This window comes from Lacerta agilis, chromosome 12 (assembly GCF_009819535.1).
Source record: "Lacerta agilis isolate rLacAgi1 chromosome 12, rLacAgi1.pri, whole genome shotgun sequence".
Classification (NCBI taxonomy): Eukaryota; Metazoa; Chordata; class Lepidosauria; order Squamata; family Lacertidae; genus Lacerta; species Lacerta agilis.
Genome location: NC_046323.1, coordinates 53,822,986 through 54,047,683, shown reverse-complemented (window position 1 = coordinate 54,047,683; position 224,698 = coordinate 53,822,986). Strand labels below are relative to the sequence as shown.

At 47.4% G+C, this 224,698-nt stretch overlaps 5 protein-coding genes, 1 long non-coding RNA gene and 2 other non-coding genes across 9 annotated transcripts; 1 reads left to right on the top strand and 7 right to left on the bottom strand.

Moving 5' to 3' along the window:
- Window positions 1–2,229: 2,229 nt before the first annotated feature.
- Window positions 2,230–6,250, bottom strand: LOC117055742. The gene is made up of 3 exons (XR_004427670.1): window positions 6,065–6,250; window positions 5,271–5,418; window positions 2,230–2,411 (listed from the first exon to the last, which is right to left on the bottom strand). It is a non-coding gene; the product is annotated as an uncharacterized LOC117055742 (long non-coding RNA).
- On the bottom strand, window positions 3,264–3,401 carry LOC117056218. Its single transcript, XR_004427711.1, has one exon. It is a non-coding gene; the product is annotated as a small nucleolar RNA SNORA9 (small nucleolar RNA).
- Window positions 5,877–6,014, bottom strand: LOC117056220. The gene has a single exon (XR_004427713.1). It is a non-coding gene; the product is annotated as a small nucleolar RNA SNORA9 (small nucleolar RNA).
- A 6,318-nt stretch (window positions 6,251–12,568) lies between the features above and the next one.
- Window positions 12,569–60,833, top strand: CCM2 (CCM2 scaffold protein). Of its 2 annotated transcripts, none has more exons than XM_033165641.1 (10): window positions 12,569–12,716; window positions 46,501–46,677; window positions 47,759–47,842; window positions 48,111–48,294; window positions 49,351–49,487; window positions 52,712–52,847; window positions 55,912–55,969; window positions 56,480–56,618; window positions 58,247–58,385; window positions 60,533–60,833. In XM_033165641.1, exons 1-10 carry the CDS (start codon window positions 12,687–12,689, stop codon window positions 60,811–60,813), a joined length of 1,365 nt encoding a protein of 454 aa, XP_033021532.1. In that variant the 5' UTR covers window positions 12,569–12,686; the 3' UTR covers window positions 60,814–60,833. The 2 variants fall into 2 exon arrangements, with proteins under 2 accessions (XP_033021532.1, XP_033021533.1); XM_033165642.1 differs by lacking the exon at window positions 12,569–12,716 and adding an exon at window positions 40,747–40,773.
- A 3,723-nt stretch (window positions 60,834–64,556) lies between these two features.
- On the bottom strand, window positions 64,557–124,613 carry LOC117055746 (NAC-alpha domain-containing protein 1-like). The gene is made up of 9 exons (XM_033165548.1): window positions 124,496–124,613; window positions 84,038–89,803; window positions 81,689–81,991; window positions 78,515–78,603; window positions 75,700–75,783; window positions 70,563–70,709; window positions 69,439–69,570; window positions 67,866–67,988; window positions 64,557–64,740 (listed from the first exon to the last, which is right to left on the bottom strand). Exons 1-9 carry the CDS (start codon window positions 124,569–124,571, stop codon window positions 64,726–64,728), a joined length of 6,735 nt encoding a protein of 2,244 aa, XP_033021439.1. The 5' UTR covers window positions 124,572–124,613; the 3' UTR covers window positions 64,557–64,725.
- An 11,080-nt stretch (window positions 124,614–135,693) lies between these two features.
- On the bottom strand, window positions 135,694–166,478 carry TBRG4 (transforming growth factor beta regulator 4). Its single transcript, XM_033165716.1, has 11 exons — window positions 166,417–166,478; window positions 162,256–162,752; window positions 160,939–161,262; window positions 158,013–158,184; window positions 156,038–156,195; window positions 154,404–154,514; window positions 151,799–151,943; window positions 150,137–150,382; window positions 147,616–147,727; window positions 144,164–144,278; window positions 135,694–135,997 (listed from the first exon to the last, which is right to left on the bottom strand). Exons 2-11 carry the CDS (start codon window positions 162,667–162,669, stop codon window positions 135,896–135,898), a joined length of 1,899 nt encoding a protein of 632 aa, XP_033021607.1. The 5' UTR covers window positions 162,670–162,752; window positions 166,417–166,478; the 3' UTR covers window positions 135,694–135,895.
- A 6,779-nt stretch (window positions 166,479–173,257) lies between these two features.
- Window positions 173,258–186,625, bottom strand: TRDMT1 (tRNA aspartic acid methyltransferase 1). Its single transcript, XM_033165841.1, has 9 exons — window positions 186,549–186,625; window positions 185,888–185,959; window positions 182,987–183,052; window positions 182,139–182,208; window positions 181,042–181,125; window positions 177,477–177,838; window positions 175,762–175,819; window positions 174,002–174,131; window positions 173,258–173,462 (listed from the first exon to the last, which is right to left on the bottom strand). Exons 1-9 carry the CDS (start codon window positions 186,584–186,586, stop codon window positions 173,362–173,364), a joined length of 981 nt encoding a protein of 326 aa, XP_033021732.1. The 5' UTR covers window positions 186,587–186,625; the 3' UTR covers window positions 173,258–173,361.
- Window positions 186,626–196,871: 10,246 nt separating this feature from the next.
- On the bottom strand, window positions 196,872–202,671 carry LOC117055903 (zinc finger protein 653-like). Its single transcript, XM_033165840.1, has 2 exons — window positions 202,610–202,671; window positions 196,872–199,256 (listed from the first exon to the last, which is right to left on the bottom strand). The coding sequence occupies exon 2, from the start codon at window positions 199,204–199,206 to the stop codon at window positions 197,371–197,373; it is 1,836 nt and encodes a 611-aa protein (XP_033021731.1). The 5' UTR covers window positions 199,207–199,256; window positions 202,610–202,671; the 3' UTR covers window positions 196,872–197,370.
- Window positions 202,672–224,698: the final 22,027 nt, after the last annotated feature.

Below are 224,698 nucleotides of genomic sequence, written 5' to 3'. Positions count from 1 at the left end.
CCTAATTTTCGTCCCCATCTCCCTACCACCACCACCCTGCAGAGCATTTCCTCCAATCCCGTGTGCCGTTTCTGTTGTCTCTTCTCCATTTTGAACAGGTGATGGAGCAATTAAGAGACTTTTAGGGACAGTGTCCTAGCAGGAACCCAGGAGAAGACACAGCCTCTCCTTGCTTTGCCCATTTTGAAAGAGATGCTTTTTGCACCCGGACATTCAGTGCTGGCCTGTGGCTAGTGCTGTCATTTCCTCCCTTCTGCGAGAGGCCTTTGCACAAGCAAGCGCTTCTAGCTCGGGTCAGAGCTTAAACCATGGGTAGGCAAACTAAGGCCTGGGGGCCGGATCCGGCCCATCGCCTTCTCAATCCGGCCCACGGACAGTCTGGGAATCAGCGTGTTTTGACATGAGTAGAATGTGTGCTTTTATTTAAAATGCATCTCTGGGTTATTTGTGGGGCCTGCCTGGTGTTTTGACATGAGTAGAATGTGTCCTTTTATTTAAAATGCATCTCTGGGTTATTTGTGGGGCTTTGTGCATTTTTTCCTGTGCTGTTTTAGGTTCGTTTCAGCCGCCTTGAGTCTGGGAGAAAAGCGGGATGCATGTAAACATACAGCTATAATAATATACTCCTTTGCTACAAGGGAATTTTGCAGAATTTGAAGTGGTGCATTGACATCACGATCCAATTTTGCATGTCTGAACAGCTTGGAAAGGGAGCCCCAATGAACAAGAGGGTGATGAGGAACCCACAACCAGGCAAAGTGTGCCAATGATCCTAAAATTCCCCAGCCCAGGAGCCCCACAAACACTGCGGGAGCGAGTTCCAGAGTTTAACTATAGAAAACAACTGTTTTATGTGTCCTGTATTTACTCCTGCCGCTTTCCTCGAACCATCAGCCTTAGCCCTCCGGCTTCTAAAACAACTGCACCTCCCCACTTTGCAGCTAACTAGTCCAGTAGATAAAACAGGTGGCGGGGGGGAATGGCAAATGTTTTTCAGGGTGAGCGAGCTTCCTTCTTCCTTCGAACAGAGGAAGTGGGGAGGCAAGCAAACCACATGCCCAGGAAGCAGCTTAGTAAGATTTTTGATTACCTGCCTGCAGCCTGCTGCCCTGGGTTCAGCCCAGATGCCCTGTGCTAAAGCATTTATCTTTCAGGAGCAGGAAAAAAAGCCAAACACCACCCCCACCCTGACAAAATGCTGCACGGTTTACTGTATTTGCTTATTTATTAAAAGAATCTTGCGCTATGACCAGAGACTTCCTCTTTCAGGTTTGACATCCTGCCCAGATTTTGTCACCCAGCAATGACTCAGAAGGGGGTGGGAGGGCTGGTGAGCCGGGGGGAAACCGGCGGGTTAAATGCAACAGCCAGCTGGCCGGGCTCAGATGTTATTATTTTTTAAAAATAGTTTTTATTCATTTTGTAAGATATAACATTACAAATATATATATAGATGAACGAAAAAAGAAAAAAAAATAGAAAAACATTATATTGTTCTTACATACACATAACTAACTCTTTACATTATTAGGCGACTCACCTTGATCCCTCCCATCTGAATTTCATTTCCGTAATATTCTCTTGCAGTTTCTATAAAGCAGGGGTCCCCAAACTAAGGTCCAGGGGCTGGATGCGGCCCAGTCTCCTTCTAAATGCAGCCCGCGGATGGTCTGGGAATCAGCGTGTTTTTACATGAGTAGAATGTGTCCTTTTATTTAAAATGCATCTCTGGGTTATTTGTGGGGCCTGCCTGGTGTTTTTACATGAGTAGAATGTGTCCTTTTATTTAAAATGCATCTCTGGGTTATTTGTGGGGCCTGCCTGGTGTTTTTACATGAGCAGAATGTGTCCTTTTATTTAAAATGCATCTCTGGGTTATTTGTGGGGCCTGCCTGGTGTTTTTACATGAGCAGAATGTGTCCTTTTATTTAAAATGCATCTCTGGGTTATTCGTGGGGCATAGGAATTCATTCGTATTTTTTCCCCAAAATATAGTCCGGCTCCCCACAAAGTCTGAGGGACAGTGAGACTGGCCCCTTGCTGAAAAAGTTTGCTGACCCCTGCTATAAAGTAAACATCTTACCGGTAACCAATATACTTCTCTATAACATCTATTAATAGCCTATTTCCTAAAAATATAGCAAAAACCTCTATCTACCAACTAAGGCAACCCTAAATATTGCAATATTTATTCAAATAAATTTAAAATTTCTTCCAATCCTCCTCTATTGTCTCTTCTCATTGACTGCGGATTCTCCCAGTCGGTTCGGCAAGCTCCATAAAGTCCATCGTCTTCATTTGGGTCGGGCTCAGATATTAAGGAAACAGCAGCAGCAGATGTTGTTGAGCAGAGATGGGTCACTTATCCTAGCAGCTGAACGGCTCTGCTAGGTTCCTCCTCCTCCAGGGATCTGGAAGACAAAACAAGCAAGAGCTTTAAAATCTGCACAGCAACGCTTAAAGATCTAGCCACGGGCATCGCAGGGGGGGGCGGTCCTCCCTGGGTTCCAGGGGAGGGGGTGACACTTGGGCCAGCCCCGCCCCGCCGATGGGCCCCCAGCAAGCCGCGGAGCGAAGCCGCTCCCCCCCACGGTCTGCCCGCCGGCGCCGCTATGGGGCTGCCCCACGCGATCGGGACAGGGAAGCCCCAGGAGCCGGCGCTCGCTCGGCGGGGTGCCGCTCCTGCAGCAGCGCCGGCGGGATGGACTGCGCGTGCCCAGATTTCCGGGCATGCGCAGTCTGTCCTGACGCATGCGTCGTGACATCACAACGCATGTGTCAGGTCGCCCCGCCCCCAGGGGGTGCCTCGGCGTGGCAAGGCCGCCCCGGGCACCCGAGAGGCTTCCAACGCCTCTGGATCTAGCTGAGAAAGCTCGTTCCTGGGAGTCCTCGCTTTTGCCACACACACCCCCCCCGAAACGACTGCCAAGCCAAGCCCCTCCAGATCGAACGCAAGGTCTGAGCGGACGCACCCCCTACTCAGAAACAAATCCCACTCGGTTCTAATAAATGCACCCACGACAGCAGCTAAAGATTCTCTTCTCCAACAAAAGCAACTGTTCAAAACAAAAAGGATTTAGCTAGAGTTTGCTTTTTTTAAAAGAGAGATGTATAAACTCGTTTTCGTTTCCACTGGCAACACATTTCCAGACTAGACCCCCTTAAGGCTGCAAGATGGCTTTAGAAGCCACGAGTGCCCTCAGCTTGCCCTGTTCTAACTGCAGCAGGTGCTCCTTCCTCGGCGCCCGATCCTCCCGGGAAACGCTTGTCTGAGATTTCTATAACCTCCCTCCGAAGTTGGGGCAGAGGGAGGCCTCAAACCATCTCACAACTGCTCTTGCAAGCGCTACAGGAATGATCAGGGTCACGGGCACGACCCAGCCACGCTGGAAGGCTTGCGGGAAGAAGAGAATGAGAGGGCGAAGGCAGACATGCAACCTCTGTGCCAAGAGCTACTGTAAAGTCAGTAATTTATTATTATTATTATTATTATTATTATTATTATTATGATGATGATGATGATGAATAGGAATAGGAATAATTTATTATTGGCCAAGTATATTTTCCAACATACTTGGAATTTGTTCCGGCTACATTGCAATGTAAACATACAGACACTGTTCCTCTCACAATACAAGAAGCAAAGGAACCCCACCCATATTTTACCTCCCCTTAAGCTATACAACTACGAATTTAACAATTTAATGGCACAAGGGGAAAAACTATTCTTGTGCCTGGCCGATTTTGTATATGAAGTCCTGTAGCAACGTCCAGATGGAAGTAAATCAAGCAGATGATGACCGGGGTGTAAAGGATCTGCTACAATTCTCTCTGCTCTCTTCCTAACTCGGGTAGCATAAATTGTCTCTGTTGAAGGCAAGCTAACATCAATTACCCTTTCTGCAATTCTTAGAGCTCGTTGGAGCCTTTTCTTGTCTCTCTTGGAGGCTGTACCGTACCAAGCTGTTATAGAATTACAGAGAACAGTTTCAATGATGCCTCTGTAGAATTGGATTAACACTTCCTGGGACAATTTAAATTTCCTTAGTTGACGCAGGAAATACAGCCTCTGGTGGACCTTTTTAATAATACTATTGATGTTGCTTGACCAATTTAAGTTATAAGAAATTATAGAGCCCAGGAACTTAAAGGACTCTACTACTACAACCATGTTACCAAGAATTGTTATTATTATTATTTGTACCCCGCCCATCTGGCTGGGTTTCCCCAGCCACTCTGGGTGGCTTCCAACAAAAATCAGAATACATTAAAATATCACACATTAAAAGCTTCCCTAAACAGGGCTGCCTTCAGATGTCCTCTAAATGTCAGGTAGTTGTTTATCTCTTTGACATCTGAAGGAAGGGAGTTCCACAGGGCGGGCACCACTACCGAGAAGGCCCTCTGCCTGGTTCCCTGCAGTTTTGCTTCTCGCGGTGAGGGAACCGCCAGAAGGCCCTCAGCACTGGACCTCAGTGTCCGGGCAGGATGATGAAGGATCTCCATTAGGCTAGGGGTGATGAACCATAGGTCCTCCAGGTGCTGTCAAACTTCCATCAGCCCCCAGACAACATGGCCACTGCTCAGGAATGCTGGGATATGTAGTGCAACCATTATCTGGAAGAGCAGAGGTCCACCAGCCTTGTTAAATAGATGCAGAAACTTCAAGCTTTCTTAACTGGGAAATCTTGCGCCATCTTGCCTAATTCTAAACAACACATTGGTACACGTAGACCTTAAGACTTCAATACTTAATTAGCTGAAGGAGTAAGAATTTCCGAAACAGGGCCTTGTCCTGGTGGTTTGTTTTCACTTGACACACAAATACGAAGAAATAAGTTGACAAAAGACTTGTAAAACTGAAATTAATCAAACCATTACTGTGGCCCAAGTTCTTGTTATTCCATTATTTCCTGCATCTTGGGAGACAGGACAGTTGCAGTCAGACCAGCGCAAGCTGCCACTGGAAAGCCCCCCGAGATCAAGGATTATTTATTAAATTTGCAGACCGCCCTACAGGTTTCAGGGCGGTTCGCAAGATCAACAAGCTGTGAAGCAGCCTCGACGAGTTCTCAAAACTTGGAAACGCTCAAGCCAAGGCCGGATTTAGACCCATCAAAAGAGCGTTTCAGAAAAAATGACCTTTAGAATGAGAAATCAGGTTGGCAAAAACAGAACGCCACAGCACCATCTGGTGCCACAGTGTTGTATTGCATATAAAACGTTTTCCCTTTACCAATCTAGCAGAGTCCCAGGAGCAAATTGTTCACCTTTCGCTGAGCTGAAACACTTTTCAGAGCTGGGCGGTTCCGGGACGCAAGTCTGTCAGGTGGGTTAATTGCCAGGCGGTGGTCTGAGAAGGTCACTACGGAAGGATCCACTTCACTCAGCGCTGCTGAATCCAATGTGATCTTTTAACTAAAGGGACAGAGAAATGAATGGCACTTGTTGGAACCGAAGAGGCAGAGATCTTGTCCAGCTAAGCCTAGAAGCGAGAGGGAAAGAGGAAGGGTGCGTGGAGCTATCAAGTTCCTTTTTAACTCCCTCTTCTTCTGACAGGAGCGAGACAGCAGTAAGTAACACTGAGCAAGTTGGAGTTAACTTTTTATTACCAAAAGCAGGATCCGCACAGGAGTGCCTAGTGAGCACAGCAACTGATCCCCGGCAGGTCTTGCCTCCACAAAGCAGCTGTGGAAACGGAAGTCCCTGCCTCCCCACAGCTGCCCTCCTCTCCAGGGTTTCCCCCAAGCAATCGGAGACTGTGCCTGCATGAAGCGAACTTCTCCTCTGCCCTCTTCACGCCTCTCTTGGTTCTGCGAGACCAGGGGTGAGGAGTGAAACGGGAAGCCTGCAACTCAGCAGCCTCCCAGGAAAGGGCTTGGCCGAGATTTCTATAACCTCCCTCCGAAGTTGGGGCAGAGGGAGGCCTCAAACCATCTCACAACTGCTCTGGCAAGCGCTGCAGGAATGATCAGGGTCACAGGGCAGACCCAGCCATGCTGGAAGGCTTGCGAGGAGAAACAGGGGACTCGTATTTCAGAGCGGTTTCGAGCAGCAGACTTACAGCCTGGCACCTTCATCAGGAAGCCCCACAGGATTTTCTTGTAAGCATGTGGAACATCGCAGTCTTGTTAGCCACGTTCCTCTCTAAATGACGCCATCACAAAGAGAATCTGCAAAGGGGAGGGGGACAAAAGTAATACAGAATGGTTCAGCATTCCCTATTCATGTGTTTAGAAAGCTGGTGCGAGTTTTACCGTATTTTTCGCTCCATAGGGCGCACCTCGTTTTTAGAGGAAACTAGAAAAAAAATATTTTTCTGGTTTTCCTCCTCTAACAGCCCTGTTTTTCTGAGGATCAGCTAAAAGTTTTGCAGCTTTTTTGCAAAGGGAAAAGCCCTGTTTTTGTTTTGTTTTTTTGAGGATCGGCTAAAAGTTTTGCAGCTTTTTTGCAAAGGGGAAAAAGCAAAGAGGAAAAGCCCCATTTTTTAATGGGGTTCAACTCACATTTCTTCAGCTTCTGAAGGAAAGGGAGCCATTTCTAAAGTTTCCAGACAGATAATCTAATCAGCCAGTCACATGTTGCTGGGGAAACAAACAACCTCCCTCTGCAGCACATTCAACAATGGAGGGCGGGGCTGAAAGGGAGCTGGGGACTCTTATCTCTCTCCCGATCTCTTGCTGATCAGCTGCTGAGTGGGGTCCTTTCAACACCCCCTTTTCTCTTTGCAAAATAAAAAGCACGATCCTCTTTTGGCCCCTGGGCAATTTGGCTCCAGGGACCACCATTCGCTCCATAAGATGCACAGATATTTCCCCTTAATTTTTAGGAGGAAAAAAGTGCGTCTTATGGAGCGAAAAATACAGTAATCTGTTTCGCGTCTACTGTTCTTTTAACTTTGCAAAAGTCTTAAAATTATTGTTACTAAATCTTATTGCAGTCGTACCTCGGCTCCCGAACACCTCGAGATTTGAATGTTCCGGCTCCGAAACGATTGAAAACCGGGAGTGTTCTGGTTTTTGAACGTTCTTTTGGAAGCCGAATATCCGGCGGGGCTTCCAATTGGATGCAGGAACTTCCAATCAGAACCTGCACTTTGGAAGTCGAACGGACTTCTGGAACGGATTCTGTTCGACTCCCGAGGTACGACTGTATTTCGTTGCTTTATTTTTTTGTAAACCGCTTTGAGGGTTTGGTTTGGTTTTTTTAAACAAATCAAGCAAGCAGCGTATGAATTTTACGAAATAAATAAATGCCTTTTTGTTGCGTTACTATTTAGACTTAGCGCAACAGCCAGAGGAAGAACAAGGCAGCACACAACCCTCCTGGACTGAAAGGCCCACAATCTTGCCACTCAGAGGACGCTGGGACTCCCACCAGCAAGACCACATTGTCTAGACCTGCAGGGTGGGGCTGACTTGGGACTCATGAGCATTGGAGATCCACATCTTCCGGTGGGACAATAACTTGGGAAAGGTTGTCTTGCAAGTGCAGCCTTTGCTTCCCAGATCTCTACGGGGAAAACCCCTTTCTCCTTTGCACCAGAGGTTAAGAAATAGAAGTTCTAGATCAAATACACCAACAATGGATTGTAATGATGCGCAGTTCGCATCTCTCTCTCTCTCTCTGGCCTACTACAGTGGATGCTCAGGTTGTGAATGCGATCCGTGTGGGAGGCGCGTTTGCAACCCGCAGCGCCGCATTTGCGCGGGTTGCGATTTAGCGCTTCTGCGCCCAAACCCGGAAGTAACCCGTTCCGGTATTTTCGGGTTCGGCGCGGTGCGCAACCTGAAAACACACAACCTAAGGAAGAAGAAGAAGAGTTTGGATTTGATATCCCGCTTTATCACTACCCGAAGGAGTCTCAAAGCGGATCACATTCTCCTTTCCCTTCCTCCCCCACAACAAACACTCTGTGAGGTGAGTGGGGCTGAGAGACTTCAGAGAAGTGTGACTAGCCCAGGGTCACCCAGCAGCTGCATGTGGAGCAGTGGAGACGCGAACCCGGTTCCCCAGATAACGAGTCCACCGCTCTTAACCACTACACCACACTGGCTGTAACCTGAGGTATGACTGTACTGTTTTCTGCTAAGCAGGGTTTGACATCAGGCAGGCGCCAGGTGAGTTTGCGACTGGGAACTGTCCGATCGCGAGCAATTTGAGCAGTCCGGTTACCATGCATGTGACTGAGATTCAGGGTTAACATTGCTTGGTGCTGCAGGCTCAGGAGGAGAAATGCCTCCCAGCCAAGCTCCTGCATGGGATATGCAAGTTCAAATCTAGTACAACACTTTACACACACACACATGCACACGCACGCACAGGTATCTGCAAATATTATGGTTTTGGCCACTATTGCAGGAGCTGAGCCCCTTTTATGTTTGTTGTATCCAATGAAGAATTGCTATTAGAAATGTCATATTTAACCACGTGCCCCTGATGCGAATTGTCTATTAGTTCCTGCGGTTTTTTTGGGGGGGAAACACAAATAGACAGCATGACTGGAAAAAAGTGTGATTAAGCTGTCTGTTGTGGGGCTCGTAACCTAGGTTTCAGGAGTCATCTGGTGAATATCTGAGTTTCTAACAGTGCTGCTAATGCTGTTAAACTAGGGTAGCAACACCCACAGCATGTAAGACTACATACATGCCTGCATTTAAAGCACATGGCATCCCCCCAAAGAAGAACGGTGGGAACTATAGTTTACCCCCTTACAGAACTACAGTTCCCAGAATTCTTGGGGGGGGGTGCTTTAAACGTACGGTGCGGCCACAGCCAAAGACCAATGTGTTGTGGTGACATAGCAAAGAATAAGCGAAGTAACAGAATAGCTTCTTAGCTCACACGATTGTTCTGAGCTGCAACTTTTTCCGCCCTCTATCCTTAGATGCGCTGCACGTACTGGAGCTTCTAAATCTTTTTAAACAGAGAAACTCTTCCGTTACCTCTCCAAGGCAGTGTTAGTTTCTCCAGCTCCCAAAGGCCTTTCTGGATCAGGCCAAAGTCTCCTCCGGCCCAACATTTTGTCGTCGCAGGAGCCAATCGGACGCCTCCGGCAAGGCAGGACACAAGCAGGGCTGCCCCTACAAGTAAGAGCAAAGAGGAGGAGGAATTAGAAATATCACCGGTGGATGCAGTGCAAGGCTTTGGGTCCAAGACCACGGGTGCAAAATGGAAGGAGAACTTTGTGACTAACCACAATCTTCCTTCCAGGGCATTGGGAGAATGCACAGAAAAATAAAAGTAAAAACAGATTCGAAAAGGCTGTTTCCAAGCACCCTTGGCCCTCGTTTTTCCCAAACAGTCAAGTTTCTAGTCCTCACCACGTGCATTCCAGCCTAGGGCTGAGAAAGCATGCATTTTCATAATGCGAGATCTATCTCTCAAAGGGAAAACAGGCTCGAAAATGCAACAGAGGATTGCAAGTGAAAAACCAGCATATTAAAGAAACCAGACCTAACAGCTAAACTACAACTCCCAGAATCCCCCATTCCTCCGCTTATATGGACTATGGCGAAAGGGCCACGCTGCTTTCTGGGAACTGTAGTCCACCCAGAAAACAAGGACCAACACAACAGCCCGTTTAGCGCCGAGACTCAACAACCCGGGCTAAAGGCCGCTTCCCCGCAAGACACCGGAGACTAAAGCACCTACCAGCACCCCGCCAGGCCGCGGACTGGACTCGGTTGCCGCGGATGGCGACAGATCCATTTTTCAGCTGGCCCAGAAGCAGGAACCGCCATCTGCTTCGCTCTGCTTCGCAAGACCCGCCTCCTCTGTGCGTGTGACGCCACCGCGTTAAAACCCCGCCTCCTCCTTCCCTGAAGTCTTCGCCCCCTAGCGGCTCACAGTCCTTACGGTTTACGAGCCTCTCTATGCGAATGGCTTTAATAGAACTGCGGTCGCGCCGCTTGCCAGCAGGTGGCGTCGATGGGGCCTTGCCTTGCCTTGCCTTGCGCGGAGTGGCGGGGCAGATGAGCTCCATGCGGGAGGAGCCAAGGGGATGCAGTCTAAATGGTTCTCCGCAAAGACTTTCGGTCGTCAATTGTAGTTAGTGGAAATCCGGATTAAGAAGAGTGGAAATATAGAAGAATATTTCCTGAAGAAGTGTGCATATCTGAAGAAGTGTGCATGCACACGAAAGCTCATACCAAGAACAAACTTAGTTGGTCTCTAAGGTGCTACTGGAAAGAATTTTTTATTTTGTTTTGTTTTGACTATGGCAGACCAACACGGCTACCTGCCTGTAACTGGAAATATAGAGAAATTCATATAGAGCAGGAAAGCCTTATGGCACCTCAAAGGATGGCAGATTTTATTACACCACAATATGTTCCCTTTGTTACCACCACCATGTTACTACCTCTCTCGCCCTGATCTGGCCACAGTGATCCATGCGACGGTCACCTCCAGACTTGATTATTGTAACTCGCTCTACGCGGGGCTGCCCCTAAAACTGACCCAGAAACTCCAGCGGGTGCAGAATGCCGCGGCGAGGCTCCTTACCGGGTCTTTGCCGCGGGACCACATTCATCCAGTGCTTTACCAGCTGCACTGGCTCCCGGTGGAGTACAGGATCAGGTTTAAGGTGCTGGTTTTGACCTTTAAAGCCCTATGCGGTTTAGGACCCTCGTATTTAAGGGACCGCCTCTCCCGGTATGTCCCATGTAGGACCTTAAGGTCCTCAAATAATAACCTTTTGGAGGTCCCGAGCAACAAAGACGTTAGGTTGGCCTCAACTAGGGCCAGGGCCTTCTCAATATTGGCCCCGACTTGGTGGAACAGCCTATCACAAGAGACCAGGGCCCTGCGGGATTTGGCATCTTTCCGCAGGGCCTGCAAGACGGAGCTGTTCCACCTGGCCTTTGGGTTGGTTTCTGTTTAATATTTACGCTTCATCTTTTATTGGTGGGATATTTTGAGATTGAGACCTGCAGTTTTAATTGAATTTTTAAATTTGTATTTTAATCTGTTATTTTAAATTGATCGTTTTTATGTTTTCTTGCTGTGATTTTAATTGATGTTAGCCGCCCTGAGCCCGGTTTTCTGGCTGGGAAGGGCGGGGTATAAATAAAATTATTATTATTATTATTATTATTATTATTATGTTCTGCTGTGAGGGGTCACTGTGCTCATTTAAACTTCGCTTAATAATGTTAAAATGGTGTGAGCAATCGTTTACTGCTGCTGTGAATGCTGTCATTTTTGCATACATTTAAGAGGAAACTGTAAAAGCCCCTTTAAGACTGTAAAGTGCGCCAGCTGGATCAGGCCATTGGCCCACCTAGTCCAGCATCCTGTTCTCACAAGTGGCTGCACAGTCCCTGGAAAAGACCCTGATGTTGGGAAAGATGGAGGGCACAAGGAGAAGGGGACGACAGAGGACGAGATGGTTGGACAGTGTTCTCGAAGCTACTAACATGAGTTTGGCTGGCCAAACTGTGGGAGGCAGTGAAAGATAGGGGTGCCTGGCATGCTCTGGTCCATGGGGTCACGGAGAGTCGGACACGACTGAACAACAACAACAAACAGGGCTGCCTTCAGATGTCCTTTAAATGTCTGGTAGTTGTCTATCTCTCTGACATCTGAAGGGAGGGAGTTCCACAGGGCGGGTGCCACTACCGAGAAGGCCCTTTGCCTGCTTCCCTTAACTTCACTTCTCGCAGGGAGGGAACCGCCAGAAGGCCCTCGGCGCTGGATCTCAGTGTCCGGGCTGAAGGATGGGGGTGGAGACGCTCCTTCAGGTATACAGGACCGAGGCCGTTTAGGGTGTGCCAATGATCCTAAAATTCCCCAGCCCAGGAGCTACCAACATGAGTCTGACCAAACTGCGGGAGGCAGTGGAAGACAGGAGGGCCTGGCGTGCTCTGGTCCATGGGGTCACCAAGAGCCGGACGCGACTAAACGACTAAACCAGTGTTTTTCAACCACTGTTCCGCGGCACACTAGTGTGCCGCGAGATGTTGCCTGGTGTGCCGTGGGAAAAATTGAAAAATTACTTTATATATAGTCAATATAGGCACAGAGTTAAATTTTTTTAACATTTTCTAATGGTGGTGTGCCTCATGATTTTTTCCATGAAACAAGTGTGCCTTTGCCCAAAAAAGGTTGAAAAACACTGGACTAAACAACAACATTAATATAATATAATGTAATATAATATAATATAATGTTATATTATAATAGTTATGGTAGTCTTTAAGGCGCCACAAGACGCTTTGCTTCTTTTTTCAGGTGCAACGACGTCTACTCAGGAACAGACGTTTCATTGACAGCTACTCCTGCTTTCTTCCACCGTCCTTAACCACCCACATTAGAACCGGAACTGAGGGCAGAGCGGAACTCATACATTTCCCCCCTATCTCTTTGGGCAACCGAGCCTGCCTCCCTCTCTCTCTCTCTCTTTCCGCTCCCCCTTCCCGGAGGACTGACGTCAGTCCTCCCGCGCCGAGCCGTTGGGCGCCTCTCGGCGAGGCCTGAATGAAGGGCGAGCGCTCGCGCGGGGCACGCCGGGAACGCCGACGCCCAAGATGGCGGCAGGATTGAAAAGTTGTTGCCGCGGCGGAGGCGGCCCCGGCCCCTTTCGCTCGGCTTGAGGCTCCTGCTCTTCCGGGTGCGGCGATGGCGGCGCAGTGAAGGGAGCGCGCGGCCCGGGCGGGGAGATGCCTCCGGGCCCCGCCTGAGACATGGAGGAGGAAGGCAAGAGGGGCAAGAAGGTGAGGCGAGGAGGGCGGGGGCGCCCGGGGGAGAGGGGGCGGGGCTTGGAGGAGGGCGGGGCCAGGGTGGGGGAGGGGCAGAACACCTGGGGGGGCTTATTCCCCCCCCCTAAGAATTGGAGCTGGGAATATTCACACAACCTATAAAAAATTGGGGTGGGGAGGCTTTAATTAAATAAAACAAGATCTGATTGAAGTCCTGTTGCCCCCCTTTTTTACCAGAATATCCCCCCATAGGAATTGGAGTTGGGGGGGGGTTCACACAACCCATAAGAATTGCGGGGTGCAGATGCTTTAATTAAATGAAACAAGATCAAATTGAAGTCCTGTTATCCCCACTTTTCCTTTTGAGAACCAGATCACCCCAAATAAGAATTGGAGTTGGGGGGGTGTTCACACAACCCATAGGAATTGGGTGTGTGTGTGTGTGGAGATGCTTTAATAAAACAATAGCAAATTTAAGTACTGGTGCCCCCACCTTTTTGTTGTTGTTAAACCAGATCACCCCAAATAAGAATTGGAGTTGGGGGTGTTGTTGCACAACTGGTAAGAACTTGGCAGGTGTCTGTGTGGGGAGAGATTTTTTTCCCCTTTAATGAAATAAAACGTGATCAAATTGCAGCCCTGCTTCTGTTTTTTCTCTCTCTCCTCAGTTTTATCAGAGGTAGATCCTCAGGATTCCCCTCCTCCCCACACCTCGCATTTCACATATGCCAATAATAAAGAAGGCGTGGGGAGCTCCTGGTTGGCATCTTTAAAACGTTTACATCATATCAGGTTTAATGTTTTTTCTACTCCCTGCCCCCCTCCCAATTGTCAAATACTTCTAAATTTGCAGGACTCTTTTCCACCCCACCCACTTCAAATATTTCATAGCTGGCAATAATTGGATGGGGAGAAAAAAATGTTTGAAATTGGATGGGGAGAAATAATTGGATGGGGAGAAAAAAAATGTTTGAAATATTTAGATGATATGAATCGTGATACCCTTCTGCTCCTTGCCCCCTCCCCTGCCAATTGCCAGAGAGTTTTACATTTGCAGGTCTTCCTCTCCATCCCACCCTCTCTCAGTATTTCCTAGGTGGCAAGTATTGGGGTGGAGGGAGTACTGTCAAACCTAAAAGGCTTGTGAAATCTTTGCCTTGGGGAGGTCTTGTGATTCTGCTGTCACCAGGTAATATTTGGCAGTGGGGTGGGGGGTGGGGGAGAAGATCTGTGCCAGGCCAGCCTCATCAGTTGTTGAATATTTTGTTTTTTGCTTCCTGTGCGATGAATTCCTTTGCTCCTTTAGCAGCCTGCTCTGTACTAATGTATTGAATGAGTTAAGGACTTTAGGAGAGAGTTCCTAGTTTCTGGATCAGACTGAAGGTCTGCCTAGTCCCACGAGGCTGAACCAGTTTACTGTTGTTGTTGTTGTTCAGTCGTGTCCGACTCTTCGTGACCCCATGGACCAGAGCACGCCAGGAACCCCTATCCTTCACTGCCTCTCGTAGTTTGGCCAAACTCATGTTAGTAGCTTTGAGAATACTGTCCAACCATCTCATCCTTTGTCGTCCCCTTCTCCTTGTGCCCTCCATCTTTCCCAACATCAGGGTCTTTTCCAGGGAGTCTTCTCTTCTCATGAGGTGGCCAAAGTACTGGAGCCTCAACTTCAGGATCTGTCCTTCCAGTGAGCACTCAGGGCTGATTTCTTTAAGGATGGATAGGTTTGATCTTCTTGCAGTCCATGGGACTCTCAAGAGTCTCCTCCAGCACCATAATTCAAAAGCATCAATTCTTCGGCGATCAGCCTTCTTGATGGTCCAGCTCTCACTTCCGTACATTACTACTGGGAAAACCATAGCTTTGACTATACGGACCCAGTTTACTGTAGGAAGGTCATAATCAGGACATGAGGGCTGTAGCTCTCTTTTGTTGTTCCCCAGATACTGGTCTTTAGAGACCTGGCGCCTCTGAATCTGCATTTAGGACACTGCCACTGTGGCTTGTACTGTTTGCCATGAATTTATCAAATCCCATTTAAAAGCTGTTCAGCCTGGCGGCTATCCTTGTGGAAGCAAATTCCATAGCCGAAGGTACCATATATACTTGAGTATAAGCCTAGTTTTTCAGCACACTTTTTGTGCTTTAAAAGCTGCCCTCGGCTTATACACAAGTCAACCATTCCTTAAGAAGCATACAAAAACGGCAGTTCTTTACTCTCCCCAGGCAGATTGTTCCATTCCTGAACTGCTCACATAAATGCAAACTTTAGACCCCAGAAGGCAGAAAGCCTATCAGTTAAGGAAGTATTAAAACCCCACAGGTGCTCACTTTCCCTGGCTCCTGCTTAAACAGGACAGGATCCCAGCCTTCTCTGTATAACACAAGGGAACATTGCGCTGTGAGTTAAACCACAGAGCCCTAGGGCTTGCTGATCAGAAGAATGGCGGTTCGAAACCCTGCGACGGGGTGAGCTCCACAGCAGCAAAGGAGGAAGAGGAAGGAGCAGCCCAAATGGCTGCTTTGGGCTGCTCGTTCCTCCTCTACCACAGTGGCAAAGGTGAACCGGCTTATACTTGAGTCAATAAGCTTTCCCACATTTTTGTAGGGAAATTAGGTGCCTCGGCTTATATTTGGGTTGACTTATACTCGAGTATATACGGTATGTGATTGTGAAGAAGTCTTTACAGTACCTTAGTCTTTCCAGCATTTCCCAACGCTCAGTTTCTAGAATTATATGAAGCAGGGATATTGGGTGGGGGGCGGGGAGATACTTCTCTCCCCTCTCTTGCCCGAATCATTGTGACAGTTGCCATTTCCTTCATCCTTATCAACTCGGCAATATATTTCTATTTTGAAGGGTGGTGTCCTGAAGTGGTACGCAGTATTTCTGGCGCAATTGCATCACAGAGTTATATAAAAGCCCAAAGAATTTGACACTTTGGCTTTCAGTCCCTCTCCTAATGATGCCTGGCACAAAGTTCACCCTCTTTCACAGCTAGATGACGTTTTCATTGCGCTGTCCCCAGATACCTTTGCTGATCAGCCGCTGCCAGCTTGGACCCCACCAGAAGTGAGGATTGTGTATTTATTTGTCCTAATAGGCATCAGTCTATACCTGCTTGCAGAGAATCACATTTGCTATTTTATTGCTTGCTCTTCATTATCCTATTTTGTTTTCCCCCCTATCCCAAATAATCCTGTGCCTTCAGCAAACTTGGCCACCTCAGCCCTGAACCCTAGGTCACTTAAGAACAATTTGTGTTAGTCAAGCAACATTTCATTTTCTTAAAGAAACCCCCTCTGGATAACTTAATGGGAATCGTAGTCTCGGAATAGAGTTACTGGTTGTGTTGGGGCTCTATCTTCATTTGCAATAAATTCCATCTGTTACTCAGATCAGGCTGACTTCTGGGTATTCAGGAAAATTTTTGGTCTACCCTGGCAATTACAGGTGCATGAGATATGCCTGTGTGTTCCATCTATGTGCTCCTGCTTTCTTGTTCAGAGCTCCTCGGCATGTTTCTGAATTTAGTGGCTCTCTCCTAGCTCCTCTGTCCAGCTTGTGGGCCTCTCCCAAACCCATGACTCATATTACCCAGCCCCACCTCCTGCCTTGCACCATCCTCGAGTGCATTTGCCTAGCTGGAATGTGTCCTTGACAAAGCCTTTTGCTTGCTTATATGGAGAGGGATGTGTACATGGGGCTAGACCCAGAGGTCAGCAAACTTTTTCAGCAGGGGGCCGGTCCACTGTCCCTCAGACCTTGTGGGGGGCCGGACTATATATATTTTTGGAGGCGGGATGAACGAATTCCTATGCCACACAAATAACCCAGAGATGCATTTTAAATAAAAGGACACATTCTACTCATGTAAAAACACGCTGATTCCCAGATCTCTGTGGGCCGGATTTAGAAGGCGATTGGGCCGCATCCGGCCCACAGGCCTTAGTTTGGGGACCCCTGGGCTACACTCTTGCATGGCTGGAATGTAGTGCAAAGGCTATAGTCTTATCTCTTGGCTTTTCCCATTTGTGCTTCCAAAAGTTGCCCATAGAAGTTATTTTTTTAAAAAACCCTTGGGCTGAAAGTTCCCCATCCCTGCTTTAGCAAAATGTTGGAAAGGCACCTCCCAGAAAACATACCGGGTAAGTAGCGATAGAATATGGGGACAAAGAATAGGGAGTGCCACTGCTCAGTAGGGTCTGGTTTATTTAGGCAGACTTGCGACTGCAGGCTGGAAGTTGCTCAAGTCATGGGGTGATTGAAAGGGAGGGGGTAAAGGTAAAGGGACCCCTGACCATTAGGTCCAGCCGTGGATGACTCTGGGGTTGCAGCGCTCATCTCGCTTTACTGGCCGAGGGAGCTGGCGTACAGCTTCCGGGTCATGTGGCCAGCATGACTAAGCTGCTTCTGGTGAACCAGAGCAGTGTACGGAAACGCCGTTTACCTTCCCGCCAGCTAGCTGTCTTTCTCGGGAGACAATGGAGGAGTGCGCCTTTGGCTGCGAAGTCCAACTGTTGGAAGGTTGCAGCGTCTGCTCTGGCTGTAGAACTGCTGCTTCCCACGTTGTTTTTGCTGTGCTTGTGGCACCGAAGCCACCTCCCCGGGGCGCAAGCCTGGGCAGTGTGTCTGGAGGTCCTGGGTTGCTCAGACAGCAAGACCCTCCCTCTGCCCCACTGATGTGGTCCAAAGGAAAGCAGAGCAAGATGTTGGGCGCCAGCTTGGCTGCAGGAGTTGCCGGAAGGAGACGTAAAAGCTGCCATCCCACCTGTCTTAGGGACTCCACTCCAGAGTTGTGTAGTGTTTGCTCCCAAGTCTTTTCTTCTCTCGAATGTGTCCTGCAGGGCAGCAGGTTGTGCTGGTCCAAGGGTAATCCAAGAGGCGAGGTCTGGGTGCGGTCCGAAGTCTAAGGAGTCAATGAGGGGTCCGTCCGATGAGGCAGGGTGCAGGGCAGGAAACTAGGCGAGGAAAGGGACAAGAACACAGGCCGGATCTGGCAAGCAGCAATGTTGCTCCCGCAACCTGGGGCGGGATCTGACCGCCCTTTTATCTCTGCAGAGGTAATGGCCGGTCCTGATCCCCCGATGACTCACCACCCTGCCTCGCCTGAAGGATAGCGCTCCTCCTGCGAGTACTCAGTTCCTTCCTTCTCTCAGCCCTTAGTCTCTGCAGCTCAGGAGACGCCGGAGGGTTACTAGACCCAGGGGCCGCCTCAGCCTCTGACTGCAATGAGGTATCCTCGGTACCTGGAGCCAGGACAGGCTCAGGCCCCTGACTCGGCCCAGCTGGTGCTTGTTGCAGGGGAACCTGAGCAGACTGAGGCTTTTCAGGATCAGGCCCCAGACTAGGTTCAACTGATGCCTGCGGCAGAGGATCCGATGCGGACTGAGCCTCAGGTTCTGAGTCCCAGCCCGAGTCCCAGGCCATCACACAGGTACAGATTGCTTCTCAGGGTTTCCTCCCAAAGGAGCGTCTCCACTCCCATCATTCAGCCTGGACACTGAGATCCAGCTCCGAGGGCCTTCTGTCGGTTCCCTCACTGCGAGAAGCAAAACTACAGGGAACCAGGCAGAGGGCCTTCTCGGTAGTGGCGCCCGCCCTGTGGAACGCCCTCCCATCAGAGGTCAAGGGAATAAACAACTACCTGACATTCAGAAAATACCTGAAGGCAGCCCTGTTTAGGGAAGTTTTAAAACTGTGATTTTTTTTTTTTTATAAAGAGTTTATTGGTTTTTACAAAACAAAGAACAACATAACACATAACACATACATCAACACAAACACAAACACAAACCCCACAATTAAACATAATAAAACAAATCACACCAATAATTCTTTTTCTTGTTTGCACAAAAAAAAAACTTTTCTTGTTCGAATCATTACTCGGTGACTTCCCCCGCTTTCTCTCCTTTGGTTCCAATTCTAATTTTACTTTAATAACTTCTCATCTCTAAAATTAAATCATTCAAAAATCAAAACTAAACATACTTCTTAAAATCTAATTTTTACTCCAAAATAATCTATCACTTCTTATCTTATCAAATCTATTCCAAATATTACTTCATAATAATTAATAATACAGCTTCATAACACAACATATTACCTCTTGTATCAAATCATATCAAATATCTTCTTTCTTCTTTCACTCAGAAAGAAGATAATACTGTGATGTTTTAAATGTATTTTAATATTTGATGGAAGCCGCCCAGAGTGGCTGGGGAGACCCAGCCAGATGGGCGGGGTACAAATAAATTATTATTATTATTATTATTATTATTATTATTATTTCTGACAAATGGGTATATCTGCGAGGCAGCGGTCGTTTAGGATCTGAGTTTTCCTTCTCCTACCTTCCCAGGTTGGCGAACCCCATGGTGAGGCTATTTTGGACATTGGAGGTGTTGAACTACCTGAATTTTTAAGGCCTCGGGGTGTGTGGGTGTGTGTGGATTTCAAGCAGTTAGCAGTTTTAGTTTCAAACAAAGCAACCATACCCCCCCCTGCTCCCAAAAATAAAAATCCCGCAAAGTACCAAGGCATATTTCTTTTTGTTGATTACATGGGGATGGAGTAGGCAGCTCTGACGGCTCACCTCAGGCGCTTGAAGGAAATGGAGAAGGTGGGTGGAGATCTACTGTACATGCAAAAGCAAGCTGAAATAGCGAGGGAGCCAGAAGGAAGCAAAGGAAATGAGAACCCCGGGCCAGCAGAATGCAGAAAATTCAGCCTGGCATCTGGGAGGGCTTGGAATGAGCTCAGCACCTCTAGTCGCAACAGTTGCTGGTTTATTAAATTGAGTGTGCTAAATCTGTAGCACTGAGCGAGAGACTTTCCTGCACACTCCCCCTCCATGAAAGAATCCACCATAATCCTTAAGAATCCGGAGGGATACCACCCTGGGGCTTCTAATTTCCGTGGCCCAGCTGAGCCCCTATCTGCACAGGGATAGTCTAACTTCTGTCGTCTGCTGGATTGCCTCTAGGCTGGATTGCCGCAATGCATTATACAGGTGAAACTCGAAAAATTAGAATATCGTGGAAAAGTCCATTTATGTAAGCAATTGTTTTCATTAGCTACTGGAGTTTAATATATGAGATAGACTCATGGCATGCAAAGCGAGATACGTCAAGCCTTTGTTTGTTATAATTGTGATGATTATGGCGTGCAGCTGATGAAAACCCCAAAGTTGAAATTGTTAATTTGGGGTTCTCATCAGCTGTATGCCATAATCATCACAATTATATCAAATAAAGGCTTGGCATATCTCGCTTTGCATGTCATGAGTCTATCTCATATATTAGTTTCACCTTTTAAGTTGAATTACTGAAAAAAACGAACCTTTCCAACATATTCTAATTTTTCGAGTGTCAGCTGTGTATATTAAGGATAGGCAATACGTTAAGAAGTTTAACAATAAAGAGAAGAGCGTTTTGAAAACTGAAGTCTGGTACCAATATTTTTATTGTCAACACCAAATTAAACCCACGTATTAACAATTTCTGCAAAAAATGTGATGTTAACAATGTGTATTGCATATTAATTCGTGCTGATCAAAATAATGAATTAAAAATGCTGCTGGCAAACACACCCTTTGGCGACCAGACATTCTGTTTTGGTGCTCGCAACCCAGTTCCCAGAAGCCATTTGGCTCCTAGCTTTCTCTACCCCAGTTTCTAACACTGGTGGGCACCCAAAGAAGCTGAATGTGGGAAGATTCAGGACAGACGCAAGAAAGCTGGTAGGGCAGAGCTGAACTATGGATCTTGCTCCCCCAGGAGACAGTGATGGGCACCAACATGGATGACTTGAAAAGAGGATTCGGGAAATTCATGGAGGGGGAGAGGGCTGTTGAGGCTCTGCTCTGCCTCCACAGCTGGAAGCAGCAATGCTTCTGGATCCCAGTTTTTTGGAAACCTCAGGAGGGGAGAATTTGGCTCTTGTGCTCAGGTCTTGCTTGCCAGTTTGCCCCACGGGCATCTGGTTGGCCACTGTGGAACAGGAAGCTGGACTGGATGGGCCATGCTCTCCTGATCTGATGTGTGCAATTGAATGGCAAACGCGATGGCTGGTTTGGTGGGTTTTGACGGAGGGAGCTGGGGTGGGGGAACGGATTCCTGGCAAAGTACATGTAAAGGTTTGAACAATTTGGAAGGAATCACATAACAGTGGTGGTGAACTTTGGCACTCCAGGTGTTTTGGGACTACAACTCCCATCATCCCTGACCACTGGTCCCGTTAGCTAGGGATGATGGGAGTTGTAGTTCCAAAACATCTGGAGTGCCAAGGTTCGCCACCACAAAATAGGGACATCAGCTGGAATCTTATGAATGAGTGTTTTGATGGCCCAAGTTCTTTATTTCTATAGCATTGAAACCCACAAGTTGTTGTTGTTGTTAAAAATTTCTATACCGCCCTTCATTCGAGGACCACAGGACTGTTTACAATAGAAAAACCCCAAAATATATAACATTTGTTGTTGTTTAGTCGTGTCCGACTCTTTGTAACCCCATGGACCAGAGCACGCCAGGCACTCCTGCCTTCCACTGCCTCCCGCAGTTTGGTCAGACTCATGCCAGTTGCTTCGAGAACACTGTCCCACCATCTCATCCTCTGTCGTCCCCTTCTCCTTGTGCCCTCCATCTTTCCCAACATCAGGGTCTTTTCCAGGGAGTCTTCTCTTCTCATGAGGTAACCAAAGTATTGGAGCCTCAGCTACAGGATCTGTCCTTCCAGTGAGCACTCAGGGCTGATTTCCTTCAGAATGGATAGGTTGGATCTTCTTGCAGTCCATGGGACTCTCAAGAGTCTCCTCTAGCACCATAGTTCAGAAGCATCCATTCTTCGGTGATCAGTCTTCTTTATGGTCCAGCTCTCACTTCCATACATCACTACTGGGAAAACCATACCTTGAACTATACGGACCTTTGTCGGCAAGGTGATGTCTCTGCTTCATATATATAACATAGGAACAAACAAATGAAACCATTACCCACTACCGCCATGCACAGTTTTAAAGGCCGCAGATTGTTCAGTTAGCCAAATACCCGATAGACGAGATAGAAAGGAAATATACCTTCCTTAGATGTCAAAGTATGAGACTGGCTCAGCAATTTGTGTCGTCAGCCTGACGTAAGGCCGGGCACTCTCCTCTTGGCATGCGATTCCTGAACTGGAGAACCCCCTGATTCCTGCCCCTGGGGATTTCAGCATGGCCGCAAGACTGGTGCTTTCAGATCTCCTAAAGTAACTCCTTCCAGGGCCGGGTCGAGCTGATGGAAGCTTTTGGCTTTCCGCCCTTCCTGTTTGCTTCCTGTTCAACTGCGCTGTGGTTAGATAGGGACTTTATGGAGGGATTGGTGCATTTTCCTCCAGAAGGTGGTTGCAATTATCGGAAAATAAGGTGCCGTGGTGGCATTTTCCCATCCTTCTGGAAAAAAATAAATACTCGGGGAGGCTGGCCTGCGACTCTGTGTGTATTTCTGGGGTTTGTGTTTGTGAGTACACAACCGAACTGGTTTGCAAAGCAACTGACATGGGAGCGGTTTATCTGACCCAGGATTTTTGCAGAAAGAATGCTGTATAATGTTAAATGGAAATAGTTTAGGGGGCAGTTATTACACATGAATGAAACACCATGAAAGGATGGCAATGGCCTTCGTTTCAGCCTGACTTGCTCACAAATGTTCTTTGGGCCCCTTCCCAAGAGTCGTGTTCTAATTAATATTTGCAGCTAATTTTAGTTCAGTTTTCATTCTGGAAGAGAAATTGGGCCCTGAATCTTTTTTTCTTTTTTTGAGTGGGTGGAAGAGAACAACTTGCTTATAAAACATCTCGTACGGAGATGGCCGTAGAACTAATTACTGACTCTGAATTTTTAAAGTCCTTTATCACACACACCCCGCTGGGCTGCACAAGCACAATAAATAGAATAGCGGTTAGGCTGCAGTGATGTCCAAACCTTTTTCACAGAGGGCCAGATTCGATGAAGTGAAGGACCGCGAGGGCCGACCAAAGTTGTGGACCTTTTTTTAGGATTGGAGTTGTTGAGGGTTTTCTTAGGATTTTACCCCGGGAAATAAACGGGGCCAGATTAAACCAACCAGTGGGCCGGATTAAGACCCCTAAACAGACTTTGGACATGCCTGGGTTGGAGTTTCAGATTAGAACCTGGGAGACCTGAGTTCAAATCCCTACTCAGCTGTGAAGCTCGCAGAATGATCTTCGGCCGGTCACTGCCTCTCAGGCTAACCTACCTCGCAGGGTTGTTGGGGGTATTAAATGAAGAAGGGGACAACCACATACTCCACCTTGAGCTGCTTGGCGAAAAAGACAGGAGTGGCGGTCTTTTAAACCCGCGTGGCCTTATCTCATTTCCTCCAGCAGAATATCTGTCCTTGCCTTGAGGGCCTTTGCCTCTCGATCAAAGGGTGATTCTTCAACCCCCTCAATCCATCTTGGTAAAACACTGTGAGTTCTAGTCGTGGTTAAAGCGTCAGCCAGGGCCGGGGAGAGCCGGTTTTTCTGCCACAGAATTCCTGATGACCTTGGGCCTGTCTCCGTTTCTCGGCCTAGCCTACCTCTCAGGATCATTGTAGGGATTGGGAAAGGGAGCAGGGGAGAATTCTGGCACGCTTCCTTGAGCTCTGCATCAGAAAGACTGCATTATAATAATAATAGTAGTAAATTTATTATTTATACCCCGCCCCATCTGGCTGTGTTTCCCAGCCACTCTGGGCGGCTCCCAACAGAATATTAAAAACAGAATAAAACATCAAACATTAAAAACTTCCCTAAGATGTCTTCTAAATGTCAGATACAGTGGTGCCCCGCTAGACGAATGCCTCGCTAGACGAAAAACTCGCTAGACGAAGGCATAGACGAAAAAGTCTATGGGGCTGCCTCGCAAGACGAATTTTTTTCGTTTTTTTCCTGTCTAGCGAAAACCGCGGTTTACATTGCCGCTTCGCTAGACGAAAAAACCGCTAGACGAAAATATTCGCAGAACGAATTATTTTCGTCTAGTGGGGCACCACTGTAGTTGTTTATTTCCTTGACTTTTGATGGGAGAGCGTTCCACGGGGCGGGTGCCACCACCGAGAAGGCCCTCTGCCTGGTTCCCTGTAACCTCACTTCTCATAGGGAGGGAACTGCCAGAAGGCCCTCGGAGCTGGACCTCGGTGTCCGGGCTGAATGATGGGGGTGGAGATGCTCCTTCAGTTACACGGGGCTGAGGCCGTTTAGGGCTTTCAAGGTCAGCGCCAACGCTTTGAATTGTGCTCGGAAATGTAAATGAATAGAACTGAACTGCCAGTGACACGGATCCCAAAACACTTCCGAAGCAAGTCTCGCCTTCTCGGGAGAGCCTCCTCCCAAGTATACATGAAATCACCGCTCTCTGCTACTTGTTTAAAAAAGCAACGTTCTCTTTGATCGTGTTAACAGCACACAGGGCAAGATTGAGAACCGAAACGTGTGTTTCTGTGTGTATGCTCACTTCATTCCAGGATCCTCATCGCAAGAAGCAACAGCCTCTGAGCTCATCCCCGTTTAACTGCACATGAAAAGCTTGGAATCCCGTTCGTTCCCCACCCTCCCGCCTGGGACATAACTGTGGGAAACGAGCTATTTTTAGTGGAGCCTTTTCCGCCGCAGAAATCTCCAGCCACTGCGATTTCAGAAGGTGGCAGCAGAGCCGGCCCGAGACACTTCACTTAGTGACGGTGCAGACAAAGTAATCCTAAACAGGCTGGCTGCTTTTCTTGTCATTCGGGCTCTAGGCGCAGTTCAGTTCCAGGATCTTTTAAGTCACACTTCGGACATGTTTTTAATCATCTGTGCTTGGCTGAGTTTTGTGGCCTCGCCAGCGCTTTATTCCAGCGCTTTGTTTTCTGCGTGTCCTGTAGCATCTCTGGGTATCTGCAGGTCTGCCAAGCCACCAAACCCTGTCCTTCTGAATTACCGTATTGACCCAAATATAAGCCACACCCAAATATAAGCCGCACCTTTAAAATTCGGGGGGGGGGAGAGAGAAAGAGTGGAATTTGCTGCCAAGGAGTGTGGTGGAGTCTCCTTTTTTGGAGGTCTTTAAGCGGAGGCTTGACAGCCATCTGTCAGGAATGCTTTGATGGTGTTTCCTGCTTGGCAGGGGGTTGGACTGGATGGCCCTTGGGGTCTCTTCCAACTCTAGGATTCTATGATTCAATACCGAACATAAGCCGTTCTCTCAAAATTCCGCAGGCATTCGAGAACATTGTCCAACCATCTCATCCTCTGTCGTCCCCTTCTCCTTGTGCCCTCCATCTTTCCCAACATCAGGGTCTTTTCCAGGGAGTCTTCTCTTCCCCTGAGGTGGCCAAAGTATAGGGGCTTCAGCTTCAGGATCTGTCCTTCCAGGGAACACTCAGGGCTCATTTCCTTCAGAATGGATAGGTTTGATCTTCTTGCAGTCCATGGGACACTCAAGAGTCTCCTTCCAGCACCATAATTCAAAAGTATCCATTCTTCGGCCCAGCCACTTCATCAGCTCTGAATCTACTTGTACTTCTCCTCCGCTCTTCCTCAGTAGCATGTTGGACGCCTTCCGACCTGAGGGGCTCACCTTCCAGCGTCATAACTTTTATATGCCTGTTGTTTTTGTCCATGGAGGTTTCTTGGCAAGGGATACTGGAGTGGCGTGCCGGTTCCTGCTCCAGGTGGATCACGTTTAGTCAAAACTCTCCACTATGGCCTGTCAGTTTTGGGTGGCCCTGCACGGCATAGCTCATAGCTTCTCTGAGTTATTCAAGACCCTTCACCACGACAAGGCAGTGATCCATGAAGGAGAATGCAGCTTCCTATGTCCCTATTTGGGACGCGGGTGGCACTGTGGGTTAAACCACTGAGCCTAGGGCTTGCCGATCAGACGGTTGGCGGTTTGAATCCCCGCGATGGGGTGAGCTCCCGTTGCTCGGTCCCTGCTCCTGCCAACCTAGCAGTTCGAAAGCACGGCAAAGTGCAAAGTAGATAAATAGGTACATCTCTGGCGGGAAGGTAAACGGCGTTTCCGTGCGCTGCTCTGGTTCACCAGAAGCGGCTTCGTCATGCTGGCCACATGACCTGGAAGCTGTATGCCGGCTCCCTCGGCCAATAAAGCGAGATGAGCGCCGCAACCCTAGAGTCGTTCACGACTGGACCTAACAGTCAGGGGTCCCTTTACCTTTACCTATGTCCATATTTAAATTAGCCCTCTACTCAATGAGGACTAGACTCCTACCTGGTCATTGGCCTGATGCAGCAGGGTCTTAATTCTTACAACACTCCAGCAACTGGAGCAAAAAAATTGAAAGGCACAAATACAGGATGGGTGACACCTGGCTTGAGAGCAGTACATGTGAAAAGGATCTAGGAGTCTTGGTAGACCATAAACTTGACATGAGTCAACAGTGTGATGCAGCAGCTAAAAAAGCCAATGCAATTCTGGGCTGCATCAATAGGAGTATAGCATCTAGATCAAGGGAAGTGATAGTACCACTGTATTCCGCTCTGGTCAGACCTCACCTGGAATACTGTGTCCAGTTCTGGGCACCACAGTTCAAGAAGGATACTGACAAGCAACCAAAATGGTCAAAGGCCTGGAAACGATGCCTTATGAGGAACGGCTTAGGGAGCTGGGTATGTTTAGCCTGGAGAAGAGATGGTTAAGGGGTGATATGATAGCCATGTTCAAATATATCAAAGGATGTCATCTAGAGGAGGGTGAAAGGTTGTTTTCTGCTTCTCCAGAGAAGCGGACACGGGGCAATGGATTCCAACTACAAGAAAGAAGATTCCACCTAAACATTAGGAAGAACTTCCTGACAGTGAGAGCTGTTGGACAGTGGAATTTGCTGCCAAGGAGTGTGGTGGAGTCTCCTTCTTTGGAGGTCTTGAAGCGGAGGCTTGACAGCCATCTGTCAGGAATGCTTTGATGGTGTTTCCTGCTTGGCAGGGGGTTGGACTGGATGGCCCTTGGGGTCTCTTCCAAATCTAGGATACTATGAACTGTGGGTAAGCAGGGCTTCGGTTGCGCCAGCCGGGGAAATGGCATTGAGAGTGGAGAATATTCCTTTCAGATGTTTGCTGCCTTAATGCAAATTGTATTGTTAACCTGTCGGGCCCAGCCATCTCAGCCTGGTGCCGTCTAGCTGTTCTGTGTTAAAAGTCCCATCAGCCCCAGGCTGCACAGATGGGAATTGTTTTCCAGAGCAGCTGGGGAGCACCGAGTTGGCGAAGGCTCCAGGCAACACAGTTTGTTTCCTGGAGAACCTCCACTGTTCTGCCTTTGACTTGGAGGCAGTCCTGGCGGAAAATTGGGCAGCTGGGCCATGTTCCTGGAATTCTGGAACTTCCCCCCCCCCTCCAGTCCAAAAAGTGATGCTCCCTTCCGGATGAGTCTTGCCTGGGCAACAGCTGGATTTGATGAAATGCCAAAGGGCAGCACATGTCTTTAAATGGCTTCAGCTGGCCATTTGCACTATCCATTTGCAGCTGCTTCGTTTCCATTTTTGCTCCGAAACGCGCAGAAATAGGTGGATAAAAATACACCCTTGACCAGCCGCTTAATCCAGAACGGCTGCAATGGGGGGTGGCTGTTGCTGGCTATCACAGTTTCCCCCGCTTCGCCATCCCACAATCACAATGGTTGTGTGTTGCAGCACCTGTAAGGTGTGACGGGCCTTGCTGTGCTGATCTCCATCCTCAAAACAGATTGCCTGCTCTTTCCTTTTTAACGTTAAGACCAGGGGTCGGCAAGGTTTACTGGCCATGGGCTGGATCAATCCCACGGAGATCGTCCGTGAGCCGGACATGCGCAGCACGATGCCGGAAATCGCGCCTGCGCATGTCCGCGTCGCCAGAAATCGCTTCTGCTCATGCCCAGATGCTGAAAATCGCGCCTGTGCAGAAGCAATTTTCGGCGTCTGGACATGCACAGATGCGGTTTCTGGTATCTGCGCAGGTGCCATTTCCGGCACCACTCAGCGAGTCCCTGCACCGTGTGCAGGGGACTTTCCAAGCGGGCGGCTCATGGGCCGGTAAAACGGTCTTCGTGGGCTGCATCCGGCCCATGGGCCAGAGGTTGCCGACCCCTGATTAAGACGGTTTGCTGAGCACAGACCAGAGTGGCATGATCAGAGCATCTCTCAAGCTCTGGTGCCAAGATGCGTGGGATAGCGCAAGAACCCCGGGTCAAGCGAGAGCAAATTGGGCATGTCTGAATGGCGCAGCATGTCTTCTTGGCCGTCCACTTTCAGGCTTGAACTGGACAACTTGAGATTTTCTTTGCCAATAAAGCAGTTAATAGACATAGGATGGCCTTCTCTGGCCTGGCTCCCTCTAGGTCCTGCTAGGTAGGGATGATGGGAGTTGTAGTCCAGCAACAGCTGGAGGGCCAAGTTTGGAAAACCCTGCTCTGTGGTTTTTTTTGTTTTGTTTTGTTTTTTTGGACTACAGCTCCCATCAGCCCTAGTAAGCTCTGCTGTATGATACTGGGGGTTGTAATGCAAAACGCCTGGAGGTGGAGGCAGAAGGCTGATTTGGGAGAACTGCGTGGATCACCCAGTTACTCAGTTTATCACCCATGAATTCTTAATAGGGAGCAAGCTCCCTTGCTTCAGAGTAAATAGTAGATATGCTCAGGGGATCGATCATGCAGTAGGTCTTGAAGAGAAGCAATGAGGTGCAGTCCTGGGAAGTAGGAACAGCTCTGTATCCGCTGGGTGTTCCTGTTCCATATTCCCTCCGAGTGGAGCACATCGCTTAAAAGCCATGCCTTTGTACTTCCAAGCTGTTGCCCAAACCATAAATCAGGGTGGATTTGATTTAAATCAAACTGATTTAAATCACGATTTAAATCACTAGTCAGTAAGGCTTGATTTAAATCACATAAAGACTAATTCTTGCTGGTATAACTTTAATATGCAAGTAGATGAAGATTTTTAGAATAACAACTTTTCATATTAGTTTTTTTTATCCCCAGTTTAATAGGTTAATCATTCATATTTGGACAACTTTTCTGTTGTACTTAGGAAGGAGAAAAATAATCATTACCTTAATAACAGCAATTTAAATAGATTTATTAGATCCATTCCACTCCAAACAATCAGAAAAATATTGTTTCTATTCTATTCACTGAACTTCTTGAAATTTAGTACTGAAGGTGTTGATTCTGTATTCATAGGTTTGTAGAACAATAGGATTAAGGTCTTTTTGTCAACTCTGTTCATGTTATAACATTTTTGCTGTGAAGAAGAGGCATGTGATCTCTGCTGAGTCAAATTCAGTTTTGAGAACTGCAAAAGTAAACCAAGCATCTGTGATAATATCTTGTAGGCATAGAAACTGCCCAAAAATCTTACAAAAACCTCCGGAAGAGCATAAATGACATTGTGAATGGATTAATGGAATTTATTTACCAAAAAAATTAAACATATACAGCCTTATTCTACATAATTAAAAAACTAATCTTTATTTCATGATTGAATAACTTTTGGATGGTAATATATTTAACTCAAAAAGCATTTTATTTAAAAAAAATCCGATTTAAATAAAAAAAATATGATATTTTTAAAAAAATCATTGATTTTTATCCACCCTGCCATAAAGAAATCCTCCGGGGACAAGCTTACAGCTGAGCCTGATGGCATGTATCTTCTCAATAGCCCTGTATGGGTCTTGAAATTAATTTAGCAATTCCCCAAGAGCCCTTGGCTTAAGCGTGGAAATCTGCTCTGCGGCAGTGGATGGGTAAATGAGGCCTGTTGGTCCTAGCGATGGAGAAGGGTGGCGTTCCCTGAGGCTCCTGCCAGAGTGGGCGGGGCTCTTTCCAAAAGTAGGCGGGGCCTGCCAGCAAGCCCCACCCACCTGGGTTGCAATACAAGGGGAGCGGTGAGGAATTTGGAAGCTCCCCTACCTCTTCAGAACGATAGTGTGGCTAGACTGTAAAATCTCTATTCCATGCTGTGTACTCCCAGACCTCCCCCCCCCCACATAAAAATTCCAGGCTCCTTTTCCATTGCTTGTCACGAGATATATATATTATTATAAACAGCGCCTTAACTCAGATGGCTGACACCTGCTTCTGTGACAACTCGCAGCAAATGGATGGAGCAGATAAATGGGGGAAGAACAGAAGGCCAATTTTTTTTTTTAAAAAAAAAAAAAAACCACAACAAAGCAAGCATGGTTTCTTGCTTTGCAATCTGCCTTGCAGTTTTCAAAGACCAGCATGTTCTGAAATGTGTGGAAAATTCTGGACATTATGCATAAATCAGAAACGGGTACACTGAGCATCGATGCGGAATTCCAGGGTAAAAATTGCCGGCGTGGTTCATCTGTTCTTAAAGTGTGGAATTGTGGACTTGATTATGGAAGGTCTGTGTTCGAATCTTCTCTTGGACTGTGAGGCTCAGTGGATGACTTTGGGCCCTTTGTCTCTCACACGCAGGCTGTCCTACCTTGCAGGATCGTTGTGAGCTATCACACCTATCCGTGAATGTCACGCTGAGCTCTTCAGAGGAAGAGCAGGAGGCCAGCAGCCTCGTACCCAGTACTGCTTGGAAATTCCAAGAAGCTAAAAAATTCTGTGCAGTTTTGAAATCGGGGCTTTAAATCCGCGCAGTTTTGAAAGGCTCAGTCCGCCCTCTTGAGTCAAAACGGTCTCCAAACATAGACGAAAACCTTGAACTTGAGAAACATTGCCGTGCAAAACTTGGTTCAGCTAATTTACGAGGTGTCCGTGTGCTTAGAGAACAGGCAAACAACTTTCCGAGACTTGGTAGACTAGCAGAGAGTGCTTCGTGTTTTGTTTTCTGTGGTTTAGACCCTCCAAAGAATACTGAGGTTTATAAATGGATAACGTAATTTGTTGCTTTCTAAGGTTGTGCAAGCCATGACCCAGGGCCCTGATCCCAGTGCTGGCTGGGGCAGATGGGAGTCTCAGCCCATGGCCTTGGGAGAGCTGCCAGGTTGGCAAAGGCCGTTTGCTGTGCAGCACAAAGTGAATAAATAAGAGACAGAACAAGACAGCAGCAGGTAAAACTATTTGAACAGACAAAACTGACTGGTAACGCAAGGGAAGAGTGCCGGGAAGACTTTTTCCTAGCCTTTACTGTGGTTAGGGAGGAAGTTACCGTATTTTTTGCTCCATAGGGCGCACCTCGTTTTTAGAGGAGGAAACAAGAAAAAAAATATTTTTCTGGTTTTCCTCGTCTAAAAGCCCTGTTATTTTGAGGATTGGCTAAAAGTTTTGCAGCTTTTTTTTGCAAAGGGGGGAAAGCTCAGCTCCTTTTGCAAAGGAGATAAAGCAAAGAGGAAAAGGCCCATTTTTCTGGGGTTCAACTCACATTTCTGCAGCTTCTAAAGGAAAGGGAGCCTTTTTTAAAGTTTCCAGACAGATAATCTAATCAGCCATTCACATGTCGCTGGGGAAACAAACAACCTCCCTCTGCAGCACATTCAACAATGGAGGCCTGGGCAAGCGGGCAGGGCTGAAAGGGAGCAGGGACTCTTATCTCTCTCCCGATCTCTTGCTGATCAGCTGCTGAGCGGGGTCCTTTCAACACCCCCTTTTCTCTTTGTAAAATAAAAAGCATGGTCCTCTTTTGGCCCCTGGGCAATTCAGCTCCAGGGACCAGCATTCACTCCATAAGACGCACAGATACTTCCCCTTACTTTTTAGGAGGAAAAAAGTGCCTCTTATGGAGCAAAAAATACGGTAATTCTGTTTGCTCTGCAAGGAGCACAACGGCCAGCCAATTAGCAGGGGTGCAGGCTTTGTGCTTGTTATAAGAAAAAACTGCTCCTTTTCCCTTATGGGGTACCCAAGAGCCCATATAGAGTCCTTTTGTAGGTTCTCTATCGGTAGGAGAAAATAACAGAGGCCAACCAGAGAATATTGAGAAGCAAAGCGTCTAGTAAGCCTGATCTTTATTAACTGTTGCAACAGGGTGCTCCCCCACACACAGGAGGCAGGAGGGACCCTGGACATTTGGAATTGGCCACCCTGGAGCCCAAGTCCACCCCCCCAATACATCATACATACATCAGAGAAGGGGCGGTCTACAACAGAATCCTGTCTGGCACGAAACCTGTTGATTGGGTTTAAGGTGAAGGGACCTCTGACCGTTGGGTCCAGTCTCAAACGACTCTGGGGTTGCGGCGCTCATCTCGCTTTACTGACCAAGGGAGCCGGCGTACAGCTTCCGGGTCATGTGGCCAGCAGGACTAAGCCGCTTCTGGCGAACCAGAGCAGCGCACGGAAATGCCGTTTACCTTCCCGCCAGAGTGGTACCTATTTATCTACTTGTGCTTTGACGGGCTTTCAAACTGCTAGGTTGGCAGGAGCAGGGACCGAGCAACGGGAGCTCACCCCGTCACGGGGATTCGAACCGCCGACCTTCTGATCGGCAAGCCCTAGGCTCTGTGGTTTTTAGACCACAGCACCACCCAAGTCCCTGTTGATGGGTTTACCTGGACAGCCTGGCCATCCTTTTGTGATGATAAATCTGAAGAAGTGTGCATGCACACGAAAGCTCATACCAAGAACAAACTTAGTTGGTCTCTAAGGTGCTACTAGAAGGAATTTATTTTATTTTTTATTTTGTTTTGACTATGGCAGACCAACACGGCTACCTACCTGTAACTTCCTGAGTCCAGGTCACAGGCTCGCCCTTTTCATATCTTAAATCTGCCCTTAAGACAGGATTTGTGAGCAAAGAGACAATGGGGAGGTTTTTCTCATTTCCTCCCTCCTTGCAGAGAAACATTTAAGGTCAATTTGGGAGAGACAAAATGGGTTTTAGGACTTTTTCCTCTACTGTTTCAGACATGCGGTTTATATACTGATGTATGCTTTTGTTTGGTACGTATATTTTGTATCTTAGACCTTATAATTCTCATAACAAGCTGTTCTTTTGTATGCCAAAGCCTATTAGCGTTAATGCAGAGCCAGTGCACAGCCATGGTGCAAATGTTTGTGTGCATTCACACTCACACTCACACACAGCCCTTATTTTGGACGGCTGGTGGCGTTGACAGAATAAATGTCCAAAGTTTGTTCTGCATCACGTTTCAAGCAGCAATCTCTGTGGCAGAGATTCCACCTTCTGCCTCATCCACAGAATGGTTCATTTCTCCTCTGAAAGGCCTAATAAATCTGGAGGGGGGGGGGATGGAAGCTCTCCTTGCAGGACTAAGTCAGGGTTCAGGGATTCCCCCCCCCCCCCAGTGACTGAAACAAACGAGGCAGATCTAAAAATAACACTCGAGGAAAATTCCTTTCCTTTTCCCTTGAACGTTGGTGCTGAAGCCTACGAAGCTGATGTAAACACAAAAATGAAAGCTTGCAACCATCTGGACTTGAGAGGAGGGGGTAGGTTGCTTTTGATGTGCGCCAGGAAGGAGTTGCCCCCCCCCCATGTTCAAGCAAAACTGACCCAGCTCCTGAAGCTGGCATTTTCCCCGCAGGCTGGGAGTCAGATGGTGGGTTTGGTGTGTATGCGAATCTCCATTGATTTCCTCCCCCCCCCCCCGCAAAAATGGTTTTACGTTATTTCATATTTTCTTACAAAGGAAACAAGTAATGATAATAATAAAAAACTTTTATTTATATCCCGCCCTCCCCAGCTGAAGTCGGGCTCAGGGTGGCTAACATCAGATACATAACATTGGTATAATTAAATTACCTCCTAAAAACATCCCAAAATCAAATTAAAGTCTAATTAGATGGCTTTCCACAGGGTTAGGGTTGGGAACAGTAAGTGCTCCACTGAACTGAAATTTCAGCCTTCACGACATAGGGAAACAGCCAAGTGAACAGCTATTTTGGTGGAGGAGGGTCAAGATATTAACCAATATGCATGAAATTTCATATACAGCTATATAATCCCTAGTATAGTAAGATAAGACCTTCGGAGCAGGCATTTTCAAAAAAAAATTGTTCCTTGATAATTTGTCACCCCCTCCATTATGGAACACGGGGTGGCCCCCCTCCAGCCCCCCCTTGCTACGCCCCTGTAAAAAGGTAAAGGTAAAGGACCCCTGACAGTTAATTCCAGTCACAGACGACTCTGGGGTAGCAGCGCTCATCTTGCTTTACAGACCGAGGGAGCCGGCGTTTGTCTGCAGACAGTTTTTCCGGGTCATGCGGCCAGCATGACTAAGCCGCTTCTGGCGAAACCAGAGCAGCGCACGGAAACGCCGTTTACCTTCCCGCCGGAGCGGTACCTATTTATCTACTTGCACTTTTTGGGGTGCTTTCGAACTGCTAGGTTGGCAGGAGCAGGGACCGAGCAATGGGAGCTCACCCCGCCGCGGGGATTCGAACTGCCAACCTTCTGATCGGCAAGCCCAAGAGGCCCAGTGGTTTGACCACAGCGCCAAAAGTATGCATGGATTCAGGCTTCTTCAGTAGTGGCTTGGCCAGCTTTCGAATGGGGGGCTGAGGAACCTCCCCCCCCCCCACGGTGGCCGAATCTGTATCAGCCCTGTGCCTCGCAAAGCACGTCTTGACAGGTGGGTGGTGCCACAAACCTGTCAATCAGCTGACTTCACAATGACACCAGGTGACAAACCCCTCTGAAGGCACATTACAGCATCGTGCAGGGGTTTGCATTGGAGCTAAAATGGAGGCTTCCCCTCTCATGCCTTTCAACATGGCATTTCCTTTATTTTCCGCCAGCTTTTCCTTTGATTCACGAAGTTTCCCCCTGCTTTCCTGAAGCAATTTAGGGTGTGCTGTTTTTAAACGTGCAAATGAGCCAGAAGGCACCCTGTGTTGTGGTTTCATCAGCCTCTCTCCTTACGCAGAGCGGGCTCCTTAACTTCAGCCTCACAAACGGCGGATGAGGAAGCCAACCTGTGCCTTCCTCCCTTTCATTCCTGTGCCTTCCTCCCTTTCACCGCCTACACACAGCCACCCGATCTTAAACAACTCCTCACCCACAATAATACAACAACAGGACTCAACATGGACACTGGTACCAGAGCCTGCAATAAGCCCACATGCCAACTTTGCTGCCACATAAACCTGGACAACACCATTACTGGCCCCAACAACATCAAACATACCATCTCAGGACTATTTAATTGCTCATCTTCTAACATTGTGTATGCAATCAAATGCCAACAGCTTAGGGAGCTGGGTATGTTTAGCCTGGAGAAGAGAAGGTTAAGGGGTGATATGATAGCCATGTTCAAATACAGTGGTGCCTCGCAAGACGAAATTAATTCGTTCCGCAAGACTCTTCGTCTTGCAGAAATTTCGTCTTGTGAGGCACCGTTTCCCATAGGAACGCATTAAAATTTAATTAATGCGTTCCTATGGGGGGGGAAGTCCGGGGGCCCCTCCCGACCGACACCGGAGCCACGCCGCACCGCATTTTAAGGCTGCAGTGAGCGAACAGCTGCGCTACTGTTCGCTCGCTGCAGTCTTAAAACGCGGCGCGGCTCCGGGTGGGAGGAAGGGGGCTGTGGGATCGCGCCGCCATCTTCGGTGGGCGGGCGTGATCCCACGCCCCCCTCCTGACCGGCACTGGAGCCGCGCGGTGCCGCGTCTGTGCTGTAAAGGCTTACCTTTTCGCTCCAGTCGGGAGGGGTGTTGTCCGCGTCCGCCATTTTGGATCGACTGAGCACATTTCGGTGGGCGGGCATGATCGCACGGCCCCCTCCCGACCAGAGCCGGAGCCGCGTGGCGCCGCGTTTTAAGTCTTAAAATGTGGCGCCGCGTGGCTCCGGTGCCGGCTTACAGTGGTACCTCGCCAGACGAATTCGTCTTGCGAAAAACAGGCATAGACGAATTCGTCTCGCGAGTCAACTAAAAACTCGCAAAACCCTTTCGTTTTGCGAGTTTTTCTTTGTGTGAGGCATTCGTCTTGCGGGGTACCACTGTATATAAAAGGATGTCATATAGAGGAGGGAGAAAGGTTGTTTTCTGTTGCTCCAGAGAAGCGGACATGGAGCAATGGATTCAAACTACAAGAAAGAAGATTCCACCTAAACATTAGGAAGAACTTCCTGACAGTGAGAGCTGTTCGACAGTGGGATTTGCTGCCAAGGAGTGTGGTGGAGTCTCCTCCTTTGGAGGTCTTGAAGCAGAGGCTTGACAGCCATCTGTCAGGAATGCTTTGATGGTGTTTCCTGCTTGGCAGGGGGGTTGGACTGTTTCCTCCTCTAAAAACAAGGTGCGCCCTATGGTCCAGTGCGCCCTATGGAGCGAAAAATACGGTAGTTGAGATTGTAGAATTGTAGCATTGGAAGAGGGTTATCTCAAATACCGGCTGCATCTGTACTGGGTTTGAAACTGATTTACATACGGCACGGTTTCTGATTGTTGACGTTTCTGCAGCGAAAGCGCTTCCAGGCATTTTGTGGGAAGGGGTTCCCGCGTGGGATCGGATAAATAAGGTAGCACACCTGCAACTGCGTGCACTTAACAAGCCTGAGAGCCAACCCCGTTTTAATGTTTTTAAAAAATGTCGGGGAGAGGAAGGAGGAGATACCTCCCTCTCAGATTCACAGAGTTGCAGGAGTGGAGCAAAAGAGCCACCCACTAGACCAGCAGGGGCATGAAAACCTCAACCGGCTCCTGCCCTTTGCATTCTAGGAAGCAAAACCCTGAAGCAAAAAGACAGCTTTATTCAGAGTCCCGAAGGAAGCTTTCCCCACCCTTCTGGCATGTTTGTTTTGGAGGGGAGAAACTGAGCTCGACATTGGAGGACAGCTTTTTCCGAGAAGCTCCTCGCATCTTCTTAGCCTAAACGCCACAGCTTTTGTTTCGAATTTCTGCCAGCGAATTATTTAATTTGTTGTTGTTGTTCAGTCGTTCAGTCGTGTCCGACTCTTCGTGACCCCATGGACCAGAGCACGCCAGGCACGCCTATCCCTCACTGCCTCTCGCAGTTTGGCCAAACTCATGCCAGTCACTTCGAGAACACTGTCCAACCATCTCATCCTCTGTCGTCCCCTTCTCCTTGTGCCCTCCATCTTTCCCAACATCAGGGTCTTTTCTAGGGAGTCTTCTTTGAGAATGGATAGGATTGATCTTCTTGCAGTCCATGGGACTCTCAAGAGTCTCCTCCAGCACCATAATTCAAAAGCATCAATTCTACGGCAATCAGCCTTCTTTATGGTCCAGCTCTCACTTCCATACACTACTACTGGGCAAACCATAGCTTTATACGGACCTTTGTCGGCAAGGTGATGTCTTTTAATTGTTGTTGTTGTTGTTCAGTCGTTCAGTCGTGTCCGACTCTTCGTGACCCCATGGACCAGAGCACGCCAGGCACGCCTATCCCTCACTGCCTCTCGCAGTTTGGCCAAACTCATGTTAGTAGCTTCGAGAACACTGTCCAACCATCTCATCCTCTGTCGTCCCCTTCTCCTTGTGCCCTCCATCTTTCCCAACATCAGGGTCTTTTCTAGGGAGTCTTCTCTTCTCATGAGGTGGCCAAAGTACTGGAGCCTCAACTTCAGGATCTGTCCTTCTAGTGAGCACTCAGGGCTGATTTCTTTGAGAATGGATAGGTTTGATCTTCTTGCAGTCCATGGGACTCTCAAGAGTCTCCTCCAGCACCATAATTCAAAAGCATCAATTCTTCGGCGATCAGCCTTCTTTATGGTCCAGCTCTCACTTCCGTACATTACTACTGGGAAAACCATAGCTTTAACTATGCGGACCTTTGTCGGCAAGGTGATGTCTTTGCTTTTTAAGATGCTGTCTAGGTTTGTCATTGCTTTTCTCCCAAGAAGCAGGCGTCTTCTAATTTCGTGACTGCTGTCACCATCTGCAGTGATCATGGAACCCAAGAAAGTGAAATCTCTCACTGCCTCCAGTTCTTCCCCTTCTATTTGCCAGGAGGTGATGGGACCAGTGGCCATGATCTTAGTTTTTTTGATGTTGAGCTTCAGACCATTTTTTGCGCTCTCTTCTTTCACCCTCATTAAAAGGTTCTTTAATTCTTCCTCACTTTCTGCCATCAAGGTAGTATCATCAGCATATCTGAGGTTGTTGATATTTTTTCCGGCAATCTTAATTCCGGTTGGGGATTCATCCAGTCCAGCCTTTCGCATGATGAATTCTGCATATAAGTTAAATAAGCAGGGAGACAATATACAGCCTTGTCGTACTCCTTTCGCAATTTTGAACCAATCAGTTGTTCCATATCCAGTTCTAACTGTAGCTTCTTGTCCCACATAGAGATTTCTCAGGAGACAAATGAGGTGATCCGGCACTCCCATTTCTTTAAGAACTTGCCATAGTTTGCTGTGGTCGACACAGTCAAATGCTTTTGCATAGTCAATGAAGCAGAAGTAGATGTTTTTCTGGAACTCTCTAGCTTTCTCCATAATCCAGCGCATGTTTGCAATTTGGTCTCTGGTTCCTCTGCCCCTTCGAAATCCAGCTTGCACTTCTGGGAGTTCTCGGTCCACATACTGCTTGAGCCTGCCTTGTAGAATTTTAAGCATAACCTTGCTAGCGTGTGAAATGAGTGCAATTGTGCGGTAGTTGGAGCATTCTTTGGCACTGCCCTTCTTTGGGATTGGGATGTAGACTGATCTTCTCCAATCCTCTGGCCACTGCTGAGTTTTCCAAACTTGCTGGCATATTGAGTGTAGCACCTTAACAGCATCCTCTTTTAAAATTTTAAATAGTTCAGCTGGAATATCATCACTTCCACTGGCCTTGTTGTTAGCAAGGTTTTCTAAGGCCCATTTGACTTCACTTTCCAGTATGTCTGGCTCCAGGTCAGCAACCACATTACCTGGGGTGTATGAGACCTCCATATCTTTTTGGTATAATTCCTCTGTGTATTCTTGCCACCTCTTCTTGATGTCTTCTGCTTCTGTTAGGTCCTTTCCACTTTTGTCCTTAATTGTGGTATTCTTTGTACGAAATGTTCCTTTCATATCTCCAATTTTCTTGAATAAATCTCTGGTTTTTCCCATTCTGTTATTTTCCTCTATTTCTTTGCATTGTTCGTTTAGAAAGGCCCTCTTGTCTCTCCTTGCTATTCTTTGGAAATCTGCATTCAATTTCCTGTATCTTTCACTATCTCCCTCGCATTTTGCTTGCCTTCTCTCCACCGCTATTTTTAAGGCCTCATTGGACAGCCACTTTGCTTTCTTGCATTTCATTTTCATTGGGATGGTTTTCATTGCTGCCTCCTGTATAATGTTACGAGCCTCCATCCACAGTTCTTCAGGCACTCTATCCACCAAATCTAAGTCCTTAAACCTGTTTTTCACTTCAACTGTGTATTCATAAGGAATTTGATTTAGATTGTATCTTACTGGCCCAGTGGTTTTTCCTACTTTCTTCAGTCTAAGCTGGAATTTTGCTATAAGAAGCTGATGATCAGAGCCACAGTCAGCTCCAGGTCTTGTTTTTGCTGAGTGTATAGAGCTTCTCCATCTTTGGCTGCAGAGAATATAATCAATCTGATTTCGATGTTGCCCATCTGGTGATGTCCATGTGTAGAGTCGTCTCTTGTGTTGTTGGAAAAGAGTGTTTGTGATGACCAGCTTGTTCTCTTGACAGAACTCTATTAGCCTTTGCCCTGCTTCATTTTGAACTCCAAGGCCAAACTTGCCAGTTGTTCCTTTTATGTCTTGACTCCCTACTTTAGCATTCCAATCCCCTATAATGAGAAGAACATCCTTCTTTGGTGTCATTTCTATAAGGTGTTGTAAGTCTTCATAGAAATGGTCAATTTCAGTTTCTTCAGCACTGGTAGTTGGTGCATAAACTTGGATTACTGTGATGTTGAAAGGTCTGCCTTGGATTCGTATCGAGATCATTCTATCATTTTTGAAATTGCATCCCAGTACAGCTTTCGCCACTCTTTTGTTGACTATGAGGGCCACTCCATTTCTTTTACGGGATTCCTGCCCACAGTAGTAGATATGATAGTCATCCGAACTGAATTCGCCCATTCCTGTCCATTTTAGTTCACTGATGCCTAGGATGTCAATGTTTATTCTTGCCATCTCATTTTTGACCACATCCAGCTTACCAAGGTTCATGGTTCTTACATTCCAGGTTCCTATGCAATACTTTTCTTTGCAGCATTGGACTTTCCTTTCGCTTCCAGGCATATCCACAACTGAGCGTCCTTTCGGCTTTGGCCCAGCCGCTTCATCAGCTCTGAATCTACTTGTACTTGTCCTCCGCTCTTCCCCAGTAGCATGTTGGACGCCTTCCAACCTGAGGGGCTCATCTTCCAGCGTCATAACTTTTATATGCCTGTTGTCTTTGTCCATGGAGTTTTCTTGGCAGGGATACTGGAGTGGGTTGCCAGTTCCTCCTCCAGGTGGATCACGTTTGGTCCAAACTCTCCACTATGACCTGTCCATCTTGGGTGGCCCTGCACGGCATAGCTCATAGCTTCCCTGAGTAATTCAAGCCCCTTCGCCACGACAAGGCAGTGATCCATGAAGGGGATCTTTTAATAACCTGTGGCAATTTAAGGTTTGGAAAAAAGGGTGGCAGAGAGTTGGCGCCGATCGAATCCGAACTCTTAGGTTACACTGGTGAGATCTTGTCAGGAGGTTATAACAAAAGCGCATGAGCAAATGGCACCCGAACATCAAGATATAGCATATTAAGGAAATCTTGGGCCATCTGAAGAGTGAGAGAAGCAGATGCGTTGCAGGGGGTTGGACTGGATGACCCTTGGGTTCCCTTCCAACTCTACAATTCTTTGATTCTATGGAAGCCTGCCTTGATGGGTTGGAGAGCCCCACAGCAGGTGAGCCTCTTTCCCCTTCTTTCCATTGCTGGTCCACCCCCCACCCCACACCCCCGTGGGACTTTCTGCTTTTTTGCCCACAGCCGCCTCTCAGCCCTGAGCGAGCCGAGCAGGAGGAAGCTGTGGTCTCCCTGCGTCCTGTTCGCCTTCTTGCTCAAGAGCAGAAGCTGACAGTTGTGCCTCGCCCTTTGGCAACGGCAGCCATTAGCCGGCAACCCGGAGGAGGGTGGGTGGAGTGGGACCCTCTTGAGTTGAAACCAGCCTTCCCAAACCCTCCCTCTGGGGAACCGGACGCTTCATGGAGAATGAGGTAGGAATCTGCGGTTCTGTGTCCTGATAGCCTACCATAGTTTTAGTAAAGCGCTTCCAGTAAGCAAAGCTTCCCTCTCTCTCTTTATCCCTAAAATGCCCCTCTTACTCTCTTTCGCCTCTGCACATGCTCAGGGGCACCCAGGCTCTCAGCCCTACCTCTCCGTCTTCTGTCTTGTCTGCCCAGCGGTTTTATCCCCTTCCAGTGTCCATCAAACAGTAAGAGCTGTTGGACAGTGGAATTTGCTGCCAAGGAGTGTGGTGGAGTCTCCTTCTTTGGAGGTCTTGAAGCGGAGGCTTGACAGCCGTCTGTCAGGAATGCTTTGATGGTGTTTCCTGCTTGGCAGGGGGGTGGACTGGATGGCCCTGGTGGTCTCTTCCAACTCTAGGATTCTATGAAACCATCTCTCTCTACTACCTCTATTTGGAAAAAAAAACTTTGCACCACGAGCTACTTGGCAAATAAATAAAACAGAACCCCCCCCCACCTTTTATTGGATCACCAGAACTTACCTGTGGGTTTTTTCCACATCTCTGTGCACAGGAGAAAGGGTGCACAGAAGCAGCCAAACCTGCCAAGAGGAAAGATGTGTGGAAATGTTTCTTGAGCTTGTGAGTTGGTGGGTCAGCTCACTACTGAGAAACATTCCCAACCCAACGTCTTCTCTGTGTCTGGCAAGGAATGTTTGTTCATATAATGCCAATCCTGCTCTGACGGCCCTGGCTGCCAGTTAGTTTCCAGACCCAAATCAAAGTGCTGGTTTTGACCTAAAGGTAAAGGGACTCCTGACCATTAGGTCCAGTCGTGTCCGACTCTGGGGTTGGAGGGCTCATCTTGCTTTACTGGCCGAGGGAGCCGGCGTACAGTTTCCGGGTCATGTGGCCAGCATGACTAAGCCGCTTCTGGCGAACCAGTGCAGCGCACGGAAACGCTGTTTACCTTCCCGCCGGAGCGGTACCTATTTATCTAATTGCACTTTGTCGTGCTTTCGAACTGCTAGGTGGGCAGGAGCTGGGACTGAGCAACGGGAGCTCACCCCTTCGCGGGGATTCGAACCGCCAACCTTCTGATCAGCAAGCCCTAGGCCCTGTGGTTTAACACACAGTGCCACCCGCATCCCAGTTTTGACCTATAAAGAGAGCCAGTGTGGTGTAGTGGTTAAGAGTGGTAGACTCATAATCTGGTGAACCAGGTTCGATTCCCCGCTATTCCACATGCAGCTGCTGGGTGACCTTGGACTAGTCACACTTCTCTGAAGTCTCTCAGCCCCACTCACCTCATAGGGTGTTTGTTGGGGAGGAGGAAAAGGAGAACCTTAGCTGCTTTGAGGCTCCTTAGGGTAGTGATAAAGCGGGATATCAAATCCAAACTCTTCTTCTATAAAGCCTTAAAGGGCTTTGTACCGCAATACCTCAAGGACCGCCTCTCTCCAGATGAACTGACCCAGTCCCTGCCATCCTCCTCCAAGGCCCTTTCTCTTGCATCCTCCCCACAAGACGTTCGGGGGGAGGGGGCAAAAGAAGAACAAGGCCTTTTCTGCAGTGGCTCCCCATTTGGAGTGTTCTCTCCCCTGAGAGGTTCATCTGGCACCTCCCATTACAGTGGTACCTCGACTTACGAATTACTCGACATACGAATTTTTCGACTTACGAATGAAAAAAGTGCCCGCACGCCTACAAATTTTTCGACATCCGAAGGACATCCGTTGGCAGTTTTAGATGCAGTTTACTCGACTTACGAATTTTAGATGCAGTTTACTCGACTTACGAATTTTAGATGCGGTTTACTCGACTTACAAATTTTAGATGCACTTTATTCGACTTACGAATTTTTCCGAATTTTTTGTTTCCAATGCGTTCCTATGGGGAAATCGCTTTTTTCGACTTACGAATTTTTTGACCTGCGAATGTGCATTCGGAACGGATTAAATCCGTAAGTCGAGGTACCACTGTATATATTTTTAGGCACCAAGTGAAAATGTTCCTCTTCCGCCAGGCCTTTGGCGGAACATGCCCTTTTAAATGTGTTGTGGAAGAAGAGGTTATTGGTTTGTTTCTGTTCTTCTTTTTATTATGTATTTGGTGTTTTTATATTGCAAGTTTATGTTACGAGCTGTCCTGAGATCTATGGGTGTAGCGTGGTGTACAGATTTAAACGAACAATGAGTTTCTGTTCTCAACAGCTGCTGTATATGTCTTGGGTAATTCAGTGGAGCATCTACTAGAGATTCCAGGGTCTCTTTTTGAGCTGTTCGCCAATAACGTCAACAAGACAGGTGTACCTTTTGTGTGTGGGAGGGGGTAGCTTTTTCCAGTTTTGTACCCATTTTGTTCCAGCTCTGTACCCGTTTTGTGAGCAGCTGGTTCCTCCCATCTCCCCTCCTCACCCCCCCAACTCACTTTGCTCTGTGTTGTTGTTGTTGTTTAGTTGTTCAGTCGTGTCCGACTCTTCGTGACCCCGCGGACCAGAGCACGCCAGGCACCCCTGTCTTCCCGCAGTTTGGTCAGACTCATGTTGGTAGCTTCAAGAACACTGTCCAACCATCTGTCATCCCCTTCTCCTTGTGCCCTCCATCTTTCCCAACATCAGGGTCTTTTCTAGGGAGTCTTCTCTTCTCATGAGGTGGCCAAAGTCTTGGAGCCTCAGCTTCAGGATCTGTCCTTCCAGTGAGCACTCAGGGCTGATTTCTTTAAGGATGGATAGGTTTGATCTTCTTGCAGTCCATGGGACTCTCAAGAGTCTCCTCCAGCACCATAATTCAAAAGCATCCATTCTTCGGCGATCAGTCCTCTTTATGGTCCAGCTCTCGCTTCCATCCATCACTACTGCTTTGCTCTGTATTGCCCGATAATAGCAAGCGTGTCTTCCCGGGTCAGACAGCGGCCACAAAGGCATCCTTGTTGTCCGATTTGAAGGGCTCCCTCGGTGATTGTTGCAGCTAGGCACCGGGATCTGCGGGAGAAGAGGGGCTCTGCAAAGAATGGCAGGCTGAGCCAACCCCCTGGCAGCGCTGGGGTGGCACGGCTACAGTCCCACCCACTTTGGCCAGCATGCCTTGCCCAGGACACCAAGCTGGTCTCATCAGGCCAGATGTGCGTGGCTTCCCCTCAAGAGTGTCGGGGCTGCCTACTTCTGCATTTCTTTACGGAAGGGTGGAGCTGCTTGCAAGCCTGCATTTGCTTTCCTGCAGGGGTGGGGGACCTGTGGCCCTCTGGAGGCTTGCTGAACTGCATCTCCCATCATTCCTGGCCATTGGCCATGTTGCTGGGGATGATGGGAGTTGTAGTTCAGCAACCTCCGGAGCTCCCCTACCCCTGCATTGCTTGCCAGACTCACTCAAAACGGCTTCTGGCCCCTTCAGAGGTAGAATTATATCTCCTGGCTTTCCTCAACCGCTTTTGAATCACAACCACAACACAGCCACCATGACCTAGATTGCAGTCTGAAGAGCACCAGCTTGGGGGAGGCAGAAGTAGTAGCAACCTGGGGCTGCTGACAGACCTCTTTTGTCCATCTGCTTCAGGTTCCCTGCAGGGGAAGGTCTCCACTCTGCAGCCTCCTTCTAGCTATGACAAGACTCGAATCTGCTACTGCAGCTTCTTGCCCTGGCTGCTGATGTTCCTGAGAGCTAGAAGAGCAGAGCAAGCCAAAACCGGGGGGGGGACGGGGACGGGACTATGTGCTATGGGGTCCCTCACGGTTTAATTCCTCCCCCCAGTGTTTATTTTAACACCTACCTTAAATAACTAATAACTAATAATAACAATAATAATACCCCCCCCGCCCACTCTGGGCTACCTTCAGATGTCGTCTAAAAGTCAGATAGTTCTTTATCTCCTTGACATCGTGATGGGAGGGCATTCCACAGGGCAGGCGCCACCACCGAGAAGGCCCTTTGCCTGGTTCCCTGTAACCTCACTTCTCGCAGTGAGGGAACCGCCAGAAGGCCCTCGGAGCTGGACCTCAGTGTCCGGGCAGAACGATGGGGGTGGAGACGCTCCTTCAGTTATACTGGGCCGAGGCCGTTTAGGGCTTTCAAGGTCAGCACCAACACTTTGAATTGTGCTCAAAAATGTACTGGGAGCCAATGTAGGTTTTTCAGAACCGGTTTTATATGGTCTCGGCAGCTGCTCCCAGTCACCTGTCTGGAGGCCGCATTCTGGAATGCATGAGGACACGTCCACCTCTTTTTCTCTTACTAAAATCTAGTTCGGATGAGTATTCTGGTTCCTGGGTGTAGTTATGAGCTGGATGAGGGACAGTAAATTGGAACTCATTCCAGACAAGCCCTGTTCATCTGCCCAGGTTAATGGTGGATGGAGGGAACAGGTTCTTACACAGGTTGTTGTTGTTGTTGGTGGTGGTGGTGGTGGTGGATGGAGGGAACAGGTTCTTACACAGGTTGTTGTTGGTGGTGGTGGTGGTGGTGGATGGAGGGAACAGGTTCTTACACAGGTTGTTGTTGTTGTTGTTGTTGTTTTGTGGGGATGCTCCTTAATCCAACTTTGCCACTGGATGTGCAGGTTGCTACCATGGTGCAGAGTGCCTTTCAGCAGTTTTTGGCTAAGAGAGCTAAACCTTCAGATTAGACCAGGGGTCAGCAAACTTTTTCAGCCGTGGGCCGGTCCACCGTCCCTCAGACCATGTGGTGGGCCGGACTATATTTTGGAGGGGGGGGGAAATGAACGAATTCCTATGCCCCACAAATAACCCAGAGATGCATTTTAAATAAAAGGGCACATTCTACTCACGTAAAAACACCCTGATTCCCGGACTGTCCACGGGCTGGATTTAGAAGGCGAACTGGAGCATTGAACCGCGAGGTGGTCCAGCTTTTGCAGGGTTGTGGCAATGGGCTAGATCACGTTCTGGCTTGTGCCTGTTCTGTCGATTGGGTTCTTCTGAAACTTACTGAAGGCTTGCGCGTAAACCAGCAAAAGTCTGATTACTGAGGAAGAGTGGAAATGACTGTTTGTGCATGCCAGGTCTGCCTGCTCCTGTAATGTGCACGAGGTGGTCTTTGCAGCTGCCCAACGAATACCCTATCATTGCTTGTACATAGGGAACTTGACAAAAATAGCACCGTTGGAAAGACAAGGAACTAATCCGGGGTCAATTTGCCTTTTTAGTGGAGGGGAGGCCAGGCCCAGCCACACCAGAAGCCCATGCTGTTGCTTGGGGTCCTAGCAGCAGCGTCCTTGGTGCCCCAGAATCCCTTGTAGTGTCACAGCCAATGATCTCTGATGTTTCAAGAGATCCAGTCTCCCCTCCCCTTCGATCTTGCAAGGTAGAGCCATGGGGGACGGGCAGCAGGAGACCTGGACCAGTGTGGTTTCCAGCTGGGGTTGGCTGGGGTGAGGGTCGTTAAAGGAAACTACCCTGCTGCCTATAATTCTTTTTTAGCTAATAAAGCCCCGTACCTGGCGGAGAACCAGCCATTCATTTTGGGGGGAAAGTTATATAGGAACAGGTGAATAATGAGCCCTTTCAAAAGCAGGGCGAAGTAGGCTGCTATTAATTTAATGGCTGCTCAGCTCATTGAAACTGGGTACACCGCGCTCCGTTCCACCTCTCTTTTGTTCCTCCTCCATCGAAAAATAGCTGCCTTAATTGATTCACATCTGACAGACAGTGCTGCGCTATGGCACAAGCTCTGTGGGCACATCAGTCAGGGCGGCCAAGTGCTGATCCTAAAGTCTCTCTCTCCTCCCCCCTTCTGCCCCGCAGCCTGGCATAGTGTCCCCTTTCAAGCGTGTCTTCCTGAAAGGCGAAAAGGTGGGTCGGGACAAGAAGACCCAGGAGAAGGTGACAGAGAGGCGGCCGCTGCACACGGTCTCCGTCCCTTTGCCTGACCGGGTGGATCCCGACATCCTCTTGAATGACTACATCGAAAAGGAAGTGAAGGTAACCCCAGCCTCCTCCTCCTCCTCCTGGCTTCGGGTGCTTAGCCGATTTCCCACCTGCAGGGGGCAGCCTGTCCTGTTTCATTGCAGGCGGTGTAGCTGCCCCGCCAAAGACTCACCGGGGTTGTCGTCGTTAATTAAATTTGCATACCGCTCTCTTCATCCGAAAATCCCCAGGCAGTTCGCCACAGAAAAATTAAAAAATGAGAGTGCAAAATGCCTACTAAAACGAAAACAAACCAATAACCTCCATCCCACAAACACATTTTAAAAGCCACAAAATGATAATCAGCCGAACGCCCGGAGGAAGAGAAACGTTTTCGCCTGGCTCCTAAAGGCACCAGGCAAAGCTCCCTGGGGAGAGTATTCCGCAAATAGGTAAAGGTAAAGGAACCCCAGACCATTAAGTCTAGTCACGGACGAGTCTGGGGTTGCGGCGCTCATCTCGCTTTACAGGCCAAGGGAGCAGGCGTACAGCTTCCGGGTCATGTAGCCAGCATGACAAAGCCGCTTCTGGCGAACCAGAGCGGCGCACGGAAATGCCGTTTCCCTTCCCGCCGGAGCGGTACCTATTTATCTACTTACACTTGGACGTGCTTTTGAACTGCTAAGTGGGCAGGAGCAGGGACCGAGCAACGGGAGCTCACCCTGTCATCGCGGGGATTCGAACTGCCGATCTTCCGATCGGCAAGCCCTAGGCTCTGTGGTTTAACCCACAGCGCCACCCGCGTCCCAGTCATTCTGCAAATAATATAAGCTTATTTGATACATTGATTACATGAAGGCCAAGCATATTGCTTCCAATTTACTGGCCCTGCTAGCTAGGGATGATGGGAGTTGTAGTTCCACAACAGCTGGGGACCCAGGTTGGAGAAACACTGGTTTAGGTGGAGCTTTCTGTGTCACACCTGCTCCTTCCTCTGTCATACTCCCCTAAAAGGTGGTCTCCTTTTTTTAAGAGCAGGGCCTTACTCATTCCTGCGAGAAGCATTAGCGGGGTTCTGGGGAGAGGCCTCCTTTTTCCCCGGGGCATCTTGGTGCCTGCTTTCATCTCGCTCTGACAATTCTTCATTGCTTTCCAGTATTTAGGTCAATTAGCATCTGTCCCAGGGTACCTGAATCCCTCCAGCCGAACGGAAGTACTGCATTTGATAGACAATGCAAAGGTGCGTACCAGCTTGTCTTGAGTTTCTCTCTTCCCCCCGTTCTGGCGTGTTACCCTTCTTTGAGAAGCATTTCCACCTGGGGAGAAGATTTCCTAGAATCCTACAAATGCAGAGGGACCACGAGGATCATCTGATCCAACCCCTGCAATGCGGGAATCGTGGGGTTTGAACCCAAGGCCCTGAGAGTCCTGTGCTTTACCAGCTGAGCTATCCCTCATCGTGGTAGTTTAATACCCTGCCTCTTCTTCCCCTCCCGCCTTCGTCCTAGAGGGCTCATAAGCTTCCAGGGCAGCTGACGCAGGAACACGACGCTGTGATCAGCCTCTCCGCCTACAATGTCAAACTGGTGTGGCGGGATGGCGAAGATATCATACTCAGGGTCCCAATCCATGACATCGCGTCGGTTTCCTACATCCGCGACGACTCCTCGCACCTGGTGGTGTTGAAAACAGGTAGGCTGGCGAAGGGATTGCCTTCCAGTTGTTGTTGTTTTTTTGGGGGGGTCTTGCTCAGCGGTACAAATCCCATTAGCCACCCATTCAATTCAGTAGTCTGATTCCGGATAAAGCAGCTTCCTATGCTCCTAATGGACACGGGTGGCACTGTGGGTTAAACCACAGAGCCTAGGGCTTGCCGATCAGAAGGTCGGTGGTTCGAATCCCCGTGATGGGGTGAGCTCCCATTGCTCGGTCCCTGCTGCTGCCAACCTAGCAGTTCGAAAGCACGTCAAAGTGCAAGTAGATAAATAGGTACCGCTCCGGTGGGAAGGTAAACGGCGTTTCCGTGCGCTGCTCTGGTTCGCCAGAAGCGGCTTTGTCATGCTGGCCACATGACCCGGAATCTGTACGCCGGCTCCCTCGGCCTGTAAAGCAAGATGAGTGCTGTAACCCCAGAGTTGTCCACGACTGGACCTAATGGTCAGGGGTCCCTTTACCTTTATGTTCCTAAATGGTGCTTTCCCTACTGTTAAGCAAACGCACAGTGTATCTGAAGAAGTGTGCATGCACACGAAAGCTCATACCAAGAACAAGCTTAGTTGGTCTCTAAGGTGCTACTGGAAGGAAGTTTTTTATTTTTTATTTTGTTTCATTTTCAAAGTTATTTTATTAATAAAAGAAACCAAAGAAAAAAGAGCATAAATAAATACTGTCACAGCAGGTCGAAAGCAGCATAAGGTTGGTCATTACCATTGAGCTCGCCGTTCCAGAACATTACAAAAGAAATACTGTATATTCTGGCTTATAAGACTACTTTTTAATCCAGGAAAATCTTCTCAAAAGTCGGGGGTCGTCTTATACGCCGGGTGGAGAATCTGCAGTTGAGTATATCTCAAACTCTATATTTTAACTGGAATATTTGGGGGTCGTCTTATACGCCCAGTCGTCTTATATGCCAGAAAATACGGTACCCTTTTCCCCCCCAAGGGGGTGGGGTGGGGAGTTAGGCAGAATCATGCAGGCATAACAGCTTGCCTCCTGGTTCCACTAATGGCCTCTGGTTTTTCTCAGCTCAGGACCCCGGGATTTCCCCCAACCAGAGTCTTTGTGCCGAAAGCTTGAAAGCTCTTACGTCAGGGTCTCTCTCGGAGAGCGGAGCGGTTCCTGTCGAAGCTTGTTGCCTGGTGGTCCTGGCTACAGAGAATAAAGTAAGATGTCTCTGCCTCTGTCCCCTCCCCTCCCCTCCCCTCCCCTTCCTCAGGCAAGTCCGTTTTTTGGCAGCAAGACATCCCTTTGCCAGGAAAGATCTTGCCTTCCACCTTGGTGTAGCTATGCAGGTGAAAGAGATGCACTCGGGCTGCGGACTCTGAGTCACATTACGCTCTCTTGTGGTCTAACAAGGCAGCCTTCTCTCGCGGATACATTAAAGCAGGATTTTTCCGACTAGGAAAAACTAGCGTCTGTGGAATGGATGTTTAAACGATCACCTTCCTGCCTGCAGATGTGAAACTTACAGGAACAGAGCATTTTGTTTTATTTGAGAGCTGTGCCCAGTAATAATTCTGTCCACCAGAAATCATTTGTCAGCGGCAACTGGAGATGGTGCCCCTGTCTAGTAGATAGAAATGTTCCAGTATTTTTTCACTTTTCATAGAACACCAGTAAATTTTGCCGCTGCCTAAATTGTTCCTCTGAAGTATTATTATCTGAAGTGTTATCATTACTTTATGAATCACATGCATCTCATGACAATTTGCCGACATACCATAAAAACAGCTGAGACAGTTTTTTAAAAGCGGGGCAAAGCACGACTGAAGGATCTATATATATAAAATCCAAGTGTCTCTGCGTCCAGTCCCTGGGTTTGCGCTACTGCGCATGTGCCCCACGGACAGCCGTTGGGACTTGGAACACAGAGACTCTTCGGGAAAGGTCGGCACGAGGAGAAGGTGGGAGGGAACGAGCAGACGGCGGAGGCTGCAAGCGGAGCTCCAGTAGCGCAGAGAGAGAGGGAGGAGGAGGAGGAGGACGGCAACGGCGACGACTGACGGTGGTTTGGGTGGGTCGGGGCCAGGGAGGCTGGCGCCTGTTGTCGCGAGTCCCGGCTCCGGGTGTCCCGTCAGCTGCCTGCTGGGGCTGAAGCGAGCGGAGCAGGGAGGAGCAGTAGCAGCGGGGGCGCGGGACGGGCAAGGAGGGGGCCGGGTCCGCTGCTCCTCCGCTCCTGCTGCATTGCAGCCTCCCTCCTCCAGCCATCCGTCCCCTTCTCCCTCCCTCCCTCCGCGTCTGGCGCGCTGCACAATGGCGGCTCCCGGCCCCGGCTCTGGCTCCGGCGGGTCTCAGGCGGCGCACACGACAGTCAGCAGCATGCAGGGTAAGGGAAGCGCGCCTGGGGAGGAGCAGCGGCAGCCGGGCCCGAAGCGATGCCCGCGGAGCCTACTGTAGGCCGCGCGGCGCTTCGCTCCCTTCCAACCCTCATCGCCTACCACACGCTCCCCGCCTATGTTCTAGAACATATGTTCTAGCGCCCGTTAGATTAACAGGCATAATAACCACTAGTAGGTTAAAACCCACAGCAAACAAGCGCCTTCCACTCAGCTGGTGGGAAATCTTATTGAAACAAGTACCTAGAAGTGTTCCTTGAAGGCGCAGATATCAGGCACCTGTTGTATCTCAGCAGGGATGCTGTTCTGCAGAAGAGAGGCAGCCTCGCTGAAACCCTTGCTCTGCGTTAACTGTGGAGTGGACTTCTGATACCTTATGGCGAGATTAGGGAGCCTGTGTTTCTCCAGAGATTGCTGGACTCCAACTCCCATCATTGACCATCCCGCCTGGGACTGATGGGAGCCGCAGTCTTCTTTGGCGATCCCTCGTAGCCGAGTAAGATTGTCTTCCATAAACACGGTTTTAACAGTGAGTCCATGATTGACTGTGGAGGCCAATTCTGGACCCACACGTCCTTCCACAGTGGGGACATAGGTTTCCGGGCGGGAGTTGATCATGATGAGGGTTTGCTAAGTGTGCCTTCCTCTTGGCATGTTTCTCCCTTTTGTCCTGAGTTCGAGTGTCTTCAAAGCCCATGACACCTTTGGTAAAGGCTGTTCTCCAACCGGAGCGTTCGCAGGCCAGTGTTTCCCAGTTGTCGGTGTTTATACTACATTTTTAAAGATTTGCCTTGAGAGAGTCTTTAAACCTCTTTTTTTGACCGCCAGCATTACGCTTTCCATTTTGAAGTTGGGAATAGAGTAGTTGCTTTGGAAGACGATGATCAGGCCTCTGCACAACATGACCAGTCCAACGAAATTGATGTTGAAGAATCATTGCTTCGACACGGGTGATCTTTGCTTCTTCCAGTACACTGACATTAGTTCGCTTGTCTTCCCAAGTAATGTGTAAAAATTTTCAGAGACACCATTGCAGTACAGCAACCTCCGGAGGCCAAAGGTCTCCCACTCCTGTTTTAGGAACTTGAAGGAGGAACACAGTTGCAGCAACCTGCTAGGTGTGTAGGGGAAGGCAGTCTCTCAAGTACAGGCGACTCCTCGGGGGTTACATTCCAACCCCCCGCGCACATCAGTGAAGTCGCATAAAATGGGGGTGTCACCTGTATCAGATCAACTGGCATGCAGGGGAGAAGCTTCCCCACACCCCAGAAGGGCAGGCTGCCACCCCACCAGCTCAGCTGACATACAAGAAAGCTTCTTTCCCCATGCGTTGTTCCGCTGCTGCCTTTCTGGCTTGCACGGTGTGCCCAGCTGAAGATGTGGCTGCTGCTGAGCTACCCCGCACATCAGCTGTTGGGCGGGGAGGGGCCTCTCGCTCACAAAGAGACCCTCTTCAGAGCCCGAAGAGGACATCCAAGGTGGTCCCCATTTCCAGATTTCCAGCATATGCACGGTCGCATGCCGCTAGATTGCACGTACCGTGTTTTCACGTGTACAAGATGAGGTTATTTTATTTAAAAATGATGCTAAAAACTTGGGGTTGTCTTGTACAGTAGTGCCCCGCTAGACGAATGCCTCGCTAGACGAAAAATTCGCTAGACGAACGGCATTCGTCTAGCGGAAGCTGCCCCGCAAGACGAAAAAGTCAATTTTTGGCAACCCCTCCCCACCTGAAAAAGCTCAACAAGTCTTGGCGATTTCCCCTGGAACAAAGCTCAGTGACTCTGGGCATTCTCTCCCCATTTTCTCAATTTGGAGTCCCAAAAAAAGTGTCTTATACATGGGGAGGGGGGCGTCTTATACACGGAAAAATACGGTAAATGAGGAGTTACTTGTAACTGGCCAAAAGCCGTTCCATTTGTCTCTCATTGGCCCTAGTCTTGATCCCGAAAAGAGTTTGTTTTGCATGTCTGATGGGCTTAAGATGGGGGAGGTTGGAAGTTCTCCGCTTCTCCCCCAAAGCCCACCCGACCTGCTCCATCCTTCTCCAGGTAACCGCGGAGGAACTCTGCTCGCTTCTCAGCCAAGTCTTCCACATTGTTTACACGGAGTCCACCATCGACTTCCTCGACAGAGCAATATTCGACGGGGCCTCCACGCCAACGCGACACCTCTCCCTGCACAGCGGTAAGAGAAACAGCCGCGGTTTTCTTGGCTTCTGGGGTGTCTCTTGCAAGCGGCTGTTGCAGAGGGGAAGCAAGCAGGCCCGAACCGCTCCAGTTCCACCTGCGCGACTCAGCAATCATGTGATCTCGCTTTTGCCTACCTGGCATCCTCCCAGAGATGATGGGAGTTGTAGTCCAAAGCATGGGGAGGGCGCCCGGTCGCTGTTGGGGTGGGGGTCATTTTTCCCCTGTTTCTTCATGTAATGTAATATATAGAGAAAAGGGGGGGAATAGTTATGTTGTGAACTGCCCTGAGAGCTAAAGATGAAGGGCAGTATACAAAATATAATAATAATAATAATAATAATAATAATAATAATAATAATAATAATAATAATAATATATCCACCGGCAGCAAACTGGGCTGAAGTGGCTTCCGTCTTCTCATCTAGCTTGAACAGAGGAGGCCTTCCATGTAGTGTCTGTCTAGCCCAGATAATTCATTTCATTTTTTCATTTCCCTTTCAATTTGCACACGGCCTTTCTATATTACCATGAGCAAGGCGGTTTACAGCAACAAAATATACAGCAAAGAACACACACCTTATAATAATCTGACCCAATACAAAACGACATAATAAAATGTAACATTGACACAGAATGACTTGTATCGAATAAAGTAGGATTCAGTCATATTGCGGTGTTGGGTCATAAAAACCTTTGACCCAAGTAGTGCTGCTGACCGGCACTGCAATCAATCACCTTTACGATCTTCTCCAGCATCAAATGGCCGCCCATTCACACTCCTCGCTGCGCTCTTAGCCTTCGTCAGTAGCGGAGTAAAACGCAGGATAGGATGGCTTGTTGAGGTCTGCTTCTTCGTGGTGTCTTGAAATAACGGACACCAGTGCTACTAAACTAACGTAGCTTTATTTAGTAGCACACACACAAATGTCCTACAGACTCGAGCTGCATGTCTGCAGCGTTCTCACTCGGACATCAGAAAATACAACAACATCAGTAAGCAGAAAGTCACAGAGTAAGGGGAAAGTGAAACCAAACCTCCCCTTTTCTAGACAGAGGGAAAGTGCCCTTATTACTGTGGGCAAGGCTCCCAGGATCAGAACGCCTCTTGCATCATTAACTCTAAGATGCCCAGAAAACCTGACAAGTCATCTATGAGAATGTCATAGTACACGATAGAATTAACTCTCAAAACATCAGCAAAACAGAAATTCACTATTGCGCCGATCCTGGTCTGACTGCACCGGCTACCAGTTAGTTTCCAGGCCCAATTCAAAGTGCTGGTTTTGACCTGTAAAGCCTTAAACGGCTCAGGAACGCAATACCTCAAAGGCTGCCTCTTCCCATATGAACCTACCCAGACCCGGAGATCATCTTCTGAGGCCCTCCTTCGTGCGCCTCCTCCACTAGAGGTCTGGAGGACAGCAACATGAGAACGGGGCCTTCTCTGCAGTGGCTCCCCATCTGTGGAATGCTCTCCCCAAGGAGGTTCGCCTGGTGCCTTCATTATACACCTTTCGGTGCCAGGCAAAGGCATTCCTCTTTAACCAGGCCTTTGGCAGATTGACATCCTATGTCCTTTTAAAATGTGTTTTTGGGGGGGGGGGTGGAGGGTTATTGATTTTATTTTGGTTATGTATTTTGTGATTTTATTCTGCGAACTGCCCTAAGACCTGCAGGTATAGGGCAGTATATAAGTTCAAGAAAATAAATAAATAAAGAATTACAGTAACTAATTGCCAAACCACAACCAATAAGAACAACTGCAAGTCACAATGCATAAAATACCACAGTACATGCAAAACAGTGTGAAAGGATCAGATTGAGAAGCAAAGACACACGACGTATCCAACTATTAAAAAATACATAAATCCCTAAATGTATTCAGTGGAACCTTGGTTCTCAAACGTAATCTTTTCCGGGAGTCCGTTCGACTTCCGAAACCGTTCGTAAACCAAGGCGCGGCTTCCGATTGGCTGCAGGAAGCTGCTGCAGCCAACTGGAAGCCGTGTCGGACGTTTGGCTTCCGAAAAACATCTGCAAACTTGTTTGGGTTCAACAACTAAGCTGTTCGGGAACCAAGGTACCACTGTCTTGAGAATCTAAGAAGATGCTGCTGGATCAGGCCAATGGCCCATCTAGTCCAGCATCCTCTTCACCCACATGCCTCAATGGGAAGCGCATTACCTAAGCCAGGCAACCAGCATCCACAAGCATTGCTGCCTCCAGCTGACTACTCTGACTGGCAGCAACCCTCCGAGGTCTGGACCTGTTTGTCCTTCCTGTTGCACTCTTAGGGGAATCTGTGTGTGCCCGCTTTGTCCTTCAGGAGGGTTGGCAGCTTTTGATCCCAAGTTTGCTGGCTGTTTGAACCTGCCTCGGGGCCACCACAGGAGAGGCCATGTGCCAGCCAAACCTAGCGTATTTTTCGCGCCATAAGACACACTTTTCCCTCCTGAAAAGTAAGGGGAAATACCTGTGCGTCTTATGGAGCGAATGGTGGTCCCTGGAGCTGAATTGCCCAGGGGCCAAAAGAGGATCATGCCTTTTATTTTACAAAGAGAGAAGGGGGTGTTGAAAGGACCCCGCTCAGCAGCTGATCAGCAAGAGATCGGGAGAGAGATAAGAGTCCCGGCTCCCTTCCTGCCCCGCCCTCTTGCCCAGGCCTCCATTGTTGAATGTGCTGCAGAGGGAGGTTGTTTGTTTCCCCAGCGACATGTGACTGGCTGATTAGATTATCTGTCTGGAAACTGTAGAAAAGGCTCCCTTTCCTTAATTTTTCAGAAATGTGAGTTAAACCTCATAAAAATGGGGCTTTTCCTCTTTGCTTTTCCCCCTTTGCAAAAACAGCTGCAAAACTTTTAGCTGATCCTCAAAAAAAAAACAACTAAAAAATACAAAAAACAGGGCTTTTAGAGGAGGAAAACCAGAAAAATAGTTTTTTTTTCTTGTTTCCTCCTCTAAAAATGAGGTGCGCCCTATGGTCCGGTGCGTCCTATGGAGCGAAAAATGCGGCTTGCCTTTTATAGCTCTTCTCTCCCTCTCCCTCTCCTTCCTTGCAGATGACTCTTCTACAAAAGTGGATGTTAAAGATTCCTACGAAACGGAAGCAAGCACTTTGTGAGTATACTTAGGGCGGCAGGGAAAAATGGGGTGCCTGCAGGACTTTTTTTTCAGCTGGAACTCAGTTCTGACACCTCCCAGGTAGGCACCATTGCTAATATAGCAGAACAAGGGAGGCGTTCATGGTGAGATCCAGCGCCTCTTTTTCTAGAAAAATAGCACTGGGCGTGTGTGTGTATTTATTTCACAAAATCCGTATCTTGCTTAATTGTAAGTCAAACGTCTACTAGGTTCCCAAAGTAGTCGCTGCCGTCCCCTGCGGCATGAGACAATGGAGTGCGCCTCCATTTTTTTATCAAACAGTTCCCCCTCCTCCCAAATCTTCAGCCAAAAAAAAAGGCTTCCAGAACCAGGTAAAAAGGGGGGCAGGTGTCAGTTCAGTCCCGAACCCTCAGGCATACAACCCGACGGACGCAGCACGAAAGGAAAACTGACGGGGAGGGAGGAGGAGATGGAAGGCCCCTCGGCTCAGTGAGGGTGACGCGTGGACCTGTTGTGCATTTCCAGTTCTTTCCCCGAGTCCTTGGAGACCGGTGGCAACTCCCCTTCTTCCTTCTCGGCACAGCCATCTCCCCACGCCAAGGCGGCCAGCGAGAGCGAGCTTAGCACCACCGCGACAGAGCTGCTCCAGGACTATATGATGACGGTAGGGGCAGGGAGGAAGGCTTTCCTCTCCCCGGGGAAATCCTGGTCCCCTTTGGGGGGTGGGGTGGGGACCAAGGGGCTTGTCACACACTTAGCTGGGGGGGGGGGTCATTGGAATCCCTTTCTTTTCCTTAGTGGTGGGAATGCTGTCACCTCCGGTTGGTGCTGGGACTACAACTCCCATCATGCTCCAGTCCACTGGCTGTGCTGGCTGAGGCTGATGGGAGTCCAAGAACATTTTGGGGGTGGCATGGGCCAGGCCTGCCTGCTCCTGCCTGGGGCCCTTCCCAGCCAGCTAGGAGGTGGAGTCTGCAGTTATTGTTGTTTTATTATTTTCTAAATTATTACAAATCCAACCAAATTACTTTAATTTAATACAATTTTCAAAAATCAGGTTTCCCGCTTCTGTTGCAAACATATGCCGACCATTTCCTGCCACAGCTGCATCGTTTCTTATTTAGCGTTCAGTTGTCATTCATCCGTCTTCGTTGGGTCATTCTTGCAGCTGACCGCATTTTCCTCCTTACAAACAGCGTCCCTGTTACATCTTATAAGTATAAAATCAGTTTCATACACATTGTTGTTTCAGACCTGGTGTGCTGGGAGAATTAATTACTATTAATTCCATTGTACAGTTCTTTGCAGTGTTTATCTGGATGGTACAAGGTCACATTCCACTCCTTCCGCTCTCCACCAACTAGCGTACGGGCTGCGGCCATAAATAGCTGACAGAGTACATGTCCAGTCTCCCCCCATTAAAATTCCACTCTGGAGTTCTTCCTCGGCACACAGTTAAAAACAAAAGTCTTTTCTCCAGTTCGGCCTCTGGCCAGATCCATTCGGCAGCCTTCATTCTTGTCCTGCATTGCTCCATCAGACACTAGGAGGTAGAGTCTGAAACAGCTGGAAAACATCTGGGTGGGGACAGCTTTGCTTGAGTGTCAGCAATGTTGGAGGCTGAGAGATGATTCCGTAGCTGTCTTCAAATATGTAAAAGGCTGTCATGTGGTGGGTGCATAGTATCATAGAATTGTAGTGTTGGAAGGGGCCCTCAGGATCATCAAGTCCAACCCCCGCCCCCCAGCAGTGAAGGAATATGCACACGGGGATCAAACCTGCAGCCTTGACGTTAACAGCACCACCGCACTCTGAGGTAGTTCGTTACCAGTGTGGTGTAGTGGTTAAGAGCGGTGGACTTGTAATCTGGTGAACCGGGTTCGATTCCCCACTCCTCCACATGCAGCTGCTGGGTGACCTTGGGCTAGTCACACTTCTCTGAAGTCTCTTAGCCCCACTCACCTCTCAGAGTGTTTGTTGTAGGGGAGGAAGGGAAAAGGAGATTGTTAGCCGCATTGAGACTCCTTAGGGTAGTGATAAAGCGGGATATCAAATCCAAACTCTTCTTACACCGTCTGATAGCTCTTGGCTATCAGAAAGTTCTTCCTAAGTTTTAGCCGGCTGTGAGCTTAACCACTGCCTCACCTCCTGGGACGTAAACCTTCATCGCGGATCTTTCCTAACGTTACGTGAAAAATCAAACTAAAGACACTGCAGCGTCCATTTCAACACCCTTTTCTTTCAACGCCGATTTAGCTTTCATTCTCCCCACCCCACCCCTTTCTTTCCTAGCTACGAACAAAACTCTCCTCTCACGAGATCCAGCAGTTTGCCATGCTTTTGCATGAATACCGTAACGGGGCATCCATACACGAGTTTTGCGTCAGTCTGCGACAGCTCTATGGGGATAGCCGGAAATTCCTCCTGCTGGGTGAGTGTCCCCTCCTGCTAACGTTTCCATCTGCTTACAGTGGTCTCCTAAATACAGGTAACTTATAAAAATTTCCCATTCTTTTATAAAGTTTTTGTCCTCTTGGTTCCTGAGATTTCCCATCAGTTTTGCCGTCAGCATAGTCCATCAGCTTGGTTTACCATTCCTCTCTGGTAGGGACTTTCTCTCCTTTCCATCTCTGGGCTACTAGCATCCATGTGGCTGTTGTCACATACATACCGTATTTTTCGCTCCATAAGACACACTTTTTTCCTCCTAAAAAGTAAGGGGAAATATCTGTGCGTCTTATGGAGCGAATGGCGGTCCCTGGAGCTGAATTGCCCGGGGGCCAAAAGAGGACCATGCTTTTTATTTTACAAAGAGAAAAGGGGGTGTTGAAAGGACCCCGCTCAGCAGCTGATCAGCAAGAGATCAGGAGGGAGATAAGAGTCCCGGCTCCCTTTCAGCCCCGCTCTCCTTTGTTGAATGTGCTGCAGAGGGAGGTTGTTTGTTTCCCCAGCGACATGTGACTGGCTGATTGGATTATATGTCTGGAAACTGTAGAAAAGGCTCCCTTTCCTTTAGAAGCTGCAGAAATGTGAGTTGAACCCATAAAATGGGGCTTTTCCTCTTTGCTTTTCCCCCTTTGCAAAAAAAGCTGCAAAACCTTTAGCTGATCCTCAAAAAACCAGGGCTTTTCCCTTTGCAAAAAAGCTGCAAAACTTTTAGCTGATCCTCAAAAAAACAGGGCTTTTAGAAGAGGAAAACCAGAAAAATATTTTTTTCTTGTTTCCTCCCCTAAAAACGAGGTGTGCCCTATGGTCCGGTGCGCCCTATGGAGTGAAAAATACGGTAAATAGTGTTTTCTTTTGGGATGTCAGTGCCTGTAATTCCTAATAGAAAAGCTTCTGGTTATTTTAGGTTACTTTAAGCATTTTTTTCATTTCATCATACAGTGGACGCTCGGGTTGTGAATGCGATCCATGCAGGAGGCACATTCGCAACCCGCAGAGTCCATAACCCGCAGCACCGCATCTGCACACACGCGGATTGTGATTCGACGTTTCTGCGCATGTGCGATTTAGTGCTTCTGCACATGCGCCGAAATGTGCAAGTAACCCGTTCTGGTATTTCCGGGTTCCGCGCGGTGCACAACCCAAAAACACGCAACTTGAAGCGGCCGTAACCCGAGGTATGACTGTACAGTATATCACCTCCCAGAAAGGTTTTATTACCTTACACCACCACATGATTAAAGGTAACTTCTTCTTTACATTTCCAGCAGGTATTTGTACTTGTCCTATACATTTTTGCCAACTTCGTAGGGGTTAAATACCACCGGTACATCATTTTCATATAATTTTCTTTCAAGGCGTAACATGCCATAAATTTCAAACCTCTTTTCCATAATGTTTCCCAATCTGCCACCTAGATATTGTGTCCCAAATCCTTTGCCCAGTGTATCCTCACCAGTGCTGTCAAGTATCCCGTTTTCCCCAGGATTCTCCCTTATTTCAAGCAGTTTCCCGCTGCTCTCCCTTATTTTTTATTTCCCTTAAATTTCCCGTTTTTAATGGAAGCAGCTCCTCCCCTGCTGGCCAGGGACTGGGTGGGAAGACCTCGCCTACTTGGAGAGAAAAGCCTCAGCCCTAAAAGCAAGTGGGAGCCGTTTCCCGTGCTTACAGGGGGTGTATTCCTCCCCCTGCATCAGCCCCTATCCGTTGCCGCCGAGCCCCTCAGCCGGCCAATAGGGTTAGCTGGCGGGCGGAGCCTGGCTGCCTTTGAGCAGCTGCTGCTTCCTGTCCTGTTTTGATGGGATCAGACAAGAAGACGATGGGGCTCCATTGCGCGGAGCACATGGCTGCCCTCCTCTTTGCTCCGCTCCGAGCCCGAGCCCGCTTGGAGTTTACATTGCTGCTCCGCCCACTTTTGCTTCTGGCTCCACCCACCACTGACATGTGACTGTCCCCAGGATAGGGGAGACTGCTGATCCCTTATTTTTAAAACCGAAACTTGACAGCTATGATCCTCACCAATTTGACCTGTTCATCTATACATTTTAGAAAGTAATTTAACATTATTCCTCTCCTCTTTTTTAACTGTACCGCCGTCTCTTCCCTGTTCCATTCCCTTCTCCCCCTAAAAAGGCCTTAGACCATTCATCCCGGAGAAGGACAGCCAATACTTTGAGAACTTCCTGGAGACGATTGGCGTGAAGGACGGGCGAGGCATCATCACCGACAGCTTTGGGAGGTACCGGCGGACAGTGAGCACGACCTCGAACTCCACCACCAATGGCAACGGAGCCGCGGGGAGCTCGGACGACCAGTCTGCACCCTCGGAGGGAGACGAGTGGGACCGCATGATCTCGGACATCAGCAACGACATCGAGGCTCTCGGGTGCAGCATGGACCACGATTCTTCCTGAAAGGGTCGGGGGGAGAGAGAGAGAGAGAAAAAGAAGAGGCAATTCCCCCCGCCAGGAATACCCAGGCCCCGTTGCTCGCTCATTCGTGCACACACTCTCCTCTTCCCTGCTGGGAATAATAGGAACGTTTTTGGTTCCGGGCGAAGCGGAAAGGGAAGATTTCCCTTGTGACTCACCTTCCTTCTTCCGGGGGCCCTTTGAGAGAGGGGCCCTTTGACCTCACGGGCGACGGTCTCTTCTGTGAAGGAGCAAGCCATGGAGAGAGGGGGCTTGGCAGGATCAGCCCCCAGCAGGAGGGAGAGCGTTTGCAGGGTGGGTGGGTGGGAACCATTGGAGAGCCATGAATCCGACGGGAAAGCAGCGCCGGGTTTTGCCAAGGACAGCCAGTCCGCGAGAACTCGACAAGTCGGTTTACGGTTTTTTTGCACATGACATTTCTAACCTTTTTGTTCCCCCCCCCCCGGGGTAGGGGCAGGCGAGTGTGTGTGTGTGTTTGTTACTTTCCGATGAAGTTCTTTGCAATGTGAATTAACTTAACACCCCAGGTGTTTTGTCCTAACATTTCTGTTCCAGACCAGAAGGTGGCCTTGGTTGCGCAGAGCCGAGCCCTTTGCCTGCTTGGTTGCGGGCAAAGGCCTCGGCAAGAGATGATCTTCCCTTGCCCCCAAGCTTTGGCCAGCTTCCTTCCTCCTCCTCCCAAGCCAGAACGTTGGCAACCTCGGCTCGGCCGTATTGTAGCAGCCTGGCTGAAACGGGCTGTCGCCTCGGCGTTTGCCGCTGGGCCGGGGCGAGCGCAACTTGAACGTGATAACTCCAGTCGAGAGCAGCACCCGCAGGTCGTATTCTGCAGGGAGAGCAAAGCCACCAGCCGAGTCTGGCTTGCCCACATCTGAGCAAACAGCTCCCCATCCTGACTTCTGACTGCACCAGGTCGTGACATTTCCTTACCCTGGTCGAAGGACATGGATACACGAACCCCCCCCTACCCTCAGCAAGTGGTGCCAGGAATATGGTGCTATCATTTCTACCTGGGATGTGTAGGTTGCGCAGGGAGGATAGTTTTCTGGGCGCAGGGCAGCTGTGGCTGGCAAAGCAGTGGTCTCGGACCCCTGAAGCTGGACCGGGGGTGGGGCGGTCCCAGTGCCAGCCTACAGTAGATTCTTCCATTATTATTATTTTTTGAGACAACAGTAACTTGGGCATTCAAGATCCTCTTGGACTTTTTACACAGAGTCTGTTGGTTTTTCGAGTGCGAGACTTTGACAGCAAGCCTAAAAGTGTTGGGGTAGATCTCTCGATTTTGGGGTTTGTTTGTGTGCGTTTTCGTTTTTTAACAGGAACCAGAAGTGGAAGAAATATATACATAATGTATATGTGTTGTATATATTATACATATAAATGCACAGTTATTTTTGTATATGTATTTCATGCCACAAGGTCTCTGCTGGCTACTATAAACTGACCTGTATACTATTTTAGCTCTTTGAATGGGGATCCCGAGTGTGTTGGTTTTTGGGTTTTTTTGTTTGTTTTTTTACAGCCACAATGGGAAATGACATTTTCTTTTTTTCTTTCCCCCCTTTGCGATTTGCAGTTCTCTGCTGTGAAACAGTCACCTGCAGCCCACTCAGCCAAATTGAGTTTCTCTTGCTTCGTATTTCATCAGCAAAGCTGGTTAACCAGCACTCCTTAATCCCCAGGGCCGTCCTCCTCTCCTCTTCCTCCCTCCCTGGCCACCTCTTAAACTTGTCCTTTTGTAAGAAAGGCTCGCTTTCTTCTGCATCACAGTTTCGGATAGCTCTTGCTACAAGATGTCCCCAAATCCTGCTTTTTGAATAGAACCATAGGAATGCAGAGTTGGAAGGGACGTCTGGTCCAACCCGTTGCCATGCGGGAATCTCAACTGAAGCATCTATGAGAGATCCAAACTTCTGCTAGATTGTAGCCATCTCAGATAAAATACAAAACCGTGTATATCTCTGGACAGAAATATATTAATATGGAACTAAACTGACAATATCATCATACAAAAAGCATTCATAGATATTTCGTCAGAGGCAAAGCCAATATATGCTTTAAAACATCAAAGTGCAATATACAAAGTGCAAAAATAATGTTAAAGATGGTTATGCAAAAGTCTATAAGACGCATGGGTCCATCCCCCCAATGTTGGAGAAGGTTACACAAAGTCACTCAAACATGTGAGTATGTCCTCCCGATGGGTGACCAGCTTCAAATCTTCCCGTTTCACCAGCAGTTTCGTCAAGGTCTGGACTTTTATCATCAAATCAGAACTAGGATATTAAACATAGCTAAGCTATTCAAAGTGACTCAGACTCCCATCATTCCAAGATTTGTATATTGCACTTTGTATATTGCACTTCACGAAATTAGAAGACGCCTGCTTCTTGGGAGAAAAGCAATGACAAACCTAGACAGCATCTTAAAAAGCAAAGACATCACCTTGCCGACAAAGGTCCGTATAGTTAAAGCTATGGTTTTCCCAGTAGTGATGTACGGAAGTGAGAGCTGGACCATAAAGAAGGATGATCGCCGAAGAATTGATGCTTTTGAATTCTGGTGCTGGAGGAGACTCTTGAGAGTCCCATGGACTGCAAGAAGATCAAACCTATCCATTCTCAAAGAAATCAGCCCTGAATGCTCACTAGAAGGACAGATCCTGAAGTTGAGGCTCCAGTACTTTAGCCACCTCATGAGAAGAGAAGACTCCCTGGAAAAGACCCTGATGTTGGGAAAGATGGAGGGCACAAGGAGAAGGGGACGACAGAGGATGAGATGGTGGGACAGTGTTCTCGAAGCTACTAACATGAGTTTGGCCAAACTGCGGGAGGCAGTGAAGGATAGGCGTGCCTGGCGTGCTCTGGTCCATGGGGTCACGAAGAGTCGGACACGACTGAAGAACAACAACAAATATTGCACTTTGTATATTGCACTTTGATGGTTTAAAGCATATATAGGCTTTGCCTCTGAGGAAATATCTATGAATGCTTTTTGTATGATGATATTGTCAGTTTAGTTCCATATTAATATATTTCTATCCAGAGATCTACACGGTTTTGTATTTTATCTGAGGTACAGATACCGTGACTGTCTGTTGTTGTTTCTAGATTGTAGCCATGGCATACAGGGGGAAAGGGATGAGGAGGGCAGAGGAAAAAATCAAGCTCCGCCACCGATTCTTAAGCAGTTGTTCCTAGAACAACCAGCTTGCATAGTTCAGGAGACAGGAGGTGCCTGACAGCAGTGCCTACCAGCGAGGGTCCAAAAGGGTGGCAAAGGAACAACAGGACAATTCAGCTTATTCCCAGAGCTGAGTAAACTAGGGTTGGCCAGCGCCCCTTCCTATAAATCAGGATTATGACCCACTCTCTACAATGGCTGGAGAAAGGCTGCTAGATGCTCAGCCCCCAGCCAGATGGCTAATTAGGATTCAAGCCCTTCAGCCCTCTTGGCTTCCAGCAACTGATATTCAAAAGCATTGCTGCTTCCAGCTGCAGAGACAAAGGTTTAGCTCTCTTGGCTAACGGTATACCCACAAATGCCAAACTACTGCATTTTGGGGAGGAGGTACGAGGAAAGTGACCTAAGTCTGCCCGTTCTTCTGTAGAGGATGCCAGCAAGGCTGAACACAGTGTAAAAACAACCACAACCACAGACAGACAGACCGCAGTTCCCAACGCAACTTTGAGCCCTTCGGAAGGAAGACACTCTTGAAACCTGTGTGCAGTTCAAGTGAATATACCGTTTATTGAGCAGCATTTTCAATGCAGAATAGTCGGGACTAATTATTTGCAGTCCTAACAAACAACAGCTGTATTGGATATGAGTTAACTGTGCATCTATACAGAAGGGGTGGGGGGGCAGAGGCTGGGGGGGCTTGCCAACCGGTCGCTACATCGTCAGCTCCTGCACAAAAAGAGAAGAAGAGAGAGGGATGTTGCAGATACAAAAGTGGCAAAGTGTCACACACACACCCCTTGCAGGATTGAGAGGGGACAGCTCCTTGTGTTAATAGGATTGCCCTGGATTGAGCACCACATATTTTAAACTTCTATGGCACACAATAGGATGCGGGTGGCTCTGTGGTTTAGGGCTTGCTGATCAGAAGGTCAGTGGTTCGAATCCCCGTGACGGGGTGAGCTCCTGTTGCTCGGTCCCTGCTCCTGCCCACCTAGCAGTTCAAAAGCACGTCAAGTGCAAGTAGATAAATAGGTACCATTGTGGCAGGAAGGTAAACGGCGTTTCCATGCACTGCTCTGGTTCGTCAGAAGCGGCTTAGTCATGCTGGCCACATGACCCGGAAGCTGTAAGCCGGCTCCCTCAGCCAGTAAAGCAAGATGAGCGCCGCAACCCCAGGGTCGTCCGCGACTGGACTTAACGGTCAGGGGTCCCTTTACCTTTATGGCACACAATACTTTCCAGGTGGCTTGGCTGACACACAAACATTTAACTGCCCCTCAACCAAGAATATAACAATTGGCTCATGTGCACATCTAGCTCAGTATCACCCACACTGGCTGGCAGCAGCTCTCGGGGTTTGAGGCAGGATTTGAAACCAGGACTTGGAGGCACCAGCAACTGAATGTGGGATATTTTTTTGTGTGCAAAACCTGTAACCTACCAACCAGCTAGAGCCCTTCCCTGAAGCCTTTTACTGAAATCGGCAGCTGCTGCAGCCCAACCAAAGGCTCCCACCCCTTTTGCAGGAAGGAGAAAAGTATCTGCTCATTTTTAGCAGTTCCCGTTAAGGATGCCATCTCAGTAAGGGGAAGGGGGTCTTGTCCCAGGGCCCCCTAAAACTAGCACCAGCGCTGACAGCCCCATACCTTGGCAATAAGGAGAATTACAAAATCACCTGACACAGAATAGAGGCCATTGGCCCTGAATTTATAGTACTGAAGGATTCCTGCAGGCTGGAGTGCAGCCCTTGGGAGGCCTATTACCAGCCCTGCTTCGCACCCTCCTAGAGGGTTTCTGCCTGGCTAGAATTTGTCCTTGAACTCCCACCATGCCTATTGCTTCCCCGAATGAAGGACAGGAGAGGGCTTTGTTTAGAAACCAGCTGGCCGCAGAAGGGGGATAATTCCTTGCTCTGCCCACTGCTGGCCTGGATGGTGGCCCAGAAGGGAATGTGACCCTCGTCCTGGAAGAGATCACCCTCCCCCTGCTGGGATGTGGGGGACAGACCTCTGGCACTCCAGATGTTTCTGGCATAGCCAGTGTTCAGGCGTTCAGGGAGCTGGAGTCAACCAACACCCAGAGGACCATGCGCTTCCTATCCCTGCCACTGACAACGCTTCCATGTGGCAGTTTGTTGTGGCCGCAGGGCTACCAGCGCATGCAGATTCATGCATGCGCACGCACACAGGATCACCCGCATCTAAATATCCATCCACACTTCCCCCATATAATCTGGGCTTGGCAGAACACTCAGAGCCAGGTCTGGCCCAAGACATACTGGCACCTGATGCAAACCACAAATGCCTCCTACCCTGGGGAGAAGGGGTGAGTGAAGATCTACATCAGGAGAAAGGAGGGAATTGAGGTTGAATCCTGACAAGACAGAAGCACTGTTTTGGGGGGACGGGGCAGGCTGGTGTAAAGGACTCCCTGGTCCTGAATGGGGTAACCGTGCCCCTGAAGGAGCAGGTGCGCAGCCTGGGAGTCATTTTGGACTCGCAGCTGTCCACGGAGACGCAGGTCCGTTCTGTGTCCAGGGCAGCTGTCTGCCAGCTCCATCTGGTACGCAGGATGAGACCCTCCCTGCCCGCAGACTGCCTCACCAGAGTGGTGCATGCTCTGGTTATCTCCCACCTGGACTACTGCCATGCGCTCTACGTGGGGCTACCTTTGAAGGTGACTCAGAAACTACCAACTAACCAGAATGCGGCAGCTAGACTGATGACTGGGAGTGCCCGCCAAGACCATATAACACCGGTCCTGAAAGACCTACATTGGCTCCCAGGACGTTTCCGAGCACAATTCAAAGTGTTGGTGCTGATCTTGAAAGCCCTAAACGGCCTCGGCTCAATATACCTGAAGGAGCATCTCCACCCCCATCGTTCTGCCCGGACACTGAGGTCCAGCTCCGAGGGCCTTCTGGCGCTTCCCTCCCTGCAAGAAGTTAGGTTACAGGGAACCAGGCAGAGGGCCTTCTCGGTGGTGGCACCCGCCCTGTGGAACGCCCTCCCATCAGATGTCAAGGAAATAGAAACAACTACCTGACTTTTAGAAGACATCTGAAGGCAGCCTTGTCTAGGAGGCCCAGCCAGATGGATGGGGTATAAGTAATAAATTATATTACCAGAAACAGGCAGGGGATAGTGGAAGAATCAGATCAACTTGAAATAGGAATCAAAGGCCATGGGGCCTGCTCTGATGCTGGGTTGGTGCAGAGCCCACGAGACCCCAGAGTGGCACCCTCGCCATTTCCACCCTATGGGTGGGAGACAACAGCAATGCCTCTTGTTGACTGCAGCGACAGACTTTGGTCTCTCAAATTTCAGTAGCGCCTCTTCAGGGAGTTTGCATGGCACCACGGATGGTGCTTTGCAAGCCCTAACAATCAGCTGGTGGTGCTTTGCAAGCCCTAACAACCAGCTGGTGGCCAGGTGATTGTGACACCACCTGATTGACAGGTGGGTGCCCCCGCAGGGGATGAAGGAAAGACGAGGATCCGGACCCACTTGCCAGATCCAGAAACCCTTTCCCCCAAAGGTGAGGCCTTTCTCAACTATAGATGCCCACCCTAGAGGTGAGAATGACAGAGTTTGGCTGGGACCCTGAGGGTCATCTAGTCCAACCCTGTGCAATGCAGGAAGTGCAACTAAGGAATCCCTGACAACAGCTCTCACCATTCCTGTCATAAGCACATGTTTTGGATCAAGGGGGTCAAAAACCCCAAAGGAGAAGCAGCGAAGGCTGAGAAAATTGTCGCCTTGCACCATCCAGGGGCCAAAAACCCAAGGATTTCATCTCGCAGATTTCACACACACACACACACACCACTTCCCTGCACATATGAGACTCACCATGATGGCGTTCACAATGTCGTTGTTGTTGTGACGCAGGGCGCGCACTGCTTTGGGGTGAGACACGTTGGCTTGGGCCATGACCAGCTCAATATCCCTCACCTCCAGCCCCGTTTCGTCAACCTGCCAGGAGAGACGAGGAGGAAGACTTAGAAACAGAAGATCCCAGCCGGGTGTCAACAGATCCGCTCCTGTGTTTATGTACCTCCCTAACAGGAATGAGTCAGCCCACTGGTCCATCTTACTCAGTACAGACTACACGGACCGGCAGCAGCTCTCCAGGGTTTTGGGACTACAATTCCCATCATCCCTGACCACTGGATGATGGGAGTTGTAGTCCCAAAACATCTGGAGTGCCACGTTTGGCCATGCCTGACCTACATGAACCGGCCTGGGTGCCAAAATTCCACCTTCTCTCATTCCCACTAGCACCAGAGGCAAGGCTGGGGGTGACCCAAGAGAGAGAGAGAGAGACTTTTTTGTGGTGGCTCCCATATTGTAGAATTCGCTCCCAAGAGAGGTCAGACTGGCTCCCTCCCGGTTATCCTTCCGCCAACAAGTTCACGCAAGCCTTTGGAAACGAAGGCACAGAGGATGCTGCTGTCAGGGCAAACTGGATTTCAAGGTGTTCTGGAGTATTTTAATTATTGCTCTTGGCTCGTTCGGTTTGTATCACTTTGTATTTTATAGCGCTAATTTTTAATGACGGAAGCCGCCTTGAATCCCAGCTTGGGAGAAAGGCAGGATATAAATACATTAAATAAACAATAATATGAGTAACTAATAATAATAAAAATAATCTCCCAGCCCTCCCTGGAAAAGATGTTGGGGAATGAACCTGCGGCTTTCTGCACGCAAAGCAGATCGTCTCTCACTGAGCTATTGCATTTCTTAACGGTGCTCGGGCTGCACACAAACAGCATTCTGGTTCCTGAAATTCATTCCAATTGTGCAGATAAAAATAGAACTGGCAGAATTCTACAGGGTGGGGTATTAGCGTGTGAAAACAGTCCAGATCCAAGGATTCCTCAGATGGTGGAGATGTCGGGCAGTATCCTGGCACCCAGGCAACTTCACTAGGTCGCAAGTGGCAGATAGCCGAGTGCAAAATGCGCCTGGCTAATTTCGAACACTGCCTTTTTGTGGTGAGGCCAACAGAACTGTAGACAGGATCCCAAATGCGGCTGCACCGCGGTTTCGTGTATCGGCTTGATATTGGCAGTATTACAGTCATACCTCTGGTTACAGCCGCTTCAGGTTGCGTTTTTTCAAGTTAAGAACACAGCAACCCCAGAAGTGTTTACTTCCAGGTTTCGCCCCGCGCACATGAACAGAAGCACTCAATTGCACCGCGCACATGCGCAGAAGCGGCGCTCTAGTTGCAGACTTTTTGGGGTGCGAACGGCACCCCGAAACGGATTAAGCCCGCAACTAGAGGTACCACTGCATTTCCTATTCCTTTGCTCGTGATCCCTACTAGCATGGAATCTGCCTTTTGAAACGGGAGCTCATCCAGCCCTATTTCATGACCCCAAGATCTTGTTCCTGGCTTGCTGCAACCAAACCACCGTACCTCTTCTTCCTCCTCGCTCTCCTCCTTGATCGTGAGGGTGGGAGCAGCTTCGGTGATCAACGGCGAGTGCTCCATGGGGACCTTGAACTTCTCGGCGGCAGCTTTGTGTACCTGCTGAGAGAGGTCTTCGATCTGCGGAAGACAAGAGCGCAAGAGAATAAATACGATGAGGGCACACACACACACACACACACACGAGTCTTTTCGCCACTCTGGACGTGCACAAGAGACCTGGCAAAAAGGCCTCATGCAGACTCTGGGTTTCCTGCCCAGCTCACGGCACCCATTTGGTTACCCTGAGAAGAAGAAGGAGGAGGAGTTTGGATTTGATATCCCGCTTTATCCCTACCTGAAGGAGTCTCAAAGCGGCTCACATTCTCCTTTCCCTTCCTCCTCCACAACAAACACTCTGTGAGGTGAGTGGGGCTGAGAGACTTCAGAGAAGTGGGACTAGCCCAAGGTCACCCAGCAGCTGCATGTGGAGGAGCAGGGATGCGAACCCAGTTCACCAGATTACGAGTCTACCGCTGTTTACCACTACACCACACTGGCTCCCGAGAGGCGAAAGGATTCCCCAAACAACTCCGGCCCTAGCATGAGGCACAGTGAGGCGGCTGCCTCAGGCGGATGAAGCTGAGGGTGTGGAAAGGTGTTGGGAGGACAGAGATGTGTGTGTGTGTCTCTGTCTGTCTGTCTGTCTTCCACCCTCCAGTGGCGTAACGTGGGTTGCCAGTGCCCGGGGCAGGCAAGCTGCCAATGCGACCCCTTGAGCAGCCTGGAGACTGAAGGGCAGCCCAGCCTCGGGAGCATGAGTAAGGCAGACAGAGTCTCTGCTGGTGCTGGGGACCAGAGCCCAGAGACTCCTGGCAGCAGGCAGGCAGGGAAGGACAGGGACACGGCCCACCAAGATGTGCCTGGGCAGCAGCAGCAGCAGCCCTCCAATGGGGGATCCGCCAACCATAATTCTGGCATTGCAGGGGGTTGGACTAGATGACCCTTGGGGATCCCTACAATTCTTCAATCCTTCTCCTATGCTACTGGACAGCAAGTGAGCCAAGTGGGCTCTCCTAGCTGGATTCAGAAGCCCTTGCCAACCCCCGGGAGACCACCCACCCCTCCCTCACCTTGGCCTCTCCAAAGACAATGTAGATGTCCGAGGCAGGGCTTTTGAAGACGTCCGGCTTGGTGATCACAAACAAGATGTTCTTGGACTTGCGGATCGTGATCCTGGTGACGCCGTGGATTTGCCGCAGACCCAGCTTCGACATGGCCTGGAAGGAGAGGAGGGAGGCAAGGAAGTGACAGCCTGTTAAAATCGCCGAGCAGAAAGGTTGGAATAAAGCCATGCTCAGAAGACGGGGAGACAGGACTCTGGCTGATAAACAGAGTCCTAAGGAGGGACTGTGGGTGGCGCTGTGGGTTAAACCACAGAGCCTAGGGCTTGCTGACTGGAAGGTCGGTGGTTCGAATCCCCGCGACGGGATGAGTTCCGGTTGCTCGGTGCCTGCACCTGCCCACCTAGCAGTTCGAAAGCACGTCAAAGTGCAAGTAGATAAATAGGTACCACTCTGGCAGGAAGGTAAACGGCGTTTCCGTGTGCTGCTCTGGTTCGCCAGAAGCGGCTTAGTCATGCCGGCTCCCTCGGCCAGTAAAGCGAGATGAGCGCCACAACCCCAGAGTCGTCCATAACTGGACCTAATGGTCAGGGGTCCCTTTACCTTTAAGGAGGGATAACCTGGTTCAAAAGATCTTACCTGTGTCAATTGAAGTAAGGTAAAGGTAAAGGTAAAGGGACCCCTGACCATTAGGTCCAGTCGCGGACGACTCTGGGGTTGTGGATTATGGGTGTCTTCTTTTTTTTTAGTTTAATTCTTTATTGGATAAAATCATAAACACACATACCAATACATCATATACATTTTATACATACATTTTGTATACCTTTTTGTAGAAATGTACATATAACTACTATTCCAATAAATTTTCGCCTACACTTAAACTTCCAATTATTCTCGTTGCATTCTATATTATTGTGTTAGTATACTGTACAGTTATATAATTCATTTGTTTCTCAATTTTCTTCTCCTTATTTCTTTTCATTCATTTATTTGAACATTTAAAGGTTCAGTCGATATCTGCCTTTAGGATTCCATTTATACCTTTACTCTCTAAGTATTCTTTAAATAACCTCCATTCTTCCCATACTGTTTGTTTCATTTGTCCTCTTATTTTTCCCGTTGTCTTAGCTAATTGTAAATATCCTACCATTAAATTTTGCCAATCCGTTATGGTCGGTAGAATTTTGTTCTTCCAATTTCGAGCTATCAATACTCTTGCAGCCGTTATACCATACATACATAATACTCTTTTTGCTTTTTTTATTTCTTCTGGCAAAATACTTAGTAAGAACATTTCTGGTTTCTCTTCAGATCGTATAAATCTTTCGCCTTTTACATATGGATGTCAATAAGATCAGCCCAAGGCCTGGTTAAAAAGGAACGTTTTTGCCTGGCACCTAAAGGTGTATAATGAAGGCGCCAGGCAAACCTCCCTTGGGAGAGCATTCCATAGATGGGGAGCCACTGCAGAGAAGGCCCCGTTCTTGTGTTGCCACCCTCCGAACTTTTCACGGACGAGGCACATGAAGAAGAGCCTCAGAAGATTATTTCAGGGTCCAGGTAGGTTCATATGGGAAGAGGCAATCTTTGGGGTATTGTGGTCCTGAGTTGAAGTTTCTGAGCACTTTTCAAAGGCAGCGAGTTGTTGGGATGCAAATGAACCCTGCAGGAGAGTTTTCTCTCTGTCTCAAGCAAGCCTCTCTCTCCCAAGCTCTAATTAGCTGAGGAAAGGCGCTTCCTGTGTTTGGAACCGGTTAAGTCCGGAGCCTGCTGAGATTCTTCTTCTTAACGAGCAGCCGAGGATCCCTATTAATTCCTTCCAAAGCCTCTAAGCAAACAGATTTCTTAATTTTATTTTTAAAGGGAACTTGGCTCGGTCGGTGCTGCTCTGGACTCCCTACAACATTGGTTGGGCGAGAGGAGAGCCAGACATTTAATCTCTCTGGCTAGAGGCAAACCTCCAGGAAAATATCGACCTCACAGCAATCCCCCACGTTCGTGACCCCCTTTCTGAAGCGGGGCATATAGTGGCCAAGACCCATGGCCTCCCTGCGCCCTTCCTGGCCATCCTTGGAGACACCCTCTGTTAGGTGTCAGAAGCAGGGATAATCCCCCAAGGCAGTGACAAACATAGACAGCCTTATCCAAGCCCTAATCCACCCCCCTTGGTCTCGGGGCAGCCTCAGCTAGGGCTTCAAGGATTAACATCAGGTGGGGGGGCTCTTATTCTCTCCCCCCCCCCCCGGGAATATTCATCTGGGTCGCAACCACGTTCAACAACACTGGTCAGCAACTGGCCGTGCCTTGGCCAAATCCCTGAAGGACCAGGTGCGCAGCCTGGGAGTCATTTTGGACTCACCGCTGTCCATGGAGGCACAGGTCCATTCTGTGTCCAGGGCAGCTGTCGACCAGCTCCATCTGGTACGCAGGATGAGACCCCACCTGCCCGCAGACTGTCTCGCCAGAGTGGTGCATGCTCTAGTTATCTCCCGCTTGGACTACTGCAATGCGCTCTGCGTGGGGCTACCTTTGTGCTGGCCCCAGGGGTTTGTCCGTGAAGCGAGGTCCAAGTCCAGTCCTGGGTCTAGGGGTCCAAAGGAGGTCAGTCTGGCGGGGAGCGAGGCAGAGAGCAGGTCGAGGTCCAAGGCAGGTGCAGGCACGAGGTTGCAGGTTGAGCACACGCTTGCAACTAAGTTGCTCACGCAACTTGGGCTGGGTCTGGCTGGCTTTTATCTGGCCCTATGCTTAGGGCGGCCCCAATCCTCCGGAGACTCGCCTCTCCTCCGGGCCTGGAGGCGAGCACTCCTCCTGTAGGCACTTAGCTCTCTTCGCCTCTCTGTCCTGAGCCTCTGCAGCTCAGGAGAGGCTGGTGGGTTACTGGACCCAGGGGCCGCCTCAGCTTCCTCTGAAGAGGCTGGGAGTGGAGCACCTGCAGGCAATGGGTCCTCCCTCCCACCAGGAGCCAGAGCAGACTCTGCTGATGCCTGCACCTGGGGATCCAGCACAGGTGGGGATCCTTCAGGCTCAAGCCCTGGCCCCGGCTCAGCTGGTTCTGGAGGCGGGGAATCCTGTGCAGGCTGGGATCCCTCAGGTTCAGCATCAGAGTCTGACTCCCAGGCCATCACAACCTTTGAAGGTGACCCAGAAACTGCAACTACTCCAGAATGCGGCAGCTAGACTGGTGACTGGGAGTGGCCACTGGGACCACATGACACCGGTCCCGAAAGACCTACATTGGCTCCCAGTACGTTTCCGAGCACAATTCAAAGTGTTGGTGCTGACCTTTCAAGCTCTAAACGGCCTCAGTCCTGTATACCTGAAGGAGCATCTCCACCCCCATCGTTCTGCCTAGACACTGAGCTCTAGTGCCGAGGGCCTTCTGGCGGTTCCCTCCCTGTGAGAAGTGAGGTTACAGGGAACCAGACAGAGGGCCTTCTCGGTGGTGGCACCCGCCCTGTGGAACGCCCTCCTGTCAGATGTCAAGGAAATAGAAACAACTATCTGACTTTTAGAAGACATCTGAAGGCAGCCCTGTTTAGGGAAGTTTTTAATGTTTGATGTTTTGTCGCTTTATTATTATTATTATTAATATTCTGTTGGGAGCCACCCAGAGTGGCTGGGGAAACCCAGCCAGATGGGCGGGGTATAAATGATAAATAAAATGATGATGGTGCTGATATGATGATGATGATGATGATGATGATAATGTTGCCCTAAGGATCAGTTGCAGAGACTGAAAGTCCTTGCCTCCCCATAGCCATCTAAGTCCCCTCCTCTCCAGGGCTTTCTCCAAGCAATCAGAGACTGAGTCGGTGTGCAGCCTGCCTCTGCTATGCCCATTTCAGCCCTCTTCTTGTTCTGGGAGATGGGGAGGGGAGCTTGTTGCAGCAGGAGGGGGGAGACACATGTGACTCTCCAACAGCCTGACTCAGCTTAGCCTCTTGGTCTCCCTCCTCTTCTGCCTCTGCTTCTGGACTTCTCTCTGCCACAGACTCCCCCCGCTCACTAAACCCTGTTACCTCCTCCTCCCAGTCTTCTCCCTCTGACCACTCATTGTCATCCCACCACCAATCTCTGGGCTCTGAGCCCTTTACCCTTGGGGGTTCCCCAGCTGGTTCCTCGCCCCATCTGTCCAACCAGGCCATGACATCTACTCACTCCAACAGTCGAAGCCGATTGTCAGGTTGCTCATTAAAAAGTGGTGGGAGAGGGAAGAGGCGTGCAGTGGTGACCCCAGCGAGTGTTCAGAGGGAGCGATTCATCCCAGCGATGAGCTCAAAATCGGGCCAAGCCACGAGAACAGCAGGAAGTGGCGGCAGCTCCCCAAATTGCCCCTAGTCAAAGCCTGGTTCTTTTCTTGGAACTAAAGAACTGGAGTCCCAAGGATGTTGAGGGCAAGGAGACAAGCTCAGTACGTAGACTCATTCAGAGGCACTGGAGGCACCCTCTCTCCATGAATGGGTGATCTTGGACTCATGGGATTCTGGCTATTTAAATGTACAGTGGTGCCTTGGTTCTCAAACGCCTTGGCAGTCAAACAACTTGGAACCCAAACACTGCAAACCCAGAAGTAAGTGTTCCGGTTTCCGGTCTTTTTTCAGAAGTTGAACGTGCTCCGCTTTGAGTGTTAGGCTTCCGATTTGAGTGCCACACTTCCGTTTGGAGCGTTGGGCTGCAGTCTGTCTGTTTTTGTTATTTATTTTGCGTTTTTGCGCCTCTTCTTCGTTTTGTTTTTGTGACTGTGTGGAACCCAGTTCACTACTGAAGGATTGATTGATTGTGCGACTGCAGTACATTGTTTATTGCTTTCATTTTACGGATCAGTGGTCTCGTTAGATAGTAAAATTCATGTTAAATTGCTGATTTAGGGATTGTTTTTAAAAGTCTGCAACGGATTAATCCACTTTGCATTACTTTCTATGAGAAAGTGTGCCTTGGTTTTGGAACGCTTTGGTTTTGAAATAGACTTCCAGAACGGATTAAGTTTGAGAATCAAGGTACCACTGTACTGTAGACACCAGCTACTTCTCACGGGATGCCACATGCCTCAGCAGACCATTCAGGGAATTACACAGTCGATAAAAATTTCTCCTTGTCCACTCTTCCTGCACCCCAGACCCTCCCTGCCCGATTCTCTACTGACCTTTCGCGCTTTTTTCTCGCTTCTGCTCTGTTTCGCTCTGCTAATGGATTCTTCGCCAGTTCCCAAGGAGTGTGTTAGTTGTGCCTGGAAAATGCAAGTGGGACAGTTAAAACATCCAAACTGATTCTTTAGTTGTGGCTCCTACACTGCAGGGAATTGGACTAAATGATCCTTTGGGTCCCTTCCAACTCTACAATTCTAAACATGGCTTACACAGCAGTAAACCTGGTTTCAGTTCTAAACGTGGTTTACATAGCAGTAAACCTGGTTTCAGTTCTAAACATGGTTTACATAGCAGTAAACCTGGTTTCAGTTCTAAACATGGTTTACATAGCAGTAAACCTGGTTTCAGTTCTAAACGCGGTTTACATAGCAGTAAACATGGTTTCAGTTCTAAACGCAGTTTACATAGCAGTAAACATGGTTTCAGTTCTAAACGCGGTTTACATAGCAGTAAACATGGTTTCAGTTCTGAACGCGGTTTACATAGCAGTAAACATGGTTTCAGTTCTGAACGTGGTTTACATAGCAGTAAACCTGGTTTCAGTTCTAAACGTGGTTTACATAGCAGTAAACCTGGTTTCAGTTCTAAACATGGTTTACATAGCAGTAAACATGGTTTCAGTTCTAAACGTGGCTTGCATAGCAGTAAACATGGTTTCAGTTCTAAACGTGGTTTGCATAGCAGTAAACATGGTTTCAGTTCTAAACGTGGTTTACATAGCAGTAAACCTGGTTTCAGTTCTAAACATGGTTTACATAGCAGTAAACCTGGTTTCAGTTCTAAACGCGGTTTACATAGCAGTAAACCTGGTTTCAGTTCTAAACATGGTTTACATAGCAGTAAACCTGGTTTCAGTTCTAGACATGGTTTACATAGCAGTAAACCTGGTTTCAGTTCTAGACATGGTTTACATAGCAGTAAACCTGGTTTCAGTTCTAAACGCGGTTTACATAGCAGTAAACCTGGTTTCAGTTCTAAACGCGGTTTACATAGCAGTAAACCTGGTTTCAGTTCTAAACGCGGTTTACATAGCAGTAAACCTGGTTTCAGTTCTAAACGTGGTTTACATAGAAGTAAACCTGGTTTCAGTTCTAAGCATGGTTTACATAGCAGTAAACATGGTTTCAGTTCTAAACGTGGCTTGCATAGCAGTAAACATGGTTTCAGTTCTAAACATGGTTTACATAGCAGTAAACCTGGTTTCAGTTCTAAACATGGTTTACATAGCAGTAAACCTGGTTTCAGTTCTAAACGCGGTTTACATAGCAGTAAACCTGGTTTCAGTTCTAAACATGGTTTACATAGCAGTAAACCTGGTTTCAGTTCTAAACGCGGTTTACATAGCAGTAAACCTGGTTTCAGTTCTAAACATGGTTTACATAGCAGTAAACCTGGTTTCAGTTCTAGACATGGTTTACATAGCAGTAAACCTGGTTTCAGTTCTAAACATGGTTTACCTAGCAGTAAACATGGTTTCAGTTCTGAACGTGGTTTACATAGCAGTAAACATGGTTTCAGTTCTAAACGTGGTTTACATAGCAGTAAACCTGGTTTCAGTTCTAAACGCGGTTTACATAGCAGTAAACCTGGTTTCAGTTCTAAACATGGTTTACATAGCAGTAAACCTGGTTTCAGTTCTAAACGCGGTTTACATAGCAGTAAACCTGGTTTCAGTTCTAAACATGGTTTACATAGCAGTAAACCTGGTTTCAGTTCTGAACGTGGTTTACATAGCAGTAAACCTGGTTTCAGTTCTAAACATGGTTTACATAGCAGTAAACATGGTTTCAGTTCTGAACGTGGTTTACATAGCAGTAAACATGGTTTCAGTTCTAAACGTGGTTTACATAGCAGTAAACATGGTTTCAGTTCTAAACGTGGTTTACATAGCAGTAAACCTGGTTTCAGTTTTAAACGTGGTTTACATAGCAGTAAACCTGGTTTCAGTTCTAAACGTGGTTTACATAGCAGTAAACCTGGTTTCAGTTCTAAACATGGTTTACATAGCTTTAAACATGGTTTCATTTCTAAATGTGGTTTACAGTGGCTGGCTTTGTCAACACATTGCAGTGTACTTTGCCAATTAAGTTTCATTCGTTTTCCAAATTTTTAACAAATTAATTCAAATTTAACACTAATTTAAAAGCTGACTTTCTGCCCCCCCCTTTCAATACGTTTATTTTCCCTCCCTTCTTTCCTGCACACAGTAAAATACGTTTTCTTAATTTCTAATACTTCCCCATCCATTTCCTATTTCCACCGACTGTGCATGTTCAATCCTTGCTTAGACTTTTACCCATTTTCCTAATTAATCAAATGGCGTTAATCTTCCACTATCATTAATCATAATTTTAAATTGTATTTCCTCCAATACAACTTAATCAGCCTGTCCTTATGCGTTCCCATCATTTTAATTCCTCGGCACTGAAGTTTTACAAGCCTCACAAACAGCCAGAAAAATCTCTCGATCTGCCTCGTTAGGCGATTCCATTTTCACAAAGCAGATCTGCCGCTAGTTGCTTTCACATTGCAGCGTAGTTTGCACATGCTCAGAGGAGCCTCGCTGCTGCACAGTCCCCAGGCTGAGCCAGGTTCAAGAAACATCCTTTAGCCCAGAGGTGGCCAGAATGTATATGGAAAGATCTACTGGTGAGATCTCTAGGTGATCTGCTGAAAGCTCAGCCCACCCATTGAGGGGGGAAGGATTAAGAAGATCTCTGCACCCCAAAACTCCCTGAGGCCGGAAGTTTTTCAGGAGCCTGCAGTCTCTGCTTCCTACAAATCTAGCCGCCCTCCCCTCAAACAATGCACCTGCGACTGAGCTGTCCTTGGTTCTGAAACCTCTGCTTCTTCCAACTCCGGTAGCGACCCTTCGTTGCTTTCTGACTCATTCGATGACCCTGGAACGAAATATTAACGGAGATAATTTTGGAAGGTAATAATCAATTATTGTGATTAAAAAGTGACAGTGAAGTTGGAAATAAAAGAAATTAGGAAATTCTGAAAATCTTGAGAAGTGGTTGATGGAAATCAAAAATACGTATAAGAGATGAATATTATTGGATGTTTAAAAGAATGTCTGTAAAACTTAATAAAAATTATTTATTAAAGAGAGAGAGAGAGAGACGAAGCAGCGAGTGAAATGAGCCTCTCCGTGTCCCAGATAAGAGACCATTTATAAAACTGTATTTTCTTTGCAGCAAGATGTTTGCCTCTGTGAGTCTGGAGACATCTATAATAATCATAATCATAATCATAATATTTGTTTTATTTAGTTATTTTTAATACCCTGCCCATCTGGCTGGGTTTCCCCAGCCACTCTGGGTGGCTTTCAACATATATATTTTTTTAAGCGATAAAACTTTTCACTTTTTAAAAAAAGTTTTAAATTATTGTTGTCAACTTTCCCTATCGATCCTGCGCACGCGGTGTTAGAAACTCTGGTATATAAACTAATCGCCAAATGACACCTTGAACCTAGGTTGCAGTCGCCATAACAGAATGTCTAGGCACCATGAAATGACGTTGCAAAAACAAACAAACACAAAAAAGAGCTGTCAACCATGTACTCCTTGGTGAAAAAGGCGGGAGATAAATGCATTATTTTTTATTTTTTTATATTGATTTCATTTGTATACTGCTTTAAATTTTAAAGAGAAAAAAAATCTCAAAGCGTTTTACAACGCATGAAAACATCAATTAAAACAAGCCAGAGTAAAAATTAATTCAAGCTTCAAGGAAAATATTACAGGACCTTCTCTAAGGGACATTTGGCTTCCCCATTTTTTATTTACCTGCTCAATTTATAGAGCTGCCCCACAGCGGAAGGACTCTAGGAAGACAGTGTGGTGTAGTGGTCAGAGTGTCGGACTAGGAGCTGGGAGATCAGGGTTCAAATCCCCACTCGGTCCTGAAGCTCCCTGGGTGACACTGGAGTCAGTCGCAGCCTCTTGACCTACCTCACAGGGTCGTTGTCGGGTTTAACTGAGGAGGGGGGTGAACCATGGACTCCTTGGTAGGAAAGGGTGGGAGATGAAGGGCGTAAATGAGCTCTTCTGCTGACCTGCTTATTAAGAAAGCTGGACGGGCCAGCCGGGTAGAGATGCCAGTTGCCAACCTGGCACCCAGAGATCTCATATGTGGTTGCAATGGACTCCCACGCCAGTCGCAAAATGCACCTGGCGCCTGGCTAATTTCTAACACTGCCTGCACGGCATCAGAGGCATAGGAAGGTCAGGTGGTACCCGGTGTGGAAAATTTCTTGTCACCCCCCCCCCACACGCACACATTGATTTTTATTTTTATTTTGCCTACAAAAATGGTTTTACGTTATTTCATATTTTCTTACAAAGGAATAATAATAATAATAATAATAATAATAATAATAAACTTTTATTTAAATCCCGCCCTCCCCGGCCAAAGTCGGGCTCAGGGTGGCTAACATCAGATACATAACGTTGGTATAAAATTCAAAAAATAATTAAATTACCTCCTAAAAACATGTCAAAATCAAATTAAAGTCTAATTAGATGGCTTTCCACAGGGTTAGGGTTGGGAGCAGTAAGTGCTCCACTGAACTGAAATTTCAGCCTTCACGACATGGGAAAACAGCCAAGTGAACAGCTATTTTGGTGGAGGAGGGTCAAGATATTAACGGATATGGGTGAAATTTCATATATAGCTATATAATCTCTTGTGTAGTAAGATAAGACCTTTGGAGCAGGCATTTTTAAAAAAGAAAAGTTGTTTTTTTTAAATGAACCGCTCCAGTAGGGCAGTTACAGTATCTGAAGAAGTGTGCATGCACACGAAAGCTCATACCAAGAACAAACTTAGTTGGTCTCGAAGGTGCTACTGGAATGATTTTTTTATTATTTTTTATTTTGTTTCGTTTTGTTTCCAGTAGGGCAGTACAGTAATTGTTCCTTGATTATTTTTTCACCCCCTCCATGATGGAACATCCCCCCGCCCCCCACTTCCTACGCCCCTGCACGGCATTTGCTGTTTTCACCTGCAGACCTGCGAGAGAGCCAATCTACTCTCCATCCAGAAGCACCACTGCTGAGGGTAGGGTTGCCAGGTCTGCTTCAAAAAAAAAGAATCATAGAATCCTAGAGTTGGAAGAGACCCCAAGGGCCATCCAGTCCAACCCCCTGCCAAGCAGGAAACACCATCAAACCATTCCTGACAGATGGCTGTCAAGCCTCCGCTTAAAGACCTCCAAAGAAGGAGACTCCACCACACTCCTTGGCAGCAAATCCCACTGCTGAACAGCTCTTACTGTCAGGAAGTTCTTCCTAATGTTTAGGTGGAATCTTCTTTCTTGTAGTTTGAATCCATTGCCCCGTGTCTGCTTCTTTGGAGCAGCAGAAAACAACCTTTCACCCTCCTCTAGATGACATCCTTTTATATATTTGAACATGGCTATCATATCCCCCCTTAACCTTCTCTTCTCCAGGCTAAACATACCCAGCTCCCTAAGCCGTTCCTCATAAGGCATCGTTTCCAGGCCTTTGACCATTTTGGTTGCCCTCCTCTGGACATGTTCCAGCTTGTCAGTATCCTTCTTGAACTGTGGTGCCCAGAACTGGACACAGTATTCCAGGTGAGGTCTGACCAGAGCAGAATACAGTGGGGGGGGGGTTAAATTTAATTAAATTATATATTTTCTTACAAACATTTTAACACGTATTAAAATACCATTTCATCATAAAGCTTTTGAATTAAAAAAAAAAGTCAACTATTTTGTGGGGGGGGGAATAGCGAACATAATGTGAAAAAGTGGACTGTCCACTCAAATAGTGGACACCTGGCAACCCTAGCTGAGGGGGGGGGCCTGGCAAAGGCAGCAGTACCAGAGGCTCAATGGCAGGTGGGGTGATACCCCATTGGGGCAGAGCCCCAGGGTCAGCCCCAGAGAATTTGCCACAACCTCCAACCACAAGCTGGCGCAACCAGACACCTGGGGACCAAACCCTGGCTCACCTTTCTGGTTGGCCTCGTGGCTCCTTTTCCCCGCCAAGGCCTTCTCCTCCTCCTCCAGGAGCATCATCCCAGTCGCTTCCCTCAGGCTCTCGATCTCCGGGCAGCGGTACAGCAGCTCCCGCTCGCTGGAGGAGCTCGACTCCAGCTGCACGGGCCCCCGATCGCCTCGCTTCTCCCCTGCAGAGACGGAGTCCTTTTCTCGGGTGTCCTTGTTTCCAGGCAACCGGTTCCGGCCCCTGGAATCTTTGCTGCTGGGAGGCTGGACGTCTCGGCAGGGCCCGGCAGGCCTGGTGGTCTCCACGGCTGGAGAGAGAAGTAGATTATGGCAGGTTTTTGGGGGGGGAGGGGGGTGTCCTTTCCCTTGCCAGTTGGAAGCCAGGAACTCCCAAGCAGCTTCACCCAACCTGGCACCAAAACAAATGTTTTGCCCGACGACTCCGGCCAGCGTTGCTGATGGGAGTCGTAGTCCAGAACATCTGGGGGGGCGCCAGGTTGGGGAAAGCAGATTTGGAGCCCAAAAATCGCGGCACGTTGGGATTAAAGGTCTTGGCCGCTTGGGTTTTCTTGGATCAGAGGTAGCCCAGGGTTGAGAGGGTCTTCTGGTCAGCCATCTCCTTGGCCATTGTTGTCCTGGCAGGGTTTTCTAGCTGAAGTGGGCAGCCGGCTAGAGTTCAGTTTCCCACAATGCCCAACAGCAATGCAAACGGATTGGCATTGTGGGAAACTTGAAGGGCACCTGGATCTAGTTTGAAGGCAGTGCTGGGAGTGTGAACCAAGGAAAACAAAACATGGGCAGTCTGTTTGGAAGATCTCACACTCCTACTGGTGTCTCAAGACCTCAACAACTCAGGCCTCAAATACCTGAAAAAACCGGCTTTGCCCTGTGGCAGGGCCTTCTTGGTGGTGGCTCCCTGTTTGGGGGATGACCCCTGCTAGCAAGCTGCATCCATCTCCCTCATCACTCATAAGCAGGAGGAAGTTAAAACATTCCCATTCACCAAGGCATTTGATGCCGGACATAGATGATGCCTGCCAACCTAAAAGTTATTAGTTGCGGCTATTTTTAAACATTTTATTTTATTGCTTGCTGTTTTCTTAATGGCTGCCAGGGCAACTTTGGGTGGAAGTGTGGGATACAAAGTTATTATTGTTAATAATAACAATAATAATAAGCAAGCTTGTTCAAAGGTTTAGACATTTGATTATATATATATATATATATATATATATATATATATATATATGGGCCCGGGTGGCGCTGTGGTCTAAACCACAGAGCCTAGGGCCTGTTGATTGGAAGGTCGGCGGTTTGAATCCCCGCAATGACGGGGTGAGCTCCCGTTGCTCGGTCCCTGCTCCTGCCCACCTAGCAGTTCAAAAGCACGTCAAAGTGCAAGTAGATAAATAGGTACCACTCCAGCGGGAAGGTAAACAGTGTTTCCATGCGCTGCTCTGGTTCGCCAGAAGCGGCTTAGTCATGCTGGCCACATGGCCCGGAAGCTGTACACCGGCATATATACATACAGGTGAAACTCGAAAAATTAGAATATCATGGAAAAGTCCATTTATGTAAGCAATTGTTTTCATTAGCTACTGGAGTTTATTATATGAGATAGACTCATGACATACAAAGCTAGATATGTCAAGCCTTTGTTTGTTATAATTGTGATATTATGGCGTGCAGCTGATGAAAACCCCAAAGTTGAAATTGTTAATTTGGGGTTCTCATCAGCTGTACGCCATAATCATCACAATTATAACAAACAAAGGCTTGACGTATCTCTCTTTGCATGTCATGAGTCTATCTCATATATTAGTTTCACCTTTTAAGTTGAATTACTGAAAGAAATGAACCTTTCCATGATATTCTAATTAAACTTTTACAGAGATATACCAAGCATGAATCATAAAAACAAGATTCCGAGGAATCTCCTGGACTTCCAACCTCCCCTTTGTGAGTTCTATTATTGATCATTTCCTCCCGCATCTTTTATGATGGTGTAAATCTATTAAATCTCCACTGTGTCCAGAATTCACCCTTAAACTACAAGTCATCGTCCAATCCTACCAACAATTTTCACTGTTTACAATGGTCTTTAAGATGAGTTATAAATTGTCCCCAACAGTCTTAACCTGTTTTTCCGTCTATTGCTACTTTAACTTTTTGAAAGTTTTAAATTGCTGTTCGTTTCTCTCACTGATACATTTATCCTGTTCTCTTTTCCGTACGCTGCTTTCGGGGTGTGGGCATTTCCACAACCGGCGGCCTGCCAATTTTTATGAAATAAATAAAACCAACCCTCGTCCTCCCATTATCTGGATGGGAGAGACAGGGAAATGAAAACTCACCTTCCGCAGGAGGCTTCCTGGAGTCCCGGAGTAGGATCAGGTCCTCCTTGGAAGGAGCTCGTTCCTCGTCAGGCCTGGTTGTCGAAGCAGGAAGCCACGAAGCAGCCGAGGGGCCGTGGAAGTGGCTCTCGGAGGGAGGCGAGGGAGGCAGCGGCAAGGGAGAAACACGAGGCACTTCTTGGGGTTCAGTAGGTGGAGACGGAGGTGGAGAAAGAGGAGCCGACTCCTCCCAGGTAGGCGACGGAGGCTGCTCTGCCTGCAAAGAAACAGCCAGGGACTCTTGAGCTGGTCCTTCAGAGGCTGGCGGGGTCTGTGATAGAGGAGAGGTGGTCTCCACACTCGGCGAACCAGCTTCCGGGACCAGGAGTTTCGGGCTTTCAGCGAAAGCACTTGAAGGAACGGGTGCCTGATCTTCCTCTCTTGGGTGGACAACCTCCTCTGCTGTGGCACCCTCTAGTCTCGTCCCTTCTGGAATCTCTTCAGTTGACCCATCGGCTTCCGGACTCTGGATCGGCAAGCTCTGAGGTGGAGCTCTGTCGATGCTCTCAGATGGCTTCCCTTCGCCTTCACCGGGCGCAAAGACGACATCCTCGGCAGGCTGGTCCACTCCTTCCAACCCAGAACTTGGCAGCGGCCCAGCCGCCGTCTCCAACTCCTCTGAACGAGGAGGAACAACCTCCACATCTGGTGGAACTGCAACCCTGTCCATCTCCAGTCGGTCGCCGAGCTCCTCGCAAGTTTGCCCGGCGTCTTGGTCTTGACCGCCAACAACTCCAGCAACATTGCAAGTGTCTCGAGGCTCCAGCTCATCTTCGGAATGCTTCGATTCCGACAAGTCTGGCGTGACGCCCTCGGAGGAGTACTCCGGGACGTCTTCCTTAAGGCTGCCGAGAAGGCTTTGTGCTTCGGCCACCAGCAGGCTGCTCACCAGGCGGGCAGCTCCCAAGCCCTGCTCCCTGAGGTTGCCAAAGGAGCCTCGCAACATGTCGGTGATCTGCTGTTGGTCTGCAGTGGCCTCTGGAGGTTCTGCAACCAACACGGCATTCTGCCACAAGGCACCAGGAAGCTCAGGCTGGCTGGGGGCGGGAGACGGCCTCGCTGCAGCAATGGCTTCAGAATCACCCGGGGCTGTACCAGTCCTCCTCCTGGTCCCCGGCGATTCTGCAGCACCAACACGATCCGTTTCTGCATTTCCACTGGAAAGGATCTGCTGAGCATCTTCAGGCTCAGACAAATAGATCTCCTCTTCGGAAGCAAAGAAGAGGTACTTTTTACAAAGCACGGGTGACGCATCCCTCGGCCGGGCGTCGGCTAGAGGAGGCGGCTGGTTAAGAGCAGAGGAATGCAGACACAACGCCATGCTCTGCTGGGAAGGTCCCTCCGCTGTCGGGATCTTTGACGGCTCGGCCAAGGGTTCAACCTTAGCATCTTCTGTTTCAGCCACTCGGTGCTCCAGCTCAGAAACGGCTGCCGGCTGTTCTTGCAGAAGAGGAGAAGGGCTCTTCTCCACATCCTCGGCTGGGCTGCCCCATGCCTGCTCAGGGGTGCTCAGCCCTTCCCTCTCAGAGCCAGGGGATGGAGTCAGCACAAGGGTCCCACTGGAGATATCCTCAGCTGCCGTGAAGAAGCTGCTGTCCGCCTGCGAGTCGGGCATGGAGACCTCTGCCAACTCCGGGGAAGAGAGACTGGCATCCAGACCCTTTTCCTGCACAGAAGGTTCAGCGTCCACAACAGGTGGTTGGAGACCCTGAAGCAGAGCTTGAGCAAAGGTCTTCTTTGGCACCTGCAAGGGTTGCCTGGGTAGACCCTCAACCCTGCCTGTGGAAGGCGTTGCAACTGCGCCTCCTGCCGTACAAGTTCCTGGGGCAGCTTTTTCCACCTGAGCTTTGGGTTCCAAAGTATGCTGATCATCCACAGGAGGCAGAGATGCAGCCACCTCCATGCATCCTCTGTTCCTCTGAGCCTCAGGCCCCCGTCGGACAGCCAGCTTGGTGTCTTTGGTTGCTGCCTGGGGCTCCAGAATCTGTGGCCATTCGGTACATTCTTTACTACCCGCTGGCTCAGGGCGGCCTGCCTGGACAACAGCCAGCTCAAAGGCCGCAGGAACCACGAGCTCCTTCTCTTCTTTCGGCTTCTCGTCTGAGCTTGCCACCAATGCTGGACCATCTGTGGTCTCGCTGCTGGCAGGAGCAGGAGCTGCGCCCTTACTCTGAATCTGCACCAAATTCATGTTGCTGTCTCTCAGGCTAGGCTGAGCACCAGGACTCTGGAATGAGGCTGCCTCTGATCCACACAGTCCCACAGGAACCGGGGTCAAGCGCTGAGCTTGAAGCCCGTCTCCTGGCCAAACAGCACCTTCTCCTGCCGGGATCTCAGCGACAGAGTCCGCTCTGCTGTTTTCGCCACTTTCAAGTTCAGAAATAGCATCCTCTTCTCCCTTGGACGGACTTTCCCAGTCCTGGCCAGCATCAACTTCGTCCAATAGCCCTTGCTCCTCCACTGACCCAGTGGCTTCCTCTACAACCGAAGCCTCTTCCCCTAGCTGATGTTTGTCCTTGGCGTCCTCTCCGGCTTCCTCAAGATGGCTGCCTGTTTCTACCAGCGTGGGTTCGTGGCGGCTCTCACTGGGCTGAGGCTCCCTCACGCTCAGGTCTTTGGCCTCGCCAGTCTCCAAGCACAGCTTGAGATGGGCTGCACCGTCTCCTAGAACCACATTGGCAAGAGGGCCTGTGGAGGCCTCCATCTCCAGCCCAGATGAGTCTCCTGGCATCCCACAGACTTCAGCACGCTCTTCAACATCCGTGGGTGGCAGAGGTGTGGCTGCCGCCAACAAGGTGACCTCACTGTCCACGACGGCGGCGTTTTGCTGTGTGCCGTTTGGTCCCAGCAGGGGCTGAGAATCAGGTTTCGCCTCAGAAAAGATGGCCGCCACGTGGTCCTCGTTGTTGTTCATCTGGTCAAGGGACGAGGCCTCCTCGAGTTCGTCCTCCGATTCAAAGCAAGCGATAAGGCACTCCGCTGGCGGCTCGTTGTCGGCTCGAGTCGCTTCAGGCTGGTCCAAGATGGCTGCCTCACAGGATCCAAGGAGGGACACAAAGGGAGGCTCCTCCTTCTCTGGCTCAACATCGAACACCCCTCCATTAGGCCTCCCTGCTTCAGTCGAGCCTCCCCCAGAGGCGCCATCTTGGTCAAGGAGCTCCAGAAGCCGCTCCTCCGACTCCTTTAGCCTGGCACTGATGTCAAAGGAAGAGGAGTCATTGATGTCTGGAGTCGTCAGCTCCACAAACGGCATGGGATACGGCTTCGGGTTCCATCCCAGCGGGATGGCGGGGCCCGCATACACCTGGTCTACCCACTCTGCAGCTGTTTGTCTCACAGGCCGAGGCCCCTCCAAGGAGTCGTCCAGAGGCGGCAGGGCATCCGCTTCCTCATCCGTATCAAAGCAAGCAATGAGGCATTCCCCGGGATCAGGAACGTTTTCCTCAGCAGCCTCTCGCTCATCTGAGAGCGACCGGCGCTCCGGGGAGGCACAGGGAGAGCCCCTTTCCCTCAAAGGCTCTTCTCCCTCTTCACATCCAGTTCCACGACCCACGCCTCCAAAAAGAGCTGTGGGGCCCTGCTCCATAGGAGACCCCCATCCTTGACCAGTAGGGGAACTGCTGCTGCTTCCAGAACATCTGGAGGAATCGCCGGGAGCTTCAGGCACAACCGGCAACCTGGAGGCCTCTGCTTCTTCGGCGGGGAGCGAAACTTTGATTTGGTGCTCTTCATCTTCAGCCTCCTCCAGGGAGGTGCCTCTCTCTTCCCGTTCCTCCTTTTCGGCCCTCGGGTGCCCACCGTCCCCGGCAGAAGCCGTCTCTTCCTCGTCTGTGTTGTAAGCGTCGGATGAGGTCTCCATCTCGCTCTCGCTGCCTGAGCGGGATAGCGCAGGCTCCGTGTCTTCCTTCGGAGGCTCGGCCGCTTCCTGAGCAGGGGCGGCGGCAGCAGCTTCCGCGACCACGGCGTACTGCTCGACGCTGTAGAGCCGTTCGTCGTCCTCCCCGTTGTAGGAGTCCGAGTCTGAGGACTGGGAGGTGTCATCCTGGTAAGCAAAGGACTCGTCCACGCCTTCGTTGATGGAGGTTTCGGAGAGGGAGTGCAAGAAAGAGGCCGAAGTGCTGTCGTCATCCTCCACGCCGTACAGGGCGTCATTTCCCACCGACTCCCCTTGGGGGAACAGGGTGATCTCCATGGACTCCGCCTCGAATATGAGGCTCCCACGGAAAGGCAGGAGCAAAGCAGAAATCATCTGGTCACTGTCCGCGCCGTCGTCTGGGGCAGAAGCCGCCGTCTGGCTGGGCGCATCCGCCTCGGAGGGGTCCGTCCCAGAAGGGAAGGCAGTGAGCGAGCCGGGCAAGAGGCAGGGCTTCGACCCCGCAAACTCTGCAGAGTCTCCGGCTCCCGCTTCGTAGGCCGGCGGGGCCTCTGCCTTGGAAAGCTCGCAGCTCGGATCCACTTCGTCCCCAGAGTCCTCTCTGCTCTCGGGCCAAGACGGAGCTGCTTCCTCAAACCTCTGAGGGCCCGGCCTCGAGGTAGCAACTTCGGCGCCCCAGTCGCCGCCATCTTCCTCCGGGGTCGTCTGCCCGTCGTCCTCGTCCTCGAGGAACGACGAGTGGACTAAAGTGCTGGAGGAGAGGGTCTGGAAAGCAAACTCCCCCTCCAAGTCGGGAGACAGGCTGGGTCCCCGTGGGAGCCTCGGGCGGCCGTCTGCCGCCTCCGAGAGAAACTCCTCACCATCCGCCGCCGGGGCCTCCATGGCTTCCGACTCTGCCATCAGGTTGGGAGAGCAAGACGGGGAAGTGCTGCCGGTCCCCGAAGAGGCCCAGCTGCCTCCCTCGGCCGTGATGTAGGACCCCGAGGGGGAGGTGGGTGGGGAGCAGAGGCCTTCGTTGTCCGTGTCATTCTGCTCCTCACTGAGGCTCTCTTTGGAGAAGGGCTGGTGTCTGAGGTGGGAAAACACAGTCTTGATGGGGGTCGAGGGCGCCGTGAAGTACAGTTCGGGGTCCAGGCCACAGGTGTGCTTGCCAGGCAGGGGCTGGGCCTCGGCAGGCTCTACGGATAGGTCTTTGGTGAGCGCAGGAGATGGGGAAGGCAGGTCCGCCGAATGTTCACCCTGAGAGAGTGGAGGTGTCATGGCCGCCCTCTCAGCCTCCTGCGGATTCCGGAGGCCGGGGAGGGACATGCCAGCTTGCCGGCTGGCCAAGTCTTTTGGGGTCTGGTGGGGAGGCCTCGCCTGGAGGTCAGCCAGGTCCTGATCCTCCACGTCGCTCGTTTCCTCCTCCTCCTCAGAGCTGGCCTCCAAGGTGCCACGTTTGAGTGGCGCAGAGGCAGCCCCTTCCCCACCTTCCTCTTCCTCGCTGAGGCATTGCGTCTCCTCCCCCATCACTATCCGGGTGTCCAGCATGTCCACGCCCGACGGAGGTTCCCCGTGACTTTTGGGCACCACCTTGGAGGCTTTCGGGGCCTGCTCCACCACAACCTGCCCGCATTCGCTGAGGGCCACCAGGCCGGTCGCGGCGTTGCCCACGGCTGTGTCGCAGCTGGCCCCTTCGGGCTGGGGGCGGTCCTCTTTCTTCGCCGGCAGGAAAGCCGGAACGACTTTGCCACAGAGGGTGGGGTCCATGGGGAGGCCGGCCTGGCAGTCGGGCATCACCGCCGGGGACATCTGCAGCGGTGTCAGGTCATCGCTACTCGGCGTGGAGGGCGTGGAGGTGGTCCGGGAGACATCTGGGGGGTGGGGTGGGGATTGAGAAGAGATAAAAAGGGGGGAGAAGCGTTAATCCAAATCACTCCACAACAAACTAGCACCAACATTTCAGTACTCGGGTGGAAGCACAAGAACAGGCCTTTCCAGTGGTAGCTGCCGGTTTGTGGAATTCCCTTCTCCAGCGATAATAATTTTATGGGCAGCTTCCAACAAAGTATTAAAAATAAAATAAAACATGAAACATTAAAAACCTCCCTAAACAGGGCTGCCTTCAGATGTCTTCTAAAAGTCAGATAGTTGTTTATTTCCTTGACATCTGACGGGAGGGCATTCCACAGGGCAGGCGCCCTGTAACTTGGCTTCTCGCAGCGAGGGAACAGCCAGAAGGCCCTTCGGAGCTGGACCTCAGTGTCCGGGCTGAACGATGGGGGTGGAGACGCCTGGCACTATTATTGTATATCTTCAAGGCATCAGGCAAAAACATTCCTTCTTAACCAGGCCTCTGGTTTTTAACTATCTATGGTTGGGACATTTCTAGTGTATTTTTTCCCCCTCTTGGTTTTTATGTATGAAAATAGAAACTTAAAAAATTTATCACCATCATCATTCCATGATGTGGTGGCAGTGGCCCTCCAGATATTGCACAAGAAAGGGCCTTCCCTGTGGTGGCTCCCCAACTGTGGAATGCTCTCCCCAAAGAGGCCTGCTTGGCACCAACTAATGCTTGGCTTTTCCAGCAGGGAAATAGCAGTTGTCTTTTCTCATCCTGTTTACAGGTTTGCTGGCTTACTGGAGAGGAGATGGGTACCCCACCCCCTAGAAAAATTATGGACAAATAAGCTTATGGACAAATTCTTGCGTGCGATGCTCTCTCTCACACACATACGTACGGTCTAAGAGTTGGCCCATCCTGCGATGGTACTGTCTGTCCTCCCCCTTGCTGAGCCCATCCCTAGGGAGATATCCCACCCTCAGCCCTCTCTAGCTCCTGGGCTTTGTGTGATGCAAGTTTCTGAATCAATTAGAGTGTTCCCAGCATTCCGTGACACGCCTCGGCGGCTGAGCCAATGGCAGGAGAGGGCACTTAAAAAGGGGTTGGACCAAGTCATGGCAGGTAAGCCCATCAATGGTGCTTCATGCGTTCAGGTGCGCAACACATGGGAAGCCAGAGCTCAAGCTTTTCCAGGTGATTCCCCTACCTTTGCTAAGTTCTGGACGACAGAGGCAAATTCACAAAGCCCAACATTTTACCAAAAGTCCAGCTCAGTGCCGGATTTAAGTATAAGCCAAACAAGCTATAGCTTAGGGCCCCACTCTCTCGGGGGCCCCCCAAAAAAATTAAAGGAAAAACAACTGGATGTACATTTCCAAAATATAAGATAAAAAAACCCAATAAAATTAAATTAAACGTACATACAGCAACTGTGTTTTTGTGTTGTGTAGGCTCCTATGATGTAAGTCGTGGGCCACGCATACACCATATATTCAACACACACAAAAAACCAGAGACAATTTGTTGTTGACAAAGGACAGCTGGACATAGAAAGGGCCCCGTTACCTTCAGTAGCTTAAGGCCTCATCAAACTTAAATCTGGCCCTGGTCTAAGTTTTCTGTGTCTGAGACTGTAATATACAAGCATGCCCGGGGGGGGGGGGGGAAGGGATAATAGAGCTACGATTCCCCTTAATCAATCGCTTCACTACACTGGCAACATACAAATGGACAGCTTATAGACGTAGATTTATTTGGATAAATACAATGATATTCGGAATGAGTTTATACAAAATATATTCGGTTACCGACAGTTATACATGTACTGTATTAGGATAATAAGAATATACACATCTCTATATTAATGTAGGGTGATGCAATTTTTCTTTTATTTTCTTCATTCTCATTCACTTTCCATTCTTTCTCACCCCCCCCTCAACTCTACCTTTTTATAAATGAAATTTCCTTAATAAAACATGAATACGTACGTTTGTGTGTGTGTGTGTGTGTATGAGAGAGAGAGAGAGAGAGAGAGCTGGATGAGGCCAAAGGCCCATCTAGTCCAGCCTCCTGTTCTCACAGTGGCCAACTAGTTGTCCGTGTGGGACAAACTGACAAGCAGGACTCAAGCCCTGATCTTAGAATTATAGGGTTGGAAGGGACCAGGGGGGTAATCTACTCCAACCCCCTGCAACGCAGGACTCTTTAGCCCAAGGTAGACCTCGAACCCATGACTCTGAGATTAAGAGTCTCATACTCTACTGCTTGAACTTCATTACATATCTTTAGGCGCCAGGCAGAAACATTTCTCTTCCAGCAGGTGCTTGGCTGGTTAACATTCTACGCCAGGCACAGGCAAACTCGGCCCTCCAGATGTTTTGGGACTACAACTCCCATCATCCCTGACCACTGGTCCTGTTAGCTAGGGATGATGGGAGTTGTAGTCCCAAAACCCCCTTCGTGGATCACTGCCTTGTCGCGGCGAAGGGGCTTGAATTACTCAGGGAAGCTATGGACAGGTCAAGATGGACAGGTCATAGTGGAGAGTTTGGACCAAACGTGATCCACCTGGAGGAGGAACTGGCAAGCCACTCCAGTATCCCTTGTCAAGAAAACTCCATGGACAAAGACAACAGGCATATAAAAGTTATGACGCTGGAAGATGAGCCCCTCAGGTCGGAAGGCGTCCAACATGCTACTGGGGAAGAGCGGAGGACAAGTACAAGTAGATTCAGAGCTGATGAAGCAGCTGGGCCAAAGCCGAAAGGACGCTCAGTTGCGGATATGCCTGGAAGCGAAAGGAAAGTCCAATGCTGTAAAGAAAAGTATTGCATAGGAACCTGGAATGTAACAATGTAAGAATGTAAGAGAAGGGGACGACAGAGGATGAGATGGTTGGACAGTGTTCTCGAAGCTACTAACATGAGTTTGGCCAAACTGCGGGAGCCAGTGGAGGATAGGCGTGCCTGGCGTGCTCTGGTCCATGGGGTCACGAAGAGTCGGACACGACTGAACAACAAAAAGTCCCAAAACATCTGGAGGGCCAAGTTTGCCTATGCCTGCTCTATGCCTTTTTAAATGTGTTTCTGGGGGCAGAGGATTTCTCGGTTTGCTTTTGTTTTATTACACATTATTGTGTTCTCCTTTTGTGGGTTTTTTCCTGTTGCTAACCGCCCTGGGATCTTCGGTCTTCAATTTTAATAAATACGAATAAAACAATAACAGCCAGAGCCCTTTCCCCTCCTTTGGTTTCCAGCAACCGGTATTCAGAAGCATTGCCCCCTCCGACTGGGAAAACGGAGCGTAGTTTTAACTGTGCAATGTGTGATGAAATACGCACACACACACGCAAATTGTGAGATTGCAATACAATGGTGGCAACGCACAAGCTCAGCAATTAGCAGCCAGCTGGGAGAAAATAGCCGCCTCTGCCCGAAACTGGACACCAGTCCCATTTTTCTTTCCACAATGCTCAGCAGCGCCCTAGATTTTTCACCGAGCGCTCTGAGCTCAAGTGCAGAGTCATTCCCTCTCGAAGAGGCCTGGAGGAACGCCAGCTTGAAAAGGCCCATTCGTCAGCGCTCAGAAGAGGCCACACGGCAAGCCAGGTGGCCGGGCTCAGCGCCTCCGTCATCCCCACCTACGCCCATCCCTGACGATGAGCCCATCACGCCCACCCCAGGGAGATGCCCCAATTCATGGCCAAGGCTCAAGCGCACCTTCCTCGTGGCGGATTTCACAGCGACATGACGCAGAGCTTTAAGCCACTCCAATCCAGTCACCGCCAGCACACACAGAAAAAAGTAAACACCTCAAGTAGACAAGTCCGTGTTATTTTGCAATGCCTCGAGGAGCTGGAACGTGTGAGGGCATAAAGAGAGCCTGCTGGATCAGGCCCCAGTGGCCAATCTGGTCCAGCATCCCCTTCTCATAGTGGCTGACCAGTTGCCTGTTAGGAAACCAGTAAGCAGGATCCAAGCATTTCCCCTCCTGTGGCTTCCAGCAACTGGGATTCAGATCCACTTTCCTCCATGCCGCGCACCATTTCATAAACTTCCGACATGCCTTTTCTCAGAGCTGAAAGAATCCCAAACACTGCGACCATTCTTCATCGGGCTTCCATCCCCTTAACCCAGAGCTTTCCAACAGTGGCGTAGGGAGCCCTGGTGCCACCGCGGGTGGGCGGGTGCGCATGTGCCAACGCACGCATGCCAGCCACACCATGGGGCGGACGCACTGGGGCAGGGCACGCCGCCGGAGCTGTGTCCCTCCCCACTGACCTCCACTTGGAGGGCGGCTGAAGGGGACGTGGAGTGCGTGCACTGGCCCCACGCTGCCTGCAAAAGCTGTGTGGGACCAGAGTTGCTGTGTCCCTCCTGGGCACCCTCCTGCTGGAGGGCAGCTGAGGGGAGGCGGAAGGCAAGGGGCTGGAGGCCCCACACAAGAGGGTCAAGTGGCCTGCACGCCCAGTACTGTTTGTGTGGCCGGCGCTCCTTTTGAGAGTGGCACGCTGGGCTCTGGGGCACGTCGATTTGTGTGCCACCTTGGCAACGTAAGTGCCACCCAGTGTGCTCTACCCCCTGCTTCCGCTACTGCTTTCCAAACCGTGTGTCGTGACACATTAGGGTGTCGGCCACAGTGTGTGGGATGCGAGTGGCACTGTGGTCTAAACCACTGAGCCTCTTGGACTTGCTGATCAGAAGGTTGGCGGATCAAATCCCCACCACGGGGTGAGCTCCCATTGCTCTGTCCCAGCTCCTGCCAACCTAGCAGTTTAAATGCACACCAGCGCAAGTAGATAGAGAGGTACCGCTCTGGCGGGAAGGTAAATGGTGTTTCCGTTTGCTGTAGTTTCTGTCATGGTGTCCCGTTGCGCCAGAAGCGGTTTAGTCGTGGTGGCCATATTACCCGGAAAGCTGTCTGTGGACAAACGCCGGCTCCCTCGGCCTGAAAGCGAGATGAGCACCAAAACCCCACAGTCGCCTTTGACTGGACTTAACCGTCCAGGGGTCCTTTACCTTTTTACCCAGTAGGGGTTTTACGTGAACACTCTCCATGCTCCTCCCGGGCCGGAAAGGGAGTGGGCAGCCTGCCGGTTTGCTAGCAAAACTGAACTAAAGGTAAGGGTAAAGGGACCCCTGACCATTAGGTCCAGTTGCGGACGACTCTGGGGTTACGGTGCTCATCTCGCTCTATAGGCCAAGAGAGCCAGCGTTTGTCCGCAGACAGCTTCCGGGTCATGTGGCCAGCATGACTAAGCCGCTTCTGGCAAACCAGAGCAGCGTACGGAAACGTCGTTTACCTTCCCACCGGAGTGGTACCTATTTATCTACTTGTACTTGGACGTGCTTTCGAACTGCTAGGTGGGCAGGAGCAGGGACCGAGCAACGGGAGCTCACCCCAATGCGGGGGTTCGAACCGCCGACCTTCTTATCGGCAAGCCCAAGAAGCTCAGTGGTTTAACCCACAGCACCACCCAGTGAATTACTGTGTCGCAAAATGATGCACATCTAAAAAGCGTGTCGCCAACATGAGAAGTCTGGAAAGCTCTGCCTGAAGAAGAAGAAGAAGAAGAAGAAGAAGAAGAAGAAGAAGAAGAAGAGTTTGGATCTGATATCCCGCTTGATCACTACCCGAAGGAGTCTCAAAGCGGCTCACATTCCCCTTTCCCTTCCTCCCCCACAACAAACACTCTGTGAGGTGAGTGGGGCTGAGAGACTTCAGAGAAGTGTGACTAGCCCAAGGTCACCCAGCAGCTGCATGTGGAAGAGCGGGGATGCGAACCCGGTTCCCCAGATTACGAGTGTACCGCTCTTAACCACTACACCACACTGGCTCTTTCCAGAACCTTCTGCAACTTTTCGAGATCCTTTTTAAAGCGAGGTGCCCCCCTCCCCGGAGATGTCACTGGGAATTGAACCTGAACCCTCCTGCCTGCAGGGCAAATGCTCTGCCCCGGAGCCACGGGGCATGGATGCTTCCATCACCGTCGGCCTCGATGGGCTGCTCATGCCCCAACGTCTATTGATCCACTTAACGGATGAGCCTGCTCTGCAAATGGCTGAGAGATGGAACATGGAGCATTCTGAACAGCAAAGCACTAAATAATTTCTAACATAGTTTGATTATTACCCTCATTGGGAACAGGGGAAGGTTGCCAACTTTGTGCTTGCCCAGATATGAGAATCGGACTGTCCACTTCTGGGGTGGAAGTCTAGTTAATGGGCTCGATGTTACAGCCCTCTCCCCTCCACTCCCTGCTGTAGCTCCTATTGATCTGGCTCAACTCTCCGGGGACCGGGATGCAGCTTACGGGAAATGCTAGCCGGTCCCTCTCCCCCCCGCCTCAGACAGTTGCAAGCTCCACGACTCCCCATTAAGACCTTTCGGATCCTTGCCAAGGGAGGATTAAGCCTGGCTACTCTTCAGAGCTCACTTGCAGCTCAGTAAGAAGCTAATCTTGCATGGAGTGCGGGGGGTGGGGGTGGGGGAGCGTGCCTGGCAGTGCCAGTCTGCAGAATTACCCTCGCCCAAATCTGGGGTCCCTCCCGATTTCTGGCACTACAAAGAGAGTTGGAAGGTACCTCAATCTCAGGGGTCGGCAACCTTTTTCAGCCGTGGGCCGGTCCACCATCCCTCAGACCATAGAATCTTAGAGTTGGAAGAGACCCCAAGGGCCATCCAGTCCAACCCCCTGCCAAGCAGGAAACACCATCAAAGCATTCCTGACAGGCGGCTGTCAAGCCTCCGCTTAAAGACCTCCAAAGAAGGAGACTCCACCACACTTCTTGGCAGCAAATTCCACTGTCGAACAGCTCTTACTGTCAGGAAGTTCTTCCTCATGTTTAGGTGGAATCTTCTTTCTTGTAGTTGGAATCCATTGCCCCGTGTCCGTTTCTCTGGAGCAGCAGAAAACAACCTTTCTCCCTCCTCTAGATGACATCCTTTGATATATTTGAACATGGCTATCATATCACCCCTTAACCTTCTCTTCTCCAGGCTAAACATACCCAGCTCCCTAAGCCGTTCCTCATAAGGCATCGTTTCCAGGCCTTGGACCATTTTGGTTGCCCTCCTCTGGACATGTGGTGGGCCAGACTATATTGGGGGGGGGAAATGAACGAATTCCTATGCCCCACAAATTAACCCAGAGATGCATTTTAAATAAAAGCACACATTCTACTTATGTAAAAACACCAGGCAGGCCCCACAAATAACCCAGAGATGCATTTGAAATAAAAGAACACATTCTGCTCATATAAAAACACGCTGATTCCCGGACCGTCCGTGGGCCGGATTTAGAAGGCAATTGGGTCGCATCCAGCCCATGGGCCTTAGGTTGCCTACCCCTGGTCTATCTAGTCCACCCAAAGCAATGTAGGAATCGCAGCTGAATTATCCATGGCAGCTGGCCATCCAACCTCTGCTTAAAAACTCCGAAGGAAGAAGAACCTACCGAGAAAGGAGTTGAACAATTCTTACCACCAGAAAATTCTCCCTAACCTTCAGTTGGAATCTCATTTCTTGTAACTTGAAGACCTGCCCTCAGGAGCAGGAGAAACCAAGCTTGCTCCAGATATTTGAAGATGGCTCTCATATCTCCTCTCAGTCTCCTCTTTTCCAGGCTAAATATGCCCAGCTCCTTCAACCGTTCCTCATCAGGCTTGGTTTCCAGACCCTTGACCATCTTGGTCACCCTCCTCTGCACACCTTCCAGTTTGTCGATATCCTTCTTAAATTGTGGCGCCCAGAACTGGACACAGTACTCCAGGTGTGGACCAAGGCACAATAGAGCGGTACTATTACTTCCCTTGATCTGTACACAAGACTTCTGTTGATGCAGCCTAGAATAGCATTAGGTTTTCCAGCAACATCACACTCCACAACACCCTGCAAGAGAGGGGATTTGAACCCTGGTCTCCCAGGTCCTAGTCAGACACCCTAAAAGCACTACAATACACTGCTTATCACAAGATAGCTCAGGGTTTCCCAAACTCGGGGTCTCCAGCTGTTTTTTGGGACTACAATTCCCATCATCCCTGACCACCACTGCTGCTAGCTAGGGATCATGGGATATGTAGTCCAAAAAAACAGCCCAAGTTTGAGAAACCCAGGGATAAGCTACTCAACAGCTGAAACAAGAAACAGAAAGAGTTGATCCGTGCTCAAAAAGCTGGAAACTTTATCATCTGTGCAGCCCGTCAATTGACCAGCAAATCCTGATATACAGGTGAAACTCGAAAAATTAGAATATCGTGGAAAGGTTCATTTCTTTCAGTAATTCAACTTAAAAGGTGAAACTAATGTATGAGATAGACTCATGACATGCAAAGCGAGATATGTCAAGCCTTTATTTGTTATAATTGCGATGATTGTGGCGTACAGCTGATGAAAACCCCAAATTAACAGTTTCAACTTTGGGGTTTTCATCAGCTGTTCACCATAATCATCACAATTATAACAAGCAAAGGCTTGACATATCTTGCTTTGCATGCCATGAGTCTATCTCATATATTAAACTCCAGTAGCTAATGAAAACAATTGCTAACATAAATGGACTTTTCCACAATATTCTAATTTTTTGAGTTTCACCTGTACTTTCTGCTCCCACCCATCACCTCCCCTTAGCTTCGGGGAGGGGGTCACTTTCTCTGAGGGTGATCTTTATCCAAACCAGTGTTTCCACCCCCCCTAAAAAATAAAAATAAAAAATGTTTAGGGATACTCTCATTTTGACTCAAGAAAACCACCATTTTATAGTTCAAATCAGGAAAAAATAAATACAGCAAATGATCAAAAAGTACAAAGATTCACAAAATGTTTAGGGGTATGCGTACCCCTGTGTCACCCCAGAAAAAAAGGACTGATCCAAACAAAAAAATCTCATAAAAAGGTCTATTTGGGGAGCATAAACCAACCATTCTAGGGTGGCTATTGAGAAGCAAAGGATGGTCACTGGAAAATAGGGACACTTGGAGGGTCTGCAACCCCTGGCCATGCAGGAATCCTATTGCAGGGGGGTTGGACTAGATGACCCTCGGGGGTCCCTTCCAACTCCACAGTCCTGCAATTCTAAAGGTAAAGGACCCCTGACCATTAGGTCCAGTCATTAGGTCCAGTCACGGACAACTCTGGGGTTGCGGCGCTCATCTCGCTTTACTGGCCAAAGGAGCCAACGTTTGTCCGCAGACAGTTTTTCCAGGTCATGTGGCCAGCATGACTAAGCTGCTTCTGGTGAACCAGAGCAGCGCACGGAAACGCCGTTTACCTTCCCGCCGGAGCGGTACCTATTTATCTACTTGCACTTTGACGTGCTTTCGAACTGCTAGGTTGGCAGGAGCTGGGACCGAGCAACGGGAGCTCACCCCGTCATTGCGGGGATTTGAACCGCCGACCTTCCGATCGGCAAGCCCTAGGCTCAGTGGTTTAGACCACAGCGCCACCCGCTACAAATCCCACCAGTAGATCCCCATCTAACTTCTGCTCCACCCCGGGCTCAAATACGCTTCTCCCTGAGCTGCTAGCTTTCCGCAAGAAGGGAATCTGATGGAGTGGGGATTAAGAGGGTCCATCAGATGTTTGAATCAGCTCTTTGAAAGCCACGATGCCCTAGAGAAAAGAGAGATCTAATTGCCCGGCCGAAGCAACTTTCTTAAGGTCAGACAAGGATTAGGAAGAGGATAAGCGCACACCAGGAACAGATGCTCTTTTAAGACCGAGGGGCAACACGGCCAATGAGCTTTTAAGAAATGGGCAGGGGGACCGGAGCGAGGAAAAGCTGGGGGCATCCACATGATAGATGGTGGGTTGTGGCGGAGGGGGCTGCAAGCCTATTTAAGGAAACACAGGTGTCTAGCTCCTTTTCGCTGACCACTCAGAGCCAGGGGGTCAAGGAGGAATCGGAAAACACATTATTAGCCGAGACAGAAGCAGGGGCATGGTGGCTCTGTTCCAGGCTCCCGAATTCCAGCTGCTGGAAACCCTGGAGGAGGGGAGACAGCTCTTGGGCTCGGGTCCCGTTTGGGCGTTTGCCATAATGGCACCCTGGTTGGTGACGGCGAGAACAAGGTGCAAGACTAAATGGGTCATTGGCCTGATCCGGCAGGCTCTTATGTGAACTCGAGATCCCAGTCCAGATTGCAAACCGGGGTCCCCTTCGGCTCACAAACATTCCCAATGGCTCCTAGGTAGGCTTACTCAGAAGTCAGCCCCGCTGATAAAATAGCTGAAGATTTATATGCTGTTCAATCGACCCCCCCCCCCCAAAAAAATCAGAAGCTGTGCATTAAAAACACAGATAAAAATGAAGTATGGAAAACATAATGTATATGGAGCCACCAGCTTTTAAAGCAATTCTACAGAACAATATTACATGTCAGAGCCAGGTTTCTTGAACCTTCCAGATGTTTTGGACTACAACTGATGGGAGTTGTAGTTTGGGCTGATGGGAGTTGTAGTTCAAAACATCTGGAGGGTGCCAGGTTGGAGAAGGATGTGTTGAAACATACATGCCTGGGTAGGTTCCCCTAAACAGTATTTTTTAAAGAAACACAGTCAAGGCATCACAGTCATGTACTACAACACCCACACAAGTTTACTCATAAGTAAGCCCTGTTATGTTCATTGGCGCTTACTCCTAGGTAAGCATATATATAGGACAGCAAACTTAATGTCCTTTAACTGGGGGAGGGGGCTTTGCAAAACACTGTTCCCAGGATTCCTCTGGAAAGAAGAAAAAATAAAATATCAGAATTGCAAACCGCTTTGAAACCAAAGGATAAGCAAAAGTTGGGAGTAACTCAGAGAAGGTTTCTAATCTAAACCCAGGAGTTTTAAAGTTAACAGTGCAAGCCTATCCATGATGTCTACTCAAAAGTAAGTTCTCTTGAATTCAATGGGTCTTAAACACAGGTAAGTGGCGCTAAAACCGCAGCCAAAGAGCACCAAAACACACTTGTAGGTTCTGTCCCCAGGCAGCAAAAATTCCTACCCCAGATGGGTTGAGTTTAGCAGAAATTGTTCACTGGAATGCAGACACACTCTGTACATGGTTAGAGGTGCACTTGCTATTTTCCATGTCATAGGGCAACAATTATTGGGACAGAGGAGAGGAATAAAAAGGTAAAGGGACCCCTGACCATTAGGTCCAGTCGCGGATGACTCTGGGGTTGCGGAGCTCATCTCGCTTTACTGGCCAAGGGATCCGGCGTACAGCTTTCGGGTCATGTGGCCAGCATGACCAAGCCGCTTCTGGCGAACCAGAGCAGCGCACGGAAAAGCCGTTTACCTTCCCACCGGAGCGGTACCTATTTATCTACTTGCACTTTGACGTGCTTTTGAGCTGCTAGGTGGGCAGGAGCAGGGACCGAGCAGCGGGAGCTCACCCCGTCGCAGGGATTCGAACCGCCGACCTTCTGATTGGCAAGCCCTAGGCTCTGTGGTTTAACCCACAGCACCACCCGCGTCCCTTGAACCAAAGTGAGCCCTTCTTCACACAGGAAAATATTTGCACAACTTTGGGGGCAGTGTATAACAGACCCGCCCTTCCACCCATCCTTTACACCCCAGGTCTCTACCAGCCCCATTGCTACCGTAACAACTCACATTTGCCTTCCTCTTCTGCAAGCCACCGAATATTCAGCAGGGGCTCCATTGAGGGGAGGATTCTCAAAGCAGCCAGCAGCACACCACATTTAAAATTGTTTTCTCAGCATCTTATTCCGGCCTTCATAGCAACTGAGACAGGAAGCCCAGCTAGAATTGAAAATGGGAGACTCTTGGGAGATCCCTCCTTTTATGTGGCCTGAGAAAAGGCTGGGCTTGGAGGTTTGCAATGGCTTTTGGGGGAAGCAGGTGTGGCCCAGGTAGAGAAGCTGCTCACCTGGAGCTTTTAAAGAGAAAGAGGTTTTTGTATACTATGGGCTCCACCCCCATCCTTCCATCCCTGCACATCAGGAATTTGCCGTACATCAGGAATTTTCTGGTTATTAGGTCACGTCGTTCCAAAAAAGATGAGGGAATCATTAGAAGGGGAAGAAATGGAGGCAGTGAGAGATTTTGCTTTCTTGGGTTCCGTGATCGCTGCAGACGGTGACAGCAGTCACGAAATTAGAAGACGCCTGCTTCTTGGGAGGAAAGCAATGACAAACCTAGACAGCATCTTAAAAAGCAGAGACGTCACCTTGCCGACAAAGGTCCGTATAGTTAAAGCTATGGTTTTCCCAGTAGTGATGGATGGAAGGGAGAGCTGGACCATAAAGAAGGCTGATTGCCGAAGAATTGATGCTTTTGAATTCTGGTGCTGGAGGAGACTCTTGAGAGTCCCATGGAGTAACTGTCTTCACTTCTTTCTTTCTTTCTTTCTTTCTTTCTTTCTTCCTTTGAGGTTTTTAAGCAGAGGTTGGGTGGCCATCTGTCACGGATACTTGAGTTGAGATTCCTGCATTGCAGGGGGTTGGACTAGATGACCCAGGGGTTCCCTGTTTTTCTATCATAGCTGTCAACGTTTCCCTTTTTTTAAAAAAAGGAAATTCCCTTGTTCCGAATAGGATTCCTCACAAGAAAGGGGAAAAGCTGACAGCTATGGTTTCTATCAGGCTGCGCTCCTGGCCACACTTACAGGAGAGGAAGCCCCAAAGAACACAACAGAACACACAAAGTGAAAATCCAGACTTTTTTGGGGGGTGGGTTGTTGAGGTTTTTTTTTTGGCAAAAATGTAAAGAAGCAGAAGTCCCAGCAAAGGAAGAATGGATACAAAATATGCAGATATGGCGAAACTTGCCGAAAGAATAGGAAACCAAGATAACATTTAAAAAAGAATGAAAATGGTTTATTGAATATTTTGAATATTTACAGATAAATTATAAACAGATAAAAACACTGGCAGGATTACTGTAACAACCTGCCGTTTCATAAGAGTATATATTTAATGAATAAATGAGTTCATCTGGATATGCAGAAGATATTAAAAACGAACTTCAGGAACCGCAGAAAGAGAGGGGGAAGGAAGTCGAGTTTTGAAATGTCGAAATGATGGCAAAATTAGCGACATGTATAAAATTAGTGAAATGTATAAACTTGAAAAGTATAAATAAATAAATGAACTGCACTGCCAACTTGGGTTGCCATACGTCCAGATTTCCCTGGACATTTCCTCTCGGACAATGCTTCCGACTCCCGTATTCTGGGTATGCCCAGAAAATTCCTCTTTTTTCCCTTTTAAATTGCTTTATTGAAATTAAAGGTAAAGGTAAAGGGACCCCTGACCTTGGATTCGAGAGACGCGGGTGGTGCTGTGGTCTAAACCACTGAGCCTAGGGCTTGCCGATTGGAAGGTTGGCGGTTCGAATCCCTGCTGCTGCCAACCTAGCAGCTCAAAAGCACGTCAAAGTGCAAGTAGATGAAACGGCAGGTTGTTACAATAATCCTGCCAGTGTTTTTATCTGTTTATAATTTATCTGTAAATATTCAATAAACCATTTCCATTCTTCTTCTTTTTTAATGTTATCTTGGTTTCCTATTCTTCTGGCAAGTTTCACCATTTCTGCATATTTTCTATCCATTCTTCCTTTGCTGGGACTTCTGCTTCTTTACATTTTTGTGGGGGGGGGAACCTGAACAACCCACCCCCCGCAAAAAAAGTCTGGATTTTCAGTTTGTGTGTTCTGTTGTGTTCTTTGGGGCTTCCTCTACTGTAAGTGTGTCCAGGAGCGCAGCCTGATAGAAACCATATCTGTCAACTTTTCCCCTTTCTTGCGAGGAATCCTATTCGGAATAAGGGAATTTCCCTTAAATAATAGGAAAAAGTTGACAGCTATGATAGAAACACAGAACTGTAGTGTTGGAAGGGAACCCCTGGGTCATCTAGTCCAACCCCCTGCTATGCAGGAATCAAAGTATTTGTGACAGGTGGCCATCCAAGCTCTGCTTAAAAACCTGGAAGGAAGGAAGGAAGGAAGGAAGGAAGGAAGGAAGGAAGGAAGGAAGGAAGGAAGGAAGGAAGGAAGTTACTCCTGTCTTTAAGAACCTAAGGAAAGCCTGCTGGATCAGGCCCAATGGCCCATCTAGTCCAGCATCCTGTTCTCGCAGTGGCCAAGCAGATGCCCTAATGGGAAACCCGCAAACAGGATTCGAACACAGGAGCCCTCTCCCCTCCTGTGGTTTTCCAGCAACTGGTATTCAGAAGCATCACTGGCTCTGACTGCAGAGGCAGAGCCCAGACATCCTGGCTAGTAGCCATCGATAGCCCTCTCCTCCATGAATTTTTCTGACCATGTCCTAATTTGGTGCCCATCCCTGCCGCCTGTGGCAGCGAGTTCCATAGTTTAAACATGCGCTGCATGAAGAAGGACTTTCTTTTATCTGTCCTAATGCTGGTGATAATAATCCAGGAACATCTGGGGCCCTAAAGCTGAAGATAAAGGGCTGTCACTTGGAAGATGGAGCGAGCTTGCTTTCTCTTGCTCTGGAGGGTAGGACTCGAACCCATGGCTTCGAGTTACGAGAAAGGGACTAAACATCAGGAAGAACTTTCTGACAGTGAGAGCCATTTGACCAGGGGTCATCAAACTAAGGCCCGGGGGCTGGATGCGGCCCAATCGCCTTCTCAATCCGCCCTGCGGATGGTCCGGGAATCAGTGTGTTTTTACATGAGTAGAATGTGTCCTTTTATTTAAAGTTCATCTCTGGGTTATTTGTGGGGCCTGCCTGGTGTTTTTACATGAGTAGAATGTGTGCTTTTATTTAAAGTTCATCTCTGGGTTATTTGTGGGGCCTGCCTGGTGTTTTTACATGAGTAGAATGTGTGCTTTTATTTAAAGTTCATCTCTGGGTTATTTGTGGGGCCTGCCTGGTGTTTTTAAATGAGTAGAATGTGCGCTTTTATTTAAAATGCATCTCTGGGTTATTTGTAGGGCCTGCCTGATGTTTTTAAATGAGTAGAATGTGTCCTTTTATTTAAAATGCATCTCTGGATTATTTGTGGGGCCTGCCTGGTGTTTTTACATGAGCAGAATGTGTGCTTTTATTTAAAATGCATCTCTGGGTTATTCGTGAGGCCTGCCTGGTGTTTATACATGAGTAGAATGTGTCCTTTTCTTTAAAATGCATCTCTGGGTTATTTGTGGGGCCTGCCTGATGTTTTTAAATGAGTAGAATGTGTCCTTTTATTTAAAGTGCATCTCTGGGTTATTTGTGGGGCCTGCCTGGTGTTTTTACATGAGCAGAATGTGTCCTTTTATTTAAAATGCATCTCTGGGTTATTTGTGGGGTATAGGAATTGGTTCATTTCCCCCCCAAAATACATAGTCTGGCCCCCCACAAAGTCTGAGGGACAGTGGACTGGCCCCCTGCTGAAAAAGTTTGCCGACCCCTGCATTTGACGGTGGAACAGTCCCCCTTGGGACTCTCCTTCCTTGGAAGTTTCTAAGCAGAGGTTGGTTGGCCACCTGTCATTGATGCTTTAGTTGAGATTCCTGCATTGCAGGGGGGTTGGGCTAGATGACCCTTGGCAGTCCCTTCCAACTCTACAATTCTAGGATTCTAACACTCACTAGGCAATGTTGGGTCAGAGGGACTAATGGTCTGGTTCTTTCATAAGAGTCGACCCAACTGTGTTCTGATTGATTTTTTTTATTGGGTTTCGGGAAGTTTAATAGTATGTGTCCTGCTGTATTTTCCCACTCTTGCTGCAGATTTGCCGCAGGCTCTCAAGCCCGCGTAACATTTGAGAAACGAAGCAGTCAGAACCAGTTAGAGATCCGTCAAATGTCTCCTCCTTCGGAGAGGACAGACACCCTCCCAAAAAATGCCACTGGGGAACACAACTGGCTCTCTCTCAACCCACTCTTTGCAGATAAAGCATTGCTAAATTCCACTCGGCCAGTTTCTACCTCGGAGGCCTTTGCACGATCCCACTCTTGTCAGTTCGGGTCTCCGTCGCTTTTTTGCGAGAGAATTCAGTCTCCCTCCCGTGCACGCTCTGTGGGCATGCTTGGCAGAGAGGAGGGCATCTCCTTGGTGGAATGAGTTCTGTTTCCCAGGATGCAATGCAAAAGCCTACAGGTGAAACTCGAAAAATTAGAATATCGTGGAAAGGTTCGTATCTTTCAGTAATTCAACTTAAAAGGTGAAACTAATATATGAGATAGGCTCATGACATGCAAAGCGAGATACGTCAAGCCTTCATTTGTTATAATTGTGATGATTATGATGTACAGCTGATGAGAACCCCAAATTAACAATTTCAACTTTGAGGTTTTCATCAGCTGCGCGCCATAATCATCACAATTATAACAAGGCTTGACATATCTCGCTTTGCATGTCATGAGTCTATCTCATATATTAAACTCCAGTAGCTAATGGAAACAATTGCTTACATAAATGGACTTTTCCACAATGTTCTAATTTTTCGAGTTTCACCTGTACATGCTCCCCATTGCCAAATCGGGGGCGGGGAAAAGCTATGAAATAGGTCGGACAATTGCAAACGAGGAAGGAAGAATCAGAACAAAAGTCTGAGACTCTTATTCTGCGCTGAGAGCCAGCGGTCGTGTAGTGGTTAGAGAGTTGTGTTCGAATCCTGCTTTTGGGTTTCCCAAAAGAGGCCTTGGGTTGGCCACTGTAGGGTGAGGATGCTGGAATAGATGGGCCATTGGCCTTGAGGTGTAGGTGGGTTCCCACGAGGCAAAACACAGTGACAACAACAAGAACGTAACTGGGAAACAGGGGCAAAGTAACTGCTTATATACATTCCTGAAAGCCTGGGCCACTCCCACTCCCAACGTGATTGGCTGTCTAAACTTCCAAGCTGCCAATCACGACTCAGAGTTCCAGGGCCAATGGCAGAGGTGTGGGATGTAAAAAACAGAGCAGTCAAGTACAACATTCCTAGACTGAACATGTTTACACATGAGGAGGAATGTTTGTCCGGCCAGCAGGTAAACTTCCTGTTTCCTTCTGGGCTGGGACAGGCTGCCTCCACATGTGACCAGAGGTGGGCGTGGCCTCACCTGTGCAGGTAACAAAATACCTCAGTGGAGGCCACCATCTCTCTCTCTCTCTCTCTGACTCCATTCCTTGAAGAAGCAACATCTTCTTAATCTGAGATGCTGCAGAGAGGACAAAGGAGCGATCTCCTTATGGCAGGGGTCAGCAAACTTTTCCAGCAGGGGGACGGTCCACTGTCCCTCATACCTTGTGGGGGCCGGACTATATTTTTTTTGGGGGGGGATGAACGAATTCCTATGCCCCACAAATAACCCAGAGGTGCATTTTAAATAAAAGGACACTTTCTACTCATGTAAAAACACCAGGCAGGCCCCACAAATAATCCAGAGATGCATTTTAAATAAAAAACTGCAGAAAGGGGTGCGGGGAGCCAAAGTCTGAAATATCAGAATTACAGGTAAAACTCAAAAAATTAGAATATCGTGAAAAAGTTCATTTATGTAAGCAATAGTTTTCATTAGCTACTGGAGTTTAATATATGAGATAGACGCATGACATGCAAAGCGAGATATGTCAAGCCTTTGTTTGTTATAATTGTGATGATTGTGGCATCCAGCTGATGAAAACCCCAAAGTTCAGATTGTGAATTTGGGGTTCTCATCAGCTGTACGCCATAATCACCACAATTACAACAAATAAAGGCTCGACATATCTCGGTTTGCATTTCATGAGCCTATCTCATATATTAGTTTCACCTTTTCAGTTGAATAACTGAAAGAAATGAACCTTTCCACAATATTCTAATTTTTTGAGTTTCACCTGTATGTTTGAATAATTGTTGTAATGTGTATAAATGAAAATTACAATTATTATTTTCTTTAAAAAGAAGTTCCCTTGTATTGTTAATGTCCCTCTATTAGTCCTTGATGACCGTAGCTCAGCCACACGAATTCGTTTGCAGCTTGCATTCTCCTTTCATATCACAAATCACCCAAACCCAAGTGTTCATTAATTTCTAGGGTTTACCCTGAATCTACAACAATACCCAGTCCTTGTCTCTGTTTGAGCTGGGCTGCCTTACTCATCTCCTTATCTAAGCACTACTAAACCGATCTGGATTTAACCACAAGCTGCCGGGAAAAGTTGCAGCAACCGTTTCTCCAATGCTGCTGCTGTTGCGCCAGCCAAACGCAGGCCTGCCACCAGATTTGTCCCACGGACTCTAAAAATAGTGACGTATTCTGAACACACCCCAGGAGCCTCGGATCAGAATGGGGAAATCGCGGCTGTGCGCATTACACAGGATTAAGGAGAAGGTGTGTCACCTACTGAACTCCTCATCCCGGCTCATCCCGGCAGCGATGGGTTCGGACCTCCCTTTCGGTCGGATGACATGTAGAATTCAGCTGGCCGGGGCATTGAGCTGGCCCCAGGGCAAAATGCATACAGGCAAGGATGCGATCAGAAGTTTACAGCACGTTATTCCTTGAACTACTTGAAAATGATTGACAGGTGGTACTTAGAATCCTAGAATCCTAGAGTTGGAAGAGACCCCAAGGGCCATCCAGTCCAACCCCCTGCCAAGCAGGAAAAACCATCAAAGCATTCCTGACAAATGGCTGTCAAGCCTCCGCTTAAAGACCTCCAAAGAAGGAGACTCCACCACACTCCTTGGCAGCAAATTCCACTGTCGAAAGCTCTTACTGTCAGGAAGTTCTTCCTAATGTTTAGGTGGAATCTTCCTTCTTGTAGTTTGATTCCATTGCTCCGTGTCCGCTTCTCTGGAGCAGCAGAAAACAACCTTTCACCCTCCTCTATATGACATCCTTTTATATATTTGAACATGGCTATCATATCACCCCTTAACCTTCTCTTCTCCAGGCTAAACATACCCAGCTCCCTAAGCCGTTCCTCATAAGGCATCGTTTCCAGGCCTTGGACCATTTTGGTTGCCCTCCTCTGGACACCTTCCAGCTTGTCAGTATCCTTCTTGAACTGTGGTGCCCAGAACTGGACACAGTATTCCAGGTGAGGTCTGAGGAAATACAGTGGTACTATTACTTCCCTTGATCTAGATGCTATACTCCTAATGATGCAGCCCAGAATTGCATTGGCTTTTTTAGCTGCTGCATCACACTGTTGACTCGTGTCAAGTTTATGGTCTACCAAGACTCCTAGATCCTTTTCACATGTACCGCTCTCAAGCCAGGTGTCACCCATCCTGTATTTGTGCCTTTCATATTTTTTTTGCCCAAGTGTAGTACTTTACATTTCTCCTTGTTAAAATTCATCTTGTTTGCTTTGGCCCAGTTGTCTAATCTGTTAGGGTCATTTTGAAGTGTGATCCTGTCCTCTGGAGTATTAGCCACCCCTCCCAATTTGGTGTCATCTGCAAACTTGATCAGGATGCCCTCAAGCCAATCATCCAAGTCATTGATAAAGATGTTGAATAAGACTGGGCCCAAGACAGAACCCTGTGGCACCCCACTAGTCACTTCTCTCCAGGATGAAGAGGAGCCGTTAATGAGTACCCTTTGGGTTCGGTCAGGATGGCCAGGATGCCCAGGAGAAAGCAATCAGTGACCATTATCAGGTATCCTGGCAGACCACCCCTTCAGTGATGTATGTATGGTGTATTGGGGGGTGGCCTTGAGCTACAAGGCATCTATATAAGAGCTTGCAAACCAATGTTCTGGGTTCCTCCTCCCTCCTGCATGGGGGGGGGGAGCACCCTGTTGCAACAGCTTAATAAAGATCAGACTTACTAGCCGCTTTGCTTCTCAATATTCTCTGGGTGGCCTCTATTGCTTACTCCTACCGATAGAGGACCTACGTAAGGACTCTATACAGGTTCTTGGGTACCCCATAAGGGAAAAGGAGCAGTTCCCCCCCCCCCTTATAACACTATTCCTCCTTGCGAAATGTCTGATTTCTTTTGTTTGCCTTTCAGAGGGGGCTTGAGCACCAAACCCACTTTAGCTGTGCACCTTAAATGTGCCAGGTGATGACTGAATCCCGCCCACAAAATACCGCTTGTTTCCACATACCGTATATACTTGAGTACAAGCCGACCCAAATATAAGCCGAGACACCTAATCTCACCACCAAAAAATTGGGAAAACTTATTGAATCGAGTATAAGCCTAGGGTGGTCAGCAAGCTTTTTGGGGGGTGGGGGGTGGGGTTCACCAGCAGCAGCAAAGGTGGCGAGCAGCGGCAGCAAACCCTCACTCGAGCATAAGCCAAGGGGGGCTTTTCGGCATAAAAAAATGTGCTGAAAAAGTTGGCTTATACACAAGTATATACAGGTAGGTAGCCGTGTCATAGTCAAAACAAAATAAAATAAAAAATTCCTTCCAGTAGCACCTTAGAGACCAACGAAGTTTGTTCTTGGTATGAGCTTTCGTGTGCATGCACACTTCTTCAGATACACTTCTTCCGTTTCAGTGTATCTCAGTGTGTTTCAGTGTATTTCAGACACACTTCTTCCGTTTCAGTGTATCTGAAGAAGTGTGCATGCACACGAAAGCTCATACCAAGAACAAACTTAGTTGCTCTCTAAGGTGCTACTGGAAGGAATTTTTTTATTTTATTTTGTTTTGACAAGTATATACAGTAACTCTTGGAAACTCCGGTTCCACTTCTGACTTTGGACTGAGCAGGGATGTTGTGGGGGCCGCTGGCTTGGGCAGGCGGACTTTCCCGTACCTTCTGCCCTGGAACTGCAACCCCAGCATGTTCTCCTGGGCCTCCGGCTCCCTCCTGTCCCTGCACAAACGGAGACTTGCTGACTCCAGCGTTTGGCGCCCAGGCTGGCACTGGGGGGGGCACCTAGCCTGGCTCTGCGAGGCTTTAGCCCCCTTTCATGCCGGAGAGGGCATTACAAAAGAGATGTCTCCCGTTATTCCCACCCCAAGCACCCACCGAGCCTTCGACAAAGAGGCTCTCCCCGCGTATTGTTTTAAAAGCATTCACCACAGATGCCAGAGAAATGAATGTGAATATCTGAACATTGGGCATGTCGTTGTTTTCTTTTGCATGCAATGTGCTGAGATACCCTCTCCCTTCCAGCTACTAGATAAATAATCACATACCCTCCAAAAACATTTCTCCAATGAAAATAGGGGTGTCCTATTTAATTTTAATAATAATAACAATAATAATAATAATATTTATACCCCACCCATCTGACTGGCTTGCCCCAGCCACTCTGAGCTGCTTCCAACATATATAAAAACAGGATAAAACATTAAACAATGACGGCAGCAAGAATGTTATTAGCACAGAAATGGAAGCAAGAAGAATTACCGATGACAGAATAATGGCACATGAAGCTAATCGACCATGCAGAATTGGGCAAGACGACAGGAAGAATTCGAAACCGGCGGGACCAGGAATTCCTGAAGGATTGGACTAAGTTTGAGAAATATTTAAAAGACAATTGTAAACAACAAACCACGCCGGTAGCTTTGCAAGAAGTTTTGTAAGGCTAATTTTAGGAAATATTACGGAGATAATTTTAGAAGATAATAATGAATTATTGTGGTAAAAAGTAATAGCGAAGTTGGAAATATGAGAAGAAATTAGGAAATTTGAAAATCTTGAGAAGTGGTTGATGGAAGTCAAAAATATGTATAAGAGATGAATACCAATGGATGTTTAAAAGAATGTATGCAAAACTTAATAAAAATTATTATTTTAAAAAAATTAAACAACAAATACAGGGCTGCTTTCAGGTGTCTTCTAAAGGTTGTATAGGTACTTATCTCCCTGGCTCGGGGGTTGCATAACTCCACACCCTCCAGTATTTTCCCGATGGTAATAGGAGCTTCCTACCATACCCTCCAGGAAAGCAATGACAAACCTAGACAGCATCTTAAAAAGCAGAGACATCACCTTGCCAACAAAGGTCCGTATAGTTAAAGCTATGTTTCCCCCAGCAGTGATGTACGGAAGTGAGAGCTGGACCATAAAGAAGGCTGATCACTGAAGAATTGATGCTTTTGAATTCTGGTGCTGGAGGAGACTCTTGAGAGTCCCATGGACTGCAAGAAGATCAAACTTATCCATCCTTAAAGAAATCAGCCCTGAGTGCTCACTAGAAGGGCAGATCCTGAAGTTGAGGCTCCAGTACTTTGGCCACCTCATGAGAAGAGAAGACTCCCCGGAAAAGACCCTGATGTTGGGAAAGATGGAGGGCGCAAGGAGAAGGGGACGACAGAGGATGAGATGGTTGGACAGGGTTCTCAAAGCGACTGGCATGAGTTTGGCCAAACTGCGGGAGGCAGTGGAGGATAGGGGTGCCTGGCGTGCTCTGGTCCATGGGGTCACGAAGAGTCGGACACGACTGAACAACAAGAGCTGGATATCATCCGCATATTGATGAACATCCAGGCCAAACCCCCTGATGATCTCTCCCAGCGGCTTCATGTAGATATTAAAAAGCATGGGGTGGAGGACGGAACCCTGAAGCACCCCAGAAGTGAGAGACCAGGGGTCTGAACAATCACCCCCCCTACATAATAATAATAATAATAATAATAATAATAATAATAATAATGTGCTCATCTGACTGTGTTGCCACATCAAATATTATTATTATTATTATTATTATTATTATTATTATTATTATTTAAACTTATACACTGCCCTATACCTGGAGGTCTCAGAGCAGTTCAGATCGAGACCACAACATATAAAATCAAACCAAAAGCAATAAACCAATAACACCCCCTCCCCATAAAAAGCCACATTCTAAAACTTCTCTATACAGGGCTGCCTTCAGATGTCTTCTAAAAATCAACTGGCTTTTCCTTGACATCTGACGGGAGGGCGTTCCACAGGGCGGGCGCCGCTACTGAGAAGGTCCTCTGCCTGGTAGCTATTGATAGCCCTCTCCTCCAGGAACTTAGAATCATAGAATGGTAAAGTTGGAAGGATCATCTAGTGAGGATCATCTAGTCCAACCCCCTATTAACGCAGGAATATGCAGCTGTCCCAGAGGGGGATCGAACCTGCAACCTTGGCATTTTCAGCACTATGCTCTAACCAGCTGAGCTATGCAGGCGGACTTATCTGGCCCTCTTTCAAAGCCGCATACATGCAAGTAGAGCGGAGGGACGCAGGCTGAAGTTGGATGGTTCGTCTGCCATGGATGCTTTAGTTGAGATTCCTGAATTACAGGGGGTTGGGCTAGATGACCCTAGGGGTCCCTTCCAACTCTACAATTCTTCTTTGCCGATTACCCATAGCCGAGTAAGATTGTCTTCCATAAAACACTGTTTTAACAATGAGTCCGTAAGTGACTGTGGAGGCCAATTCTGGATCCACACGTCCTTCCACAGTGGGGCCATAGGTTTCCGGGCGGCTGTGTGGATTTGCCGAGCGTGCCTTCCTCTTAGCACGTTTCCCCCTTGCGTCCCGAGTTCAAGTGTCTCCAAAACCCATGATGCCTTTGGTAAAGGCTGTTCTCCGACTGGAGCCCTCGCAGGCCAGTGTTTATACTACATTTTTTTTAGATTGGCCTTGAGAGAGTCTTTAAACCTCTTTTGTTGACCGCCAGCATTACGCTTTCCATTTTTAAGTTCGGAATAGAGTAGTTTCTTTGGAAGACGATGATCAGGCCTCCGAACAACATGACCAGTCCAACGAAGAGGATGTTGAAGAATCATTGCTTGTTCCAGTTGTTGTTGTTGTTGTTCAGTCGTTCATTCATGTCCGACTCTTCGTGACCCCATGGACCAGAGCACGCCAGGCATGCCTATCCTTCACTGCCTCTCGCAGTTTGGCCAAACTCATACCAGTCACTTCGAGAACACTGTCCAACCATCTCATCCTCTGTCGTCCCCTTCTCCTTGTGCCCTCCATCTTTCCCAACATCAAGGTCTTTTCTAGGGAGTCTTCTCTTCTCATGAGGTGGCCAAAGTACTGGAGCCTCAACTTCAGGATCTGTCCTTCCAGTGAGCACTCAGGGCTGATTTCCTTCAGAATGGATAGGTTTGACCTTCTTGCAGTCCATGGGACTCTCAAGAGTCTCCTCCAGCACCAGAATTCAAAAGCATCCATTCTTCGGCGATCAGCCTTCTTTATGGTCCAGCTCTCACTTCCGTACATCACTACTGTTCCAGTACACTGGCATTAGTTCGCCTGTCTTCCCAAGCAATGTGTAAAAATTTCCAGAGACACTGTGGATGGAGTCTTTTCCACGATTCTAGGAACCACGTGTAATTGGAATTGCGCAAGTGAAATGCGTGCATGTGCAGCCATGTTTTGCTAATTGGCCGGGGCACTGCGAGTCTCTGCAAAGGAAATAGTGGCAGGCTTTCATTTCATTTTATCCCCGCGCCGCGAGCTTAGCCCTGAATCGCCCCGAGGGCCGAGCCCTTCTCTCCTCTCCCCACCGCGAGCTCCTGACGGTTGCAACTTTGGTTATTTCGGTCTCTTCCTGACTCCAAGGCTGGGGGCTACACATGCGCGAGGCACATGAGTACAAGGATGAAGCCTCTCTGCTCGGAGAGAGCGTTTCGTTCATTATTCAGAGGCTGCTTCTTGGCAAAGGATTTAGTGCAGGGAGGGGAGGCGGCCGAGGCCTCGGCTTCTGGGCAATGTGCCGTTTTGCCCAGGTGAAAAAGAAAGGCAGACCAAGGCCACATCTGCAACATGCGTTTTCTCATGCCACTTTAAACAGCAAATGACTTCCCCCAAAAGAATCATAGAATTGAAGAGGAGGAAGAGACCCCAGGGGTCATCCAGTCCAACCCCCTGCATTGCAGGAATGTAGTTTGTTAAGGGTGCCGAGAGCACTTAAAAAAAATTATTTATGCTTTTCAGGTTGATACATTTCAATAATTTTACAGTCATTTAAACATTTCAAAACTTGACTTCCTTCCCCCTCCTTCTGCAGTTCCTTAAATTAATTTTTAGTATCTTCTGCATCTCCAAATTCATTTAATTTACTCATTTATTCGCCTTCTTTAAATATATACTCTTATAAAACTGCAGGTTGTGACAATAACCCTGCCAATGTTCTTATCTGTTCACAATCTATCTGTAAATATTCAATAAACCATTTCCATTCTTTTATAAAAAGTTTGTTATCTTGATCTCTTATTCTTCTGGTAAGTTTCGCCATTTCTGCCTATTCCACAAGTTTTTGTATTCGTTCATATTTTTTTTCCAATATATAGTCCGGCCCCCCACCAGGTCTGAGGGACAGTGGACCGGCCCCCCTGCTGAAAAGGTTTGCTGACCCCCGACTTACATCATAGGAGCCTGCACAACACAAAACACTGTTTCATTTTATTTGTTGTTGTTTTTTATCTTATATTTTGGAAATGTACATCCAGGGTTTTTTTTCCTTTAAATTTTCAGGGGGGGCCCCCAAGAGAGTGGGGCCCTGAGCTATAGCTTGTGTAGCTTATACCTAAATGCAGCATTGCACCACACTGTTTCCACGAATAAAGACAACATTGAAGACCTCCAATCTCTTGCATTTCATTCATATCTACAATCGTCTCTGCAGGATTCAGCTGAGGCTTTGTATGCCCAAGGCAGATGCAAGCTGTGCACAGCACTAATTGGCCAGGTCCTGTGACATCACGGACCCCCCCCCTTTCCCTTCACCTCCATCCCGAGAGCACATTTGTGTGTCTCTTTCGCTGTGCGTTTCAGACAAGGCACCCAGCAGACATTAAATTAAATCTAACTTCCAACTGGAGTTTAATTTAATTTTGTAAAAGACGTTTTAAGGCAGACAGCTCGTTTGACACATGGCGGGGGGGAAGGCGAACAAGGGAATGACTCAGCCTGCTTTCGGTTTTGCTGATGTCAAGATCGTTGCAAAAGGGTGGGGGGTGGAGCCCTGAAAGGAGGAAGGGCAGGGAGAAAATTATGGGGTGTATTTTATTGTTAAAGTTATCGCTGTATGTACCCTTAAGATACTCATTTACCTGGAAGCGGGCCTCTTTTGAACTGAACGGGACTTATTTATGAGTAGATGCTTTTGGGTTCGCACTGTTAGTTTCCTGAATGAGAAGTCCCTCCGCTTAGTTATATTATTATTATTATTATTATTATTATTATTATTATTATCATCATCATCATCATTATCATTAAGTCTCTGAAGCTAGCACCATCCACATGCTTGCAAATGGGCAACCCACACTGTGCATCTGAAACACATCCAAACACACATTTAAACCCCATTGGCTTGCTCCCAAGGAATCCTGGGAACTGTAGTTTCCCACTCACAGATCTACACTTTTTTGGGGGGGACAAAACAAACTTTATTTCCAAACTCATGTCAATTACAAGTCTCGCAGATCCACACTTTGCAGTAATGCTAAGAAACTACAGTTCCCAGGATTCTCGGGGGGGGGGCCAAAGTCCTGTAAATGTGTGTTGTGGGTGTGCTGTGGATCTGCCCAGAGGATCAGAGGATAAGGTCCCTGCCCCGAGGACCTTACAATCTAAAAAGCTCAGCACAGCAAAAACTAGCAGAGGGAAGGAAGCAGGAGCGTTGATCAACAGAGAAGCAATACCTGGCTGTTTTCAGCGGCAGGTGTTGAGGATCTTCTCAGACAGCCTCAGTGCAATGGCCTGGTGGGATGGTGCCAACCTCTGGCCAGTTATTTATTTGTTTATTTATTTAAAAAATAATCTTTACTGATAATTATATCAAGACATACAAACAAACAAGAAACCAAACAAATAAAAATCCCAAACTTAATTACTGACAAACACAACACAACAAAACAAACCATAAACAACCAAATTCCATTCTAACGAAAGCAAATGTATCAAACGAAACAAACCAACATACGTAAATTCAACACTCAATCCTATCCAAATCTTAGACTTCCACTTGTCGTCCTCTCGGGTTAATTAATTAGATCATTTCAGAACTGCTTCCATTACCGCTAAACCTTACGTTTGATAAATTATTTCATTATACGCCCTCCTTTCTTGTGTATCAGTACGGATTATTAGAAATGGACCCCAAGACTTCAAAGTGGGGCACTGTTTTTTCATATATTCGCCAAATTTTTCCCAACTTTGATAAAATTTCTGATTACTACCTCCCCTAATTAATTCCGTCAATTTGGCCGAATCAACATAACTAATTTCCCTTGCCATTCTCTAATGTTTGGAATCTCTTGTTTTTCCCCCCAATATGTGGCAATTAATATTCTTGCCGCAGCAGTTGCATAAAGAGTTTCCCATCTTCTTTATTTATTTATTTATTCCTTCATCCAATATCCCTAAAAGAAAGGCTTCGTGGTTTTTCTTAATATTATATTTAAATACTTTTTTAATTTCTTCAAAGACCTGATTCCAAAAAAAAAATTAATTTTCCCACAGTGTCTGGCCAGTTATTTTGGGGCAGGGAAATCTTCCTGGTCGGATTCGCAGGGGACCAGGTAGGAACGCCTTCCTAGACAACGATTGAATAAATAGAAACTCCCCATGCTCTGAACAACAGCTGTCTCTTTTTACTCCTCCTCTCCAGAAAGCCCACTTAGAATCACTGAATACAGCAAGAACTAATGAGTGCTGGAAATGTAAAGAAAAGGAAATGGTATCTTCTACCACATGTGGTGGACTTGTAAAGAGGTACTGTAAAGACTTTCTGGGAAATGATATACAACGAGTTAAAGAAAATGTTTAAAAATACTTTTGTTTTAAAAAAAGAAGCCTTTTATATTAGAATGTGAGCTATTTATTTAGTTATATATTTTTTCAATTATTTTATAAGGTATAGCAAGTTTTGTTTTATTATTAAGGGAAGCGATACACAGACAATTGGAAGCCAATTTTTAATTGTTATTTATAATTCTTTGCTTCCCCCCCATGTGTTTTGTTTTTTCATATTTTTGTGGATTACTATGTCTAGATTATATACTTTTTGTTTGTTTTTTGTTTTTTGTTTATTTGTTTCTATTGGTTGATTTGATATGGTTGTATTTTATAAGTTTGAAATTAAATAAAGCTATTTTAAAATCTAAAAAAAGGAAAAAAGAAGAAGCCTTTTTACTGGGTATAGTGAGTGAAGAGATACCAAGGGAAGATATAAGTCTATTTATGACTGCAACAAGTATTTTAACCCAAAAATGGATACAACAAGAAATGCCAACAAAAGAAGAGCTGAAGAAATAAACCTATGCTTCCAATACTCGTGGTAAATCAGTATACAATAAGCAGCACAAAAACGGCGCACACAAATCTACCAAACCATTCCACGTTCTGAATTCTATATTGGTAGTCCAACCAAAGAGGGAGCAATGCAGGAAGTCTAACAAAGAAGCCACAAACAGAAAACTCATTCACGTTAGTGCAACAGGACAATTTCAGTCTTTAAAAAGAACGAAAGAAGAGCAGAAGATGAAGACGATGGACTTTGCGGAACTGGAGAAGGTGGCAGGAAAAACCCGAAACCAGCACGATCAAGTATTCCAAAAGGACCGGAGTAAATTTATACGATATCTGAAAGATTATTGTGAGAAATTAACATCACTAGCAGGGCTGTTTGAAGACGTGTAATGAGAAACTTTCTACCTTTCTATATTTATTTGAATTTTGAGTTATTTTGTAATGTGTGTAATTAGAACTGGAAAACGTATAAGGGTTAATTTTGAAAGCCAGGAGATTATTCAATGGAAAATTTTATATATATACCATATTTTTCGCTCCATAAGACGCACCTTTTCCCTCCTAAAAAGTAAGGGGAAATATCAGTGCGTCTTATGGAGCGAGTGGTGGTCCCTGAATTGCCCAGGGGCCAAAAGAGGATCATGCTTTTTATTTTACAAAGAGAAAAGGGGGTGTTGAAAGGACCCCGCTCAGCAGCTGATCAGCAAGAGATCGGAAGAGAGATAAGAGTCCCGGCTCCCTTTCAGCCCCGCCCTCCTTTGTTGAATGTGCTGCAGAGGGAGGTTGTTTGTTTCCCCAGTGACATGTGACTGGCTGATTAGATTATCTGCCTGGAAACTGTAAAAAAGGCTCCCTTTCCTTTAGAAGCTGCAGAAATGTGAGTTGAACCCCATAAAAACGGGGCTTTCCCTCTTTGCTTTTTCCCCTTTGCAAAAAAAAAAAAAAAAAAAGCTGCAAAACTTTTAGCTGATCCTCAAAAAACCAGGGCTTTTCCCTTTGCAAAAAAGCTGCAAAACTTTTAGCTGATCCTCAAAAAAACAGGACTTTTAGAGGAGGAAAACCAGAAAAATATTTTTTTTTCTTGTTTCCTCCTCTAAAAACGAGGTGCGCCCTATGGAGCGAAAAATACAGTATGTATATGAATCATAGAATAATAGCATACCGTCCAACATTTCTCCAATGAAAATAGGGATGTCCTATTTAATAATAATAATAATAATAATAATAATAATAATAATAACTTTTATTTATACCCCACTCATCTGTCTGGGTTGCCCAACCACTTTGGGCGGCTTCTAACATATATACAAACATAATAAAACAATGAACATTTAAAAAATTCCCTCTACAAGGCTGCCTTCAGGTGTCTTTTTACCGTTGTGTAAGTTACTTATCTCCTTGGCTCGAGGAGTCGCATAACTCCAATAGCCTCCAACATTTCTCCGATGAAAATAGGGGACGTCCGAAGGAAAAGCGGGACATTCTGGGCTCAAATCAGAAACCGGGGCGGCTACTGTAAATCCAGGAGTGTCCCTGGAAAATAGAAAAACCTGGAGGGTCTGTAATAGTGTCGGAAGGGTCCCGAGGGTCATCTAGTCCAACCCCCTGCAATGCAGGAATCTCAACGAAAGCATCGCTGAGAGGTGGCCCTTCCAACGAAGGAGAGTCCACCACCTTTTGAGGGAGACCGTTCCACCAATAAACAGCTCTTACCATCCTGATGTTCAGTAGGCTCTGGAACCGATGCTATTTAAGCTGCTGTAGTTTCTCACCAGCAACTGGTATTCAGAGGTAGACTGCCTCTCAACATGGAGGCTCTGGTTCGCTTCCTTGGAGAACGGGTGTCGAGAGGCCGGTTCTGCATGAATTTGCCTACATTCTGTTTGGCGCACTGGGTGAGATACCCTCTCCACCCTCCTTTAAGAAGGACACACAGCAATTTAGATCAGGATATTGTCTGGTAACCCCCATAATAACTGAGGGGAAGGAGGGAGGTATAGAAGGCTGGAAAAGGGGGAGCAGAGGTTCAGCTGTAGAGGCTCAGGAGTAAAGTTGCCAACGTATGTGTTTGTGTGTGTAAGGGGAGGGATTCAGCTCCTCCATCTTCTCCACACACACCCCGAAAAAAGCAGGTAGAATTTTTAGCCTGTGAAGACTGCGCTGCATCTCCAAGCCAGGAAAATGTCCTGCCGTTAGACGTCTAGACACCTTCCATGTACTTCTCAAAAGCACAGGAGCCTTGCCAGGAAAAAAAATTGATAATGTTGGCAACCCTCCGTGAAGATTTGGGGAGAAAGAGAAGCTTTATCTCTGACACAGACACAAAAAACCACCCTGGCAGAAAGGAATGGCTTCATACGAATGTCGGACACTGCCTTATGCAGAATTGGACCATTGGTTCAGCTAGCTCAATGCAGTCCATGCACAGGCCGGCAGCCGCATCTCCAGGGTTTCAGGCAGCCCTCTGTTGAAATGCCAGGGATTGAACTTTCTCCATGCAAAAACGGATGCCCTGCCGCTGACCTATGGCCTTTCCCCATGCCAAGGGGGCTGCCTTACACAACATCTAGCTCAATATTGTCAGCACTGACTGGCAGCAGCGCCCCAAGGGTCCCGAGTGGGAGTCTCTCCCAGGTCTCTCCTGAGATTTAAAATGAGAACTCAGACGCTGAGCTGTATAACCCTTTCCCTCCTACCAGATGCTAGAGGCTGGGTTTATTTTCCCTGGGGGAGGAATACATGTCTGTGGTGGGTGTGTCCAGAGGCAGAAAGTGGGTGTGGTCAGTGGCAGAAGTGGGTGTGTCCAGAGGCAGAAAGTGGGTGTGGTCGGTGGCAAAAAGTGGGTGTGTCCAGAGGCAAAAAGTGGGTGTGTCCTGAGACAAAAGTAGGCAAAGCAATGGGTGTTGCATTTCATAAAATCATAGAATTGCAGAATTGGAAGGGTTGTCTAATCCAACTTCTTGCCATGCAGGAATATGCAACTGTCCCCTACTGGGATCGAACCTGCAACCTTGGCCTTATCTGCACCATGCTCTAACCAACGGAGCTATCCTTTGTATATTTCAGCCACACAGAAGTCAGAGGTCCCGACACACCCACCCACGCGCACACCCCTCCGACATCTCGCCACCCAGGAAAGCAAGACGAATTCTCAGGGTTCAAGGACCCATTCCAGGCAGGTAAAAGCGTTCAAGGAGGGCACAGAGCAGGGCAGGTGAGAGGCATGGCCTGGGGAGAGGGGTGGTGGTGGTGGGGGAGCCCCAAGGGTCAGTCAGAGGGGCCTGAAAGGTCATGTTTGGGTCCCGGTCCTGAGTTGTCCCAGAGGCCCACAGGGGCTCCCCAGAGAGACGACTTTCCCATCACCTGTTACCTGAGATGCTTTCATTTGTAGAAACCAGGAACCAGAACCCTGACATTCAAGATGCAAAGCCTCCAGTCCCTTCCCAAACTTTGCCAGCCTTGGATACTATAGTTTTGAGGAGCTGTGGGCAGAGACGGAGGCACTTCCTTCCGCAAGCCGAGTAAAAAGGTAAAGGGTAAAGGGACCCCTGACCGTTCAGTCCAGTCGCCGACGACTTTGAGTTTGCAGTGCTCATCTCACTCTATAGGCCGAGGAAGCCGGCGTTTGTCTGTAGACAGCTTCCGGGTCATGTGGCCAGCAGGACTAAGCCGCTTCTGGCGAACCAGAGCAGCGCACGGAAACACCGTTTACCTTCCCGCCAGAGCGGTACCTCTTTATCTACTTGCACTGGCGTGCTTTCGAACTGCTAGGTGGGCAGGAGCAGGGACCGAGCAACGGGAGCTCACCCCGTCATTGCGGGGATTCGAACCGCCGACCTTCCGATCGGCAAGCCCTAGGCTCTGTGGTTTAGACCACAGCCAAGTACACGGTTACAAACGAGGACAGGAAGCATCACCCAGACCAGGCGAAGATGCTTTGTAAGGAAAAATGCGCCAAACCCAAACACACACTTCTCTTTCATCTCCTGCCTGTTGCCCAATAAAATTTTAAAAGACGAGCCGCCGAGAACTGAGAAAGTTTCTGGCTGCATAGCCACACCCCTTTCTTTTTCCTGTAGGCACGCATTCTGGATCCACTCATTCCACTTGGGCGAGATACCAGGAAGACGACCGAACACGGTTATTTGAAACCCAGTTATTAGACTCAGGGAAGGGCTGTTTTGAACACGGGGAGTTCAACCTCCAGCGGCATCTCTGGGGAGATATTCCCCCCCCCTGCCCCCAAACTCTGGAGAGCTTCTGCCGGTCAGTGTCGACAATTCTGAGCTAGACAGACCAGCGATTCTGACTCGGTTTAAGGCACCTCTGCCAATGAATGTTCCTATCTCTGCATACAGAAACATTGCAAGGAGGAAGATCAGAGGTGGCTGGGAGGAGACGGTTAAAAAAATATTGCAGCTCGTTCACATTAAAGTTGCTAAAACAGGAGCTTTCCTGCAGGTGTGACCCTGTGCGGATGATCCCAGAAAGACTTACTCGCGTATAAACCTGCTTATCGCATAAGCTCCCAATCCCCTTCGTAGTTTTTTTTGTTCTCCAGTTCTATCGTATAAAAGTGGGATTTATTGCTGAGTAAGGCTGCAGGGAGGGTGGAGGGGGGGGCCTCACTGTCTCGCCTTCGCCCTTGGTATACCGAATTATTTAGAAGGATAATGTCCCTCCTTATGGCGAGGTCTTGGGGCAAGTCATAGTATTACGCAGCAGAAAAAGAGGCAATGGTTTCGTCCGCCAGCCATATGTCTGGCAGAATCAAAGGGGAAACCCCAATCACCTGATATCCCCACCCCCACCCCCACCCAAAAAACCCCACCAATCCCTGCATCCCTTAAACTCTTATCCAGATTCTGGGTTATGGGGACAAAGGGGTGGCATAACCCTTATGCGACCCTGCCAATTATCCCAGAGGTTGGGGGAAAGAGAAAAGCAATCGCCATTAATTTGCATGGATTAAAATATATATATTTAAGTAGGGTTTAGCAGAGGCATCATTGCAGGGTTTTTTGTTTTGTTTTTAAAGGGGGTGGAGTAGATTTGGGGGCAGAGGCTGGCAAGCTGCGAAGGCCTTTCCTTGGACGCGTCATACATTATATTGCAAGAAACAAACCTCTGCATTTTTTTTAAAAAAAGCATTCGTGGTTCATTTTTCTCCTGCGTCCAGCAGGCAACCCGCAGGTCTGCCCCACATTAATTGTAGCGTCACCGACACGGGTCAAGCCAGCCAACCATCCGTAGAAAGATTGGCGCTTTCGACCTGCACATCGACTTCATGGGCCCATTTTACAGTTCGGAACAATAAGCCCCGGCGGGCGGAACAAGTGAGCCGGCCCAAAATACCGGTGGCCCCAAAGGGATGGATTAGCAGCAGCCCGAACCCCGGGTGGGGTGGGGGTGTTGGTCTCTCGTCCTCCCTAAATGGCACCCAGGGGTGTCGGAAAGGTGCTGGGGTGCTTGGAGGTTACCTCCCCTTCCTTTTGGGGGGGGGGTTCTTCTGTGCAAACAAGGATGCCACCGGGAGAATACCATTGCCATGGAGGGTTTTTAAGAGCTACTCTGTGGGGCAGCGAAAGGGGTGTGATGTCTTGCTGTGGGGTTGTCAGGAATAAGGAAGGAAAATCCAATTTCCCTGCCTCCCCATGCCTCAGGGGACATTGCTAGGTCACTTTTCGAGCCCTGTTTAGTGCTGTTTGCACCCCCTCTCTAGGGCAGAGACGACTGGGGGGGGGAGCTTGCGGAGAGGCAGGCGTCGGATCCACACCTCTCCATAGGATTAGGCAGGGCAGTGGTGTGCAGTGGGGAGAGCACGGGGGGGTCTCCTTCCCACCCACCCAGAGAGCGAAGGGCAGGCTGGCCGCTGGCTCTCTTCCCTCCCTCTCAGCCAAGCTTGGGGAAGTTGTTGTGGCCCCCCCAAAAAATGCAAACACAGATCAAGTCCCCCATTCACACAAGGGTCTCTGCCCCCCTGGCTGGAACTATGACTAGATGGCCCAAAACGAAGAAGGGGAAAACTTTTCAGAGCTACCCACAATCTGTGCGGGGGGGGACCCGGGGGGAGTCCTTTGCTCTGCCCCCCTCTATAGAAAAGAGAGGTCAGCCTTAGGGAAGGGGGGGGGGGTCCTCAGATAGCCAGGTCCTCGGGAGACCCTTCTTAGCCAAATGCCTTGTTTGGCTTGGGAGTTGAGGATAAGGTAGAGAGGCCTTCAGTGAGAGAGGGGGGTGCGTTAAGAAGGGGGGTGGGGAGGAGAGTCTTCCTGCTTTCTGTAGATCCAGTGGCACACACCTTCTGGGAAATAACCAAGGCGTTCTCCAAGGCTCTGCCCCTCATCAGACCCCCACCCCCCCGCCAAGAGCTGCTCTGCCCCACATCCATCCGATCAGAGCCATTCTCCGCCCCCCCAAAACTGCAACCTGCCATTCCTGCTTCCATTTCCCCTTTCCTTTCCTTTCCCCAGCCCATCCCCCCACCGCAGCCCCCCTCTTTGTGCCTCGCTTACATGGCCCACCCCCGGGCACAAAAAAACCCCTCCTTCCCTCAGCCCACACCCCCCACACCCCAACTCAGCAGTGCGCCTTTGAGATGGAGAAGGAAGAATAAAAAAAAGCTCACCTGTCTCAGGTGCCCTCAGGACGCCTGGGTCCTTGGCTCGCGTGGCCTCCTGGCTCTTGAGGGCTTCTCCGGGCATGGTGTGGCATCCAGCGGGGTGGGGGGGGGGAGTGAAGTGGTCTTGTGGAGGGGGGGGCGGGTTAGAGTTGCCAGGCGAGGCGGCTGGAGCGCGGAGGAGACCTAGAGATGGAGAGAGATGCAGGGATGGGAGCCGCAGCTTCTCTGATGGGCTCTGCAGGCTGGAGGGAGGATGAGGTGGGATGGGATGGAGCCTGCGCCGGAGAGGGGGGACCTGGGAGAATCCAGCCCAGAGGTGGGGAGGGGAGGGGGGGAGAGAGAGAGGGAGAGGGAGGCTGGACCAGGCTGCTGCTGCTTCTCCCCCCGCTGCCTGAACAGCTCTGCCATGCTCAATGATGTCAGCAGCAGCTCCCTCTATAGAGAAGAGCAAGCAGGGGAGGGTTGGAGAGATGGTGGAAGCCGAGAGTGCCTGGCACTGCAGAGCAGACGGAGGGAGGCAGGCAAAGGCAAGCAAGAGAGCCCCCTGCGCCCCCCCAGGGCAATTGCACCAGCCAGGCAGGGACCAAGAGCCTCTGATTTATCTCCGCATCCTCCCTCATCCACCCAAAGTCCACTTTCTGGAAGCCACAGGGAAAAGAGAGTTTTGCTCTTCTAGGCAGGTCCTGTTTATTATTATTATTATTATTATTATTTAAATTTTTAATAATAATCTTTATTGAAAATTATTTTTAAAAAGCATTAAAAACAAACAAATAATAATATAAATTATTACAGTTACAGGTAGGTAGCCGCGTTGGTCTGCCATAGTCAAAACAAACCTAGACAGCATCTTAAAAAGCAAAGACATCACCTTGCCAACAAAGGTCCGTATAGTTAAAGCTATGGTTTTCCCAGTAGTAATGTACGGAAGTGAGAGCTGGACCATCAAGAAGGCTGATCGCCGAAGAATTGATGCTTTTGAATTATGGTGCTGGAGGAGACTCTTGAGAGTCCCATGGACTGCAAGAAGATCAAACCTATCCATTCTCAAAGAAATCAGCCCTGAGTGCTCACTAGAAGGACAGATCCTGAAGCTGAGGCTCCAGTACTTTGGCCACCTCATGAGAAGAGAAGACTCCCTGGAAAAGACCCTGATGTTGGGAAAGATGGAGGGCACAAGGAGAAGGGGACGACAGAGGATGAGATGGTTGGACAGTATTCTCGAAGCTACTAACATGAGTTTGGCCAAACTGCGGGAGGCAGTGAAGGATAGGCGTGCCTGGCGTGCTCTGGTCCATGGGGTCACGAAGAGTCGGACACGACTGAACGACTGAACAACAACAACAACAAGTCAAAACAAAACAAAATAAAAAATCCCTTCCAGTAGCCCCTTAGAGACCAACTAAGTTTGTTCTTGGTATGAGCTTATCTGAAGAAGTGTGCATGCACACGAAAGCTCATACCAAGAACAAACTTAGTTGGTCTCTAAGGTGCTAATGGAAGGGATTTTTTATTTTGTTTTGTATAAATTATTACAAATGAATTTAATTATTTTTTTTGTAAATGATTTTTATTATTTTATGCTATACTACTACTACAAATAAAACATACATTCCCATACATTTTCCGATTTTGGCTAACATAGCCGTGACTTCCCTCAGACCTTCCACATGGCTTTCAGAATTATTATCTTAATATTATACTTCTTTAATCTACCATTGCTTACATTATCATAAATCTCATACATACTCTAACTACCATACTTACAATAATATTTCTACACATTAACTACAAAGCTTCTTGCAATCCTATTAGCATATTCAGTTGCAAATTGTCTTTCAAATAGTTCGTAAACTTAAACCAGTCTTTGATGAATTTCTGGTCCCGCTGTTCCAGGATTCTTCCCGTCAACAAATGAATTTAATTAATCTTGCACTCAAATATCTACTGAGTGATACATAATACAATTCTTGAAATTTACTTGTTTTGCTTCTCCCCTCTTCTAGGCAGGTCCGGTTTGTGGGTGTCCCGTCATGGGCATTGGCCAGGCGAGGGCAGGATAGAGCCCCACCCCACCCGGCTTGATACAGCAGGTTGTTGTTGTTACTTTTATTATTAATATTAGGTAAAGGGACCCTTGAGCATTAGGTCCAGTCGTGTCTGACTCTGGGGTTGCGGCGCTCATCTCGCTTTTACTGGCCAAAGGAGCCGGCGTCCAGCTTCTGGGTCATGCGGCCAGCATGACTAAGCCGCTTCTGGCGAACCAGAGCAGCGCACAGAAACACCGTTTACCTTCCCGCCGGAGCAGTACCTATTTATCTACTTGTGCTTTGACGTGCTTTCGAACTGCTAGGTGGGCAGGAGCAGGGACTGAGCAACGGGAGCTCACCCCGTCATTGCGGGGATTCGAACCGCCGACCTTCTGATCGGCAAGCCCTAGGCTCTGTGGTTTAACCCACAGCGCCGCCCGTGTCCTATTAATATTAGCAGTGCTTTTTTTTAATGTTTCGGGGGTACTCCCATTTTGACTCAAGAAAATCACCATTTTATAGCTCAGATCAGGGAAAGTGAATACAGTAAATGGACAAAAGATTCACAAAATGTTTAGGGGTATGCGTACCCCCTGCATTCCCCCAGAGGGAAAAAGCACTGAATATTATTAGTAGTACTAGTACTCCAAGGGATGCGGTACTCCACAGTACTCCACAGACACTCTACTATTGCCATTGCTGTTGTTATAGCTAATGTGGTTATTCAGATTTCTTATGTGCCAGAATGGGCTACAGCAATATAAAAATACACCATTAAATATTGTATTGTATAAATATAAGTTCGCAGGGATGTAAAAAGAAACTGTATAAGAAATACGTATCTGTGCGGTATAAGGTAATCAATGGATATAAAGTACAGTGAGACTAATTGGAAGTCGCTTTTAATTTTTCTCTTCATAATTATTCGCATTGCTGGGTGTATTAATGATGTTTGTTATATTAATTTTGCTGTTTCTTATATTGTTGTTGTTTGTTTGTTTTTCTATGGTTTGTTTGCTTGTTCTTTTTTTTCTTTTTTCTTTCTGAAAATGTATTTATTTTAAAACAATAAATACTTTTTTAAAAAATAGAATCAATTCCAACAATTTACAATTAAAATAGTTCAGCTGTGATTCCTGCTTTATTTCTTTATCTATTTGTTGCATTCATAGTCCGCCTTGCCACCAAGGTAGTGTATAGAGTTTTCTTTCTCCCCATTTTCTCCACAACAACCCTGTGAGGTTGGTTAGGCTGAGAGACAGTGACTGGCCCAAGCTCACCCAACGAGCTTCATGGCTGAGTGGGGTGGGGATTCGAACCCAGGTCTCTCCCAGGTCCGTACCTGGCACTCTGCCCACGCTAGCTGTCTGCAGGGGGTTGGACTAGATGACCCTTAGGGGACCCTCCAGCTCAACAATTCTGTGATTCTACAATAGTGTGTGGTAGATAGAGGTTTGTGTGTGTATCTTAGGTGCCAAAGGCCAGGACAAAAAGCCACATTTCATCGAGGACCGCATTGGAACCCCAAAACTATGCAGAGGACAGCAGTTAATCTGTGCATTTTGTTGTTGTTGTTCACTCGTTCATTCGTGTCCGACTCTTGGTGACCCCATGGACCAGAGCACGCCAGGCACGCCTATCCTCCACTGCCTCCTGCAGTTTGGCCAAACTCATGTTAGTAGCTTCAAGAACACTGTCCAACAATCTCGTCCTCTGTCGTCCCCTTCTCCTTGTGCCCTCCATCTTTCCCAACATCAGGGTCTTTTCTAGGCAGTCTTCTCTTCTCATGAGGTGGCCAAAGTACTGGAGCCTCAACTTCAGGATCTGTCCTTCCAGTGAGCACTCAGGGCTGATTTCTTTGAGAATGGATAGGTTTGATCTTTTTGCAGTCCATGGGACTCTCAAGAGTCTCCTCCAGCACCAGAATTCAAAAGCATCAATTCTACGGCGATCAGTCTTCTTTATGGTCCAGCTCTCACTTCCGTACATTACTACTGGGAAAACCATAGCTTTAACTATACGGACCTTTGTTGGCAAGGTGACGTCTCTGCTTTTTAAGATGCTGTCTAGGTTTGTCATTGCTTTTCTCCCAAGAAGCAGGCGTCTTCTAATTTCGTGACTGCTGTCACCATCTGCAGTGATCATGGAACCCAAGAAAGTGAAATCTCTCACTGCCTCCATTTCTTCCCCTTCTATTTGCCAGGAGGTGATGGGACCAGTGGCCATGATCTTAGTTTTTTTGATGTTGAGCTTCAGACCATATTTTGCGCTCTCCTCTTTCACCCTCATTAAAAGGTTCTTTAATTCCTCCTCACTTTCTGCCATCAAGGTAGTATCATCAGCATATCTGAGGTTGTTGATATTTCTTCCGGCAATCTTAATTCCGGCTTGGGATTCATCCAGTCCAGCCTTTCGCATGATGAATTCTGCATATAAGTTAAATAAGCAGGGAGACAATATACAGCCTTGTCGTACTGTGCATTTTAGGTGCTTGTAATTTCCATAATCTGCATATCATCTTTATGATCCTGGCAGCTGCCACATTGCAGTTAGTGGAAATGTTGTCGCAACAGACATGCTACCCCCCCCCCCCCCCATTCCTCTCTCTCTCTCTCTCTGAATATTGTTACCTTCAGCTGTGAAAAAATGATCTCTTGATCCATAAACTAGGGCAGCTCAGACGTAATAAATGGGTATGCCTTTTATAAACTCGCCTCTCTGTTTTTGTTCCTTTGCCTTTTGACCAGTAACATTTGCGAAACTTAATGCTGCAGGGATGAATGTGAGAAAGGAGAGAGAAGAAAGAAAGAAAGAAAGAAAGAAAGAAAGAAAGAAAGAAAGAAAGAAAGAAAGAAAGAAAGAAAGAAAGAAAGAAAGAAAGATTATAAGTCAGTAAAAATTACGTTTATTTGCTGTGGGGAAGGGGGAGGGTTAGGGCTGTGGGCACCCTAGGGCCAATTCTCCTCCCCCCCCCACATTTTCCTCAATATTAGGTCCAGTCGTGTCCGACTCTGGGGTTGCGGCGCTCATCTTGCTTTACTGGCCGAGGGAGCCGGCATACAGCTTCCGGGTCATGTGTCCAGCATGACTAAGCTGCTTCTGGTGAACCAGAGCAGCGCATGGAAACACTGTTTACCTTCCCACCAGAGCGGTACCTATTTTTCTACTTGCACTTTGACGTGCTTTCGAACCGCTAGGTGGGCAGGAGCAGGGACCGAGCAACGGGAGCTCACATCTGAAGGCAGCCCTGTTTACGGGAGCTTTTAATATCTGACGGACTATTGTATTTTAATATTTTGTTGGAAGCCACCCAGAGTGGCTGGGGAAACCCAGCCAGATGGGCGGGGTATAAATAAATATAATAATAATAATAATAATAATAATAATAATAATAATAATAATAAAGTGGCCTGCCTTCAAGCAGACTTTGCTTTTGGTCTGGTGCTTCCGGGTCGAGCGGTGGAGCTGGCCCCAGTCGCCAGTTTCCAACGCGGGACAGCATGTGACCAGACAGCCGGTCGCGTTTTTCGCTATGTGGACGCTGCGACTTTTCAGGCTGTCCCATATTTTGGAGCCAGCAGAAGCCACTCGGCAGAGGCTGGTGTGGTGCTGTTGACATTTCTCTCCACCATGAAGCTGGTGATAAATGAAACGTCAAGCAGATAGATCTCTCTCTTCCCCCCAGGGACACATAAATCTACACCCCCCTTTCCGCTGGCTGGCAACGCTTTCAGGGACCGCATGCCATTGGCAAGTGGAACAAGAAATGCAAGTCTCTTTTTGGTGAAGTTTTTTCCATTAGGTTTCCCCCCCCCCAAAAAAAAAATTCACATGTACATTTCAATACGTGTGGGTGGAAGGAAAGAAGGGAGAAACAGGTCCCTGCCCCCAGGAGCCTACAGCCTCTCTCTGGTTTCATTTGGGTTGTAATCTATGTTGTAACTTGATGAAAGTGTCAATTTGCATGGAGCGATGAGAACCAAGGCTCCGAACGATGTGACTTGCAAAATACCCAAGTTTTTATGCTGACACCCTCGATCATAATCTGCCATTGCTTGCGTTCTGCTTAGACACCGAGGAAACATCCCATTGGTCCTTCCAGGTGTCAACCCCGGCCTGCTGCCATAGAAACCAAGCTTTCCCCTCCTGCCTTAGTCTCCATGGTGACGACGGGATTTTAAAAACAGGGGGGTGCTTCCAGCTGGCCAGTCACATCAATGCAAGAGGGGCGGCCTATGGGAATTATTTGAGAATCTCTCCTGTGCTCTCGCCCCCCCTCTTCTATTCACATGGAATGAGAGAGAGGCTGGGAAGCCTGTTTCAAAATAGTATTTTATGGGGTGGGAGGGATTGAAAGCCAGAAAGGAGTTCAGAGTGGAGTACCTAGTCCTCCCTTTTCTCATTTAATCCCCCACCACAACCCTGCGAGGTAGGTTAGGCTGAGAGGCGGGACCAAGGTCAACCAGCGAGCTTCGTGGCAGAGCGGGGATTTGAACCCGGGTCTCCCAGGTCTAAGTCCCACACTCTTAACCACGATGCCACTCTGGCTCCCACCTTGCCACCGCTCATGAGAGCCAGTGTGGTGTAGTGGTTAAGAGCGGTGGACTCGTAATCTGGGGGACCGGGTTCGCTTCCCCGCTCCTCCACATGCAGCTGCTGGGTGTCCTTGGGCTAGTCACACTTCTCTGAAGTCTCTCCGCCCCACTCACCTCACAGAGTGTTTGTTGTTGGGGAGGAAGGGAAAGGAGAATGTGAGCTGCTTTGAGACTCCTTCGGGTAGTGATGAAGCGGGATATCTAATCCAAACTCTTCTTCTTCTTCTTCTTCATGGATGGGGCCCCTCCCTTTGGAGAGTCCTGGGTTCGAATTCCACCACGGCAATTTCAATCCAGAGCTCCCAAGAACGAAGAGACTCCAAAACACGTTTTTATCCAAGGGCTAGAACTATTTTAAATGCTGTAACCAAATGATAATGATCTTTGGGGAGTCGTGATGGACGGTATGCGTGTGCATGTGTGGTTGTAAATGTATAAATGTGCATATGTGGCCGTAAATGTGGGATGGCATTTAATTTCGTTGTACTACGTACAATGACAATAAAGCCTCTATCTATCCAAGGACTGCTGTGCTCTAGCAAGGCAGCAAGGCCACCTGCCTCTCTGTGTGTGTGTGTGTGTGTGTGTGTGTGTGTGTGTGTTTGTATTCAAGCGCTTGCTCGGCCTCGCTGCGGTCTTCCTGCTATCTCCCTTCCTTCCAGCTCTTGCAAACGAGGTCACTTCCATCGCGATCCCTTGATTGAATCTGACGCCGAGGCCCGGCTCCCAGTCTCCCTTTGCTTTCCACCGAGAGTCGCTCCTGAAAGCTTAACCACCAGGTTTTTCCCCTGCTGCAACTGAAAAGCTATTTGCAAAAAAAAAAAAACCTCATCTGCCGCCTTGATCGCACAACCACCCTGCGAGGCGGGGCAGGGGCGCTAGGAAGCTGTGCTGGTCCATTGAAGCGCTGCCAGTCGGCCACCACCCCAATCCTGACCCAACAGGCTCTCCCAATGCTCTTATGTGACCTGGTTACAGGTAGGTAGCCGCCGTGTTGGTCTGCCGTAGTCAAAACAAAATAAAAAAATAAAAAAAATTCCTTCCAGTAGCACCTTGTTGTTGTTCCCTCCCTGCAAGAAGTGAAGTAATAGGGAACCAGGCAGAGGGCCTTCTTGGTGGTGGCACCCACCCTGTGAAACGCCCGCCCGCCAGATGTCAAGGAAATAAACAACTATCTGACTTTTAGAAGACATCTGAAGGCAGCCCTGCTTAGGGAAGCTTTTAAAGTTTGATGAATTATTGTATTTTAATGTTTTGCTGGAAGCCGTCCAGAGTGACTGGGGAAACCCAGCCAGATGTGTGGGGTAGAAATAAATTGTTGTTCAGTCGTGTCCGACTCTTCGTGACCCCATGGACCAGAGCACGCCAGGCACGCCTATCCTTCACTGCCTCCCGCAGTTTGGCCAAACTCAGGCTAGTCGCTTCGAGAACACTGTCCAGCCATCTCATCCTCTGTCGTCCCCTTCTCCTTGTGCCCTCCATCTTTCTCTAAGTAGCACCTTAGGAGACCAACTAAGTTTGTTCTTGGTATGAGCTTTCGTGTGCATGTACACTTCTTCAGACCTGGTTCCGGGTATCAATGTGACCTGGTTAGGGGTATCAAAGATTCTCCCCCGGAGGGCAGAAGTCGGCCTGCAGAGATTCTGGCATGCGTGCCAAGGCATGCCCTGTCCTGTGGGCATCTCACCGAGCATCTCACTGAGCTGCGTGCGTCTCACTGAGCATGCCAGGCACATTAGCTGCCTCTGGGCACCAACAACAACACTGGGTAGGGGGAGGCGCGGAGCAGGGAGGACGGAGACCATCGCTGAATGTTCAGTTTACTGGAAATAAAAGCCCCCAAGGCGGCTCAGCTCCAAGAAGAATTCGCTTAGCGCGTGCACTGGGTTACGTAAGCTCTTGGCATGCACAGTATAGATTTAAAGGGGTCTCGGCCAACCCGAGGACGTTTGGACCCAGGCACCTGGCATAGCTCAGCTGGTAAGAGCATGAGACTCTTAATCTCAGGGCCATGGGTTCAAGTCCCATGTTGGGCATTGCCGGGGGTTGGACTAGATGACCCTTGTGGTCCCTTCCAGCTCTACGGTTCTGGGACTCTCATCGGCCTCAGCCAGCGGCTAGGAATCACAGGTGGGGAGAGCTGCTGTTGCACTCGGGAGTCCGCTTGGTGAGCTTGCAAGACTGGGGAAACCCAGTCAGATGGGTGGGGTACAAATAAAATTATTATTATTATTATTATTATTATTATTATTATTATTATTATTATTATTAAGTCTCTGCAGCTAGCACCATCCACATGCCTGCAAATGGGCAACCCACACTGTGCATCTAAAACACATTCAAACACACATTTAAACCCCTTGGCTTCCCCCAAGGAATCATGGGAACTGTAGTTTCCCACTCACAAAACTACAGTTCCCAGGATTATCGGGGGGGATGCTGTAAATGTGCGTTGGGTGTGCTGTGGATCTGCCCAGAGGATCAGAGGATAAGGTCCCTGCCCCGAGGACCTTACAATCTAAAAAGCTTATCTAGGCGGTGCCCATGAGGATGAGATGGGCCGCTCCAGAAGCCAAGCTCTTCTGCAGTTGCACTGGGAAAATGAGAGCCCGCAGGATCAGGCCAAAAGCCCATCAAGTCCAGCATCATGTTCTTGCAGCGGCCGACCAGATGCCAGTAGGAAACCCGTGAGCAGGATTCAAACACAGCTCTCCCTTCCAGTGGTTTCCAGCAACTGGCGTTCAGAAGCATTGCTGCTTCCAGCTGTGGAGGGCAGTGTGGAGCCATCGTGGGTAGTAGCTATCGATAGCCCCCTTTCCTCTTTTAAAGCTGTCCAGGTCGGTGGCCACCACTGTTTCCAGTGGGAGGGAGTTCCATAGTTCCAGCTATGCACTCCGTAAAGTTCTTTATCTGTCCCAAAGCTTCCAACATTCGCAGCACCCGCTGAGCGGATGCCTCCCTTCCAGCCGTTCCCTAATGTGATGATGCCGGCACTGGCCTGCCTTACAGGGGTGTTGCAAGACGGCTCACATCATGGGCGCAAACGCACGAGGTTGTTCACACTTGGGATAGGAAATTTGTCGCTATGTGAAAGGACCCTGAGCAATCCTGTTTTTTCCTAAAAATAGGAAAGGATGCGCTGTTGTGGTCAAAAGTTTCACCTCTGCCACTGATTCACTTCTATGGTCCTTGGCAAGACAATTGCTTTCAGCCTTAATTCCTTCTTCATCCGGAAGGGAGGTTTTGCAGCTCCCCAGCCTTTTCTGTACTATCCTGACCTCTGGGGTGAGACCAGATCTTCACCCGTCTGCTGAATTCATCAATCACACCAACCGCTCTTCGTTCTCGCCACATTTGCCCCGGTCTCAATATATACATGGCTCCCATCTAAGAACCTAAACCACGGTTTCCAGTTTGCTAATGCATCGCAAACCATGGTTTGCCAATTCAGCCACTGAGCTGAACAGATAAGCTTCCTTACGCTGCGAGTATACCATAGATCCAGAGTCTGTGGCTACAGCTTCATTAAACCCCCCCCCCCTTCCTAGTGATTCCTTCATTTGTTTGCTACCACAGCAGGCTGAGCCACCGTTCGCCATTACCCTCCAAAAACCTCTTCCATGGAAGGTGAGAGCCGTAACACAGGAAGCCGCTGTATACAGGGTCAGACCATGTGCTGAACCGAAGGAGAACTGCTCCGGAAGCTCTGCAAATGCCATCTTGGCAGTCGAGATAACCCCACCATTAATTGGTAGTTGTTGCAGCAATGAGCTCATCTATGTTTAGATTCACTTGCAATGATATAAGCTAATTTGCTGGCTTTGATGCTCTCCTTATCTGTGGGCTAAGGGAACTGGGCTCTGAGCCCAGAAAGAGGAGCGATCTGCAAGGTCTATTTCCCACCTACGCCCTCACCTGGGCAGGTGAAATGACATGTGCTGTTTTGTGTATAATGTACGCACATTTGCTTGGGAGCGGACAAGCCATCTCCTTGCTGCGGTGACCGTCCCAGGTCTGGAAAGGCTGGGAGATCTGGCAAGCTGCTTTGCTCTAAGTTTAAAGGTAAAGGGACCCCTGACCATTAGGTCCAGTCGCGGACGACTCTGGGGTTGCGGTGCTCATCTTGCTTTACTGGCCGAGGGAGCCGGCGTACAGCTTCCGGGTCATGTGGCCAGCAGGACTAAGCCGCTTCTGGCGAACCAGAGCAGCGCACGGAAACGCCGTTTACCTTCCCGCCGGAGCAGTACCTATTTATCTACTTGCACTTTATGCTTTTGAACTGCTAGGTGTGCAGGAGCAGGGACCGAGAGACGGGAGCTCACCCCGTCATTGCGGGGATTCGAACCGCCGACCTTCTGATCGGCAAGCCCTAGGCTCTGTGGTTTAACCCGCAGCGCCACCCGCGACTGTAGCCCTGGTTTAAGAGAGCCACTGGGCGCCTAGCAGGATGCATATGAGTTCCTAACACTGCCTGCCGCCTGGGAGACAAAAAGTCTTCTTTCGACACATGGATTCCGAAGCAGCTCTCTTTCGTTCATCAGCCGGGACAGGAGCGGAACAGACAGGTGGAAGCGTGACCTGGACTGTACAATAGACCATTTATTCAAATGCACATCTATATACATGGATGAAGAGGCCCCCTCCATGCGCCCAGAGATGCTCCCGGCCACTTCCCTTCAGAGCATCGCAAAGATGGTTGTTGACAAGGACAGGCAGAATCCCTTCCTCCCAGCAGTTAATCCGGCCACTGCCCTTGTGTGTGTGTATCTCTCTCTTTCTCTCTATTTTGCCATCTCTTCAGCCACCGCTTTGCCCATCTTGTCTTTGAGGTAGGCCGTCTTCTGCCACTCCGACTTCAGGTCAAGCCATTCGTAATAGGGAACCTGTGACAGGTGGAGGGGAAGAGAGAAAGGGAGGAAAAACTAGGCCAGGCCTCAGCTAGCAAAGCCCTGCCAGGCTGCATCTATTCCTGGACAGAGAGGATCAGCCAGATCTGAAGGGCGGGGATCAGCTACTGCAAAACAGAATAGTGGCCACTGCATGTCTGAATCTACCCCATCCGCTGCCCCCCTCAACTCCATAGCCACCAGGGTTGACTCGTGAGTAGTCGGGGGTGGGTGGGGGGAGATCGAAAACAAGCTCTCGCTCCCAAGGCTGCCTTCCTTTTGTTCCTGCAATGATAATGGGGACTAGATGCTTTTGCTGCACAAAAACGTCCCAAGCAGCGGTTGTTTACCGTATTTTTTTGCTCCATAAGACACACTTTTTTCCTCCTAAAAATTAAGGGGAAATACCTGTGCGTCTTATGGAGCGAATGGTGGTCCCTGGAGCTGAATTGCCCAGGGGCCAAAAGCAGATAGTGCTTTTTTATTTTACAAAGAGAAAAGGGGGTGTTGAAAGGACCCCACTCAGCAGCTGATCAGCAAGAGATCGGGAGAGAGATAAGAGTCCCTGGCTCCCTTTCAGCCCCGCCCTCCATTGTTGAATGTGCTGCAGAGGGAGGTTGTTTGTTTCCACAGCGACATGCGACTGGCTGATTAGATTATCTGTCTGGAAATTGTAGAAAAGGCTCCCTTTCCTTAAGATTTTTCAGAAATGTGAGTTGAACCCCATAAAAAATGGGGCTTTTCCTCTTTGCTTTTCCCCCTTTGAAAAGGAGCTTTGCTTTTCCCCCTTTGCAAAAAAAGCTGCAAAACTTTTAGCTGATCCTCAAAAAAACAGGGCTTTTAGAGAAGGAAAACCAGAAAAATATTTTTTTCCTTGTTTCCTCCTCTAAAAATGAGGTGCACCCTATGGTCCAGTGCGTCCTCCTGTAAACCGGAAAAACGTGCAAACTCAACATCATAGAATCGTAGAGTTGGAGGGTCCTCTAGTCCAACCCCCCTCAACACAGGGATCACAACAAAGGATCCTTAACAGATGGCCATCTTAGAAACCTCCAAGAAAGGAGAGTATTCCAAGAAGCATGAAATAGATTTGGATTCCCTTTCAAATTCACTAAATGGTTTAAGATACTACAGGTGAAACTCGAAAAATTAGAATATCGTGGGAAAGTCTATTTATGTAAGCAATTGTTTTCATTAGCTACCGGAGTTTAATATGAGAGATAGACTCCTGACATGCAAAGCGAGATATGTCAAGCCTTTGCTTGTTATAATTGTGATGATTATGGCGCACAGCTGATGAGAACCCCAAAGTTGAGATTGTTAATTTGGAGTTCTCATCAGCTGTACGCCATAATCATCACAATTATAACAAATAAAGGCATGACATATCCTGCTTTGCACGTACTGAGTCTATCTCATATATTAGTTTCACCTTTTAAGTTGAGTTACGGATAGGTAGCCACGTTGGTCTGCCATAGTCAAAACAAAATAAAAAATAAAATAAAAATTCCTTCCAGTAGCACCTTAGAGACCTTCATGAAAGCTCATACCAAGAACAAACTTAGTTGGTCTCTAAGGTGCTACTGGAAGGAATTTTTTTTCCATTTTCTTTTAAGTTGAATTACTGAAAGAAATGAACCGTCCCACGATATTCTAATTTTTCGAGTTTCACCTGTATATGATCCATCCACACTGAGCGTTAAAACAAATGTTACCATGCCTGAAACCTTCCCTCTCCGTAGACAAGAGTGCCCACCACCACCCTTACTGTTTTTAATATGTACTTAGAACCCTTGGCCTGTGTTATTATAATTATTATAATTGTTGTTAGACAACGTGGTGAGATTTGCAGAGCAACTCACAACTCGGATGACTATCAGTTGGGTTTTATTTGCGAATTATATGCATTTATTCATTATGAAACCTCATACAGGTATCCCACGGTTAATGCGAGCACAACAGATATCTTGGTTCAAATTTCAGGTGATTCTATTAACTGGGCAAAATCGGAACGGATGCCAATAGATGAAGCGGTGTTCTCATATTCATTTATGAAATATCCGTTCTGGATCTGTTCGGAATCTGTTCAGCATTTAGGCATTTCAACAGCAAGCGACATAACCCAGTTAGTCTCATGTAATTGCAACAGAGGTTTCTTTAGACATCGATAGATGGGTGTCATTAAACCTCAGCCTTTGGGGAAGGGTTAATATACGCAACCCCCTCGACTGTTCCTCACAAGGCTTGGCTTCCAGACTGGATTGTGTCTGTGTGTGACACAGAGTGTTTTCCTGATCAGAAGCGCTTCGGTGTGAGCATCTCGCAGCCCCCTAGGCTTCTAAGCAAGTGGGGATCATTCAGATTGGCTCTGAGCCGGGGGGGTGGGTGGGCAGGGAACGGAGCCACGGTCTACCCAGACAGCCGGCCGGGGCTAATCTCTGTCCCCTTCCACCCTGGTGACTCTCAATGCCTCAACTTCCCACCCAACTTTGTACAAACAAGCGGCTGGCCGGCACCTGGAGGAACGAAAGCCGGAGGATCGGCGGGCCGTGGGAAAACGCAGTAGAGTCGGAGCAAACAGATTAAGGGGCAGGGATGGGCTGAAACAACGATGGCCGGAGGGTTGAGCAGCGTCACGCAAAAACGGTGTTCATTGGCAGGATCCAGAGACAGGAAGGGGCTGCTGTCCTCAGCAGTTTTGGGAATCAGAGCAAAGCGCATGTGCTTTTTTGCTTTTTTAGATAAGCCTGTGGTGACCCCTGAACTTACACATTCAAAGAACAAATTTGGGGATTGAGCTGAAAGAGCATGAAAGCCCTAGTCCTGTGTGTGACCAGGGCCGGCACATCCATTAAGGCGAACTAGGCAATTGCCTAGGGTGCCAAAATGGAGGGGGCGCTGGCCAGGCTTGGGCGGGATGGGCTAGCAGCAGCTTCTCTGCTGTAGCGGAGAGGTGCTGCTTGCCCCCTACACCACCCCCTGGCTCCCGCTAAAGCAGGCTTTGGCGGGGGCGGGGCGGGGCGGGGGAGCAGAAGCTTCTCCGCTACATTGGAGAAACTGCAGCTTGCCTCTCCACCAAGCTTTGGCAGGGGGCGGGCGATGGGGGGTGCCAGAAGGTGGTCTCACCTAGGGCACAATAAACCCTAGCACTGGTCCTGTGACATGGCTCTAATGGTAGAATCACAGAGTTGGAAGGGACCCCCAAGGGTCATCCAGTCCAACCCCCTGCCATGCAGGAATGTTTTGCCCAATGTGGGTCTCGAACCCACGACCCAGCCATTAAATGTCTCATACTCTACCAGTCCAGGGCCGTATGATCAGCAGCCTCACACAATACACTTTTATTTACTCCACAGGGCTGTTGCGGGGATTAAATGAGGAAGGGGAATGAGACCACGTATGCCGCCTTCAGTTGCTTGGAGGAAAAGGATAGAAATGAGTACATAGCTCAGGGTAGCGTATGTGGACAATCACCCTCCTTGCCTCTGTCCTCACAACAACCCTGAGAGTTGGTTAGGGAGAGATAGTAAACCTGTATGGACGGCTGGGATAGCTCGGTAGGGCGTGAGACTTTCAAAATCTCAGGGTTGTGGGTTCGAGCCCCACATTGGGCAAAAGATTCCTGCACTGCAGGGGGTTGGGCTAAATGACCCTCATGGTCCCTTCCAACTCTGTGATTCTACAGTTTGAATCCGTAACATAAGAAGAAGACTCTAAAATGCTCTGAACTGCTCTGTCTCACACACAGCTCCTGCCATACTTCAAAGCAGGAGAAGCAGTAAAGGAGTCTTCTTTGTAAGACTGGAGCCAATTTATCCAACCATGCGGCCTCGAGTTGTTCCAGACTACAACTCCCAACATGGGACGCGGCTGGCGTTGTGGGTTAAACCACAGAGCCTAGGGCTTGCTGATCAGAAGGTTGGTGGTTCGAATCCTCGCAATGACGGGGTGAGCTCCCGTTGCTCGGTCCCTGCTCCTGCCAACCTAGCAGTTCAAAAGCACGTCAAAGTGCAAGTAGATAAACAGGTACCGCTCTGGCGGGAAGGTAAACGCCGTTTCCGTGCACTGCTCTGGTTCGCCAGAAGCGGCTTAGTCATGCTGGCCACATGACCCGGAAGCTGTAAGCCGGCTCCCTCAGCCAGTAAAGCGAGATGAGCGCCACAACCCCAGAGTCGGACACGACTGGACCTAATGGTCAGGGGTCCCTTTACCCTTACAACTCCCAACACGACCAGCCAGCACAGCTGTGCGCTGCGGGGGGCACCAGGTTGGCAGAGGCTGATCTGCAAAATGCAGACTCTCTTACGCACAGAGTCACAGGGAAGGCAGTCCGGCACGAGCTCAGTCAAGGCTACAGAGCAAGCGGGGCCTGTTGGAGGGTGCCTCGCCTGGGCTCCCCCTCCCCTCCTGGCCCCCAACTGGGGGAGGCATCAACTGCGCCTGCATCTGACATCCCTCCACCGCCCCCCCTTTGCCCTTTCCTCCAAGCTGCCGGAGAGCAGAGCAGGGGGTGCGGAGGACTGCAGAGCTATAATTGCTTCCAAGGAGCTAAATAATGTATGATCCCTGTTTGAGTGCAGCCTCCTTCCCCCCCCCCTCTCAGCCCCCACCCCCACCCCTGGAGCCCTCCAGTGGGCAGCCTGACGCCAGAGAGAAAGAGGGAGGGAGAGCGGTGAAGGGCCAGGAGGAATGGCGGCGCTCCCTCTGCTCCAAGCCACTCCTGGGGAACTGGGGCGAGCAGACGCCAAGCTTTCTGCCATTCCCTGGTGGGGAGAGAGAACAGGGGGAGGGCGCAGTGCAGGGTGGGGGTGCTCCAGTCGCATCTCCATCCTAAACCGGGCAAAGGCAGGCTGCCTCCCCCTACAATAATCCTGCCCACCATGACACAAATCAAGGGCATCTGCATATGCCATTTTCTTTTTTAAAAAAATTGCATAGGTGATTCTGCGTCGGCTACAGAATTAGCAGCCCAAGGGCCACATTCCAGAGTAGGCATCTGTCCAGGGGCCAGAGGCGACCAGCAGCTGGAGCGAGGGAGGCGGAACTTAATTTTGTTCGACAGAGGAGAGAAATGGCTGCAAACCGTCAGGGGTACCGGCTATTCCACTTGCCTCCCCCCCCCCGCCTCCTCAAAAGGAGGAGCTCTGTGTTTCAGTGCTTATTTTTGTTCCCTGTCAACGCTTTTGTGGGGAATAGTCTGCTGCTTTTGGGGCAGGAAAAAACGCATTCTGACGCTGTTAAGATGCAGTCGGCTTTTTCCTGCATTTGAATTGTTTGTGACCTGCGACGGGGTGTCTTTTTTGGCCGAAAGGCGGCATATCGATAAATGACTTTGCATTTATTATGTATTTTGTGTTTTTTTATACTGTGATTTTGTGCTGTGAACGGCCCCGAGATCTAGGGGTATCCGGTGGTGTACAAATTTAATAAATAGTAACAAAAATAACGTAGCCTAACAGTAGGTTACAATCCATGGAAGCCATCTAGCCACATACCGTATTTTTCGCTCCATAGGGCACACCTCGTTTTTAGAGGAGGAAAAAAGGTTTTTTTTCCTGGTTTTCCTCTAAAAGCCCTGTTTTTTTGAGGATCAGCTAAATGTTTTGTAGCTTTTTTTGCAAAGGGAAAAGCCCTGTTTTTCTGAGGATCAACTAAAAGTTTTGCAGCTTTTTTTGCAAAGGGAAAAGCCCTGGGTTTTTTGAGGATTAGCTAAAAGTTTTGCAGCTTTTGTGCAAAGGGAAAAACCCTGTTTTTTTGAGGAGCAGCTAAAAGTTTTGCAGCTTTTTTTGCAAAGGGGGAAAAGCAAAGCTCCTTTTGCAAAGGGGGAAAAGCAAAGAGGGAAAGCCCCGTTTTTATGGGGTTCAATTCACATTTCTGCAGCTTCTAAAGGAAAGAGAGCCATTTCTACAGTTTCCAGACAGATAATCTAATCAGCTAGTCACATGTCGCTGGGGAAACAAACAACCTCCCTCTGCAGCACATTCAACAAAGGAGGGCGGGGCTGAAAGGGAGCTGGGGACTCTTATCTCTCTCCCGATCTCTTGCTGATCAGCTGCTGAGCGGGGTCCTTTCAACACCCCCTTTTCTATTTGCAAAATAAAAAGCATGATCCTCTTTTGGTCCCTGGGCAATTCAGGGACCACCATTCGCTCCATAAGACGCACAGATATCTCCCCTTACTTTTTAGGAGGAAAAAAGTGCGTCTTATGGAGCAAAAAATACGGTGAATCCCCAGACAAAAGCATGAGGAGGGAAGAGAGATGGGTCGGTGAGGGGTATGGTCTGGGGTGAGCACCTGGCGGGCAGCATTTGGGGCCTGGGCCGGAGGTTCCCGACCTCTCTGTTAAGGACAATGTGCTACACAGGGTAGGGCAATGAAGCCTCACCCGGTTGGTCCCTGGAAACTCGGCTTGGCTGCTCTTGGGCTTCCAGGCACAGCCACGGCGTTTAAAAGCTGAGAAACCAACATTTAAAAATTAATCCTTAAAAGCAAAGGGTCTTGGGGTTCTGTGTCCTACCCCAGGTCTGACAGCAGCACACGAGAAAAGGATCTAGGGGTCTTGGTGGTGGCGAGACTGGCGACTGTAAGAAGCTGCCGAGACCATATAACACCAGTCCTGAAAGACCTACATTGGCTCCCAGTACGTTTCCCAGCACAATTCAAAGTGCTGGTGCTGACCTTGAAAGCCCTAAACGGCCTCGGTCCAGTATACCTGAAGGAGCGTCTCCACCCCCATCGTCCAGCCCAGACACTGAGGTCCAGCTCCGAGAGCCTTCTAGCAGTTCCCTCCCTGGGAGAAGTGAGGTTACAGGGAACCAGGCAGAGGGCCTTCTCGGTGGTGGCTCCCTCCCATCAGATGTCAAGGAAATAAATAACTATATGACTTCTAGAAGACATCTGAAGGCAGCCCTGTATCAGGAAGCTTTTTAAGGTTTAAAGTTTTATTATGGTTTTATATATACTGGAAGCTACCCAGTCAGATGAGCGGGGTACAAATTTATTATTGTTGTTGCTCTTGTTATTGTTATTAGTGGACCACAAGCTGAACATGAGTCAGTGGTGTGATGCAGCAACATAAAAGCTAATGCTATTCTAGGCTGCATCAACAGAAGTATACAGTCCAGATCAAGAGAAGTAAAAGGTGAAGGGACCCCTGACCATTATGTCCAGTCGCGGACAACTCTGGGGTTGCGGCGCTCATTTCGCTTTACTGGCCGAGGGAGCCGGCGTACAGCTTCCGGGTCATGTGGCCAGCAGGACTAAGCCGCTTCTGGCAAACCAGAGCAGCACACGGAAACGCCGTTTACCTTCATTGTGGCAGGTGAAAGGTAAAAGTAAAGGTAAAGGGAGCTGGCGTTTGTCCACAGACAGCTTCCAGGTCATGAGGCCAGCATGACTAAGCCACTTCTGACGAAACCAGAGCAGCGCATGGAAACACCGTTCACCTTCCCGCCGGAGTGGTACCTATTTATCTACTTGCACTTTGATGTGCTTTCGAACTGCTAGGTTGGCAGGAGCTGGGACCGAGCAACGGGAGCTCACCCCGTCACGGGGAACCTTCTGATCGGCAAACCAAAGACTCAGTGGTTTAGACCACAGCGCCACCCGCGTCCCAAGAGAAGTAATAGTACCACCCTATTCTCCTTTGGTCGGACTACATCTAGAATACTGCGTCCAGTTCTGGGCAGCACAATTTAGGAAAGATACTGACAAGCTGGATGGTGGGCAGAGGAGGAGGATCAAGACGAAGGGCAATATACAAGGTTCTGGAAACCAAGCCTGATGAGGAACAGTTGAAGGAGCTGGGCATGTTTAGCTTGGAGAAGAGAAGAATGAGAGATGATATGAGAGCCATTTCCAAATATCTCAAGGGCTGTCCCGTGGAAGAGGGAACAAACTTGTTTCTGCTGCTCCAGAGGGGAGGACCCAAACAATGGATTCAAACATTGACAGTAGAACGGACGACCTCAGAAGGTGATGGAACTCTCCTTCGTTGGAGGGTTTTAAACAGAGGTTGGATGGTCATCCATTAGATTGTTTTTTAGCTGCGATTCAGATGCAGGGGGTTGGGTCCGGCGGCCCTTCCAACTCTACAACGATTCTATGAACATGGAGCAATCGCGGAATGCACCCACCCACAGTCCTCGGCCCCAGCAACTCACATCGACAACCAGGAAACCGGAGGCTTGGACGTGGCGTCGGGCCATGACGAAGCGGCCCAGAAGGTCTTTGCTCCGGTTGCTGAAGTTTGGGAACTCCCATCCGAGGAAGGCGAGCCTGCCAAGAGAATTCGGGGTGGGATGGGGAGAGAGGAAGCAGCACTCAGCGCCATCATGCACTCCCAAGAACATCTTCTGCCTCTTGGGGAGCACCTGCCTGGCTGCCAGGGAGGCCATTGCCCATAATTGCCCCTTAGGCAGACTTTAGTCAATGTCTGCAACATGCCCTTTGTAAGGGTGGGTGGAGAAAACTCACAAGGGTTAGGGCCAGGGGGTCCAACACACGGCTTGCAGAAATTTAAATGAATGTGCGGCCGGCGGGTTTTGTGCCAAAGTCCTCTTGCAGGCCCCTTGGTCTGAGAGGCTGGACTGCCCTGGATTAGAGGAATTCATGGAGAAGCCTATCGATGGCTACTACCCCCGACGGCGATACTCTTGTCTCCACCGTTGGAACCAGCAATGCATATGAAGACCAGTAGAGCTAGGTGATATATTGATATGCCATCCAATACTGGTTTGAAGTCCATATTGTGGCATCGGTTTCCTAATTTTTGTGGGGGTTTTGTATAATTTTTCATTAAATTTTTCTGTTTTACATTTTAGAATACTCATTTAAACAACCTTGAAATATCAATGACTTCCCTTCTTCTCTTTCCATGGTTCATTTTGCATACCATAAATCCCTGCATATTTTACATAAACTAATCCATTCAGTACTCCATTATTACACCCGTCAAAACTTACCGTATTTTTCGCTCCATAGGGCGCACCGGACCATAGGGCGCACCTCATTTTTAGAGGAGGAAACAGGGGAAAAAAAAATATTTTTCTGGTTTTCCTCCTCTAAAAGCCCTGTTTTTTTGAGGATCAGCTAAAAGTTTTGCAGCTCTTTTTGCAAAGGGAAAAGGCCTGGGTTTTTTTGAGGATCAGCTAAGTTTTGCAGCTCTTTTTGCAAAGGGGGAAAAGCAAAGAGGAAAAGCCCCATTTTTATGGGGTTCAACTCACATTTCTGCAGCTTCTAAAGGAAAGGGAGCTTTTTCTACAGTTTCCAGACAGATAATCTAATCAGCTAGTCACATGTAGCTGAGGAAACAAACAACCTCCCTCTGCAGCACATTCAACAATGGAGGGTGGGGCTGAAAGGAAGCCAGGACTCTTATCTCTCTCCTGATCTCTTGCTGATCAGCTGCTGAGTGGGGTCCTTTCAACACTCCTTTTTCTCTTTGTAAAATAAAAAGCACTATCTGCTTTTGGCCTCTGGGCAATTTGGCTCAAGGGACCACCATTCGCTCCATTAAGACGCACAGATATTTCCCCTTAATTTTCAGCAGGAAAAAAGTGTGTCTTATGGAGTGAAAAATACGGTATTTACACTGCTGAATTTATCTTGATGCTGCCAACGTTTTAAAGTGTACACAATTTCCCCCCATATATTCAAATAACTTTTTCCAATCTTCTTTAAACGTATGTTCTTCTAGTTCTCTTATTCTATATGTTAAGACTGCAAGCTGCGCATACTCCATCAGTTTAAGTCGCCATTCTTCTTTAGTTGGGACCTCGTTCGTTTGCAAATTGTTTCCTAATTTCTGACCTGGCAATATATCACGAATCGTGGTGTGTGTGTGTGTGTGTGTTTCCTGCCAAAATCACGTGGGGAAAACCATGAAACCAGCCAATGCTTCTACATAGCTCCATCCTAGTTTCAGACATTGTGATACTGTATATCGGTATACTGTGATGGTGCTATATATATATAACAAAGTTGAAAACCAGACACAGTGGTACCTTGGTTTATTAACATAATCCGTTCCAGAAGTCCGTTCCGAACTGAAGAAGATATACCGAAACAGTGTACTTATCCGGATTGCTGTCTTCGCTGCATATTAGTTGATATTATATAAAACAATTTCGCTGAATATTATTTGACAATATATAGAAACATTTTGCCCTACATTATTTGGTCCACGTGTTGCCTTTTTTCATACTCGTTCTTAAACCCAAGCGTTCTTGAACCAAGGCGTGCTTTCCCATAGCAGCGTGGGACTCATTTTACAAATGGAACACGCGAAACATGTTCTTATTCCAAGGCAAAGTTCGCAAACCAAAATATCGATTTCCGGGTTTGCGGCGTTCTTAATCCAAGTCATTCATAAACTAAGCTGTTCTTAAACCGAGCTACCACTGTATTGCCCAGCCCCAGAGACCGGTTGCTGGACAGCACAAGGGAGAAGGCTCTTGGGCTCAGGGGTCCTGCTTGTGGGTTTCCCATGATGTGCATCTGGTGGGCCAGGATGCTGAACTATATCGGACCAATAGGCTCTGCTTACATTCTTAAGTTACCAGCTACAAGCAGCGTTTCCTTGCCTGGGGCAGGTGCTCTCAGACGCTAGACCAGGGGTTGGCAAACTAAGGCCCGCAGGCCGGATCCAGCCCAACTGCCCTCTGGATCCGGCCCACAAACGGTTTTGCGATTGGCACAATCGCCATTTCCCCCCTTTTTCGGGTGATTTCCCCCCTCCCTCCCTCACCGCAGTGCCGTCTCTTCCCTCCTCCCTCCTGGCTTCTCCCAAACCCTGCAGAGGAAGGGGGCTGGGCTTTGATAGGAAGCCTCGCCGCCCGCCCGCCGGCCTCTCCCCATGGCCGGAGCTCGGCGTACCTGCTGGCCCCGTGCCTGGCGCCTGGGAAAACTGTCCCAAAAAGGAGAGCTGCTGCCAACGCCGCTGGCTCCCAACCGCAAGCAGAGTGGCGAAGGAGGTAGGCAGGGGGAGGGGAGGGGCTGGGGGAGAGAGAAGCCCCTTCCACTGCGTGCGCACATGCAGTCTGGCCTGCCACTAGGTCTGGGGAACAGTGAACCAACCCCCTCCCCAAAAAGTTTGCTGACCCCTGTCCTAGACCAAGGGTAGGCAGTGTGGGGTCCTCTAGATGTTGCTGGACTCCCTACTCCCAGCACCAGCCAGTGTGACCAACGGCCAGGGAAGAGCAGAGCTGCAGCCCGGCAACACCTGCAGGGCATCTGGTTGTCTCTGTCTTTGTGGCCGAAATTTTGGTGGCCACGCTGCCCCCTCTAAGCCAGAGCCTACAGCTCTGGTGCGCCGTGGACAAGCACCCTGCCAGAATTCCCAAAATCGAGCGCCTTCCCTGGAAGGGCCTGCAAATACAGACCGGCCTCCTCTCTGCTTTCTTCCCAGCAGCAAGGACAGAGTCTTGCCCTGCCCCAGGAAAGATGACGGACGCGATGCATTCACCCTAAACCTGTGCTTTTCACCGGGACTACAACTCCCATCATCCCTGAGCACTGGTCCTGCTAGCTAGGGATGATGGGAGCTGTAGTCCAACAACAGCCGGGGGCTCAGTTTTGAGAAACGCTGCCCTAACCAACATCCCCCAAAACTCACCTTCTGGCCCCGGGAGGGAGAGGTTGAGATCCCTTGGACTGGGGCTGGGCAGGAGCTGTGAAGTCTGCGACAGGCAAGGGCTGGTTGTCTGCGTTAAGCACCATCTCGGCATCTGCGGAGAGAAAAGAAATGTCGCTTCTGAGCTGGCAAGTCTCCTGTGGGCAGGGGCTCTTCGGGACCCATGGGCCAGCTGATCGGCAGGGCTTTCAAACCCATTACCTGCCCTGCATCTGACACCATATACAGAGTAGGTGGGCATGGCATGGCAAAAATGGCCACATGGAGACACCTGGTGGAGATTCCCCCAGCTGATTAATTGGGTTGCTTTGCTGTGTTTTGGGAGTCACCCCCGAACAACTCGCTGCAAGGCAACCTCTATGAAACAGCCTGATCTCCCAGCTCCTAGTCTGACACTATAACCCAGGAGTCGGCAACCTGCGGCCCATGGGCCAGATGTGGCCCACGAAGACTGTTTTATTGGCCCACGAGCTGCCCGCAAACTGTGCCGCCCACTCGGCAAATCTTCCGCGCACTGTGCTTAACCAGCGATGCGCGTCGCGTGGACTCGCCGAGTGGTGTCGGAAATGGCATCTTTGCACGTGCAGATACCAGAAACCGCATCTGCGCATGTCCAGACACCCAAAATTGCTTCTGCGCAGGCGCGATTTTTGGCGTCTGGGCATGGGCAGAAGCGATTTCCGGCGCCGCGGACATGCACAGACGCGATTTTCGGCATCGCACTGCACATGTCCGGCTCACAGACGAGCTCTTTGGAAGTGAGCCAGCCCATGGCCGGTAAACCTTGCCGGCCCCTGCTCTAACCACTACACCCCACTGGCTTCCTGGAGTTCTTCTGCTATGGGGCAGCTCATTAAATTAAGAAGGTAAATAAATATGGGGAAAGCAAAATGTCCCTTAGAAAAGGATCTGAAATATTTCCCTCGAAGCTTGAAACTGAAGCTTGAATTATTTTATTTGATGTCACATGGAAGAGGCAACAAGCTTGTTTTCTCCTGCTCTGCAGGGTATAGCACTCAAACCAATGGTTTCAAGTGACAAGGAAGGACTAAACATCCGGAAAAACTTTCCGACTGAGAGCTGTTAAGATAGTAAAACAGTCTCTGTTGGGAGGTTGTGGACTCCGCTTCCTTGGAGGCTTTTAAACAGAGGCTGGATGGCCATCTGTCATGGGTGCTTCAGTTTAGATTCCTGCATTGCAGGGGGTTGGACTAGATGACCCTTGGGGTTCCCTTCCAACTCTACAATTCTATGATTCTATAAGGTGTCATAAACGGCCCGGAGATTTTTTTCCTTAAAACACAAAGCGGTAAATGAAGAATAATAGTAGCAGTAGTACAGCAAAAGTCCTATTATTGGATCCACAAGGTACTGCTAAGGTAAGGTAAAATAAAGTAAAGGTAAAGGACCCCTGGACGGTTAAGTCCAGTCAAAGGCGACTCTGGGGTTGCGGCACTCATCTCGCTTTCAGGCCAAGGGAGCCGGCGTTTATCCACAGACAGCTTCCCAGGTCATGTGGCCACCATGGCTAAACCGCTTCTGGCACAACGGGACACCGTAACGGAAACCAGAGCGCACGGAAACGCCATTTACCTTCTCGCTGCAGCAGTACCTATTTATCTACTTGCACTGGCGTGCTTTCGAACTACTAGGTTGCCAGGAGCTGGGACAGAGCAACAGGAGCTCTGTCCATCGCGGGGATTCGAACCGCCGACCTTCTGATCAGCGAGCCCAACAGCAGGGGTAGGCAAACTAAGGCCCGGGGGCGGATCTGGCCCAATCGCCTTCTAAATCTGGCCCGTGGACAGTCCGGGAATCAGTGTGTTTTTACATGAGTAGAATATGTCTTTTTATTTAGAATACAACATGCAGCGGAATTGAGATGATGATGAGCCTTCCAAAACTTGAAGCGTGGGGAGTCCCCAAAAAATAAATTATAATTTGGCAGAATATTTGGACTATATGGTTTGCATATGTATAGTTTGGTATATTTAATATGATTTGATTGAATTGTTAATTTGGAAATTTTAATAAAAATGATTTTTTTAAAAGAATATGTCCTTTTATTTAAAATGCATCTCTGGGTTATTTGTGGGGCATAGGAATTCCTTCCTCCCCCCCCAAAAAAAAATATAGTCTGCCCCCCCCCAAGGTCTGAGGGACAGTGAACCGGCCCCCTGCTGAAAAAGTTTGCTGACCCCTGCCTAAGAGTCTCGGTGGTTTAGACCACAGCGCCACCCGCGTCCTTATAAGGACCTAATACAGTATTCATAACCTATGGACCCAAGTGCCACCCCCAAACTTGGCTGTGGGGTGGAGTGAGATAGAGATCTGGCCCATTGGGACAAGAATGTGCCCCCTCCCTGTCGCCCAAGGGCTAAGGGGACCTCTCTGTAGGTGGGGAAAGATGTTGCCATGCGAAGAGGAGACATTTTCCTCTGCAAACGGCCTGCCCTCCAGTGCCCCACACCACACCCACAACCGCACCAAGAGTGGGGCTCACCAAGCAGCCATCCGCAGCCCGTGTCCACCTCAAAGCGCACTTTCGCCGGGTCTCCCGCAACCCCCTGCAGCACCTCCCTGAGGCTGCTTTGCAGTGGGGTGAGCTTCCTGCCCCCCTGGAGCCGCTTGCTGCCCAGGGCTTCCGGCGGCAGGAGGGGCCCTGCGTAGTCGGCGCACTCCAGGCAGGCGGCTGTGTTGACGTGGATCAGTTTGAGCTGGTAGTTGTGCCCTCTCGCCGAGGGGTCGTCTGCCGGAGGTGGAGGAAGGAAAAGGGAGGGAGAGATAACAGGAATCAGAGTGAAACCCAATGGCAGGGTCAACGGCCGGGGAGCGGGGCCATTCGTTCGGCATCTCCTGGCCCTCTGCTAATTAAAGTTCAGTGTGGCAGCCCTTACACTTTGGAACTCCCTGCCACTTGATATCAAGCAGGTACCTGCACTGTACTTTTATCAGCACCTCATCCTTGTTTGGGAGAAGCCGGTTCAGGTACTCAGGAAGTTGAGGTGATCTTAATCAGTTTTTAACTTTTGTATGCTCTAAAGCAGGGTTGTAGATTTTTCTTTTTTTTTGTAAACCGCTTTGAGGGTTGTCGTTCCATTTTAACAATCAAGCGGTGCATGAATTTTATGAAATTTAATAATTCCGTTTTAAAAATACTCTGGCTGATTTGACGTCCGATGCCCTTTCAAATGTGTTGTGGAAGAGGGAGTTACTGAATCTTCTTTGTTTTTTATTTTCATTACATATTTTGTTTCGTTTTTTGTATTGCAATTTTATGCTGGGAACCACCCAGAGATCTATGGGTACAGGGCAGGATACTAATGCTAATAATGCTAAAATTATTATTATTATTAATAATAATAATAATAATAATAATAATAATGAAATAGGCAAGATGAATGAATAAAGATGGGGCCCAATTCAGCAGGTACTTTTCTTGCGCCAACCTAGAGCATGAGCATTGTGCATACTCTCAGTCGTTTCAGCGGGGCCTGAGCTGGAGAAGGGCTATGCAGGGCCCCATAGACAGCCCCCTCCTATCCTGTCCTCAGATGCGTCCCAGCAGCTCTCAGCAGCCCTACATGAACTACAGTGGTGCACCGCTACACGAAATTAATTCGTTCTGCGAAAATTTTCGTCTAGCGGGTTTTTCGTCTTGTGGAGCGGCAATGACAGCCGCGCTCCGCAAAACGGAAAAAAAAAAAAGACGAAAATTTTTCGTCTTGCGAGGCAGCCCCATAGACTTTTTCGTCTTGCGGGGCAGCCTTCCGCTAGACGAATGCCTTCGTCTAGCGAGTTTTTCGTCTTGCGAGGCATTCGTCTAGCGGGGTACCACTGTACAGTCCCCAGGATTCTTTGCAGGAGTGTGTAAGCCACGGCTGCTGAAAAGTGGCATGACGCTGCTTTAAATGTAGGGCACAGATGGAGCCTTAGATAATATACGAGCTCCGTGCCAAAATCGTTTCGTTTTCTCCTTGGGGAGCAGCGCCACCTGTCAGTCAGATGCCCAACTCCAGGTCGGTCCTGAAAGGTGAAGAGATGACGCCCCTTTCAGATGGCCAGGTAAGTAGGGTCGGAGTGCCCACTGCTAGGAAGCAGTTCTCCTGGTCCCTGGATGCTTTCACCCACCTCCTCACCACCCAGGCCACTCGTCCCCTCATACCTAAGAAGCGAGTGCGAAACTCCGGCTCCAAAACTTTTTGCAGGTGGGAAGCCTTCGCTTGCTGCAGAACGCAGAGTGACCACACCAGGTCCAGAAGCAGGTAGGGGTCTAAGTCATCCAAGTGGTCGTCCATCCCTCTGTGGACCTGGAAAGGAGGAAGAAGCCGATTATTATTAGTAGTAGTAGTAGCAGTATACTGCCCTTCATCTGTAGATCTCAGAGTGGTTCACAGCATAAGACAGGGGTAGGCAACCTAAGGCCCGTGGGCCAGATGCGGCCCAACTGCCTTCTCAATCCGGCCCGCGGACGGTTCAGGAATCAGCGTGTTTTTACATGAGTAGAATGTGTCCTTTTATTTAAAATGCATCTCTGGGTTATTTGTGGGGCCTGCCTGGTGTTTTTACATGAGTAGAATGTGTCCTTTTATTTAAACTTTAAATTCCTATGCGGCTTAGGACCCTCGTACTTACAGTACCGCATCTCCTGGTATGCCCCACAGAGGACCTTAAGGTCCACAAATAACAATAGTTTAAGGGTCCCAGAAGAAGCCAGATTATCCTCCACAAGGGCCAGGGCTTTTTCAGTGTTGGCTCCGATCTGGTGGAATACTCTGTCCCATGAGACTAGGGCCCTGCGGGACCTGACCTCCTTCCGCAGGGCCTGTAAGACAGAGATATTCCGCCTGGCCTTTAATCTAGCCTGATCCCCTATTCCTTTTTCCCCTTCCCTTCTTTCTGAAGAAACCCTTCTGGGTCCCTACATTAAAATTCCTCCCTGGTCTCCCTACTGGCCTAGCATGACTAACCTGGCCAGTTAGCCCTGGGGATCCCATTGATGTTTGTTTTTATGCTGTTTTTTAAGCTGTTTTAATCATTGTCTTATATTTCTTGTTAGCCGCCCTGAGCCCGGTTTTTGGATTGGGAAGGGCGGGGTAGAAATAAAATTTATTTATTATTATTATTATTATTATTAAAATGCATCTCTGGGTTATTTGTGGGGCCTGCCTGGTGTTTTTACATGAGTAGAATGTGTCCTTTTATTTAAAACAAAATAAAATAAAACATTCCTTCCAGTAGCACCTTAGAGACCAACTAAGTTTGTTCTTGGTATGAGCTTTTGTGTGCATGCACACTTCTTCAGATACACGAAGAAGAAATTTAAAATGCATCTCTGGGTTATTTGTGGGCCATAGGAATTCGTTCTTCTTTTTTTCAAAATATAGTCTGGCCCCCCACATGGTGGACCGGCCCACGGCTGAGAAAGGCTGCTGAACCCTGGATAAGAATACAAGGGGAAAAAACACAACATACAGTGGAACCTTGGTTTTCAAACATAATCCATTCCGGAAGACCATTCGACTTCCGAAACGTTCAAAAACCGAAGCAGTTACATCCAGGTTTTCGGCGTTCAGAAACCGAAACGTTCCGACTTCTGAGACTTTCGAAAACGGAGGTTCCACTGTACATAATACAAACAAGGACAAAACAAGCCCCCGGTAACAAATAACCCTCCTTCCCCTCCTACAAACACAATTAAAAGGGTATAGGATGTTAGTCTCTTGGGCGGGGGGGGGGGGGGAAATACCTCTAGGCTGGCATTTGAATGAATGAATAGTCTTTATTACGGCCAGAGACCAGAAAATCAATAAAACAATTCGTTTCATAAATAGCATCTATATACTAAAATCACATTTAAATTTTATAATCAGCGCATTTAGACTTTAAAAATGGGTGAGATATCTCACCAATCTGTCACTTTAAAATCATTCCTAAAGGGATTAAATGGACTCTTTATCTCTAATATTTGCTGACCTCACGGCATGTCTTAATCTTGACGCGATGTAACAGAATTTAGCTACACTTCTAGTGATCCGCTAGTAAGTATCTGATGTATGTTTCAGTTGAACGACCTGGTAAATTCTTTAGAAGGGGTCCAATTAGCTCCTTCCTCGTGTCTCGATACAATGTGCAGTACAGGAGGACATGCCCAATTGATTCAATTTCGTTATTAGCACAAGGGCATAGTCTCTGTTCTAACGGGCTGGCTGTAGAGGTTTGGAGCTTTTAGAGTTAACAAGCTCAACCAGGTCGTCCCACCCACAAGAGGAAAAGCGTTGCCGGAAGGCTCTGTGTAATGTGTAATGTGATACTTGTTGTTTCTGTATCTTTTCCTTTCGTTTTTGACCGGAGAAGGAGAAAGGCGACAATGTCTTGCGTCTCTCCTGGAATATAATTTATGCCTTGTAAATAAAGCTTCTAGATTAGCAAAAGAAGCTGGACTTTGTCGTTTATAATTGCTGGCATGCACACACACCGTTGCACGAGAACATACTCTGCGGATGGCACAGGAGAACGCAGAAGGAAGCGTGCTGGACTCCATTTGTGTGCGAAGTTGTTTTGAGGCTTTTCCAACAATCCAAAAGCCTAGACTGGCATTTGAGAACCTACTTAGAATCATGTAATCGCAGAGTTGGAAGAGAACCACCACCACCCCAGGGTCATCCAGTCCAACCCCCTGCAACGCAGGAATCTCAGCTCAAAGCATCCCCGGCGGATGGCTACATTTCCCCTCCCTCTGCCCTTCCAAGATGGATAAAGGAGTTTACTGTGCTATAGAAGGCGTCTCTGCAGCTGGGATGGAAGTTCAAGCGAGCAAAAGCGAGGACGACGTTGCTAAGGTGGAACAGGGAGTATTTCTCGGCGTTGTCCACGGTGTGCTAAGAAAAGAAGCATGGGGGGGGGGAAGCAATTGAGTTCATTCATTTCAAACGGTTAGAGCTAAGCCATAGATGAGTCAGAAACTGCTTGAATGGGAAAAGGAGCCCCAAAACTTCCATCTGGAATATTTTCATTGGTTGGACAGTTCTCCAAGCCCCAACACGGACTCCCCTTTTCACTCCATGCTCTCAAGGACCAGCCTGACACTTTGAATCAAGACAGGTGTAACTTCCCCCTCCTCCTTTCTTACTTTGTTTGTTTTTGTTTGTGAGTCTGACAAAAGCCACCCCACTCTTTTTAGCCTTTTGGAAGAGATCCTTTCTTTACTCTTTAGTTCAAGCATAGGAGAATTCACCCCTCCAGATGTTTTGGGACTACAACTCCCATGATCCCTATCTAACAGGACCAGTGGTCAGGGATGATGGGAATTGTAGTCCCAAAAAACCTGAAGGGCCGAGTTGTCCTATGCCTGCTTTAGTTTAAGATGTACTGTCTGATTTGCTGGCCTATTGTATGTCTAGCCTTGATATCTGAAGCAGCATTCAAATGGCCTCTCTATCTTCTCATGTAATAAACCAACTTTTCTTTAATCCACGTCTGTGTAAAGGTAAAGGACCCCCGGGACAGTTAAGACAAGTCAAAGGTGACTATGGGGTTGTGGCGCTCATCTCGCTTTCAGGCCAAGGGAGCCTCCGTTTGTCCGCAGACAGCTTTCCGGGTCCTGTGGCCAGCAGGACTGAACCGCTTCTGGCGCAACGGAACACCGTGAAGGAATCCAGAGTGCATGGAAACGCCGTTTACCTTCCCACCACAGTGGTACCTATTTATCTGCTTGCACTGGCGTGCTTTCGAATTGCTAGGTTCGCAGGAGTTGTGCCAGAACAACGGGAGGTCATCCCATCGTGGGGATTTGAACCGCCGACCTTCTGATCGGCAAGTCCAAGAGGCTCAGTGGTTTCGACCACTTCCTGTGAGCACCAGGTTACAGGAAAGCACATACAGTGGTACCCCGGGTTACGTACACGATCCGTTCCGGGTCTCGGTACGTAACGCGGGCGTGCGTATCACGATCGCAAGAAAAAAACCAAAAAAAACCCCGGAAGAAGCGCCATTTGAGTGCTTCTGAGCATGTGCAGAGTGCGCAGAACGCTTCTGCGCATCCGGGGGTCGCGCGCTCCGGAAACACTTCCGGGTTGCAGGCGTTCGCAACTTGAACGTCCGCAACATGGGGTGTGCGTAACCCGTGGTACCACTGTATTGATAACCAAGACACAGAAGTCCCTATTCTTCTTGGTAGTGTGGGCACAGACACATGTGAATTCTGGACATGCATGTGGCTCCAGATACACACCTGGCGACATACCTTGGGCCACACCCACCACGGGCCAGTGGCTCCTGGGAGGCTGCCCACAGGAAAACACAGCCCTCGAACTAAAACAGGCTTCTCAGCCTGGCATTGATGAGTCAAAGGAAAAGGGCCGTGGAACGAGGGGGTTTGCCTCCACCTCTGCCCCTTACTCACCTGCGCAAAGGCCTCAAAGAGGGGCAGGTTGAGCCACTTGAGGTAAGCAAAGGACTTCAGGCAGCGCACCACGTCCCCAGCGGACAGCTCCGGCACACGGGGATGGAGGTCTGCAGCGATCTTCTGGAAGACCTGGGTCTGGTGGAAACCCAGCTTCCCTGAAGCAGAGAGGAGGAAACAGCAGTTGAGAGAAAAAGATGCCAGCCGCAGAAGAGGAGCCGGGAGAATTAATAATAAAAATAATAATAATAATTTATTTACACCCCGTCCATCTGTCTGGGTTTCCCCAGCCATCCTGGGGGGCTCCCAAACGAATACTAAAACCACAATACAGCATTAAACATTAAAAACATCCCTAAACAGGGCTGCCTTCAGATGTCTTTTAGAAGTAAGATAGTTGTTTATTTCCTTGACATCTGATGGGAGGGCGTTCCACAGGGCAGGTGCCACCACCGAGAAGGCCCTCTTCCTGGTTCCCTGTAAAAAGGGCGAGGAGTGGTATTTTATGCCTTGTGACCTGCCGTTATTTTTATTGATTACGGTTCAGTAATTCTTTATTGTTACTGATAAGCGTACACTGTTTAATTATTATTTTCTGATTACTGAATATTGCTGTATTTGGTATAAGTTGTTTATTCTAAAGTTATTTTCTGTATTGGATCAGAACCGTTATTACGTGTGCGGTCTTTGCTGTGTATTTTGTTGTTTCTTCGGTTTGTAAACTGCCTAGCGCATAGTAATATACAGAAAGGTGGTATACAAATTAAAAGGGAAGTGAAAAATGAAATGAAACCAGTTGGCACGAATTTAGTTTCAGCTGGCCTGCCCGCACTAACCCCAAAACTACTTCCAAACACCCCTTATGGTTCAGCCCAGACACTGAGGTCCACCTCCGAGGGCCTTCTGGCAGTTCCCTGCCTGCGAGAAGTGAGTTTACAGGGAGCCTTCTCGGTGGTGGCACCCTCCCAGCGGATGTCAAGGAAAGAAACAACTATCTGACTTTTAGAAGACATCTGAAGGCAGCCCTGTTTAGGGAAGTTTTTAATGTCTAATGTTTTATCGTATTTTTAATATTCTGTTGGGAGCTGCCCAGAGTGGCTGGGGAAACCCAGCCGGATGGGCAGGATATAAATAATATATTATTATTATTATTATTATTATTATTATTATTATTATTATTATTACAAACCCTCTCCAGCCCCTCCACCTTAGATGGCAAGCGGCCAGGGAAGGAAGGCTGCTGTCTGAAGCAGCATCTGTACGCTCTGTCTCTGCTTCCTGGTGCGTAAAACTCTTTACTGGGCATAAGGGTTAAAGGGATGGGCCCAGAGGCGTAGGAAGGTCAGGTGGTACCCGGTGCAGAAAATTTATTGTCCCCCCCCCATTGATTTCCTCCCCCCCCTGCAAAAATGGTTTTACGTTATTTCATATTTTATTACAAAGGAATAATAACAAGTAATAAAAATAAAAAAGTTTTCTTTATATCCCGCCCTCCCCGGCCGAAGTCGGGCTCAGGGTGGCTAACATCAGATACATACCATTGGTATAAAATCAAACAATAATTAAATGGCCTCCTTAAAACATCTCAAAATCAAATTAAAGTCTAATTAGGTGGCTTTCCACAGGGTTAGGGTTGGGAACAGTAAGTGCTCCACTGAACTGAAATTTCAGCCTTCACGACATAGGGAAAACAGGCAAGTGAACAGCTATTTTGGTGGAGGAGGGTCAAGATATTAACCGATATGCATGAAATTTCATATATAGCTATATAATACCTAGTATAGTAAGATAAGACCTTCGGAGCAGGCATTTTAAAAAAAAAAGTTTTTTTATGAACCGCCCTAGTAGGGCAGTAACTGTTCCTTGATAATTTGTCACCCCCTCCATTATGGAAAATGGGACGGCCCGCTCCTTGCGCCCCCCCCTTGCTATGCCCCTGGATGGGCCCATTTTTAGAAAGGAAGTGGCCCCTCACCGTAGGCGAAAGCCAGGTCCAGGAGGATGCTGGTGCTGAAAGTGAAGTGCTTCTGAACCAAGTGGTATGAGATTGCGCGGAGAAGAGGGATGGACCGGCGGTTCTGGACTGCCAAGGCAACAGCGACTTTCCGAGTGTCCTCGGGGGTGAACTGCTCAGCCAACTCCAGGCTCTGTTGAGAAAGGTGGTGGGTGTGAAAAATGGATGAAGGCCTAACCCCGGGGGGGGGGGGGACAGAGATATGCTATGGGCACATTTCACCCCAAATGGAAACTTTACTTGCAACTTTTGCACTGGTATAAAGCAGGCATGTCCAACAGGTAGATCGTGATCTACCGGTAGATCACTGGGTGTCTGTGGTAGATCAGTGGCTCCCCCCAAAGAAGCTAAAAAACTTTGGCTGCCCTAAAAAAAAACCTCAACATCTTTACCCTGCACCCTAAAATGACCTGAACCACCAAAAACAGGGCTTTCCTTCCTTAAAAAAAGCTCAACGTTGCTTTCCTCCTCCCTAAAGAAGCTCAACAACTTTGACCAGAACCCCACAAAAGGGGGTAGATCACTGCCAGTTTTTAACTCTGTGAGTAGATCGCAGTCTCTTGGAAGTTGGCCACCCCTGGTATAAAGCATGGGTAGGCAAACTAAGGCCCGGGGGCTGGATCCAGCCCAATCGCCTTCTAAATCCGGCCCACGGACAGTCCAGCAATCAGCGTGTTTTTACATGAGTAGAATGTGTGCTTTTATTTAAAGTGCATCTCTGGGTTATTTGTGGGGCATGGGAATTTGTTCAATTTCCCCCCAAAAAAATATATAGTCCGGCCCCCGATATGGTCTGAGGCACAGTGGACCAACCCCCTGCTGATAAAGTTTGCTGACCCCTATAAAGGTTTAGCAGTAGCTGAAAATCTAACTCATAAATTACAAGTTGCCAAAGGTTAGGAGGACCCCGATGAGAGTCTGTGCTGTTTGGTGGGATTTTATCTTATATGCAACTAAGGCAGACAACACAGGACTTCTCCTCCGCAGTACAAAGTGAATTTTTGTTTTCCTGATGGCCTTCAGTACTTTGCCAACCTAATATTAAGTCTCTCTCAGGCACACTGTGCTGACTTTTGGTACTTCTGCTATATAGAATCATAGAATCGTAGACTTGGAAGAGACCCCAAGGGCCATCCAGTCCAACCCCCTGCCAAGCAGGAAACACCATCCAAGCATTCCTGACAGATGGCTGTCAAGCCTCCGCTTAAAGACCTCCAAAGAAGGAGACTCTACCACACTCCTTGGCAGCAAATTCCACTGTCAAACAGCTCTTACTGTCAGGAAGTTCTTCCTAATGTTTAGGTGGAATCTTCTTTCTTGTAGTTTGAATCCATTGCTCCATGTCCACTTCTCTGGAGCAGCAGAAAACAACCTTTCTCCCTCCTCTATATGACACCCTTTTATATATTTGAACATGGCTATCGTATCACCCCTTAACCTCCTCTTCTCCAGGCTAAACATACCCAGCTCCCTAAGCCGTTCCTCATAAGGCATCGTTTCCAGGCAATATATCTATTCTATCAGTTTGTTTGATTTACTTTGATATATTTTTAAAGGAAAATAATTTCACAGGAAATCCCAGGTGGAGATTTCTTGAGATATGGTTCAATAATATTGGGGATATAGAGCTAGTTCAGAATGATGAACTGGGCTTAGAAGAAGAAGAAGAGTTTGGATTTGATACCCCGCTTTATCACTACCCGAAGGAGTCTCAAAGCGGCTAACATTCTCCTTTCCCTTCCTCCCCCACAACAAACACTCTGTGAGGTGAGTGGGGCTGAGAAACCTCAGAGAAGTGTGACTAGCCCAAGGTCACCCAGCAGCTGCATGTGGAGGAGTGGGGAATCGAACCCGGTTCACCAGATTACGAGTCTATCGCTCTTAACCACTACACCACCATACTGGCTCTGTAACTGGGGTTGTAAAGCAAAATGCATTTGAGGAAACCAGGTCTCCCTTCTTTTCATATGCAAGGGGGAAAGAAAGCTCTCCCACCAGCCTCACAAACCTGTCCGTGAAGCGCCTGGGTGGACTGCCAGTGCTTTAAATTAAACCATGTAGAATGACATTTGCCTGGCACCTGCTTCATATAATACAGGCAGGTGGTCAAAAAACTATTCTACTTTCTCAGGTTTTAATCAACACGTTGTGGCTGGTTTTCTGAGCTATTTTGGAGCTGCTATTGTTACACTATGTATTGCTTTGTACAGTGGTATCTTGGTTCTCAAATGCCTTGGTACTCAAAACAACTTGGAACCCAAACACTGCAAAGCCGGAAGTAAGTGTCCCAGTTTGCGAACTTTTTTCAGAAGCCGAACATGCTCCGTTTTGAGTGTTACGCTTCCAATTCGAGTGCCACACTTCCGTTTTGAGCGTTACGCTGAGGTGTGTCTGTTTTTGCTATTTATTTTGCTTTTCTGTGGCTCTTTTCCATTTTTTTTTGTGACTGTGTGGAACCCAGTTCAGCTTCTGGTTGACTGATCGTGTGACTGTGGGACATCGTTTCTTGCCGTTTGATGTGTCCAATTACCAATAAATAGTAAATTATTTTCAAAAAAAGATCCTTTATTGCTTTCATTTTATGGAGCAGTGGTCCCGTTAAGACAGTAAAATTCATGTTCAACTGCTGCTTTAGGGGTTGTTTTTAAAAGTCTGGAACGGATCGATCCATTTTGCATTACTTTCTCTGGGAAAGTGCGCCTTGGTTTTGGAACGGACTTCCAGAACGGATTAGGTTTGAGAACCAAGGTACCACTGTATTGTATTCTGCGTTTCATTGACTTTCTACATAGCCATTCAACTGCATTTTAATAATAAATAAATCCTGTGCATCCCCTCTCCCCTCACCCCCCCCCCGGTGTTGGACTGTACCGGTTCCTGCCTCTACCTTATCCTCCAGTCTCTCCATCAATACTGGGGAGAGGGGCCCCACTTTAGACATGAGCATCACCACCGTCCTGACGTCCGCAATCTCCGTCCAACGCAGCTCAAGGTGCTTCAGCACGTCGCTCAGCAGCTCGCTCGGGTGCCCCTTGGGGACGCTGGTGGCCACGTGCTCAGCGAGGAAGGCGAGGTTCTTGAAGGTCAGCCGCCTCAGCCGCCAGCGCACCTCCTGCTCCACCGAACGCATCTCCGGCCTGCTCCGCTCCAGGCCCAGGAGTTGGAGGCTCTTGAAGAGGCTCACCAAAGCGGTGTTCCATACCCGAGTCCCCTGCACACAAAAGAAGATTCAGGACGGATACAGGAAAGGACTTCTTCACGCGCAGGAGAACTACGGAACTCCCTGCCACAGGAGGCAGCAACGCCCGCCAACTCGGACGGCATTAACAGGGGGTTAGGACGAATTCGTGGAGGAGGAGAGGGCTATTGATGGCTCCTGGGCGCGGTGGCTCGGCTCTTCCTCCACCGTTGGGAGGCAGCGCTGCTTCTGAATGCCAGCTGCTGGGAAGCACAGATGGGAGAGAGGGCTCTAGCGCTCGGATCCTGCTTGCAGGTTTCCCATGATGAGCATCTGGTTGGCCTACTTTATCACTACCCTAAGGAGTCTCCAAGCGGCTCACATTCTCCTTTCCCTTCCTCCCCCACAACAAACACTCTGTGAGGTGAGTGGGGCAGAGAGACTTCAGAGAAGTGTGACTAGCCCAAGGTCACCCCCTGCAGCTGCATATGGAAGAGCGGAGACACGAACCCGGTTCACCAGATTGCAAGTCTACCACTTTTAACCACTACACCACACTGGCTCTCGAGGACCGCCTCTTTCCATATGAACTGACCCAGGCCCTGAGATCACCTTCTGAGGCCCTCTTTCATGTGCCTCCTCCTCGGGAGGTCCAGAGGGTAGCAACACAAGAACCGGCCTTCTCTGCAGTGTCTCCCCGTCTGTGGAATGCTCTCAGGGAAGTTCACCTAGTGCCTTCATTATACACCTTTAGGGGCCAGGCAAAAACGTCCCTTTTTAACCAGGCCTTTGGTTGACCTGATGGGACATCCTATATCCTTTTAAAACGTGGCTCTTTTCTGGGGAGTGCTGTTATTGGGCTGTTGTTTTTATTCTGATTATATAGGTTGTGATTTTATTCTGTGAACCACCCCGAGACCTCTGGGTATAGGGCGGTATATAAATTCAATCAATAAGAAAGATAGATAGAAAGAAAGAAAGAAAGAAAGAAGCCACCTGTTTTCACTTACAGGCTGTGGAACCCACCTGCCTGTGTATGATCTGAAGCAGGTCTTGGAAGCGCTCATCCCGCAAGATGCTGTCGGGGTCCAGTTTTTTCTCTGCCACTAGACGGGAGAGTCGGGAGATTATAACGGCCGCTTGGTTTGCGTTGACGGCGTGAAGCTCCTCCAAGCGCAGGAGATCCTCTGTGGTGGACGCCGAGCTGATGATGTCCTCCAACTCGCTGCGTTCGGGGGGCGCCCCGTCCACCTGCTGCTTGACAGAGAGTTTGTCTGTGGGCCTCGAGAGGCTAAAAGCCGTCAACGGGGCGGAAGGGGTTTGGGGCGGCCCTCTGGCCACCACCATCTTGCTTCCCACGGACACCACGTGAGCTCGGGCGCACAAGGGGGACGAGACCCTGTAGAGCCGATACCAGCGGTGCATCAGTTTGGCAGCCATTTCGTAGCGAGGACCACCGGGAGCGAGGAGTACGAAGGGGAAGGGGAGCAGCGCTGGGTGGGCATCAACTCATCTCCAGGGAGCTGCATAAGAGCAGGGAGAAAATGTGAAGGCAGCTCGTGAGGATTTTCCATAACTTATCTATTGATAAAAATTATTTTTATACCGCAATGTCATGAAACGGACGCGGGTGGCGCTGGGGTCTAAACCACTGAGCCTCTTGGGCTTGCCAATCAGAAGGTCAGCAGTTCAAATCCCCACGACGGGGTGAGCTCCCATTGCTCGGTCCCAACTCCTGCCAACCTAGCAGTTCAAAAGCACGCCAAAAAAAGTGCAAGTAGATAAATAGGTACCACTCCAGCGGGAAGGTGAACGGCGTTTCTGTGCGCTGCTCTAGTTTCGGTGTTGCGTTGCACCAGAAGCAGCTTAGTCATGCTGGCCACATGACCCAGAAAAACTGTCTGCAGGCAAACGCTGGCTCCCTCGGCCTGCAAAGCAACCCCAGTGTCATCTGCGACTGGACTTAACTGTCAGGGGTCCTTTACCTTTACCTTTTTATGTCATGAAAATATACATCACAAGTGGTTTACACCAATAAAAGCATAGAAAACTGTTAAATGCAGACATCGATTCGCCACTGGCTTTGGTGCAAACCGAGTCAGGGTGCAATCCTGTACTCATTTGCCCAGAAGTAATTCCCTCTGAACTCAGCGAGACTTTTTTCTGATTATGAATGTACAAGACCGTGTTGTCAAGATTCTCGAATGGTGGTAACAATCAGCCACGGGACTTACTGAGGGGGAAACATTGTTGTGTCAAAGTATCTGTCCCCCAGGGCTCAGAGCATTAAGAGGAAATCAATGCAATTAACCCAACCAGCAGATTACAAATATGGATTTTGAATTAACAGAAGAGACCCTCAGCGAAAAGGACTATTATGCTCTGAGTGCTAGCAAAAGCAGATCAAATGGAACCATTATTTAATTGCGTAAGAGCAGAGGTTTCCTGGTTTTCCCAGTAGTAATGTATGGAAGTGAGAGCTGGACCATAAAGAGGGCTGATCGCCGAAGAATTGATGCTTTTGAATTATGGTGCTGGAGGAGACTCTTGAGAGTCCCATGGACTGCAAAAAGATCAAACATATCCATTCTGAAGGAAATCAGCCCTGAGTGCTCATTGGAAGGACAGATCCTGAAGCTGAGGCTCCAGTACTTTGGCCACCTCATGAGAAGAAGACTCCCTGGAAAAGACCCTGGTGTTGGGAAAGATGGAGGGCACAAGGAGAAGGGGACGACAGAGGATGAGATGGTTGGACAGTGTTCTCGAAACAACTGGCATTAGTTTGGCCAAACTGCGGGAGGCAGTGCCTGGGGTGCTCTGATCCATGGGGTCATGAAGAGTCGGACACGACTGAACGACTGAACAACAACAGAGGTTTCCTGAGGGGGGAGAAGAATGAGGCCAGGGAGATCTTGGGCAGTGGGTCCAGCAATACAGCATGCATATACAGCGCAAGAGTAGTTCTGTTTTTAACTTTAAGGAACTAGTAAAAAAAAAAGGCTGCTGTATAGTCATATAATGTGCAATGTCATTTGGTTTGTCAAACCCACTCACTCAGAAAACTGAAGCTGCTAATAATGGCTAATATCTTTTCTGCAAGCCTACGCAGGTGCTTAGAAAGTACTGGTACTTTTAATCTGTTTTAGTATTTTAACTTTTGTGTATTTTAAAGCATGGCTGTGATTTCACCCCCTCTATTTATTTGTTTTATCTTCTTGCAAACTGCTTTGAGGGGTTTTTTAAACAATCAAGCACTACATAACATTTTATTAAATAATAAATACATTAAAAAGTGACTTCAGCTGTGGGGCAGGTAAAGACACAACTGGGCTGAAACCACACCTGATCAACAGCACAGCACTTTGCAAGCCCTGACATAGAATCATAGAATCCTAGAGTTGGAAGAGACCACAAGGGCCATCCAGTCCAACCCCCTGCCAAGCAGGAAACACCATCAAAGCATTCCTGACAGATGGCTGTCAAGCCTCCGCTTAAAGACCTCCAAAGAAGGAGACTCCACCACACTCCTTGGTAGCAAATTCCACAGCCGAACAGCTCTCACTGTCAGGAAGTTCTTCCTAATGTTTAGGTGGAATTTTCTTTCTTGTAGTTTGAATCCATTGCCCCGTGTCCGCTTCTCTGGAGCAGCAGAAAACAACCTTTCACCCTCCTCCATATGACATCCTTTGATATATTTGAACATGGCTATCATATCACCCCTTAACCTTCTCTTCTCCAGGCTAAACATACCCAGCTCCCTAAGCCGTTCCTCATAAGGCATCGTTTCCAGGCCTTTGACCATTTTGGTTGCCCTCCTCTGGACACGTTCCAGCTTGTCAGTATCCTTCTTGAACTGTGGTGCCCAGAACTGGACACAGTATTCCAGGTGAGGTCTGACAATCAGCTGGTTGTTGGTGCTTCCTTTGATTTCAAACTACATGGGCAAAAACTGGTCACCTGGTATCGCTGTGGTGTCAGGTGATTGACAGGTAAGTAGTCCCGCCCATCTGTCAAACTTGGCCTAGCAGAGTGGGGGAGATCAGGACTCACTGGCCAATTTCAATTCCCAGTTCTGACTGATAGGATATGCTGCAGCTGCAGAACTCCTAAGTTCAAATCTCACTTTTGCAGTAAACTAACTAAGTGACCTCACAGTTCCCCAGACCTATTCGGTCCTGCTGTTTGCGTGCAAATCCCACTTGAGCAGAAAAGCAAGCTCCACCCCACACATCACTATCCACAGCACGAGTCAGACTCCCGCAAAAATCACGACTATATTGCAGGTAAGTTTCACTGGGTCAAAGGTGGGGCACCCCCCCCCTTCAGACTTCATTCTCCAACTTTTGTGGGGTGACAGCAGTTGGGGCACATGAGAGAGAGAGAGAGAGAGAAGAGGGAGAAACTTTCCATGTTCATCCCCACCACTTCTTCCCCCACATGGGATATACACACAACCCCCCACCCCACCCCGATAAAGGCTTCCCTCCCAGCCTCCCCCAATGGGCAACACACGACTCCTACCACCGGCCCGCCTCGCAGGGTTGCTGGGAAGAAGCCACTTTGTGGAGTGGCTACTTATTCTTTTACAGTGGACGCTCGGGTTGCAAACGCAATACATGCAGGAGGTGCATTCGTAACCCGCACCGTTGCATCTGCGCACACGCGTGACGCAATTCGGCGCTTACATGCAAAGCGCGATTTAGTGATTCTGCGCGAGCGCCAAAACCCGGAATTAACACGTCCCGTTACTTTGGGTCCCGGTGTGCCACCCAAAATCACACAACCTGAAGCGACCGTAACCCGAGGTATGCGCTGGAAGGAAAGGCAGCACTAAAGGAATGCAAAGCGAGTATATAATTGTGTGATAATTTGGTGATAATTTGGTATTGTTATGATGATGCTATTATTGGATTGAATTTGAAAATTAATAAAAAATATTATATACAGAGAGAGAGAGAGTATGGGGGCAGCAGGACGGGCTGAAGCCCTGGAGGTGAACGCGATCGCGACAAGGAGGCCCCGCTCCCCGCAATGCAGGAGGGAATAAAGGGGGGGAAGGGCGACCCCCCTCAAAAACCGGCAGCCCCTCCCCCACCAACTCGTGACAGGCCGGGTTCCCTGTCCTGCCACATCCTCTTCCTCCTCCGCTTATTCATTATTATTTTTTAAATCGTTATTAGTCCTCACCCTCCTGCGGCTTTAGCTCGGTTTTTGGGCCGCCGCCGCCGCCAGGCCTGACCTCAACCGGCTGCCCGCGCGTGCACTCAGGCGCCTCCAGAGCGCCGGGAGAGGGGAGCGTCGCGCGCTGATGGCGTCGCTTCCGTCGCGCGCGACGGATCCGTTTGAAACGTGCACCGTAGACTTTTGTTACAGAGGTGTTTTCGGGGGGGAATCGGGTTTTTTTTTAAAGTTTATTCAGCGGGACTTGCTTCGGGGCGGGGAAGTAAGTTAGTCAATAAACATGAATTCTGAGGATTGGGCTGCAGAAAAAGATTTTACACAATACTCCGTCGGTGTAGTAGAGCTTTCATCCCACTATATATAAAGGTCTGGAGACTTCTGTTTAAGTGTATCTGAAGAATGCACCGGAAATCTCATACCAAGAACAAACTTAGTTAGTCTCTAAGGTGCTACTGGGCAATTTTTTAATTAAAAAAAAATATTTCTACTGCGTCAGACCAACACCACTACAGCCCAGTCATTTAAAAACCGCTTCCGTCGTGAGAGCTCAGAAAGTGCCTATCCAGACCATGCGGTAGGCTTCTATTAAAAAGTATCTCTATGGGCGCCTCACTTCCCTTCTCTCATTCCTGTGACCCAGACATATTGGCTACTGAGAAAGGAAGACCGGAAGGGCCGCCCGCGCCATCTTTTCTCTGGGCATGAGGGATCCTGTTTCCCCTCTCTTCCATAACAGCCGGCAAATGGTGATTTGGAGGCGGCACCTTTGGTCAGCTTGTGTTACGGGATAGGGGGAATAGGAAAGTAGGCGGGGACTGGGCGCATAAGCCACACCCTCAGAGGCCTGCCAGCGCTATAAATAGGAGTGTCAGGCGCTATTTTCCTCATTTTGTAAGGAATCGTGGGGCTTGTTGCTGGGCAGGGCGGTTGGTAGGTGTTGGGTTTTTTCGTTATAACTTTCCTGGTAGTGAAGCTGTATGCTTATCCAAGGCTGTAGGGTTGATCCAGTACTGTGGTCAACGATCTCTATTTCTCAGCAACAATATTATTATTTTATTTTTAAAAGCCAACTCCATTTTCTGAAGCTCACTCCTTTCCCTCTGAACAATTTTGAGGGTTCCAACTTCTTTTTAGGAATTTTTTTTTTTGGCAAAAGGCATAAGGAGCCAAGAGAAGCTGCTAAAGGAAGAATTTTGGGTGCCTATATGCTTTATCTTAAATTATAACTAGGGTTTCCACCTTCGTTCTGGCAAATCTCAGGGCCAGGGGGCATTTCCTTTAAATCTGGTGATGGAAGCATTCCCATCACAATTGCAGCCTAACGGGACGGCCCCTCTGGAAGAATTAAGAAATCAAGACTACAAACTTTTTTTTTATATAAAAGAATGGAAATTTATTGAGTATTTACAGATGAATTGTAAACAGATAAGAACATTGGCAGGGTTATTGTAATAGCCTGCGGTTTTATGAGAGTATATATTTAAAGAAAAGAGCAAATACAGGATTAGCATTTGGCACCTGTATTATACAGGACAGCTGGCAAACTAAAAAACTCTTAAAGTCCTTAATGAGCTATCGCACATTCCCAGATATTCAACCTTTAAAAATAAATTTTAGGTGGTTTAGGTTGTGGCAAATGTGGAGATGTGTTTTTTGTTTAAATTCACAGAACTTTGCAAAGGGATACCAGTTTCAAATTTAAGCTGAGAAGTCGGTCTCCTTGTGAAAACGGAGCATATGCACTCAGAGCTAACAGCTGTGCTGTGCTGCAACTTACTTGCAATGTTTTTTATTGCTTTTTGGCCAAACCACTTGGTTTAAATTGGTGTTTTTTTAATAAACTGTATGCTGTTCAGCTATTTGGGGAAATGTTAGTCTCGAAATACTAGACGTATTGTTCATTGGAGCAAAAAATAGTGCTGGGGTAGGACCTTTTTAATAGGCAAGAGTCTGCTTCAAATGCCTCTGAATTACATCCTTTATTTTTTGCTTTACACACAATTATGTAAAGCAACTTCAGGTCCCTAAGAAACAAAACTTGTATGGTGCAAAGTTCCAAAAACATTTCTGAACGTTAATCCGAAATGGTTTTCTACTAGATCGGTCTCCGAAACACTTTGCTTTCATTTTCTTAAACTGAAAGAGACTGACTTTCAACTTCTATATTAAAATATTTGGGGGGGGGTTCCAGTAAGGACGATTCATTTTGTAAATTTTGGTGGGTAATGACTTAAAATGCAAGGCCCAAATTGGGACAAAAACTTGCTTATTACAGTTGAATCTGTATATCAACAAATTTGGGCGTTTCCACCCTTTGGCTAGAACACACCTAAAGTTAGGTGTGCTGGATCATTTTGGGTGTTGGTCCTACACCTGCAACTAGTTAAGCCTGTAAGAATGAGTTAGCAAGCATGTGAGTGACTCAACACAAGCTAAAGTGTGAATAAACGTGTGTTTGAAGCAAGTTTGCCTTTGGGCAGAGCCTGATCTGTGCTGGAACACTGCAAGGAGGCTGTATGCAGCTGGAAATACTATAAATTACAACTGTTATGCAACCTATAAACTGTGGAACTGCATTGCACTGTTAGTTCCCAAACTGTCTGTTTTTCAACTGAGTGGGCACTCTGCACATGCCCCAACAGTTGGAAGCTGAACCACATAATAATTTATACCCCGCCCATCAAGGTATATCCCAACAGAATATTAAAAACACGATAAAACATTAAAAACTTCCCTAAACATGGCTCTCCCATCATAATTATGACACCTGCATACAGGTACTTGCTGCCAATCAGACACGAGAGGAGAGAGTCCCAACGTTTTATTGGTCTGCACAGAGCAATTGATTCAGTGGGATAATTCCCAAAAGCTAAACCCTGGGCGTTGTCCACTGGGACTTTTTATAGGGTTTGCACACAAAGAGTATGTAGAATCCAACTAGAAGCCCCCAAACATCTGCAGAGTGGTGTTGGCAAAAGCCCACTGGCAATTTTTTTGTTGCAATGCCTATGCTTCCACCTTAATGTGCTAATACTACGACGGCATATTTTGGGCTTATATATTTGCCTTCTTACTGATATAAGAAACTGCTCCTTATGGGGTATCGCAAGAGCCTGTACAGAGTCCTCTATCAGTAGAAAATAACAGAATATTGAGAAGCAAAGGAGCTATTAAGCCTGATATTTATTAAACTGTTGCAACAGGGTCCCCCACCCCACACAGGAGGTCTCTGCTTGAACGACCAAGCCCTCTTTATATTAAGTGATCAGAAACCCTGCCATTTGGTAAGGTTCTAGCGTAAGTGAAATGACACAGTTCTGATACTATTTGAAACTGTTTCTATCAACCTTGTTCGCAGGTCGGGCAGTTTACATACAGTGTTGCTGTCTTATCAGTCGCGTCTATTTGTTCATTGGAAGCTATTTGTTAACGCCTTGTGCTGGAGATAAGATAATGGCCAGCAGTGATTCTGTAGTGGTCGTGTATCTGTTTCTAGGACACTGAGGGGTAGACGAGTTTAGCACCCCTTATTTACGAGGGCCACTTATTAAGAAATGGGCATCAAATATAATAAAGTGCAAGTGTCTCTGCGTCCAGTCCCTGTGTCCGTGGGATTGCGCTACTGCGCATGTGCCCCACAGACAGCCGTTGGGACTTGGAGCACAGAGACGCTGTGCGCGTGTTCCCGACGTTGCTGGGGCAACAGTTTCACCACATATGTTCTAGCGCCCGTTAATTTAACGGGCTAACTGAGTACTAGTATGTACATGTTATGCTTGTGTAACTTGTGAGGGGAAATTCTGTAACAAGTCGGATACGACTGGACCTAATGGTCAGGGGTCCCTTAACCTTTACCTTACTATTTCAGACAAGTGGTTTATATATTTATGTATGTGTTGTGTAAATTTATGAACATGTGATTTATATATAACAATCTGGTTCATAGAAAACACTATGCCAATAGCCTACGCCTAATAATAATAATAATAATTTTTTATTTATACCCCACCCTTCCCCGCCAAACCGGGCTCAGGGCGGCTAACACCAATAAAATCACAACAAAAACATAAAACAGTTCATTAAAATACAGATTAAAATACAATTTAAAATTAAATGTAAACTGCAGCCTCATTTTTAAGTAGCCCACCAATCACCCCAAAAGAACAAAACATCAGGGTTAAACTGAAACCAACCCAAAGGCCAGGTGGAACAGCTCCGTCTTGCAGGCCCTGCGGAAAGATGCCAAATCCCGCAGGGCCCTGGTCTCTTGTGCCAGACTGTTCCACCAAGTCGGGGCCAGTACTGAGAAGGCCCTGGCCCTAGTTGAAGCCAACCTACAGGTAATACAGTCATACCTCAGGTTACAGACACTTCCGTTTTGTACATTCTTGCATAGATAAAGTTCTGCAACTTGCCTACATGCCCACTTGCAACAATAAAGGGAGAGAGGCATCCTCCTTGGTCCAGCCAGCATAGCTGGCTTACGCCCTAGTTTTACTCCCAACTGCTGGTTGTATCTTTTGGTGTCTCCAGCAACTGACCTGTTTGTGTCTTTTGTGAGCAAAAGGGGTTTGAGCTGTTTTGTGTCTTGAGTGTACAGCTGTTTGAGCTTACGTTGTTGAGGTCTGTGAGAAACTGCAGCTTTCAAGTGGACAATTGGTGAGTTGGCCAGAAGCCCGAGTTAAACAAGGGTATATGTGGAAATCTGCTGGGAGACAGGGAAGCCTAGCAACAGGCTGTGATTGGCTAAAAGCTTTCCTTTATAGCAGGGGTGGCCAACTCCCAAGAGACTGTGATCTACTCACAGAGTTAAAAACTGGCAGTGATCTACCAGGTTCAAGTCAAAGTTGTTGAGCTTTTTTAAGGAAGGATGAAGGCCCATTTTGGAGGGATTCGGGTCAAATTTATTGAGTTTTTTCAGGGAGGAGTTAAATGTTGAGCTTTTCTTTTAGGGGAGCCACAGTTGTTGAACTTCTTTTGGGGGAGCCCATGATCTACCAATGATCTACTACAGACGTCCAGTGATCTACTGGTAGATCACGATCTACCTGTTGGACATGCCTGCTTTATAGGAACAGCAGTTCAGTGTTAAGAGTTAGTGGCTGAATTGCAACTATCACCAAACTTAAAACCATGGAGAAACCTGGTCTGAACAAAGACATTGGATTCTTATCTCATTATACATAACAAAGCTATCTTTAGCCATCTCACCCCTTGCCTTTTCCTTCAAGACTAATTGCAGCCGTCAACAGGTTTTCCACATCTATCAGCTGATCACCCATTCCCACCCCCCTTCTGAGTAATACCCCTCCCCACTCCCTCACTATATTTAAGGGTCTGGTGACTTCTGTTTCAGTGTATCTGAAGAAGTGTGCATGCACACGAAAGCTCATACCAAGAACAAACTCAGTTGGTCTCTAAGGTGCTACTGGAAAGAATTTTCTATTTTGTTTCAACTATGGCAGACCAACACGGCTACCCACCTGTAACAAGAGTTAGTATGAGAGAGTTGGGAGTTAGTTGTCGAGTCTGTGTATATAGTAACTTGTACAAAGTGGTGCGTTACTCTGTTGTATATAATAAAAGCATTTGATTTGACCTCCGGGGAAGATGGCGCCGGGTCAAGTCTCTCCCGAGTCTCCGCTGCGTGATTAGGAGCTTTTATCATCAAACTGCTCCGATAAAAAGGCTCAGCTTGGGGAAATAACTGCCAACTTTTATCAGAAAAAGATTCTGGGAGCTGGCTGAAGGGCTTCCAAATCTCCCCTCCCTTTTGAAGCTACTTAAATCAGCTTTGAATCCCCCCCCCCTGACAACACCCGCAAAGCCCTCAAAACTGGGGACAGGATAAAGTAGCTTTTAACAATTTCCGAGCCACGAGCATGGTTCTTACAAGACAGTGCTGCAAAGAACTGGCAGGTCTGCCTTCAATATTCATAATACACAACACAAATATAAAGACAAACATTTGGGAATCGCAGCAGGACATTTTTACAGCATAAAAGTTTTAAAATTAGAACACATTAACATAGCAGGAACAGATGAACAAGCTCAGCCCAGCGGTTCCACCAGCCAAAGAATTGCTTAGGTCCTCTAACCCAGGGGTAGGCAACCTAAGGCCCGTGGGCCGGATCCAGCCCAATCGCCTTGTCAGTCTGGCCTGGGAATCAGCGTGTTTTTACATGAGTAGAATGTGCCCTTGTATTTAAAATGCATCTCTGGGTTATTTGTGGGGCATAGGAATTCGTTCTTTCCTGAGCCCCCCCACAAGGTCTGAGGGACAGTGGACCCGGCCCCCTGCTGAAAAAGGTTGCTGACTCCTCTAATTGCTATTAGCGGTTTCAGACCCACGGGCACTGCCTGGGTTTAAAAAATAATAATAATTAGGAACAGAGCTTCTTAGCTGCAAGTGCAAACTTGTCTACCAGGTGTGTGATTTTTAGACCTTTATCAGCAAGAGTGTGTCACTTCCTGGGGGGAATCAGCCTGAGAAACAGTTAATAGACAATAAAAAATGCTCTGGGTGTGGTATAAAAGGGGGGAAATCAGCAGGTAAATTCATTATATCCTTGACCTGATTGCCTCCATAGTTGCGTTTGTGTTCCAGGTGTCTCCCCTCTAAGGATGCTGAAGGGCATCTGTTGGAACCGTGATTCAAAGTCAGTGTCTCCAGGTAACGGGGCCTTGAATGGTTGACCTTAATTTGCGGGTACCAAATAGAATAGTGGGCAGCGATAATGGACGCTCTGTCTTGATCGGCGTCCTGGTCGAAGATCCGATTTCGGAGGTCATGCAAAGTATTCATTTGGATATTGTAAAGACCTGAGCTTACCATGTTGTTAAACACTAGCAGCTACCCATGGGGGGCAATTTTCCAAAGAAGCAAATCCATCTTTTGATGTAGCAGGATGTCTGCTGGCCCGTTCCCCTTGATCCCGTCGCATTCCAACATTACCCAACCAGAATTGAGATTAATTTAGCAACCACCTGTACGTTGAGGCTGTTTCCCAGCAGGCGGTAGCGCTGCTTTGTGGTTACTTTGTCAGGAAAACCTGTGGCAAGCAATAACAACAGATAATTAAAAAACAACAACCAAATTCAAGTTCACTCTTTATTCCCTCCATCGTAGGGATTTTCTCAATTCCGAGTGCAATGACTTCATATTTCTAGTAGTTGAAGTTCTATGCATTTGTACTTGGGTGGTACTGGTAGATCAGTCAACCTTTCTCCTGATTCAACATGTATAAAATGCAGTGCATTCAGTTATTTTACTTGGAATGGACCTTATACAGTACTGCTGTAACCATCTCTACGTTTTGGAATTTCCTGGTGTCTTAATACCTGGTGCACATACCGTATTTTTCACAGAAATGTTTGCACTGATGGGGCCCTTGGCACTTTGAAATCCACCCAAAATAATCGAAAGATGGGTCAAGTTTGTAATGATAAACAAGCCATATTCCACCAAATTAACTTTTCTCCATAAATTGGGTTATTTTATAGATGGGCTATTATTATTATTATTATTATTATTATTATTATTATTATTACTTTTTGCGTATTTGTAGTAGTAGTTTAACCGGGCACGTACCAAATTCAGGAGGAAATCCCTGTAGATTTGCTATTTCTCTTGGAGTAAAGTACCGCAGTTTAAGCGTCAACAGCTTCGTAAGCTTCTCGTCTTCAGACAAACCCTCGAAGGGTTTGAACACAGATTCCAGCTGTGGGGAAAACGCACAAGTTAACAGTTCTGGGGTGAACCCAATCGCTTTACAAAATTCCTATGCACTTCTTCTTTAGCAATTGATTGCATACCACATTTGAAGGAAGGAGACTTTAGGAGGGCTGAGTTGAAACTTTAATTGCCACAGGCCCATCAGATTTTGGGTTGCAAGATTGGCAGGAAGAGTTGGCCCAAGAAGCAGGTTTTCCTTAAGGCACCCACGAGGGTCCAGGAATGTTAAGGGGCAAGCTATTATTAAGGAAAATCTCAAAGCAGTTTACAGCATATGAAGACATAGAATCATAAGAGTTGGAAGAGACCCCAAGGGCTATCCAATCCAACCCCCTGCCAAGCAGGAAACACCATCCAAGCATTCCTGACAGATGGCTGTCAAGCCTCCGCTTAAAGACCTCCAAAGAAGGAGACTCCACCACACTCCTTGGCAGCAAATTCCACTGTCGAACAGCAATCACTGTCAGGAAGTTCTTCCTAATGTTTAGGTGGAATCTTCTTTCTTGTAGTTTGAACCCATTGCCCCGTGTCCGCTTCTCTGGAGCAGCAGAAAACAACCTTTCTCCCTCCTCTATATGACATCCTTTTATATATTTGAACATGGCTATCATATCACCCCTTCACCTTCTCTTCTCCAGGCTAAACATACCCAGCTCCCTAAGCCGTTCCTCATAAGGCATCGTTTCCAGGCCTTTGACCATTTTGGTTGCCCTCCTCTGGACATGTTCCAGCTTGTCAGTATCCTTCTTGAACTGTGGTGCCCAGAACTGGACACAGTATTCCAGGTGAGGTCTGACCAGAGCAGAATACAGTGGTACTATTACTTCCCTTGATCTAGATGCTATACTCCTATTGATGCAGCCCAGAATTGTATTGGCTTTTTTAGCTGCTGCATCACACTGCTGACTCATGTCAAGTTGATGGTCTACCAAGACTCCTAGATCCTTTTCACATATACTTCTCTCAAGCCAGGTGTCACCCATCCTGTATTTGTGCCTTTGATGTTTTTGCCCAAGTGTAGTACTTTACATTTATCCCTGTTAAAATTCATCTTGTTTGCTTTGGCCCAGTTCTCTAATCTGTTAAGGTCATTTTGAAGTGTGATCCTGTCCTCTGGGATATTAGCCACCCCTCCCAATTTGGTGTCATGTGCAAACTTGATCAGGATGCCCTCAAGCCCATCATCCAAGTCATTGACAAAGATGTTGAATAAGACTGGGCCCAAGACAGAACCCTGTGGCACCCCACTAGTCACTTCTCTCCAGGATATATATACATAAAACAATCCAGAAGGAAACATTTCTGAAAAAAAGAGAAATAGAAAGTATGCAGTCAAAGCAACAGGGAGGTAAAATACTATCTTAAAAAGATAGTGCCACCATAGCACGATTTCTGTTCTTATCCTGAAGCAAAGTTCTTAAACTGAAGCGTTATTTCTGGGTTAGCGGAGTATGTAACCTGAAGCGTCTGTAACCCGAGGTACCACTGTATTTGATTAAATCTGGGATTCCAGGTTTATTTCTGCAAAGTGTTTTGCTGCTTATATACATCTGGAGTAAAGCTCTGGAAACACACCTCAAAATTAATCAAGGAACATATAAATGAGACCACTGTACCTGAATCTCCTCTGCTGTCTGCAACACGGAGCCTGTTCCTTCTATATAGTTACCATACCTTTAAAAAAAAATTAATTGAGCAAGATGTTAAGATTCTGGTGAGATTTCCAGAATTGATGGGAGTGCAGAGGTTAAGAAGACAGTACTTGCGAAAGAATCTGCACAAAACATTATTGAATGCAGCCAATCTCTCTCTCTCTCTCTCTCTCTCTCTCTCTCTCTGTGTGTGTGTGTGTGTGTGTGTGTGTAAAATTAGCCAGTATGAATTTAAAAAAATAAGACCATACAATGCACTCAATCCAAATAGGATTTTATTCCCAGTTTGCCCTACTTACAATCCAGAGCCAGGAATTTCCTGTAATCTTTGCATTGTTTCCCCCCTTTCAGACATGCGTCGTTGTTGTTATTATTATTACCGTATTTTTCGCTCCATAGGGCACACCCCGTTTTTAGAGGAGGAAACAAGAAAAAAAAATATTTTTCTGGTTTTCCTCCTCTAAAACAGTGTTTAGCCTGGTGTGCCGTGGGAAAAAATTGTTTATTTGATTCCTATTCAAGAGAATTACTTTATATATAGTCAATATAGGCACAGAGTTAATTTTTTTAACATTTTCTAATGGTGGTGTGCCTCGTGATTTTTTTCATGAAACAAGTGTGCCTTTGCCCAAAAAAGGTTGAAAAACACTGCTCTAAAAGCCCTCTTTTTTGAGGATCAGCTAAAAGTTTTGCAGCTTTTTTTTGCAAGGGGGAAAAAGCAAAGAGGAAAAGCCCCGTCTTTATGGGGTTCAACTCACATTTCTGCAGCTTCTAAAGGAAAGGGAGCCTTTTCTACAGTTTCTAGACAGATAATCTAATCAGCCAGTCACATGTCGCTGGGGAAACAAACAACCTCCCTCTGCAGCACATTCAACAATGGAGGGTGGGGCTGAAAGGGAGCCGGGACTCTTATCTCTCTCCCGATCTCTTGCTGATCAGCTGCTGAGTGGGGTCCTTTCAACACCCCCTCTTCTCTTTGTAAAATAAAAAGCACGATCCGCTTTTGGCCTCTGGGCAATTCAGCTCCAGGGACCACCATTCGCTCCATAAGACGTACAGATATTTCCCCTTACTTTTTAGGAGGAAAAAAGTGCGTCTTAATGGAGCGAAAAATAAGGTATATAGAGCAGACTAGGCTGTGAGAACACCCAGGGCTCACGAAGGACAATGTTGACTGGCTTTCAAATAAACTTATTGGGGTTTTTAATGCACTTTGTACAGTTTATTCAAGACGGACGATGCATTATGCAGCAAGATGTACCCAGTCCTCATTAAACTGCCACTGCTTCACAGCTTGTTAGATATCATGAATGTCAACGAAATTATGACTTTCCTAGTCGAGTATCAAGAGGGCTTCCAAACACCAGCTTCCTCAGCGAGGAGCTTGATCCAGCAACCAAGGAGACAGCGGAAGAACGCAGTTAGTGTGTTCCAGAAGAGTCTGGTTTATTTAAAAAAAAGAAAGCTACAAAGAAAATACTGTATTCTAATATAACGATAGTATTCGCCAACTCGGTGTTTCCCAAACTCGGCTCTCCAGCTGTTTTTGGACTACAACTCCCATCATTCCTGACCGCTGAGTCCTGCTAGCTGGGGGTGATGGGAGTTGTAGTCCAAAAAACATCTGGAGGGCCGAGTTTGGGAAACTGCACCAATTCGTAGTTTCAAGAGAGACTTACCCTTTTGTGAAGCACGTGGATCTTCTGCAGGAGGGGGTGACGATGTCTAGGAGGAAAGCATAACGGAGCAAGGACTTCTCTGGCAGGAAGTACTGACTCATTCCTTCCCCGTCGTCGTCATCTTGGAGGTACGCTTTTAGCATTTGCACAGAGAGGTCACTGTCCGCTTGCTGTTTCCTTTCCAGCTGTTCCGCTGTTTCGAGCTTGAAAAGAAAGTCCTGTGGGCGTTGTCCGCCATCATGGTCATAACCGGAGACTGGATCTTTCGTAGCCTTGGAAAGGGAGCTGCGCTCGGCCAAGGCTGCAGGAACTCTGGACGTCTTTGAACCCGCTGGCTCCTGCCTTGGGAAATCTGTCAGTATCTTAACATTAAACAAAAACATGCAATTAAATTAAGGATTTTTTAATCTATTCTGGGTTTAAGAGAAACTCACTAGTTCTCTGACAGTCATTGCTGATATGTGATTTTCTTGTTTTTATATTTGCAATTCATCTTTCTTTTCCCCCCCTTTTTAATTTTTGAGAATTTTATTATATTACAAAATAAACAAATGACCAAAAAGAAATGCATTCAAGATTATTTGACTGGCAATACATAAAGTTAATATTCGGTACAAAACTCAATATGTACCCAAATATAAAGCATATCACAGAAATAAACAATATTATACCACTCAGCATGGCTTCTTGACTTTTATCTTTCAACACATACAGAAATAATATACATACAAACAGAAAACTAACAAAAATCATATTTGGGGGGGGGGAATATATTCCAAAATCATATGTATACAACCACAATTTGGGCTTCCTGTTAAACCCTAGTGTATATTTTTTTTATTTTACACATGAATGTACTCTATTATATATTTCTTTTCCTAATTATCTAATACATTCCTACATCAATATTTAGCCTTGTTTTTATTACTCGGCTCATTCTCTCTCCAAAGTCACTCGAACGCTAGCATAGATAGCGAACATTTACTGTACTTTTGAACATATACCTATCCCATTTTTGCTTGGAATAACTTTTCCAAAAAGACCAGAGGCATTTCTGTTGAGTATTGTTAGTAAAGGGACCCCTGACCATTAGGTCCAGTCATGTCCGACTCTGGGGTTGTGGCGCTCATCTCGCTTTATTGGCCGAGGGAGCCGGCGTACAGCTTCCAGGTCATGTGGCCAGCATGACTAAGCTGCTTATGGCGAACCAGAGCAGCACACAGAAACGCCGTTTACCTTCCCGCCGGAGCAGTACCTATTTATCTACTTGGACTTCATGCTTTCGAACTGCTAGGTGGGCAGAAGCAGGGACTGAGCAACGGGAGCTCACCCCGTCGCGGGGATTCGAACCGCCGACCTGATCGGCAAGCCCAAGGCTCTGTGATTTAGACCACAGCGCCACCCGCATCCCATTGTTATTAAGGACATCCCAAAATCGCTTGAGAGAAATATTTTTGTATGCGATGGCCGCAGCCCGAACCTTGGTGGCTAAGGGGTGGAAAGAAGGGGTCCCGACAATAACAGACTGGCAGAATAAAATGCAAGAATTTGCTGAAATGGCACAATTGACAAACAGCTTGAGAGGCAATTCAAAAGCAAAAATTTATGGGAAAATGGGAATGGGTGCAATTCATCTTCCTTAGTTTCTTTTGACAAACGTTAATGAAATCACTTTGTAACATCTCGACTTTCCTGTTACTACGCATGTGATTCTAAAACATCATAAAGAAAACAAAAATATGTACTTAATCATTTAATTCATTTGTATTCCATTTGTGCTTGACTCCCCTCCCCTTCTTACTTGGGTCCTCTATCTTTTTTTAGTTGACTGTCCATCATAACGTATCTATATATTTGGTAACCTACTTTCCTTCTATATTTTTCCTTACAGGAGTTATTCTAAACCAGTCAAAAAATTTAATTCTCCATAATGGCCTTTCAGATACTGTTTTAAGTATATTCCCATCACTTTTGAATTTTTGTTTCGTTTGATCTCTTATCTGCCCTTTCAAGCTTATCCATCTCGGCCGTACTCCATCAACTTAATCCGCCAATCTTTCTTTGTCGGTAAGATCTCTGTTTTCCAATTCTGAGCGATTTTAAAAGGGAATGGGATGTTGATCAGGTCAACCAAAGGACTGGTTAAAACGTTTTTGCCTGGCGCCAAAAGGTATATAATGAAGGTGCCAAGCGAACTTCCCTGGGGAGAGCATCCCACAGATGGGGAGCCACTGCAGAGAAGGCCCTGTTCTCGTGTTATCACCTTCCAGACCTCCCGTATAGGAGGCACACAAATAAAGGCCTCTGATGATGGTTGCGGGGTCAGAGTTGGTTCATATGGAAAGAGGCAATCCTTGAAGTTAAAGAGATCTAATGTGGAACTTTTTCCAGTGGCAGGCTGTCTTGTGCAAGCAGATATCAAATGAGAGGTTCCACGGGAGGACAGCTTGCATTTGTATGTACAACTTGTAGGAGATATGAAAAGGAAAGGTCGTTTCATGACATTTTCGCCAGCTCAAGCTCTTGTGCAAAGTCGTCGCAGCCTGCTTAACCAACGCATTGGGTGCTTTGCTTTGCGCAATGCTGTCGTTTGCACGTAACGCCAAGCCGAACCATGGCTTGGCCTGACCAAGCAAACCTGCTGGCTGTGGGATGTGAAATGCATAGCAGTCAAGTACAACATTCGTAGAATGGACATGCTAGGAGATGCTTTGTACCAGCCAGGAGAAAACTTCCTTTTGCCTCCTGAGCTGGGACAAATTTCCTCTGTGTGTGACTAGTATGGTGTAGTGGTTAAGAGCGGTAAACTCATAATCTGGTGAACCGTGTTCGATTCCCTGTTCCTCCACATGCAGCTGCTGGGTGACCTTGGGCCAGTCACACTTCTTTGAAGTCTCTCAGCCCCACTCACCTCACAGAGTGTTTGTTGTGGGGGAGGAAGGAAAAGGAGAATGTGAGCTGCTTTGAGACTCCTTCAGGTAGTGATAAAGCGGGATATCAAATCCAAACTCTTCTTATTCTTCTACTGGGGGGGTGGCCTAATCTGGGGAAAAGGAGCACACCATCTCCTTTGCGCCTCTCTTTTCCATTTTGTGTTTCCTTGTGTGTGAGCAGAAGTGACTGCCTGTCTGCGGTCACTTGGGACTAACTCCCTTATGGGATAGTTCCACAAGTATATATACTTTTGTAACCTAAGTCTGCCTTCAGGGATCCAGCTGTCAACTGAATGAGTGTGAGTAAACTACTTCTAAATTCGCTTTAATAAGATTGCCATGTATATCTTTTTAAGAGGGACAAGAAGGGATCTTACAGAGAGAGGTTCAGACGAACCTGCAACAAGCAAACTGCTGTGCGTTTAAAGGGGAATGTTTAAACACTGCTAAGACATAGAACTTGCTAATGCAAGCTAGGAAGGATATCGTTAAACAATATATCCTCTCCTGCCTCCCTGCACATTCCCACACTGGCTTCCGGAGAGAATGCAGCAGGTTTTGCCTCCCAATCTTTGGCTACTGTGCTGAGCTAAGCTGTGGTGTCGCAAAGAACAGAGAAAACATGGCCTCACCTTACCAGGGTCTTGAAAAGGAAAGGGCTCTGAATGAAGCCTTGCAATCAGAAAGTACCTTAGTCTTGAATTAGGGATGCCAAGCTGCAAGGGAAAAGACTGCTATAAGTAACCAAGGCCCACAGCATGCAGAACAGCCAAGTTATCAAAATGCCAGGTTTTATTATAACAAAACAATAAAGGTAAAGGGGACCCCTGACCGTTAGGTCCAGTCGCAAATGACTCTGGGGTTGCGGCGCTCATCTCACTTTACTGGCCGAGGGAGCCAGAGTACAGCTTCCGGGTCATGTGGCCAGCAGGACTAAGCCGCTTCTGGCAAACCAGAGCAGCGCACGGAAATGCCGTTTACCTTCTCGCTGGAGTGGTACCTATTTATCTACTTGCACTTTGACATGCTTTCGAACTGCTAGGTTGGCAGGAGCTGGGAGCAAGCAATGGGAGCTCACCCCGTCGCGGGGATTCGAACTGCCGACCTTCTGATTAGCAAGCCCTAGGCTCCGTGGTTTAGACCACAAGCGCCACCCGCATCCCACAACAAAACAATAACACTGTTCTAAACACTGACATTGAGGCTCCAGTACTTAGGCCACCTCATGAGAAGAAAAGAAACTCCCTAGAAAAGACCCTGGTGTTGGGAAAGATGGAGGGCACAAGGAGAAGGGGACGACAGAGGAAGAGATGGTTGGACAGTGTTCTCAAAGCGACTGGCATGAGTTTGGCCAAACTGCGGGTGGCAGTGAAAGCTAGGCGTGCCTGACGTGCTCTGGTCCATGGGGTCACGAAGAGTCGGACACGACTGAACAACAACAACAAACACTGAGGGGGGCCTTCTGGCGGTTCCCTCACTGCGAGAAGTGAAGCTACAGGGAATCAGGCAGAGGGAAGGCAGCACTGTATAGGGAAGTTTTTCAATGTGTGGTGTTCTGTTAAGTGTTTTCATATGTTGGAAGCCAACCCTAGTAGGAGTAGCCTTGATCCAGGTAGTAACACTACCTAAAAGACTGACCACCCCAATCATCTTTTTCCACACACAAAAAGAGTAGATCTACAAGGGAACTTTCAGAGTTGGATTAGTTTTTGGTTATAACGTTACTCACGCAAGTTGGAGACAAGAGAAATTCTTGATACGTAAATCCACACTTCTCTAGTGTTCGTATGAGTTCATCTCTGGCAATACAATACATATATACATATTTAAAAACTATGAATTGGGCTATGACAAGTTAAATGCCTCAGGTTGTGGTATGTATATTTTCTGCTAGCAAACTGTTACGCTGAGTCACCCAGACTTAGATGACCACTGAGAGCCTCCTTCCAATGCAGATATTCTATTACTTTCTATGTCAAATCTCTTTCCCCCCCCCCCCCAGAAAACAGCATTTTCCAGCCTGAAGAGACCTTTTGCATCATTTCTGTGATTCTCTCCCGCCCCTCCAGCAAATAAGAAAATAAGTAATTCCACCATATGTTAATAACAGTCATACCTCGGGTTACGATAGCTGAGGGTTGCGTTTTTCAGCATCTGAACGCGGCAAAAAACCCAGAAGTGTTTACTTCAGGGTTTCGCCCCGCGCGCAGAAGCGTTCTATGCAGTTCGCGCATGCGCAGAAGTGCGATGTCGCGCTTTCGTGCATGTGCAATATCGCCACTCAGGTTGCAGACTTTTCGGGGTGCAAACGGCACCCTGGAACGGATCGTGTCCACAACCCGTGGTACCATTGTACTGAGCTTGGATCCTAGAACGATAGGCAATTAGGATCCTAGAATGCAACAACCTGATTGGTCTGCAGGAGCCGCCCAATCAGGCTCCAGGAGGGAAGCAGAATCAGATGGGACCCATTTGTGTATAAAGCCTGAGGTTTTTTGGGGGGGATTTCATTCACTCTTTAGGAGCTGCAATAAAGATCATGAAATCACTTTGCCGACTGAGTGTATTCCACCATACCTGGCAGAAGATGTTTCGAAGCCTTTGACGTTTTCTAAAAGTAAATATTTGGGTAGCTTGGCAAGTCTGCAAAACAATTATTTTATAAAGGATAGTTAATAAAGCGAGAAGGTTTGGATCAAAATTTCCATTTAAGCTAAGATGGGTTCTGCATTTGACATCTGAACAGTGTGGCAGTGCAATTCTCTCAAAAGATGACCAAAATAAGTTCATCATTTCTAGGATCGGGGCTCCAGGCAAAGAAAGCATGTGATCATTATTTCAGTAACACAAGAGCTGGTGTTACAGGGAACCAGGCAGAGGGCCTTCTCGGTAGTGGCGCCCACCCTGTGGAACGCCCTCCCACCAGATGTCAAAGAGAAAAACAACGACCAGACTTTTAGAAGACACCTGAAGGCAGCCCTGTTTAGGGAGGCTTTTAATGTTTAATAGATTATTGCATTTTAATATTCTGTTGGAAGCCGCCCAGAGTGGCTGGGGAAACCCAGCCAGATGGGTGGGGTAGAAATAAATTCTTGTTCAGTCGTGTCCGACTCTTCGTGACCCCATGGACCAGAGCACGCCTATCTTTCACTGCCTCCCGCAGTTTGGCCAAACTCATGCTAGTCGCTTCGAGAACACTGTCCAACCACCTCGTCCTCTGTCATCCCCTTCTCCTTGTGCCCTCCATCTTTCCCAACATCAGGGTCTTTTCCAGGGAGTCTTCTCTTCTCATGAGGTGGCCAAAGTACTGGAGCCTCAGCTTCAGGATCTGTCCTTCCAGTGAACACTGAGGGCTGATTTCCTTGAGAATGGATAGGTTTGATCTTTTTGCAGTCCATGGGACTCTCAAGAGTCTCCTCCATTTATTTATAATAATTTATTATTATTATTGCTACAGTGTTAGGAAGCACTTTTAACTGTGCCCCAATATTTATCTTCAATCCACGTCTCAAAACACTCCCCTTTGTTACCATTTGCTGAAATCCAAACACACCAGAGCCCAAGACTTGCAGACACCAAACCTCTCTCTCCCTGAGAACTGCAGTTACAGCTCTCCGCTTTCCAAGGATGCCACATCAGTCTGAGATGGAAGAGACAGGAAAGTTCCAAGGCAGTTAAGATTCTTTATTTGTGGGGAGATCATCTTCCCCATTACATCCTCCATGGTCAGCTCTATCAAAATCCCAGGGAGATTTTTGGAACAGATGTTGGCACCGCTACAGGGACAGAACCCAGAAGTGAAAATACGTTGGCTATTACCGGACTGAGACTCGCTTGCCACATATAAAAGAGCCTTATTTGCAAAAGCCGCTAAAAGTATTTGTGCTAGTCACATAAAATAAAACAGGGTATTAATTAAGTAGATTTGTTGTAAATGGCTGCTTGTTTCTGGATCTTTCTTAATAGGTTTTTATTGGATTGGCTGCATTTGGAACTGGATTTGTAATGGCTTTTAGTCAAATAAAATAAATGTTTGGTGATGACGAACTGTGGCTCAATTGCGATACTGCTCTCTTGCCAGTCACTGTATCCCATAATAAGCACCCGAGGCCTGCTTGTAATGTCGTTACACATGAGGATTTAGCATGTAAACCGTGCCGGGGGGGGGACGACGACACACTTTTGAATGTTGACTCCATTCTTTGGTGAATATCCTCTGAAACAGGGGCAATATGGTGTCCCGTCAAATATTGGCTAGTTAATTTGCCATACCGCACAGCATTATTTGCATATGTTAATTAGAATTAACTTCCCCCAAATTCCACTGGGAGTTAGTTCCAGGTAATTGCACATGGGAATGGAACTTTAGCTACTTCTAAGAATATTCTGTGCTTTCCATTTTTTGGGGGGGGCATTCTTAAAAATGTAACATTACTCAATTCTCAGTGTTTCCTGCTTTATAGGTGAGGTAACAAATGTATCTAGCAAAGGAGCGGTTCTTGTTTTTGAATTTAAATTGTATCTTCTCTTCACTTACACACAGAAATATTGCTCTGTAAGCAAACCATTTTGTGCAACCTCTCCACACCCTGAGAAGAGTCTAGTTTGGGTGGGTGATGTTACCTGGAAGTCTGCAAACACGCTTCTTATCTTCCTTGGCCAAGCATCTCTGAGTGAAGCTGCAAGCTCCCAAATAAACAGGATCAATATTCAGACTCCACCAGTAATAATAATAATAATAATATTTATTATTTATACCCCACCCATCTGGCTGGGTTTCCCCAGCCACTCTGGGCGGCTTCCAACAGAATATTAAAATGCAATAATCTATTAAACATTAAAAGCCTCCCTAAACAGGGCTGCCTTCAGGTGTCTTCTAAAAGTCTGGTAGTAGTTTTTCTCTTTCACATCTGGTGGGAGGGCGTTCCACAGGGTGGGGTGCCACTACCGAGAAGGCCCTCTGCCTGGTTCCCTGTAACACCAGCTCTTGTGTTACTGAAAAGTCAGATAGTTGTTTATTTCCTTGACATCTGGCAGGAGGGCGTTTCACAGGGTGGGCGCCACCACTGAGAAGGCCCTCTGCCTGGTTCCTTCTTAACCTCACTTCTTGCAGGGAGGGAACCACCAGAAGGCCCTCAGAGCTGGACCTTAGTGTCTGGGCTGAGCGATGGGGGTGGAGACGCTCCTTCAGGTCTACTGGGCCGAGTCCAGCAAAACACTGACAGACTGGTCTCTGCCTGAGATGCCCACATTAGCGCTTTAGTCACACACCTGCTGTATCAACCCAGCTCACTTAGCTATTGCAGCAATATCTTAGAATGGAACCCATGTGTTTTGCCTATTATTAATCTTGAGAGCTGTCGAGTGTTAGGCTGGTAGTTCAATAGGTTTGGCTTGGCTTGGGACACCGTTGCTTGTTACCCCAGAAAATCTAGAGAAGGGAAATGGATTTAAGGAATGTCACTTTGAGTTGATTACCTTGGAAGAATATCAAGAAAATAGAGAAAGCTCCGGGTCCTGGGGTCCGAAACATCACCCTGTCGGCCAATTCTGCAGACAAGGAAGAGAACGGAATCAGAGCTATTGGCGAACGTGTCTTAACTTTCTTGCATACGGCTTTTGAGTTCTGACCAGATAATTTATTCCATATTTCATTTCACACAAATAACAGTTTGGGGTGGAAGCCCTACTCAGGGTAGACCCATTGGAATTAAGACATGCCTAATTTAGAGAGATTACTCTCCATGGGTCGACTGCAGATAAAACTGGAACATAACACTTGTTTTATTATTATTATTATTATTATTATTATTATTATTATTAAGCAGTGTACAGGAGATCTCTCTATCCCTAGCGTAACAGGTGACAAACAAAAATCTGACAGCCAGTAACTCAGCTGTTCACACTTCTGCTTTTCTTCCCTCTCATCTAACTGTTTGTTTGTTTGCTTGCTTGCTTTTTACTTTATTGAATGTCATAAATTTTTGTACTATTGTACGTAATTTTTTTAAAAAAAACTTAAATGAAAAAAAGTCAAGCTATCCGATATCCCTCCTGGAGAAATTTAATATTGTAAGATCTACGTCAGCGCACATTTTCCTCTCTTTTTAAACAGAAACAGGGAATTTGAAACACGCACCTCGTAAAGGGTTGACAGGGAGGGCTCATCAAGATCATATCGAAAGACAACCTGTCGAAGTCCTTCAGTGATACACCCTAAATAAATAAATCGATTAGGCATTTTACAGTATGAACAAGAAGCCTTCATTCTTTCCTTCTGTTAAAATAGGATGAGTCACATTCCATTTTGCATGTTGCCGCTTTAGCTTATAAAAGTAACTCTGTTAAATCCAGGTGTTTGTCATAAGGGTAGCCATTGTCTAATACACAGACGATGTTCTTTTCAGATTTGCTATTGCAGGTAAAGGTTTACCTTCCCGCTTGAGTGGTACCTATTTATCTACTTGCACTTGCAACGGGAGCTCGCCCCGTCATTGCGGGGATTCGAACCGCCGACCTTCTGATCGGCAAGCCCTAGGCTCTGTGGTTTAACCCACAGCGCCACCCGCATCATAAGGATAGCCATCCTCTAATACACAGGTGATGTTCTTCGCAGATTTGCAGTTGCGGTTAAGTCACCAGTAGGACTGTGCATAGCCCAGAATTTTATTAGCTAATTGCTTTAAGAGAACAGCAGGAATAGCTCCCAAATTATTCCAAAGAGATTAACAGTGGAAGCTTACAAAAAAAAAATTTAAAAAACCTTTCAAAACATTGTCAAAATTTAAATGGCTAGAAGAAGCAAACACTACAGTTTTAAGAGAGTTGTCAATGCTCAAACAAATGTGCTTGGCAGTCATACAATCAATAGAACTGTAGACTTGGAAGGGAACCCTGGGGGTCATCCAGTCCAACCCCCTGAAATGCAGGAATATGCAGCTTCCCCATACGGGGATTGAACCGGCAGTCGACACAGTTCTTGAAGGACGAGTGATCTATGTTTGCAGCAGGCAGTCCAGTGCTGGATTTATATATAAGCTAAACAAGCTATAGCTTAGGACCCTAAGCTCTCTTGGGGGGCCCCAAAAAAATTAAAGGGGGAAAAACTTGGGTGTACATTTCCAAAATATAAAATAAAAAACAAAATAAAACCTACACACAGCAACAGTGTTTGTGTGTTGTGTAGGCTCCTGTGATGTAAGTCATGGGCCCTGCCTGCTAGCCTGCTCCCTAAAATATCACTGGTTTGCTCATTTCTATATATAGGGTACCTACATTCTACATGTGCGAATGGCTTGAGATACCTATTAGGTCCATAAATTTCCATATAGCATATATTCAACACAAAAAACGGCGACAATTTGTTGACAAAGGACAGCTGGACATATAAAGGGCCCCATTACCTTCAGTAGCTCGGGGCCTCATGAAACCTAAATCCGGCCCTGACGGCAGTCTATCTGCAACATAACACACCAGCTGTCTGAACTGGGTTCAAGGGCAGCCCCACGTAAGAGTGCGTTACAGTAATCCAGCCTCAAAAGTTACCAGCAACACAGGCCACGGCGGCTTTGGTGGAAAACCCAGTTCGCTCCCTTACTAATTCTGACTTGTCCGTTCAACCTGGACTGAGATCAGAACTCCAAATTGGCAAGAGATTTTGGCATCGTCGCGACTACTCACCTCGATTGTCTTAGGCCACAGTGGTGTGGCGGGGAAGTTGTGAATGTAAACTTCATTGGCCACTGTGTTCACATCAACGGCGGCCACAATTTTGGCAGGGACTCCGCTTGCTAGAATTCAAGCAGGGAACAATCAGGAGAGTCAATTCATTTATTGCATTAGCCCTATGGCCATAGCACATAGTAAAAGACCAGGCAGTATCCTGACACGATTATGCAGAGAATACAACAGATACAGTTAAAACAATTGGAAGTAAAATCGTACAGGTTAAAACAAATAAAATAAAAAGCACTAGCGGGCGTGACGACAGTGTCCATGTTGGGAATATACATAAGACTAAGGCTAAGGGAAGTTGGCCAAAAAGGTGGTCCTGAGTTTCAGGGCCTGTAATATGTAGATGGCCACTCCACGTGAAACCAAGGGGTTGGCATCCACCAGTAGATATTTCATGCGGTCATCGTCCCTGGCGATAGTCAGTGGGATTAGAGAGGGAAGCCTGGATCTTATTGAGGCATATAGTGGGCAGTAGAGGAAGAAGTGAATAAAGTCCTCTATCTTTCCATTGTTGCATGGGCAGAGTCGAAGATCCAGAGGGGTACTGGAAAATACCCCCTGTAGGAATGCTGTGGGAATGGCATGAAATCGAGCCAGTGTAAAGGCCCTTCTCAGCGTAGGATCCATCAGATCACTCAATCAGGAGAGTCGGTTTAAGAAGAAAACCACTGGTGGTTTTTTTTATTTATTTATTTATTTTTTTAATAAACTTTATTATATAGATTCAAAACAAACAATCTTTAAAATATGTACATCCTTTCAACCTAAACAAACAAAAAAAATAAAAATTGACAAAACAAGTTTTTGGTGTCATATATAAAAATAAATATGGTTCACATTACATCTGCATGTAATAAATGTAGTATTACATATAGACTTTAAAAGAAACATAACCTTTACATTATTTTCTATTACCCTTTAGCGATATATATCTTTATCTTATTCCTTCAATCTAATTATATCTCTTCTTTTTCTACTACCTCCTTACTCAAGGCTTCCACTTGTCTGAGTCCTGGTAATCATTCAACCTCTCCTTTTACCACTCTGCAATCTTCTATGAGATCCTATACTCCTATTTCTACCTCATTTTCCTTTTCTTTGCTTCCTTTATTCTTTCCTTTGTTCAAGATACAGGATATCTAGAAATGGAGCCAGCATTTCACCATGGGGCACTGCTTTTTAAAGTACTCTCCAAACCTTCCCCAGTCTTGTTGAAAATTTTGGTCATTGCGTCCTCTTATTATGTCTGTTAATTTGGCTAAATCAATATAATTGAATAATTTTTCTTGCCATTCTTTAATTTCTGGTGTTTCTTCCTTTTTCCAATATTGGGCTATTAAAGTTCTGGCCGCAGCGGTAGCATAGTGGAATAATTTTTCATCTTGTTTTTTTATTTCTCCATCTATAATTCCCAATAAGAATAATTCCTGGTTCTTTTTAATATTATATTTCATCATTTTTTTTATTTCTTCCAATACCTGGGTCCAGAATTTTTGGATCTTCTCGCAGTGCCACCACATGTGTGAAAAGGTCCCCTCTTCTTTATGACATCTCCAACAAGAGCTGCTCTTAGCTTTATACATTTTGTGAATCTTACTTGGTGTCATATACCACCTGTAGAACATCTTGATCAAATTTTCTCTAATCCCCTCTGCCGCCGTGAACTTCCACACCTTTCCCCACAACCTCTCCCACTTTTCAACTTCTATTGTTTTCCCCAGGTCTTTCGCCCATTTGATCATAGTTTCCTTAATCATCTCGTCTTTTACCTCCCACTCCAATAAGATATTATACATACTTGATATTAGTTTGCTTCTATTATGTAAGAGGTGTTTTTCTAGCAGAGAGGAGTCTTCTAAAAACCCTTTTTGTGCTCTATCTTGGTTAAATTTACTATTTATTTGATGATATTGGATCCAACCTGTTAGGAAATGTTTAATATCATTATAGTCTTTTAATTTTAATTTCCCATCTTTTTCCTCTATCAAATCTTTATATTTGCCCCAATTTCCGTTTGAATTTCTTTTTTTGACTGTGATTATTTCAATCGGAGAGACCCATTTAGGTGTTTTGGGTTCCAATAGTCTCTTATGCTTTTCCCAAATTTTTAATAAAGATTTTTTAATGATATGATTATTAAACCCCTTATGGGCTTTAATTTTGTCCTCCACCAGGTATGCGTGCCAGCCGAATTTATTTTCAAAACCCTCCAGATCTAACAACTTGTGATTTTCTAGTACAATCCATTCCTTTAGCCACATAAAGCCTGCCGCTGTATGGTAAAGTTCTAGATCTGGCAATGCCAGACCACCTCTACTTTTGGTGTCAATCAATAATTTGTATTTAATTCTCGGAGGCTTATGGTTCCATATAAATCTTATCAGATCTTTTTTCCATTGTTTAAAGATGTTTTTACACGATCCCAAAATTGGGATCATTTGGAATAGGAATAGCATTTTGGGGAGGGTGTTCATTTTAATCGCTGCGATTTTACCAAGGAGGGATAGTTTCAGTCTACTCCAAACCTCAAGATCTTTCTTTATCTCTTTCCAAACTCTGATGTAGTTATCCTTAAATAAATTATTGGTGTTGTTCGTAATCCATATCCCCAAGTATTTGGTTCTGTCCACCACTCTCAATCCTGTCTCATTTTGTAATCTCAGTACTTCTTCTTTGGACATATTTTTAGTCAAGATGTTAGTTTTACTCATGTTTAGGCTAAACCCAGCCAGTTGTCCGTATTCCTCCACTCTTACTATACTTTGTTTAATGCTTTCCGTTGGGTCCTCTACCATAATAATTACATCATCTGCGAATGCTTTAATTTTATGGACATCTCCTCCGTTTTTGATACCTTTAATTCCTTCATCGTTCCGTATATTTTCCAACAAAAACTCCAAGCTTAGTATGAAAAGTAACGGAGATAAGGGACAACCCTGTCTTGTGCCTCTTTGTATCATTATTTCTCCTGATATTGCGTTGTTTATTATAAGTTTAGCTCTTTGGGTCTTATAGATTGCTTCGACTGCATTTGAAATTTTTTGACCAAATCCTAGTAAGCCTACTGCCCCTTTGAGGAATGGCCATGATACTCTGTCGAAGGCTTTCTCAGCATCCAGGAGTAGAAGTGCTGCCTTTTTCTCTTTTTTTACACTCAAATATTCCAAGACATCAATTACATTCCTTACATTACTATGCATTTGCCTACTTGGCAAAAAGCCCGTCTGATCTTTGTTCATCTTCTCTCCCAATATTTTCTTTAGCCGATTTGCTATAATCCCAGTGAACAGTTTATAATCATTGTTTAAAAGAGAAATTGGTCTGAAATTTTTAACCTGATTATTATCTACTCCTTGCTTGGGGATCACAGAAATGAGTGCTTCTTCCCAAGATTTAGGGATAATCCCTTTGTCGCAAATTCTATTCATGACCATCCTCAAAGGTTCATTCAAAATTTTTTCAAATTTTTTGTAGAATAGCGCTGGTAGGCCATCCACACCTGGGGATTTACCTGTCTTAGATTTTTTAATTGCATCTTTTAATTCTGTTGCTGTAATTGGTTCGTTTATAATTTGTCTCTCGTTTCCATCAATTTCCCATAGGTTGGTTTTCTTTATATACTTCTCTATCTCTGCCTGATCTGATTTCTCTTCTTTGTATAAATCTGTATAGAATTCTACAAATAGGTTTGTTATTTTTTTCGGATCTGTGATCGGTTCTCCCTGATCTATTATTTTCTCTATTAGTCTTTCTTTTTCTTTTTTCTTTAGTTGCCAGGCTAGGTATTTGCCAGTCTTATTTGAGAATTCAAAGCTCCTTTGTTTAAGATATCTTATTTTATTTTCTATCTCTTTATCTAATATGGTAGAAACCTGAGTCTGCAGTAGTTTGATATTCCTTTCTATCTCCTCTTTATTCCCTTTCTTAGTTTTCATTAATGCTAGTTCATTCTCTCTTATTTCCTTTAATAACTCGTCTAATTTTTTATTTTTCTGTCTTCTTTTCCAAATACTTTGGCTTATAAAGAAACCCCTAATTACAGATTTCCCCGCATCCCAGACCGTGTTTATATCGACTTCATTATTATAATTCATTTCAAAATAATCAGCTAGGACCTTTTCGGCCTTTTTGATTACCGTCTCATCATTCAACAAAAGCTCATTTAATCTCCATCTCTTTACTCCTTCTGCTCTTCCTGATAGCTCCATATATACTGGGTTATGATCGGAGAGGGTTCTAGGCAATATCTCTACCTTTTCGCATCTCAGTAGTAAACCTTTTGAGACCCAGATTGAGTCAATTCTACTTTCTGAATCGTTTGGGTGGGAGAGGAAAGTAAATTGTCTTTGTGTGGGATGTCTACACCTCCACGCATCTTGTAGGTCCAAATTGTCTATCATTCCGAAAAAGGTCTTCGGTAATTTCCCTTGTCTTAAACAATTATCTTCCTTTCGTTTATCTATTTGTGGTGATACTACCCCATTCAGATCTCCCATTAGTATAATCATTTGGTCCATATAGTCCAATAGTATATTTTCAACCTTTTTATAAAATTCTGCTCTTTTTTCGTTTGGAGCATAGATTCCCATTACAATGATCTTTTCCTGCTTCTCTTGAAGTTTAACTACTATGATCCTACCTTCGTTATCTTTGGTTATTTGTTCTGGCCTTAACCTCGGATTGATATACATCACTACTCCTCTCTTTTTTTTATGTCAGATGAAATAAATTCGTCCCCTAATTTCCTATTTACAAGTAACTGGCGGTGGGCTTTTTTGATATGCGTTTCTTGTAAGCATATTACATCTAATTTTTTCTTCTTTAACAGATGTTCTACCCGGTTTCTTTTTACCTTATTATTTAGTCCATTTACGTTCCAAGTAATCACTTTTAGATCCATATCTCTTAGTCAAAAGTTTATTAAAGCATAAATTTTAAATCAGCTCTTTGGAGTTCAAGGTCTATTGCTAAGGGCTTTTTCTATTTTTTTTAAAAAAAAAGAACCAACAAAGACAAGAAGACACAAACAAAAAGAAAAATAAAACAAAAAAAAACCAAAGGCAGAACTATCACATATATTCCTCTTACATGTGGCGTAGATAGCACCCACTTTAAAATATAGCAGATTAAAGTTCTTATCTCTCTGCAATATTAATACTCTTTCAGCTCAGTATAACAGCAATTTGTCTATTCTAGCTGCTCCTCTTCCCCCTCTAGCTCTTCCTCGTCTTCATTATCTCCTCCCCTCCTTTTATTTCCTTCTATTTTCCCCTCTCCCATTGATTTTTCAAGTTTTCTCCAAAACCTTTCTGCTTCCAGTTCCGTGGTTACTTTCACCCTTGTCTGATTATACATAAATGAGAGCCCTTCCGGGAACTCCCATTTAAAGTAAATATTATTCCTCATCAGCACCTCAGTCAGAGCTTTATATTTCGATCTCTTCTTCAACAATCTTGGGGAACCTCTCGCTTAATAATAATCTCTTTACCATCAATCTTGAGTTTTTGAAATTTTTTCTTTTGCATTATTTTGTCCCTCAGGATCCTCGAATTTAAGAAAAGTAGACAGTCTCCAGGCCATCTGGTAGCTCGTGTATGTCTTGGTTTCAGTCTGAAGGCCCTGTCAACACATATAGACACATCTTCCTCCTTCAACTGCATCCATTCTGCTATTCCTTTAATAAGTATGTCTTCCACATTTTCGTCCTGGGTTTCTTTAAGTCCTCTCATTCTCAAGATCAATTCATTTTGTCTGAGTTCCTGCATCGCCATCGCATCCCAAGTTGATTCCTGTACGTCCTTTAATTTTTGTAGTTCAACCAAAACTTTTTCTTGGCTCCTCCTATTTTCTTTACAGTCGTCCAAAGTTTTCTTCATCAGCTCTTCTTGTTTGTTTACTTTAGTTGTTAGGCTTTGGGTTTTCTTCTCCATCTCATGGTCTTTCTTTTGCAGTTCTTCATATTGCTTGTTTAAGTCCATTATCGCTTGGGAATTTTGTTCAATTTTTTTCAAATTTTGTTCAATTTTATTTTCCATTTTATCCAACTTCACATTTATAGAGTCCATTTTGTCCCCTAATTCTGCTCTCAATCCTAATATTAACTCCTTGATCTCACCATTGTCCACATCTAAATTTGACGGACGTCTTTGAGTAGTTGCAGGGGTGTTGACATTATGATTTCTCGATTTCTTGCTATCTTTTTCCATTTCCCTTATTTGTCCTTATTTCTTACTTCTTCTCTTGAAATATTTATTTATTCTTGTCCTTGGATTCTATTTTGCCTTTGTGTATTTGTGTATTTGTGTATATCTTTACCGTCCTTTTATAGTTCTTTATGTGTTATTTTGTGGTCCTTTATAGTCCTGGTTTATTCTTGATATTCTTTATTCTTTTCTTTTAAATTTAATTTGTTTTGTATATATTCCTTTGATATATTATTTGTATTATCCCAATTTACTTGTTTAATTTATTGTATTATTCCCTCTTATAGAGATGGCACAAAATTATTCAATGGGAGAGGTTTAGGTATGCACTTAAAGTCTCATCCTCCCTTTAATTCCCGGTCTTTCAAAATATATATGTTCAAGACTGGTTGTCCGCTATTCACTAGAGGGGTCAATAACCAATCCCGGCCACTAGATGTCCTCAGTGCGCTCTACTTGCCGCCTCAGGTCGTTCTTCCTGCCTCCACTTGAATTGAGTTCTTTGTCTTCTCTTCCTGTCCCCTATCCACCACTTCCGGGAGGGTTGAGTCAGCGTTCCTCGCTCAGCGTTTTCCCTCCTCCGCCATATTTCAGCCGCTCCCCTTCCTGCCCTTTATCCTTCACTCCCTTTGTTCGTGGTGATTACTCCATTCACTCTCGGATCCCTTTGTTTCCGATCAGTCAGGGACCTCCACAACCGCGTTGCCCGCTCCGTAAAACTCCCCACACAGCTATCTTCCGCCTCGTCCTTTCCCCGTCTTTACAGGTACGTCCAGACTCGGCTAAACTAGTGAGTGGGTGAGGGGCTCTAGGTTCAAGGTCTCCCGCTCTAGTTCTCTTTCTTTGGTTTTTCCTGTAACAGTCCTGTTTACAGTGGTGTGAAGCGTTCCAAGAGTCAGACAAGTCTCTCTAGAAGTAAGTTAAAAAAAATCCGTGTTGCCCTTGTTTTTCCCAGGTTAAGCTCGGAGCTGCAAGGGTTCGCTGTGGTTTAAATTATTATACCCACAGAGATTTAGTTCGTTGTTGTTTATCAAGACGTTCTGGTTGTTAAAGCATTAAAAGCGTTAAATACATTTTTCCGCTCCGCTCCGGGTTTCCCTCTTGTCTCTTGAAAACCCAGCCGCTACGCTGCGCCTTTGTCTCAAGGCTTCCTCACAAAGGTCGGGATATGTGAATGCACCGGGGCTCCCCAAACGATCTCTAAACAATGGGACTTATATTCTTCTTACCCCTCTTCGTGGTGCCGCTCACTGCCCTTGAGCTTCGGACTTTTCCTCCGCTAGCTTGTAAAGTAATGCCTCGGAGTTTCTTTCCTTTGTGGGGCAGACTGCCTGAGTCGCAACCCCGGCAGACCTAGACCTGGCTGCAGCAGCGACCAAACCGGAAGCCGGGAATCAGATAAGTGGTTTTTTTTTTTTAAATCATTTAGTTAACAACCATGTCCTCCATAAACTCGGTTGTGATTATTCCTGTTACTTAAAACTGCTAGTACAACTGTGCTAGTGTAGTGGTCGCACTGGGAAGTAGTAAAGTCGTGGCTTTTTAAATCTGCAGCCATTGAAAAGTTCAAGTACAGGTAAGCTTCGTTTCCATGCTATTCCAATAAGCTGTAAAAGCTCAGGAGCCTCGGGGCACCACAAACAGTAACTGCTGGAGTTCTTAATTCCCAGCACCAGCCCTACACTCTCGAATCCAAACGTGTTTCTGTGGAAGGTAATTTCAGTTTAATCAATCAACTCAAAAAGATCAATAAAGTCTCCCTTCAACCCAGGTGTGTGCTGTGTCCCTGTATTTTGGGACGCCTCTAGTTCAGGGGTCAGCAAACTTTTTTCAGCAGGGGGCCAGTCCACTGTCCCTCAGACCTTGTGGGGGGCCGGACTATATTTTTTGGGGAAAAAATGAACGAATTCCTATGCACCACAAATAACCCAGAGATGCATTTTAAATAAAAGGACACATTCTACGCATGTAAAAACACGCTGATTCCTGGACTGTCCGCGGGCTGGATTGAGAAGGCGATTGGGCCGCATCCGGCCCCCGGGCCTTAGTTTGGGGACCCCTACTCTAGTTGTTCAGATGATTAAGGGTTCTGCTCCAGATAGCCATGTAGTGGCAAACCAATGTGTTAAAATTTGTTACAAGCAACCAGTAAGAATTTGCAATTCTTCTTTTTTCAGCCAAAGAGTCATCTTGTATTGCAGTCTTTTCTTTTTTTAATGCTTTATTGAGTTTTTATGGTAAGTACAAATCATAGACACAGAATCGAAAAGATATAGAGCTTTCCAAAGAGACATTAATTTCATTACGTCGTAATTTCAGTGGTAACTTCCCGTGCCCCCATCGGGGGTCCCAATTAATATTATTTTTTTCTCGTACTGTTCATTATCACTCTTGAGTTAATCCCATTCTTCTAGCTTTGTAACATTTCCTACTTTTGTACAGAGGTCACTCCAAGGCTGTATTTGCACTCTCCCCCCCCCACCCCCCGCCAAAGAATAATCTTGTATTGTAGTCAATAGATACAAACCGGTCATGGGAATCTGATAAAATTTTCCCCACTGAAGCCAGCCTCTCTGTAAGTAGTGGTAGGCGAATGGACGCTCCTACGTCGGACCCAAGCATCAAATTGCCAGACAAGCTAAGGTGCCATTTAGCAGCAAACAAAGTACTGTTAGTTTAATTGGCTAAGATTCTTATTGTCTATGAATACAGCATCATTCCCGCTCCCTTGGAGAGCTTGTAGCACCACAATCTCCAGATCGGATGCTGTTTTGAACAATCCCCCCCCCACCGCTCCACCCCGATACCTGAGAACACCTGCACAACAGAACTAAAACTTTGAAGTTTGTCACCATCTGCTCTTAAAAAGCTGATGCACACACCACGCCGATGAAGGGGAATGCAACCCTCTGCTGCAGGCAGCGCACATCACATCTCCAGCTGCGAATGTGCAAAGAAGTGCCCACTGTTGGTTAGGAACCTGTAACGGGGCCAATAATAAATAAACAGGGTTCATAGTCCGGATCAGGCAGCTTTGTGATCCGGGTGGCTCTTTAGCTTGTGGAACTTGACGCTGTCCAGTTTCTCAAAGCGCTTTCCGCAGTGCTCGCAAGTGAAGTTGTACTGGGCCTCCGAGGTGTGTTTCTTCATGTGCCAGTTGAGAGAAGCTCGCTGGCGGCACTGGTAACCGCAGATCTCGCACTGGAGGGGCGTCTCGCCTGTGTGCGTCCGGCGGTGGACTTCCAGGTGGTTCTTGCGCTTGAAGGATTTCCCGCAGGTCTCGCAGGTGAATTCGCGGACTCCGGAGTGGATGATCATGTGCCTCCGGAGGTGGTTGGACAGGTAGAACTTCTTGCCGCAACCTGGGTGGGGGCACACCTTCGTCTTTCCCTTTCGGTGGACAAGGTTAACGTGGTTCTGGAAACTGCTAAGTGCTACATAGACCTGGGTGCACCCTTCGTAGGGGCAATGGAACATCTCCAGCATGCCATCGGCGTCCATCACGCGGCCCCTTTTACTCCGCCTCCTCTTTTCAGGTTCCTTTGGAATCTCATAGATGATGGAGGACATGTTGTTGCCCTCTGCCTCCTCCTCCTCCGCTGGCAGCCCCCCACTCTCATGGGCCGGCTCTGGGTCACAGGGTGTCCTTATTTCTGCCGGGGGCTGCGGCGGCTCCTCCTCCTTTTGGAGCTCGAAAAGCTCCTCGTTTTCTCTTTTGGTTTCGATGTATTCCACACTCTCCATGGCCTCCATGCTACCGGGCTGTCCATTCTCGGGCTCCGTCTGAGCATAAGCCGTCACGCCCTCAATCATGGCACAGGGAAGCTCCTCGCCCCCCGTGCTGGTGACGTTCAGCTGGATTCCCTCGGCTGTGAGGGCATCGTAGCCCGGCCCGGCAATGATGATCACCTGTGAGCCCTGTGCCACACCCTGGACAGGACAGCTAGCCACCACTTCACTAAGCGTCTCTGGCGTCACATTGTCAAAGAGAGTCCCGTGGCCCGAACTCATCTGCACAGGCACGGGCACGCACACCACAGTTTCCATGGTCTGCGGGCCACCGAGGGGTGGGTTGTGGCACACGCCGGCACCCTGCTCGGCCGCCAGGTTCTCAATATGGTGCTCAAACGGAATGTGGATGCCGTCCCGGGTGATGAGCCCGCTGGCACTCTCAGCCTCCTTACTTTCTGGCGGCTGCCGCACACGGCTCTCTGGCTGCTCTTCCGCCTCGGAGCTAGAGCTCTCGTCGGAATTCCCGGAGCTTCCGGCGCCGTCGTTCTCGGAGTCGCTGAGCGGCTTGAGAGGCGAGTGCAGGTCTTGGAAATAGCGGTGCCCTGCTTCGCACTGCCACACGGCCGTCGTGTACATCTCAAAGGTGGGGTCCAGCTCCGAGAGATGGGGCTCGTAGGGGCAGCGGTTTTTGTGGTCTTCGTACCAGATGACTATGTTCTTCAGGCTGTTGACGTTCCGCCGCCTTCTCTTCTTCCTTTGCGGCTCGTAAGGCGTCCGCTCCCAAAGCTTCCCGCGGCGCCCGGCCCGTTGCTCCCGTTCCAGTCCCAGCAAGTAAGCGGCCAGCTTGGCGTCGCTCCAGCCACTGCGCTGCCTCAGGTTCGACCAGGGGCCGTGGGACTCGCCCAGGTAGACCCGCCGCATGTCGTATTTCTTCCGGGACTCGAGGCGGCGCTGGGCTCGGTCGGACTCTGTGAGCCGTGGCCTGCCCCGGGCCTTCTGGCCACCCCGGGCTTTCCGGCTGCCCTGCGCCGGTTCTCCATCTCCGGCGATGGCTTCCTCTTCCTCCTCCTCCTCAGGTTCCCCGCCGTCCTCCTCGCCCGTGGCTGGGCCGTGCTCAGAGTCGCTCATCCCTGCCCGGTAGCTAAGGAGAGCCCCGTTGTCCTAGTGCATATGCACTTCTGTAGAGAAAATGGGAAACTTGAACAGATGGTTGCAATTTCTTTGGATGGGTCAGAATTAAAATCAACTTTGCTAGAAAACAATCCACTTCTTCTCCAAACCTTCACAGGTTCAAATTTATTTATTTTTTTAAAATAAATTTTATTAAGGTTTATAGAGAGAAATATAAAACATAATATCTTCTCCCCCTTTTTTAACCAAACCAAGACTTTTAAATCTAGACAAATAAAAGTGCAAAAAGGGGGCGGAGAAAGAAATAAAGGAAGGGAATTGATATAAAAATTGAACAAAATGGTGGTCAGGACACATCCCTGCCTTACTCCATTACAGGTGGGTATTAATCCTGTTAAACGACCAGCATGACTGCATCTGACTTTCAAATGTGTGTTTTCATAGAGACTCTGCCTAAGAAGTTAGTAGCCTCAAATTTTCCCTATAACCTGCTTCTGGGAATTGAATCGAAGGCTGATTTAAAGTCAATAAATGCAGCATGCAGGCCTTCTTTAGCTGCTGGCGCATACTTTTTCAACAATAAATTGAAGGATTAGTCCTCGAACAACTGTGGATCGCCCCACTCTGAAACTGGCTTGCTCATCTTTGAGGACGTTTTCATGCTCTGTCCAGTCTAATAGTTTCTGCTGCAGGTGGGGAGGGATTTAGTTTGCTGGTGGCACTCAGGAGACTGATTGGTCTATAGTTTGCTGGGTCTGGTATTTCACCTTTTTTGTGAATTGGGATTATACCCCAGTCCTGAAGCATATGTCATATGTGGTCAGTACATGTGAATAAAGGTGCAAGTATAGGAACCCACCGAACTAATGTTTGCTTTTGGCAATTCAGGGAGTACGTTGTCACACCTGTGAGCTCTGCCTGGTTTTAATTTAGAGATGAGAGTCAGATTTCTTAGGAGACTCGGGGCCACATGGGGGAATTTTTGCGTTATACCACCCAGGATTTTGGAGAGATAAAATCCTCCATACAGTCGTACCTCGTGTTGCGTTTGCTGCGGGTTGCGAACGCGGCAAACCCACAAGTGTTTACTTCCGGGTTTCACCGCATGCGTGCGCAGCGTTCTGCACAGGTCGCGCATGCGCAGAAGCGCGATATCGTCGCTCGGGTTGCGGACTTTTCGGGGTGCGAACGGCACCCCGGAACGGATTGTGTCCGCAACCTGAGGTATCAATGTACTTGCTGTTGTTTTTTAGCCACACACTCAGACACTTGCCAGAAGGTGGCAGAGTCTTTCCATGTGTTTCTCTGTCACACATGCCGGGTCAAGTCCTCCATCCTCGATCAAGTTGTGGATGACAGCTGTCTTGTGAATCATTGACCTGGCATTGCACAGCAACACCTTCAGGTCATGTGGGTCTCCCTTGCTGATTCTGGTATCCTTCTGGTCAAGACCAGACCTGGAGGCAGGGATAGTCTTCAAACAATGACTTAACCTGCCCCCTCGGTAATGACGTGGTCTGGTCCTAGCATAACTCCTCCACCTGACAGTGATCACTGAGATCAGGCGTCCCTGTGCATCCCCCACCCCTGTGGAACTTGCCCCAGCCATTCTGTTGGCTGGGGCCCCCTCCCCTTAAGAACAGAACACAAACCATACAACAGACCAATGAAACAGTAGAAACTAATAATAATAATTTTACAATTATACTAAAAATAAACTAATACCCAGCCCCAACAGAGCAAAGACAAAATAAAAACAATTTTAAATGCCACAGATTAATAATAATAATAATAATAATTTTATTATTTCTTCCCCAGCCACTCTGGGCAGCTTTCAACAGAACATTAAAAGCACATTAAAACATCAAACGTTAAAAACTTCCCTAAACATGGAAGCAGGTCTTCCTTCTAACACTTGGGCAGTTGTCCGATTTTGGCTTCTGTACATTTGGTATTGTTCTGTTAGCGATTTTTTCCCCCAGGGCAATACATTCATGGTCAAATCAGTGCTTGGATTGTTTAATGTGTAGTTTGGATTTCAAAAGGTGTTCCAAGAGCACGACTTGACACATCTAGACTCTTGAGCCCAACAGAATACAGACACAAAAGTGCTATAAATATGCTAGGGATCTGATAGTAGCTGTAGCATATGGAAACCAGCCATACATGCCTCGATGGACTCGCTGTCCAACCCACAGTAGCAAGTTTCCTATGCTTGAAGAACGACTCTGAAGAACTGCAATTACTCCCCCCCCCCCTCTCTTTCATCTCTGCTGCATGATTTCTGAGCCTCTAGTAAGCCCCCAAGATAAATTTCCAGACTTGTCTCGGGCGCACAAAATCTACTTAACCTACAACAAAATGCTAGCTTCCTGGGGCCAGGCAGAGGAGCGTCGATTCAGCTCCATCCTTTCTCCCCCACCCCTAGCCCACTCGCTTGCCTGCATTGCAAATCTTTGCCATTTATGGTGGCCAGGCTTAAATGAGAAGCTAGTATAAAACTAGCTTCTCAGCTAGTATAAGCTTCTAAGCTAGTATAAAACGCCAAAGAATGGATGCTTTTGAATTATGGTGCTGGAGGAGACTCTTGAGAGTCCCATGGACTGCAAGAAGATCAAACCTATCCATTCTGAAGGAAATCAGCCCTGAGTGCTCACTGGAAGGACAGATCCTGAAGTTGAGGCTCCAGTACTTTGGCCACCTCATGGGAAGAGAAGACTCCCTGGAAAAGACCCTGATGTTGGGAAAGATGGAGGGCACAAGGAGAAGGGGATGACAGAGGATGAGATGGTTGGACAGTGTTCTCGAAGCAACCAGCATGAGTTTGGCCAAACTGCGGGAGGCAGTGGAGGATAGGGGTGCCTGGCGTGCTCTGGTCCATGGGGTCACGAAGAGTCGGACACGACTGAACGACTGAACAACAGTATAAAACTCTTTTAGCAATGTCCAGAAAACAAATTGAGGGGAAATTCCCCATGCTTGCAGGGGAGGGAGGGCGTGTGAGGACCCCCTCCTGAGTATTTTTTGCACCTCGGGCCTCCTGTTAATGGCACAAGGGGGGGGGGAAGCCTTCCAGTAGGGATAAAAACAGGTGTCCCCGGCAACACAGCAAACTCTGTATTTTGCAACTGAAGCTAGAAGCTGCACACAAGAGAGAGGGGTACCCAAACAACAGCAATACTCCGGAGGCCCCTTTTAAAACTGCCTCCAGAAACCCTGACTCGGGGGGGGGGAGGAGAAACTCTTTGCTTTTCCTATTCCTGTGGTTGCAGCTGAGCCATCTCTCTCCTCCTTTCAAAGGCTTCGAAGCCTTTCAAAGGATGCTCTGGAGGCAGGGATATTGCCGCAGCTCCATGCATTATACCAAAGGGAGAGTGCCGGGGGGGGGGGTCCAAGATACCTTTCAGCGCTTGGTGCATCCCTCCGATCCCGCTGTAGAGCTCCAGCACACGCAGCGGCGGCTCCTCCATTCTCCTCTTTCCCCAGCAGAAAAGTGCAAAGCACAGCTGGTGCAGCTGGCTTATCTCCACCCGCAGCTGCAAGCAGCCAAGCACCTTCCGTTCCGGGGCTCTTTGGTTCCCCCCCCCTTTCCTGTCCAGCAACCCCAGCCAGGTAGCTCTCCCTCTCCTCACTTTCCCATGCCTCTAGGGGTAACTCGATTCGATTTTCACCTAGCACAACAACAACCAAAAATATATTGCAATTTTAATTTTCTTAATTTTGCAATTTTTCCTTCAGGATGTTATGGAATTGCACCCCTACCTACGTGAACATAAGGGGTGCATATAAATAAACGCTCCCCATTGCACCGTACCTCAAAGCCAAGCGCTGCCGGGAAAAGGAAAGACCCCCCTTTTTTTTTTCCTCTGAGCTGATTAGATCAAGAAAATACTTTTAAAGCTCAAGAGTGCCCCCTGCTGTGTTCCCTAGGCAATCTCGCTGAAACGTCAGGCTCTGCAAACTGTTGTTTTTTTTTACCACCAAGAATTTTTATTTAGTTTTTAAAACAAAACAAACACCAACCTTCAAACAGTAACAAAAAAAATACAAAAACCACAATACGAAAAAACAGAGGAAAAAAAATACAAAGATGATATTAAACATCAAATTTCCTTAACATCATTTGTTGACTTCCTCACATCCACACCTTCTGCGTTCACTGAATATCATCCTTAGTAATGTTATAAGAATTTACGAGGGGGGGGCGATGCCAGGGCATGTCTAGTTTTACCATTTCAGCCATGAACAGAGAGGGGTAACTGGACTGGAGATGAGGCCCGATTCACCAGTTCCCAGAATCCTCCTCTTCGACGCCATGATCTACTGGCACAGCTTTCAAACATCTTCCTCTTCATTCCATTTGCAAATCACCCCTCAGGAATTTATCACCTATCACCCCTCAGATCACCTATCACCCCTCAGGAAGGAAATTGGTCACAGGCAGCAACAATTCACAACTTCCACAGCCCAGCAGGGCTGTCAATCTGCTCCTTTGATGAGCTAGCAGCTATTGTCTCACATAGGAAGGAGGGGAGAGAAACTCATCTCAAAATGACAGCTGTCAGACTCAAAACCCATAATATTCTTGTAAATATCCCTTGCCCTGCTGAGTGATACTGTAGTTATATTTTGTTCTCTTTTTTTCTCTTTATCGCTTTATTGATACACTGATGCTCTCTATTTGAAACAATGTATAACGCTACAAAATCTTCCCTTCTGAGTGTAACTAATGTTTATGTCAGACCTCCCTTTCTGAATCTCTTTTCTATTTAGCTGATACTGTAACCTTAATGCTATAACCCCAATACATTAGAATTGTTTTGCTATATTTGACAGATGTTTTAAGAGTGTAATTTTTATAACCATGTTAGATTTCTCTTCTGTAATAGCGAAATTATATTGTTTGCTCTTCTGTAATAGAGAAATTATATTGTTTGAAACCTACCACTCCCATACCACGGTGACACCTAGTGTGTCTGCTTAGATAAGACACAATTACACATGGACAGTAATGTTATTCATTAATGAAGAAACATCCTGAACGTGAATTTCACACCCACCCATATTGGAAGCCATTGCCGGAAAGGTGTGAGAATTCCAGACAGTCGCTAATCGCTCCACCATCTCAAAGGTCCGCTTCAGAAAAGAAGATAAGGGGGAAAATATTTGACACCCCTCCACATCAAAAGAACACCCATATAGCACCTATTATTTCCATGAACTATCCAATTTCCGTGTGAGACCCTTGTTTTTCACGCCTTCCAGCCACCATTGGACTGTATGGGATTAGGAGGGTATAAATATTAGGGTCTCCTATTTATCGGGGCCCCTCTCCTTTTTCTTAGAAGGCAGGGACCCTACAGCTGTAGTTTTTTTCCCTGTGTCTCAATAAAGGATCAGTATTGTTTTGCCTGATCAACTTGTTGGTCTCTGTCATTTTCCCGACCGGAGCTTTGAACCTAGAATCAACTATTGAGTCTCCGTATCGCCACAGACTTCCATATGAAGCAGTGGCATTTCAGGTCATTCTTATAACAGTAAGTTCTTAAGATCCTGAAGCTGAGGCTCCAGTACTTTGGCCACCTCATGAGAAGGAAAGACTCCCTGGAAAAGACCCTGATGTTGGGAAAGATGGAGGGCACAAGGAGAAGGGGATGACAGAGGATGAGATGGTTGGACAGTGTTCTCGAAGTGACCAACCTGAGTCTGACCAAACTGCGAGAGGCAGTGGAGGATAGGGGTGCCTGGCGTGCTCTAGTCCATGGGGTCACGAAGAGTCGGACACGACTGAACAACAACAACAAGTTCTTAACATTTTAAACTCATCTTCACTAACTAATCTATATCTAACTCTTATTTTCCTTATCACAACTTCTGTCTGCTTCTATATATTAATATATATATTAATTAATATATATCATGAAACGTATATATATATATATAAATATATATTAATATTAACCTTATATTAATTTCAAATCTGTAGCCTATCTAGTCTGCCTGCTCTCTTCTTAAATGCTGAATTTAAACATGAATTTTAAAATATTCTTTAAATTTCTTCCAGTCTTCGTCCGCAAACTGGATCGATTGTTATTCCTCTCACTCACTGCAGGGTGCAGTCGTAAAAGGGCCGGTTTAGAAACTAGGAAAACGTCCCAACTTCACTCCCGCTAAAATAAGCAGAGAAAACATAACAAGTACATAAAATAGAAAGTTCATGTAGCAACTGGAGTTTATTTAACTTGTGCAATTCTGGGAGGGGGAGGAGGTGATTTCTTTTCCCACGCAAATCCCAGGAATTTCACAATCCCTCCTTGCCACATTGTAGAGAAAGACAATGGTTACTACTGATACAGTCTTACGATTTGCAAAGATACATCTTTATCTGTGTAAAAAATCTTGTTAAAGTTTGTTCAGCCTGCGAAAGCAGGCACTCCCCAGAGAATAATCCCATTTGTTTCGTTTCCTTGCTTAAAAGAGGGCACATGAATTCCCTCGATGAGTTTCCCGGTTTCTTTGAAAATAGGTTTCAAAGACCAAATTTATAAAGGTAAGGAACGCCTCTAAGAATCACGAAACGTATCAAAGCGGCTTGCAAAGGGAATAAGGTAAAAGCCCGCAGCATAGAAGCACAAACAGATTAAAAACGCTTTTTTAAAAGCGGGAAAGTTAGCCGCAAGCATCGATAGACCATTGTGAGAGGTGTACTGTACTCTCTCTGCCTGCATGGGATACGTCATTGAAATCCACACGTCTACGTTAAATCGTCTAAAGTTGCAAGGGTGCTGTTGAGAGGGGCTGGGAAGCAGCTCTTGGAAGACCCCCCCCCCAGCCTCTTGGAAGACACCCCCCCCCCCGCCTGTCTGCTTGCCTGCCTCTATGGGGCCTCTCACCACTCTCACTGGTGGGTCTCGGAAGGTGCGAAGAGTTTCTTATTTAGTGTATCCCCACCCCAAGAAAGAAGAAAGGCAAGGAGGGGAATGAGTGGGGCCATGCAAGTGTTGTAAGAACTTTAAGGTATTTTTTATATATATAATAATTGTTATTAATGTACCAAAACAAATAAGGCCACATGTGTGGAAAACAGCACAGGAAGACGGGCCTCACTCCATTTTGACTCCCAACTGACCAAGTATTTCTTTGTCTCAGGAACAAAGGGGGGGTTGCCCCTCCAGCTACTCAGCAGCCCTCTGCCTGAGTGATAATCTCTGGCATCCTGATACCTGAGTGCCAGACAAAAGAGTGTGATTAACTTGGCTGGGAAATGGGGAAATCTTTTGCTTCACTTGATGGGTTTTTGGTGGAGGGCAAGAGGAGGCAGGGGGCAGGATCCAGGATGCCCAGATCACTGCTAACAGACCCTCCCAATTTGTGATGTATGGAGGGGTGGTCTTGAGCTGGAGGGGAACAATGGCTTGCGCGCTCTTCCTAAAAGCGCTCTCTCCGGGGCTTACCGGACTCCCTTCTGGAGACGGACCCAATTTATAACCGGGTAGGAAACCCGATAAATTTTTAGAACACAAGCTGCCTCTCCTGCTCTTTTCATGCCAGTTTCCCCCCCCCCACTGTTTCCAAGTTCAACCCATTGTTGTAAGAATTGAGGACACCCATTAAACATGAACAGAGAGGGGACCCTGATCCTCTATTTCTGAATGATTCCTTGACACGAGGACAGCCATGTTTCACAAAGAGCATGCTTGAAGGTTCCCCCCCCACACACAAATGTGTGACCGATGAGAGGAAGGGAAATGCAAAAGCACCCCTCCCATCCAAGTGTTAATCACCACATATCTGCCGTGATTACAGGGAAATCTGCATTCCCAATTTAGCTCAATCTAAGGAAGTTCTCACATTTTGTTTGTGTCTTCCAAAAGAATAAAATCTCAAATGAGCCATCATGAAGGGAAAATGTATTTTCCTCTATGCTTGTAAATGCTTTTTATATTTTACTGTTAAAAGTTTGTATTTCTTTCTTTTGGAAACATTGTCTCTGTAAAGGCAATCGCTTTTAGTTTGTGCTCCTTTAAGGTTGTGCCTTCTTTAAAATCGCGTTGCCATTTTTACTGCCATCTACAGTGTCTGAGTAAAAGGACAAGAATACACAACAAACTCCATTCATGAAAAAGGGACCACTTTATTCAATGGAGTGGGCAACGTCACTGGTTGTTAGAAGCTCTGGGTTCCTTCCTGTAGATAAAGGAATGTCAGAATCATTACTGGAGCCCAAATAATACAGAAAAACAACTTAACACCTATGGTCCCCAAAACCCATGCAATTTGACCTTCCCATCAAATCCAATCACACCGCTTACCTTATGATAAAATCTTGTCTTCCTGTCGCTTTGCTCCTTTTCTATATCATTGAACTGTATGGAACCAAAAAGCTATATACCGGTAAGTAAAACCTCGCCATTGTTCGGGGTCTGTGCTCTGCCTGTCACGCATGAGAGGGGACCCTGTTGCAACAGATTTTCTTAATAAACGGGGGGCTCCTGTCTTGCTTTGGGAAACTTGGTATTGTCTCTGTTTTCCGTGTTGGGCTAGCAGGGAGAGCCCCATCCAAAAGCGCTCTCTCCGGGGTTTTCGGGCTCCCTTCTGGAGACGGACCCAATTCCTTACCGGGTTGGGAAGACCCGAAATTTTATAACACCACAAGTTGGCATTGAGCATGAGTAGAATACACGCCCGTAGGTGGCTGCCTGCATAATGTTGCTTTTGAAATGACTGTAGAAATATATCTGCAAATAAATAGATTTGGATTCTCCCCGTTTTCCTTTCTCCTTCTGCAAGGTGTCCATCTCTTCCTCTTCGTCACCGGAAGCTGAGAGAAGAGCCAAGGAACCACCAGTTAAAATTGTGCAGCCATACGCTGTGTTTTCATTATCCCACAAACATGATTAGTGATAGTTACAGGTGGGTAGCCGTGTTGGTCTGCCATAGTCAAAACAAAATAAAATAAAAAATTATTTCCAGTAGCACCTTAGAGACCAACTAAGTTTGTTCTTGGTATGAGCATGCACACTTCTTCAGATGCACACAAAAGCTCATACCAAGAACAAACTTAGTTAGTCTCTAAGGTGCTACTGGAAATAATTTTTTGTTTTATTTTGTTATGATTAGTGATATCTCTCCTGAAAGGCATGAGGGCTTTGGTCCAGTCTTGAGAGTTCTTGTGGCTCAGGGCCACCAGCTCAGGAGTCTGTCCTTTAAGACATCCTGGAAGCTGTAGCTAGTGCAGAGTGCAGTGCCCAGATTGCTGCAGCCTGACAAGGCCCAAGTGTAAGTAGTCCTGCAGGTGATGCGCTGGCTAACAGCAGATGTGCCCAACTCACAGTGTCAGTACTAGCATGCAACGCCCTAACCAACTTGGGATCAAAGTACCTGGAAGAATGCCACTCCTGTTGCCAAGAGGTTACATAATGATTGGTACTGTCCCATGACAGGGCCTTCTTGGTGGCAGCTCCCCATTTCTGGAATGCCTTCCCTGTTTGAGTCTCCTTCAATAAGGGCATTCAATTTTATTTTATTTTTTAAAAATCCTATTAAACAAGGCGTTTGATGTATGCAAGATACTGTTCATGAGAAGGAATAGCCATAAGGATCATGTTGAACTTTAAAAATGCTATTAAAACTTTTAAATGTTTTTATTCACCGTATTTTTCCGTATATAAGACGACCCCTATTTTTTTTTAACCCTGAATTAAGAAATAAATATTTATTGAGCTGTTGAGCCGCCAATCCCTCACTCGCCCGGCCCCCCCTCGCCCCATCCAATCACACCCCACAATGCATTCACTACCCGTCATAATATGACACACACACCCATTATACTGTACACGGAAAATACGGCATTCAGCTTTCAATTGTATTGCTCTTCTGCCTCGTTTGCTGCTACTTTGGTAGCAAAAGCAGGATAGAAATGCAACGATAAATAGATAAGGCTCTATGACAAAGCTTTTTCCCCCTCTGTTACTTTCCCCCTCCCTCCTCCTTCCCACTTTTGTTGTATTCTTGATTCCTGCCTTGTATATTGCTACAACACAATGTCTCCAAAAAACAGAGGACATACTAAGTCTAAACTTGTGATAAACCGAAGCTTAATTCTCGGCAATCTCCATTGCGCCTTGACTTCATCTTCTGGAATTTTGGTAATAAATGCAGGTCTTTGCCTGGCATTTAGTGTTAGTTCTAGAAGAAGAAATTCACTGTGAGAACACACATTGAACAACTGAGATCCTGGCTGCCTAGTTCTACTACTCCTGTATCTATAATAAGAGTCGTATTGCACTGTCTGAGTGGTTAAGATCTAAAGGCTGGGCTAGGGAGGGAAATTGTCATCTTGCTGAAGGGGAAGGGAAAAGGCTGGATACTAGACATCCAGCTGGGATTATTCTGGGGTGCATATTCTGAATAATTGTTGCAACAGATCAAATCAAAGTTTATTGCGTTAGCCAATTGGCCATAGCACATAGAAAAGAAATCAGGCAGAAACCTGCCGCAGTTAAACAAGATATGTTAGATACATTTGCTAAACAACTGAAATAAATCCTGGTAGATAAAACAAGATATGGTAAAAGCAACAGATGACTTTCAGACAGGGAGATGGGAGTTTCCTTTTCATCTGTGTTTGTATTTTTTAATTAAGATTCTTTGGTTTGGAATTAAGGACACACATAGGAAGAGGAGACTTGGAGGCGGGAGCAGGGCCGTCTTAAGTACATCCGGTGCCCTGGCACAAAGATCCCTCCAGCGCTCCGCTGGACAGGGCCAGGCGCAGTGGGCAGCCGGAGGGCGCAGCGTGGCGGGTGGGGACGGCAAACTCGTGCTCCACCGGGCAGGGCCAGGCTGCGGACGCGGGGAGGCCATCGACGAGCTTCCCGTTGGTACGGCAGCCAGGGCTCCCCTTCAGCAAGATGACAATTTCCCTCCCTAGCCCAGCCTTCAGATCTTAACCACTCAGACAGTGCAATACGACTCTTGTTATAGATACAGGAGTAGGAGAACTAGGCAGCCAGGATCTCAGTTGTTCAATGTATGTTCTCAAAGTGAATTTCTTCTTCTAGAACTAACGCTAAACGTTGGGCAAAGACCTCCATTTATAATAATACCGGAAGATGAAGTCAAGGCGCGATGGAGATTGCCGAGAATAAAGCTTCGGTTTATCACAAGGTTAGACTTAGTATGTTCTCTGTTTTTTTGGAGACAATGTGTTGTAGCAATAGACAAGGCAGGAATCAAGAATACAACAAAAGTGGGAAGGAGGAGGGAGGGGGAAAGTAACAGAGGGAAAAAAGCTTTGTCGTTAAGCATTATCTATTTATCGTTGCATTTCTATCCTGCTTTTGCTACCAAAGTAGCAGCAAACGAGGCAGAAGAGCAAAACAATTGAAAGCTAAACGCCATATTTTTCCGTGTACAGTATAAGACTTTTTCCCCTAAAATTTTGTAGGCAAATATGGGTGTGTGTGTCTTATTATACACAGGTAGTGAATGCAGTGTGCGGTGTGATTGCATGTGGCGAGCGGGGGGCGGGCGAGTGAGGGATTGGCGGCTCAACAGCTCAAGAAATATTTATTTCTTAATTCAGGGTTAAAAAGAAATAGGGGTCGTCTGTTATAGATGGGAAAATACGGTAAATGAAAACATTTAAACGTTTTAATAGCGTTTTTAAAGTTCAACGTGGTCCTTATGGCTATTCCTTCTCGTGAACAGTATCTTGCATACATCAAATGCCTTGTTTAATAGGATTTTAAAAATAATAATAAAATAAAAATAAAAAATAAAATTGAATGCCCTTAATGAAGGAGACTCAAACAGGGAAGGCATTCAACAAATGGGGAGCTGCCACCAAGAAGGCCCTGTCATGGGACAGTACCAACCATTATGTAACCTATTGGCAACAGGAGTGGCATTCTTCCAGGTACTTAATAATAATAATAATAATAATAATTTATTATTTATACCCCGCCCATCTGGCCGGGTCTCCCCAGCCACTCTGGGCGGCCTTATTTTTTACATGTGTTACTATAAACCAGGATTTAAACATTCATTTAAAGTGTTTTTAAACTTTCATTTAAAGTGTTTTTAAACAGTGGAAAAGTTATACAAACAGGTTTTTTAAGGGATAACACTAATTTTAGAGACAGGTTTTACAAGAGATTGAAACAGAGAACCTAGATAACATTTAAGAATTATAGTATATAATGTCAAAAATTGTATATATTGAATAGTAGGGTTAGTAGTTACTGCTAGAATTGAATTAGTGTTAAGGCCAGAGTAGAAGTAACACTTAAATGTTGGGTTAATTGGCCTGCTTCACATTTCTTAACCATGGTTAGGAATAGGAGCATTATGTCTCTACTGGAGCACGATTCAGAGATGTTTATTTTATTTGAAAATGAAAAATATACACACAATAAAAGACCACCTTATTCTTAGAACTTACACTAGCAGATTAAAGGCATATTAATAAACATAACCAAAGAAAACCACTTTGATGGTCACATCCATAAACCAAATAGATGACCAAGCATTACTCATTGTTAAAATACACCACACCTTATACACCCATGACTGCAGACTAAGCAGACCCTTTTCTATTCAATTATTAGTTGCATCAAAAGCAATGTCGCTTGTGTTGTTTCTGATCATTTCAGAGAAACCTTAAAATTATGCCATATCACTCTTGCCCTTGTTGGGTACAGACTGTTAGAGATTTCAGAGTTGCCTATGTGCAGAAATTCATCTGTCTATCTTCAAGCAATTAGCAGTTGGCAGAAAGCCCAGATCTGCTCTCTCTCAGACCCTTAGCAACGACCTGTGATTGGTCAATGAGTTCCTAAAGACTGAGCTCTGTGTGAGAGCTTCTGTGGTTAGTGTTTGGTGCAGGTGTTGGTGTGGAGAAAGTGGTCAGTGTAGAGAGAGAGAGACAGAGAGGAAAAGATTTTATGTTTTGTTTCTTTTATTTTGTAAAGTCTGTACATAGTAGCTTATGGATACTAGTTGCTTCAATAAATACTGTATATAGTTATCCAGTGAGTTGCTGAGTTCCTGCTGTACAGTTAATCACACAACAGCCAGAAGCTTCCAGAAAAGTCTGTGTCTAACTCTGCGGTGTCCAGGAATACGTTATACTCCTGACACTAAATCTTAAGACAGACTTGATCCCAAGTTGGTTAGAGCATTGAATGCTAGTACTGACACTGTGAGTTGGGCACAGCTGCTCACTGTTAGCCAGCACATCACCTGCAGGACTACTACTCACACTTGGGCCTTGTCAGGCTGCAGCAATCTGGGCACTGCACTCTGCACTAGCTACAGCTTCCGGGATGTCTTAAAGGACAGACTCCTGAGCTGGTGGCCCTGATCCACAACAACTCTCGAGACTGGACCCAAAGCCCTCACGCCTTTCAGGAGAGATCTCACTAATCATGTTTGCGGCATAACGAAAACACAGCACATGGCTGCACAATTTTAACTGGTGGTTCTTTGGCTCTTCTCTCAGCTTCCGGTGACGAAGAGGAAGAGATGGACACCTCGCAGGAGGAGAAAGGAAAACGGGGAGAATCCAAATCTATTTATTTGCCTTCTATGGCCGCATACTGGTGGAGGCGGCGTAACTGTTGCTGGAACTGGATTACATAGGTGGTAAGCTCCGCTTCCCCTAAGTCAAGTTCGGAGAGGGGGAACTGCGTGTTGTATACCGGAGGGGGTCTACCAAATAACAGTTCAAAGGGGGAGAGTTTTAAAGGTCCTGTTGGGGCACTCCTTATATTGTGGAGTACCAAGGGTAGCGCATTTACCCATTTGAGTCCGGTACTGTTGCAAATTTTGCCAAGCTGTACCTTCACCTCTTGGTTTCATCCGCTCCACTTGTCCCGATGAGGCTGGGTGGTAAGGAGTATGCAGTTCCCACTTGATCCCCAAAGCCTTAGCAATCTGTTGGACTACCTCCGCAGTGAAGTGGGTCCCCCTATCGCTGTCTAACCTGCGTGGTACTCCGCACCTTGGGATGATTTCATGCAAAAGAGCCCTAGCAACAACAGTAGCAGTGGCTTTCCTAGCCGGATAACCTTCCACCCAGGAGGAGAACTGGTCCACTATGATGAGGGCATACTTATACCCTTGGCACTGGGGTAGATCGATAAAATCAAATTGCAGGCTCTCAAAGGGGACGAAAGCCCATGGTCTGGCTCCGGGTGGTCGTTTTGGTTCCCTTTTGGGGTTGAAGGACTGGCATGTGAGGCAGTTCTATGTTGCCGCGGTAGCAGCCATGGCAGTTCCCGGGGCGTACCAACACCTTTGGATATAATCTATCAGCCTGGTTTTTCCCCAATGTGTTTGTTGGTATAGGATTCTAACGAACTTAGGGGTCCAAGCCTTGGGTATGATGACTCTCCCGTCGGGTAAAGACCATACCCCGTTGGCTGGCTTTGCCCCAAGGGATGCCCACATGTCACGCTCTTGTTCCCCTGCACTATTGTACATCTGGCTGAAGTCAATTTCGGCGGGGAGTTGGATGCACTGGAACTGGGTTCCTTCACCTACGACCTGTAGGGCAGCTGCTTGGGCGGCTCGATCAGCCCGTCTGTTACCCTTTGAGACGGGATCCCTCCCCTTGGTGTGCGCCTTGCAATGCACAACGGCTATTGCCTTCGGTAGGTGGATGGCATTCAGGAGCCTCTCTACTAGGGCCGCGTGTGAGATTTGAGACCCTGATGCTGTGAGAAATCCCCTTTGAAGCCAGATTTGTCTGGTGGTGTGGACTAAACCGAAACAGTATTTGCTGTCAGTGTAGATGGTCACCCACTGTCCCTCGGCTAGCTCGCAAGCCCTGATGAGCGCAATTAATTCGGCTGCCTGGGCGCTATACTGAGGGTTTACTGGCTCCGCTTCCACCACCTCGAAATCGGACACCACAGAGTACCCCGTTCTCCGTTCTCCCTCTACAATCTTGGAGCTCCCATCGGTGTAAAGGATGAGGTCTGGGTTTTGCAGGGGAAGGTGGTCTAAGTCCTCGCGAGGTTTCTCCGCTTGCCGGACTATCTGGGTACAGTCATGATGTGGGGTGCCATCCTCGGGTAGTGGGAGGAGGGTAGCCGGATTTAAAGAATTAACCCTTTTGATGGTCACATTTGACGGAGCCAATAGGAGAGCTTCGTAACGGTTTTGGCGGGGGTTTGAAAAGTGATGGGTTCCCTTGAGGGTCAGTTGAGTGGCTACCGCATGTGGGACATGTATGGTGATTTCATGTCACAGTACGGTTTCCTGCGCCTTCTGAAGGAGAATCGCAGCGGCAGCAATTGCCCTCAGGCAGCTAATGGATCCTTTAGCAGTATTATCCAATTGAAGGCTATAATATGCTACGGGTCTCTGTCGGTCTCGGAATGATTGGGTCAGGACCCCAGAAGCTACTCCCTCCTGCTCATGCACGAACAGATTAAAGGGTATTCGATAGTCAGGCAACCCTAGAGCAGGGGCGGACCGGAGCTCCCTTTTTAGGCGCTCAAATTGAGCAAAGGCTTCCTCTGTCCACTGCAGCTTGTGTGGGTGATGTTGACGTGTCATAGCAGAGAGGGGCTTAGCAATTTCGCTGTATCCTGCGATGAAAGCCCTACAGAATCCACACATTCCTAGAAATCCTCTTAGCTGTCTCTTGGTTTGAGGCAAGAGTATTTTGGTAACGGCCTCTACACGATCGGTAGCCAGACTCCTAGTCCTGACCCCAAGGATGTGCCCAAGGTACTTTACTTCTTGCTTGCAAAACTGAAGTTTCTTAGGAGACACTTTATGTCCCTTGTAGGCTAACTGTATAAGAAGATATTTAGTGTCCCTTTTGCACGCTTCCTCGCTGGTAGAACAAATAAGGATGTCTTCAACGTAAAGCAGATAGGAGGAGCCTGCAGGCAGACTTACATCCTTGGGGTCGCGGTGTAGGGTTGCTGAGAATATGGCCGGTGATTCTACGTAGCCTTGGGGTAATCTGGTCCAAGTTAATTGACCAGTTCCCCAGGTAAATGCAAAAAGGAATTGGCTCTCCGGGGCGACAGGGATGCTGAAGAAGGCAGAGCACAAATCCGCTGCACTATACCATGTGGTGTCTGGCGGGATAGCGTTTAGGAGCGAATTTGGATTCCCCATCACTGGATGTCGCGGTATTATGAATTGGTTTATCAGCTGGAGGTCCTGAACAAAGCGGTAGCGAACAGGGGCTCCCTCCCCCCCTGGTTTTTTAATGGGGAGTATAGGCGAATTGCACGGGGAGGCACAGGGGACTAGAATTCCTTGTTTTAGGAAGTCCTGGATCATCGGGGTTAGCCCTTCAATGGCTTCTGTGGGTAACGGATACTGTTTTGCACAGGGGTATGGCTGGTCACTTCTGAAGGAGATTCGAACCGGGGATGCTGATTTTAAAAGTCCTACAGAAGTAGATTCAGTTCCCCACAACCAGGGCGGCATTTCCTGTTCTAATTCCATGGGGAGGTCAGGGAATTGGCGCTCGCCCTTAGCCTCCTGTAAGATTCCCTGGAAGGAGGCCACTGATTCTTCCGGCATATGAAGGTAGATGCCATCGGAGGAGCAAGTAATAGTGGCATTGAGCTTGCAAAGGAGGTCTCTCCCCAGAAGGTTGACCGGGCTGGAAGTAAGAAGAAAGGTATGCTCGGCCAGCAAGGGTCCTAATGTGACTTTCGCTGGTTGCGATAGCGGACAGGTACGGGGTATCCCATCCAATCCCATCACTTTTCTAGTCTCATCTCTGGGTTTTAGGTGGCTACCAGTTAGGGTCGAATATGTAGCCCCGGTGTCTAATAAACATTCGTAGGGGTGCCCGTCTATTTCAATGGTACAGACGGGGTCCTCCGGAGATAGTGCTAGCACAGGACAGATGGCTTGGGCTTGGGTGAGATCCCCTTCTAATTGTCAATAGGAGGTAGCTGGATTCCTTCTTGCGTCAGGAGGAAGGACTTGAACGGATTGGGGTGCTGGTTGAGCTGGCGGAGGGGCACGGAAAGGAGCTGAAGGCTGTGACCCTATGGTTGGTTGGGCGGTTGGGTCCTGGGCGCCTTGGGGTGGCCAGTTTCCTGGTGGAGGGGTTGGCACCATTTGCTGGTTGCTGTACCCTTGGGTCCTAGGTGGTCGCGAGGGAAAGGCTGGGTACGGTGAGTTGCCTCCAGGGAATGGGTGAGAGTTGGCTTCGACCCAGGGGCTCCCTGGGTATAAATACGGGCAGTCCCGTTTTATGTGTCCAGGTTGGTAACACAGGTAGCAGAGGCCAGTGGATGGGCCCCAGGGTCGAGGCATTGCGGGGTTTGCTGTTAATCCTTCCCCTCTTCCCCGTCCCCTTCCTCTTCCTCTGACCGGGAATCCTGGAGTCGGGAAGTAAGGGGGTTCCATACTGAGGGCAAGCACTGTCTCTTCCTCTGCCTTGGTATCTTTCCTTTTCTTCTCATCGCGATTATTAAAAACGGATTTCGCGATCAATAGGATCTCGCTGAAGGATTTTTCGTCATATCCTATGAGAAGGTTCAAAGCTTTCCGTATATCAGGGGTTGCTTGATCTTTAAAGAAGCCTTTGACTATTATGTCGTGGTGAGGGTTTTCAGGGTCTATTCCGCCCCACGTTTTTATAGCCGCCACCAACCGAGAGTAATAGTCAGAAGGATGCTCATTGGGTCCCTGTATTACTGTCTGGACTTTAGTCCAATTAATTGAGCGCTGCCCAGATGCCTTGATGCCATCTAGGATGGCCCTTTTAAACAAGTTCAAGCACCAGATACCGTTTGGGGTGTTGTAGTCCCAGATAGGGTTAGGTTCGATCCGTAGATCTCTAGGCGTTAAGGCCTCCACCCCCTGTGGTCTCCCTTCCTGATAATTTTCTTGATTTAAGGCTTCCTCTGCCTTGCTCAGGATATCGGCCTTTTCCGCCTCATTGAAGAGGGTATTTAGAAGTACATGGACGTCGGTCCACGAGGGATGATGCGAGGAGAAGATGGTCGCTATCTGCCTATGGCACTTATCAGGATCATCTCTTAGAGAGGGCATCACGTTAGCCCAGTTCACCAGATCTGCAGTTCGAAAGGATTGGTGGGTGTAGATCATGCGTGGGGCCCCATCCAGAGTTGCCGGAGGTATGGGGAAAGCCCGTAGGGGCATCTGGTAGGAGGCTGCTTGATGGTTACTTCCCCCGTTTCCTTTAGCCTTTGTTTTGGCAGGCTGCCGGGGAGCGGATGGGGAGAAAGCGCCCTGTATGCGGTATGCAAAGTCCTTGGCGGTCTGAACCATGGAACGGGTGGTCATACCCTCCGCGTTCCCAAAAGGGTTGGATTGGGGCGACAGTGTATAAGTGGCATGGTCGCTAACGGGTGTTAAAACAGGGCCAGGATCCACATGGTCGTCAGGCACCGAGGCAGCTTCTTCCTGGTCGATGGGTTGAACCAGTAATTGCCCGCCCTGAGCCCCCGCCTGGTCGTTGGGATCGGTATCATTTTCAGGTCCCTGGATGTTATTTGGTGCAGGGACATCATCCTGAGCAGGGGGAGCTGTAGGGGCCGGCCTGGGATGATTATAATAGAGGGCTATGGCCTGATCCATGGAGTCGTCGTCCGAGGGATCCTCATAAGGGGGCGGTGCAGGACCTCCTTTGGGTTTCCTAGGGTTTCTCTTGGGAGGTTTAATCATGGGCATTTGAAGAGCCGGGGAAGACTTTAGAGTCATGAGGACTTGATACACGGCCTCGAAAGTTTTCAGATAGTCTAGCTGATGAGGCCTTTCTTCCAGTAAGAGCTTCTTTAAGGTATTTAAACGATCCTGATTGAAGGATCCCTCCGGTGGCCAGCGGAGCTCAGATGGTACTTTTTCAGTAAAGGACGGCCAGGAGTTCTTACAGAGGTCTTGCAACTTCTGTTTAGACAGCATTTCTGAATCTGGAATTTCCTTCCAATGATCCAATATGAATTCAAGGGGAGAGTCAGGTTCCGGCTGGGTAAAAGAAGGCTTCCGAGAAGCCTTCTTCCCAGTGGAAGTCCGACCATGCTTCAAAGCCTTGGCACCCATTGTTCCTTTGGGAGATTTAAGAGGAACCTGGGTGTAAGAAAGAGGGACAGGAAAGATATCTTAGTAAATCGGGTTTTCTTAAAGAGAGAGAAGGGGGTGGGTTTCCTAACATAAAACGAGCACGCGACGTTCCGATTAGCTAGCCTGGTCCCTTGCGTTCCCTAGATCGGCTAGAGGGGTGGCTGACCAGGGGGATCTACACTAAAACTACCTCTTCCTTTCCTTTTCCTGGAGCGCCTTTTCCTCTTCCTTACTCTTCCGTTTCTTCTCAACTATTCCTGTTTTCCCAAACCATTTCCACCCGTTACTGAGTTCCCCTCACCTGGCAACCTCCTACCTATCGTTGATAGCTAAAGGAAGGGAGCCCTACTGGACGCCTGCCACTGCAGTGCCAGATCGGGCAGCCCTAGAATTTTTACTGAAGGATATTAAGGAAGATAAGAATATTAAAGGAATAACATTAGGGAAAAATATTCATAAAACAAAAGCCTTCGCAGATGATATTATAGTAATATTGGAAGACCCAATGGGATCAATAATCAATTTGAAAGATAAATTACAAAATTATGGGGAATTGTCAGGATTTAAAGTTAATGTTAAGAAAACAAAAATAATAATCAAAAATAATAATCAGTCTCACACCTCGGATCTGTGAAGAAGCTCTCTGAGCTCCTCCCACCCACAGCTTTTATGGTCAACTTGGATGCAATTGAGTGCGCACCTGGCATTACTTTAAAAAAAAATATCTTTATTTGGTTCCAATAATATACAAACACACAAACCAACACACAATCAAACAATAAAAACAATGAAATTAATCCCTCCCCCCATCCCACCCCTTTCACTCCCCCTCACTTGTACGTGATTTTATTTGTTCAGTACCTTATATTACCTTTTATAATCGTGTGATTACATCTTATATCCTTTATCCTTATTCTATATTTCCCAATTCTCTCATATCCCCTGTACGATTTACTCCATATTACACAGAATATCGATTCCAGAATAAGATATGGTCATGTATTCTTTTACTCTTTTATTAACTCTTGATCAGAGCGACCTCTAATGTTTGCTGTTATCTTAGCCATCTCTACCATCTCACACATTTTAATTCTCCATTCAGAAATTGTCGGGATTTTATCCCCTTTCCAATTCTTTGCTAGCAACAATCTTCCCGCTGCTGTGGCATAAAGAAAAACATTAATATTATTTTTGGGTATATCATTCGAGATCAAACCCAATAAATATCCCTCCAGTTTCTTTGAAAATGTGGTTTGGAATAATTTCTTTAGCTCTTCATGTATTTCACCCCAGAATTTTTTGACCACTTTACATCCCCGCCATGCATGATAAAATGTGCCCACTTCTTTTTTACACTTCCAGCACAGCTTAGACTGATTTCTGTACATTTTGGATAAGCACCTGGCATTACTCATGGTCAGCCCAGGACCCTGGAATGCGATGAATACAGAGCAGCTGAGAGTCTCCCACTCACTGCAACTGGGCATTCAGTCAGCACTTCCAGCACAGGAGCCCCGAGGAACTCCCTGACAGGTGTGTGAAACACAAATTCAGCAGACCCCAAACCGGGGATGCTAAAGGGAAAGAGACACGTCACCCAACTCCGAGATGACAATGGTCTTCCGCATTTCCACCCAGTGATCCCCAAAATTTTCATCGCCGCGGACCGGTCAACGTTTGATAATTTTACCGTGGCCCGCTATATTTTAGATTGTTTTGATTTAATACTTTTAATTCAATTGCATTTAAACATGCCTTCAAAATAAAATACAGTTACACCTGGTTAACCTCTCGCCCACGGAATGTCGCACAAATAGATAATGCTTAATGACAAAGCTTTTTCCCCTCTGTTACTTTCCCCCTCCCTCCTCCTTCCCACTTTTGTTATATTATTGAGTCCTGCCTTGTATATTGCTACAACACATTGTCTCCAAAAAACAGAGAAAATAGTAAGCCTGACCTTGTTACAAAGCGAAGTTTTATTTTGGGTAATCTCCACTTCGCCTTGACATCATCTTCTGGAATTTTGGTAATAAATGCAGGTCTTTGCCCAGCGTTTAGTGTTAGTTCTAGAAGAAGAAATCCACTTTGAGAACACACATGGAACAACTGAGATCCTGGCTGCCTAGTTCTAATACTCCTGTATCCATAATAAGAGTCGTATTGCACTGTCTGAGTGGTTAAGATTTGAAGGCTGGGCTAGGGAGGGAAATTGTCATCTTGCTGAAGGGGAAGGGAAAAGGCTGGATACTAGACATCCAGCTGGGATTATTCTGGGGTGCATATTCTGAATAATTGTTGCAACAGATCAAATCAAAGTTTATTGTGTTAGCCAATTGGCCATAGCACATAGAAGAGAAATCGGGCAGAAACCTGCCACAGTTATACAAGATATGTTAGATACATTTGCTAAACAACTGAAATAAATCCTGTTAGATAAAACAAGATATGGTAAAAGCAGCAGATGATTTTCAGACAGGGAGGTAGGAGTTTCCTTTTCATATGTGTTTGTATTTTTTTATTAAGATTCTTTTATTTGGAATTAAGGACACACATAGGAAGAGGAGAGTTGGAGGCGGGAGCAGGGCCATCTTAAGTACATCCGGCGCCCTGGCACAAAGATCCCTCCAGCACCCCACGGGCTCCTCTGGACAGTGCCTGGCGCAGTGGGCAACTGGAGGGCGCAGACGCCAAACATGTGCTCCACCGGGCAGGGCCAGGCTGCAGACGCGGGGGGGCCACCGGCGAGCCTCCCATCAGTGTGGCAGCCAGGGCTCCCTGGACGGCAGTGCTGTGGCCCCGCGCCGACGGGAGGCTTGCCGACGGCCTCCCCACATTCACAGCCTGAGAAGAGGTGGGCGAGGGCGGCGCTGCTGGAGGGCGGAGGTGCCCTCCAGGCCCTGACACCTTGCGCCAGTAGGCTCAATAGCTAGGACGCCTCTGGGTGGGGGGGACCTGCAAGGAATGCAGGGCAAAGCTTTCACCAGCGGTTTATATTTATCCCTTTTTCTTAACAGCTTAGGTGGAATAATCTTATGTATAATAATGTCTGTCTCCCGGATTCTGAGTTTCTTTTTTGCTGCGGGTTTGTAAAAAATTTCCCCTCATTTCTATATTTGTAAAAGTTACTAGGCAGCGTTCTGCCAAGGGCCGGGTTCTTTCTGGATCTGGAGTCAATAAGCACGCCAGTGGTTGAAAGAAAAGCAGTTTTATTTGCATAAGGTTAATGAATAAACTGCAGGCATGCAGAACACAAAATAAAACATACCTGACAGGAGCTACACAATCTCCCCCGGAGCCCAAGTAGAGCAGCCAAAGGGACCCCAGCCGCCGGTCTCACAGCATCGGTCTCACACCTCGATCTGTGAAGAAGCTCTCTGAGCTCCTCCCACCCACAGCTTTTATGGTCAACTTGGATGCAATTGAGTGCGCACCTGGCATTACTCATGGTCAGCCCAGGACCCTGGAATGCGATGAATACAGAGCAGCTGAGAGTCTCCCACTCACTGCAACTGGGCATTCAGTCAGCACTTCCAGCACAGGAGGAACTCCCTGACAGGTGTGTGAAACACAAATTCAGCAGACCCCAAACCGGGGATGCTAAAGGGAAAGAGACACGTCACCCACCTCCGAGATGACAATGGTCTTCCGCATTTCCACCCAGTGATCCCCAAAATTTTCATCGCCGCGGACCGGTCAATGTTTGATAATTTTACCGTGGCCCGCTATATTTTAGATTGTTTTGATTTAATACTTTTAATTCAATTGCATTTAAACATGCCTTCAAAATAAAATACAGTTACACCTGGTTAACCTCTCGCCCACGGAATGTCGCACAAATAGATAATGCTTAATGACAAAGCTTTTTCCCCTCTGTTACTTTCCCCCTCCCTCCTCCTTCCCACTTTTGTTATATTATTGAGTCCTGCCTTGTATATTGCTACAACACATTGTCTCCAAAAAACAGAGAAAATAGTAAGGCTGACCTTGTTACAAAGCGAAGTTTTATTTTGGGTAATCTCCACTTCGTCTTCACATCATCTTCTGGAATTTTGGTAATAAATGCAGTTCTTTGCCCAGCGTTTAGTGTTTGTTCTAGAAGAAGAAATTCACTGTGAGAACACACATTGAACAACTGAGATCCTGGCTGCCTAGTTCTCCTACTCCTCTATCTATAACAAGTGTCGTATTGCACTGTCTGAGTGGTTAAGATTTGAAGGCTGGGCTAGGGAGGGAAATTGTCATCTTGCTGAAGGGGAAGGGAAAAGGCTGGATACTAGATATCCAGTTGGGATTATTCTGGGGTGCATATTCTGAATAATTGTTGCAACAGATCAAATCAAAGTTTATTGTGTTAGCCAATTGGCCATAGCACATAGAAGAGAAATCAGGCAGAAACCTGCCGCAGTTATACAAGATATGTTAGATACATTTGCTAAACAACTGAAATAAATCCTGTTAGATAAAACAAGATATGGTAAAAGCAACAGATGATTTTCAGACTGGGAGATGGGAGTTACCTTTTCATATTTGTTTGTATTTTTTTATTAAGATTCTTTTATTTGGAATTAAGGACACACATAGGAAGAGGAGAGTTGGGGCGGGAGAAGGGGCATCTTAAGTACATCCGGCGCCCTGGCGCAAAGATTCCTCCAGCGCTCCTCTGGACAGTGCCTGGCGCAGTGGGCAACTGGAGGGCGCAGACGCCAAACATGTGCTCCACCGGGCAGGGCCAGGCTGCAGACGCGGGGAGGCCACCGGCGAGCCTCCCGTCAGTGTGGCAGCCAGGGCTCCCTGGACGGCAGTGCTGTGGCCCCGCGCCGACGGGAGGCTCACCGACGGCCTCCCCGCGTCCACAGCCCGAGAAGAGGTGGGTGAGGGCGGCACTGCTGGAGGGCGGAGGTGCCCTCCAGGCCCTGGCACCTTGCGCCAGTAGGTTCAACGGCTAAGACGCCTCTGGGTGGGGGGGACCTGCAAGGAATGCAGGGCGAAGTTTTCACCAGCGGTTTATATTTATCCCTTTTTCTTAACAGCCTAGGTGCAATAATCTTATGTATGATAATGTCTGTTTGCCGGATTCTGAGTTTTTTCTCTTTCTGCTGGTTTGTAAAAAAAAACAAAAAAAAACCCTCATTTCCCTATTCGTAAAAGTTACCAGGCAGTGTTCTGCCAAGGGCTGGGTTCTTTCTGGATCTGGAGTCAATAAGCACGCCAGTGGGTGAAAGAAAAGCAGTTGTATTTGCATAAGGTTAACAAATAAACAGCAGGCATGCAGAACACAAAATAAAACTTACCTGACAGGAGCTATACAATCTCCCCGGAGACCCAGGTACAGCAGCCAAAAGGACCCCGGCCGTCGGTCTCACACCTCGATCTGTGAAGAAGCTCTCTGAGCTCCTCCCACCCACAGCTTTTATGGCCAACTTGGATGCAATTGAGTGCGCATCTGGCATTACTCATGGTCAGCCCAGGACCCTGGAATGCGATGAATACAGAGCAGCTGAGAGTCTCCCACTCACTGCAACTGGGCATTCAGTCAGCACTTCCAGCACAGGAGCCCCGAGGAACTCCCTGACAGGTGTGTGAAACACAAATTCAGCAGACCCCAAACCGGGGATGCTAAAGGGAAAGAGACATGTCACCTAACTCCGAGATGACAATGGTCTTCCGCATTTCCACCCAGTGATCCCCAAAATTTTCATCGCCGCGGACCGGTCAATGTTTGATAATTTTACCGGGGCCCGCTATATTTTAGATTGTTTTGATTTAATAATTTTAATTCAATTGTATTTAAACATGCCTTCAAAATAAAATAGTTACACCCGGTTAACCTCTCGCCCATGGAATGTTACACAAATAGATAATGCTTAATGACAAAGCTTTTCCCCCTCTGTTACTTTCCCCCTCCCTCCTCCTTCCCCCTTTTGTTATATTATTGATTCCTGCCTTGTATATTGCTACAACACATTGTCTCCAAAAAAACAGAGAAAATAGTAAGCCCGACCTTGTTATAAACCGAAGTTTTATTTTGGGTAATCTCCACTTCGTCTTGACATCATCTTCTGGTATTATTGTCAATGTGGGTCTTTGCCCAGCGTTTAGTGTTAGTTCTAGAAGAAGAAATTCACTTTGAGAACACACATTGAACAACTGAGATCCTGGCTGCCTAGTTCTCCTACTCCTCTATCTATAACAAGAGTCGTATTGCACTGTCTGAGTGGTTAAGATTTGAAGGCTGGGCTAGGGAGGGAAATTGTCATCTTGCTGAAGGGGAGGGAAAAGGCTGGATACTAGATATCCAGCTGGGATTATTCTGGGGTGCATATTCTGAATAATTGTTGCAACAGATCAAATCAAAGTTTATTGTGTTAGACAATTGGCCATAGCACATAGAAAAGAATTCAGGCAGAAACCT

What these genes read in the sequence shown, in the direction of transcription:
- LOC117055746 (XM_033165548.1), bottom strand. Translation starts at nt 124,571, where the DNA reads ATGCCCGGAGAAGCCCTCAAGAGCCAGGAGGCCACGCGAGCCAAGGAC. An exon ending in CCTGAGGGCACCTGAGACAG is followed by an intron (nt 89,804 to 124,495) that starts GTGAGCTTTTTT and finishes CCCACCCCCCAG; the next exon opens with ATGTCTCCCGGACCACCTCC. An exon ending in CAAGGACAGCTCAGTCGCAG is followed by an intron (nt 75,784 to 78,514) that starts GTGCATTGTTTG and finishes TGCATTTTCCAG; the next exon opens with GCACAACTAACACACTCCTT.
- LOC117055903 (XM_033165840.1), bottom strand. Translation starts at nt 199,206, where the DNA reads ATGAGCGACTCTGAGCACGGCCCAGCCACGGGCGAGGAGGACGGCGGG.
- TRDMT1 (XM_033165841.1), bottom strand. Translation starts at nt 186,586, where the DNA reads ATGATCTTGATGAGCCCTCCCTGTCAACCCTTTACGAG. An exon ending in TTCTCTTGTCTCCAACTTGC is followed by an intron (nt 181,126 to 182,138) that starts GTGAGTAACGTT and finishes TTTCCCTTGCAG; the next exon opens with CTTGGCATCCCTAATTCAAG. An exon ending in TCCACGTGCTTCACAAAAGG is followed by an intron (nt 175,820 to 177,476) that starts GTAAGTCTCTCT and finishes TTTTTTTTAAAG; the next exon opens with GTATGGTAACTATATAGAAG.
- TBRG4 (XM_033165716.1), bottom strand. Translation starts at nt 162,669, where the DNA reads ATGGCTGCCAAACTGATGCACCGCTGGTATCGGCTCTACAGGGTCTCG. An exon ending in TGGAGAGACTGGAGGATAAG is followed by an intron (nt 158,185 to 160,938) that starts GTAGAGGCAGGA and finishes CTTTCTCAACAG; the next exon opens with AGCCTGGAGTTGGCTGAGCA. An exon ending in TCTTTGAGGCCTTTGCGCAG is followed by an intron (nt 154,515 to 156,037) that starts GTGAGTAAGGGG and finishes TTCTTTTCTTAG; the next exon opens with CACACCGTGGACAACGCCGA.
- CCM2 (XM_033165641.1), top strand. Translation starts at nt 12,687, where the DNA reads ATGGAGGAGGAAGGCAAGAGGGGCAAGAAG. An exon ending in AAGGCAAGAGGGGCAAGAAG is followed by an intron (nt 12,717 to 46,500) that starts GTGAGGCGAGGA and finishes TCTGCCCCGCAG; the next exon opens with CCTGGCATAGTGTCCCCTTT. An exon ending in TCCTGGCTACAGAGAATAAA is followed by an intron (nt 49,488 to 52,711) that starts GTAAGATGTCTC and finishes ATCCTTCTCCAG; the next exon opens with GTAACCGCGGAGGAACTCTG.